At 40.3% G+C, this 288,358-nt stretch overlaps 1 protein-coding gene across 8 annotated transcripts; it reads left to right on the top strand.

Annotated features, from left to right (window-relative positions):
* The first annotated feature begins 94,750 nt into the window (after positions 1-94,750).
* Positions 94,751-236,558, top strand: pcdh7b (protocadherin 7b). Of its 8 annotated transcripts, none has more exons than XM_059354169.1 (4): positions 94,751-98,704; positions 161,855-162,074; positions 232,712-233,180; positions 233,690-236,558. In XM_059354169.1, the coding sequence occupies exons 1-4, from the start codon at positions 95,630-95,632 to the stop codon at positions 233,781-233,783; spliced, it is 3,858 nt and encodes a 1,285-aa protein (XP_059210152.1). In that variant the 5' UTR covers positions 94,751-95,629; the 3' UTR covers positions 233,784-236,558. The 8 variants fall into 8 exon arrangements, with proteins under 8 accessions (XP_059210152.1, XP_059210148.1, XP_059210147.1 ...); XM_059354165.1 differs by lacking the exon at positions 233,690-236,558 and adding an exon at positions 230,660-230,678 and having other exon boundaries at positions 161,855-162,050; positions 232,712-232,834; XM_059354164.1 differs by lacking the exon at positions 233,690-236,558 and adding an exon at positions 230,660-230,678 and having other exon boundaries at positions 232,712-232,834.
* The last annotated feature ends 51,800 nt before the right edge of the window (positions 236,559-288,358 follow it).

Here is a 288,358-nt window from a genome sequence, read left to right as displayed (position 1 = left end):
CACAATCTTTCTATACGGCAAAGCCCAGGAAGGTAAAACAAGCTTGGGATCCTCATGGCAACACTCTTGATTTTCAGTTTGGTTGTTTGCAACAAAAGTGTAGTGGGGGGGAATAATTTTACTTCCTGGGGAGTAATGTAGAGAGGCGAGGCAATGGGTGCAAGGATGAGTCTTTGCTGTTTATTTACTGCTGTTTACAGTATGTATTCCTCCCTGTGGCTTTGGATTTATGCCGGCGGTAAAGCCCACAATGTCAATCAAAGTCAGTTTAAACAGTCAGCAGGCATTACTGTCGCAGCGGCTTTCGTCTTGCTTCTGCTCGCCGTCGCTTTAGGTCTGGGAAGCTTTGCAACCTGGACGTACGGTTGTCAACATATGTTTAAAAAGCAACACGGGCGACAACACAGCTACGCTTCTTCATGTTGTCATTAAAAACAACAACGCCATATCAATTCCCCCGCTATCGCACAGTGTCACTTCCTCCACAACAGCATTTGCGAGGGGGATCCTGCATGACCACGGTGAAAAAGCATAAAGCGCAAACACATTTTTTTTCCTCCGCCTTATCGCTCGCCTGTTTTACTCGTGCACTGTGCTGTTATTTACAGGCTTCCACATTTATCCCCACACAGTGTGACACATCCCAAGTCCCTCCCCTCCCGCCCCCTGCTGATTTCGCTCCTGTCCCTTCTTATCTGGCTTCTATCCAAAGGCATCGGTTGGGGACAGGATTATATTGAGAGTTGTTATTAATTGCATCTCCTACTTCCTCCTCTTCCACCTCCACTGTGCCTCTTGCACTGTCTGCTGGGTGCCTTTCTTGTGAGAAAGGAGGCTTATAAGAAGCAACAGCTACTGTGAGAGAGATACAGGCCCTAATGATCATTATAAACAGAAACACTAGAATTCGATGTTTTTGCAAAGCCTGTGTGTAATCCTGTCTTGTCCTAAGTTGATTTAAAAAACATTATTTTTCACATACATGTGCTGAAAAGGGTGAGTTAATGGCAGTGATGTATGTGAGAAATACTTTCAATATTGGGGCAAGAAAGGTTGAGCTGTGGATTAATAAAAAAACTGGAAGCATTTGATTTCATTGCTCATAATTCTGTGTACCGATCCTGATGGAAAGCAATAAAAACAGTGCAGTATCTGAGCTCATGACGCACAGCAACATACACATACAAACAGAATAATGAGGAAAAAAACCTGCATTCCTCATAACAAGTCTAGCCATTCACCCTGAAAACATTTACTTAGCTACTAGATATATAGTTTTTATTTACCCTCCTTTAGTCTCCCTGTTTTTACTGTCTACTTTGTCCTTTCCCTTGAATAGTGAGGCAGAAATAGATGTTCTAGAGGTTTTATTTTCATTAAAGAAAAATATGCTGTTGTTGTTTTCAGACCATTCATGGCCATAATGTACGTTTTAGAGAAGTTAGCAAAACACAAGTTAACAAAGTAACATAAGTTACTGTACATACTGTCAAAATGCTTTAGCTCAACCAGGGTTGCTGCGGGGTTTTAAAAGATAGTTAATGAAATTAGCCAAAAATAAGGCCATTCAAAAGTAATAAACATCATCTGACGAGGTATTACATTTTCGAACCATCCGCTGCTAAGTTCCAGCAGCAGCACCGTCAAAAAGCCACTGAATTCTGCGGTTACAGTTGTAATTAGTTGCAAGTTACCTCTTTAAATCTTGATGGAATTTGTTTCTCCTTTAGTCGTCACTTTTGACTTTTGAGTCTTTTCATTAACCCGGTAACGCTTTATAATAAGGTCCTTAATAACCATTAATTAACAAGTAATAAGGCATTGTTCTCGCTTTAGATCCGGTAGTTGCAAAAAAGCATAGTTAACTTATAGTTAACTTATAATAGATGAGCAATAAAGTATATTTTAATATCAATAAGCAAACAAAATAAGATTAATAAAGGTATGGCAAAAACATAATGGGTGGGTTATGGGTGTTTGTAATGCCATTATTAACACTTATCTAAGCTTATAAACACACAATAATGTTAATAAGCATCTTGTAAGGACTTTAAATAACATTGTATCTTGGGTTAGGGTTAAATAGCAAATATTGGGTATAGGTCAGTGCTGCTATTGAATCAAAAAGTATCAAGTAATTGTGATAAAGGTACTTGATTTTAATTGTAAGCATTACTACACTTAATAATAATAATAATAATAATAATAATACATTTCATTTTTATAGCGCTTTTAAAAGGTACTCAAAGTTGCTTAACATAACAGAATTGAGACACACACAAACACAAAATGCAGAAAAACAAACAAAAACTAAACATAGTCCATTTGTGAGTCACGAGCTGTTTGGATTGTCTCGACAAGAGCGTCTCAAAAATGTGTCATTGAGGAAAGAGATGCTTGTGTGTGCTTGGAGATCCACTAATGCTGATTTTTTTTTTTTTTACAAATACACAGTTATTTGTAAAAAACAACACACAAGTTACAAATCCTAAATTCGTGTTCGTGGAAGGAATATTTGTATGCAACAACACTGGTTGAGAACAGCGGGCCATTTGTGAATCATGAAATCATGAATCAAGAATGTCTCAAAAATGCATCTTTGAGGAAATAGATGTGTGTGTGTGAGTGTGTGTGATGATTCACAAATGCAGAGTCACACTTCACAAACAGAATTTTTTCAGTTTTACAAATGGAAAATTAGGTATTTACAAATACACAATATATTTACAAATATACACTTATTTGTAAAAACCAAAATACAAGTTACAAATTAGAAATGTGTATTTGTGGATAGTAAAACGTGAGCAAATCAAGGACTATTTGTAGATCACCCTCTCTGCGTTTACAGGTATTAATGAGACAAATTTAAGCCCATATAAAAGCTTCCTGGTAAGGTGTTATAAAAGACAGCTTAAACCGTTAATAAATGTACGTAAATGCCAGAAAAAAGTGAAGAGTTACAGGGGTCACGTGACTGCCGCAAGTTATGTGAAAAGACCTGATTCAGTTTACTTGTGTTAAAAATGGTTTATTTTTGTTTTCACACAGGAAGCGAGCCCCGATCTCCTGGGTGAAAGTCCACCGTTAGTTCAACCCATGAAAAGATATTTTGAAGGTATTAAAATAGGTATTTCTTTATATACCCTGCTAACTTACATCAGGGTTCGTACACTTTAGCAGTGGTCTAATTCAAGCATTTTTCAAGGACTTTAAAAGTCAATTTTCAAGTTTTTCCAGTATCTTACACCTGTTGTAAATTACTATTAAGTACTTACATACTAAAAGGGGGAGATTTCACTGAACCATACCAACAGCGATGGTATTACACTTTTAGGAGGAACGGTCTTCATTTCAGATAGGCTACTCATTATTTTTTATATTGAACATGTGATTATCTAGTCCATAGATGGATATAGTCAGATTGCAAGAGAAATACAGTAAGAATTTCAAGCATTTACAAGCACTTTATCCAAAATCCAAGCACTTTTTAAACCTTGGAAATACAACATTTAAATTCAAGCATTTTCAAGGATTTCAAGCACCTGTACGAACCATTACATGAATATAATTAGCCGTGTTCGGGCATACTAACAGATTTGCATATTTTTCCTTGCTTACTTAGCTATAACAGACCAAATGGCATACAGCTGCGGCCGGAAGTGTGAGCACATGGTGTTAAATCAGGCGAGTATTTGTTATATTTATGAATTCACTTTTTCATTTGAAATAATGTGGGTTTTTTTCTTTCCCATTACAGCCAGCCAGACCCACTACATCACATGAAGCACTGCTACCCAATATTGCATAAATGTCAATAATACCTGTAACACTGAGTGTAATATGCATTATGAGGATAGTCAGACTGAACTGATCTTCCCCACCAGTACAGTAAAAACATTTCATCATGGCAAAGCAATAAACTAACTTTTATATATTTATATAAAGATCAATCAGTCAAATTCTGACAACAGCGAAGGGGGAAGTGTATTTCTTGGTAATATTGGTAGCGGAAATGAAAGGCAGAAGGGAATAAATACAATCAAAAAGCAATAACCTGACCCTCTAATGGAGCCTGAGAGGGCACAAAAATAAATACAGACATATGTGTGTTTCCACTGACAGCTAGACAAATTAATAACACATGATACAGACACCTCGGGTTAACCCCTTCACTGCTGCTTGCATAGCACCAGGTGAGTGAAACAGTATTGAATGAACGCCACAGTTGCCTTTTGTTCCAACAATCAACAACAATGTATGATTATATTACCGTATTAAAGCCGGGCCCTTATTAATGACCGGCCTCATTTAGTAACCGGGTGTAAAAACAATTTTTAGTAAATAAAAGCCGGCCTCTTTTATAAGCCGGGTGTCTTACCGGTGTTATGTCAAAGTCTGTTCCCCCGTCGATATGTGTCCCCCTTACCTTAACCTGCACCAACCTGACCCCTGACCCCAACCAGTCCTCCTTTAAGTTGTTAACATGACCCCAAGTTTACCTTAACCCCAAACAGTTCTCTCTACAAGGACTAACCTTAAACTTAAATCCTAACTCCAACTGCGGAGGTGATGCTACGGAGAACACCATTCAGGAAACATCATTTGACGGGTAACAGATTTCTGTATTTTGAAGTTTGGCCACACGAGTTAGTACTGTAGGTAAATATGGTTGTTTCTCCCGCTGTCCTAGTCATTCTCTGTAAAGTCGAGCCGTTTATGCACGTTTTTCTGGGCTCTTTAGTAGTTTAGACATTTTAAATCCTGCTTAAAATGAACATTCAGCGTGCTGTTCATTGTTTGTTTACATCCGAGTATTTCCAATATGGCCGACATCCTGGTAACTGGCTACAATGCGTTGTGTAAAACACTTTAAAAAGTGCCGGTCAGAGCTGCTCTGATTTTCTTTTTTTAATAAAAGCCTCCTACAAATAATAGCCTGCCCCTATTATTAGCCGGGTCCCAAACTGATTTTTTATTAATAGAAGCCCAAGTTACTATTTGAGGAAATACGGTACTTTAAGAATTTTAAAGAAGACCGGATATAGCCGCTCTGAAAAACAGATTTTTTAAATTTATTTTTTTACATATTTTCATCAGATTTGAACTTCACCTTTATCCTGCTTTAATAACTCTTCCATATATGTGAGAAAAGACGGACAGAAACGTTAAGCACCCATGTTCGGATTTATCACACCGTAAACGACTACCACTGTCTTTTCACATGCACCTTGTGAGTGTATATGTGTGACAGTCTCGAAGCTTTGTCCTAACAGATGGGGAGAGAGAGAGTGAAAGAGAGAGACAGACAGGAGGAGGAGGAAGGAGGGATGGTAGAGAGAGAGAGGCCTGTTGGGTTAATTCTCCTCAACCGATCCTGTTCCTGTTCTGTCAGGGAGCGCTTCGTCTATCCGAACCCCTCTCCCCGGACCTCGCACCTGCTGCTAGGCATGGCAATGAGCCTCCACACACACACACACACACACACACACACACACACACACACACACACACACACACACACACACAGAATGACAGAAACAAGTCCATGAAAATAAGGAAAGAGTAGGGAGAGGTTTGGTGGATATAGAGCAAGAGAAGGGGAGGCGGGAAAAGGGTTAGCTGAGGGAATGTGGGACGGAAAAGTTGCGAGAGACGGAAGAGTGAGTCGAGAGCGGATCGATGTCAGAGAGGAGGGAGCATGGGGAGAAAGACGGAGGTGATCTGGGGAGGAAAATGACTGATGCCGAGGTTGGCAGGGGAGTGGAGGAGTGAAAAACCCAAACAGAAGAGAAAGAGACGGCGTGTTAGACAGTGAACATTAAAGTGAGGAAGATGGATGGAAAGACAGATTAGGACAGGCTAAACAATACTCAACATGAATTTTAATAAACCATTTATTCCAAATGTGGATGAGCAACACAGACGAGTGCAATCTCCATTTCTAGCTGCATGTAACGGGTTAAAAAGATATACAGTATTTTAATTGGCCACTACAGAAACCATCCTCTTAACACCAAGAGGTTAAACATGAAGCGCAGGCCAACAAGCCAGCCCTTCATCACTCTACGCTTTATGTAACACGAGGCCATTTCTGTGGTCGCTCTGATTCGAACAAACGGCCCCTCGCTTTGGCATTCAGAAAGGTCACAAGCTGTTGATATAAAGATGTGCTATCTGAGCGAAAGCAAACAGTTCATCTGAAGCACAGGTGTCAATCCCAAAAACAAGCTCTAATGTTCACGCTGAGCACATTGTTTCAAGTCTTATCTCTAAACTTGTTGCCGTCTGTCAAAGGTGTTGCCTCAGAGGAACAAAGAAATCATATCTTCAAACAGCACTGACACTGCACCTCTCATTGATGGATTACATAGCCACGGGTTCAAAATGACAACAACGTCTGGTGACAATATTGTTGATGGCGCAGAATAAAACTAAATGGAATCCAATGGACGGCAGCCCCAAACAGCAAGGTTACTGTTTTTGAAATGTGAGAAAGACACCAACTAAAAATGAACAGCAATGTAATTATGCATTTTTTTTCATTGAATTCTATGCACATATGGAAACACACATAGTTTAATATTCTTTCTGTCTTTTTTGAGATGTTAAGTAACAATTAAAGACAAAAAAAGACAAAATCCCAGACAATAGAGGCTGCTCTTTGGACTTTTAGTTACACAAAACAAAGTGTCGAGTAATAAAACAATAATTTCCAATAATAAATATCACCACATCTTGCTACAGCCTCTCACAAAAAACATATACAACGTGGTCTGTATGGTATCCTATGAAATAACATTCATTTACACACATCCTGGTCATTGTTTTGAACACGTTGATAATGTTGTAATACGGAACTCCTTAACCCATGCGTGGTCTTAACTTTTTGTATACACCACTTGTCCTAAGGGTCAAAATTGACCCACCTTCACTAAACCCCTTAAATAAATCAGCTTGATTGAATTTAAAAAAAACAAATCTATTTTGCATGAAGAAAAAACCTTTCATTCATCACAAACTTTGTGAATATCGAGGATTTCCCACTTCGTGCAGAAAAACTGGATTTAATCAGTGGAATCCACTCATTTGTGTTACCACACATCTGTCATAATTGTTATACTGTTTTACTAAATTAGGGGCTTATTTTTATTGCTAAAGGTACTGCATAGGTGTAAACATAATTTTTAACATACTGGTTTTTGAAAATTGAAAAATGACCCCTGACAAGATTCGTACCTCGTTGGCATATAGCTTTCATAGAAATATGAACAAAGGCAATGTTTGACTGTCTCTCATGTAGGGCTCATTCTAGGAAAAGTCATTGAATTTCAAGTTGAAAAAAGATCATTAAGGGAGTTTCCTATGCTGTGGTGGGTCATTTTCAGGGTTCGTACACTTCAGCAGTGGTCAAATTCAAGCATTTTTCAAGGACTTTCAAGGTAAATTTTTAAGCTTTTCCAGTATCTTACATCTGTTGTAAATTGCATGTTTTAGATGAGTACTTACATACTAAAAGGGGGAGATTTCACTTAACCATACCAACAGCGATGGTATTACACTTTTAGGAGGAACGGTCTTCATTTCAGATAGGCTACTCATTATTTTTTTACATTAAACATGCAATTATCTATAGTCTATAGATGGATATAGTCAGATTGCAAGAGAAATACGGTAAGAATTTCAAGCATTTACAAGGATTTCAAGCACCCGTACGAACCCTGCATTTTAGACCGTCAAGACAACACAAGAGTTAAGGTTAGGCAACAAAAACAACTGGGGAAAAAAACAAGTGGACGCACTTTATTGGTTACGTAGAACGCAAGTTTCCAACTGGATGCCAATATTGGTCTCCTGCCCTGGGTTTGTGCAACGAAAATTGAGCGTGTTACTGTTTTTGAGAACAGCCTGACCTGACCCTTTTCCTATGTGGAGGTTGTTTTCTGGCTTTTCCTCAGGCTCTCCTGTTTTCTCCGTCAATCCAAAAACATGCAGGTTAGGTGCAGTGAAAACTTCAAATTGCCCGTAGGTGTGAATGTGGGTGGGATAGGTTGCCTTTCTCTACGTGTAGGACTCAGGTGTACTGCACCACTCTCCTGATGCGTGCTGGGACAGCCAGAGTCCAGCTTCCTGTGACCCTGGACAGGATAAGCAGTTTAGAAGATGGGTGGATGGATCAATAACTTGGATGTGAGAAGACCTCAGAATAACTTGTTTGTGCAGAAAGCACCTCACCTTCAGAGTCAGGTTAAACACTAATATGAATATTGAATCAATAGTGAGACTTAATATACAAGTAATTTATCAGTTTTTCGCGTTAATTAATTCCATATTTACTGTGTTCTCACTTGGCAATCCTGCAGATGAAAGAGCCTGTTCTCATGGTTAGAATAATTTTAACCGTTTCTTGTTGGCCTTTACCCAAACTGTATTTCTCTTTGAAAAGCAAAATACAGCCGTCTTTCCAATTAATTTACCTGCTACACTGTTATCCATCTCAGCCCATTAACTTGTAGCGGGGTTGAATTTGTTAAATAATAGCTCTATTTAAAGACGTGACTGTTGAAAAGCAGCCAGCTGCAAACACAGCGGCAGCACGGCTTCAAACAGAATAATCACATCAAAGTAATTCCAAAATCCAACTTGTGTCATCTTATTGAACTACAAATGCACACGTAAAACACGAGGAATAACTAGGAATAGTCAACTAATGCAACAATTCTGGAGATTTAAATTACCTCAGATACCTGCTGTCTGTAATAACTACAATCAGATAATGTTTCCATTGTAATTGTGTTGTAAAAGCAATAGTTTTCAGAAAATACAGCTTGACATTTTCCCCACTTATGTTGCCAGCATGCTACACTGTATTTCCTGCAGCCCATTAGCTGTAGCCGATGCATGCCACTGCTTTCCAGCTGTGACAAGAAATATTGAATTCGCACAGAAAATTGGGGAGGTATGCACAAACAATAATGAGTGTAAGGGACACCCCAGAGAGTGGGTTTGTGACACATAGCAGAGTGCTGAAAAGCTCAGGCATTATATTATAGTGATGCACACTTGCACAATGCAAAACACCTGTTCATCATCCCCAATGAATCTCTGCACACCTGCTATACAACAGTGTTGTTCCCGGGGGGATGTACAGTAACAAAGTATGTTGACTTGAGTACTTCAGCACAGTTTAAAAAGTTCTCGTACTTTTAAGTATTTCCATGTTAGGAGACTTTTGCTCCCCACTGAATGTATTATTTCTGGAGTTTTAAAAACTCGAGCTATGTGTCTTTCCAGTATTATGACCCACTTACTTCACTTAAAGATAATCCACACACCTTGTCATGAGGACTTTCATGTAGAAACGATGTCCTTTGTACCGGATTACATCTGCCAACTGAATCACCGCAGAAGAGGAATTGTGCATCTACTCACGGATGAAAGGCTTGCCTCACGGAGTCCCACTTCGGACAGCTTTTAGCTAACATTCTATAAAAAATGTCACTTTAACTACAAATATAAATGATGATGTTTCCAATTACGTAAGTGGTGTGAAACTAGAGTCTAACGTCTTATGTTTCAAACTGTATATTGTTTTAACCGTGTACATTAACGTTGGTTTTGCTAGAGTCGGCAAAAGAATGCTAACGCCGGTGAATTAGCTGTGTGCTATCAGTTTCTAACCGGTCGATTCCATCTCCTCGCTGTAAAACAATTGGCACAGATTTTTTCGGGGGAAATTGGATGTTTCTGAGTAAGCCGAATAATATCACTGTTATCAACCATCATTTTCAACACAGCCGGACCGTACTTCTGTCCTTCACAATAAAATACAGTACAGTAAAAATACAGATTTACGCTTTTTTAGATCGTTCTTACTGCTTTCTCTCATCAGAGTAACTTTCATGTTGTAATTAGACATGAAAATTTCAATGTACATACAAACGATAGATGCGCGAAGATGTGGCCAAAGAGGGAATATAGGGGGTCATCTCTATGTTCCCCGGGTCATGTGTTCCCCGTTTTTTTCCAAAAAGGGTCTATGTTCCCCTGTAGCAATACATACTGGGGAGTATAGGACCCTTTTACTGAAAAAGTCTGCGAAACAGTTACGATAAATTGCATCCTTAGGTGAACTGTAACATTAGCTAGGTCAGATGTAACGTTAGCTAGCCATATTGAAATGTTCCTTCTGCAACGTGTTACGGTTTGTTGGTTTGTGGGAGTTCGGTGGAAATCTAGCTCGATAAATATAACTACAAATAAGAGGGGAAAGACATTCTTGATTTTGGGCTGAACTGTCCCTTTAAATTATGATACACTGTCATGCAAAAGGAAAACATAAATGCCATCCTCAGCTAAACTGTAACGTTAGCGAGCTCAGACGCAACATTAGCAAGCAATATTGAACTATTTGTTCTGCAAAGTGTTACGGTTTGTGGGACCATGGAAATATCTACTACAAAGACAAATTCTTGATTTTGGCTGAACTGTCCCTTTGGATTATGATACACTGTCAAAAGGTGACGCTAACTAGCTTTAAGCTAAGTGCCACAAACTTGTGAGCCTAGTCTGGTTGCTGTTTATTAGCCTTAAATATACACTAACAACTGATATTATGATTGGTCAAACCCAGGACATTCATGAAGGTTGCTTATCATATTTTCTCCAGTCTATGGGGTGGAGATGTGAGAGACCATTGCTATGACAATTCAAAACATAACTGTTAATGTTTATGCTCAAAGTCTAACAGAAAGAAAAAAAAAACCTCATCCTTTTCAAAGTAAAACAAATGTCATGTCCAACTGATTTTCAAATGTATTATTAATGTTTTTCATGTAAATTTTAAAGAAGAAAAACATTTTTGAGATACAGAAATGCCCCCTTAGCACCCAAGTGTCTGCAGATGTGGGACATTATGCATGTTTGACAGACAGGTGAGCCAGCAGGGGGATAGTTTGATGCAAATTAAATGCGGGCATAGTAATACTCATTTTCTGACTTTTTTGGTACTTTTTTGACCAGCTGGTGCCAGCAAGGAATAATAAAAAATTGAGTGGTTTGCACCGATGTTTGTCACCACTGATAGATAGATAAGGCCTTTCTTTTTACTGTGCACTAAGTCTTTTTGTATCTGATGGCAGGAGGTGTCTGCTCCATCTGCAGTCTCTAATTGGAGTGATGTTGCACACTGTCAAGGCACAATTATACACGGCAGATCTGCTGTTAACGTTTTTGCAGACTCGCGCCAGACTGATGCAAAATAAACACAGAAAGCATGTCTTGTGATCAGTTATTGTGCAGTTTCTAATTATAGAGGTAGATGTGTAACATGATTGTTCATGTTAAATTGTATGGTGGTGTTAACAGGAACAAAACTTTTTTTTTTTTTTTAACCCAAATGTATGTGCGGGTCATTATTAGGATCACATTTGCATTATACATTTTGGCAGTTCAGTGAATTAATTGAATGGAAGTACAGAAATTGTTTTAAAATTGCATTTGGTTATCAAATGGATTATAATGGCAAATACATTGCATACTACAAAATAGACTAGGAAAACATGGTTACAGTAGGATTTGCAATGTGTTCAGGAACATGATTTTAGCTTAAAAAGAGTTGGATATTCATATATCTATTAGGGTTGCAGCAGCATATCCGGATAAACAGAACATCATGGGTAGCATGCTGTTTGTCTATTTATGGTATATTAGAAAAATATTTTCTTTTTCAAAAGAGAGACTTTCTATACAACAAGTTCTCCAACCTAAACGACAGAATAGATCGTTTGTCAATTCTACCCATAACGACATATGAACGTTTGTCAAAATTAGCGTTTCGTGGCTCATCATATATGCAGAAAACATGACTGAGACATAATTACACTGAATGTATCTTAATATTCTATAATGTACCGTACCTGTAGTTGATTTGCTGCTCTTACGTCCAAAAGGTGTTGGTTGGCTTGCGTCACAGAAGAAAAAAATCTGAATGGCGTCTCCGTTACATGCTTCCCATCTGTGCTTCAGATTTATTAACTTGTCAACGGTTTGTGATATTCATTTCTCTTCCTAACCCCCTTTTTCTTTAGCTGATTAATCTCTCCCTTTGTACCCACGTTGGGCTAGTTTAGGAAAGTTATTTTTCCTCCTCCTTGATGGCAGCCATGAGGAATATGGTTTGATATTTCCATGCTTGTCACTCAGATAGTCAGAAAGGTGTGCGTGTGTGCATGTGCTTAGAACTGTGACAGATTAAATAGGCGTGAGTTTGCCATTTAGACAGCCATTGTGTGTATCTGTGCATGTCTGCGTGTACGTATGTGTGTGTGTGTTCATCAGGTGGTGGCACACGGCAGAAGGGAGGAGGGTGAAGCTACAGTATCTGTGACAGATGAAGTTGAAGAGTGGAAAGAAGGGAATGTGTTTGCCTGGGGAGCTGCTGCAGTTCCTTGGGTGGGTGGGACCAAGGGGAGCATGTAGGTAGTCGTGACAGATGATATTAATTCACTTAGGTACCCGTGCATGGTGACAGTGGCACACTATGGCACAGTTTGACATATAAGCAGCATGGGTGCTATAGATTCAGTAAATTCAGCTGTTTTACAGTCATGGAAACCATTATTTGACTATTATTTTCTTCAGTTTCCTCTTGTGGACCATTTTAGTGGCTGAACTATAAAAAAGAAATGTTAAAACTGCGTTCAAATTGAAAAGAAAGAAGTTGATTTAAAAAAGTAATCTAATTAATTAGAGGCTTTGTAATTAATTAATCGAAATTAATCGAATTTTAATCACATATAAATATTTGACCTGAGAACCGTGAGAAGTAATTTTTTTCACATGGATTTTTAGTATACCATTGAATAATGACTGAATACATAAGCTTAAGCAACAAAAATATTTTTTTGTCCAAGTCCAACAGACCAGTGCAATTTTTGCCATTAAGTGTAGCAATAGCATATTTAGAAATATAGTACATTTCATAAATCCAGGTAGCCTTTAGGTAGCTAGACCTTCTGTAAACTAGAATACTTTGTTTTTTTAAGTAAAACACAATCCACGCTAGCTACCACACTAGCCGCTAGCTGTTATATGTTTAGCATTGAGGTGATACTTGAGTCTCGATGTGCTGCAGTGATATGTGAATTCCTTGTTGCATAGCAACACAACCATGCTCTTATCGACGCTTCCATCCGTTGGTTTTTAGTAACTAAATGTCCCATCATCCACGGGGCCAACCAAAGGTCTCATCAGCTTCTTCCTTCATGTTCACTGTGGTTTGTTGTTGTCTGAACTCATGAACGCTAGTTGGTGCTCCAGTATAATCGGTCCGCCTGAAACTCATCCAGTGAGAAACGTTCCACGGTGCAAAGATAAGTGTGATTAAAATGCGTCAATTTTTTTACCACGTTAATTTTTGTGTAAGTAATTCATCTTAATTAACCCGTTAAAGTTCCGGCCCTAGAAAGAAGATAAAAGTGGGAAAGAAATCACGCAAATATTTTCAAACTAATGTGTCGGCTGCACGAAAGGTAATTTAAAAGTCTACTATGTAACATTTCTGCATTAAAAAAGTCTAAAAACGACTAGACCTATGTTTATACAGTCATGGAAAAATATTAGACCACCCTTTTTCAATTTCTTGTTCATTTTAATGCCTGGTACAACTAAAGGTACATTTGTTTGGACAAATATAATGATAACAGCAAAAATAGCTCATAAGAGTTTAATTTAAGAGCTGATATCTAGACATTTTCCATGGTTATCTTGCTAATAACCAAAATCACATTTTTCCAAGACTGTATATCTTGTGAGTGTTTGTGTGAATGAGTGAATTAATTAAGATAGTTTTATAGTTAGTTTTAAAGGAGGAAAGTTATATTTTAGTGTCCACGAGTTAGTGTATATAACTGTATTGTACAATGCTTTTGATGCACTTATATCACAGTATTTACAGTACATTTATATTACAGGTTGAAAAAAAGTTTTTGTTACCATTATTATGTTAATAGCAGCATGTGTTTTTTTGTATAATATCCACTTAATCAAATTTTTTATAATTTGCTAATATTTTCCACACTATTGTACTGTATAGCATTTTTCTCTATTGTAATGTTTTGGCATTACAATTAACCTTTTATTGTTGAAACTGGCTTTACTTCCCCATGTTTGGGGGTCATAAATAATAATAATAATAATAAAAAGTGTTAATTTAAATCCAATGTGTTACAACCCTTCCACAAACTGAGCTTGCATATCTGATGAAGACAAAACAAGAAATTATCATAACACATTGTTATTACACCAAATAAGGTAATAATTCATACTTTATATGTTAAACAGGCTATGCATGGACAAATTGATATTCCTTTTGTTCTCCATAGTCATTTACAGTCACTTATATTACAGTATTTACAGTACATTCATATTGCAGTTTGATTTTTTTTGTTACCATTATTATGTGAATAGCAGCATGTGTTTTTATAATGCCCACTTAATCTAAATTTTAATAATTTGCTCATATTTTCCACACTATTGTACTGTATAGCGTTTTTCTCTATTGTAATGTTTTGGCATTACAATTAACCTTTTATTGTTGAAATTGGCTTAACTGAGCTTGCATATTTGATGAAGAAAAAAATAAATTATCATAATGCATTGTTATTACACCAAATAAGGTAATAATCTATACTTTATATGTTAAACAGGCTATGCATGGACAAATCTATATTCCTTTTGTTCGCCATAAAGTCATTTACAGTCAAAGACAATGTGACGTTTCTTGTATTTGGGGTCAATTAGACACTGGAAAGGTCAACCTGCCTATTAAACTTCTTAGAAGAGGAAAAACTCCAATAATGGAAATCCAAATTAGGTGGGACATAGAAGAGGTTGTGCTGCATGCAAAGTACTGTCAATACCAATTACTGTGCACATACAGTAAAGATAATTACGCTTAGCAATTTAATTTATACCCCAAATTTTAGACCCATTTTCTGACATCATCATATAAAAAAAGTCTCAAATTTTAAGAAAAGTCATTAAATATCAGGCTGATAAAACAATGTTTAAACTTGATACAACCTCATCCAGCTAATACAAACTAACTAAATTTTGAGGTTTTGTGTTCATCTGACAAAGGCTGAAAACTTTCTTTGCTACCAGCAAAGTCTCACTGTCAAACACAAATAAATTGCACTGAACCCAAATGACTAAACCAGAGCTGGAGAATGTACATTTCGTCCTGCCTTTCAAGATGACAGTTAGAGCTGAATTGTGCACCTCTGAGCCTGAAAGCAGGTAATTTGCATTCGAAAAATGACAGCAACAATGTCTACAAGTGCTCATTAGGAACAAGGTGAATATTGGGCTGTGACATTGCAGAGATCTGTTCTGTGTAATTTGACACTTCACAGGTGTGAACAAAGTGGCTTTGTTTTAGCGATGTATATAACTAGGAAAAAATCTGTCCTTTTTTTACACTTATAATAACCAAGATGAAACAAACCACTAAAACAAACTATTAAATGATTCTTGAAAGCTTAGGATATCAAATGGCTTTATAGTTGATAAATATGAGAATAAATTGTACAAAATGTTAACTTTCTGTGCTAGAAAGTATTCTCTTAAACTGCATAACAGATAAAGCTCGCTCTAGAACACAATGGCATAATGTTATAATAGAATAATAATATAATATATACCGTATATACATATATATATACCGTATTTCCTCAATTTGAAGCCGGTCTCATTTAGGTGTAAAAACAATTTTTAGTAAATAAAAGCCGGTGTTATGTCAAAGTCTGTTCCCCCGATAGTGTCGATCTTTGTCCCCCTTACCTTAACCTGCACTAACCCGACCCCTGACCCCAACCAGTAAATGGTTAATGGACCTGCACTTATATAGCACTTTTCTAGTCGCTTTGCAACCACAAAGTGCTTTACACTACAGTCTGCGCTCATTCACCCTTTCACACACACATTCATACTGGTGGCAGAGGCTACCCTAAATGGTCCCACCTGCCACCATCGGGAATTCATTCACACACCGATGAACGCAGCATTGGGAGAAATTTTGGGTTCAGTATCTATCTGCGACGGTCAGGGATCGAGCCACCAACCCTTCGGTTGGGGGGCAACCGGCTCTACCAACTGAGCCACAGCCTCCAGTCCTCCTTTAAGTTGTTAACACCCCAAGTTTACCTTAACCCCAAACAGTTCTCTCTACAAGGCCTAACCTTAAACTTAAATCCTAACTCCAACCGCGGAGGTGATGCTACGGAGAACACCATTCAGGAAACATCATTTGACGGTAACAGATTTCTGTATTTTGAAGTTTCGCCACACGAAACTTAGTACTGTAGGTAAATTTGGTTGTTTCTCCTGCTGTCCTAGTCATTCTCTGTAAAGTCAAGCCGTTTATGCACGTTCTTTTGGGCTTTTTAGTAGTTTAGATATTTTAAATCCTGCTTAAAATGAACATTCAGTGTGCTGTTCATTGTTTATTTACATCCGAGTACTTCCAATATGGCCGACATCCGGGTAACTGGCTACAATGCGCTGTGTAAAACGCTCTAAAAAGTGCCGGTCAGAGCTGCTCTGATTTTCTTTTTTTAATAAAAGCCTCCTTCAAATAATAGCCTGCCCCTATTATTAGCCGGGTCCCAAACTGATTTTTTATTAATAGAAGCTACTATTTGAGGAAATACGGTATCTCTTGACTATCTGACATGTATGCTGCATGATAAAGATGACATCTTTCATAGAATATGGGACCCTTTTATGTTATACATTGGTATGAATATTTCAGTCATATTTGCAAAAGGACTTACATATGACTGGAACATGTGCGGTGCTTAACTGTCATTTATTTTTGCATCTATATAACTTCTGAATCATCTGTCGATATGTATTTTTCTTTGTGTCTGTGACACTTTACAATAACCATCTAAGAAATGTTTATAGATGGTTTATAAACCGATTATTACCCATTTACAAAGTGCTATACATATTTAATCTTTAAATGGTTTCAACCAATTTCTTAAAGGTATATGCATCATTTCAAAATCATTGACATACTAAATATGGTGTTACAAATGTTATAATGAGTGAAATGAAAACTATTAATAAACTATTAATTATAATTTAATTGTTTGTCAATGGTAAATTAATTATAATCTTATATTAATATACCATCTATCAGCCATTTATAAATTATTTAGTTAGTTAAACAGTAATAAATTATGTATTTAGCATTCTAAATGGCCTATAAACGGTTTATAAATGATGATTAAACATTAATAAATTATCTGTTTACCATTTATAAATGATGGTTATTGTAAAGTGTTACCTTTGTTTGTTTTTCACTGTGTGCTGTGAAAATCAATAAACATATTGTTTAAAAAAAACTAAAAAATGATTCCTGAAAAAAGTTTTTACTGTTATGTATCATTCTCCCTGTATCATGGAGAATACATGTAAACTAAAAATATTTCCTGCATTTATTCAGCATTATTTGGCTCAGATCTCATTTTCCAGCCTTTGTCTCACATGTTGTACACACTGCATCATCCGCCTGGTTCTGGTTGACGCCCACCGCCTCAGCAGCACCTCGATCTCAATCACTAACGAGAGGCCTTTCACCCACGGTGCAACCGCGCATTGCTCATTCATCCTAATGAACCGGGATACCAACACACTCTCGCTCAAAATGAGGCAAAAGCCTACTCAGTGGTCCATTTTTTGAATCATCTACCCCCTACTCCCTCCCACCCCCGCATTACATTCCATAAACACTGAAGCATCACATAAACACACCATTTTCATTTCAGAAAAATATTGTTGTTTTTTGTGGATAGAGGCCAGAGGCTAGAATGGAGACCATTTTTATTTATTTATGGATGTAATCACACACATTTGGCAACAAATTTTAACTTGATAATTTTCTGTGTAGATCACTGATATTGAACAATTCATTCTGGGATGTGGGGTCTTCTAGACAGTGGCCCACTGAATACTGTGTACTGTGTATGTGCAGAAGCAATACAAAACCTTCAAGGATTGAAAGTTCATAATAGAAAGCAATTTTTGCTTTTCAAGGTCTCCTGCCTATGAGAGAAAAATGCTTTTTGGGAAGCATGTAGGGCTGGGCGATATATCATTATAAAAAATATATATTGATATATTTTTAAATGTGATATGGAATTAGACCATATGGTTCATAATCAATATAGTTAAAAAATGTTATTTTCTTATATATAAATGCTGGGAGGCAGTATCAAAATGACGAAACAAAAAAACACAAAATTACTAAAAAAAAAAAAGACAAAATGGCAGAAAAAAACTAAATTACTTAAAAAAGACACAAAATGACCAAAACAGACACGAAATTACAACAACAAAAAAAGACACAGAATGACAAAAAAACTAAATTACTTAAAAAAGAAACAAAATGACCAAAAAAAGACAGAATTACCACAAAAAAAAGACACAAAATTATTAAATAAAAGACACAAAATGACCAATAAAATACACAAAATGATTTTTCAAAAGACACAAAATTCCCAAAAGACACAAAATTACTAAAAAAAGACTAGTAGTTTTCAACGATTAAATGAGTAGTTTTGTTGCAACCCTTAAGAAGTTCCGTATCATAACGTAACCGTGTTTAATACAGCAACCATTAGCTGTAACTTCCCAACTTGGAAGACAGTAACATGAGAGGACTTTAAAAAGATACTGATTCAACAAACTTGACTTGAATCAGTAGATAAGTACAATAAATCCATTTCATCCTGCTGACCAAAATCTCTGCCAGGCTGCTTACTTCTGCAATAAATTCAGCTCATGTGACATCTTTGACAAAGACACGATGGTTTTGCATCTCTGCGTCTCCTGAGTCTGACCTGTTTCTCTCTGACAAGCTCGTCGTCACAACGCCAGATCTCATAGCTTGGCTCGTCCTCTGATCACTGACCCAGTGCCGAACATGTCTATTTAAAGTCCCTCAAGACACTGGAGACGCAATCAGTTATGATCCTCAGATTAAAAAGTGAGACATTCCGTGTCTGCAGCCATGAGATGAGTCATGCCTCCCCTTTGTGCATTTCCATTTACTCTGTCGCTGCCTTTGTGATCCTTGCAGACAAGGTCCCCGCATGTATATCTGCATATCTTTACATCCCCCCTTTTTTTCCCCATAACTGTGGGCGATGTGTCACAAGCATTTAGTGTGAGGAATGAGCAGGGTGGCACAAACAGATTGGCAAAATATGAAAATTGGATGACAATTAATGGCTATGTGCTTTTAAGTGCAGAGGATAATGATTGTGTGTGCACCTAGGCCACGCTCTTACTGCCATTAATATTCAGTGTTTGAATAGGCACCTGCCACCATATTCTCACCAGTCTGCAGGCTTTTTTATGTCCTCCCTGTGCACAAAATTGTTAAATAGAGAAGCTGATGAGGTGGAATGTCGAAGTAGATTGCATACGACAGGCCCCGACTTGAGGAGAGAAGAAATCATCATTTTCATTGCTTTTCTTCCCCTCTTTTTTCCTTGACCGGCAGAAACTGATGTGACAATCGGATTTGGAATTGCTGCACGTTTCCGAGGAACGAGGAGGAGGAGGAGGAGGAGGAGGGGAGGAGGAAGAGCGTTGCAGCCACAGAAGAGTGGGGAAAAGGAGAATCTATGTTCAAGTCGGTGTGTCTGTCAGTTTCGTGTTTCGGTGTCATTTGAGCGCATGTGGAATGATTGTTGCTGTGATTCATCTCCTGAGTAGCGGATAAAAGGAATGAAGAGATACAGTGCCTTGCAGCCGGGTGCAGAACAGGAGAAGAGATTGGAGCGTGACAGATAGCATGAAGCACATCGGGCACAGCATCTTGAAATCATCTTCAAGGTTGCTGTGCCGGCTTCAAGATAGAAGTTGCTCATGGATTCGTACACACTCATGTAAATTCCATATGACAATGTTGCTCTGAGTAGGCAACAAAGTGTCACATTTCAGCCACGTATTTACATGTGCTGCAGAGCCACGAAGAAGACAGATAAGGGTTTCTATTTAGTCTTGATTTCTATGCATTATTGCTTCAGTAGCTCCCTCCCCAGTTGCGTACATCAACTTATTTAATTGAACATACACCATCATCCAGTTTCCCCTCTTCTATCTACATGGCCTGCAATCAAGCTGCAACCTCCGGGCCTAAAAAGTGAAGCAAAAGCAGAAATGTCTTACACCTGCATTCTTTATAACAGCCAACAGGGGGCGACTGCACTGGTTGCAAAAGAAGTCTGGTTGTATAGAAGTCTATGAGAAAACTACCAAACTTCTCATTCATTTATCACCTCAGTAAACATTCTCCTAATGAGTTTATGGTCTCAATTGTTAGTTTCAAGTCTTCTTCAAAAAAATATCCGTCAACACACACCGGATCCGTCCGTGTTTTGCACTGTTGCGGACAGGAATTTATAATGAAAATGCATTGATTTAAATCATGAATTGCATTGTTCCAAAGGTGCCAGAGTGCATAAAATAATATCAAAAAGTGACAGGGGAGGATCCCCAGCACCCGAGTATCCTCAAACCCTACACCAGGGATGGGCAACTTAAATGCTGGATGGGGCCACAATTTTTCATGGACACTACCACAGGGCCACATATAGGACCGTGCACTTAACCGGATATGATGAAACTGCAATTTTTAATATGTTTACAGTGCAGTAACTTAACATATTTCATGCTCAAATGCATGTATAACAGTATAAATAGGAATACAAAAGGTTTGAATCAAATGAAAAATAACCAATTACTGTGATTTATTTTGTTTTCAGTGCAAGAACAGCAGACCAACATTAATTGCAAGTAGTAATTTTGTGCATTTTTACACAGCACTTTTAAGATTTCATGCTCAAATGCATGTAGTTGTACTGAGGGCCACTTCAAGTGAGGGTGTGGGCCGTATGTGGCCCCCGGGCCACCAGTTGCCCACCCCTGCCCTAGAAGCACCCCTGTGTACACCTGACCTGCGCAGGGCTGCTGCTACTGGATTCGTCTCTTGGCAAAGGTGAGTAAGGAAAGCAAATATTGACATGTTGAAATCAGGCAATTCATGGAAAAATGGACAGATTCATTTAATTTTAAAATAAAGAATTTCAAAGAGAGACCTTTAGTGCTTATACATTTTACCTGATAAATATAATAATGTGGACCCTGGCCTGCTGTCATTCTGCAAAAGGCCCCCTCGGTCTAGTCAGTTGCTCTAATACATCCTTGGAGAGCTGAAACATATCTTCTTCCCCCCTGATGACAGCAGCTCTGTGATGTGAGACTGTGTCCATATAGCTGAGCTAAGCCCCGCTCCCATTTGCTCTGCTTCCCTTTTCACCTTTCCCTTCTTAAATAATAGGTCTCTGGCCTTTATTGCCGGTCACGGACATTGTGAGGCCCATAAGACAAGACGGTAACCAAAATTAATGGGGCCCCCGGCCTGGACTTTCTCCTGGCTGAACGCTTAACGGTCCAGAGAACATGGACACAGAGTAAAAGACTGCTAATGGGAATTGGACGAGGTAAAGCACACACCTAACCATTCAATTATGGACAGTAAGATGGTATTGACAGATCATTGTGGATAGATAACTGGAAGATATTTCCTTATAAATCTACTCAGTGATATATTGCTGCTTTAGTCATTATAAACGTGCGTTTGTGTCACTTGAATTCCTTTATTAAAACTCCACATTTGCCTGATCGTTATAAACGATCATTTCTTCTGTTTCTGCTTTTCTCAACCTCGGGGTGAAAAGTGGCAAACTATTCCTCCTTCGTCTTATCAGCGGCTGGCAATGAAGCTTTCTAGGGGGCACCTATATCAGATCCTTCACGCTTGTCATCATCAAGCCTCTCATCAAGCTTTGCACTCTGGCTTTTCCCTTCCCTCCCGACAGCATTTTGTTTTCCTGACGAGAAACACAAAGAGTAACATATTGAGTAGAGGAGGAGGGAGGAGGGAGGAGGGGGGTAAGACAGAGGCGTCTGAGACGTCGCTGTACACACATCTCCTGGCTAATAATCCGGCAGAAGAGACAACAGTCATTCATCTGCGTGCCGGTACTGGCAGGTTGACTTTTCTGACTGAAGAGGGGGAATAATTGCGAGGCTCTCGTAACTGATGAATGCAGCCGAGACTGTAGTGCCTATAGAGCGTCCCGACTCCCCCCTCCCCCTCCTTTTTTTTTTTTTTAAGAGCGGGAGGAGATGAAAAGAGGAAATACACACAAAGAAGCATTTATGTAACAACACAAGGAGTATGTATCAAATAAGCTGTGTTCCACTTAGCATAGCTCCAAAGCCAGACAAGAGGAATCAATAGGCACAGGCAATTTTGCCCTCTTGAGGAAAGGAAGCTATGTGCAAACAAATGGTTTGCAATATTTGCATATTTGCCATTCATTGATTGCAGGAGTTTATTTATTTAGTTTTTCCTCGTGCACATATACACTGTAAACAATTGTCTTGTAAATTAACAGTAAAATACTGCCAGCAGGGTTACTTTACTGTTAATTTTACAGTTCCCTTACTGTTATCTACTTTACAGTATGTTACTGTGATAAAACCACATACTGATTTACAGTACAATCCTTTATCTCCTTGATTTGACAGTAAAATATTGATACTGCAAACATCATCTAACACAGTAGTTCTCAACCTTTTTGAGTCGTGACCCCCAATTTAACATGCATGTTGTCCGCGACCCCCACTCACTGAACAGAATCTCACACGCACAGTTCAGATCATACAAACTCAGTTGCTACAACAAATTTTGGACAAATAATGAAGCACAAAATGACTAAAAAAGAAAAAAAAGGACCAAAAAAAGTCATAAAATGTCTAAAAAAAAGACACAAAATGACTAAAAAAGGAAACAAAATGACCAAAAAAGACACAAATTGACCACAAAATGATCAAAATAAGACACAAAATGACACAAAAAGACACAAAATGACTAAAAAAAAGGAAAGAAAATGACCAAAAAAGACACAAATTGACCACAAGATGATCAAAATAAGACACAAAATGACCAGAAAAGACATGAAATGACAAAAAAAGTCACCAAATGACCAAAAAAAGACACAGAATGACCAAAAAAGACACAAAATGACCAAAAACACATTAACACATGAACACTTTAACACAGTGGAGACAGAGCTGACTTCCAAAATGATTTGGCGACCCCCAGAAATCATCTCGCAACCCCAATTGGCAGCAGCTTTCCGTATTTTCTCAGCCTCTCTGTTGGTGATTCTACCATAACTCCCAGAATACAATGCTATTTACGGTATTTTACAGCATTTTATGGGAAACGGCAAACTACCTACAAATATTGCCCAGAATGCATTGTTTTAAGCTTAAAGATTAGTGGAACTAATCAAAAACTTGTACAGTACAAAGGAGTCAAACTCTGGCATCAATATTCACTGTCTGCATGATTCTCCAGTTTGACCATGCAGCTCTGGCAGAAGTTGGAGCATAAATGCAAGTTTCTTACCTTTCTTTTTTTCCTCTACGACAAAATGACAAAAGAGACACAAAATGACTACAAAAAGACACAAAATGACTAAAAAAATAAACAAATGAGGAGACAAAATGACCAAAAACACACAGAAGAAGACACAAAATGACCAAAAAATGACAAAAAAGACAGAAAATTACAAAAAAAGACACAAAAAGACACAAAATGACTAAAAAAATAAACAAATGAGGAGACAAAATGACCAAAAACACACAGAAGAAGACACAAAATGACCAAAAAATGACAAAAAAGACAGAAAATTACAAAAAAAGACACAAAAAGACACAAACTGACCAAAAAGAAGTAAAGACCAGAGTTGGCTGAATTTCTCCTCTAGAAATACAGCAGCTTTCCGTATTTTCTCAGCCTCTCTGCTGTTGATTTTACCATAACTCCCAGAATGCAAAGCTATTCACGGTATATTCCAGTATTTTATGGGAAACGGCAAGCTACCTACAAATATTGCCCAGAATGCATTGTTTTCTACAGTATAATACCTTTTTAATGGAAAACAGTATGTTACTGTCACAATTTGGCTGTTTTCTTACAACTAAAGCTTAAAGATTAGTGGAACTAATCAAAAACTTGTACAGTACAAAGGAGTCAAACTCCGGCATCAATATTCACTGTCTGCATGATTCTCCAGTTTGATCATGCAGCTCCGGCAGAAGTTGGAGTATAAAAGCAAGTTTCTTTCCTTTCTTTCTTTCCTCTATACGACTCTATCTCCCCTCTCTCCTGTCCTTAACGCCTCCTCTTCTTCACTCCTCTCGCAACCTTCACTCTCTTCTTTTTTCCTCGTCATTCTCATTCACTCTCTCCCCCTCTCAAACTTGTGCCGGCGCTTCATTTGCAACACTATCCCCAGGTCAGCGGGGTGGGTGTGGTACAGAATGTGAAGTAATCTCACTTGCTTGATTCTATCAATCCTCTTTTTCACCCGGGTTTTGAACACCTCAATCAAACCTCCCCTCAAGGTCGCCTTTGTAGCATGCTCGGCAGATTAAGTCCCCGTCCGTGTGCAGTGTGTGCTTTGAACTGGAGACATCACCCAGAGAAAGATAAAGAAGAGAGAGGGAGAGGAGAGAAAGGCAGGCAACTGCTAAGAGGGGAGAGTTTTTTGCTTTATCCTTTGTGGGGATATTTGGCTTTTAGTTCGGCATAAGAAAGCAGCTGACATAAACACTCGAGCCATCAAGGTTAACACACATTTAGAATTTATTTTTTAAATGCACAGAGGCAGATTTTCCCCTGTTAAATTCTTCATATTTGTGCAACATGGTTTTCATCAATCAATCAATCAATCAATCAATCAATCAATCAATCAATCAATCAATCAATCAATCAGACCTTATTTGTATAGCACTTTTCATACAAGAGAGATGCAACAATGGCGCTTTACATAAAAAAAGGAGAAAATAATAATAATAAAAAGATAACAAAACATAGAAACAAACACCTACTGCCCATCCCACCTTCACCCCCCCCCCCCCCCCCCCCCCCATCCTATTAAAAACAAAGCACAAACTGAGGAAGCGCCATCTCAACATGGAGCAGTGAGGAAACACTGGAGGCAGGTTAGAAATTAATTAGATAAAGAATAAAGTAAGAGAAAATAAAATAAGATAAAAAGATATATATATATATATAATAATACAAAACAAAAAAGTAAAAGTCAATATTATTATTATTATTATTAGTTTATTTAAAAGGGGACAGTGCAATTTCATAAAACACATGATTACACATGGTTAAAAAAGCCAGAGTTAGGCAGAAGGCTAGTTTTCATCTGTAGTCCCCTGGCCATGATGTAAAAAAGCTGAGAATTACGAAACAAAAAAACAAAAAAACAAAAACAAAAAAACATGTACAATATTCAAAATACATATACAAACACTTATGATACAATTAAGAAAAAATACAACATCAAATACAACATCACAACATAACATTTTATCACACAATAATGACAATGGAAAGAAAAAAAAAATATATATATATATATATAATAAAATAAAAAGCTAGATAAAAAAGATTAAACTAAAAATAAATAATTAAGAACTAGAGCATGATAATATATATATATATATATATATATATATATATATATATATATATAGAGAGAGAGAGAGAGAGAGAGAGAGAGAGATAGACAGACTAATAAACAGTAGCAAATAAATAAATAAACGAGAAGATGTAATAACACTAAGATGAGCAGAAACATCTCTAAAAATGGTCATCAGTGCTCCGGTAGTGATTTAACCCCCCATCCTGTGCACCATTGTCAACACTTGAGCGTTTCAAACTATTCCATTAAAGCTCAGCCTGTCAGCGGCAGATTACGCAGTATGATGTCGATGATAGCGGCGGGGAAAGGACTGCGTTATGAATGGTCTGCTGGACGCAATGTTCAATTTACAGCAGCCTGAGATTTCCATCTATCATCGGCACAATGACGGAGAGCCGGAGAGTAGAAAAGCGAGTAGGAAGAGAGAGCAGCGAGGCTTCTTCCCCTCCTGTTCTTCCTCATGAACTGAATACCAACTGGAACGCCGCATGGAGAGCGTAGAAGAAGAAGCACGGGGGCTGTGAGAGTGTGTGCATTGCTCACGCTGTTATCAGACCTGTGAATGTTTCTTTCTTTCATAGTGGCCGTGTAGAATCCTATATTTTCTCCACTCCCTGCTCCACATCAATAGAGGAGGTACAGTATCTCCTGCTTTCAACCGCACCCTCAGGACGCCCTTCCTACTCTCTGGGTCCTGACGTTTTTTTTAGAACGCACCTTGCAAACATACATCATCTTGCATCATCGTTATGCTTGAGGCCCAACGGCATTCATCCTAATATCTGCATGCTATCCAATTTGCAAGAAGAATGAAATAATCTCACCAAGACAAACCAATCATTTATCAAACTGCTCGGCCACGCCGGAGTCATTCCATCCTCGCTCCACCTCCTCCACGGGCGGACTGCGAGACAACGGGGCTCCTGGGCGCAGACGTGCAAAAGGCCCCTGCACCGCCTCTCCTCACTTCAGGGTTGTTTATCTTCTTTGCCTTGTTGCTTTGTGTCTCTTTGTAGTTGTCTCATAATTCTTATTTCTTTGAAGTTATGTGTCTCACTGTAGTTATTTTGTGTCTCTTTGTAGATTTTTTTTGTCATTTTGTAATTGTTTTTGGTCTTTTTGTATCAATATTTTCCTGTTTTTTAGGGTTAATTTGTTTGTCTTTGTAGTAATTTTTACGTCTCTTTGTATTTGTTTTGTTTCTCTGTTTGTGGTCATTTTGAACCTCTTTGTTGTTGCTTTGTGTCTCTTTGTAGTTGTCTCACATTTCTTTGTAGTTTTGTGTCTCACTGTAGTTATTTTGTGTCCCTTTGTAATTGTTTTGGTCTTTCTGTTGTAATTTTTGCCTGTAGTTGTTTGACCCCTTTTTTGTTGTGATTTTGTGCCTCTTGGTAGATTTTTTGTGTCATTTTGTGATTGTTTTGGTCTTTTTGTATCAATATTTTCCTGTTGTTATTTTTCCTCTTTTTGTAGTTCTTTTTGTGGCCAATTTGGGTCTTTGTAGTATTTTTTGTGTCTCTTTGTAGTTGTTTTCTCTCTCTTTGGTCATTTTGTGTCTTTGTAGTATTTTTTGCGTCTCTTTGTAGTTTTGTTTCCCTTTGTGGTCATTTTGTACCTCTTTGATGTTGCTCTGTGTCTCTTTGTAGTTGATTTTTGTTTCTTTGTGGTCATTTTGAACCTCTTTGTTGTTGCTTTGTGTCTTTTGTAGTCATTTTATGTGTCTGTGTTGGTTTTACCCTTATATAGAGTCATTGCGGGTCACTTTGGCTTCTATTTGCAGATATTTTACATCTCTAGTTGTCTTGGTCTTGTGTAGTCATTTTATGCTTCTTTGTGGTCATTTTGAGTCTCTTCCTGGTTGATATGTGTCTCTTTGAATGACACGTTGCAGTTGAAAGCCTGTCCTCTGTCAGCCCATTCAGCGATCCATTCATGACCTCCACCCTCCCCGAGCCTTCTGTTGTCAACCACACTAAGGTAAAAAGTAAAAGCATGTCACTTCCTGTAGCCAGCACAGCTAACAGCCAGTCTATCATTATAACAGATGACGTTATGCTCACATAGCAAAACATTAATACATTCCACGTTTTTCAGGTCCCATGGTGCCAGCTTAGTCCGTCCTTTGAATTTTATTCCATCTACACGCTTAAATAAATCTTAATTTAGTTGTGCGAGCTTCTATTTGAATGCTCCCCCCTTACATACATCAGTGAGACATATCAGCAATATATTAAAGGAAAAAAGGCTGCCAAGACCCCCACCCCGCCCTGTCTAATTACATGCACTGAAGATCTGTTGCCTAGAAAAGAGGTTGCCTTAAGCCACAATCCCCACGAGGTTGTCCCCCACCTCTCATCTCCTCCTCCATCCATGTTCCTGTGATTTTTCTATTCTTCTCCATGAGGCCTAATTCGCTCCATCTGTAGCCTCTGGCTCTACCCATGCATCGCTATGATTCAATTAATTAGTGCGTGGCTCGTCCAGAGATTTAACGCAAATGATACGTTAGCCCCGCCACTGTGAATATCCTAAATTGGTCAAATCCCATCAGGCCGCGTGGGTACCCTCTGGTTCCTCACAAAAGGGTCATGTTATTGGAGAGCAGTTAGTGTGTGAAGGTGATGAAGAATACATGTTGGACTTGTGGGACAAGGGGAATGTAAGAATCAATGAAAGCAATCACCATGTACAATTGAATTTGTTGTGAACTGCACAAAGGACGAAAAACTGATCTATGGATTGTACAGAGGTCAGGTAATCATATACTCATTGTGAGTAATGGAAAGAAAATCATACTTTGAGTGGAGCGGTACAATGAAGTAGGATATGGAGGCCAGCACTATAGATTCTACACTAAGTACAACATGAAGTTCTGCTGTACAGAAATGTCACTTATTATTTAAGAGTATGCTTGCCTTTGGTTTCTGACAAACGGTCTATTCTGTTAGGTTGGAGATCTTGTCTATGCATATGCCTTAACATTGTCATGAGGGGGTTGTTCTAGCTACTATTAAGTAGTAGTACACTGCAAAAAAAGAAAAGTTGGGTGAACTCAAAATTTCAAGGCAACAAACCTCGATAAAATTTTAAGTTGGACAATTAAACTAAATATTTTAAGTTTTGTTTTGAGTTTGCTCAACTCTGAATTCTGATTAATTCTAAAAACTTATAATTTTACATTGTAATAACTTTTAATCCTTACTTCTGCTAATTTCTGCAATGTGCTGAATTGGCACGATTGTAACGCCGCTATGAAATGTCAGCTCATGTTGCGACCACAATTTTGAGTTAGGATTGATATGCTAATGGCTACTTTAGTAGTAGCATCAGTTAGCCGCTAGCATCAGTTACCCGCTACCATCAGTTAGCCGCTAGCTTTTGCTAATGACCGAATTTCACAACAAAGAAATAAGAGTTAGCAGAATTATTGTCCCTTGTTGTGAACCCCAACTTAAATATATAAGTCACAGCAACTCACCAACTTGTTTTTGAGCAGACAACTGGCTTCCTTTGTTGTGCTAACTTACATTATTGCCCTAAATGTCAATAATTTATATTTCCAAGTTTTACCAACTTAAATCACTGTTTTAGGCCAAAAAATACAAGTTGGCTTTTTTTGCAGTGTAGTAGTAGCTAGAACAACCCACTGATACGTTATTACCCAAATAAATCAAATCTAATTGAGTTAAGCTTTCACTGTTTTTTTAACACAAATAAGTGTTGAGTCTTGTTGTTGTTTCATTTTGTGTTGTTGTCTTGTATTTATTGTTGTTCGTTTGTTTTTAAATGTTCATCTTTTATTTTGTGTTCAAATAAATTCCCAATCAATCAATCCAAAAAAACTGTTGGCCTAATATTCAGTTCAGGTTATTGAAGACCACTTTTACTTGGCCATGATTTGCAACAAGAGCAGCCAAGATTATTACGGGAGGATTCAAATGTAGCAGTTTTGGCTGCCAAAAATTAATTCTGTGATCTCCAGCATAGTAAAACAAAAGTATGTTTCAACATTAGTAACACTATTCACACCAACTCCCAACCGTACCTATGTTTTATATCTTAAAAATAGTACCATCAGACAATCAAGCCGCTTTCTCACTGGCAGGAGTGAAGATTAGTCATCCTCAACATTTGTTGTGTTATGGTTTATTTACAGTTATTTTCCTAAATATTTGTAGGCATTCTTTTATTAAATGGCTGAAAAAATAGTACATACAGTCATGGAAAAAAATATTGGACCACCCTTTTTCTTCAATTTCTTGTTCATTTGAATGCCTTGTACAACTAAAGGTACATTTGTTTGGACAAATATGATGATAACAACAAAAATTGCTCATAAGAGTTGAATTAAAGGCCTGATATCGAGCCATGTTTTTTTTTATATAATGATTTTGGTTATTATCAAGAAAACCATGGAAATGGCTAGATATCAGTAAAAGACACAAAATTACAAAAAAAAAAGACACAAAATGACCAAAAAAGACACAAAATGACCAAAAAAGACATAAAATTACAGAAAAAACACTACAAAAAAGACACAAAATGACAAAAAAAATGACACAGAATCACCAAAAAAGACACAAAATTATTTAAAAAAGACGCAAAATTACCAAAAAAAGACACAAAATGACCGATAAAAACTAAACTACTTAAAAAAGACACAAAATTACCAAAAAAGACACAAAATTACAAAAAAAGACACAATGACCAAAAAAATGACACAGAATTTCCAAAAAAGACACAAAATTATTCAAAAGCCACAAAATTACCAAAAAAAGACACAAAACTACAAAAAAAAGACACAGAATTACCAAAAAAGACACAAAATTATTTAAAAAAAAGACAGAGTTACCAAAAAAGACGCAAATTATTTAAAAAAGAAACAAAATTACAAAAAAAGAGACACAAAATTAACAAAAAAGTAATTAAAGGGACCTTCCACACACAACATGGTAAAGTGCCATTCATATAAAACTAACATTAAACTTTCATATCAAGGATTGGGGCCACAAAAGTTTGTGATGAGGGCCGTGAGTTTGAGACCCATGCTTTAATCTATTCTGTGATGAGTAATAAATTGCTTTTTTGGGGGGTATAGATAATCTGAGCATCATTACTCAGATTTTCCAGTTTTAAATCCTGTGCTTTTTATGGCAACACAAGCCTCGGTGTCATGACATTCAAGTATCAAGTAACTGCCTCACCTGTCATGTTTCGCTCTTACGTCCCGCACACCTCTGACACATCCCTCACACATCCATCATTTAGTCTGAAGAAATGATTTGTCTAATGAATGACCATCAATCGATCACTCACACTCATCTCAATGGGAGCTCAAGGTTAATTTTGCATGTCTCGTCACAGTTTAGGAAATGATTGAGCACTTTGACACGGCCACATAGTAGATATTCAAAGCTGAAGATTACCTCATGAGGACATGTTTTTGCGTGTAGATTGTGATATAAGTGTGTGTTCTTGTACTGTATTTGGTGTATTTGGTGTACGCATATTGTGCAAATAATTATATGCAACACCAGCTGCTAAATCCAAGCCTAACAAAAGACATAGCTGTAATGAATCCCATCATTTTTGCATCCAAATGAATTGCACAAAAAAACTGGTAAATTGCACCATAAACAGCAATTTGTTGCCCCTCTTTGCAGGCTCCCCCTCCTCTCAGAAGCACAGCTATAAGCAGCCACATCTCAGGGCTGGTTGATGGCTTCTGCCAACAGAAGGTAGGGATCGCTTTTCCTGCGATTAGTTTCATTTACGCCGTTTTTCTTTGCGTGGTAAATTGTTGCCGGTGAATGTGGGCGGAAAGACGCCCGGTTGGCAGAAGCTAATTTTCCACTTGAGGAAACTGTCTGCAAAATAATAATCTACGGTTTGTTATGTGAAAATGATGATCTCCCTCAACCCTGCCGGGAGCTGGGTAATGGCACAGCACTGGGGAGGCCTTCACGCCATAACTGCACTTTTCCACAACTGGCTTGTTAGCTGGAGAGCCAGAGCCTGTCAACATGCAGGCAGGCTGAGACTGCAGCATCTGCCACGGGCTGGCAGGGGGATGTTTTTGAGGGTGGCACTGCATGCTGAGCAACATATTTTATCAGTGGAAAAATGACGTCCTCTTGTGTGCCTGCGTCTTCATTTGTGCTTGGATAACAATGTCTTGGACATTTTATATCTGCCAGTCTGTACATTGTCTGTAGAGTCTTGTGTACATTTCTCCTGTGTCCAATGGTGGGATTAAATAAATACACTCCCTGCAGGCTCAAACTATGTAATTTCCATGCTGTTTTATCCTTTTTCTCCACATTCAGATGGAAATACTGTCACTCTACTACAGCTATAGGAGGACTAGCATGAGGTCAGAAGAGATAATTACATCGGGTTGGGAACACAGTGTGCATTTGTATCCTCTATATTTACATCGCCCTGTATGTTTTCTCATTGTGCAAATAAAGCATTTTCTTTTACATTTCTTCACACAAACTATTTTTCAGAACATTTTTGACGAATAATTCAAGAAGTGATGGAGACATGTCCCCCCATCTCTAGTAATTAATTAGGGTATTTGGTGAAGGTTTTCTCATAACCATTAGAAAGTGTCTGACTATATTGATGTGTTGTAAATTTTCATTGGAAAATGTATATATAAATACCATTTGGGGCGGCTGTGGCTCAGTTGGTAGAGCGCCCGTCCAGTGATTGGAGGGTTGGTGGTTCGGTTCCTGACCATGGCAGCTACATGTCAAAGTATCCTTGAGCAAGATACTGAACCCCAAATTGCTCCCGATGCTGCGTTCATCGGTGTGTGAATGAATTCCCAATGGTGGCAGGTGGCACCGTTTAGGGTAGCCTCTGCCACCAGTATGAATGTGTGGGTGAATGGGTGAATAAAAGCAGAGTGTAGTGTAAAGCGATTTGAGTGGTCGCAAAGCAACTAGAAAAGCACTATATAAGTGCAGGTCCATTCACCAGTATATCAAACACCTATTTGTCCATAAGACAATATCTTGCAGGAAAGTCCCCACAACCAAAAGGAAAAACTCATTGGCCAAACCTGCCTGATGTTTCCTGTTTGATGATCTGAATTTGGAAATCTCCCTAGAGTTCCCATGTACATATAGAAACACACATCTTCCAAATTAATTTCCGTAGATGTTGATAATGGTTATCTCCATTAAAGGGGGGAATTAATGTGTCGTGGAAATTAATTTGAAGATGCATTAAAATGTCAGACATATAGCAGTTTAAAAATGCATCACATATGATTTGACAAACACACAGAATCTGACCAACAGTCTCAGTCTCTGTGTACAGGAAATCTGCTTGATTAAGATAAGAGCAGCTCTGATTTAGGAAATCCCACTGCACCATTTGGAACAAAACAGGAAATCATGAGACCTGACACACGAACGTTAGGTATAATAGTACCATAATTAGAATACTGTGCAGTTGCTGTTCGGACCAAGGACCTGTTTGTGTATCTTGAGTACTGAATCTGTTTTTTGATACTTGTCATTAAATCCCGCTCTGGGCTGTCTTTCTAACAAAACTCTTGTCGTCTGTTAAGATTTTCCTCAACAAGGGTAAATGACACTTATGGTGAAACAGAACTACTTGATTTAGTTCACGATCATGGTTTGGGCTAAAATAAGGATGTGACGTTGTAACATTACATGATGTAATACATCACAATTATGTACTAACGTCATGTATGCAAGTTAAAATCATTGATTTATAAAAATGACTTATGGACAGCAGCCTGTTGGCTGAAGTCCTTTAACTACTCCTCCGTCGTGGACTTTATTGCTCTTTATACTACGTAACCAGGCTTAAATTTTTGCTTCTGGCATAATTACTATGGCCAATAGAAGAAGCCATTTAACAACTCACTATATGGGGCGTAATAAAATAATTCCACAGAAGACCTATAGACTTACAGCTAGAGTATCTTTTAATATTTTCAGAACATTTCACTGATTAATACCTTTACATTAATACCATTTTCATGATCTTTTTCTCATTTTATTTAACTAAATCCACCACTCTGTGTCCAAACATAGATATATTTGAGGAGTTTCTGCTAAAATGAAACCCACCAAATAGTCATGAACATAAAACTTGTTTTTCGATGTGATAAAACTAGGAAAAAAATATTTTAAGGTGTCAGAACTGCACATTCCCCCTGTGTCCAATGGTGGGAATAAATAAGTACACTCATTGCAGGCTCAAACTGTGTAATTTTCATGCAGTTCTATCCTTTTTCTCCACATTCAGATGGAAATACTCTACTACAGATACCGTATATGGGGATTGGCATGTTGTCAGTATAGATAATTGCACCAGGATGGGAAAAAACTGCATAATGTGCATTTCTATCCTCCATATTTACATTCCCCTGTATATTTTCTTATTGTGCAAATAAAACATTTTCAAAGCAATTTCTTTGCATCAGGTTTTTTCAAAGAACACATTTTTACTAATTGTGCTTTTAAAAAGTGGAGACAAAACTGGCCCTTTAAAGAAGTGGTGGGTCCCCACAGTCCCCAAGGTAAATGACACCTATGGTAAAACAGAACAACTTGGTTTTGTTTAGGCACCCAAACTACTGGTTGACTTTAGGAAACCATCATGGTTTGGGGTAAAGTAAGGATGTGACGCAGTAGCATTACATGATATAATACAGGGATGGGCAACTGTCATTCGGACCGCACCCTCACTTGAAGTGGCCCTCATTACAACTACATGCATTTGAGCATGAAATCTTAAAAGTGCAGTATAAAAATGCACAAAAAAATGTATTTGCTTCAAACCTTTTGTATTCCTATTTATACTGTTATACATGCATTTGAGAATGAAATTTGTTACTTTGTTACTTTACTTAGTTACTGCACTGTAAACATATTTTATATTGCAGTTTCATCATATCTGGTGAAGTGCACGGTCCTATATGTGGCTCTGTGGTAGTGTCGATTAAAAAAAATTATGGCCCCCTCCAGCATTTAAGTTACCCATCCCTGATATAATACATCACATGATCACATACTATCGTTATGTATGCAAGTTAAAATTGTTGGCTTATAAAAATGACTTACGAACAGCAGTCTGCTGGCTGAAGTCCTTTGTTTGATTGACTCATCCATCCACCCCAAACTCCTCAATCACCGACTTTGTTGCTCTTTATACCACATAACCAGGCTTCTTCCTTTGTTTTCAGCATAATTATATGGCCAACTAACAACTCACTATATGGGTCCTAATCAACTAATTCCAAAGACCTATAGACTTACAGCTGGAGTATCTTTAAGTATTTTACTTTTAATATTTTCACAACATTTCACTGATACCACTCTGTGTCCAAAACATAGATACAGTCATGGAAAAAGTTATTTAAATGAACAATTTCTTCTTCATTTTAATACCTGGTACAACTAAAGGTACATTTGTTTGGACAAAGTTAATGATAACAACAAAAATAGCGCATAAGAGTTTAATTTAAGAGCTGATATCTAGACATTTTCCAAGGTTTTCTTGATAATAACCGAAATCATCATCAAGAAAACCATGAAAAATGACTAGATATCAGCTCTTAAATTAAACTCTTTTTTGTTGTTGTCATTATATTTGTCCAAACACATGTACACATGACACATAACACATGTACGTTTTCGAAGAAAATGATGAAAAAGGGTGGCCTAATAATTGTTTCCATGACTGTATATTTGAGGAGTTTCTTTTAAAATGAAACTCACCAAATACTCATGAACATAAAACTTGTTTTCAAATGATATAAAATGGGAAAAAATATCTTAAGGTGTCAAAACTGCAACATTTCCCCCCAAAACGAGACAGAATCATGGTTAACTATAAATAACTGTGAGCCATGAAACTTATTACAGTGTTCAGTCTTTGGCTGTGACTCGGTGGCGTACCAGTAAAAAATAAAAGGTCATTCTTCTCTGAAGAGTTATGCAAGTGGCCTTTAGAGGAGCTTCATTTGGTATGGGGTGTGTGTTCCTATAGGGGAGGTCTAGTAAAAACAGCACACGGGCTGCCCGGCGTAACCAGGGCTTCTTGTATTCAGCTCAAGTGTGGCGAGGGCAACAATCGACTAATCCTCTTTCTTCCCCTGAAGTTTGTCTGTTGATTCAAATCCGCTGAGCTGAACTTTAAGCATCCAAGAAGAGATAAGATGTCGAGATACGGCGGAGTGAAATTCAAAGTCAAGGAAACAAGTTATAGTTTTTTTTTTCCTTTATTTTGTAGTAGATCTGAACTTTTTTCCTTTGGTATAAAAGCTGCTTCATTTAGCTTTGAATCTATGTTGAGTTATGATGTAGTCCTATTTAAATATAAACTGCCAATGAATCTCCCTCGATACCTGTCTCCTGCTTTATTTTCTCTCATGACTTCAGATTACAGTCAATAAATCCACCAGCGGCTGTACAGTGTGTTAGTGTGCTGCCACACAGATACACACAGATATCCACCAGACACACAAGCCATCAAACGGAGGAATTAATTAACCACAACATAAATTGTTTGATATGAGATATATGTTTTCATCTTGACTGAGTTTATTCTTCCCCAGAAAAAAAACACCTTATTAGCTAGGGCATCTAGCTATTCATAAGGCCGCGCATTATCCGGCATATAATTTTTCCTCATTTAGTATTGAGTCCATGAGTGCCTCTCTTCTGCTGGAAATTAATTACTTGAGCTGACTTAATGTGGAGCTATTGAATAAGACAAAGAGCAGAGGTTTTTCCACTCACTCCGTTTTTGACACTCGATACGAGTCTATAAGTGAATTACAACAAAAAACAGAGAGGAGAAAGAAACAGAAAACATTGTAATTTAATGTGATTATCCAATTGAGGGTTTAATTACATCATATCTGTGTAATTCTTATTTATCAGAGTATTGATGATCCACTCAAGAATCCCATTGATTTCACTCTCTATTTTGCTTCTTTTTTTCTATATATATATATTTTTTTTACCAGCTCTGCTTTTGCTTGCCTGTTTAGCTATTTAAAAGCAGGTTAAAGGGTCGTGGCTTTTAAACCTCAGCCTATTAGGTTTGCCCCTATAAACACCCGCGTGCACTTTTCGCACTCGCGCACAAACACACACATGCTGATCGACTCCAAGTGCCCTGCCTGGTTTTTATGGGAGCACGGGCCAACTTTATCATCTCCCTGTTCAATAATCCATCAACATTTACATTCCATTAATCATCCCGCTGTCTGAGCTGGAGTAGCGCTCCAGGAAGGGCCCCCTGGGCAGTGCACCGGCCCTCCCTCATTAGCCATAACACACACACACACACACACACACACACACACACACACACACATATACACTGGCAGTCACGTGACTTACAGCTCAGGACAATATTGACTTCAACAACTGGATCAATGTGCTAAAATGCACCAAATGATGTGCAATAGTGTATTTGTCAGCAACTAGGGTGTGTATGTGTGAACGTGCACATGTGCAGTCTCTGATTCAGATAATGGGATGCAAAAAAGAGGAAAAAAGAGAGAGAGGTGGTGCTTCCAGGGTTGAATTGAAAACGGTTTACATTGGACGAGCAGCACAGCAACCATGTCTGCACCACCGCAGGGTCTCAGGCTCCAAGTGGACCACATACACACACACACACACACACACACACACACATGCACGTATGATACATGCACCCACATCGGCCTGGAGAGCTGTGAAATCGGCCTGTCACCAGGGTGCAGCGGCGTAGCAGTAGGGGGTGCTGGTGAGCTTGTGAGGCATAATATAACTCCTCTGTGTGAGATTTTTTTTTTTTCGTGCACACAAAACATACTGTGTGCAACAAACACTCACACATGGACTTTAAACATCCCCATCACACTCCCTCCATCTCTCACACACACATCACTTTTGCTAATCTCCTATGTATTAGTCCATAGAATAAGATTCTGTGAGATTAATTCCCTGCTGTTGAATAGATGAAACATAACTTGATGCTCTCAAAGTACAGTACGTGACAGAACTCTCAGCGGAAGACATAGAAATAGATGACAGATCATGAATGCATGACTTTTGCTCTCACCACAGACCACTGATGACTGTATGGTGAGTCATTTCATGCAAAATGTTCAGTAGCATAAGAAATGAATCCACTCTCAGACAGCTGTTGTTCTCTGAAGCTGTAATCTATTCTTTTGTGAAACTCTTCTTTTTTTAAATGTAGAAATTGGAAGAAAATAGCATCCCTGCTGTTTCCAGTGCTAACTGTAATGAATAGTGGCAAATTCCATACAGGTAAGTAAAAATCAAAGCACTCAGCAACAACAATATAATTTCTTCTGAGGCTGATTGTTCTGTACTTTTATTTGTGCTTGTGTTGTCATCTTGATTTTGCTTTCAAAAGAGGTTGTTTTTACACAACTACTGCTTTTTAATCTCATCAGCAAACTGAGTTTTGGAAGCAGATTTTCGTGAAAGTCAATAAAGAACACTGTACTACCGCTGTTTGGAAGGAAATTACATTTTAAAATGGACACAATAAAGAAATCATGTCTCAAAGTCAGAGTAAAATCTGCATAAAGGGAAATGGCTATGAATATACAACAATGTCCAGCATTTTCCTCGTAACCCTTTGATGCGCAACATGGGTCTAAAGTGACCCGAGTTTTTATGTTCTATATCTTTGCAATAAATTATTTTCATCATTCAGTATTCCAGGTTTTCCTCAATAAGTTTGTTTTTGATCATCATACATACTAATTTTATGTTTTCCTTTATTCATTTTTGAATAAAATCCCCTTTTGTGTCACTACTCTTCTAATGCACAACATGGGTCAAAAATGACCCATATCCATTTTTTAGCTAAGTAGCTTGCTAAAATAACTACTTAGCTAACTTCTTGGCTAAATAGCTTGTTAAGCTAACTACTAAGCTAACTTCTTGGCTAAGTATTTAGCTAAGCGGCTTGTTAAGCTAACCACTTAGCTAACTTCTTGGCTGAGTAGTTAGCTTAGTAGCTTGCTAAGCTAACTACTTAGCTAACTTCTTGGCTGAGTAGTTAGCTTAGCAAGCTACTTAGCCAAGTTGTTAGCTATGTAATAATACAAAAACTGTTTTTCCTATATGAATTAAAGAATGAGAGGCAAAATGGAAATAATGATCTTTTGTTATCAAAAACAAGATATTTAAAGAATACTTGGAATATTCAATCATAAAACAAATTGATATCAAAAGAGAGCACAGAAACACACAGCAGCATTAAATAACATGAAGGAAATGAATGTGGGTCATTTTAGACCCATGTTGTGCATTAGAAGGGGTTTCAATATGTTGTGCATCAAAGGGTTAAAGTGTCCACAAGCCATTTTCAATTAGCTTAAAAAATTGCCAAGGCACTTTTAGTTTGTCCATGCTCGCCAGTTGTAGGCTAATGTTTCTATCAATAGTTGGTGAGTAAAACTTTCAGGAGGGTCACACTGCCTGCAGAGAAATCCAGTAAAGCAGTAGAATACATATCAAATATCCTGTCCGCTAGATGACTAATGACAGACCTCCCAGTTGGCATATCTACACTTTCCACATTAAGGTAAAATATGCTAATGTGTGCATGTGAATATCACATAGTGGAGATTAAATTCATTATAGCCTCTGTGCTTTGAAAAGCTTTGAATATGGAGTTTAAAAAACTGTTGAGGGAATGTGAATCTTGAATATACTGTACAGAGTAGGACTGAATAAAAATGGGAAGGACTGCAGCAAACTAGTTGAAAGTCTGTGATTCTCTAAATGCTGATCCTGTTAAAATAAGATGTGTGGAAATGTGGAAATAAACACACAAGATGGGTGAAAGAATGAGTTAAAAAGTACTGAAAAAATGTTAAAATAGTTTGATAAAAGTAATGGAAATATATTGAAAATTGTTAGGTAAAAGTAGTTGCTTGATTATTAAACTCGTTAGCTATAAGTAATTAATAGGTGGTTGAAATAACAACAGTGATTGGATAATTGGTAGAAATGTAAGCTTAAAGTATTTGATAAGTGGTTGAATTAGACTGCTCAATTAAATAAATAAATGGCCAAACCAAAGTAAACAGGGACTGCTGATTTTACCATTATGCACTTTAGTGTAATATTGTTAAATGGCATCAAGTTTAAAAGCAATTCAAATGAACAAAGTTATAATATTAAAAGGTGTTCATCTGACAGGGTAGGAGAGATATATTTGGCAAAAAGGGGTTAACCATTATAAAAGGTGCCATATAAAATAAAACAAGGGTGCAGATTGGATTTTTGAACTGGGGGGACGAATCGTTCAGCAAATGATTTCAACTCAATGAGTTATTTTTTCCACTCCATGCCTTAACCAAAATATGTTTTATTTAAAAAAATTTAAATGAACTGTAGTGTAAACAACAACCAACATATTTACATAAATAAAAATAAGTTTGTACATGAAATTTCCAGTGCAACCAAACAAATTTACTGACTTAAAGCTGACTCAATGAAGGATCCAAAAACATCTCTCCTCCTTTCATTACCCTGAACATACTGCTGGGAATTTTCTTGTCTGTCCAGTCTGTCAAGCCTTTAGAACCAGTGTTTCCCACAGGATTTTCTGAGACTATGATGGGGGGACCCAAACAAAGTAGAGCATGCTCCCCCAGAGAAATTTTTGCCCTAAAAGCCTAAATTTGTTGCCTCTCGCTCATTCTAATGCCACTATACCATCTTAATCATTGCATATTTTCAATGAATTATTGTAAAGGAGAATAAGGGTTCTGTTTTATTTAAGGTGTCATATTTTGATAGTCTTCTTGTAAATTCTGTGGTGGATTCTGCTAACACATCCATGTGCTCTTACTTTGAAAGCTACATGTGTTTTCTTTTATTTTTTTGAAGGCGGGTCTAACATGTTCTTACCTTAACGCCTTATGATGTGTTCAATTTACACTGAAAATCTGAACTTGGAGCTCGGAACGACGTCGAAAATTCTGACATTTGTGTAGACCTTGAACGCACCATCAGCAACCAGACTCTGTGTGCTCTGCAATGTAAATATTCTAACTAACGGAACATTAATCCTCTGTTTTACCGGTGATGTTTGTCCCTAGTGCCATCTGCGTGCATGAAATAAAGTTATTATTATATGAGACGGAGAGTTGTCACCAGGTTCAAATTCAACGTGTTGCAATCAAGTGGTGTGCTATTTCACGAGCTCAGACAGTACTGTATAAAAATCTATGATAATTGTAGGTGTTATTGTGTTAGTCTGAGAGCTTTGTCAATGTGTATAATTTAAAAAGTGTATGTGACATTGTCATATTCCAGCAAACACACAGGTTAAAGGTGCAAGAAAGTAATTTAGTAACCTGATGAATGTGTGACAAGGTTCTCGCAGCGTCTTTGGTGTGTGTGTTGGCGACGGAGCTCGCATTATAGCATTCTAATCACAGTACAATGAAGATAAACTATCACAAGTGAAAACTTTCAGGTGGTAATGAGATATATAGTATGCATGGGAGCATCTTGAACACAGCTTTAATACCTCTATCAGGTCAAATGCAAACTATACAAATTTTCACTCTCCTCGCCTCTGCAATTATCCAGGCACTGCTTGAAATAAATGCTTAAAATAGTACAATTGGCTGGTATGAGATGTGAAGATTGTAGGGAAGATAAAAGTGAGATGAAATTACTGTTAATCAGTACAGGTCACGACTCACAAATGTGGGGTTAAGCAGTTGCATGGAGCCCCCCCCCCCCAGAAAATTCTGTGCAATTAGTGCTTTACCACTTTAATATGATCAACAAAACAAAAATCCAATCTGCAGCACATTCATTTTGTTTTATCAGATTTCCTACAAAAAGCTGCTGCAGTAAGTGAATATTTCTTACACTCTTAAGTGTGCATTACAGTAAGAACACCTACTAAACCTGCAGACTTGTGCAACAATAGGCTTGGCAACGGGTCCCCAGACCTAATTAAATTATTTCCGTATTTGCACGCCACAATAGGGAAGAGTAATTAATTTTTTGCTCAAGTGCAATTCATTACCAAAGGCAATATCAAGTTTATTAAATGTGTCACAAATTAGTTTGATTAATTATATTTGCTAGAAGTTGGGAAATTGAAACTTCATCCACTTGTAATTATACCTAATGGAGATATTTTCATATTATAATGTAAAAAAAAAAAAAAGAAAAGAGGAAAAAAAGTGTTAGCTATTAACACGTATTGAATCACTTTGCAAGCCACTTGCTAGAAACTGAAAATAAAAGACAGAGAGAGAAAGCTGTGGATCAGAGTGAACCTCCACACACACACACATTGGCAACTTGAGATAAGAGGGACAGCAGGAATTTGGCCGTCACTCTTCAACATTTTGCTGTTATCAAGAATTACTTATACTATGTTTACACTCTGCTCTCGCACCACCTCAAACCCCGGTAATTAAACAACACCTGTTCTATTCTCATCAAAGACTCTGATGGCTGCCGTCCCTGCCTGCGATCCCCTATGGAGCAATGCTTTTAGCTTGTGTTGCTTCTCTTACTTGCTAAATCTAAAGGCAGTACTTAAAATGCTGCCTCTGTGCGAGCACTAAAAGGTAGAGTGTTTTGACAATAAACACAACAGTAGGAAGGTTTAAATGTCTTTTCCCATGTGCTTTAATGATATACTCAAGCTCTCTAAAAGGCACTTTTTACACTAGAATTTAAAATGGCAAATAGTCCAAGCAAAATCAATTCATAGCAAAGGAAATGTTCTTATTTGTGGATTCGCTAGCAGGGGCGAAGCAAATCCATGTGAACTTTAAACTGTAAGGTTTAACCATTGACCAACAGCAGACAGCCTTGGAGATGTAGATGTAGAGCTTGAGACTCCACGATGGAGTCTTGTCCGACAGAATTGTCAACTCATCACACTTTTTCTATCTTCTGTCAAAGCTGTGCTGTCCTTTCACTGATTTTGATGCCCATGTTGGAGTGGTGCATTAAACAGCTGAACGGGAACGACAATATTCAATAAAACTACTTGAGTTGTGCAAAAAAGTATTTTACGCCAGCTTGTAAAAAAAGTGTTTGTTTTTTTGACAGCTGATGCACTAAATGGGATCTAGGAGTGCCTAAATGGAACTTATAATTATAATAATAATGCATTTTATTTGATAGGGCGCCTTTCAAGGCACTCAAGGTCGCCTTACATGGATAAAACAAAGCAGAACATCATACAATTTGTTAAATAAGATGAAAATAAGAATATAAATACATTAAACCAAATACAATAGGATACATTCAAATATCATAGAAAACATTTACAAATACATTAGAATAAAGGAGGGGGGTTGGTGCGGAGGATCAGATGGAGTGAGCGAGTCTGAACAGGTATGTCTTGAGTTGTGATTTGAACTGATTTATGGAATAATATAAGTTCTTACAAAACTAACATTTAACTCACAAAACTAATAACTTGTTTCTGCTGTCTGCATCTTCTCAAGTAATACATTAGTCTTTGTCTCCAGCAGTGTTGCCAACTCCTATTGGCATAGGAAAGTAGCTATTGGCTGTCCTAAAAGTCGCTAGAAGTCGTTAAATGATGTCATCACCCAATTTGTATGATTGACCATGTGCATGTACTTGTAATGGACGTTGTAGGAGAGAGGAATAACATTGTTGGAAAGATAAAAAGTGAGTAAAAAACACCCTAAATATGTTTAGAACTGCAAGTGTCTTCTGTCACAATTCCAGCCCTCCTCCTGCAGCAGTCCCTCTGCAGGAGGACTGGGCCGCTTGTGAGTGCTTTGGGATGCGGGAGGGGCCGCCGGCAGCAACTGATTTTTAAGACGAAATGCAGACTTTTTCTTGTAGTGGAGTATTTTCACAATGTGGTATTAGTACTTTTAAGTAAGAGATCTAAATACTTCTTCCACCACTGATATACACATACTGACTTTCAAAGTAAAAGTAAATACAATTTCAGGCGATATTGCAGAAGACACGCCAGCCTTAATAGTAGTGTCTATCTTGTAAAAAATGGCCCTTGTTGATATCAGTGATGCGTCAGTCGTTAAGTGAACAATGGGAGCCGGCTCACGTCCGAATATAATATAATATAATATAATATAATATAATATAATATATATATATAATTGGTCTTCCTTAATGCCAATCTGCCCTGAAAAAAAGAATATGATAAATAAAAAATACAATAAAAAGTTACAGTTAGATAAATGATGGTGATTAGTTCATAGAGACACCTAAAACTGTTTGATGCTGCTGTTTTGCACATTGTATTATTTTTATTTTTATTATCTTGCTTATTTATTATTATTTTTACTCTATACCAAAAACATTTTGTTTGATTTTTTTGGCCAGATGTCAGTAGTTGGCATTAACAAAGCACATTTACTTGGATTTTACAACTGTCAATGCAATTGGCTACAGCAATTTATTGAAATATATGTGATATATGTGTTCAAATACAAATCACAAGTCAAAACAGCGCTAAATTTGGCTGAATTATAAAAGGTATAAGTGGTAAAAATGAAGAGCCATTTGGGAGCCAAAAGAGCTGTCTCTTCTTGGTGAGCTGAGCCAAATGATCCGGCTCACAAAAAAGAGCCGAACTTCCCATCACTAGTTGATATTACTCATCCTTCCGGTGCACAGCCTGACAATAGCATTAGCCCTGCCCGTGGTGCTGATTGGCTAATTGTTTTCCCCGGGTGGTTGTGAAATAAACAAGACGAATGCTGATTGTGTTATGTTGTTTTACCAGGCTGGAATTTACAGCTCAGGTAATGCATTACCGCGGCCCGCGTTCAAATTATTATCACCAATTTAATCTAAACATCTTCTGCATTGACATCATCCGCAGATTATCAGGTATGGAAGCCATCAGCATCATCAACTTCCTCCATCACTTTCTTCCCTTCACTATTAAAAGCTGAATCAAAGAAATGGGGATAAAAGGAAAAAAAAAAAACCTGTGTATCCATCTTCACTATCTTCTATCTCTCAGAAGCTTTTTACTCTCTCCGGTAATCACGCAGCACACCTCTCATTTCAATACAGGGCTGAGTGCGCTGAGTGAACGCCGCAATCTGGTCCTTGTAATGAAAACGTATATTCAAGCTCCCCTTCCTGAAAGGAGGCCCCATTAGAGGACTCAGTCTCATTGATTGAAATGCTTTTAAAGTTGCACGTGTCCATTAATGCAGGAGGGGAGGCTTTTGAGAGGCACAAGACAATAGCACCATACATAAGCCATTCAATATGAAAGTAGGAGCATTTCCCGGGTTGTTGTGTTTTTTTTTTTTTTTTTTTGTCTTCTTCTTTCATTCATTTAATTTAAACCACAGAGCCAATGAATATATCCCAGCTCCTCCAACCGAATTAACTCCGCATTCTGATACTCAAAGGCCCGCTGATGCCAATCAGTAATGCAAACATTTTATTTTCTAATGGAGGGATGTTTAATTAGAAAACCTGACTGCTCACACACCTTGAAACAAACTCCATTTGATAAACATCGAGTTATTCACTGATGCATTCTGAAACAAGGACACCAGAGGTACAGCACTGACTTGAATTGGTAATGGGCATTGCAAAACACGCCGAAATCCAATTCAGTGGGTTTATAAAGAGCGCGGGGTTATGAAGAGACTTTGGCCCGCCATGTGGCAGAGATGATCCACCATGATATATATCTTTGTGCCCTTCTGAACCCGTCTATGATGATGGTCACTAAGTGAACGGTGAGGTCACACCCTGGACTTTAAAGGGATAAGATGAGTACGTAGGCATGTCTGGTAATAGGCTCGAGTGGCTTCTGCTTTAATGAAGGCAGAGAAATTGATTTGACACGCATCGCCCCGGCAACACCATTAAGAATCTCGTTTTCCCATCCAGCCAGAAGCTTCTAAGTCAAGTTTTTTTCTCCATTATGCGTACTATCCATTGCATCTAACATAATCTTCTCCCCCGTGAAAGCAAAATACAACCCAAACACATACAGTAAATGGCCCCCACTCCAAACCTGCTAGATTTAATCTTTCCTGCTCCCGCCGGAGTTCCCCTTCTTATTCCTTTCGCTCTTTTCTCGGGAGGTTACGGTTAGCTGTCGAGGGGGGAGAGCCGAGCGTTTGATCTGACCCCTCAAATTCAATTACGACCCAATCAGATCCCCGGGAGATTGACCCCGCCGAGCCAGTCGAAGTGGTCTTGTCTCATTTGGAAAATATCCAGTTATGCGTTCAGAAGGAGAAGTCTTAGGAGGTCTTGAAGGGGGTGTTCGAGATGATTATCTAATCTAAGGGTAAGGAGGGGAGATAAACGGTAGGGAAGGAAGTGAGAGGCAGACAGACGGGGGGAGTAAGAAGAGAAATTGCGAGCGACAACAATGACAAATCTCTTGATTCCATGAACTAACACGCATCTTATTGGAGCTGCTTTTAAACACATGCCGTCTATATCTCAATCCAGATTCATGAACTGTTTGTTTAGCCAGCAGGTTGCCTCAGATCAGAGGATTTTTTAAAAGAGATGCTCTGAGATGTGTGGGAGCAAGTATCTAGCACAGCCTTCTTTGGTTTAATTTCCCTGAGTGGGAAAGAAAAAAAAGAATAAAGTGTGCATTTACTCTGAAAGTGCTGCAGGATGCAGACGGATCAATTTGGTTATTGGTGTGGAGAATGCTGTCAGAGAAAAAAGGCTGCCTTACTGTGCCCTGACATGGCATGATAGAAAAGATAGCCTTGAAATGGATTTAGTCTTTCTCTGATGACACATTTTTTAGTTGGTTAATTCAATAATCCTCCACAAAATATCCTGTTTTTTCAAATAGTTGTTTTGCTTGAGAATTTAACATTTTGACAGTAGGCTGGTATGTGGACCCTCCACTTGACTGTCACCAGTCACCCATGAATTATTCAGAAAACATTCCAAATATCACGCAATATCATTCTAGCAAACAGAGGAGAGATATATTCATATTTTTCATTTGACTCCTGACCTTTTCGCAGCCCTGTTTCTCATTCATTCCCATTGCATCAGTATAAACCAATAAAATCTGACGGACAAAGCCCTGATCAAATAGCAGCGCCGGGGAGGCAGCAGGAAAAGGAAAACTGGAGATGAGACTGTCTCGCAGTGGCAAGCACTTGGCAAGTAAAAATAGCTGTAATAGCCTCAGGTAAGTTAACTGCCTGAAACTCCCCAAACTGAATTTAGGTACAGCAGCAAGTGTGGGTGTGAAAATGGCCCCGAGAGTCGTTAAGCAGCTTTAAGAGAGGCAGCTGAGAGGATGCAGTGAGAAAATATGAAACAGCATGATAGCTTAACCAAACATTCTCACCTATTAGCAGCAGTTTGTTGGATTTTTATGCTTTTATTGTGACATCCGACATGATTACAAATTAGCTTTAATGGACTCTTAGGTTGCATACTTAAAGAGCAAATGAAAATACGACAAAGGTGAACGGTACTTAAACTTAAAGTGATGATTGCATGAATTATAGATGAACTTTGGGAGGTACTATAGAAAAGTGCTGTAAAACATTTGAGAATATCAAGTCAGTTTATTTTTTTATTTCTTTCCCCAAATATTCATACTGAATATGCTTTAGAAGTTTCCATTAACATAATGAGTGAAACACAATGCCCCTTGAGTGCACGATGGAATAGATGACAGCTTTCTGCTAATTAATTGTCCTGTTGTGCTGACCATCTTGAACTCCTCGCGGCATGTTTCAAGTATTTGTTTTCCAAAGTAGAAATGATATTCAATTACAGAAATGAACTGGTCATATGCTAATGGATTATTCCTCTTGTAAAAAATAAAATAAAACTAATAATAATGTCTGTCGTGCCGCAGAAAAAGCCCAGTGGCCAGATTTTTTTCTTCCAAAATGATATGCACAAACAGCGGACTTTCACCTAGGAGAACAGGGTTTGTGTCTCATGTAAAAACAAAAGTAAAAACTTTTTTTTACGTAGCTTCTGTGGCTCACGTTTTATGAATGGTGTTTTTTACGTAACTTACGGTAGTCACGTCACTGCCGATGTTGTACAGTATGTCATGAGGGTTGTTTTAAACATCACAATTGCTGTTTTAAACATGTTTTTAATGCTGTAAAGAAAAAGGGTTCCTACAGGTTAAGAGTCCTTATGGTTAGAAACCAAGAGAATTATCTTATGGTTAGAAAAAAAAATCGGGTTAGCCTTAAAAAACACACTACTTTCGGATATAACTTCCAACAATGAGATGAAGAGAAAAGAGAAAAATGTCATGGAATACCTATGAATTCCACTACATTACTTATCATATGAAACCATACAAACCATTCATCTGAACGCCCTGCTTATTTTAACCCAAAACACAATAGTTTCCTAAAACTAACAAGGTATTTTTGTTGCCAAACACTAATCAAGTGGTTTTATATCCTAAACCCAACCATGTAGTTTTTGTTTGATTTCATAACAATAACTACGTGTTGAAAACTGCCTCAAAAAGTGATGTCAAGGGGTCATGACAAAGCGTTGTGAATAAACCGTTTGCAGCTGATTTAAAGTATCCGGTTCGCAGAAACATTGCAAATGCAAACATTTTATTCTAACCACTGGCTTTGTGCAGACAGCAGGAACAGTACATGAACCCCTCACATACATACATACTTCTAATTTGTTATTTTGTAGCTCTGTGCTATATTCTACCCACCTGAGGAGCACTAGTCTCAGACTGTGATGGTCAGCCTCGCTCACTATTATGTGGCTGGAGATGTGGGGCACTGCCAGGCCTCAACTCCTCACAGGGGGTCAGGATGTGTGAGGGCCTGCATGATGAGAGCAGCAGGAACCTGCAATTTTTCTCAACCCATCATAATCCTTTCACACTATGGGACCACATGTACTTGTGTGTGGGTGGGTGACTAAGTGAGTGAATGAATGACTGACTGACTGAGTGAGTGACTGGCTGTGTAATGGCTCTGTTGAAATGTTACCTAGTCAAGCAAAAAACATATTTCCAGCAGCCACATAACCCGACAAAAATCCCAAATGCCACGTTATGAGTTGGAAATGTGAGATTGCTGCAAAATACTAATCAAATAGGATTGCACCAGGCTATTTAGGCATATCCCATTTCCCATGATTAGAAACGAGAATAATTCTTGTGAATTCTCGCACTGATGTCACCACACAAAGAGAGAGACAGAAACTAAGAGACACAACGGCATAAATACCAAAGTTTGGACCTTATTCCTCCCGTTTTATTGCTTCCCTCACCCCTTTATAGGAGCCAGGGGAAGCAGGATGAAAATAATTAGTCCAAAAATTATTGAGGAACTTAAATGCAATTAGGTGGAGGAAATACACTAACAGCTTCGGCTAAATCCCTTCTTACTCAAGCACCGCTGCTTCTGTGCACCTGGTTGCCTATAGGGAAATGAAAATAAATAATAGTAAAATAACAATATACAAAATACAATAAAGAAAAACACAGACTTGGAAAAAAAACTAGGGCATTACTGACACCACTGGTGTTAATGAGGCTTTGAGGTTGATCCCATTGTGAAACACTTTTCACTGAGAGCAGGCGGGAAATTCTGTAAATAAACAGTCCGGTGAGCTTTGGGTGGACTGCTGCAATGGTTGAATCAATGAAGCAATATGTTTTCAGATTCTGACTAAAACAGACATTACTTTTTTGTCTGAAAACATGTTTTTTGATATAATTTATTGCATATTTGGCATTATTTCGATTGCAATTCAAAAGGGGAGGGGTTTAACGGAGAGGCAACCTCCAGGGCTGAAAAATTAAGCCAAAGTCATGTGCAAAACAAACTGCAGTTCCTTGGATGGCCACTTGAGGCTGGCTCCCAAGGTGAGTCACATATTTGAAGCCTTTTACATAAAAGCCCAGTGGCCAGATTTTTTCTTACAAAATGATATGCACAAACAGCAGACTTTCACCCAGGAGAACATGGTTCGTGTCCCATGTGAAAACAAAAGTAAACACTTTTTAACTTCTGTGGCTCATGTTTGTGAATGTTGTTTTTTTTTACGTAACTTACGGTAGCCACGTCACCATCGCAACGACTTCACTTACGGCATTTACGTACTTTTATTTACTATTGTCTTTTATAATGCCTAACCAGGTAGTTTTTTGCCCTAAAATTAGGTCAGTGGTTTTGTAGTATAAATTAACTGAAACTGCAGCCTTTTTAACTACCACAAACCGTACATGCATGTATTATGACGTGTAATATTTTTACACAGAGGTCAGGGTGCACAGCTGGGTCAAACAGACAAGACTTCCACCCAGAAGACCGTGGTTTGTGACCCATTTGCAAAACAAACTGCAGTTCCTTGGATGGCCACTTGAGGCTGGCTCCCAAGGTGAGTCAATCCCCATAGACCCCCATGTTAAAATTGCCAACTTTCCAGCAGAAACTAGCATATTTGAAGCCTTTTACAAAAAACGTTTTGGTCTCTATAGCTAATTTTGCCATTCATGACAGCTGTGTGGTGGATGCATTTCTATAGAACCCATCCGTTTAAATTATATTGAAGCTTATCTTTCAGCAGAATTGAGGGCGTGGCTACTTTGAGTGACAGGTGGGTCCCGTCACAGGTGGTGTATTTCAGCAACTAGGCTTCATTCGGCTGACCTCAGATTGGCGCCACTACATCTTGTTGACCATTTTTGGATTAGCCAGGACTGCCTGACGACCGGAGCAACCCCACTGAACTTCACAGTAGCTCTTTAGAAACCTGTGGGAGGAGACTACGTCCATTTTTCATACAGTGCATGATTGTCCCTAATAAAGCATTTTATGTAATTTAGAGAAACAAGACTTTGTTCATCCAGTTAAAAAGATTAAAGCAACAGTTTTGGAAATTATGCTTATTTGCTTTCTTGCCCAGGGTTAGATAAGAGAAGGGAATAGTATCAAGCTTCTCATGCAACTGTGAACAAGTGACTATTGCCTACAAAATACTGTGTACCCATTGCTTCATCAAGAGTGAACTCTAATCCTCTGTCATGCCATTTCATTTCATAACACAATCTGTCACTGTGTCGAACAGCAGATGACTTTAGAACTGTCTTACAAGGTCTCATTTGTGAAATGTAACTAAGAATCATATCACTTATATGTAAAGTTCCCATTGCTTCCCCTATCTCGTAATAATATTCATTACCAACCTCAGGCCATTCCAGAATCAGCGGGTCAGCACCGAGCTGCTTTATACCCTTCAGACAAAGGGCTCTACCTCGTAAAAGCTTTATGTGGTAGCACTGGCAGACATTTGGCATTTACATTTATCGCCAACTTGGGTTAATTAAACTCAACCCATCCACCATCTTGATTAAACAATGGTAAATAAAGTCACAATATTGCTCTGTAGAAGAGAGTGGTGTCAGGGCCGATAGCATGAGGAAAAGCAGTCTGAACAAAGAGCTACATGCAAACACACGTGTATCAGCCTATAGGAGTGTCAGGGATCTTTTTAACAGCTAAGCAAACGGATGATAGAGACATCTACGAGAGACAGGCAGACTAAGGATGACAAACTATGAGCAAAGTCATTAGTTTAGCAATTAGATTGCTTGTCGCATGCCCTTTGAGTCACATATTCAATACTCAGGTCCCGGCCAAGTCATGCATAGTCAAATGACAATAAAATGAGATATTTGTTTGTCTCACTTGGCTCTGTTTTGTGTGCATTTCTGAAATGATGTTAATTTCATAGTCAATCCTCTTAGCAGCCTATGAGCGAGTGAAGTGCAGGTAAACAAACCATCCCATAACCCCTCATTCCTCACCCTACCTCTGCAAGCACTCGGCCTTTAAAATTGATCCTAATGACTCATGGCTTGCGCTGGGGCTGTTTGTATGAATGTGGGAGTTACAGTAATTGCCGGGCCATTAGAATGATCAAGATCGTTTTGTTTGATTTTTCTGTTTGCTAATTCACGGAGTTCCCACTTCATGCACAGCTTGGAATGAGATCATCATCTGAATTGGGTTTTAAGGGCTCAGTGGTCAGTTCTCAACTGATGTTGTGATTCTTTAAAGCTGCATTCTGTTAATTTTGTCCACTAGGGGGCAAAGCAACTATAAAACAACTTAAACAGGCTTGAAATCTGCAAAGGTGTTAGCAAACTATTGCCTACGTAACATTAGTTGGAAGTGACACATCCAGTCTGTCAACGTAATGTTCAGTCAAGACTAAAGCTGCATTTGCGGTTCGTAGAAGCAGTGAACTTTATGGTGGTGATTAAATAAATGTACCAATTTATTAATTGTTATCCCAAGGGGCCAACAAACTTGTACAGCTGCATCAATCTGATCCACATTTGTTGACATTTTTATTTGTGTGACATTTTTCTGTTGTTATTTTTCATGGATGTAGCTAGGTAGCTAGCAGGCTATGTAGCTAGCTATGACCTAGCTATTCCTAATTCCAGCTACAAAGTTTTACGAGGGCAACTGTCACTTTAACTGGTGGAATCATGAAACCCTCATGAAAATTAAAACTAGTGCTCTGTCCCCATCCGGATACTCAAGTTAGTTCGTACACCTCCATGTAATAGGTTACACAGTGTACACTGTCCTTACTTGACTAGTGTGAATATGACAGACTCTTGTTGTCTCAAATAAAACATGGCAGTTGTGCACTGGACAAAATGAAAATCAATATTTTTCTTTTCTCTTTAATGGCAAATTCCAACTGCATTATTACGATGAAAATGTACTGCAATTGCAGACAAAGTGTCTGTATTTGACCAGTTGGGTGTAACAAAAGGTTTAAGTGTGCAGTATTCCACACTCAACATTTTGACCATTATAAGTACACCATCTGGTTACAATGCATTTGGCCATAACTGTCAGTGTAGACGCACTAATGCACTCAAAATAGCAAAAGTAAATGTCAATACTGACACTCCCAGGGGGACCCATGCGGATGTCTGTGGTACTGGAGTGGGTGTGGATGTGGAGCCCATTGGAAAACACTGTCCCCCTGCCCATAATTCCTAATGGTCGGTCTGCATGTTCTGTAACATTTGGGCACAATTGAGTACTATTAAGGCAGACTGATGGAAGCTCATTAATGAATATAGAAAATAAAAGTAGTCCCAGGACAGCCCCTTGGGGAACTACTCTCTCTGCGATAACTAATTTAGACCTTCACCACTTAACATGACACATTGTCTCCAGTTATTAAGATATTAATTAATCCACAGTAAAACAAATTGAGAGATGAACAAAATAAAGGTTATCTAGGGGAAAACATACGGATCCGATGGCTATATTAAGACCGAGAAATATTGCTTCTGTCAATCAACCATTATCAAAGAGTATGTTCAAAACATGTCATTAGTAAATTTAATCAAACCAGTAGCTCTGGAGTAATTAAGTCTGGAACAAGATTAAACTTCAGATGAAAACTTGTTATGATTGAAGTACTGTTTTATAACTGATATTCAATGAGATTATCAAATATAATGGCTTTATCACAAACATGTGTTGAAATATAGGTCTGTATAAATGTAGCTCTGATCCAAGAAGCGCCGTCATTTATGGAGCTTCAGAGAAATATGAGGGCAGTAAATGTGTTATCATGTTGTATAAATTACCACAGAATTTACAGATTTAAACTTATAGGCACAGCGTTCAATCACATGCAAATATAGAGCAAGTAGTGAAATCTCCACCATGACGGGCACAGAGTATACGCCATGGTGCGTGACACAACAACCTCCCAAGTCTTGGCTCACCAACGCAGTAAAATCAACTCAGTGTTATTTGTGTTGCCTGCCACTTGTCGTTCTTTCACTCTCATTTACTCGCCTCACTGTTTTTTTTCCTAACAACAAGCACAAAGCATTGTCACTGGACCATCACTGACTCGGCTCAAATGACTTCTGAAATTGCTTTGTTTCCCCTCCCTTGCACACACATGTCACAGATGTTGTTTGGCTGAGTGTGGCCCTATGCCAAAATCAAGCGTGACGTGCCATTAGCAATTGAGCTGACTGTGCGTGGTTTAGTCTTTCTTCCATTATTCATTTTTGTCTGAGGCGGAGAAGTAAGTGTTTTCTTGTAGCAGCTTGCATTTGCCCTGTTATGAACCTGGACAGAGCTTGGTCTGCTGTTGTGATGAGTCATCCTTAGCTTGTGTTGCTGGATACAAACAAAAAAAGAGCCTTTAGGCCTGTAATAAATTGGTGGGGTGTATCTGTTTGGATTTGGATTGTGTAAAGAAATATAGGTTGAGTAAAGCGGGCTATTACATGGATTACGGTAACCAATCGAAGCATTAAACCTCTGAAGTCCAGGAGATTTTGGTTCAAATTTGTCAACTTCCTATGCATTAATTTCTGTCTCTGTTCAGCATCTTTCAGTCTGTCCTGAATGCATGGCTCCTTTTTCTCTTGGTTTCAATGAAATTTGATTGAATTTGATTTTTCAGTTTAAGGTATCATGTGTTTTGTAACAATGTGAATTATTCTATTAATGTAATGTATATAATGTATACATGCAGATGGTACAGGAGAGGCACAAATAAGCCTTGAGGCTTCAGCCTATTCCTTTTTCGGTTGCTGTCTGATGGATTCTTTTTTAAAAACATGATTTTATTTTATTTTATTTGTTTTTTTTGCAACCAAAATAAAGCATTCATTCATTCTTGACACAAACTTGGCTATCAGTCTGATTTTTCTGATTTTTTCTGATTTTTATTTTATTTTTTTAATTAAAGTATAAAGCTGCCAGGAACCCAAAATACAAACAAAAGACACAGGTGTCTATGGAAATGTACCATTTTAAAAACATTTTTTAACCATTTATACACACAAAAAAAGCAGAAAAAATAATAAATAATAAAACTAGAAAACAGTCTATTTGCATGTAAATTAAAAATAGTAATAGTTTTCATTGTAGAAAAAAAATTCACATTTTAAAAATGGTCTCGAAACATAAATGTCACACTGTGAAAGCTTCTATGATTGCACTTTAACTAGCTTTCTCAGCTTGTCTACATATCATATATAAAAATAAAGTCATTACTGTAAATTAAACATGTGTATTTTCAATAAATAGATGGATTCCAGAGGGTTAATTTTACCCTTGAAATAATATTGGTGTACATGAGACAGCAGACTTATTTCCAGAATTAAATCCAAGTGTGTCTGTGTTTTTGGGCGAGGTTCGGCACCAGTAAAGTGTCCGCCGTCTCGCTTTCCCCAAGTTGCTCTGAGGTCAACTTCAGATTAACTAACGTGATGTATCCCCGCTGCCACGATGCATTACCATTCACATTGTTCTCCGTGTCGACTCACAAGGCAGGCATTGCTTTCAATTACACCCTCAACTTTTCTTTTTAATTAAATGTACAGGCAGATTAATTACAGGACAACTTAAATGATGAAAAAATTAGAGGTGTCCTGAAACATTGTGTTTGGTGTGAATCTGCCAGCCTCCTCTCTGCCCCCTCCAGCCCTTAAGCTGTCACGCCCGCTGTTCAATAAGCAATCTGGTAGGGAGGCGTACAAACGAGGGGAGTCGTGCAGGGCAGTTTGTTTCTGTTTGCCAGACAGGTTCGATTCTTTGAGAGACACGGACCACAAAACCAGACACCCAGGGCTCGAGGCTGGGTAAAAACTAATTATGGTGGTGTTAAAAGGCAAGCTCAATGAGGCACAGAAAAGACAGCCAGATTCTCAGCACCTCTTGACTTAAGCTCTGCAGGCCAACAGTGGGAGTTGGTTGGACTAAACAATAGTTTATCATTTGGTTTGATGAACCTTCCTACCAAATTAACTATGTGGCATCCTGTCTTTGGGGATGTACCCATTTGATAATAAAGGGGACATATTATACTCATATTCAGGTTGATACTTGTATTTTGGGTTTCTACTAGAACATATTTACATGATTTGGTGTTCACAAAACATTATTTTTCTCACAGTGTCTGTCTGAATATACCTGTATTGACCCCCTCGTTCATTGTTATGCCACCTCATTGGTTCCTATTCATGATGCATTGATATTTTGGTCTGTTGTGTGAAAATACACACTGGAATCAAGCGACTGCCAAAGGGCTTCTTAACAAACAATGGTGTAACAGTGCTGCGTTTATTAAATGGTTAGGTTTAGGCACGAAAACATGTGGCTAGGGTTAGGGAAATATCACTTTTTTGGACTGTTGGGCCATTGGAACAATGAAATCTACTATGTTGTGAAATAAATGCACTAAATTTCAGTAGTCAGTTGAGGTTGCAACACTGACTGTGGAATTATCAAAATAATTTAGCCTGTTATTTTTCATAACCTTAAATAGGTGGGGTTTTTTTCATAAGTACTTAATTATTAAAAAGTTACCAGTTATCAAAAAGCAGTCATTCATTAGAAATCATACAAACCCATTCATGAGAATATGTTACCCAAAAAAGTCTGCTCTGATTGGTCAGTGTTTCCAGGTCTTCTTATGCTTCTGTGCCCTCTACATTTCTGCACCATCATTGCAGCCGGGGAATGACTGCAACTGCACTCTAGCAACACTATGCACCTCCATATAGTATGGTGACATCAGAACTTTTTCAGAAGTCCTGATGTCTAATTTAAAGGAACTGTTTCTGAATATGGAAACTGCATTTCTCCATGGGCAGAGCATTTTGATTCGTTCACATATAGTACCTAGATCTTCTCTATAACTAAAAAAAAGACATAATGGCTCGCTTTTTAAAATATGGGACCTTCAAGAAACAAGTAGGGCCGTCCTTATTTCCCATGCTATATAATGTAGCATCAAGTGGGAAAATGCCCTTACATGCATTTTGTAATCCATCTCAATTGATTTTCATTCATAAAAGAAGAGGAAACATCATGGCTCTTTTCATCTCAGACTCTCAGATGTCTGTGTGAGACCAAAGTAGACAGATATCCATCACGATGTCAAGATGATCATTGTGATAGAGCTGGTCTATATCTGGAAGACCCCAGAGGGCCTTTAAAAAGGGAGAACAACGGATATGTGGGTATCGAATGAAGGCATTAGGGAGAGAGAGAGAGTGAGTGACACAAACATGTTATGAGAGATGAGCAACATCTGGTGCAATAGATCTTATCCTCTGGTCGCCGGTCATTACTTCGAGTCCCGATGCAGTCCCACTATTTGCTCTACTTGCTGTACTAATCTTGGCCCTAATTCCCATGTATCCCCTGGCTTAATGGGCTCTTTAGAGTATTAACTTTTACTTGTTTCTAGTACACTTTAATGTTGGTTTTTCTCCTTTACACACTGCAGAGCAAAAGCTTTGCAATTGTTTGCATTGTTTAAGTAGCATTACAAGGGATTTTCAGGAACATCTTGTTTGAATTTAGGTATTAATTCTAAATTATCAAATTGAGAAAAACAAAGGAATTAAGTGAGATTTTAGCATTATTGCACTTTAACAGTTTTCACTTTCATGCAAATGAGAAATGTCTCACTGCTGAGGACTGTTTGTTATTCTGCAGGATATCTGCAGGGATTTATAAAGTGCATTAGTTTGCTCCCTTTTCAAAACTGGTGGAATGTGAGGGAAGAAAGGCAGAGAGCAATACAAGGGGTTAGAGAGGTGGTTGAAACTGCCTCCGACAAAATGAGCATGGCCCCTGAACTAAACCCAGGGGATTGAAAGTGGATTGAATGCATCTCACCATATATAGACAGCCGCTGGCACAGCGGGGACAGCGATAGGGAGAGGGAGAGAGGGGACTTGGGAGTGAGTCAACGAGTGGGACGAGGATGAAGAAAAGGAGCACCGGGGAGAGAGAAAAAGAGCAGTGGTGTGTTACCAGCTGACCACTGGAGCTTTTCAAACCCCCCTCCTCTCCCATTATACCATTACTGAGACTGAGGGTCCTGTTTTCACCCAGCCATGCAGCATTCTGGTACAGCGCCAAGCCCGCTGGCTGCCCCGCTGAGTGTCCCACCGCCTCGCTGCGCCATCAGCACCAGGAAATGGACACAATTGCAGGAGCCAGACTAATTCCTGGATGACAAGAGCAAGAGGACATTGGGTTCCTAGGGGTTAAAATGCCTTAATCTTTTTATCCTGTGCTAGTGAGGACTATTCACAGATTTGATACACTCACTCTAAATCCCTAAGTGGCATGGGAGGGCAAGGCTGAGGGGAATTCCACACAAACAGATGAATCCTGGCAGCCTGCCGAGGATAGTGGAGCTATAAAACATCACACATACGGTTTATAATGTACAGCATTACGTTCCCCTTGTACCATATAGGTTTTGTGATTAATTCGTGAAAGCTTGGTGATGAAACTGCTGTCAGCAAAGCAAATTCCTCCGCTTTTAATCACATGCAAACATCATATAGGCGGCTCTTACATTCTCCCCTGCAAGCATCTCTATTCTCCTCTCCGCACTTTCTCGGTGCTCACCAGCAGACTCACGCACATCTTCAGCATCCCCAGTTCCCTAATGAGGCGTGATCACTGTGTTAAACTGCTAATTAAAATCAGATATTAAAGCCCACTACCCATAATCCCTCTTGGCTTGCGCTACAAACACCAGGCTGGCTGTCGCCTGGTATTATGCTCCGACGGATCCCAGGCAGCGGGGCAACAAGTAGCTTGCCTCACCTTCACAGAGCAGCCAGTGCATCAATCAGAAGCTAATCTTTAAACTCTGTAATATGGGCCATCACGAGGCAACTTTGATTTCCCCGTCTCCTCTCTCGGTGTGACCCAGTTGCGGTTGAGGCGTGAATGAGGATGTGTGGATAAGCAAACAGATTACAGAAAACATGTTTGAGACATATGGTGCGTGTCATCATTGTACATATTTGAACAGAGAGGCTCTAATTTGAACAAAATGAGGGCGACATGTCAGCGAATACACTGATTCTGTCTATGAGGGATCTGGCTTTCACAGAACAGCTGGCGGGCCATTATGGAGCATACACTAATGATCAGCCATGCAAAATTGATGAGTCATTGATCTCAGACATTTATTGGATTTTAGGATATGAAATGTGCTCTTAATACACAGTATGTTAAGAAGGAGGAGCAAATAACTCCCTTATCTGGTACGAGACAAGGCCAAAAAGTTCATGCACATATTTCAGGGTCTGTCTTCTTATTGTGTATTCTCATAAACAGGTTTGGGGCAGTTCTTACAAAAACTTTTGCAGCATGATTCGTATGATATCCTATGAAATGTGATGATCACTGTTTTAAACACTTTTTAATAGGGTAAGCCGTAAAATCACTTTGTTGAGGTAAAGTAAAAAATAACAGGGTTAGGCCTCAAACACACTATTTGTGGCCATAACTTCTGAAAATGGGACACAAAAAACACTTCTTCCGGACAAATTACAATGGGAAATTAGTGTTGGAGTATTGGTTTAAAGTTCTTGATTTGTTGTTTGGCGTGCCATCCACCTCCACTCAGGTCCACCCCATAGAGAAACTATTTATATTAAAAGACTGTGTTTTTATGTGTTATGTATATATCACGGTTCGTACGGGTGCTTGAAATCCTTGAAAATGCTTGAATTTAAATGTAGTATTTTCAAGGTTTAAAAAGTGCTTTTATTTTGGATAAAGTGCTTGTAAATGCTAGAAATTCTTACTGTATTTCTCTTGCAATCTGACTATATCCATCTATAGACTATAGATAATCACATGTTCAATGTAAATAATAATGAGTAGCCTATCTGAAATGAAGACCGTTCCCCCTAAAAGTGTAATACCATCGCTGTTGGTATGGTTCAGTGAAATCCCCCCCTTTTAGTATGTAAGTACTCATCTAAAACATGCAACAGGTGTAAGATACTGGAAAAGCTTGAAAATTTACCTTGAAAGTCCTTGAAAAATGCTTGAAATTGACCACTGCTGAAGTGTACAAACTCTGATATATGCCTGTTATTCCTGAGCAGTATTACCAAGGGCTGTGAAATAAACCCACAGCCCAAAGTTAGATGGCAACTTGCAACCAATGGATAAAGAAAAAAAAATATTTTCAATTGCTGTCAAGGCCAAAGATATTTCTAGTTACTATTAATGTAACCTCAGTTACCACCGGAGTACATCTAGGCTTAAATACCCTTTACTAGCCAAGCACAGAGCTAATACAAGCAGTCCTGTTAGCTTGAACATGTAGCTTGAGGTAGGCCAGGTTCCATAGCGAAGGATGAGTTTCCGCATGAAATGGCCACCATCGCATATGAGATACGGTGAGAGGAGTTGGGACAGACTACAATGGTTGCACTCAGGATAAGCTTTTGGACTAGCAAGCAGTTATGTCAAGGTGTAAGCGTATTATTTTCATCAGCAATGGAAACTGGTTACTGGATGTAACTGCAGTTCTATGAATAAGTGTGTAGCCCGGTAGAGTCGTAGAGTGGTCGTATCTCTTAGCAATATTTTCTTCCCATTCCAGTATTTCCGCTATCAAGGGGGGCTGCCCAAGATGATTGCCATTGGGAAAAAAAAACATACAAACCAGCCGGAGGGGTTTCTCGTCAGCTAGACCTTTCTCCAGTGTTGACACAGTGCTGTGGAGAAAGGTCCAGCTATGCAGGACTAGTATCTCTCTTAACTACTCTGTTGTTTATTGAATTCCAATAATAACCCTACATATATTAGCATAAATCAAGCATATTAGTAATAAAGTATTAAATGCTTGAAAAATCTCCATTTGATGCTACATTTCCAACAGGTTCAAAAATATGTGATTAATTATGGCCAACCATGCAATTAATCGTGATTAAATATCTCAATCGATTGACAGCCCTATGTTCAGCCCATTACCTACCCCCACCTTACCTCTTAAATCCTTCACAGCAAAAAAAAAAAAATGTTTTTCCCCACCAATTTCCAATTAATATTCTCTGCTGTAGAATGGTCAAGACCTTAGTGATCTTCTGTCTCCTCTGCTCAGGGCGATACGGAGCTGAGGGCACGGCTCCAAACAAACTCAGGTCTCCACGGTGGAGAGTACGGCTGAACTCTGAACCCTACTCTGCTACCTCATTAGCCTGCACACACACCGGCATCTGTTCTATCATGAACCCTAATATGACCGCATGAATCCGGAAAAATAACTGCTCTCATTGGGCCGCCTGGGATTAGATCGGCGACGACCAGAGTTCACCGACTGCACGGCACCATTCAGCTTTCATTCATTGGGAAAAGAAATGCTTATTTCATGGCAGAGAATAACCAAATGAACCTTTTCAATCGGAGACATAGGTTGTAGTTTTTCTTGTGCCTTTTCTGCTCGAAGAGAAGAGATGAAATAAGAGGAAGGCGAGCGGCCAAGGGAGAGGGAGAGGAAATCGACAGTCGGAATGAGAGGGGTCATTGAGCACAACAGGGACACGGGGCCCCGCTCAGCTGGAGGGACTCTGGCGAGGACGAAGCCACCTATCTTATGGTGACAAGCGGCAAATGGGGGCCCATTACCGCACGGAATGCTAATGCCAAACTTCGGGCCCCGGGGACTGGCCCCGTTCCCCAAACACAAGGAGAGGAGACCTGCCAGGGTGCATGCATGACAGCTTCCATTCACACCCACAAGTGCAAGAGATAATAACCGTATAAATCACAAGAGACTCTTCTTTCTCACTCCTTCGCTACTCTCAATCTGTGTCTTGACTGCTTCTAACACTTGCTGTTCCTAATTGTCCCCTCGTCTATTTTTTCCTCCTTCCCCTCCCACTCCCATTCTTTATTGTCTCTTAACAAATCCCTCCACACACACATACACGATTCCCTTCGATGTGCTCTCTTTCATTGTCAGATTCCTCGAGAAAAAAAAAAAGAGCCAAGGACAGCTGGTGAAAACCATTCATATTGATTAAACAATCTCTGCTCATCATATCCGAAAATAGTCCCGCCGACGTAGATTGAAATGCACATTTTGTGCACGGTAATATGCTGCGGAAATGATGCTAATGATGCTGTGTGCAGACTAAGCTTTTTGGTTGAAAATAACAGCAAAATTGTGCAAATGCCAATCAGAGCAATTATTTAATTAAGTTTCTTTCTAGAACCTCTTTGATCCTTTTTGTGGGTTTCTCATGGCAGCAGAAGGAGTTACATTTTTAAAGTAACTATTGAGAATGTGGATTTTTTTTTTCCTGTTTTATTCAGAGAGAAAAAAGTCAAGGGGAAAGATGAAGAGAAGAGACTGCAGAAAGGCAGACTTGTCTCTGCGTTCCCTCAGGCCTGTGGTGTGGGCACTGACTCTATTTGACATCAAGTTGCAGCGCTGAGAAAGACAGAGTGAGGCAGAGACAGAAACACAGAGAGGGAGACATCAGAGCTCTTATGCCTTCAGGGGTTGTGTAAATGTGAGTCATGCCATGATGGGGCGACTTGTTCAGGGTAACATCACCCTTATAACTTTCATTTCGTTTGGGGAGTTCAGACAGTTTCGACTTCCTTGCTCCTACTTTTTTCTGAGTGGCAAAAGAACTGAGATAAAAATACAAAAGTGGCAAACTGAGATTAGATATTAAAGGGGAACAGGGTGATGCCTTGCTGTGTTTGACCACAAGGTTATTGTGCCTTGGAAAAACATATAATGGAACTGAGAAGAGGGAAAAACAATTGTATTGTGCAGTATATAAGCTTCTACCACTGCAATGTAATGAACCTGGTCTCACAGGAATCCGTGGAATAGCCACGGATTCGCTTAACTCAAAATCTGTGGAATAGCCACGGAATCACTCAAATTTCTGTGAAACTGACATGGATTTCGCTACAATGCAAGTTAATGACAGTCATATCCCGTGGCTATTCCATGGATATTTGTTCCTATTGGTTTGTTCCAAGTCACGTGACTTTCAAGGTTCCAGCGGTCAGAACAAAAAATATGGCGGACAGTTCTCTCATTTTTAGTGAAAAAATCAATATTTTGACTTAGTTTCTGCATAAAAATGGATTTTGATCACATTTCTAGCAAGAAATATATGTTTTATTTTCTAAATATTCACTCAGTGAATGTACATAATCACTTTGTATGTTGGAATAGCCACGGGATATGACTGTCATTAACTTGCATTGTAGCGAAATCCGTGTCAGTTTCACGGAAATTTGAGTGATTCCAGCCACAGATTTTGAGTTAAGCAAATCCGTGGCTATTTCACAGATTCCTGTGAGACCATGTTGAATGTAATGTAATCACCCGAGTAGAATTAAACAGTCAATTTATCTAGAACTGACAACAAGTTGAATAACCAATAAATCATATGAACCATTAAGCAAGGAAAACTTTGTCCAACTTTTAAATTTGAGGACGGCTTTTACTTTTACTTAACCCTCTGGGGTCTTTGATCGTGACGCCCTGATCAGATCATGTGACGTTTAAAAAAACTAGGTCACATGGAGCGCTGCTATCAACTTCACTCCAAAGTACAGACTTGAAACTTTCTCACAGTTTTTGTTTGACACTCCTAGGTCATGTAAAACCAAAGATATGATAGTTTTATTGTTGCAGCTAACAAGGAAAAAAAGCCTATAAATATACAAGTTTTATGGGACTTTCTTGTATATAGTTTTATTACATTTAAATTTGACCTTTTTATATGTTCATATTTGGATCCTATGTTTACATTTTCAAGTTTCAAAACAGTTCATTGAGCATATTTGTGGTTTTTATTGTAGTAAATAGTATAATTTTTCATAATTTTTGGGTTCAATATGTTGATCAAGTAGGTTAAAGTGACAAAATAACTGTCAGATCATATAGGTGATAAAAAAATGGATACCAAATATGGGTATAGTAAACATTTTGTATATGGTACATGAAGGGCAATTCAAAAACGGCCAAAATAGGCTCATACCCCCAGAGGGTTAATATAATAAGAATAACAAGAAACCTTTTATTTAGCAGGTGTTTGTTTGAAAAAACAACCAATCTGAAGGTCACATTCGCCATTTTTCACAGTTTTAGCCAGACTAAATCGATTTTTAAAGCAGCTATAATCAATAGTTTTATGTTAACAATGGAAAACAAGACAACTTATATTTGGAAGGGGTTGCTCGTAGTGGTGAACCCAAACAGAATTATCACCGGACTCTACGGTTCCCCTCAGCTCTACGAGTTTTGTAGTGGTTGTTGTTCAGGCCCATAAATGCACTGCTGTGGTTGACTTATAACACTCTCATGCTACTGTTTTCAGTGCAAAAGCTCTTAAAGCTTAATTCACACATCCTACCTAGCAACAAACAATTGACAGACAGAGCTAGAAGCTAGCTGGTAAAAAAAAAAAAAAAGGTCTCTGTTTCTGATGGAATTGCCAACCATTTGCTTCACCAAAACAACTTCAAATGTTACCATGTATATCAATGCAAACTTATCAATCAAATAAGTTTGATTGCATAGAAGTCTATGAGAAAATTATCCTACTTCACACTTGATTTATTACCTCAGTAAACATTCTCATAATGAGGTTATTGTCTTAATCACTAGTTTGAAGTTTTCTTTGAAATAGGATGATGTTATTTTTTAAAATATTGGTCCCATTCAGAGTAAAATAGAAGATAGACCAGGATAAGCTTTAGAGCATGCTTCCTTTCAATTTGTCAATCAGGACAGTGTTTTAGTGCTTTTTATATTGATATTGAAGTATTTTTTCACCTGTAATTTATATCACTAGCTCATATGTATGTTCCTTACTGTCTTTTATTGACTCATTGATATGTTTATTGCTGCATTCCTATTGCTTAAAGGAATAGCCCAAAACTGACAGCAGGAAATGGTATTTTGACACCACAAATTACGGATCCCTTCACAAAAAAACATGTAAAGTACCAGTGAAGGTTCCACTTTTTCCCCACAGTTTTACATAAAGTTCCCTTTTCTGTATTCAAGGTCAATTCAAGCATCCAAACATGACAGTTTTGTCACAAGAAACAACAAATATGCACATTGTTTTGACAAAATCTTTACTAGCTGATATTTGTTGGAATGCTCCCCAATAGAAGTTGGTCCCATCTTGCAAATGCAACAATTGCAGGCCTGTTACCTTCTGAAGAAAATATCTGTCTGCAAGGTGATTTTCACACTGTACTGAAATAAGTGGCAACCAAAAGTTGCCTGGTGGGTATGAAATTGTTGGCAAAAATGTAGCATGCATAATTAGCAGTTAATGGGCTAAGACATGCAAGCGCTTCAGTATGGTCGTTAAATTAGTTTTTTGCCATGTAATTTATTTCAGTTTGGTGCTATTAATCATTTTGTAAGAAGCTGTTGAGCCATTTCCAATGGAGACGGAGAAGAATAAAACATGACTCTTCTCCCACAGTGTTCTGAAACATCCACTTTGAACATATAAAGCCGTCTCCTAGCCCTAACCCCATAATGCTTTTGACTGCTACAGTGAAAAGTGAGGCCAATATGAGACTAGCCACAAACCACTAGGGAGAGATGGGAGTAAAACCTTTGGGTAATGCACTCCACACAATGGCCCTATTTACTGAGGCACCTGAAAGAGAGCTGCAAAACAGCACATTACTGTGTAGGAGGACTGTGTAGGATTTCAGGCCAATCACACGCTATCCTTCATGCGGCTGACAATAAATGTGCAGGAGGGAAAGTGAATAGTGGCAATTGAATGGATGACAGGGAATCTGTTTTTTTATATATATAGACCAAAAAAATGTGTGAGGATATATGTGTATATGTGTGTTTATGCATGACAGGTCCTGTATCTTTCAGTACAGTATATGGGGTGTTTCCCTGATGTTTTCTCAACTTATTTTACACTATATGACTTTTCTAGTTAACGTTGTTTATTATTATTAGAACTATTGACATCAAATTGTCTTGAAGATTTTTTACTAGCGATTGAGACCATAGTGTAAACATTTTTTTGAGGTAATAAATCAAGTGAGAGGTTTTCTTATTTTGCACTGAAATGAATGGACAGAATTTTTTCGCAGCCAAGCTTAGCACCCCCTGCTGGAATTTTTGGTAGAATGCAGTTTAAGGCACTTCCTGGTTTGCCTCCCTGCTCACACCCGGAGGTTGCCGCCTGGTTGTAATGAACTGTGGCTCCCACTTACGTGGGCCAACTACATATTATCATGCATTGCTTTTCGTAGGTCCTGTAACTATGTAATGTATTTCTATGAACAGGCTTGTATGATGTCATACAAAACATTTTGCATTTTATGTGGTTTGTAGGATATCCTATGAAATAACAGTTACTTTCTTAGACATGTTGGTAACGTTGTCTTACAAAACTACTTATGGTTACGCAACAAAACCACTTGTCTAAGGCTAGGAAACAGACTGGTCTCCCCTCAAAAACGTCAATAACAGGTGTGTGTACAGCAAAATACGACTCAGATTCACAGAAAATGCAGCCTTTTTTACAACTGCGAACCATATGTGTATGTTTAATGTCGTGTGGTATTCTTAGAACAATCCACGGTACCGTGAGCTGTGAAACGCTCATAAACGGTCTATTCTGACGTTTAGGTTGGAGATCTTGTTACAGAAAAAGAAATTACAGGGTTAGGCCTAAAATCAAGGAATTACTGTTAAGTTGGTGACTTAGAACATCAATAAAAAGCTTTGTAATGACACACAAACGCCGGTGTCCTGAGTCAGGGCCCTGAATGCATCTGCAATCTGTATGCTGCTTTCATGGACAAAATTTTGCAGGATACCTACCTGCCTGAATTACAAAACAGTGAAAGAGAACAACATGCATTCTTACATCATGTCAATAACAAACAATGTAAATGCACATCATAAATAATTATCTAAGTAAAAGAACATTCTGGAAAAAGTGTGGTTACTCCTAAGAATATTTTGAGTAAAAAGCAAGATATTCAAATAAGAGAGTACTTTTATGAAAAATGCATAAGAAAATTTAAATGCAAGTCTGAAATACATTTCCTAAACTTTGTAATTGCTTACTTTTTCTTATCTGCATGTTCCCTTTACACCTCAAATTTGGCACAGTAATCTAAAATGAAGTGAAATTAAATAGAACGATGGAATGCATTTCAAAGCAACCTCCCTCGACCTCTGTGTGTATGCGTGTGTGTCCATTTATTTGTCTGCATGCCTGTGTAGCAGCCTGTCCCCTTTTGGTTTCCCTGTCATTGTTGTACTTTGGTCCATTTGGCCCCACACAGTAAGAAACGGAGTGGCTGGCGTTACAAATCCCATCTGAATTCCTCAGTGAAAGGGATTGAGTGCCCACCTTCTGACCGTGCATTCCAAAAAGCAGCAGGGCGTCCTCTTTGATATCTGCCCGAAGAACAAAACACAGCTCTATTGCCTATAAGGTGGCATTTTCTATCAAAGCAAAAGGCCATAATCCAGACTTATACTCTAAATCCTATGTACACTGACATAATGCCCCCTAAGCTGTCTAATTCCTTCTAGAGCCCTCAATGTTTTCTCCACTGTCTCTCTTTTTTCTGTCCGTCTTGCTGTTTTTTCTCTCTTACCCGCACAGTATATCTTTCCTTCATGTTTCTTCTCTATCCCTTTTCACATGCCTGTCAGTTCCCCTACTTCATAGTATTGTTATTGCTTTTTTATTTTTTTATTTACCTTCTCTATATTCATATTCCTCTCCGGCCTTTCTCTTTATTTCCCAGCACATATTTATACTCTCTTGCTTTTTCTCTATGTATTTTTTCCCCATCTGTGCTCCCATCACAACAACAACAACAACAACAACAATATTCTGTACTATGCCCAAACAACTATCCGAGCGCTGCCGGTTGCTAGGATACCCCGCGGCCATTGTGATTGGTTCTCATTATAGTTGGGATTTGCCGTTTAATCCGGGCTATGTAATTGGCCTGCTCTCCAGTGTTCAGGCAGGCTTAACTCCTCAGACGAGCATGCATTTAGCGATGATGCAGTGCTATCATGTATCAACAAACACAGCGAGCTAATACACACAGAAATACACTCAATTTCAGCCCTCTTGTTGTGCTCTCTCATAAATGATGATGAAACAACGCGCGCTTTGTTTGCCGTCCAGCTCGACGTCACATGACACCCGGAGAGTCAAGTTATGTGTGACACACGGCCCATTTGCGCTCGTGTGTCACTTTCTGTATGTGGGTGTCATGAGTGGTCACCGTGCCGACACACACACACACACACACACACACAACTTCGAGGCGGTGTTGTCACATTGGAACGAGCTGCCGATTCCTGATGAAAGATGTGTCACACATACATGAACACAGGCAGAAGTGTCACATGTGAGATGACTGTCACCAACAGAAGTGGTGATGAGACATTAAAATGCAGCGTGTGTGTGTGTGTGTGTGTGTGTGTGTGTGCTGTATAGATTTTGACATGTGTTCACAGATGGTGACCAACTCGACAGATCATTGTGTTTTGTGCTACATATTAATGACATGTAGCATGCATGTGGGTGTGTATCTTAAATGACCGAATGTATTCACAGTTACGTGAAATGCCATGAAAGCTATCATATTAGGAATATGATCATAGGGATATATATTTTTTTATAATATTTTTTTTTATTGGAATTTAGCATTCATAAGCATCAGTACAAGACATGAGTTATTCCACAGCTGTTTTCCACATTTTTGTTTTTTAAAGGATACATTAGAACAAAGAACCATTTATATCCATTTAGAACTATTTTATGTATGTGCTTTTCGTTTACCTGTCTCCTGTCGTCTTTTTATTTACTTACTTATTTTATGTAAAAAAAAAAATCAGAAACATATAGCGCAATGCTCTGTTAGTTTGGGGTGGGACTTCTTTTTTTTGTTTTGTTTTGTGCTTTGTTGTCTGAATTGTTTTTGTTTATAAAATTGAAAACCCAATAAAAAGAGTATTAAAAAACAACAGCATAGTATTATAATAATATAAAGGTACAGGATGAAACACAGGATGCCGAGTGTGCTCATAAAAAACCCCCCAAAAAAACCTGAATAAAATAAATGAAAATTGGATGCATCAAATCGACTCAGTTGGGCTCCAGAGAGGTAAGGGTACTCACATATGTGATGAGAGGTTGCCATCTTTTATAAAAATTGGCTGCTGAGCCTCTCAAGGAATATTTTTTTTTTCCAAAGACAGAAAAAACATTAAATCACTCATCCATGAGGGTTATTTTTTTTTTTTACTTAAATGGCAATTTGTATGTAATTTATTCACACTGTGTTACCTAAAATTTCTTCAAGAAAACGTGTTATTTCTCACATGCCTCCACTGTAAATGGAGAATCCTGAAACTGAGTAAATCTTTGATGAATCACTCACACATATGAGTAGCGCGCCTGTGCAAGCGTGAGACTGCAGAAGTGTTGTAAATTGTGAGAAGTTTGGGATGTTGTGAGCTTATGAATGGATAAATGAAACTTTCAACAAGTCCTCCAATCCATACAGTCACATTTGACCTTTTAATACAACCCACAAGTGTGTTTCTTTAACTCGCTCCACTAGTGGCAGCAGAAAATGAACACGTCCACTCCTCAAACTTAAATGTTGGCAGTTATTAACACATGGTTAATGTTGTCAAATGATGTCAGTATGGTTAGGTTTAGGCAACAAAATGACTTGGTTTGGATTTGGAAAACATTAAAATTTTAAATAACATAAAAGTAAGGTGTAAAGTAACTAATGCTGGACGTGAGATCAATTTAAATTGTACACTTAAAATAGTAACATTGACATTACATTGGGGACATGAACTCTGGTCTCCTGGGTGGAAGCCATGTGTTTGTTTGACCCATACTCCACGGCTTCCACTAGAGGTGGAGAAAAAAATTGATACAGCCTAGTATCACGATATTTTGCGTGGTAATTTTATATCAATTCATGGCCGCCAAATATGGATACTTAGCGTTCCGGCGGGCCATCATTCCCCTCCTCCTGGAGGCCATATGGGGCTGAATTTTAGGCATATACTGGTATCATATGAAACTAGAAGATCTAAGGAATATATAGGTACCATTGTAGGTGCATCAGGATATCGTGTCGGGAAGTTGTCGAAATAACACTGCAAAGTTAGGCTTTTTTTAAATGTTTTCTTCCAAAAATTCAGAGCAGTTTGACTGAATACGTTGTTGGTCAGTCTGTGGGTTTGACTCTCATGTGGAGAAATATTAAGACTGAAGACTGAATAGACTGAGAATTTTTCCTTATTTGACAAAACAATTTGTGATTCCAACCTCTTGCTTCCAGCTACACTAAGTGGACTTTGTTGTTCTTTATACTCTGTAACCTCACTACAACTTTGGCTTCAACTGTAAATATGGGTCATGAGAAGCTGCTGAACGATCGGCATATGGGTTCATTTTTCGGGGAGGACAGTCTCTTTGACTTTCAATGCATGAAGAATTTAATCCAATTTCAGATTCTTCACTGCGGTGGAGGTATGCGAGAAAAGCAAAGAAATTCAATAATTCAGAGTTGCATTAAATTATTGATATAAAAATGGTCATTTGAATGGAAAAGTATTTCTTTAAAGGGTTGGATCACCCAAACTACAAATATTTTCTATGCGGCCATGAACACTTCTGCACCCTCCGGACACAAGGAGGTTAATTGAATTTCGTTTGGTCTCTTTAAAGCATAAAGGAAAAAGAAATTGGATTTTTTTTTCAGGATCATTGTCCCGATTTTCTCAGAATCGTCCACATAGCTCTGAACAGTTATTCATGGACACATTTCTTTGTAGTTTCAAAAGAATGAAGGTATGTGGATGAGTAACCTGAAAACACTTTTTGTTTAAAGTTTTTTTTTAGCAAAATGAAAATCTAATCTTCTATTGATCTCCTGCTACATGGTAAATAGGTGTCAGAAACCTTTTTTCGGGGTATTTTTAAAATATCAAAATCCCTCTTAATAAATTATTTCCTGACAAATACTTACTCCACCTGAAGTTTTTTAAGGTTAGAAGCGTTAAAACATGAAGTTGGTGACAACCACTGCATTGCATTAAGCCACGCCCACTTCTGAGTGATCCAATCAAATCTTATGAATAACTTAAAATTCCATTCACCTCAATTGTAATGGGGCTGAGGCAGAAATATGACAGACTTTTGGAACTTCAGCTAATTTAAAAAGAATTGCATGTTATCACTAAGCAGAAAAATATGTAATTTTGGCTAGCTGACCCCTTAAAGTGGTCTATAATTGTATCTTACCATAATGGCGACACTTTTGAAAATGATCCACTAAATTGGTCACAGCTCACATTTCCACCTGAATTAAAACTGCCATTTTTAATTAATGGGCTACCAGTTTGATAGTGAACCTGCAGCTATTTCTGTATGTGTGTGTGTGTGTGTGTCCCACCAAAGTAAGCCTAGCAGACTGTTTGCGTGCTAATGGAGTTATGGCTCCCATATGGCAGCCATCATGGTGTCGGCTAGCACAGATAAACACACCCAAACACTCACACACAAAGAAACACACACAGAAACACGCTAGTCCCAACACATGCATGCACACACAAATACACACATGCAGCTGCAGGTTGTGACAGACCCGGGTGCAGGAATCTTTAAGAGGCCCACCATCAGCCTGGGATGCAAACACACACACATCTGAACTGCACCAGAATTTACATTTTTTTCAAACAATGTGTTGAGTATATTGATTGACATCGCAGCCCAGGCTACAACTGATACAAGCCAATGCAACTATTACGCCAAATCAACAAGATAAAGAATAAACTTATTGGAGTTTTGATGTTTTTCTTTTATATCTGGTTTTTGCATTAGCTTTGCCCACATCAATATTTAACCTTTCTAACACCAGTCAAGGCTGTCCTCTGCAGCAAACAGAGATTATTTGGCCAAGATCCAGCATGCATCTGAATATAAAACAGGAATATAAAGCATATGCATCTGTATATATATTACACATTTGCACTGGTTATCATAAGTCTGTGAGTTATAGAAAGTAACAACAAAAAAAAAACCTGCTTTTGCAAAAATAAAGTCATTCAAATATGATATTTTATTACCTTGAACTCACCCATATGCTTAGCAAACTGCTTGGCAGTAATCAAAAGAATGAATTTGTAAGAATGCATAAATATTCTGTTATTTACCAATTGTTATTCTGTTTGCATATCCAGCTGTGCATGTGAAAATGCATGCTGATGATTAGTACACAACACAGTATGTGTGTACACGTCCCTGCTTGTGTGTGATAAATGTTCCCCGCGCAACCTTGATTAATAGCTTTGAGAATGCATGTGATGATGGTGGTGATGATGGTTGCTAAATAAGGATTAGCCCATGGCCGTATTAAACCTGCTAGTCAGACAGAGGAGCACTGGGTCATAGCGTTGACTGCGCCTGCCATTCATCTTCATTCGGCTGTTTTCACTCCATCATCGCTGAAGGTCAAGCTGAGAGATACATGTGAATGAAACGGTCTCCTTTTTGCAGTCAATTATATGTTCATGTGTCAAGGACATGATGGAGAGGATGTGAGAATGTTGGACTATGGAGGTCTATGGCATTTTTCAATTTTAAGGCGGGAGCATCACATTGCCTGATATGGAGGTATATCATGTGAGTCGTGCCAGTGGGGAGATAGGAAAAACGTATAGGCCCATAAAAAGGGCTTATCCTGCTTTCTCTCTGTCTTCTCAGTTTTTGTGGACAAGATAATAAGACATAAGAGGACGCTGCTTCCTGTATACACTATGTGGATTTAAACACATTTTTTCTCAAATTACTATGGGAATATGGCTGAGTAAACCTAATCACGATGGTGAATAAATGATATCTTAAACCAGCTATTCTCAACCTTGGGGTCCCGACCTCAATTGGGGTCGCGAGATGATTTCTAGGGGGTCGCCAAATCATTTTGGAAGTCAGCTCTGTCTCCACTGTGTTCATGTGTTAATGTGTTTTAGTCTTTTTGGTCGTATAATGTATTCTTTTGGTCATTTTGTGTTTTTTTTAAAAAGTCATTTTGTGTCTTTTTTGGTCGTATAATGCCTTTTTTTGGTAATTTTGTGTTTTTTTTTTAAAAGTCATTTTGTGTCTCTTTTGGTCATTTTGTGTCTTTTGTGGTCATTTTTTGTAATTTTGTGTTGTGTTTAAAACAAAACTACTTCCGGACAAACCTTCTAGCAACCGGTTCAAAGACCACCAATGTCTTTGATGGAAATAATAATAATTACACTTGAGACAACATTCAGAGAACACTTCTGAAAGAGACTATTTCTTCACAAGAAAGTAGACCCTGTAAAAGCTGTTTACAGTGTGGTTTGTCTGGAGATGGTTTCTGGAAAGTTGAGCACCACAAACCAAGTTCCATTCACCTCCATTATGCTTGAGTATTGCAATTTGAGAATCTCTCATCCGCTGCATTGTCCTGGATGTCTCCCATTTAAAAATCATAGTGTTTGAAAGCACATCCAGTTAAGCATAAATCGCTCCGAAGCAGTGGATCAGACTCTGGGCTTCGGGGTTAAGGCATCTGTAGTAAGTCATGCATGGTGACCTTTGCTGCTACCATCCCCATAGACTGAATAAAAGAAGTAGACAGTGACATCGTCTGTGTACTATGGTTTTGAAACCTCAAGTTTGGCATTTTTGCTGTTGCCATCTTGTATTTTTGGAGTCAGAAGGAGGAGCACGCTCAGTAATCAGCTAATGCGATGCTAGCTAGCTTATTCTTCCTGTAAGTGGCTTTGGATAAAAGCATCTGCTAAATGACTAAATGTAATGTAATGTAAATATAAATGGTTAGCAAGGTGTGTGCGTATTTCAAAATTACCGGTCGACTTCTTAGTGTGTCTTTTAGTAAAACCAAATGCTGAAAAAGACGCCTTTAGACAACTCAAACTACAAAGTAAAATGCTTACCGAGGTAATAAATCAAGTGAGAAGTAGTCAAATTTCTCATAGATTTCTATACAACTGGACTTCTTTTTGCATCCAGTGGAGTCACCCTCTGCTGGCTGTTAGAAAAAAAGCATTTTTGGCATTTCCAATTAACAATTACTGTCAAGATCTGTAACGCAAAAAGGCATAAAAATGCTCCTAAAAAATAAAAACCTGTGAAGGTGAAACAAAACCAATCTACATTATCATTATACTCATGTATATTTGTGGTTGTTTCATTTATCAGGGGAAATGAAAATACATAAAGGGCCAGTGGTAGCTAGAAGCATTTTTTTTATTTGGCACCACAAGAGATAACTTGTTGTTTTTTTTTTGTTGCAATTTAGGTGAACTGACTCGTTACATATGGTTGAATGGATATGGCATGGGAGAAAGCAGTATCTGTTACTGAATCAAATATCATGTGACACCCTTTGATAGCAGCATTTCCTCATGGGAGCACTTGAAAAGGCAGGTTGTGACCTCCCCTCACTCCATTTGCTTTATTGAGGCTGCACAGGCTCACACAGCTCCCAGATTCAAACTCGTGCTGGACGGCGGCGGAGGAAGAAAAAAATAATTCACGTGCTCGGCTAACCTTCCCAGAATGTGTAAAGGTTACATCAACCAGTGCTGCTGTCCATCCAACTCCCCCAGCACCGTCTCTTCTCACCACAGCCCGGCCGAGTTGCCGTTTCATGTGTCTGACTTGTGTTGTTGTTGTTTTCTCCTGTGGGCTGAGTTTTACACAGTCTGTCAATCTCCTGAGCGTCACACATTAGAAGGACCAGTGGAGTGAGACACCAAGAGTGATCCCTCTGGGGAACAACTCTTCTCCCACCTCCCGCCCCCACCCCTCTCTGTTTGTCTCTCTTTATCTCCCAGCTTCCCTCTTCCTTCCCCTTCTCTCTTTTTTTCTCTCTCTGCATACTCCTCTCTCCTTCCTCGTCCTCCTCCGACTCCATCGACAACTCCCCAGACTCTTGGCCAAGTTTGAGCGAGTCAGATCCCCTCTGTTTGGAGAGGCTACGCTACATCTGTTGGCGCGCTCGGCGCTCGAGTGGTCGGCCAAGCCCAGCCAACTCCCCCCAGCATGCATCACAGCGAGCGTGCAACTAATGAACACAACTGAAGGAATGTGCCAGTGCCCGTCCCCTGCCGTTTTGTTTGATAAGTTTCACTCTCAATAGGGGCACTGTTTACAATGACTCAGTCCGGAACAAGGAGCGGAAACATCAAGTCAGATGACCGTGAAGTGTTTGTGGAAATCTCTCGAACGAGACAGAAATCACTCCCTGAACTTTTTTCTGACTTTTTTTGCGGAACAAAGTCAATGAATCACATGAAGATCCCGAGTGAGGTCTCAAAGAAAGAAGAAGGAGTTTGTAAAACTTTAAAACGGTGAGAGCATCCTGACCCTGTGAAGGCAAGAATGACTGCAGCCCAGATATCTGAAAAGTCAAAGGGAAGAAAGAAAAAACAGTCAAGAGTCAAATTCGACTTTCTTTGCTCTTACAAGTGACTTTATTTGAAGGATTGTGTCTTTGAGTATATGGAGATGGGGATATGTGGAGAGGAGGGGGTCTGAATGTTAAGGAAATATAAAAATGCAGAGCTTTTAACTGAAGAGTCTGTGTGAATAGGCCTGGCATTCTTCTGGATTTAATGAAAGCTTCCAAAGTGAGTGAAAGCCTGAAATAGCATTAGGTTGCACACAATGGTAGCCTTAACTGTAGGTATTAAACCTTAACAGCCAAGACCTAATTGGCTGACCAGTGAATAGGCCAATGGGTGGCTGACTCTTAGGCTGCAATGTCAGAATGCCTGACCGTCCAACAGCTTGCCCTTGTCTCCTTCTTTCTCCCGCAAATGAGAAAAAGCTTGGACGTCCCTCTTGATTAAACATCCGTATCGAACTCACATCTCCCCTCATCTCCCAGTTCTTTTGTTTGGGGGCTTTTCTCCACTGAATCGCCTGTTAAATTATTTATTGAATGTGCCGGCTTCAATTTTTTTTTTGCCAAATGTAACCACTATCAGTTCCTTCATCTGTGTATACCTCTGCGGCAAGAGTTGAGATCTATTCTTTGTTGCACATTGGTGCCCACATTTAACTCGCCTTCATGTGACAAAACCAACACAAAAACACTCAGTCAAGTGAAGAAAGCATCGGACTCTTGGATCTTTTACCACACGGGCAGAAGAGAGTGGGGGGCTTTCTAGGGTGCATCCAATCACTGACTCCAATGAAGTGAAGTACTCCCTGGCCAATAGAGGAACAAGACAGTGGAATGGCGGCGTACAATCATGCAGTGAAGCCCCCGTTATCCAGCCAAGTGTGCTAATCAAAACCTTGTGTGTCTGATCAATACCAGTGGACAGCAGATTGCACTCCTGGGGAAGCGGTGGAGGCTAGAGGGGTGTATCAAAGGCCAGGGGAGAGGGGACAGATAAGACAGTGTGAGGGCTGGGGGGGTAACACGGTAACCGGGGACGAGTTGAGTGATTTGAGCGGGTATATAGTGAGACACTGCCAGGCCCAAGAAGGGAGAAAGATCACACACACAAACACACTCTGGGAAGTCATTTAAAAGGGCATTGCCTGGTGTTTCTCCAGCAGTAAATTCTTAAGGTGCAAACAGCTTGACAAAGGCCTTGTACTCTGTAAGGCAGACAAATGGTCAAACGTGTGGTTCCACCATGTTTGCCTCATATGAGTATTTTTGAACACTATATGCGATCCCACAATACAGAAATTGCCACTGACATATATTCTTAAAATTTGCTTAAAGGAGTAGTGTCGGGTTATGGGAAAACTATTGTCAGAAACTGAATATAGCATTCATAATTATGTTTTCATTAGTGCATAATCACCTGAAACCAAAAATCGTTGTTTAGAATGAGCCCTACATATCTACATCAGAAACAGTCCCGCCATTCTTCTACTGTGGACCGTAACGTAAAAAAAACAAACACTGGCTCAAGAGATTGATAGAAACCACAAAATCCAACAAACTGGACCTTTTATTTACTTGGCTTTAAGTGTACTGCTACGGTTATTTAAGTTTTATATTCTGCTACGGTTATTTAAGGGGTAAAAAAAAGACTGAAACGATTTATGGAAAACTGCACTGTAGCAAAGGATGGTGTAGAGAAGTGGTTAACCTCTGCCAACAGAGGAAAAATGCTACTCCAGATAACAAGAATATGCCTATTGTTTTAGTTACACTTTTTTTTAGCTAGCTTGCTAATGTTAGCCACTGCTAAGCCTAAATTAGTGAGTCACAGCAGCATTAAAGAAAACTAAAACATACAGAAAAGGTGAATCAAAAATTCCTCTGCAATTACCTTTGGTAAGAATATTTATATAGCTGGACAGGATGGTGGGCCTCTGCCAACAGAGGACACATGCTACTCCAGGTAAAAACAAATAGGCTATGTTTTTTATCATTCCCAAGTTGTTTTATTTAGACTTTTTTCAGCTACCTTGCTAATGTTAGCCACTAGTAATCCTACATTAGTGAGTAACAAAGTTACGTTAATCAAAAGCCTCTCTTTCTTGTCTTTGAAAATGAAACCGAACAATATATTAAGTCTATTAAGAAATCTACCAACATGAAAGCTATAAAGACTTTGAATTTATGTACACTTTGCAATGTTTTTGTATGAAAGCTTGCCTCTGTATTGTTGAAACACCCTGATGGTGTTTTGTTGGTGTATTGTCTTGTATTGCACCATGTTGCTTTAATAAAGTTTCAAAAACACAAAAGCTGTAGGCAGAGGCTAAGCTAGGTGCTAAATGCTACACTGACCTCATGTTGTTGTTTGTACGTCTATTGGTTTACTGCACAGTGTTTGAGAGTTGCAAACTCAAATTAGTTGTACTTGAACAATGACAAGTGAATCTCTCCGTAGGTCTACTTCTTGAAACTCAAAGTCTTGTTTTTCCCTTTCTTGATGTGTTAAATAAAAACTATGACATGTGTGGGTACAGAGGATTTTTTAAAAGCACCTTTGACAGACTGAGAAACTGAAGACATGTAGCCAGTTATGTCACAGCTTACTTTGCCTGACTCTAGACAAACTCTTTCTGCTGATGAAGATTGTGATTTGCCCAAGAGCTGCTAACGGGTTTGTCAACTGCTGTTTCCAAGCACAGGGTGAACTTTGAAACTATTTTTGAGCCTATTTTGTGGTTGACCAATTGGCATTAAAATAAAAGAGGAGGAAGAACATTTTTCTTTAGATTCTATAGATTTGATGCTTCAGTGTGGGTGGCAAACTTTTAGAGAGTGATCTGTGGAGACAGAAAAGTGTCGACACCGCTGGGATGTGGCCTAACATTCCCCACACTCCTCCACACTGCCCATTATAAAGTTTACATCGGAGAACAGAAAGAGAAGTGGCAGTGGAGAGATTCGTGTGAAGGCACACCAGGTGGAAAAATCAAAATGTTGGCCGAGATAACACACTTCTTTTTTTAAAAAGTAATTTTTACATGAAATGTTTTTACACGGTATCACTAATTGATTAAAATCCAGCGCATTGAATTGAACTGCATTCCTCAGCTTGGAGCGAGAATTACATGGATGCCAATTTCCATAAGTGCACACAGGATCAGATTTTTAAATTCTGTCTGCCAAACACTGAAAAGAGCAGATTTGTCTTTTTCATCATCTGCTGAATACTTTCTCTTATGAATGTATTAATACTAAACGGTATAATAGTAGCCCTGGATGTAATTGATGCACACAGATCTACAAAAATTAACAACGTTCTTTAATCCGTCTGTCATCTCTGCGTGCTTTGAAACAAAAGAGATCATGGAGGGGATTAAAAGCATTATACTTTTAATTCTAATCACATCAGTAAAGCCGGAGCCTTTTATCCCTAAAAAGAAATCCTACTGCTATTTTCAAAGACCTTGTATCGCACAGTGGGGGCCTCTTTCTGATGTTGACCAAGGACTGTATGCTACGGTGTGGATAAACAGGTGCTCGGTGTGAAGGTTTAATACGAGTCTGGAAAAGTACAGCTGATAATCTTTGCAATGGAAACGGGTGATTCAAGAGACAGCTTTAAACCGAAACATTAATCTAAAAATAATCTATTGATCAGGCCTGATGATCACATTAATCCTGGTAAATCACTGTCATTGATACAGCCACATAATGGATTACTACCCGCAGAGCTGAACGCATGCCAGTGTGAGTTTTACTGTACCGTACAGGGCTTTCAAAGGAGGCTTCTACAGTGTAGACAGGAGCATGCCAATAAATAATCTACAGGAGTCATAATATAGATAATTGGTGATATTAAGAGATAAATCAGTACACTACAATCAACTGAGGTTGAATTATAAAGCATGTTTTTGCTGTTTTTCATGTCTGAGCCAGCACGAATGACCTGAAACAGGTTGTTAACTAAGCCGACTCGCTGAATATGAATGCCAAATACATATTCAACCTTTCCCAGAATTTAATTTTGATCCAGATCCTGCCACTTTGTTGTTGACAGCTGTGTCTTCAGCGAAACATACCGACAATAATAAAAGCGGATACGAACATTGCAGCAATTATTATCTGTCACTTTGAGCCACTTGAACGCAATGAGGACTTATCTCCTAATTAGTTGTAATAACAATAACTAGTTTGGATGTTGACTTGGCTGCTTTATCACGCCTGGAGCGGATGCATGAGACGTGCTTCTTTAAAGGGGAGAGGGTGTACTATTTTTTACTTTACCGGCAATCTTAGGCTGCATGCTGGTTTGGGGTGTTATTCATTGAAAATCAATATTTTCCATTTCTGAGGATGCAGAATGAATTATTACTGAGATGAGCATTGTGAAGAGATTGAAGGCTTAGTCTGAGGCATCACTCATCTGAAGACTTTTGGAAGGACATTTACTTCGTCTCCTTCTGAGTTAACTCAGCGAACATGGATCTGCCTTTTTCTCACCACTCATATCTCAGGGCACATATCACCCTTCGTCCTCAAGATTATATCTCACAAGATGCACATTTGCAGATATTCAGATAAATACTGCTGGAATTCGTCAGGTCCTTTGACATTAATATTCTCCCTGTGGCCAGTCCTCAGGGTTAGGATCATCAGATTTTCTAAAGTTCTCACGTTCGGCTGGTTAGGCGAAACTGCCATTTTTAATGAACGTGTCCAAAGAATGCCAACCGTGTAATTCGACAATGACCCCAAATCCTTTTCGGAAAAGATGAGCTAAGCACAGACACACTCTAATTAACGAGCCACTCACAATAGAGACGAACAAATTATGGAGCCAGTTTGAAATGTCAAGATAACCAATTATCAAATGAAAATGGCCATTAGGTGGTTCCTTCTGGCCACAGGTGATGAAGCCACCTGAAATAATGGGGAAAGCGCAGGCAGAATGGGCTTTTCAGACATGGTCAAAGGAGAAGTATTAGATTAACCATAAATGTAACACGCCTTGGGGACCAAATTTCAGCAGATAGATTTCTCAAGTGTCCATACCATGAAATGAATGATTGGCTTCTTAAATGATGGATGTGGGACACGTAATGAGATCTTTAATGGCAGTGTAGTGAAACATTATTCTGTTCATATTTGTCATGATATTACAGTGATCATCCACATTTCAGGATGTTTATTTTACTTACAGTAAAGGGAAATCTTAAAAATGTACAGCATATGTATATATGTACAGGAATTAATGTTCCAGTGTTTGAAAGTCAAATCCACTGATACATCCAAACACCCAACCTTTCATTCACCCATCTAACCAACCAACCAACCAGCCTTGTATTTAACCTTTCAAACAACAATTCAAACAACCAATCAACCAACCACCAACCAACTGACCAACCAACTGACCAACCAACTGACCAACCAACCAACCAACCAGCCTCGGATTCAGAACCCTGAGACAATCACGAGACAAATCTGAGGGGTTGCAAATTGACAAATTAAAAAAGAACAAAAACATTCTTTGTGCTCCATAAGATTATATTTTCTTATGGGGGGGTTACCACTTTTTTGTGGTAAAGTACTGGGTAGTTTTCCCTCTTCAGCTCTCTAAAATGTATTAAAATTTAAAAATCTGAGAAGGTAAAAAGAAAAAGGTGGAGGTGAATATACTCATAGCTCATGGGAACCATTGTTTGAGACAATAGTGCTTCCAACAGTTTGGGAAAGGCTATTTTCTGTTTCAACATGACAATGCCCTCGAGCGCAAAACAATGTCCATAAGAAATATTTTATTGTTGTTGTTGTTTTTTCGTTGTTTGGTGTGGACTGGCCTGCAGAGAGCTCTTACCTCACTCCCATCCAATTCCATTGGACGGGACGTGAGTCATGCCATTTGGATTAAAAGTAGTACATTTGTAATTTAACTCAAGATATGTATCTAAGTTAAGCTTGTACTCAGGATACAATACAACATCACCACTCAGTCTAATTCATAGTATATTGTATTCTTGTGTGTATTATAGTATATATCTATCCATCTATGTTGCGTAAGTTAATTTTTGTTCAAATAAGTCAACTTTGACTTTTGGTTTCACACAGGATATTAACAGCTGTCCCCTTGGTGAAAGTCCCGTGTTTGTTTGACCTGTCCACCCTTGTTTTAGAAAACTTTGTGTAAAAGCAATCCAGGAGATAATATTTTTTCCCTCGAGACCTAATTGACAGGGCAGTTTTGTTGTATTGGAATGTCATTTTAAGATTGAGGCCGCTTGTTTTAACATTCAAGTAATTCCATAGTTGTTTAGAAGGAGCCTGTTAAACTCATAAATAGTGACACATGGTTCTCCCGATTAATAGAAGAGAAGCCACTTAACAATAAAAAAATATTAGTATCAATAACAGTGATTCTGACTCATCCAATATCTTATGGAAATCCTATGTTATATAGGTCGCCTCCTCAACTCAACATAAGTGATGCACTCATTTTTGAACTGCTTTAATTGTCTTTCTCTTTTCTTATTCTATGGTTTAACTGCATTCTCAACTGTTGTATGTTTTTAATGAAATGCTGTATCTTTACGGTGAGCCTAAGGCAAATTTTCACCATGGTAGATAATAAAGATTTATTGTATTGTATTGTATATTAACAACTGAAATGGACCACAGTTATGTTTTTGTGGTTTTTGGGTGTCCACATACTTTTGGCCATCAGGTTAAAAAAAAAAATCAAAAATCTCCACAATCTAAAACATTTAAATCTGCCCTGTTAATTGACCCCGCCTGATTAATTTTATTCGCTCCGGTCTTGTTTGCGATTCTGTCAGCTAAACAGATCATAATCGCTTCTGACAAAAGGTACCAAGACCTGCACTGTTCTACAGACAGGACCCAGGAGATAGACATCATGTTTTAGTGAAGAATGGACTTCTGAGTGACTGGCAGATACCTCACCGAGACAGAGAGCTCTGGCGGGGCTCCAGCGAGAGAGAGAGAGAGAGAGAGGGAAAGAGAGAGAGAGAGAGAGGGAAAGAGAGAGGAAGAGAGTATTTTTCTCAGAGCAAAGGCAGCATTCAATGAGAGCTCCACTGGAGAGGATGAGATGCCCTTTTCTGTGTGCGATGAAGGATGGACAGAAGGGGGGGAGGAAGAGAGAACGAGGGAGCGAGAGAGAAAAACAATGAGGAAGAGAGGGAGAAAGGAGGAAACTTTTCAGTCTGTATTTTCCATTCAAAGACATTTTGACAGGGCAGAGCCCACTCTATGGCGGGGAGTGGAGCCATTTTGAAGTCTCCTACCGGCAGCTTGAGGGAAGCGGGGAGCCAGAATAGATATATCTCGGGGCTGCCGGGGTTTTTTCCTTCTTTTTTTTTCTTTCTATCACCACACTTTCTTTCCTGTTTTTGACAGCCAGCTCCGAATCGCCGAGCAGGTGTCTTCTTATTTTCTGCCGAAACAGTGGGACAGTGCACACAAACACTCCAACGCTGTTCATAAACAGATAAACACACCAGCAGACCAGACAGACAAGCAAACACACACACGCACGCACGCACACACACACACACACACACACACACACACACATGCATATAAACATAGCAGTCAAGAAGCAACTATGCATTGGAAATGACTACCCTTCACACATAATGTTTTCCACACGTCTGCTGAAGCTGAGGGAGGGCAAGAGAGTGGGGGACAATCTGTGACTATCCTCGCTGACACAAAATGAGTGTCACAAAACAGAGCCGCTATTTTCACTTTAATGCATGCAAATAACAGGCAGCTATTGACACGGGGGCAAGATTTAGTACGCTCTGCGATTTTTAGGTCACAGGAAAGGGAGGAGTAATTCATCCTTATTATTCCCTCAACAGATCCTCATAATGCGGCCAGTGTTGCATGCTTTTTTTTTTTAGCAGGGGGTAAGGAATTAGCAGGGTTATTGTGCCAAACTTCCCTTTTAAGTGTCAGATTTTCAAGGCCCCTTTCTCGGCGACGAGCTGAGCTCATTGAGGATCGGCGTGTGAAGGGGAGGAGAACAGTGTTGACACTGGAATTATCACAATACAAGTAGCCTCGGTCCACATTTGCTCCAAATCAATCCATTCAGAGCAGACACAGCGACCCTCATCCCGTTGAAAGAAGGAGCCTCTGAATGGCTTCTTTGAGAGGTCCTCTTTTGAAGTTTGAGGGGCTTTTGAAAAGCTGTGTGTCCCTCGTGTCACTGGTGTCAGTAATTAAGTTGTGACTGGGTGACTGACTGACTGGCTGCGGGGTTGACTAATGCCTACAATGTATATGCCCCTTGTACTGATGCCAGTGATATGGGGTCAGTGCTTGTAAGTGCCTTGTTCTTTTTTTAAACGCCTCAATTACAAGAATCAAATACACTTAAAACATAATAATTAGATTAAAGTAGGAAATTAAGCAATAAGGAATACATACAGTTAAAAAAATAAAGCAAAATGGAAATAGTTGGATTTTCCCCCCCTCTTTCTTGCATGTAATTTAATTTAATATTAAATAATTAATTAAATAACTCATGCAAAACACCTGTAAATTGCTCTAAAATGACTTACTAATAAGTATAGCCCCGAATAGAACAGAACTCTCTATATATTGTAAATAATTATATGTATACTGTTCGTTTAATGTCTGGTGGTTGTTTTTATATATACTACACTCAATTGCCACTTTATTAGGAACACCTTATTCCTACTGGGTTGGGCCCCATTTAGACTTCAGATTTTGGTCCATATTGACGTGGTACTATTTACAATTACATACATTACATTACAATTACATTAGTCATTTAGCAGACGATTTTATCCAAAGCGACTTATGGAAAAGGGAAACAATAAAGGTATAGTGTGATAAGAGGAGTCTCAAACTCAAATTGCCTGGGGGCTGCGGGAGGCAGTAACAAAATGACCAAAAAAAGACACAAAATTACTAAGAAAAGACACAAAATGACTTAAAAAAACATTAAATTACTTAAAAAAAAGACACAAAATTACAAAAAGACACAAAATTACCAAAAAATACACATAATTACCCAAAAAGACACAAAATGACAGAAAAAAATAAATTACTTAAAAAAGAAACAAAATGACCAAAAAATACACAAAATTATAAAAAAGACACAACATTACCAAAACACACACAAAATTACTAAAAAAGATACAAAATTATTAAAAAAGACACAAAATTATAAAAAAACGACACAATTAGGTAGAGAGGGACGTCACTGCTCTGGTAGGAACTGGTAGTACGTTCCACCAAAGGGAAACAAGAAACGCAAAGAGTTTGGATTGCCTTGAACGAACAGGTGGCAGAGCCAGCCGTTGCTCATTGGAAGAGCTTCTAGCTACTAGAGTTAGTCATGTAGTTGCGCAGATTTGGAAGCTGCACATCCATTATGCAAATCTCTTCTTCCACCACATCCCACAGGTGCTGTGGTGGGGACCTTTGGAGTACTGTGAACTCATTGTTCAAGGAACCAGTTTGAGATCATTTCAGGGACATGGTGCGTCATCCTACTGAATAGTCATTAGAAGATGAGCATACTGTGATCAGGAAGGCATGGTCATGATCAGGAGCAATTCTCAGGTAGACTGTGGCATTTATACGATACCCACTAAGTGGCCCAAAGTGCAACATTACACCATAAGCCTTAGCCTGGACGGTTGAGACAAGGCATGATGGATCTGTGCTTTCAAGCTGTTTAAGCCATTTTCGGACCCTTTTCCCAGTATTCTATTGTCCAAATTTGGAGAGCTGATACCAACTATAGCATGGGTCTCTCTCGCGGCCCGCGGGCTAATTGCGGCCCTCGTGACGATGTTTTGTGACCCTCACCTTGATATGAAAGTTTAATGTGAGTTTTATATGAATGGCACTTTACCGTTTTGTGTATGGAAGGTCCATTTATTGCTCAAGCTGGAGCTTGTTTCACTTGTTTCTATGACCGTTTATTATCCGCCATGTTGTTGTTACCGGAAGAAGTGGAAATGTTATGAAATTTAATTTTGTGTGGGTTTTTTTGGTAATTTTGTGTCTTTTTAAAACAATTTTTAAGAGTAATTTAGTGTTTTTTTTCTGTCATTTTGTGTCTTTTTTAAGAGTAATTTAGTATTTTTTTCTGTCATTTTGTGTCTTTTTTAGTAATTTTGTGTCCTTTTTTTTGGTAATTTTGTGTGTTTTTTAAGTAATTTAGTTTTTTCTGCCATTTTGTGTCTTTTTTTTTTAGTAATTTTGTGTCTTTTTTTGGTGAAATTTGATACTGCCTCCAGCGGCTCCCAGGTAATTTGAGTTTGACACCCCTGAACTATAGCCTCAGTTTCCTGTTCTGAGCTGACAGGAGTGGCACCAGGTGTGGTCTGCTGCTGCTGCAGCCCATTGTGTTGTGCATCTTCTGCACGCTGTTGCCTTTCTATCAATCCACAGGGCATTTTCGCCTTGAAGTGCAATATTTAATATTTTTTCTCTGGCTATTCTCTCTAAACCCTAAAGAAAGTTGTGTTTGGAATCAACAGTCTCTGAAAAACCCAAACCAGACTGACTGGTACCAACAACCAAGCCAAGTGATTTAATACTGATAATTGGTTTTCAAACTTCTAAATGCATTGAATTGCTGCCATGTGATTGGCAACAAGCAGTTGACGCCCTGGTGTGTTTGGGTGGAGGAAGTCTGTAAATCCCTTTTGTGACACATTTCAAGCCAAAGACACCCTCCAGATTCACAGTACACCCATGGATCTGCTAATTAATAGTGCAAACCAACAAGCTGTATCACTCATGGTGTCTAATGAAGGTCAACATGACTCATGAAACTCAGCAACAATGCCACCAGATTTCACTTACACTTTTTTTTTTCTAACTGAGTGAGAAGAAGCCACTTCCTTTTCATATTCAAAACATGGCACCATCTATTTTACCCCCTGTGACTACCTGAATGATCTGGGCGGGATTGAAACTTTGTGAACCAATTCTATTGTGTATTGTGATCTCTTCAACAGTTCTCGAAAAAGCCCAGGGGGGAGAAGGCAGAACAAGGCGTCGGGAGTCCTGAAATAGCATCTCGCCAGAGGGAGTTGGAGAGAAAAAAGGCTTGCCGAGCTCCACCACCACAGTACTGGACGCTGCTTCTTCTCCGCGCTGTTGAGTCACTCCTTGTTGATGTTTCTGTCTTGCTGTTCAAAGCAGAGGATGCCGTGACATATTACCGCGAGGGCAGCACTACAAAGAGTCGCCTAACAGTGGCCTGGCTGGCTGCCCGCCATCGGCTGACTTTTTACACATTGTTGACGGATGGTTGTATTTCTCTCCTGAGGGCGTGCGGTCAGAGAATACACAGGGACAGGCTCAACCAGCAACAGTGACTGATACATGCACACAGCATACGGGGGGAAACCCACATATGTGCATCGGAAGTGTGAATCAATGTTAGCACCCACACATGCAAAGATGTGTACAGATACACGCAGGAAGGCAGGAAGATAAGGACACACATGTATACGTAGATGCTGTGTTCAGGGTTCGGCTCATGCCTGTAACATCAGGGGGCGTTGGCAGAATGTTGATAAGAGCATGTGCACTTTCTGTACAACACGGCTCTGATAGGGGAGCCTGCAGCTCACCGAGAGCAGGGGTCTCAAACTCGCGGCCCGCGGGCCAATTGCGGCCCTCGTGACGATATTTTGTGGCCCCCACCTCGATATGAAAGTTTAATGTGAGTTTTATATGAATGGGACTTTACTTTTTTTTGTTTGGGATTTGTATGTGGAAGGTCCCTTTATTGCGCAAGCTGGAGCTTTGTTTCACTTGTTTCTATGACGACGTTAACGTAAAGAAAGGCAGCTGCTACCGCAGCGTTTATCATCTGCTGTGTTGTTGTTACCGGAAGAAGTGGAAATGTTATGTAATGTAATTTTCTTTCTTTTTTTGGTCATTTTATGTCTTTTTCTAATAATTTTGTGTATTTTTGGGTCATTTTGTGTCTTTTTTAAAGTAATTTTGTGTCCCTTTTTTTGTAGTTTTTTGTGTTTTTTTTAAGTAATTTTGTGTATTTTTTGGTCATTTTGTGTCTTTTTTTAAAGTAATTTTGTGTCCCTTTTTTGTAGTTTTTTGTGTTTTTTTAAAGTAATTTTGTGTCTTTTTCTAATAATTCTGCCTTTTTTAGTATTTTTTTTAATTTATTTGTCATTTTGTGTCTTTTTTTGTAATTTTTGTAAATTTTTTCTGCAATTTGTGTCTTTTTTAAGTAATTTAGTTTTTTTTGTCATTTTGTGTCTGTTTGGTGTTTTTGTGTCTTTTGTAAGTAATTTAGTTTTTTGTGTGGAAAATAATAAAATGATATAACTTTATGGCAGTTTTTTGGTTACAGACATTTTTTTTACTGAAGTATCAAGTTTTTTTTAAAGGAATGCTTGTCGAATAACCACATCATTCTGCTCATAGATACACACTGAAAACAGGAACATCTATTTCATCTTCACCTTGAAAACAGTAACAAAAAATAAATGATAATAACTGTCCAATTAGAAAATGTGAACTCGACAAAAACCCCTGGTTTGGTGTTCATGGAAATGAATAATGCCTTCTATGCAACAGAAACACAACTATTTTTTGACTCTTTTTTAATGTAGCCTTGTTGCTGCTGCTGCTGCAGAGTGCAATGTCATAATTAATTGAGTGCATTCACCCCCAAGTCCCAAACACCTGGTGGCTCAGCACCAGCAAAAAAACACACAGCAATGTGATCCGTCAAGCACCCACTTCAAAGCGACACAGTCTATTTACTGTGTTATTAACAGTCCAAGCAGCTCTCCCAATAGAGAGAAAAATGTGCTGAGTTTCTTTGTAAATGTTTAGGGATTGAAGAATAGAGTATTCCAGCTATAGATGACAATGCACACACAGAAAGTTGGAAAACAAAAGCAAATTAGGGAGTTTTTTTATGCATCCCGGATGCTGTCATAAATAGTTTCCTTTCAAACTTATTTGATGGGCTGAAAATAAAAACTGGTACAAAAATGAACCTTTTTTTCCAGAGTCACAGCTTCCTGTGGATTGTGGACCTGATTTTACAGCTACACTCACGTTTTTCTCACATTGCACAAAACTAACTTTCACACTTCCAGAGCTGTAATCACAGCAAACAAAACGGGACTCGCGTCTTGCTACGGTCCAACTTCATTGGAAAATCTCCCCCTCTTTTTTTTTTCAAATGAGATCTCGACAAAAAAATCAACACCATCTCTAAAGAAAAGTATGTTTATCGTTAAATATCCGCTTTCACAGTTGGACCTATAATTTCTTGTTTGTTTGTGCACAATATGCTAAATCTTTACTTGAATGTAGAAGTACTTCAACGTTTCAAAGTTACATTCAGTTTTGGTCATGTCGTCTGAAATTCAGAAAACAGACACACAAAAATACCTGATTGCTTGCTGTTGAATTGCTATGATTGTGGTAACCCCATCAGAGCTGAAAGCTAATTAGCAGGATTTCTCTGTCACAAAGGACACCTTTGCAACCAAGCCGTTTGAATGTGAGGTTTGAAAGGAATTTAAGACATAAAACAGCTCAATAGTGGCCAAATCACCTGCATTCAAATTCCAAGAAGAAGAACCCCCAAAGCCACACCTCTTGTCTCTTACCCATTCACAGATTTTTCTAAATTTCAAGAGGCAACTTCGTCCTGGTTAAAAAAAAACCCAAATCAAGTTAGCCTAAAGCTAATTCCCCTCACCTAAAGCCAATCACTAATCACCATCCCCTTTATCAATCCACTTAGCCGCACCTGCAGCGTGCAGCTTCCAGCTCCTGATGCCAACATCCAACCATCCACTCCTCCATCATCGCCAGCATCAAGAGTCCATGCAGAGTCATAATGACGGCAGCCAAGCTAGAGGTGGTAGATTGCTCATTTCCAAGTTCTTACCTATAATTAGACGTTTATCAGCAATGTTTCACTATATTAAGACATGAGTCACACTCTTTTCACAGCAATATGACCAACCTTTGTGGAAGTGTTGGAGATGACAGTCACTTCTCAACAAACTTGAAGCATTTTAACAAGTTCGGCAAAGTTCTTGCACACCATGATGTCTTAATGACACGAGTAGGATTAAACACCTGTCGTTATTAAAGGTGTCCTGTGGAGTATTTGACCACTCGTAGCGATATGGAGCAATGTTTTTATGAATGATCCCTTGTTTGATTTTGTGAACATGAATTCATGCTCTAGTTTCACACTATTTACTGTGATTAATAGATGGTGACCTGCCAACATAACCTCATACAATAGTTTATTTGATATCTTATGAAGTATGACCTTTCCATTTAACAAGCCCTCCAAAACATAGGACCACATTTGTTTGTTTCCACCCTCTTAATACGACCCACAGGAGCATTTCCAACACATCCTCATACCTAAACATTACCAGACTGGTCTCCCCTAAAAAACGACAGTATAAGCTGTTTGTACATGCCGCAAACTACGACTCACATTTAGGTTTTAGACTTTACTCTGCCGCCATCTTGCTGATGGTGATAAGGATGTCACAATCGGGGCGGAAGGGAGGGTAAACTACTTTTTACGTAACTTCCGTTTTTTACTTAACTTACATGGCTTACAGTTTGTGAATCACCTTATTTTATGTAACTTACGTTTTGTTTTTTAACGTAATTTACATTTTTTACTTAACTTACATGGCTTACAGTTTGTGTAACTTATGTTTTTTTATATAACACCTATAACACCTTACCAGGAAGTTTTTGGCCCTAAACCTAGGTCAGTGGTTTTGTAGTCTAAATTCACCAAAACTGCAGCTATTCTTCCTGGGGTCCGACATATAATATACAATACATACAACTTAAATTAAAACAAACTTTAAGAATTAACAATGGGAATAGTGAAGAAAAAAGAAATAAAAGAAAAGAAAAAAGAAAAGAACACCAAAAATAAAACCAAGAATATAAAAGATAGCAAATCTTCAAAGTCAGGATCTTTTATACATTCTTTACACTTTATACATTTAATGCAGTATAGCTATATTCATTGCGTAGTAGTTAATATACCTTACTAACATATTGTTGTATATGTTTTAATAGTATATTAATAGTATTACGGTTCATTTATTAATAACAATTTCATAATTAGAATATGTATACATTTAAGAGATGTTTTTTCAATAATAATTTAAATTCTTTCGTGCTAATTGTTTGTTCAAAATGTTTGGGAAGTAGCTTCAAAGCAGTATAGCAAAAGATACCCCAGGTGTGAGGTAGTTTCCTAGGTGACGGAAAGCATGACCAAGAAGTGATCTAGCTACGCACAGAAGTTAATTTACATCACTTCAAATAACAACGTTGGTTTCGGTTTCACAGCGGACACAAATAGTTGCCCTAGCCTCCTCCCTATGCGGACTTTGTCGCTCTTTATACTATGTAACCTGACTTCCTACAGCCACTAGAGGTCACCGCCAAACAACAATATGGGCCGCAATTAGCTGCACCTCCTGGTTCATGATTACATGGGTTATATACAAATTATGGTGGATTACTTTTCATAAGTATATTTACAAACAATGAATAAGTAGTGAGAAGAAATGTTTTGGTTAGAAAAACATTCATTAAACATACCGTTTTTAGTTTACAAGACAACACCACGGGGGACCTTTGACTACATCTTAGGACCAAAGCGTCGCTGGATCCTTTTCAGTTATAAAGCTTTGAAAAAACTGTTTATACTCCCGTATGTGTGAATAAAACCGTGCCAATACCATGTTGTCAAAGTCTCACTCTAAGGTGTGAAATATGTTCTCTACCAGGTAAATATAGTACTATATAAACACTGAAATAACAGCCTTTTCTTCATCTGCTTTGATTTGAAATCTTCTTATTGAGCAACTTTAGTTATATTGAAGTGTTTCTGTGATTAATGTAGAGGATGTGTGTGTGTGTGTGTGTGTGTGTGTGTGTGTATGTGTGTGTGTGTGTGTGTGTGTTTCCCATAACAATATGACTGGAAAACAGAAAATATTAACTAAATATGGATAGGCGCACATTTCTTTAGTTTTTCATTTTCTCCTCCAAAATTTCATTAACACTGATAGTCTGTGGGGCATAAGAAGAATAAGCAAAAATAAAGAGTGAGGAAAATATTTTAAGATGTGTTTTAGCTTTAGCCATTTTGCCATCCAGTGATTACCTAACATTTTGTATTACATATACTTAAAATGCAAAAGGTTCAGTCAGAAAATTACTTTTTGGGAAAAATATAAAAGTGAATAATGTATCATCTCTTATCAGGACTTGTTTTAATTCCGTGCTATCAGTCATTACGTGGGAGTATGAGTCACTTTTTTTTAAACATCTCGTTCTCAAAACACCTCATTTTTGCAGATGAGGTCTTTGTAACGGCGTCGAGAGCTTTCCGTAGCATCATTTTAGACCACTCATCTACTCGAGAGCAAGATCGATGCTACACAGAGCTATGATTATGATATTCTGTGATGATTTTGTGGCCTTGATCATTCTGATACACTGGTAAACACTGTATCAGAATCGCCTACAAACTGCGTCCCACTTTATGTGCTTATTCCAAAGGGCCTTGGGACACACATTTGTTACTTTATTTCTTGTGATTCTTGTTTGATGCAATGGATTTGTTCTGGCTTGTTGTGGCATATGAAGCTGGAGACATGAAACCATTTGATGAATAGATTTTTTTGTTAATTGCCTTTAGGGTTGATTCAAAATTTCCAATATGAGTTTTAGGACTATTAATGTGACTGTGTATCTCTTGTTCCGCCGATAAACACTCAAAAGAACTGGGTCAAAATGGATCACATTTACTCAAACTGCTGCAGTAAAATATAATATACTCTCTATAATAAACTCTTTTCTAATTTACATTCCACTGTCAGAGGTGTTGACTTGACTCACGTGACTCGGACTCGAGTCAGACTTGAGTCACAGAATTGATGAGTTTTGATGAGTCAACTTGACAAAATAAAAAAAACACATTTCTGTTGGACTTTTACACCAATGACTCATCGTGACTTCACTTGGAGTCCAGCCTTATGACTTGAAAAGAACTTGAGACCTTCTCCCCGAGCCCAAAGATTTAAAAGCATTTGTGCCACCAATTAATTAAGTTCCCCTCATTTCTTTAATGAATTAAGATTAACGATAGTCGACACTTAATTCCCCAGATCCACTTTGTTTGCACCAATCCAACAGCATCCAATCAAACGTCAGGAGAGTTCCACGACAACAAATAAATAAAACATGTTAAAAACACTAACTTTTGTAAATGTAAGTGCCATAAAATGGAAGATTACAATATGACTTATGACTTGTTCAGGAAACTCAAATGACTTGGGACTTGTCAGTCTTGTCCTGGGACTTTTCAGTTTTGACTTGAGACTTGTCTGTTTTAAATTTGGACTTTACTTGAGAGTTGTTAGTCTTAAATTTGGACTCAACTTGGGAGTTGTCAGTCTTAAATTGGGACTTGACTTGGGGCTTGTTAGTCTTGACTTGGGACTTGTCAGTCTTGACTTTGGGGCTTGACTTGGGACTTGTTTCTATTTAATTGGGACTTGACATGGGACTTCTTAGTCTTAAAATGGGTCTTGACTTGGGACTTGTTTGTCTTAAATTGGGACTTTACTTGAGACTTGTTAGTCTTAAATTGGGACTTGACTTGGGACTTGTCAGTCTTGACTATGGGTTTGCCTTGGGACTTGTTTGTCTTAAATTGGGACTTGGACTTGTATCTCTTAAATTGGGACTTTAACACACACTTGTCAGTCTTGACTATGGGGTTTGACTTGGGACTTGTTTGTCTTAAATTGGGACTTGACTTGGGACTTGCCACTCTTATATTGAGACTCGACTTAGGACTTGTCACTCTTCGATTGGTATGTTCAATTGGTACTTGATCACACCTTTGCTATTTGTTATTTATTATTTATTGTTCTGCAGTTGAAATGTTATATGAACATAATTTTAGGAATTATAATACAATTTATAACAGATTCTAGTTGAAACATGAGCTTGTTGTGTTTAACACTGCATCAGAACAACAATGCATTAGTTTAGGCAACAAATTACAGTTGGTTAAATTACAAAACAGTTATAATAAACATTACATATTTATCATTCTGAGGGAAATTATCACCCACTTCCTGAAAAAAAAATTCTATTTTGACCTCTTATGAAAACTATATTCATATCCAGCTCCTGAGTCATATTGAAAGACATATACATTCCCTATAATTAACCACAACCAACCTCTGTCATTACTAATCAACCAGTATTGTGTAAGTTACTGTTTGTTTCCGGCAAAACTAATCAACAACAATATGTAACCAACAAGTTCACAGTGTCTGTGCATAATGAATGGATCCCCCTCTATCTGCTGTACTTCCACTGTTTTTTTTAGAGGGGTTTGATTTTAATGTGACGATAGAGGGCGCTAGTAAGCAAGGATAAAGCCACTGCTGGAATTCAGACAGCCGTCTGAGAGAGATGCAGCTGCTGAGACTGGCTCCCTCCCTCCTCTCTGCTCCTCACTCCTTCACTCACACATTCACTGTATAATATCACACAGTGTCCATACATTAAAAACAGGAGATGATTCCAAGTTGGAGGTGGAGATCCTCACGCACGCGCATTAAAGCACAAGTTTTTTGCACTTATCAACAGCAGTAAAATGCGCATATATGCAATGAGCACCGAGAATCATTTGCCTACATTCCACAGTGCGCCCTTGGCTGAATTTACGCATGCTTGTGGCCGAAGTGACCGCCAGCATGACACGAATGTTTGCTCAACACTGTACACATCACAGGTCCACGCATGGCAGCTGTGTGAGGACACACACCGCGCACACTAATCTGACACAGGGAGTTGGGTTTGCGCAGTGGCCGCATAAGAAAAAAAACCCTTGTTCGGATCGTCTGAAGGGTTTCCACGCACTGCAGGAGGGATTGATTCTCTCTTTACGCAAATAAATTCATAGCCAGCCACTGTCTCAGCTTCCTCGGATGCTGAGTGGACTGAACACAGAGACACCGAGCCCGCTGCGCCGGAGAGCACAGCCACTGGCGACCACACGCATTCATATTAGTAACCACAGGGAAACCACAGCACTGCGCACACAGCCAGACCCCCGTCCCGGCTCGTCTGTCCTGCGGCGACTCTGTCATCCGCTGCCGGGCAGAGATTTATTTCACACATCATATTTAAAAAAAAAACTTGTGCAAACCGAAGAGTGCGTAAAAGTTATGCTTTGCATTTGGAATCTCTTGCGGCAAAGCCAGCATCCCCGCACCACACTGCAGACACTCTGAAATCCTTATTATACATTATTATAATGTAAAAGACGCTAAATATTTTATTATTCTCGAATATCTCGCCATATCGCGTAAAGGGGAGCATTCATTTGCATCCGAACTGTGCTCACAGTGCCGAGCCACGTCTGGAGAAAACACCGATAAAAACCACCATAATTAAGGCATCTTCCTCCTCTGTCCCCCCCTTTTTTTTGTCAAATATTGTCTGCTGGCGTCTGGACCCGGCGATCAAGACCAAGTCCGACCCTGTTTACGTGCGCGCTGCTGGGGGAGAAGAAACAGGGAGGGAGGGAGGAAGGGAGAGAGAGCGAAAGAGAGAGAGAGAGAGAGAGAGTGCGAGAGAGAGAGACGAGGGGAGAGAGAGACTGCAATATCATTTGTGAATCCCTCTCACAGTGCTGCAGATAGGGGCTGCCAACACATGCGGCGCGTCTGCAGGTGAAGGAACAGGCTTGAATGCGCTGGACACACTGAGGAATTCAACCCGGCGTTTCCTTAAAAGAAAAAAAAACTGCGGATATACATTTTTAATTGTTTTGTTCTTTTAATAAGAAAACCTTGTGGAGTTGCAAAAGGAGAGAGAACTATACTGCCTGCTTGGCTGCAAGTGACTTGGAGGAGGAGAGCAGCAACCGGACAGGTAATTTGCTTCATATTCCTCAAGATCGGAGAGTTGACAGGCTTTCCGCGCAGTCAACACTCGCCGTGTGATGAGTTTTGGAAACTGCGCGGGCATTTAAATGATCCTGTGGACATATCGTCGGAGAGAGGAATATCGCAGCCTCACCCAAAAAAGGAGATTCTAACCACAAACTGTGAGTAAAACGGCGGCATATGGACTCAATTCACTTTCTGGTGATAATGCTCGGACTATAACGTTTTTGGCTTTTACGCGCATGAAATTCAAATATCTGCTGGGGCGCACGGCTCTCTGGTGAGTTTTTAAAAATATATATACATATCATTGCATTTTTTTTTTTGCTAAAAGAAGGAAAGAGCAACTAACATCCAGTGTTGGAAGCAGAGAACAGACCGTGCACTTGCTGCTTTGCACTGCAGCAGGAGCGATGTAGGAAGTCGTCCGGAGGATGAAGTCTAACGCATCCCGCAGCAGAGGGCTTTGCTCTTCATGAAAACGATATTTTTCTCCCACACGCGGACTCTCCTGTGATTTAATCTTTTTTTTTCTTTTTTTGGACATTTTTTCATATCTAAGTGGACATTTTTGCCAAGGGAGAACAATGAGGACTACTGGTGCAGTGGACTATTTGTACTATTGCATGCTCATCCTGCAGCTTGTGCATCAGCCCGCTGCCAAGCAAGTGCTCCGGTACCGTCTGGCTGAGGAGGGACCCGCCGATGTCAGAGTAGGGAACGTAGCCGGCGACCTGGGCATCGTTGCCTCAAACGGAGAGGTGACATTCACGCTAGAATCAGGCTCAGATTTTTTCAAAATAGACAACATAACAGGTGAGCTCACCACCAACGAGAGGCGCATAGACCGTGAAAAATTACAACAGTGCCAAATGATATTTGATGAAAACGAGTGTTTTATAGATTTTGAAGTGTCAGTGATTGGACCAGCCCAAAGCTGGGTTGATCTCTTTGAGGGGAAAGTCATCATTTTAGATATCAATGATAACACTCCGTCTTTCCCTTCCCCTGTCCTGACACTGTCTGTGGAGGAAAACAGACCCATTGGAACCCTTTATCTGCTGCCCACAGCCACAGACAGAGATTTTGGCAGAAATGGAATAGAGAGATATGAGCTGATCCAGGACAATGGGGAGAACTCAAGGCGCTTGGGCTCTAATGGGGATTCATTCTCGGGGAAGAGGAGATTTGAGGAAGGCGCAAGCAGGAGCAGCGTCTTTGAACTGCAAGTTGCTGACACTACTGACGGGGAGAAGCAGCCTCAACTCATCATTAAAGGAGCCCTTGATAGGGAACAGAGAGACTCCTATGAGCTCACACTGCGTGTTAGGGATGGAGGAGATCCCCCTCGCTCCTCCCAGGCCATTCTAAGGGTGATGATCACTGATGTGAATGACAACAGCCCTCGCTTTGAGAAGAGTGTGTATGAAGCTGACCTGCCAGAAAACAGCTCTCCTGGTGCCCCCATACTGCAGCTCAAAGCGGCTGATGCAGACGTGGGGGTTAATGGTCAAATAGAGTATGTGTTTGGGGCAGCCACAGAGTCAGTGAGGAGGCTGCTGAGGTTGGATGAGAGCACAGGGTGGCTGAGTGTGTTGCACCGCATTGACCGTGAAGAAGTGAGCCAACTGAGGTTCACAGTAATGGCCCGTGACCGAGGCCAGCCACCGAAAATGGACAAGGCCACTGTGGTGCTGAACATCAAGGATGAGAACGACAACGTCCCTGCTATAGAGATACGCAAAATTGGGCGCATTTTCTTAAAAGATGGCATCGCCAACGTGGCTGAGGACGTGGTGGTGGACACACCCATCGCCCTAGTTCAGGTGTCAGACCGTGATCAAGGGGAGAATGGCATTGTGACCTGCACAGTGGTGGGGGATGTCCCCTTTCAGCTCAAACCAGCCAGCGAGATGGAGGGTGAGCAGAATAAAAAGAAATATTTCCTCCACACATCTGCACCGTTGGACTATGAAGCCACGCAGGAGTACAATGTGGTCATAGTGGCTGTGGACTCTGGAAGCCCCAGTCTCGCAAGTAATAACTCTCTTATCGTCAAAGTGGGTGACACTAACGACAACCCACCTATCTTCAGCCAGAATGTAGTAGAGGTGTCATTCCCGGAAAACAATGCCCCTGGCGAGAGAGTGACAACAGTGGCAGCCATTGACGCAGATAGTGGGAAGAATGCTGAAATAGCCTATTCCCTAGACTCATCAGTAAATGGGATTTTCTCTATCGATGCAGACAGTGGAGACATCAGAGTAAACACCATTCTGGATAGAGAGCAAACAGAGCGCTACGAATTCAAAGTGATAGCCAAAGATAAGGGCATAAACACTCTACAGGGCTCCGCAACAGTGGTCGTCCTTGTGGCAGACAAGAATGACAATGAACCAAAGTTCATGCAAGATGTTTTCACCTTCTACGTAAAAGAGAACCTTGAGCCCAACAGCCCAGTTGGTATGGTGACCGTTATTGATGCAGATAAAGGCCAAAATGCAGAAATGAGTCTTTTCATTGAGGAAGAGGAGGACATCTTTTCTATTGAGAATGACACTGGGACCATTTTCTCCACCCTGTCCTTCGACAGAGAGCAAAAAACCACATACACATTCCGTGTGAAGGCCGTGGATGGCGGCGACCCTCCCAGATCCGCCACCGCCACAGTTTCTCTCTTTGTCATGGATGAAAACGACAATGCACCAACAGTTACTTTCCCAATAAACAGCTCCTACACCCTTCTCCCTCCCTCCAGCAACATCAGAACAGTAGTCAGAACAGTCATTGCCACTGATACAGACACTGGCGTCAACGCAGACTTGAACTACAGCATCATTGGGGGAAATCCCTTCAAGCTGTTTGAGATTGATGGGGGCACTGGGGTCATTTCACTGGTGGGCAAGTTGGAGCAGAAGCACTACGGCCTCCACAGACTTGTGGTCCAGGTGAACGACAGTGGCCAGCCTTCCCAGAGCACCACCACCTTGGTTCACGTGTACGTTAACGAGACTCTTTCCAATTCCACAATTGTGGACGCCCAGGTGGCCAAGAGCCTGAGCACGTCTCTCAACACCAACATTGCCGGAGACCCCAACTATGATCTAAGCAAACAACGACTAAGCATTGTAATAGGAGTGGTTTCGGGCATCATGACGGTCATCCTCATCATCCTTGTCGTCGTCATGGCCCGTTACTGCCGCCCCAAGAACAAGAATGGCTACGAGGCCGGCAAGAAGGACCACGAAGACTTCTTCACGCCACAGCAGCACGACAAGTCAAAGAAGCCCAAGAAAGATAAGAAGAAACAGAAGTCCAAACAGCCACTCTACAGCAGCATTGTCACCGTAGAGGCCTCCAAACCCAACGGACAGCGCTACGACGGCGTCAACGAGAAGCTGTCGGACAGTCCTGGCATGGGCCGGTACCGCTCGGTCAACGGAGGGCCGGGGAGCCCAGACCTGGCCCGACACTACAAGTCAAGTTCACCGCTCCCTACTGTCCAGCTTCACCCGCAGTCGCCGACAGCTGGAAAAAAGCACCAGGCAGTTCAGGACCTGCCCCCTGCCAACACCTTTGTTGGCACCGGAGATAACATTTCCCTTGGATCTGACCACTGCTCTGAATACAGCAGTCAAACTATCAACAAGTACAACAAACAGGTAAGAAGACACGTCTCCATGTTCTTTTTTTTTCCTTTCTTCCCTCCACCACTCTTAAATGTCTTCTGTTTCTTCCTCTTAGTGTTCTCTCCACCATAATGTTTTCTGACAGGGGTAGTCTCAGTAGTCTTGTTGCCTTTATGGTGCTAATGTGTGTCAAGTTAGCGGTATTGATCTGTTTTGGTTTGGAGTGCCATTCACATGTAATATTGAAAGGGAAGAGAAAGGTTTAGATTAGCGTGCGAAGGGGGTATTGTTACCACTCGACCAAACATGTCCAACTTTTTCCCTTTTATCATGGCATGTGTTGAGGCCCTCTTTTCCGTCTGCGGTGTCACGTCTACTAACCTTAGCAAATATGTGTCGGAGTGTTGTAGACAGATCACATAAGGGTTTGGTTTGCAGATATTTTATCCCAGAGGGGAGCGTGCCAGAGGCCAGAAACAATCCCCCCTTAGCCATGTCTAGCTCGGCCCTGCCCTTCTGTCTGTGACAAGGCTGCCTTGTCTTCACGTGAAAGAGAGGGAGAAAAAACAAAAGAGGATAAGAGAGAAAGGTAGATGCAGCACAAACATGGCTTTGTGAGTCAGTTTTACAGTCCCGGCTTGAGTAGGAACATCTGGCCAGGAGGTCATATTAACATTCTTCTGCACTTCGGGGTCTACACCAATTCATTGACCCAGCAGTGAAATTGGACGTTTTTACGCCCCCTCCCATATTTTGTCCCAGCTTCTTTTACTCCCTTTTATCTGCTTCCTCATACATAAATGTCTTCCATCTCCTACCTGCTTTTCTCCCACTCTCCTCCACCCCTCCAGCTACCTTCCTTCCTTCCTTCTTAGCTTCTGCCTCTCTTTTCTTTTGCCTCCCAGTAAATTTGCAGTGCTGGAAAAAAAAGGTGTAGGTGGCATGATGTGATATTCAAATGTGGGCTTTTATCACTTCACTCTTTATATTTTTGGCTGTTTTTTTTTTTTTTTTTGCTGTGATGCGCAACAACAGCGAGAAACAAAGTTAATACATAATGAAGTCAGGTGATATGCGTTTTCAGGGAAAAGAACACTATTGTTTTATGTGTTTTCTATGGCAGTCTAATGAATTATTGATCTTTCTTTTACTTGGTGTCAGCACTACTCCTTTAGAATTCAGGAGTGCTGTTTTCTCTCAGCTGGATTGTTGCTTTTTTTCCCACATTTTTTTTTGTTTTTGTTTTACTCTCTTTTCCTCTTTTTTGTTCATATTTTTATATTCTATTTTAACTGCCACCCCTCAAACTCTCCCTTGGCCCTGGATATTACATGCTTTGCATCCACCCTGTTCTCTCCGTTATTCTGCCTCAGCGTACCTCTCACAATGCTGCTCTCTGCCTTCCCTTTTTTCTTGCAGTGGTTTCTTTTTAAATCTCCACTCTCATCTCTCTATATCCCTCTCCCCTCCCTTTTGCTATTACTCCTCTGAAATCATTTCACTCCCCTTTTACTTCTATCCCTTCTCTTCCCCTGCTCTGTCTCTAACAGCTTCTAATATGGTGTATTCACTGAGCTGCTTCCCAGAGTGTGAGGAGTGCTGTTGCTTTCGGATGTCTCCTGCATAATTAAAAGGGCACTCTATTTGCTGCTGCGGCAGCACCATGTATTGTGTGTCACTATGCTCCACTTATATAATTATTTATTTACTCTCTACATTAATGCTGCGGTAGCTTTTATGGCCCGTGCGTTTGTTAGAACTGAGTATCATGGGGGAAAACCATAATGCACAAAGGGTAATTTCTTCTGATTCTTGGGGATTTAGTTTGGAAATGTAAATCTGAACAGTGAAGAAAGTGTTTATTGGTCTACTGGGCAATATCATCCATGTTTATTGTGTGGTGTGGCCTGTTAGGTATTTAATATACAATAGCTAGCAGGTATTCAAATTGCCTTTTATATCCCCTGGGTTCAGTAAATACTCACTGTTGATACATTCTGTTGGGGTGAATAGGGCGTAATTTAATGGCTGCACAAGAGAGCTAATTGAAGAGAAGGTGTGTGTTCATGTGCTTCAATTATGGCATTAAACAGCCACTTCTGTATTAGATTAAGTAGCGAAGCGGTCATGCTCTCGATTTTAGGGACGCTGCATCTAGAAATAGTCTGTTGTCACGTAAGTGCCACTACAGCTTAAAGACATAATAAAACACTCAAGGACACTCGTGTTTCTCAGATAAATTCTGAGAGGAACAATTTATGCACAATATGGTTTAGTGGTGGAAAATGAAGCTGTCAGTGAATTAAGGTTACATTTTTATTACATTCTCTGAGAAACACGGTCTTACTTTTTTGAGTTTATATGTATGTATATATATATATATATGTATATATATATATATATATATATCACTTTTGGCCTCACAACAGGTTGAGCCTGTTTAGTCTAGTTTAGATTTATGAGAAGTGATGATAAATTTTCATTATGTGTGTGTCCCTCGCCCACAAACCCTCCTCTTTTACCCTCTCTTTTTGTCCTTCTTGGGAAGAGATAGAGGCAGGCACAAGAAAGACGGCCCTGTTAGCCGTATAGAGAATGGCCCCTACTGTTTTGCAAGGGACTCGAGGGTCGGGGTGGAAGGAGAGAGAGAAAGACGGGGAGGGAGAGAGAGAGGGAGAGAGAGAATAGTGCTGACCATTGACTGTAATCTCTGGGGTCTCGGGTTCCGTCTTTCTCTCTCCTCGCCTACCTGATCTTACAATAACTGCACAGGCAACCTGCTTGGGCAGGTAACCAGGCAACTGAGGGAGTTTATTGGTAAGGCCAGACTTTCTTTTTAGCCCATCAGACATTTAAACAGTCATTAAGCTGATCTAACTGTGAGGAAGAAGCCAGCATCTGTTGAGGGCTTGAACAGGAGGGGCAACAGACTTGACATTTTATATCTTTGCGTAACTCCATTGATCGCAACTTAATCATATTTTTTCCATTTTTTTTCTATGTGTAGCTACATTACACTGCTCCTTACATACCCATGTCCAATCCTTAGGCTGATGAGTAGTGTGTGCACTTAACAGAACACTTAACTTTATTACCTTTGGCAGTAGCTTCTGCTCTATCCAGTGCCAGAAAATAATGCTGTCCAACCATAATGTAGTGAGGAATGAAATCACTTAGCAATAGAATTAGCACAAGCCATCAGCTTTTGTTTTATCATTGCACTTCAAAGCGCCACTCGTGCCCAGGTGGATCACTTTTAATCAGCGGTGAGCCACAGCAGCTTGTATTCTATGCTCTCACAGCGTAGCCCCTCAGGGCAGGCAAAGACCCGGTCCACACTCTTATAGCAGGTTATCCTGCCTCGGGGCTGATGCAGCAAGCAGAACTGGACACTGTCCTTAACCCAGCCCCTGGTGTTCACCTCCCACGCTCTGAGCAGCTGTTCCTCCTGTGCCTTATTGTAGCAGCACGAGCGGAATACAGCTGAGAAGCATCTGATTTGCATAGGGCAAATCCTCACCCCGCCAAACAATATCACCATGCAAATGGAGGTCACCTGGATGGTGTTTGTAGCCAAAACATAGGATGGACTGCCCTTCAGGCTCCAGGCGGATCAGGAAACCAATATGGAAATGCAGTAGTCTGCCTCTGGCCTCATTTGTTTAACCTACAAAATGTAGCAGCCTAAACACCTACAAAAAGCCACAACTGACCTAATTGAAACCTGCACTGACTCAGCATTTTACCTGAAAACAAGATTAAGCAATCAGCCACCACTGTCCAAGCCTTTTTCTTTAAAAAAATATTTTTTTTTCTTTCAGTCATCACCACTTAACTCCCCTGATGGCATGATTTTGCCTGTTGTGGCAGTCATTCACTTGTTGAGCTCAATACAGTAATTAATAGATAAGTGCTTCCACAGGAGGTTTAAAGGGGACATATTGTGCTCTAATTTTAATTTCATACTTGTATTTTGGTTTTCTATAACAACATGTTTTCATGATTGATTGTTAAAAGAAACACTTTATTTTTCTAAAACTGCAAGTCTGAATATACGTGTATTCACCCTCTGCCTGAAATGCTCCGTTTTAGCGCCTGTCTCTTTAAGTGCCCTGAATAAAAAGGCCCAGTCTGCTCTGATTCGTCAGTATTTACAGGTTTTTCCTGCACCTGCACTCTCAATGCTTTTGTATCATCATTGCAGATTGGGAATAGCACTGTAACTGCACTTTCTACCTATATAATGTATAGTTTAATTGTGACATCACAACCTTACTGAAGTCCTTACGGGTCATTTAAAGGTGTAGTTTTTAATACACACAGTATGCATTTCTTCGTGGATTGACCATTTACATACTCTCACAGTATTTATATAGAACGATAGAACGATATATAGACGACCTTATTTTGATCCATATACACATTTATTTTATGCCAAACTATCCATTCCTAAGCCTAACCATGTATCTCTGGATCTTTAACATGGCTTGTCATCCCCCATTCTCACTGGTTGATAATACAGATCATCTTATTTTTGCAGAGAAAGTAAAATTGTTCTAAATTCGACTCTGTGGGACAGTCAGTAGCAAAGTCACGAAAGCAATCTGCTAATTATCACATGAGAACAACATATGAAAACCGTTTTCACAGCAACTTCACCGAAACTCAGAATAAGGTGCCAAAGGTGAAAAAAACACAATCTGGAAGTCTTGCATTTAGTAAGAAATGAGATTATGTGCAATGAGCTGGTTTGTTTATTGCCACATTATTATTAGTACTTGCCCTTTTGTGTGGCGCTGCGTACTGTCGACTGTGGCTAATTTTGTCAAAATTGTTTTGGATCTATTACGGCTTAATTCAATCTATGGCTGCTCGGGCTTTTGTTGTTTATAGTCTGAGAGGAAAATGGAGGGAGTAAGAGTGCACAGTAATACTCATGAAATTGCAGCGGGCAGCATTTTCTGGTATAATTTGGTTTGGTGATTTGAATGCATTCGCTCTAAGGCAATTACTAATCTAAGGATTAGACTTACCTGATACGCAGGCAGTAATGGTGGGGACTGAGAGGGGAAACACAGAGAGATTGCTATAGCTGCTTTCTGCTATATTACCCTGCATAATATGTTAATACTGAGAGTTTCACTCCCTGTTTCTATAGGGGAAACCATGAAGTGTTGCTTTGCTCCTATTCCTTTGTCTCCCCCTCTCTTCTTTGCATACAGCAGATGAGCCGGTGAGCTCAGTTGTCTCTCACATAGAAATAAATACTTATGATTGAAGAAGCCCCAGCTCATTCGCAAACATTTGTCATGATAAGATGCCAAAATACAGAGAAAAGGGGGGGAGTGAGGGGAAAAAACAGACAAGAAATTTAAGCCGCATGCCACCTTGATTGCTCTCCACGCCGCTGATTGTAAGTGGCAGTGTCGGGGATGCCACCTTCTTCTCGCCGCTTCTTTCAATTTGATGTCATCGAAAATGGAATTTCATTTCATACTCGGCAGCGATCGCATTAGATAGGGCTCACCAGGATAAAGCCGATTCATTTTTGCAGATTTGCCTTTCCTGTGGCACTATCAATCATCGCATACTCACCATATTGCAGACTTGTTTTTCACGTCAATTGTTAGGAGGAGTTTGTACAGTAAATTGACTTTTACAAGGCTCCCAAGGTCTATGATATGCTATGCTAGCCTTGTTTTCTCTATAGCTGTCCTCTTGTATCGACTGCACAAGCCAGAACTGACTAAATGAGAACATCGCTTAGCTGTACTGCTGTACAGCCCCGGGGAATAGTTCTCCGGATCACAACACGGATCAGACGTAAAGGCTTGTTGTTTGTGAGACTAATAGGCAAAACAATAGTGTTTTGTTTACTGTGACACCGTAGCTCATCAAAATTGCAAAAATGTCTGGCAGAGTCAGTCCGGTAATGATGTGATTTTTTTTGTTGTTGTTTTGCAGAAAAGGTCACTGACCATTTGTTCTCTTGATGTTGATTCAAACAGGTGGCAGAGGGGGATTTATTTTTTTCCCACATTCTCTGACGAGCAACGCTTCTGCCCACCTCTCCGTGTGTGTGCCTCCCTCACTCCGTCCATCCCTCACCGTGGAGGAAACATAGTGATGAATCAGATGAATCACTCCCTGTCACTGTTGCTCACACGGGTCCAGGGTGTCAAGGGAACTGCCAGCAGGGTCCGTGGCCCCCCGTCAGGGGGCGGCGATTTAAACCCCATCCTGCATCCAGCCATGTTGTGACACTCGGCCTTCGTGAAAATGAGAATAAGAGTCATGAAAGGCAGACACGCTGATCCATGATTTACCCCCAAGTGCCACCTTTTGCTCCGGTAGCCAACTGTAAAAGCTCCTTAGTGCAAAGTGAACGTGTATATAAAAGCAAAACACTACAGGCTAAAACAGCTTTTCATGAACTGGCCAATTTTGAGTTACTATCTATATTTCAGGGGTTTTCACCTAGGGGTTGTTTATATATCATTTATAGCCTGATTGATATAACTTTTTTTTTCAGAAAAACATGGCTTAATGGATGGCTGTTGACAAATTTCTTTTTTATTGAGAGCTGAAAAAGACATATCCAAAATTCCCTCTGTAAATACCTTTGACTCTAATATGCCAACAAAATAAAGAGAGAATTCTGAACCTGACTTCATCTGATTTTTAGATATCTGTTATGGAAATGTATGCACATTAACACATATTTAATAAGAGTATGCCTCATTTGCTTATTTAAACATTTCAGAAATCTAAGTTATGAACTGGGTGGTGGCTTTCACGGTGATATCTATTAATTAAAGGCATACTATGCAGGAATTGTCGCTTACTGTTTGTGAACATCTAACTTGGTCCCTTCTTCCCAGCTCAGTGAAAGCAAAACCCAGATTCACTCTCGGTTTGGAACAAGCTTTGTCCCTTTGGAGTCTTGACTTGCTATGTTTGCGTGTTTTTGGCAGTTGTATCTGATATTTTTCATGACTTTATGCCCAAAGGCTGACAGCTAAAAAAACATCCTGAAGACAGCAAAATTAAATGAAAAAGAGAAAACACAGCCAGATAGAGGCACTTCTATTGGGCCATAAGTGACTGTCGAGAGGGATTATTTTTGTACGAGTCTATACATTTTAAGACAAATCCTGCATATAGTACCTTTAGAAACTCACTCTACTGTCCTGTAGTCTCTCGTTCTGCTAAGCTGACAGGTGAAGACATGCCGAACAGAGAAAAGATGCAGGACTTCGTGAAAAGATGTGTCGACAGGGGAAAAGTTAAAAAGTTCAACAGCTTAATCGAAGCGTATTTAATAGGTACAACCTTCACCCTGGGTTCAGGTTCACATTGATTTTTTTTTCTCTTTCTGACAGACGTGCACCTGTTCTGCCTCTCTTTCCACATTCTTTTGACTTTGACCTTCCCTCTTAGAAATTGCTGAAATATTAAGATGCGCTGAGATCTCCTGACTGCGTAAGACACATTAAGAATTGTCCGGGTTAAATAATGCATCTGAAAGCTTGGCAATTTTTCTCATACAAAAGGATACAGCTTTTTTTTTTAACAGGCTGCAGTCATACATATCTGCTAAGCAGCAGCAGCAGAGTATAATGGATATGACTTCAGTTGGGAAGGAGAGGAATAGGACAGCTTGACTGCTTCTATTAGCCCTGTTTTGGTGTGGCTCCCACCATGTGGCCCCCAAATGAGATTATATGTGTATGAAACAGGAGGTAGAGCACTCACCAACCATCCATCAAAGCCTGGGGGGACCTGTGTGAAAGTTTGTGCATGTGTACTCAGCGGGTACACTCACTGTGCATGTGTAAGGGTGTGATAAAGCGTGTGGGTGTACAGTATGAATGTGTGTGTGTGTGTGTGTGTGTGTGTGTGTTTGTGTATCCTGTGAGGGCTGGAGAGGAGAGCAAACGGGGCCTCCACAGTTCAGCCTCTCCATCATTCTGCACGCCAGGCACACGCTCGGCGACATGCCTGAGAGGGTTTCAATATCCTGTGTGTGTGTGTGTGTGTGTGTGCTGCTGTGTTTACCCAAGGAATGCAGTTCATTATATTTGTATGTGTGTGTCTGGTTATTACATATACTCTCTACACACATGCGTACAGAGGCAGATGGAGCCTGAAGGCTGGAGCAATACTTTATCTAAGAACCCCACGACAAGCTCGAGTAGTCTTGGGTGGATGATGTGACTCGTGGTAACAACGAGTGCCCTCGAGCAAGGCACCGGGAGCTCCTGTGCCCCGATGGAGCTACTTATTGGACAGTGCTGGGACTAATAATGTGTATTTCAGCCACCTGTATTAAACTCTATGTGCGAAAAAAGCTGAAATATTCATTAGAGGGAGAAGCTCCTGTATCGATGAGGCTTTAGCGGGCAGAGAGCAGGCTATTAGCCGGGCCCGATAACTCTTGTCAGAGGCTGGAGGAGTCTGCCTGCCTGCTGAAGAATGAAGGTCACGGGGCAGCTGGAGTTACGAGCGGCCTCGCCAGGTAGCTGCTATCAAATCAAATGAAATATGAAGTCCAGACAGTTTGTTTTTCTTTTTTTGCTAAAATGCTAATTTTTCAATTTGCCTTCTTGTTGGTGTGTACTTTCTTGCGCTCGCTCTTTAAGCATGTAGCATTTTCGCATTTAAAATGTGAATAAGGTGACAGCCTTGGCTTAGTTTGTCATCACCGTGGCGCAGATGATGGCAGGTGGTGGACTACCCACATGGGATTGATTTATTGAATTTTCATAAAACATTTTTTGTGTTTTTGTGCCTCTTACATCTGCTTTTTGATTAATATTTTAATGTCATACAGAAAGGGAGGACAGAGAACCCTGAACAGACTGAATACAAGTGGTGCTGCCAGTAAACTGAGACACATCCACCTTTCGGTCTATGCTTGGGTGACTTTATCTGATTACTCAATCAATGAGTTGATGGACAGAAAACAGATAGTTTCAGTCAACTGAATATTTTTTGGCTCTGGGTTCATATTTTGCTTCTTTTCACTAGAATTATGGCATTTATTGTCATTCCACTTCTCAGGTCCTGGTGAAAGTATTAGCTACAATAACTGAAAGAAAAAACATTCACAATGAAACATAATTAAAATATCACAGTAATTAAATGTCACATGGAAAACCAAAAACGTGTGTATGTATAGCTATGTTAGTACATAAACACATTGGATACCACATCGCATACATAACTACGTAATGTTACTAAACCCAACCAAGTACAGCACATGACTTTCACCCAGGGTATTTTTGTTTGTGTCCCGTGTGAAACCAAAAGTCAACGTTTTTACCATGTCATGTATATAATTTTGTCACATGACTATTATAAACTGAACCATGATCTTTTCCTAAACCTAACAAAGTAGACGTTTAGTTATTTTAACTAACATACATAACAGCATTTGACCAAATCACATTACATCACTCCATAATCATAATCATTTGCGAAACCAAACATAGTTTCCTAAACCTAATCAAGTACAACACATGGGGAGACAGATGTTCCTAGGAGGTCTGAAGCCAAATGTCAATACTAAGTCACTTTAACTTACATATGTAACTAAATCAGTATGTTACAAAGTCACATTACTACGTCACATAATGTAACTTTTCTAACCATGACTTTTTGGGGAAACAAAACAAGGTACAACAAACAACTTTCGGCTGGGAGAAGGCTGTTCGTATCCAGAGTGAAACCAAAAGTCAGTGATTTTTTATATTTTTAACCAACACCATTATGTTGGTATGCCACAAAGTCACATAACTATGCCACATAATGTCATGTACTCATTCTAACCCAAACCATGATCTTTTCAGAAACCTGAGAAAGTAGGTTTGGTCCCTAACCCTAACCAAGTACCATTTCAGAACATTCACCATACGTTTTAAAGCTGACATTGTGCGACGTGTTGCCCTATTGATATCAGAGTTAGATGTATTACAAACAAATGATCATACGAAATAGAAACTTTTGGTCTATTGCAGAGCTCTGTATATCTCAGCAAGGATAAACTGTATAGTCAGACACAGTTGCACAGCTGCTGTATATTCCCATAGGCCTGCCCTATTGGAAACTGCAAAATAAAGTGGAGATGACTGTAATGCTGGCTTTAGTCAGACAAATTCTACTGTGGATTGAGGAGCTCCAGACATTTAATATGGTTTGAGGTATTGATTTGCGGCACCTTGCCCTATAGCCTGTTTATTATCTAGCTTTGGTTTCACCTTTTACTCCTTTTTTTCGCAGAATCTCAGGAGATGGAGTCCTCCTCCTCCTTCTTATTTCTCCCTCTCTCCTCCACAGCAACAGTGTTCTTAGTAACAACTACAAATAGTCAATCAAACTGACCACTGGGCAAAGAACGGCCATTTTGGTGCGTGAGAGTGGGTGAACTCAGGTGCTTGGCGTTTTGTGAGCTGTGGCTTTTGCTCAGTTTGCCGCAATTATGAGGGAGAGAAAGAAGGGGGGATGTAATCAAGACTGAAAGACTGGTCTTTGACATGGTTCATTTACTCTGAGTTGGTCCAATGCAGCACTCAGGACACAACAGCCAATTGTAAATTACTGAGTGGATTCAGTGGCGAGAAGTGCCTTGAGGGGGAGCTAGTCCACTGAGGCAGGGGAAAAAGGGAATGTCCTTACATCTGTTGCCATTCTTTTTTTATTTTTATTCCAGGTTGATGAGGTTTGGGATTGGGGAGAAAGGCAAGGACATCAATCAAATTGACATGTCCGGGGGTGGTAAAATGATTAGAATAATAGTAAACAAAGCCGCTTAAACACAAGCAGGTTTTTCCTATTTTACCTCAACTTTATTTCAAAGCCAGCCTTTGCTTAATAAGCTTCACTTAACGTCAGCTTCATCACATTTAATCCGTCCATGATGATATATTAATAACAGACTTCAGCGGAAGGAGGCACACTGCTGGGAACATAAGTGCATAAAGGAAGCCTATCACACAGTGAAGAGCTCTTATGAACTGGTGACGTGAGGGGAGCTCACAGCGACTTTGACAAGCAGCTAAGTGCCGACATGGGTGACATTTACGAGTGTGTCGTGGAGATCCCCAGCCGGACTTAGCGGGGAGACTGCTACTTTCTGTTTAATCACCATCAGAATTCTGCGGGCGCTGCGGCAAATGTTTGAGCAGCGCAGATTACTTTCCCCCGTGAAGCCCAATTGCGGGACGATCGTTTGATGTCGACGCAAATGTGCTTAACATGCAAACCGCTCTCGCCTCCCTTCCCCTCCCTTCCCTGCACATTTGAAAGATTTACGTCAGGGTGTGTGCATGTGTGTGTCTGCTCTTTTGAATCTCTTTGAATAAGCTTTTCTTTGCCGAGGCAGCCTCTTCTCTCAGTGAATTGGGGACATGACATGACAATTGGAGACCTTGTAATTTACGTTTAAAATGCCAGCGTTATCTGTGCCAGCATGATTTTGTTTGAACAAGGAGGCACACTGGCGGAGGGTCCTCCATCGCTGTTTAAACCGTATGCCTGTGTTTGCTCAGGAATCCTTGGTGGGCTATCCATTGTTACTATGGCAATATACCTCCGCTGTGCTCACCACCCCCCCACCCATTCCCAACTTCTCCCATGGCCATATGCCTGGATTTTTTTTTCTTTTAAAGGTTTTAACTGCTCTCTCATCTTGCTTGTACTCGGTAATTCAGATGCATCATTGCCAAAAGCGGAGCTCAGGGGCGACGTCCTTGTGAAAAAAAAGTCAAGGTATTTTAACAGCATTGGCCCGGAGTTGGATGAGGCGTGGGAACGTCATGTTCCACTCAACTCTTTTGATAAAGCCACCTGGGCAAGCAGGGAGCATTTCAAAGATGAAGGTCCCTAAACACTAAATTGGCTGCAGTTGCTTCACTACAATGGGCTCATCTCTCTCCCCGTGTCACAGCTCCTTAGGGACCCGTAATTTACTGCCCTGCCCGCTTTGACTGCTTGATTCATGAGATCAAATTAGACAGTGAGGGGAACAGTGGCTGCACAATACTTTGCTCTTTAACTCGAGCAAAGTATTCAAGCAGCACCTCAAGTCTGGTTGCTGTTAAAAGGAATTCTTCACCCTTAAAATCTACATTTGTATATCAATTCGCCACCTTGTGTTACATTGAATTCTTGAGTAAATCCTTGGTGAATTGGGGAAAAAGGGGGGCGCAAAATGATCCAAGTCTCTGACACCTGCTTTTCGCAAAAATCGAACGCTTGCACAGGTGCGCTTTTTGTTTGTAAATAATGTTTCAATGTAGTTTTACTGTTGTTAAACACTGCCCCATTTCACCTTTTTTTTCAATTCGTCAAAGATTTACCCCAGTTTAACAGTTCACCATGGGGGCAGATTAAAAAGTTTCTTTGAGCATTCAGGGACCTTGGAAGAAAACTTTGGTTCTCTTAAGTAAATCCTTGGTGAATTGGGAAAAAGGGGGGATCCACGTCTCTAACACCTGCTTTTTGCTAAAATCAAACTATTCAAAATTTTGCCCGCTGCCACCTCATGCTTGCACCGGTGCGCTTCTTGTTTGTAAACTAATGTTTTGATATATAGTATTACTGTTATTAAACGCTGCCCTCATTTGACTTTTTTTCCCCAATTCATCAAAGATTTACCTCATTTTTGCAGTTCACCGTGGGGGGATATGAAAAAGTTTCTTTGAGCTTTCAAGCAACTCGGGGTGAATAATTTATAAACACACGTTAATTTTAAGGGTGAAGTATTCCCTTAACAATCTCATAAATCTATTCCAGAGAAATGTGCTAAACATTGTTAATTTCAATTACAATACACCCACTATTTTTTTCCTTTTTTTTCTTTGGAGCCAGGAGACAAGAATGAGCATGATGGTGCTAAACAAAAGCATTTAAAAAAGATCTGAGTCACACAGCCAATCCTTTTGAGAAAAGACCGGCCTCGCAAGGTCAACTTTATTATTGATGTGATGCGCCACGTAGGAAATTTAATGTTTTTTCAGACATTCCAGAGTATCAAATAGCCATGAATCTTAAAGACAGATGAAACAAGTCCTCTATATTTCATCCCATATCTGAGGAGCATGACGGCTGAATAGCAATGAATTCATTCAGACAGATTAAAGGAACTGGTGTCAAGGATCAAAAAGGGGGAATGTTAAATAAATGCTGTACGTATTATATGCATAAGGAATAAACCAAATGGCCAGTATGTGTGGAATTGGAAGGTGTTTTATTATATTCAAAAGGTATGCAGCAAACAGCTTAAAACCAGACAATAGAATGACAGGAATGAGCTCTGAGAAATGTGTTTGTGTGTGAATCTTCTTAGAGTGCGTCTCGCAATAATGACTCTTGGCACGCACACGTCCTAATGAATTGGAACTTCGTCTATGTGAGGACATGAATGTATGTGATTGGAAGTCACCGCAGAATTTCCCTTGGGGGTCCCTCCGGTGTATTAACACGTCTGCTCTGTGTATTTACGCAGGCTTAACAATAAACACTCACCTTTTTTAACCCTTTCAACTACAACTCACGCCCTCAACCCGTCTGAACAGGTTGGAGTTCAACTGTCACGCTCAAAGACATATATTCTCACACAAATGTTGATCAAATATTAATCTTGCGGGAATGAACTTCAGAAGGTATTGCCAGGTCTCAACACAAGCTTTAAATACAGTATTCCCTCATCTTAAAAGCAGGTCTTTAGGAAAACACATGGGTGAATTATGACATTGTAGCTCCTGGGCACAGACATGCTAAAAGCCAAACCAGCTCTCCTTCATAGTGGTAAAATACAGAAGAAATAAAGAATTTATAGTAGTTTAACACATTTTTGTAGTTGTTTTGTGCCTCTTTAAGTCAATTTGGGTCTTTTTGTAGTTGTTTTGAGTCACTTTGTAGTTGGTTTGAGATTATTTGTAGTCATGTTGTGTCTCTTTGTAGTTGTTTTGATTCTCTTTTTCGTCGTTTTGAGTCACTTTGTAGTTGTTTTGTGTCTGTTCATGGTCATTATGTGTCTATTTGTGGTTGTTTTGAGTCTCTATAAATTGCTTTGTGTGTGTAATTCCTTTGTCTCTTTGTAGTCAATTTTTGTTTATCTCAATTTTAATTGCATTAAAATTTAATTCCATTTTGTAGTCATTTTGTGTCCCTTGGTAGTTGTTTTATGGTCATTTTCGTGTCTCTTTGTAGTCATTTTGTATCTCTTTGTAGTTTTTTTGAGTCACTTTGTAGTTGGATTGTGATTCTTTGTAGTCATTTTGTGTCTATTTGTAGTTGTTTTGAGTCCCTTTATAATTTCTTTGTGTGTATTTGTAGTTGCTTTGTCTCTTTGTAGTCAATTTGGGTCTCTCTGTAATTTTTTCTGCCCATTTTGTAGTCATTGTGTGCGCCTTTTTAATCTTTTTGTATCTCTTTTTAGTTTTTTTAATGGTCATTTTGTGTTTCTTAGAGGTCGGTGCTGTCTACTGTTTCAGAGACATTTTGTAGATGAAGTTCTGGTGGACCCCTGACACATGTGCCTGGTAGGCATGTTCAATAATCCATCCTCGGGAACACTGTGGCTCCTGTTTGATTACTAGCCTCAGTGTCTCTGTAGACTTTCTGTCAAAGCTCATAATGAACACTGTGGGCAGTGAACGGTGTGCACCTCTGTGTGTGTGATAAAGCGAGGGAGAACAAAGGTGTCATGTGTGTCTTTGCATGTGAGAGACATGTTCCTCAGGCGTCAACCGCACTAACACTCGCTACTGACTAAATTTTACCTGCCCGCCTGCGGTGGCCTGGTCTGTTTTCACGGCTTAGCGTGTAGCTCACTGTGGGCGAGACGGTGTCTGAGGCTCAGCTGTTTTTATTAACAGCCGGGAGGTGTAAAAAAGGTTGGGACTGAAGAAGACAGAGGTAAAAAATGATGTGGATTACCAAGCAACCACTTCAAACTGCCACTGTTGAACTGACAAGGCAATGTGTACAATCCCCACATCCTCTGGCTGCTCAAGCCATCGCTGCTTATTTACACAAGTCATATTTCCAGGCGCTCATGTGATTTTTCAACACCAACTGAAATATGCTACATATATATTGTGTGCTGTCAGAATGCGGGTGCGAGAGTATAAAAAAAAAATTGTCCCTCCCACAGTAATGTTACAGTGTGATCTGAAAGTGATGCATTGTGGGGGGGAGGTAGGGGTGTGGGTGGGGGGGGGGAGCCGGACGACACTGCCTCACGTGTTTACCTCGCATCGGCACAATGACAACAACAATAGCGACAGCACTAGGAGGAGGCCCCTTTGTGCAGCACAAGCTGATACACCGAAAGGGAGTGACAGGTTTGAAAAATTGGCAAACAGTGTTTGCTGGAAGGCTTCCTTGGGGCTTGGGTACCTTTGGAATCATGTGCGAATGCAGAGGAGTGTGAATGAAAAATAGCTGTGTGATCCTGCCATGTTGCTTCTGTCAAGAATGCGTGATTTTTTTCCCTCTCCTCTCTCCCTCCCTCCCACTGCTTGCTGTCATCCTCATCATCTGCCCCTCAAAGCTTGCTTTTTCTCTCTCTGCTTCTCATCATCTCTGTTTTAACACTCCATTCTCTCACCAACATACCCTCCTCCATCTCTCCTCTGTGTTTTCTCTCTCTCTCTCTCTTTCTCATTCTCACACTGCTTTCCTCCCCCTCTTCTGTTCCTTCCAGCTTAGCGGACGTGGTTATTTGAGGCTTAGAATCCATAAAACCCGCCTTAGGTGTGTTTGCTTTTGTTACTTTCCCAAAATGGTGCACTGACTGCCACATTGTTAGCTGTTGATCCTTGTTCAGCCACTGCCCGTCAGAGGAGAGTTTCATGTGGTTTAGTGGCGACTTAAGCCTAGGTGGAGCCCTGCGATTCCATCAGCAGGTTTTAAGTGGTGTAGCTGCCACTTAGCAGGGAAGTCAGGAAGACATTCTCAGGATACCTGTCCCTGCTTTCCTTTTCCCCCTGGAGGAAAAGTGTTCGGGGCACACCCTCCGGGGCTTTGCACAGAAGCTGTTTACTGCTCAGATACAGATTAACGGCACCACGTGCAGCTCTGAGAAGTACAATTGCTACACTTTCTGATGCTGTCCTCTAAACAACAAGTGTTGGAATTTCTTGTTTTGCTTTTGTCTTCTGCCCATTCTGTTTTCATGGGTGCAGCTCTGCATTGCATTCAACATAAGCTGCTTAAGAACACAAAAAGGCAGGAGCTTATGTAAGTACCCAGTGCCCTTAGTTGCCAAGGTTCTGTGTTTTTGAGGTCCTATGTTCTTTGGTGCCTATGTTCCCCAGGTCCTACACTACCAGGGTCCCAAGTTCCTAAGGCCCTGTGGTCTTTGGGGCCTTTGTCCCCAGGGTCAAATGTTCCTGGGGTCCTATGTCCCCAATGTCCTATGTTAGTAGGGTCTTATGTTCTGCTGGGCCTATGTTCCCAAAGTCCTATGTTCCCGGGTCCTATATTTCCAAGGTCGTATGTTCCCGGGTCCTACATTTCCAAGGTCCTATGTCCCCAAGGTCCTATGTTCCCATGGTCCTATATTTCCAAGGGCCAATGTCCCTGGGTTCCTAAATTCCCGGGGTCCTATATTTCCAAGGTCCAATGTTCCTGGGGTCCTAAATTCCCAGGGTCCTATGTCCCCAAGGTCCTATGTTCCCATGGTCCTATATTTCCAAGGTCCAATGCTCCTGGGGTCCTAAATTCCCAGGGTCCTATATTCCCAAGGTCCTATGTTCCCATGGTCCTATATTTCCAAGGTCCAATGTTCCTGGGGTCCTAAATTCTCAGGGTCCTATATTCCCAAGGTCCTATGTTCCCATGGTCCTATATTTCCAAGGTCCAATGTTCCTGTGGTTCTAAATTCCCGGGGTCCTATATTCCCAAGGTCCTATGTTCCCATGGTCCTATATTTCCATGGTCCAATGTTACTGGGGTCCTAAATTCCTGAGGTCCTATATTCCCAAGGTCCTATGTTCCCATGGTCCTACATTTCCAAGGTCCAATGTTCCTGGGGTCCTAAATTCCCAGGGTCCTATATTCCCATGGTCCTATATTCATGGTGTCATATGTTCTTGGACTCCTTTGTTCCCAGGGACCTATTCCTAAGTTCCTGGGGTCCCAAATCCCAGGGGTCATATGTTCTTTGGGTCCGATGTTCCCATGGCCCATGTTGCCAAGGCCCTAAATTCCAGAGGTCCTTTGTCCACAGTTTAATATTCTCTTAACACACCTCAACCCTTCTGTTGTGTTCAGATCAAATTTGACCCGTTTCAAGTTAAAATACTGTATAAATATTATCTTAGTTAACCCTAATTTCTTTCCTCATCTTGGGAAGGAGTGTAGAAATGGCAATAGCTGGTTTGTTGACACTTTCTTACCCTTATCTGACCTTTGACCTCTGTCCTTATCTTGACCTGTTAGAAGACAGTAGTTGAATCCCTCTGGTCACAGGACCCGATGATCCCAACAAGACCATGCTTGCAACTGTGTGCTTACAGGGAGTTGTCTGAAACAATTAGTTATTTTTGTCTGTCTGGAACAGCATGATTTTCTTCTCTCTTTTTTTTTTTATTGCGACGCAAACCAAAAACAGTCACAGTGTGATCCCTCCTGCACAACATCTGTCCCAGATTGCTCTACCATTCCTAATTAAACCCTGTTTACCTCAACATTCTTAAAGCAGTCTACTGACTAATTATAAGGCCTAAGCTCCTCAAAGCCCTGGTTAAATCTTGCACACTGATGAGAGTGTTGGTGTGGTAGCTGGTGAGCGAGCGTTAGAAAATTAGACAGGAAAACCTGAAAAAAAGAGTGTTTCCCCTCGAGCATCCCCCCCTCTATGTGTCCATGTCTGGCCTTGACGATGCCGAGTCTCCACCAGAACGTATTGGTCTTTCACACTGAAAAAAAAAACTTTAATTAATGCCCGGGAAGACTCTGAACAGTGCTTAAACATTGTTTTCGTATATTCAACGGAAGGCGGTATAAAGGGAGAGAGAAAAAAAAGGGAATCTAGAACTTGCGGCAATTTCCAATCATACATTTTTAATGTTTATTCCACTGTTTCTTAATTAAATCCATGCATCTGAATATAGTAAAAAGCCTCAGTTTCAGCAGTGGGTTTGGAGGGCTGGGGAGTAGACAAATTTATAATGCATAATTTCCCAGGGAATATCCATGAGGGATTTTAATAGATATTTTCTGAAAGAGGTTCTCATGACTTTGTAGTGGAGTTATATATTTGCCCTCTGGGTTTTGCTATGAACGGGCATAAGGCCCAGCGGGTCCTGAGTGCACACAATATTCCCATTCCGTTATCGTGGGAAATATATTGGATGGTTATCTAAAGCAAGGGTCAGCCCAGAAAGACACATTTTAATGATTTTAAACCTGGTTTAAGAGACTCCTTGCAAACACACACCTCCACAGTATCTCTCTCTCACACACACACATACACACAGAATTATCCTGGGCAGCAGCCTGATTCAATTAGTAGGAGGTGAGGAGCAGAGAGATGAGGGTCACACTTGCCATTCCAGTCCAAATGGAGATGCTTCCTGGGAGACCCAGCTTGTCTCTAAATTTGGCAGCTCCTGGGTCATTGTTTCATCGCAGCCCAGAATGGCTCCCGGGCTCGTTTTGACTCTATAAGTCTGCCTATCTATACATCTCTAATGTACATTTCAATTTAAAAAGCCCCCGCTCCCTTGGTGATGTTGTTCTGCTCTGCATCACTGCACTCACAACCCAGGACCCCCTGCAGCTACTAAGAGATGTGTGTTCTTTGCGCTGGCATAGCAATGAGGCTGAAATCTACAATTTACAGAACTACAAGTAATGCATATGTGTAGGCATATTTACAACTCTGAGATATTGTTTGCACGCCCAGACTCTGACTGAAGGGGGTATTTTTAAGAAGATGCAGGATGGAAATAATATAAATAACACTGCAACCTCTATAAAGTCACTTATCCTCACCTACCCCTGAAGGAATAATGATAACTGCCCACGCTGCGGCGCCTCTGTTATTGAAGTTTTAAAATGAGCATTCATAATAAGAAGGGTATTAGGTATAGATTTCCTGTAATGGTGACAACGGCCGATCCTCCCATGAACGGGTAATGGACAGGGGAGGGGGATCAATGGTGGATAAACACCAGGCCTTCTTATTTGAAAGTTATTCAAACAAGCGCCAGTTCCAATCTCTAATGGGAGTGTTTATAAAGAGCACCTGGCTCTCCGGCGCCTCCCCGCTCCTCCTCCCCCACCCTGTCTAGACGGCCGGTCCGGTCAGCCTCGCCTGTAGCTCATGACAGAGAAAAACTTTTTTGAAACTATTCTAAACAACTGCAATCCAGAAGCTATACATCCGGTCCATAACCAAAAAAGGCAACTTACTTGGGTCTATAATGACCCCAGCTACTATCTGTACTTATCTGTACAGAGACTCAATGTGCCACTGGCCAGGAAAAAAGGGTTAAAAAAAAAAAAAAGGTAATTCATGCCCTGTGGTCATCCCAAGAATAATATGAGACAAAGTAATATAACCCCCAACAGTCTATATAAGTATGTTTTTAGCTGCCCTTTACTGTCTCTTGCCTGAATGGCGAGGGAAAATTCCTATTTAATATGAGGTAATTGACAATGTTTTCGTATCTTATCTAAAAAAACAAAACATTTTGGTCACAAATATTCCTTAAAATGTAATTAAAGTTTAACATGGGGTAAAGGTTATGATTTAAAAGAAATTGACAGTTTAAACACATGGTTAAGGTTGTGATTTAAGGGGGAAGTAACTGTTTAAACATGTGCTTAAGGTTGTGATTAGTTTAAACACATGGTTAAGGTTGTGATTTAAGGGGGAAATAATAGTTTAAACACGTGGTTGAGGTTATGATTTGGGGGGGAGTCACACTTTGGTTAGGTTTGGGCTTAAAAAATACTTGGTTATGTTTAGCAAAACATCATGGTTTTGGTCAAAATGAGAATATTTGTAATGTAAAGAAGTCAACATTTAATTCAGTTTTGAACCGGACACCAACTCTTGTCTACTGGGCAAAAGCCTTGTGTTTGTTTGACCCATCCATCCGTCCCAACTTCCTCCATGTGTGGACATGTTCAGACTTTGATTAGAATTGATTCTCAGATACTTCAACAAAAAACATGATCCTGGAAGTAAATACACTTCCTTCAAAACACAGTTGCTTGGAAATGTAGGTTTTATGAGACCAGGTTGCTACCAGATGTGTCAAAGCCCAAGTTCTGAACCTGTGCTCAGGCTGCTTGCCTGTGTCAAGAAGAAGTTGCTCTCTTCTTCTTCTTCCTTTTGATAAAAAACTCCCTGTACTGTATCTTCAAGGACTTTTTCTTTGCCTTACTTTGTTTGTAGTGAAACATTCCTGACCTTTTAGAGCACCAACAGTCCAAAAAAGTTTTTTTTGTAGCTTTGTTTTCTTTATGTTTCTGAGAGGATCTGGATTTAATAAACAAAAACTCAGGCCAGAAACATCTCCCTGAGGGGCCAGCTGTCAGTTACAGTGGTTTAGCTCAACTCCTACAAGAGCGGGGAAGAAAAGCTAAAGACAGCGAAGATACACAGCTACAAAGAGCGCGAGCAGTGGGGGGCCTATTTTCTGCACAGTGATGGAGAAGTGAAAAGAAAAAGGTTTATGAAATTTTTACTTTACCAGGAAAGGTGCAAAATTAAAAAATATATATTTTCCCTGTTTGCCTTCATCAAATATTCAATATATTAAAAATAAACTAAAAAAGATAGAGTTGTATGCCCTGAAGCGCAGCTTTTTTCAAAGCATCTTCAGGATTCCGGCCCTCCGTCGGTGTCACCTCTGTAGAGAGCGATACGTATCAAAGCAGAGAGACAAAGGGCTTTTTGAACACTTATGGAAGCCGCCTGGGTCTTTGCTCTGTTCAGGATGAAGAAAATAAAGAAGCACTAAGACATCAACGACACCCGCAGGAGTTAGTGTCTCATCCTTCCCACGGACATGTCTACTTTTATTAATAGCAAATCTCACAGGTTGTAAATATACGGGCGCAAGTCTACAAGAGTTAACATTGTCTGAAGTCGAGTGAGTTTGGATTTGGCACTCGGCTCTGAATCAAATTGCGTGTGAGGCATCTTGCCCTCAGGGGAGAAAGGGAAGACGTAGAGAAGCAAGGAGCTCAACAAAAACAAGTTTGTCTTGTTTTTTTGATTCCTCTCAGTGATCACTAATTACAGACTGACAAAGCTCTTGCGAAAAAAAATACAAGTACAAAAGGAAAAAAAAAACATGAAAAAACATTTAATACCAAGTGTAATTACATTTATTGTGATAAGTTGGAACAAACACACTCCTCTCATCCTCCAGGGACTTGTGTATGTGTGTGTGTGTGTGTGTGTGTGTGTGTGTGGATGGAATGAATCTCTTTTATTTTATTAAACAAACACTGATATCTGAGTAATATGCAATAGGTCTTTGAAGTAATGAATTATGTCAAAGTTAAGAGGGAGTTTGCAGTTATTTTCAACCCCCACTAGAAGATGCATTTGCATGCAATTTGGGATTGACGTGCTGGTAAGTGTGATGGAAATAAATAAAGATACTTTCAAGTTGACAGAAGGTGCTGACGAGGGTGACGGTGCACTAACTAGGCCAAGTTCTCTGCCAGGTTGGAGCGTGGCACTCCGCGTTCCTCCACCACAAGCACTAACCCCCTGGAAAGCTCCGCTCCCAGAACACACACTTCAGCATACCTTGCTTAACTGGAAAGGAAGAGGATGACTCAAATCTTTGTCTGTCTTTCTTGAGCGGCTTAAGGCAAATTATCGTTGCAACGGTTACAGTGTAATTTGGATTATTAACATAAGGATCAACTGGATTCCCCAGGGAACGCAGGTTGAACCTAACAACAGTCAGGTGTCAAGTTAAACATGCAGGGGTTATTTTCCAAAGCAGCAAATCAGCAAAATAACACCATTTATCATAGACTGAAACTGTAAAATAGATATCATGATCAGATTGTCAACTTTCTAGCAGGCCTTAAATCACGTGTGAAGATCGGTTTTGTCAGGAGAAATAACAAAAACACTTTATTCTACTTGTGTCATTTAAAATGTTTGCCTAAAATAAACTCTTTATACTAACAAAATTCTGTGAAAAAACATTAAATTCTACGCTTCTCAGTGAAAATGAGGAGCTATCAGTGATTCAGCTGAGACAAACAGTTACGTGACAAAAATTCTGTGAAAAAAATAGGCTGTACTGCACGCTGTTTACACAGATCAGAGAGGAGAGGACGAGAGTGTGGAAGAAGAGGTTGTAAAAACTGTAAATAGATCAATATATACAGCATGTGGAGCTCCTATTTTTTAATTACTGTATTGGTAACACTCGTAGGCAAAAAGTTGTAAATATAAATTACATTTTATTCACCTAAAAAAACAAATATTTTTATAAAACTATTCATGGCATTAAAACTGTTTTTCGTACTGCATTAAATACATTTTTTAACCAAATGACTTTATTCTACTTGTTTCATTTAAAAATTAGCCAAAAATAAATTCTTTACACTAACCAAATTCTGTGAAAGACATTAAATTCTGCACCCCTCAGTGCAAATGAAAAGCCATGAATGACTCAGCTGAGACAAACAGTCACTAGACAAAAATTCAGTGAAAAAAAAATAGGCTGTACTGCCTGTTTACACAGATCAGAGAGGAGAGGACGAGAGAGTGTGGAAGCAGAGGTTGTAAAAACTGTAAACAGATCAATATATATAGCATAGCCATGATTGTGCTAATATCATAGAGGGGCAGAACTTATTATAAATTACAATAAAAAAATAAGCCACAGTGAGAATATAGCAGGAGTAAAACATGCCCTTGGGTTCCAGAGGGTTAAGTTTGAGAAAATGAAAAGCTAGAACGACCACATTCAGCGCTGCTAATTACTTTCTGTTTGCGGGTGCGTCCATCCTGTTCTTCTATGTGTTGGCGCTGTCAATGACATGCTGTCAACACAGAATTTAACAGTAGCGCCTGTTTCCTATCATGTGGTCTGGCGGTATGTACAAATATCTTTTCAGGCATCCTCCCTCCTTATCTCCTTGTTCAACCTCTCCCTTCCTTCGAAAAACAAAACAAAAAAGTAGGTGTGTGCATCTTTTTGTTATGCCTCGCTGTCTGCAGCCGTTGCGTGCAATTCCAAGAGCGTTCCTTTCATGAGTGCAACAAAGTCACAGCACTCAGCAAAGTTATTCCACTTCAGAGCTACAGTATTTCTAGTAACTCGAATGAGCGAGGAGTTGAAAGCTGACGAGACGGAACAGGCAGGCTGCTCATATCACAGTGTTTTTTAATTCCAGACATTTCCTTCGCCTTTGTAAAGGTTGCTTCAAAAAAAGGTACAGTCATAGAAGAAGTGTGAGTCACCTATAAACGTCGGTGCTGCATATTTTAGGTGAAAGAACATAATAGCACCAAATGAAGAAATTCCAAAATGAGATCAGGAGGAAATAAATCTACTCCTGCAAAATGGACTTTATTTCTGATTTAAAGACATTTTCGTAGTCAACACTTTCCCTCGTAGACTTTATTATATTCTTCATTCAAACTGCTGCATTAGGAGTAATGGTGGCCTTGCATGTAGTGCGACTTCACGTCTCGAAGGATGTCTCGAACAATGGTTGTTCACATCGACTCCTCTAAAAAACTGGAAATGGCTTCTATGAACTCATGCTGAACTCCTCCGCAGCAGATGAATCCTGTCTTCTTTTTCGGCTCACATCTTTTGCTTTGAGGCCACCACGACACTCAACTACCTGTTTTTTTTACTCAGATTTATGTGATGCTACAAGGAGATGTTGGCTTCTGTATACAGTAATAATTCAGTTCATGTCTGGGGCTCACCGGAGCCCCGTCTGTTGCTCACGTTTCTAGACCCCTGGATCATTAAAATGCCTCTGGCAATGCACTGCTCATGTAAGCTGTTTCTTGTCTCACACTTAACTCCAACATCTCATTTTGGCAGAGCACGTTCAGATCAGCAAAGAAAAGTCCAAATAAGGTGTTTTCTGCACAAACACCTTTTTCCCCCTCTCTCTGCACTCTTGCTCTTGCTGCCCCTCATTTTTCTAAATCAGCATGCTCTATTAAAACAAAGCCAAACAAGGAGCTGTAAGCGAGGAAACAAACTTAGGAAATTCATTAGTCAGGGCGTTGTTTTCACAAATTAAACATTAACTTTCTTTCTTCTTTCTGGGTTTTTTTTCCTCCTCGGCGACTCGCATGAGACACGGTTGCCCGGGTGTTGTTTGTAGCGGTTTCATTCGCCTGGGATAATGAGAAAATTCTGCATATCAATATTAGCGGAAGAAATCTCATAACCGTACTTGGATGAGGTTGGTTAATTCAAAATTATACCACGGGGTTTTACAGTTTCTCTGCTTTTCAAACAGAAAGGCAAGAAGAAAGGTTTTGTTAACAAACTTTATCAATGGAATCCACATGGTTGATGCCATTTCCAAGGCTTTTTGCTCCCTGTCCGCCCATGTAGCTTTGGCAAATTAATTATATTAAGCTTGTTGGGAGATGGAGCCGGTGTGTGCCCAGTCAGGATGTGCTACACCAGGCTGGAAGAGAAGGATAGAGCCTCGGACTTTGTCTCTGTCATGTGGCAAAGCAGCTGCCACTGCTTTGTAGCTGGTCTCAGGTCAGCTGGTATTGAGGCCACCAATGTAGATTACAGGTAGATATAATCCTGCCTGTTGTCATTTTAACTGTCTGAGTCAAGAGATGTCGGTTAGATTTGGTTCGGTCAAAGCTACACACTCTAAGAATAAGTGATATAATATGGAACCATTAAGGTTCTATAGCTTGGCTCACATTTCATCAATCCATCCATTCTCGGCCGCTTATCCGGGGCCGGGTCGCGGGGGCAGCAGGATAAGCAGGGCATTCCAGGCGCCCCTATCCCCAGCCACAACGTCCATTTGTTACTGTTCTGTTTAAATGCTTTTAAGGTGTGATAGCTTGGTACACATTGGACACCCTTAAATGGCTCTACAGCCATGGAACAAATCATTAGATCATTGTTTTCTTCAGTTTCTTGTTCATTTTAATGCCTGGTACAACTAAAGGTACATTTGTTTGGACAAATATAATGATAACAACAGAAATAGCTCATAAGAGTTTAATTTAAGAGCTGATATCTAGACATTTTCCATGGTTTTCTTGATAATAACCAAAAAAGGGTTCTATATATAACTATTAAGGGTTCTATTAAGGTTCTATATTGAACCGTTTCAGAGTTTTCCTTCCTTTCTTCTTTAATTCTGGTTCTGCTAAAAAAGGATTTTATAGAGAACCATTAAAGGTTCTAAAGCTTGGTACATATTGGGCACCCTCAAAAGGTTCTATATTGAACTGTTTCTGAGTTTTCCCTCCTTTTTTTCTTGTGGTTCTGCCAACAAAAGGGTTCTATATGGAACTATTAAAGGTTCTAAAGCTTGGTACCCATTGGGCACCCTCAATAGGTTCTATATTGAACTGTTTCAGAGTTTTCCTCCCTTTTTTCTTGTTGTATATAGAACCTTATATGGGTTAAATCTACATCCCAAATTTTTAATTGGTAATTGCCTTGGTTGGCCACATTTTTGAAAAAAAAAATAAGCAGAGATACTATGATATCAGGTTAATTAAACTATATTAGATCTATATAATATTAAATCATGAATCTTGGCTCACGTCTAACAGCCTGTTTGTGTGCATAAACGACAGGTCATGAACTTTGAAAATACAAAAAAATAAAAAATTGACATAGTGCTGCCATAGCCATGTGTTTGTTTTCTTCTGGAGTGTGAAATCGAAGCGCTGTAATGTGTGAATTTAAATGAAGATGTAATTTCAGCACTAATGATGGGTGACTGGAAGGACCCAGATCCTCATCCTCCAAAAATAAGAAAAATGAGTACATAAACCAATAAATAAACAGAAATATGCATTAATTCCTGCTTGGATATTGAGTTTTTTTTAAATATGGGAACCAATTAAAGAACTAAGATATGTTCACCTTTAATTATTAATTGAATATTTTTTTAATAAGACCAGAACACACTGTATATATAACTATACTGCATTCTCTACCGTGCTGTTCTGGCTGCCATCCATCACCTGGGGATGCTCTGGATTGGCTGCCTTAGATATAGCGAGCACACTGACAAACATGGCATGATTTATTGATCTGATTAATATTCCTTTAAACATTAATATAGATTCTGCTTGGAGGTGTTTCTGAAAGGTCACGGGATAAACAGCTATGAATGCTGCATTTAGACGGTACTGACATGCATGATTTTTTAAAAGAATACACAAAAGCAAATATATATATAAACACACATAAAACTACATCAGTCAGCAGTGCCCCAAAGCCATTAGGCCGCAGCGTGCCACCTGCACTCGTCTCTAGCAAACACCCAAATTGGAGCCCATCGGTCAACTCTCATTTTCACTTCATTACTGGAGGTAACCGAATACATTAGCTTACCTCTGCATGCGGAAAATGTGTTCGCCTCAGCATTTTAATCCATAGAAGGCCCCTTTAATGAGGGGGGATTTTATACTACAGTGCATTATTCAATTAGAAGGAAGGAGTAAAAAGGAAGGAGTAAAAAAGTCCCCATTGCGGGACACTCGCCAGGTGGCTGCAGGATCAGAGAAGAAGAAAGGATTGAAGCGATGATGACGCGATGGAGGGGAAAAAAGCGAGAGATAGAAAGTGAATGAGCGACGCAATACACGATGCCGGTTGCGTGAATACATTCAGCCCCAGCCAGCTTAATAATGTGGACCCACCTACACACACATACGCAGGCGGCCATAGCCTTGCCAGTGGCAGCAGCACCAACTTGCATACGAAAGCAGAATGATAATATAATATTTTGGCTGGATTGGCGTAGCATACATTACCACTGATGACAAGTCGTTGAATTGCAAATGTCCTTGAAGGCGTGTTTTTGCATCGCTGGATTATTAACCCAGTTATTTAGCATTTTCGTCTGTTTCTCAAAGCAAAATAACATGTTTTTGCTCCACAGAAAGCTCAAGACTACTTTTTTTTGGCTGCTGCTCTTGAGCTTGAATGACGAGTAGAATTGAAGTTTGGAACATTGTCGCTTTATGTTTCAGCGCGTGCCAAGCCGTGTTTGTGTTCGGCGCTGGCAGAAGCACATTAAAAAGCAGGCAGGTGCACAAACATACTGTGGAGGCATAGAACAACACTTGTCAATGGGTCCTTCCCACTCTGTCACTGTGTGAGGCAATGAGCTCCATTTCTCAGGGTCCCTGAACAAATGAGCACTGATTGAGCCTGATGTTTTCAAAATGCTTCAGTGCTTTCTCTTTCTCTGTCTCTGTAGACACAAACAGGTAGAGCCAAGTAAGATTACACGATTGACCCCCGACCTCACACAGTTTGAAACAGAGTAAGTGGGGAATAAAAATAAAACGAGCACAATTTGACTCAAAATACGAGCCGCTGGTTGGAGTCTGCTCGGCGAGATTTGGTGCGATTTCTCCTCCAAACAATAACCTGGAATCAGAGAGGCAAAAAAAAAAGCTGGGACACAATCTCGCTCAGCGGCCAAAGCGGGATAAGAATACAAATGTCTGTTTTGTATGTGGGTAGAGAAGAGCGAGGCAGGCTAGGATTGCACACAAAGTCCTCAAAATCCTCTGAGGCGCTAGGGGCCGTCATGTGCCGAGCGGTAAATTGATCATGACATAGCACCGTGGAAAAAAAGAACCCAGAACGTACAAGCGTGTCAAAGGCACAAAAGATGAGGCAGTGGATGTAGGGCCTGAGAGAAAGGGAACACACACAGACCGCATCATTTCAACATCTTCGCTGAAAAGCGGCAGCTGAGCTTATGTGTTGGTGTCTTTATAGTCACACACACACATATGTGTGCATTCACATATGCAAAGATGTACCCTAAATAGAGAGAAAAACCAACCCTCGCAGTTCCTTAACGGCTGTAACGCCATGTGCTCACCTTGCCGCCTCTTACAGTTGAATATGGGTTCATAGCCAAACCCGAGGCTGTGCACACAGTATCAGATACACACACTTTGAAATCCATCCATTTTACAGAATTGCTATATTTTCTAGGTTAAACACACCCTTCCTTTGAAGTGAATTTTTCTGTCCCAGAGCATGCAAGTATTATGCTCACAACCTTGAAATATTAAAGGCAGAGTGCTACAAAGATATCTGGGTGAATCCTCTCTTTGCCTTTTATTGCATTTTTTTGGACTGTCACACACTGGATGGCGACCATCTGGATAAACCTTGTAGGATTTAGTAATATATCCAAATGGCCAAAGAAAGTAAATCTACCAATGAAGTATTAGGTGGGAGGTCAGACGAGCCACTGGCTTAACCCAAACAATCTGGCGTTGGGAGAGCGAAGACACTGACGCAATGTGGCTTTCAGACTGCGTGCGTTTAAAATATTAATCATGAAATGTTTTATTTGACAAGCTGCTTTGTTTCGGTTGAGTGAGAGCTAAGGCCTTGGCTAGACGACAACACGCTTTCATGTCAACACTCTTTTTCACAAATAGATTTTAATAGTTAATCAGGGGCCTTGTCACTGAGCTTTGTTTGGACTGCAGTGTCAAAGCGATGCCGATTATCACCAAATACGAAGCTCATTCACTGAAATTAAGGTCTATTTTTTAAAATCTATTTATATATGTGGAGAAATGTGCCCTTGTGTGAATTGAGATACTTTTGCTTTTGTCACTATAAAACTCTTTAATTGAGATTATGAGATCAAGTGGGAAGCAGTTAAGTTATTGGTTAAAGGGGAAATGTTATGCTCACTTTCAGGTTTATGCTTGTATTTTAGGTTTTTCACAACAACAATTTCCTCATGCTGTCTGTCTGGGTAATAGGAGTGTCATGATTTTAGTTAAAAATAAAAATAAGCTTTAAATTTCAGGCATCATTTCAGAAGGAGGTTGGCAAAATTTAAAATTTCACCATACAACTTCAATGGGGTGCATTTCTGAAAAACATGGCATTGAAATCACACTTGCTTCCATGTAGACTCATTTTAAAGAAGAATTTGAAAATGTAAATGACATGTCAGGGCACAAAACCAATGATCTATTGATCGAATGTTAAGTCTCTCAAAATTTGAATTAAATCTTGACCTAAAAAATGTAATCGAATCATGGCTCCTGACAACCCTCCGTTTTAGCGCCTGTCTCTTTAAGGCCTCCTACCAAAATTGCCCAGTCTGCCTGTGACCTACAGTCACGGAAAGAATTATTAGACCACCCTTGTTTTCTTCAATTTATTGTTAATTTTAATGCCTGGTGCAAATAAAGGTACTTTTTTTGGACAAATATAATATCAACAAAAATAGCTCAGCAAAAGTGTTTAATTTAGGAGCTGACATCTAGCCATTTTCCATGGTTTTCTTGACAATGATTTTGGTTATTATCAAGAGAACCATGGAAAATGGCTAGATATCAGCTCTTAAATTAAACTCTTATGAGCTTTTTTGTTTATATCATTATATTTGTCCAATCTAATGTACCTTTAGTTGTTCCAGGCATTAAAATGAACAAGAAAATGAAGAAAACAAGTGTGGTCTAATCATTTTCCCCCATGACTATAAGAAGGGGAAGCCAAATCTTTTTTCTGATCAAGGCAGCCCATAAAACTGTATGTTTTGTGTCTGTATTCTTTTATATAACGGTTTGTAGCCACTCCAGATACCAAAAGTACGTACACCAAAATAGTCATAATAGGTCCCCTTTAAACCTCCTGTATCAATAGGTGTCCTAGAGTGTGTTGCAAGCCTGGTTAAGTGTCCTCTTTGCTTCGCCATTGTCTAACTCGCTTCAATACAACTGCTCTGCCCCTTTGAAGTGGCTGCTTACCCTCAGCCTGCCCTTTGATCTGCTCGCCCTGGCCTCACTTGAACTTTTAACTCAAAGCATTCCTACACCGCGCGCTACACGTAACATGGGAATTAAAAAACGGGCTGAATGAGCAGGAATAAATAGAGGCCATCACCCTATCATTGTAAGTCCAAGGGCCGATGAAGCAATCTTGAAGATTTTTTTTTAGGAGTTCTCAAGCAGTCAACGTCTTTTGTCGGGCAAATTTTTGTCTTGCACAAGAGCCTCCTGCTGAGGTTTTGGACGCAAACAGGTGTCCATGCTAATAAAAAAGAGCGCCATTGTGTTGTAAGTGTCTCATTCTCCTGGTACTTTTTTTTTTTAAGCACTTTATTTATAGATTTTTCAAGTTACATAACAGTAACATTAAACAACAAATCAATCCCATCCACCCACCCACCCCTCACAAGGCCGAAATAAATAATGAATAAAATAAGTAAAATAAAATGAATATGAAATAATAAAATGTAATTAATAAATCAAAAAAATAAAAATTTAAAAATGTTTTAAAAAAAGGAGCAGAAACAGAAAGGAATTTAAAAAAAAAATACTTTTATGTACAGACACACAAACACACACATATTGAAGCACTTGTACTCTTATATAAAGGTATGACAGGGGCGTCCTACATCAAATGCACAGGTCCAGCTGATCGCATCAGGTTAGTGTACTAAGATGGTGTTAAGTAAGTAAGTAGTTAAGGAAGAGATGCGTTCTCAATGAATTCTATGAAGGGAGTCCAGGTTTGAACACTCCTGGTACATTTTGACCACAGAATTATGTTGGAATATTTCTGTCTCTATTCATAAGACACCCTCCCCCGTGTTCCCAGCAAGTGATTTGGTTAACCATTGAGCATCGAGTGGTGATTCTTTATGACTCACGCCAGCATCTTTTTCTCTCAACGCAGTGGGGGGCTTCCACTTTGTCTTTCATACACCTAACAACAATAGGAAGTGCAGTTGAGTTTTATTCCCCTTCTGACATCAATACCGTTTTAGAACTATGCTGTTGAGAAGCAGCTCGTCTGGCCTCTCTCTGCCTCGGGCTACAGAGGACGCGTGCAGCATACCTACAGCGTTACGCAGCTGAAGAACCTTCGCCCCGGTCCCTTTCCCGTCTCCGGTCCCCTTCTCCCCTACTCTCCCGGCCAATTACCAATTCCCTTTTGAGATACAATGACATTGAGTTTTGACAGCTGAGGGTGCTTTTTGTTGTCATTGAACTTCTTTTTTTTTCTTCCTCTTTCTCTTTCACCCCCTCTTTTTTTCTTTCTCTCTGTCTATTTTTGAAGGTCTTTAATCTCGGCTCAAAGACAGGTGGGGTTGGTTGAGCCGAGCGCTAAATGAAAGCATGTGGAATTGTAGTTGCCTCTTTGACCTCGGGTTCTCCTTCCTCGAGAGCGGGGCCTCGTCGCTGGCAGCGGGATGTCACCTCAGCGCGAGCCGGATCAAACGCCGTGTGAAGTGGCATGCCCGCGCGCGCACGCACATCTGTGTGTATCAGCCAGAATCCTATTAGAACACCTGATAATGTCAAAAACTGACGGGGGGAAAAAGAGATAAAAACCCTCGACACGGACACATTTTAACAAACTTTTCAGGGTTCAAACTTCTCTGACAGACCCAAAGTTTCAAATCCCCCTCGGTTGTCAGTCTATTTCGGCGATAACCATCTGCAGTTTACAACCAAAGGTCAAAGTCTGCATGAGGAAGACTGAAGCTAATCCATCCGCTGAGGATAACTCATCTTTGGTGACACTTTGTGATGAGTATAGCGACATACTGGGTTTGGAGAAAATCTAATATTTGCAGCATGCTGTGTTACTTAAAATGAGATTTTCCGTCATGGATAGAAAAAGCCTTGCTAGACAATAAAACAAAACTATTTATAATATTCTTCCCCTGTAGCTATCTTGTACCTTTGATGCCTGAAGCAGCGTCTTTCTCTCTTCTCCTGTTTATTTAGTTTTCTCTCCGGTCCCCTCATTCAATCTTTTCTCAATCTGGTGTTTCTGTCTACTGGTGCGGGAACAGGTCAAGGGCAGGAAAATGATAACATTCGCTCATTCTCTGGTCAAATTAGGGGAGCAGCAACCTGCGCGCACACAAACACACGGCGATGATGGATGAAAGGTCTTACGCCAAGGTTGTAACCATGATTCATGGCTCCTTTGTGGGTATTAGTCCAACACACATATACGTGGAATGCTTCATGCACGCTCTCAACTGTACTTGTATTTCCAGAAATGCACTCTTTTGTCAACACATTTCTTTATAATGCCAGATAGATTCCACCTCTGGCACTTCACTAGCAACAAAACCTACTACACTGTTTGAATGTCAACAACAAGAAAGGAGCAGGGAGCATTCAACACACTGCCTCCAGTCAGTCACGGCAGGTGGAAGCAGGTTCAAGGAGGTGTGTTTATACTAGACACACCGCCACACACTCACACAGACACAGATGTCGAATGCCTCTGATAGTATTAGCTTTGTTTACGCGCGCAGCCACACACACTTCAAGCGAGATGACGAGGCAACTCTTTTGTTGATTAATGCTTTTTTTCCCGTCTCTTAAACAGGCATACATCAGTCTTCACAGAGTCGCGAAAACCTGAGTGGGAGGAAGAGAGAAACGGAGGGAGGCAGGCAGAAAAAAGGGGAGAGAGATGTACAAAGTAGGGATGAAATGAGGAAGAAAGAAACAGAGGTAAAGAGACAGAGATTGGTAGAAAAAGATGATAAAAGAACACGAAGGAAGAAATAAATGGAGATGCCTTTGGGGCAAATATTCTGGCATGTTCCATCAGTTATGTTTATGTCGGGGTGCTCCCCGCTGCCCTCTGCAAAGATATATGCAAGACACACTGGATGCAATCGATTTGCACTGGAACATAAGGAAGCAAGACTAAGACCGTGTTTGGAATCGCATACTAGCACACTGCCCACACACTCAATCAGTATGTACTAGATACTGCCTTCAAATGAACGTTTAAGTACGCCATTATCAACACATTAAAGTAGTTAAAGTAAGACAGTGAAACATAACAAGTGTTATTTCAATAAAACACATATTGTGACTCTAAATGGTGACTATCTTGCCTAAAATGATAATAAAACCTAATAAAGAGACATGTTAATATATTTTAGCCTAGCCTAACTGTAATGCATTTTTTGGCGGTAAAGTAGGCTATGTACAGGAATCATATGGGGTTTTTTTCTAGGATGGTTAAGGATGATCCTACCTTACTCTAGCTAGGGTGGTCATGGCTTTTCCGTAAAAAATGTCACATTGTTTTCTCAAAAATTCTTGCAAATGTATTTTTTTTTCTAGGATAGTGAAGGATTGTCCTACCCTACTCTAGCTAGGGTGGTCATGACTTTGCCATCCTAGGAAAAAATGTCACATTGCATTCTCAAAAATTCTTGCTAATGTAGTATACATCCAGGCATTTTTTACATACTATGCCATGTAAACACACTACATATTCTTTTCTTTTTTTTACAGCATCGTATAGTATCAATAGTATTTTAGGAACATGTTCACAGTGACAATGCTAACATGCTGATATTTCACTGGTATAGTGTTTACCACTTCTACCATCTTAGTTTAGCTTATAAGCATGCTGACACTTGCTGATTTGCATCTTATTTAGCTTACTTTCATGCTAATATTTGCTCATTAACCTTGAAAATTAAGTACAGCTGGCTGAGCATTAGTTTTGCAGGTGTTTGGACATAAACGGAAGTACCGAACAAATTCAGATTTTGTATGGTGGCACAAGAAAAGAAGACAAGAAAAGTCAGCAAAGTTGTTGGAGTTTGTCCCCTGGGGACCTTGAATATCGATGGCAAACATCAAAGCAATTCATCCTACAATCAACAAGATATTTCACTCAGATTAAAAAATTGTAGCGTCATGGCGACACTAGAGGAAAAAATCAGGGCATCAACCAAAGTCAATATTGAGGATTCATCCCGTGGGGACCATGAATGTCCAAAATATCATGCCAACCCATTAAAAAGTTGAGATATTTTATCGTGACGACACTCCCACAAAATTATAAGCTCCTTTGTGTTATTCTACATCCATATCCTCTGTTCTTCTCCTTCCGATCTCATTCTTTTCACCTACTTTCTTCTTCTCTGCATCCCTTTTTTAAGCCACTCTTCCATCTCCTTCACACAAACAACAGTAAGAAAAAAGAGTTTTCTGTTCTTCTGTGTGGCTTTTTGTTGACACAGAACAGAAGACGTCTGTTTTGTCCCTGTGCTGGATGCTAAAATATGACCTATTTTTGCTGAAAGACTTGGAGGCAGTTTTTTTTATTTAAATTTTCACAGAGGCCAGTCGAGCACGGCAAATTGTATGAAATCCTAACCGCATCATCTATTGTGAATCCCTCTGCGAGAATTATTTGAGATTCCTGACCAAGGTAATATGGATAAATGTTCCCGTCGTTACTAAGTGAAACCCACAGCTCGCCTGTGATCTGAGACGACGTTGATAACGCAGACAGCTATCTCTCAAAATAAATGTAATTCAGTTCTCTTGTACTTTTTCATCATTTGTCGCAACAGACACTGAACTCCCTACACTTTGCTCTTGCTAATTCTCTCAAGCCTCTTTCTCCCAATTACTGTCGTCTATGGCCATGGGAAGGCTCATGGCTCACCCATTGGGTGCTGTCCAACGGATTTGATCCCCTGCTCTGGCCATGGCCATCTGTGTCTGTTGGCGTTGTAATGAGGGAAAAACGCCCGCTGGTCTCTCCTCCAATCCCCAGCCTTCAATCCTTGTGCATGTGCATGAGCTCTGGACAACAGTAATTTGGTATCAGCCTTTCATACGTTCGACCTCACAGCCCTATCTCTGCTCATGCTTGCATAACCTTGCGGATGATGAAAACCGGATAAAAGGATAAATATATATTTTGGAAATGGAAAATGAGCCAGGCGCAAACAAGTACTATTTTGCTGTCTCTCTACTCAGTTAGGCTAAAGAGATATGGGAAACATTCTGCTTATCCCCTGAGCTAATCCCTTTAGACAAACGTCCAATCCCTCAAAGCATGGTGCTCAATGCAACACTAGCCAATGTACCACATTGTTGAATCATGATTGTTTACAGTCCTATATTTAAAACATTTGATTTAGTTTTTTATTGACTTTTCTTTTTGCCACAGGGTTTTGGCTTTGGACTTTTCCTGAGAAATACAAAAGGCCAGATGTTATGTTTGATTGATACAAAAGGTCACAGCCTGTACATGTTTGAAGCATTTATGGAGCTACATCCAATCCACTGTGAATCCTAAATCTTCCAAACAGTACAAATAATGTCATCTCAACAGACTACAAGCACAGAAAGGTTGTCGCTTAGCTTTTCTCAGCCAGCCCCCTGTCCAGAGCTAGTAAATATAGTTCAATGTTATGTTTATTCCAATAAATACTTTTGGGAAATACACTTACATACGATTTACTTCTCGTCAAGGTATATTAGAAAATCAATACCACTCTTATGTTCTCTGAAATACTAGGCTGCAGCCATTTATCTTAGCTTAGCCTAAAGACTGGAAACCTGGTGTAACAGCTAGCCTAGCTCTGTCCAAAGAAAAAACAACAACAATGTACTATTTTGTGACTGGAAGCAGTAACTTCACTCATTATGCTAAGCTAAGCTAAGCAGCTGCTGGCTGTGGCCTTGTATTTGCCTGGTATATACAATAATTATATTTATAGATACATCTTGGTAAGAAACATACATGAATATGTGTTTAGCCTACTTATGTGTTGACCTCTGTTCCCGTAGTTTTTATGCTAAGCTAAGCTAACAAGCTGCTAGCTGTAGTCTTGTATTTACCTGACAGATACAAGAGTGAAATAAATTTTTTTATTTAACTCTCTTTTCTGTAGCAAAAAAAAATAAATAAAGTAACTGTTTACCTCAATTCCTTATTTTTTTTATGCTAAGCTAACCACCTCCTACCTTGTATTTGTCTGACAGATACAAGAATGGTAGTTTTTAATAAATCTCAGCAAGAAACATATGAAGGTGTATAGCTTGGTTCCCCTTATTTTAATGCTAAGCTAAGCTAGCTTTGGCACTGTATTAACCTGGCAGATACAACAATGGTACTTATGTTTAAGAAATAAAGCTAGTTGTTTACCTCTGTTTGCCCACTTTTTATGCTAAGCTAAGCTAACCAGTTGCTAGCTCATATTTATCTGACAGACACAAAACTGGTATTTATCTTTTTATCTAACTCTCAGCAAGAAACAGACATAAAGGTATTTCCCAAAATATCAAACTATTCCTTTGAAATTTGTTTGAAATAGTTTTCTTTGCGATAAAATACCCGGACCTTATGAGCCATAACTGATAAACGGCTCGATGACATGTAGCATCAGGTCAACAAGTCCTTAAATTGACTTGTGCATATGAGTGTGTGTGTGTGTGTGTGTGTGTGTGTGTGTGTGTGTGTGTGTAAGGCTCTAAATCCCATAGTGGGTGCCTCCCCATAATAATGATGCTATTAAACCCCGCGCTTAAGCTGACTTTGCTTTCCTTTTTCCCTCCTCCTTTATTCCCCCCTCCTCTATCTCTCTCTCTCTCTCTTTACACCCAATGCCCTCCCCCAGTATTTTCTGAACACTCAGTTGACCCCCTCACCACCATCCCCTCCACCCCACATGCCCAATCCCTCCGTTTCTTCCCCCGCTGCATTATTAGTGTGTATAGCTCTCTCCTGGCTCTGCAGAAGCCATTAGCTGAGATTAGCAGCGGAGGAGCCAGGCTACTCTCCCCCTCCCTCCCTCTCTCTCTCTTTCTCTCACTCACTCACTCACTCACTTTATTTCTTTTTTTTTTTAGGCTAGCCGTAGCTGCCACGCTCGCTGAATGATTACCATCCATTATAGGGCCTTATTGTGCTGACAGAGGCAACTTCTGGCCCTGGCCCCGGTCGTAAAGAAGAAAAAAAAAAATAAGAAAAGAGAGAGACTCATAATCTTAGACACACTCCCTGTGAGTGTAATGTGTGTGTTGGGGAGAGAGAGAGAGATGACTGTAGAGAAAGGAGGGAGGCTGAAAGGATGAGGAGGAGAAGATAAGGCGAAAGAGAACTGGGATGTTAGCATAAGGGATTTGGAGGCAGGAAGTGCAGCCATGAATGCGAAACAAGGGAGAAATTTGGCACTGATCGGCGCCGTTATTACTTATTTGTTGAGGTTTGATGGATGCTACGGCAATGCACCATGGGGGAGTGATGTTAACCTTCTCAGCGAGGCATGGGGCACGCGACTCCCCCCAGCTAGGAGCCCTCAGTCAGAGGGATCCACGCTCCCACAGGTTGCACAGAAGTCACACAAAAGCATACGCCCGGCGCCGAAAATACCGCAGCGAGGGTGACAAATCAACTGTCATTTTTTATTAAGAATATATAAAGAAATAAAAAACTCCCAACAAAACAAAACAGGCTCATTTCCTGGCTGCTGGCTCAGGTTGTTGGAGAAACAGAGAGAGATAGGAAAACATAGTGAGAGGGATTTTGTCACTTGACTGGAACAAGACGGGGACGGAATATCAATCATTTCTCTCATTTTCTCCCGTCTTCTCCTCTTTTTTTGTGTTTGTTACAACTTCCCCTTATGTATAAAAGCAGAGGATGCTCCCCGTTGACTCGGTCCACCGCGCCCGCGGTGAATAATGCACAGCTCAAACCGTCATCATAAAACATAGTTTGTGAGGTGTTCTGGAGGGGTAGCCCGCTTTAAAAGCTTGTAGTGGTGGTTGTAGGGGGGTTAAACAGTACAAATCGGTGTGATTTTATATAACGCACAGAGGGATTTCTTTCAAGCATTAACAACTCTCAGCGCCCTCCCTTTCTCTATCTATCTCCCTGCGTCTCTCTTCTTCGGTGGTTTGCCGAGCTGCATTTCAATGAGTCTGTCCCAAAATGCCCCGTCAATATTCTTGACAGATCTTTAAAGCAAGATACTGTAAAACTGCAGGAGAAATGACAAGCGGTGGCAGACTTTTACCTGCGTTTCAATCTGTATTATGATTTTTTTTTTTTTAGGGAAAAAGATTATAGAGAGAGAGTGTGTTTGTGAGTGTAGATAATTTGTTTCTGCCATCCATCAGTTCACGGTCACGACCATGTCTGTCGCCCAACCCTGGCCCTCTTTACAAGGACTGGATTAGCATACTGTCAGATGCTCTACACCCCTCTCACTTTACCAGAGATCACCCAAACCTCTGCTTTTAAAAAGGCGGAGGTGGTACCGTGCTGATGACAACTGATTGGTTTGTTTTTCCAATCTTTTCGTGTGCACTTAGTTTTTGTTGTATTTTTCTCAATAATATTAGCTTATTTTTTTGTTGTTGGAATTTTTGTTGTTTTTATTGATTTATCTTTTTTATTATCGTTTGTTTCTCCCTGAGTTGAGTTTCCCTGGATTTTTCTGCAGTCTCATGTGTTAAAAAGTGCTCTGAAGTAGTATAACACATAGCATGATAGAAAAATGTAGACCTCAACCCTCAAACCCACTTTTACAAGACATTTTTATTAGTTTTCTTTATCATGTATTTTGCTACAAGGTGGTGTAGTGGTTAGCACTCTCTGCCTGTCTGCCTCTTGTGTGGAGTTTGCATGTTCTCCCCGTGTCAGCATGGGTTCTCCGGCTTCCTCCCACAGTCCAAAAACATGCACTAAGGTTTAATTGGTGACTCTAAATGGCCCATAGGTGTGTATGAGAGTGTGATTGGTTGTCTGTCTTTATGGGTCAGCTCTGCGATAATCCCCGCCACTCGCCCAATGTCATCTGGGATTGGCTCCAGCCCCCCGGGACCCCAGTGCGGTTAAGGCAAATGAATGAATGAGTATTTGTAGCAGTCATGTTGTCAGATGTCCTGAAATTAACTAAGATCATGTTCTACAGACGGTCTGTTTGAACTTCAATAAATCAATAAAATTTAACCCATTTAGGCCTAAAATGCCTGGAAAAAATGCCTGGAAAACCTGAAGTTTTTCTGGAAATTCAACAGAAGTGTCAATGCCTAGTAAATAATAGATTTTTCAGCCTCTGTAGCAGATAGAAATGAAATTCAAAAAGTATTTGAGAGCTTATAGCTGTTATATCTGAGCTCCTCCACTATAGTCGTCTTCCGCCATGATTTCAGTTCTGGAAAAGTCCCATGTTGCATTGCGACATTCCCACATGTATTCTGATGCATTTCATTGGCCAAGAGACCGAAAATAGGTGAAAAAAAACTACAAATACTACAAAACGACGTATCCGATTTCCCGGCTTTAATGGTAGAATAACGCAAGAGCGCCTTTTAATAGTAGAAATGCTGTAATGCTTTCCCGTTAACAATAAAATAAAGGAATAAACAAATTAATTTGCTTACATTTCATCGCTATTAAGAGATGCACATTGGCTTTGTAGTCACAATAGGTTGCACAATAATTTAATTCTAAACTAGCGAAGGATAACCCGACCTACTCTGTCTCTCATTGGCTTACCCCAATATTCTTATCCTAACCTTAACCATGCCTGATCCTAACCAACCCAAACCAACAGGGGCAACGAGAAGTAGCCAATCAGAGACAGAGTAGGGCGTGTCTTTCGCTCTCCATAGAAACATAATTTGAGGCACACATGTCATACATTCTTTTCTTCTTTCCCAGTGATGTTTATGGTAGTACCACCACGTAGACATAAAGTTGCATTTGCAGTGAAATGACAGAAATCCACCAAGTACTCTTGTTTGAATTAAGTGTTTTCAACGAGCACACAAGTCAAGGTTTAAAAAGGTGACAGCTTGTCCCTTGCATACACCTGCAGCATTGGTAAACATGAACTTCCTGTATATATTTGTAGCCATATATTAGCACCTCCTATGATTGCATCCCCTTCATCTCCACCCTCCATCTCCCCTCTCTCTCCAGACGCATCACTCCCAATCACATCCATCTCTTTGCTGCTCTGCTCCCATCTTCCCCATTCTTGAGCCCCTTCTTTATTTGTAATCTATTTTCCCTCCTTTATTCAACCTTTCTTTTCTTTTTTTCCCTCTTCGCGCCAACACCCTGCTATCTCTTCCACTTCTCCCTTCTTTACTACTTTCAATCTCTCCCCCGCTCAGCCATGCTATTCTCTTTTTGTTTTCCATCTCGTCTCGCTAACTCTCCCCTCTCTCTCTCCCCTCTCTCTCTCTCTGTCTCTCGTTCTCTGCCTGTGTTTCTCACCAGTCAATAATGAAAATTGCTTGCTACCTTGAATGGATTATGGGTGTGCGCAGGGGCCCTAGGTAGTTTGTTTGAAGGCGCAGCGGTGTCAAATGAAAAGGCCCGGGCCATTTTCTACCTGCCACAGGCCCTCTGCCTCCATCACACCATGCACACAAACAAACACACAGGTGCAGAGACACACCAGTAGCCACATGATGGAAGCAAACAGAAAGAAACACACTCGCGCACACACGTACACACCACTGATCAATGACAGCGGATCAAGCATTACCACTCCTGCCTGCACGCTCAAATGCTCTCCTCTACCTTTCTTCTCTCTCCTTCTCTGCTCCCCTCCCTTCCTCCCTCTCTCCCTCCGGTCATGTATTATGAATGTTGCCTAATTACGCAGCCCAGAATTCTTCATACGGGCTGGCACATTTATTTGTTTGCTTTGTATCTCTTTGCCTTTCTCTTGTATGCAAAATCCTTCTGTGATAGAGTTGTTTATTCTTTGGCTCTGCCTTGCTGAGATCAAACAATGAGCAGATTGAACAGGGACGGTGCGCGATTGATGGTCAATTCTCGGGTTGATACACACCGAGAGGCGGGGAAGAAGTGGTGGAACATGCTAGCAGGGGTACGCGTCGCTCTGCTTCTTGTGGAATCCAGTCCAAAGCACATATGCTTGCACTGCGAAACAAATCTAAAAATATGTTTTGTTTTCCCCTTAGCGTGCCATCTCAATTAGGCTGCCCAGTTTGCTGGATATACCTCATCTGTATGTCTGCATACAAGATTCAGTTTGATTTGATGCACGATTTAACCCTCTGGATCCCAAAACCACCAACAAAACCACCAAGATTACACCATTTATGGAAGCCAGACAGTAAAAAGCAGCCCAGTTGACAGCAAAAAGTGTTTGGGGTGGGATTTTATGTTTTTTCTATGTTCCTGTTTGCGGTGTGTTTTTAGTTTACGTGTCAGAATGAGAACGGACTGCAGCGGTTTGGGAACATTCATCATGTATGTGGTTCAAAAATATAGAGATTATATTATCTGTGGTTAGCAGAAACAGAAAATGCCAACATTAATTTTAGTGATTGGACTGGTAAAAAAATTATGGTAGGCTGTGACCTTCCGATGGTCCTTAAACGAATCCTCTGAATAGTCATCTTGAATGGTAATATGTCATTAAAATAATTTTAATCAACTTGTAAAATTTTGTCAAAAATAAACTGTTCACAGTAACCACATCCTGTATAAAAAAAACATTAAATTCTGTGGCCTTTAGTGCAACTGAAGCCATAAAAAAGTCGGCTGAGACCAATAGTCACATGACAAAAATTAAATGAAAATTCTAAACTAGAGGCTTTACACAGAGCAGAGGGGAGAGGACAAGAAAGATTGTAAGTAGATTTTATAACTATGTAAATACTTTATACAGACTCCATTGTATTTCTATTTTTCAATAAAGAAATTAGAAAATAAATTCAACATGCATTTTTACTTCTAAAAATTCTAAACTGGAGGCTGTTTACACAGAGCAGAGGGGAGAGGACAAGAAAGATTGGAAGTAGATTTTATAACAATGTAAATAGTTTATACAGACTCCATTGTATTTCTATTTTAAGAAATTACACAATAAATTCAACTTGCATTTTTACTTAATAATTATTATATATTATATTATAATAATATAATCTATGCCATTATAACTGTGTTATACTGCACAAAAAACATTTCTCAGTTCTCCAAACTTCTATCCATGATTGTGCTGTTCTTATGGAGGTTCAGGACTTGCATATTGCTGTGAAGAAATCCGGCAACAGTGAGACAAAAATGCCCTGAAACTGCTCGGGGTTTAGACGTCTAATGCTGCTGTCTTTCTTCTCTCATTTGTATTTTTATCTATTAGCGCAGTAATTGCTTGTAGCGATGACTCACGACAACTATTGAGCGGACCCGGGAGTGGGAGTGTGTTTTGAAATTCGGTCAAGCTCTGACTGACAGCTGCTGTGCATCGTTTTTTTTTTCTTTTTTGCAAAACAGAACCACATAAAGCTCTGCATATTGCATCTTCCTCCAGCAAGTGTAAAGTAGCTGCATCTGTTTGACAAATATGTTAAGACATCGTTATTTCAACATTGATGCGGAGAGCGGAAGAAAGAGATGGAGAGGAGGGGGGGTGTGATTCTGTACCAGCCGCAATCCGAACGGGGCCTGCCTGTTTTAATGTCACATCCATTTAAACGCCACGTCCATCGAGCTGCGAGCGTGCAGATGTGAGCCGGAGTTGTATTTTTGTGTACGGGGGCGTGCGGGCTTTCATTAATGTATGAATGTGCGGGCATGTGGGCTCTCTCTGGATTCTTTGGCTTGTTTCTGAGCTGTCCAAGCAATTTTTTAGGATAACGAAGGATCAAATTGAGATAGTGTAACAACCTTGTGGGGGTTGTATAATTTCCATTCACTTACTTTAACTGTGAATTTAAATGTACAGCAAATGTTCTCAGTCGCCGGCCAAAGTCTACATCGCCAATCAGCATTCTTCCAGTGCGCAGAGTAAATTTGCGTGGGATAAAAAGGAGCCTCCTAATCTCTGGGAACATACTATATTAAACAACTTCTTTTCTTATGCTTACAGTAACAGTAGTGGGAGATATCCCTGTGCTTACATCACGTTTTTTGGACATAATAGTAGCTCCTCTGCCTTCGTCCTATAATTTTGTGCAAAAAAAAAAAAAAAAAAAAAAATCCTCTTAAAGAAAAGGAATGGTGCTTTCTGACTGAAGCCTGTGAATGCAAGAGAAGCTTTGGGGCTAAGATTTCACAGCCACTAATAAGCATTCAGCCTCATCTCCTCCTCTGCCTTGTGGTGACTTGGCTGCTAATGTGTGACTGACAAGCCTCGGCTTCTGTGTTGATTGGGGCAGTTTTTTTCAGGTTGGCTAAACACATGGCTGATGGACAGATCTGGGCTGCGTGTGGGATGGGTGTGTCTACCGTCTGGCGCGCGAAACCGGATTGCGCGATCAAAGTTGCGCGTCGTGTCGGCTGCACCTTTACACAAAAAAAGGTGCACGTCGGCGTGTTCTCTCAGTTGAATGTGAGCGCTCGCTGGCTTGCAATGCAAGGTTTTGTTGAAATTGTAACTCAGAGAAAGATTCAGTGGATTTTAGCCATTTCTCTGCGTGATGGCCTTGGTTGGCTGGCTGCAGCACGGAGCATTGGTTTTTATTTTGCCAGATTGCTGGGCTGCCTCTCTTGTTTGCCTGCTTAAATTAGCCCAGCAGGGACCTGTAGTTGCCAGAGTGATTTTTTTTTTGGTTGAATTTTAACATTAATTCTGGCCATATCTCCTGCACACACTCCCTTCTCCAACAACAGATCAATACGTATTAGCTCTAAGCAGGCCGGCAAACAGGAGGTCACAAGGTCAGGTATTAGAGTGCATTGCAGGTCAGGGCTCTGAGTGGTCATTGCTAATAATCACTGGTCCCCAATCAGCAGCACAGATGCACTCCTGACCCACGTCAGCGCCCGTCAAAAGCATTAACCAGGCCTTAAATGAGAACATTGTTTATCGTTTAGTGGTCTTTAAAAGCATGATGAGCTCCTCTCTGTGTTTATGTAAACTCTCCTCAGTATCTTAAGCAGATAAAGGCCCAGTGATCTTTTTAAATCCATCCCAGAGCTGCTGTGTTGACTTCCTAGTGGAAATAACAGCAAATGGCTCATTGATCACATCTCTTATCGTGTCCTACATTTGAATTACACAATTCAGAGTGGCGAGGATCCCCTTTACATTTACTCACCGCTGACACCGTCTTGTTGCAGTGTTTTCATCATGGCAGGATTATAAGACAATGGGCCCCAAAGGCCCCACCTCATCTCAAGATACAGATCTTGTTTTGTTTTTTTGCATCTTATGCTGTTGTTTTGTCTCTTTGAAGTCATTTTTTGGCTCTTTGTAGTCATTTTTTTTTTTTACTTTTTTGGTGTTTTTTTATTCGTTTTATGTATCTTTGCAGCCATTTAATGTCCCTCTTGGTCTTTTTTTGGTTGTTTTATGTCTCTTTGTAGTCATGTTGTATCTTTTTTAGCCATTTTATCTATCTATGCCCTAATTATGTGTCGTTTTTGGTCATATTGTGTCATGTTGTCATGTTGTGCTTTTGTGGTGGTTTATTTCGTAGTTTAGTGTGTCTGTGTAGAGATTTTGTGTATTTTTTGGACTGTTTTTGGTCGTACATTTTTGGTCATTTTGTGTCAATTTATGGTTGTTTCGCGTATCTTTTTGCATTTTGTCATGGTTGGTGTATGTGTCTCTTTAGGTGAAGGCCAGAAGGGCCCCTGGGCTTGTACCCAGTAGGCCCATTAATTAATCCATCCATGGTATCATAGATGTGAACATACGAACACTGGCATCCTATTGTTAAGCCCCCTAATGCTGTGAGATTGGGTGGGGTTAATCAAAGATCTTGCAATGAATGAAACATTGTTAATCCAGTTCAGATACTGTATCTAGGGTAAACCCACAGAATCCGGCATGCACTTAAGACTCGCACAGAGACACAGTTAATGCGCCTACACAGATGTCCTTTATAGTGAGCCCACATGTAATTACACACAAAAATAAAAAGAAGAGGCGCACACTGACAAATTCATTATTAAAAGGAACAAATACACATTTAGGTCTGCACAATGAAATATTTAATTCTCCAAATCACACAAACTAGAGTAAATGCTACTATAATTAGCCCGTTTCCAGTTCATTGTGTCTCCAGCAACCATAGCGATATCATGTCCTTAGTTTCCTAAACGAGAGATTTGTCCAAGACTAAAGAGAATCTGTACCCAGCAAATGACTGCGGTCGCTTCTCATTTGGCTGTGCAACACTTTAAAACCAGGAATGTTATTTTATTCATGTGGATTCGGGTGGTCTGTTCGCTATCTCTGCCTCTCTGACTTTCTATCTCTCACATCAACCCACCACCCTCCTCCGCGGCCACTCACGGCGATGGCGCTACGAGGGCTTCAGCGAGGGGCTCAAATTAATTTCAACTTGTTAATTCCCTTTGAAAAAAAAAAAAAAAAGACAGCGCAGAAGGGTGATGAGAGGAAGAAGAAGGAGAATTAAAGAAGCAAGCCAGGTCGCTGTTTGAGTTTCTAATTGCCAAGGCCCAGAATGTGACCTACAGATGTGAAATTCCCCACTTGATGAAATATTAACTAGATTGCGGGGCTCGACGGAGATCAGCTGCACTGTATAGAGAGGGAGAGAGACGGAGAGAGAGACACTGGGAGAAGCAGAGGGATGGTGGCATTGCAACTCAACACGGCTGAGGTTGATAGGGTCGTGTAAAGGAATGTGGGAATGAAATGGAACTCATTAGCGGAGAGAGGCGGGGATGACAGGGACCTTTATTCATGTGTGTGCTTAGGCATGTGAGTGTGAAGAAAGTTCCTCCGAGGTATAACATGCGCTAAAGCCTTAATGTGAAACACACCGCTCACCTTATCTGCGGATTTACGACCCAACAAGCCATTCGTCTTTCTCTACCTTGTTAGTATTACGCCTCAGCTCCAAAGTATGGAGATAAGCAGAGCGAGAGACGTGAGAATTAGGGAGTGGATTGAGTATGATGGATGACTCGGTGGGTAATATTCTTGACAGATGGATGAGAAATGAAAAGTTGTCGGTGCTGAAAAAACAAACTCGCTAATGGTGATGATCACATCTGGATGGGCTGGTACCTGGCACATGTCGGTTATGGGGGGTAAAAAAACAACAGCAAAAAAAAAACAATGACAATTAGAACATTTTTTGATGCTTTATTGCTAAAAAGCAAAACATTTTTTCTCATACCGCCCATGGTGACTGCACCCCTGTGTCTGAAACGCTCCATTTTAGCCCCTGTCTCTTTAAGTCCCCTCCTGAAAAATCTGATTGGTCAGCATTTCCATGTCTTCTGCAGATGAACATATTGAAACAACTTCTACAAAATCAGCGTTGTTATGTAGGACCATGCCAGAAATAGAGGCCATTTGCGTTATACATGTGTCTTCAGATGTCACAGCACGATTATAATACCACTGAAGTACCGAAAAGACACAGCAGATGCATCTTGGGAAAAAAAGGACAGCCACTTTACACCCAACGCTCTTCAAACCCCGCTCCCTTGGGAGTGCATGTCAGCGGTTAGAATCACTACAGAGGCAGCTTTCTAACACCTGAAATAATATTCCAAGACAGATTTGCACATTTGCCTCATAGTGGTGTTGTGTTGCATGCTAACAACAACGGCCTCCACTCAGTTTTGGGGTGTATTATACTTAGCTTATTGACTTGTCATTTACGCCTGACCTGCTTTTCATTCTGGCCGAAGAGGAGGACCAGAGGCACAGTGATGGGGCGGAGAGGGAGAGCAGGGGAGGCAAAGTAAATACATAGGGGATAACAGAAACCGTAGCCTTCTAAATAACCACTCTTCCAATGCCCCAAATTCATAATAATGTGGTCTGCTCTGCAGATAAATAAAACACACCCAATTCACTTGTTAGCATAGGAATATGGGCCAAGCGGATGTTTTTTTTCTTTTCTTCCATTAGAGATGTGATTATTGTTGCAAGCTGGAGTGGTTTCAGCTTTTGATTAATTGCAGCCCCGTCCGACTCCCCCGGATGACCTCTACCTCTCGGTTTACACAGGGGGGTTAAAGAGGACCTATTATGCTCATTTTCAGGTTAATATTATTTTGGGTTTCTATTAGAACATTTTTTGATGTTTATTGCTAAAAAAACTTCTTTTTTTTCCTCATACCGCCCATGGTGACTGTACCCCTGTGTCTGAAATGCTCAGTTTTAGCGCCTGTCTCTTTAAGTTCCCTCCTGAAATATCCCGGTCTTCTCTGATTGGTCAGCATTTCCATGTCTTCTGCATCTGAGCTCTTTTGGTCTTTGTACCATACATCATTGCAGCCAGAGAAATAACTATAATACAGCATAGCAGCATTTTCTACCATGCAAATCAATCACCAATATGAGCTTCTAAACCACCTGACGTTAGCATGTAGCTACTGGAATGACTGTAACAGAGTAAAACAAGAAAAGCCAAGACAAACTTCTAAACCAAAAACTAATAAGAATGTCTTCCAGTTGGAATATAATCTGAAAATGGGGAAAAATAAGCAGCATGCGTGACCAGGATTACTGGTTTCCTGATGTTAGCATGTAGCTACATGTAGCAGAAACTGTCGCTTTCTGCCATGACAAATCACCAATAAAAGCATGTGAACAAAAAACTACACAATTCTTATATGTTCCAGCAGGAATGTGATGTGGAATTTTGGAGAATAAGCAACATTAGCGACCAGGGTTACATGTTTCCCTGACCTTAGCATGTAGCTACATGTAGCAGTGCCTGTAACATCAGCAACACTTTCTGCCATTAAAAAAAAAAAATCACCAATAAAAGCTCCTGAACAAAAAAATACTATTTTATTCTTACTTGTTCCAACAGGAATGTTATTTGGCAACTAAGATTACAGATTTCCGTGATGTTAGCATGTAGCTGAAAGTGAAAGTGAAATGACTGTAACAGAGTATAGCAGCACAATTTACCAAAGAAAATCACAAATAACAGCTTCTAAAAAACAAAGTACACAAACAAACAGGTTCCAGCAGGAATGTGATGTGAGATTAGCGGAAAAATTAACTGATTTCCTAGACATTAGCATAAAGCTACATGTAGCAGTGTATGGAATGTAAACACTTGTGTGCTTGAAGCAGATGAACATATTGAAACAGGGAATACTTTTTCAAACAGTTATAGAAAAAAAATATTAGACCACCCTTGTTTTCTTGATAACTTTCTTGATGTTGGTTATTATCAAGAAAACCATGGAAAATGTCTAGATATCAGCTCTTAAATGAAACTTTTCTGAGCTATTTTTGTTGTTATCATCATATTTGTCCAAACAAATGTACCTTCAGTTGTACCAGGCATTAAAATGGACAAGAAATTTAAGAAAAAGGGTGGTCTAATAATTTTTTTCAATGTCTGTAGGTTTACAGAATTATTTGACACATGAATATTGAACATCCGCCTTTGTAACATAAGAAAAAACCCAATATGTCCACTTAAAGGTGGAGCTGCTTCAGCTTTAGATGAATTGCAGCCCGGATCAACTCCCCTCCCCATGACCTCTACCTCTCACTTTACACGGGGGGTTAAATTAGCCAGGCTGATAAGGGCCATCGTTAGTGCGGCGGGGTGCTGTGCCTTGTTACTAGCAGTTTGCTTTGTGAAAAGGTGAATGGGGAGAAAACCTGTTCGGCAGTAACTAGGTGTGGGTTTGGAGAGAGCCCAGTCTGAGGCAAATCCCGGGCATTGTTCTTAGATCAAAGAGAGCGGAAATAGCAATGTAATACGAGCTCAAATTAAATGGATGTTTTGTCTTTTCATGTGACAGCCTCAATTCTGGCCTTGAGTTTTGATGCCGGGCTGTTTCTGTTGTGGCTGGGTGACAGAGGGAGGAAGATAGAGAACGTGAAAGAAGAGGGAAGAAAATAAGAGAGGTGGGAGACAGAGAAACGCAGTGCTCTTCTGTTCTCCCTGAAAATCCACAAGGACGCAGGATATTCATAGCAATCACAAACACACATATCGCTAACCCGACTTTCATGCCTCTGTATTGATCCGGCATCATGGATCCTTGATGATGCTGCATGTGATGCACTGCGCCGTTCTTACCTCTCGTCACTATTATCTGTCACGCCGATGTCACTTTAAATCAATAACCATCTCGGAGTCATTGACCTCCCCCCTCAGCCACACACACACCTCCACCTCCACCACCACCAACACCAGCTCCTTCATGGAGTCAGTGAGCAGAACGGGTTGCTGTCACTGCACAGACTGTGTGTGTGTGTGTGTGTGTGTGTGTCTACACCGTGGTTATCTATCTCCGCTAGCTTAGGTTACTTCAATGCAGCCATTCTTTTCTGTGTTCCCCCTCAAAGCTCCCTGTCCTCTCATTTCTGTCCTTTTCTTGATTAGAAGTACAGAGAGGAGGGGGGGGGGTCATGCATACAGTTAGGTGCTTTCACCTGCACCATGAGGATGGGAAGGAGCGGAGGGGAGGGGGGGCGTATTTTAACGAGACACAGGATCCGTTCCATCTGCTAACCCCGCGCAGCCACCCACTATCCCCCTTCATCTTCTGCCTCCGCTGGCCGTCTCTCTGACGATTCTTTTATTCCTAGGATACCAGCTGCCGGTAAGGTGATAGGTGAAACACACACACACACACACACATTTTTCGGTGGGGATTGATGGCACAGGGGGCATCGGTACACTGGTCCGGAGCTCACCGGCGAGCGGGCACAGGTGTCCGGTAATCATGCCTGTTTGACTTCTCTGTAACCTTTAATTAAAGCGAAAAAAAGATAATATTTTCGGCATTCACCCTGTTTACTTAGTATCTTAACAAAGCGGCTCATTGTTGGGAGCCTCCGTGTAACCTGACCATGTTTTTTCCCTCCTTCGTATTCAATAAGGGGGGAACAGCTTGCAGCTTAGAGGGGACCAGAACAGGGCCAAATTGAACTACGCATGAGTTTCTTTTTGTACTCCTCCTCCAATGTTTATCTGCATTATTTTGACTTATTGGGCACAAATACCAGAGGGAACAAACAAGCTGCACTATTAATTGTGTTTTTCCGACACTCCTGTGCTCCCTTAACAAAGTGCCACTGCAAGCAGAGTGCTGGAGAGCTCGTGACAGTGGGGACCAAAACAACCTGACGCCATTATCAAATTTCCCATTAGCTGCCCCAAAATGGTTGCCCAGTCAACAACTGAGTAATGAGATCTAATAGGGCTGGAGCAGAAAATGAGACCTTAAGAGCACACTCCGGATCTTCTCTTCTTTTTTTTCTGTTCGCTGGGGATGGTGTCAAAGAGAAAGCCAGAAACAGGAAAAGGAAGGATCGTGGAGGAGAGACATTGTTAGCTAAGTGCACTCGAAGAAGTGCCTTGGAGGAGAGGACTATTTTACATGCGGATTAGTGTTCATATCGCCGTCATCAAACAGCGATACGGAGCCTTGATAGACTGTCTGTCTTTGATGCCTTCTGAGGCACGGGGCCTTATCCCTTTCGCCTATCTTCTGCAACACGCTCCTCAAACACACATACACTGATCCAGCTCTTTAGAACTGCTGAGATGGGGAAGATTGGATTGTAAGATGCATGAGCCTGCATGTGTCACTTTTTTTTTGTAAAGTACATCACACGCCTTTCAAAGCAAATATCGGAAAAGGGAACATGTCAGCGTGCAAACAAGCATTCACACTCATCTACCTTCAAACATCACAAGTGATTTTAAGATCTTTAATCTTTAAGCGCAACATATTAAGCACCAAAGGTGTGCATTGAACCCAAAGCAGTTTCAGGCTGATTATGCTCCTGTCACATTTTTCTCACTGTGTCCTTGTTTTTAACTGCAATATATAAGTCATGCACCTCTATGGAGTAAGCACAATTATGGCCAGGTGTAAGGAAACAAAAAAAGGTGCAGTATTAGCTAAAATGCCATACATCATAAAAGCAGAAAAAGCGCAAGTTGAATTTCTTTGTTGATTTATTTTACAAAAAAATAGAATAAAATAAAATACATACAGCAATTTTCCATGTGCCCACAAGTGTTACACATACTGGGGGGTAAATGGGGGGGTCCACGTGCTATACATATTAAACTATTTACACTTTTATATCCCCTACTTACAACCCCTCTTGTCCTCTCCTCTCTGATCTGTGTAAAGAGCCTGAAGTTCTGTCAAAGATTTACTGAATTCTTGTCACGACTGTTGGTTTTCATCCGAGTCATTCATTTTTCTTGTACTGAGGAGTGCAGATTTTAATGTTGTTGTTTTTTTTTATACTTTTTTTTTTTTTTTTAAAGAAACTGGTTTTGTGCAAAGGCTTTATGTTAAACGCCACATGTAGAATAAAGTTTTTTTGAAGAAATATCATTATTTTAAGCTAAGATTTGCTTATTTTTTCCTGATAGAAGCATTTATCACACATGGTTAATTTAAGGGCTGTCTGAAATTTGAAAGAAAGTTTCTAATTTCGTTTTCGACAGTTTCTGGCTATGATAAATTCTGTATTTTAGGTGGGGTTTTTTTAAAAGATAACACGCCTTTTAAACCCGTGGGCATGTTCTGTTGGGTTCAAAAATGAGTGTTCACCTACCTTTCAACATCACACATGAATTCAAGATATTTCATTTTTTTTAGCACCACACATAAAGCCCCACAGCACAGGTGTGCATGTTTAATGCTCCCAACACAATCCCTCCTCTGCTGCTGAATGGCTGCATTGTGCTCTTGGGCTACTTCATTTTGCATTCCTACGTCAGACAAAATGAACACTGTCGGCTGAAAAAAAGACAGAAAGAAAGAAAGAAAGTCAGAAAAAAGCATGCCTTGCCACTCTCCCCCCTCCTCCCTCCAACACTATTAAATTTTTTGTTATGTTTTCCACTTTGGCCCCCTGGTGAAAATAACACATGGGGATTGTCTGGGCCTGAGCCAAACACACATAAATTTCAATATTAATTTGGTCGGCACCTCAGCAGCCTCCCCAGCTTCCTAATCTCCCGCCGCATATCTTCATTATCTGAAAGTGTGCTTTCATCTTAATTCCATTTTCATCCATCAAACGTCGGGGAGGTTTGACCTTGCGTGATCTCGACAAAGATAGCGAGGTAGGGAGGGAGCGGGTGAGAGCGACAGAAACTGGAGATAGTGGAGAGAGAGGGAAGTTGGGAGATAAGAGGCCGAATTGAGATGATGAACGAGGATGGAGCGATGTGGGGGGGGGGTTACATCTTCAATGCCAAGATTCTAGCTCTGTTAAATGTGCGAGTAAGTGTGTGAAGCCATTCCATTTCTCATAATCCTCATGTTGCACCAGCAGAGTGCTAGCGACTGCACACATCTCCTTCAATTCCTCTCCTCTCCTCTCCTCTCCTGCCGCTCTTTATTCATTCCTTCACTCACATTGCCTTGGGCTTTTTTCCCATCCTCCTTCATCCTCTCCCTTCTCACCGTCAGTTTATTTATCCTGACATTAGGGTTTAATTACTCATTTGTAATAATTGTTTTCCTAATTGTTTGGATCGTAATTGTCTTATGCTTCTGTTGTCGGGAACAGGTGGTGGATGGGACCTGTAAGGGAAGTGTGTGTAAGTGATATGATCAGGATGTACAGGTTCAAGGCAAAGACGCGCCACCTGGTGGTGCTATCCTAATGAAATGAGGGTGATTCTAAATATGACACACAACGGACAGACGCTACTTATCCCACTTGAATGATACATGCCTGCATGATCATACTGAAATAGAACGCCTCATTAGCAGATAAGCTGGATATGCTCTCTAACCTCCCCCCCAATCTATCTCTCTTCTCTGTTTTGCCTGTTTGGATGGCAGCCCTGATCCCCTAAATGCAGGTTATCTGTCATCAGTGACTCAGGATGGTAAATAAAGCATCATTTATCTTTTTTTTCTGTCTCTTTCTCCCTCCCTTATCTCAGTCTTTCTTTATCCTTTTCTCCACAAATCTGTCTATCCCCGCAGATCCTATCACCGCCTCTCTGCGTTGACATTCATTTCCTTAGATATAGCATTTGAAGGCTTCTAAATCTCCCATCTGCGCTCGCATTGGGACAGGTAGCAAAACAAGTGAGCTGCTGTTTCTCATATCCGTCGTGTGCATCTCTGGCATTTGGCTGCTTTGGCTCCGTTGATGCCATGTCATGCTTTCTGCTGACACCCAGACCTGTGTCACAACAAGCTAACGTTAGCGGCAGCCTCAGGCTCGTCACAAACTGACAGTAGTGGGCCGTTGGTCAGATGCAGCCCTGCCACCGCAGTGATGGATCCCCACACATGACACCTAGACCCCCCCCCCTCCCATCGTCTATGCCAGAACTGGGAACCTAAGCTGATGGCAGGTTGACATGTGAAATGACATGACAATGCCAAAGACATGACACACACACATTCATTTTCACTCAGATAGACAAGAGGCACTTGCACGCCTGAGCGCGCACAGAGCGACTTCTCACATGCACGCTGAACGGTGTGCCATTCAGATGCCCCGTGCACAGACGAGTTCGGAAAAAAAGTAGGAAACGCGATCTGGAGATTTCGCAGGCAGACTGTATGTAAGCAACACCAGGGTCAGGGTTTTGGTTGACACTCTTTCCCAGCGTCTGCCAGCGCTTGTGTCAGCAGCAGTGGCTCTAACACGGCGACACAGGAGAAGGCCGCATCCATTCATAATGAGAGGATGTAACATAATTCACCACTGACAGACGCGGATGTTGCTTCGGAAATCCGCAAAAATGTACCACAGCATAAACGCAAATACATTAGTAATTTGCCCGACAATGACAAGCCTGCATTTATGAATTATGAAGCCTCCATGTATATCGTTTTTTTTTATTCATGTCCTTTTTAGCCGCATGCTATCAGCTACATGACACCAGGCTGGCTGTGATGGGTTCCTGCGGCCCGGCAGAAAAGCAGCAGAATCCCACAAAGGGTGTTATTTGTCAGCTCGAGGCTAATCCACTGCCACTCAACATCCCCCAGACTCATCCCCACCCCCACCCCATCAACCACTAAAAAACTTCTCCTTTGCCATTCAGAGCAGGTCAGGGGTTGGGCTAAGCTTCTGAAGATGTTCAAACGCATCCCCCCTGAATAGTATCTCTGTTACACCAATGGCCTAATCCGCCACTTGAAGAGCAATTAAAAGTTTAGCCCAGACTTTAAGAAAGTAACCATGTGTGATCTTTTTTTTCTCTACATTTTTTTTTTCTTTCCTTGCTGCGGGTCTGTCTCTCCGGCAGCGCGCATGGGGTGCATGCTAATAGGAATGTGCTAACTGTGGCACTCTTCCAAAGGCATTCCAAACACACTGGGAAAAGACTAAAGGGGATGTGGATGAAGGAATAAAAAGAGAAGAGCTTGGTATGCAAGGATCACCCGCTTTCTCATTTCCTTATCGTCTTTTTGTTCCTTTCTTACACTCTCTCCAACTTTTGCATCATTTTTTTTATTAATTCCCACTTCCTTTTTCCGAATCCAAAGTGATTCCCAAGGCCCAAGCTCTTCGACTAAGAATTAATCCCTTCAGAGTTCTTTCCGAGGACAGTTTGTGCCTAGCAACAACTGTTTATGGCGCAACCCCAACCATACAATAGTCGGAAGCATCGGGGAGTTCATGTTTTCAGTTTCCTGCTGTCTTTTTCGGCTTTATTGAATAGTCTTTTCTTACTGGAGCACATATATTTATACAGCTATTTCTTGTGCCAAAGAGTGCAATAAAGGGTCAGTAAAGACTCAAGAGAACAGCAGTGGACAAGCGCTGAAGGACGTTTGATTGATCCGTGCGCGGTCAGATCATAAAAAGACCACATGGTAAAATGGAAGGGTAAAAAAACTACTCACGGTTTCAAAGATCGACAAGAGAGTGCTAATAGCATCATCAACTCTTAACGAGGCGGTGTGCTGTGTTGCCCATAATGTCTGCACCTCCTCTAATAAAAGTATTTTTAAAGGTGTTTAAAAAATGTTATTACCAAGCTTTGGACCCATGTGGATTGTATGACCTCACAGCTCCCTGACATGATTTTAAATGAAAGATTGGCATTCAAATACATCAGTCTAATCTCTTATTATCTTCCAATCCATTATTGTGGGCACAGTAAAGGTGGAGAACAGGCAGCTGGGTGCCCTTGTGAGATTGGCTGTCAAAATGGATGTGAAAAACAACTTTTTTTTTCATACTCAGCAGACTAGAACAAGAAGTAGAAGGGAGAAAAAAAACACTCTTTGCATCTTTGTTGACTCAGAAGATAATGTTGGAAAAATCAGGCACTGAACTCGGAGAGGTCCTTTTATCTCGGCTTTGCTTTTTTCTTTTCTCCTGGAGTCTTGGGTGTTCTTTGGAAATGTTACCCCGGTTTTTCTCCTCTTCATCCTGAGTGACCTGGGAGGAATGTGTGCGGAGGAGTGAAGCTTGAAGAAGAAGGGGGGAAACGTGGGGAAGTGAAGAGGAGCACTGGAGCTTGACAGGGCCAAAGCCATCAGTCAGGGTAGAACATGATACCTGAGACTCAGCAGGCGGTTGCGCTAACAAAGCTGCAGCCAACGACTCCGCCAGAATTCCCACAACTTACTCGGCCCTGACAAAAACCCTTTTTGAAAATCCCCGTCCACATTCAGCCTACCCTCACCCATGGCCACAGGCATTATGTTTTAAAGTTGTCCATCCATCCCATTCTCGTAAACGGGATATCTCAGCAGCACCTGGAGAGTATTTCTTTCAATTTTGCACAAATGTCCACTTGGACCCAGGGATGAACTGAATCGATTTCGGTGGTCAAGGCCATGTCCCATTCTTGTAAAGGCACGAAAATGTCTTCAAATTGGCACAATCATCTGCTTGGACTCAAGATTAGATTTTAGTGGTCAAAGATCAATGTCCATGACCTCACAAAAGGCAATAACTGAAGAATTCATACATAATCCCAAAGTTTAACCTCACTGTCACCTCATAATGTTTAGCAAAAAAAACTTTTTTGGCCATTATTCAACCATGAAACTGTAGATAGATAGATCACAGTTGCTCAGAGTGCCGTGCACAGGCCAATTGGCTGCCCTTAGAAGCTTATGTGCGTAACATGAAATGCATACAATCTATTTAAAAATTTCACTGTGCATTTCAATACTTTAACTCAAAGCTTCTAGCTTACATTTAATACACTTCTTGGCTACTGCGTCAAACTGGCACCCCTAACAAGCATCTGTCAAGTTCGGAATGACTACTTGTAGAAAGCTACTGGTTGCATGGCAACTAAATTGGCACGCATTCGATCAACTCTGTGATCCTCTGTGCTGCAGGGTTGAAAATGTGTGTGAAGCATCCACGTTTTACCAAAGAAAATACTCTTAATAGCTTTTATTTAACTCCATCACCAAGTCTTCACTACATATATTATACCAATCTGGACGGACGTAGATGTAAACTGAACCTTGACTGGTTGGTGAAAGCGTACAACTGCAATGCAGTAATTGTAGTTTTTGACTACAACCAAGCAGCAGTGTTATGTGCTTAGCGTAGCTTAGCATAGTAATTAAGTGCAACTGAGCAGCACCCAAACAGAACCTGAAGCCACTCTGATCAGATTCCAATTGATTTACAGTCAGACATTCACCTTGAGGGCATTTGTCTCATTTATCGCTTCAGCATCAGTGTATCTCATGATCTTTTTAATCCACCAGTACTGGAATTACAGCAAGCTCAACCTGCATTTGAGCTTTGCAAACCAAAGCAGCCCCGGTTGGGTTAAAGCAATTTAAGATCCCAGCAAGTATGTTGTTTGGTGTACCGTGGCTATTTGGCACTTTCTGCGCGTCTCAGGTGGCGTATCGCAGGTCGCTGTCTGGTTGCCCATTAAAAATGAAACACAGCTTCTTAATTACCGACTGGCACTTTTGGCAATCATGGTTGTACTCATGTGTCACCCCCTTCTCTCCCACTCTCTCCAAGTCTCTTCCCCCTCCTGTTTGACTGGCCTCTTTATCTGCTTCTCCATCTCACTTACTCATACTCTCCTCTCTGTATCCCTCCATCTCTCTTGGTTGACTGCAATAAGACACTAGCCCTGCAGTTTATGTTTACTCCCCTTGCCCCAAGTCCTGCCCAGCCACAATTACTTCCTGTGGTTCACGGTAGTGGGTCACTGCCATCCGCCAAAGGTATTTACAGCTGAAATTACACACACTGTGTTTCCCAAGCAGACCTACCTACACCGTTCCATTATCCTTCACTACGTCCGGAGGCTCTAGTGAAGGTGGGCTTAATTATAAAACCAGACATCCAGGGAGAACGGGTTCAAACTTCTTCTTCTCGTGGATGAGGAGTGGCAGTCGAGCATAAACACAGCCCCCATTGTGTGTCCATGTACTGTATCACGAGTGACATTAGGCACGCCAAATTGGAAAATGATTGGATTTCTGATAATGAAAACTTTTTAGGAAACTACTTGACATTGAAGCTATTGTGTAGCCTTAACTAATGTGCCTTGACTAGTGCCATTGATCAGAATAACTCAGAGGTTTCATGCAGAGGCAGAGGCTCTACACAATGAGTTTTTCAAGGTTTGCTGGGAGATAAAAGAAAATGTGAGGCTTAAACAGAGTGCTGCTGACAGCAGCTCAACATTTAAATTGGAGGGGGGTCGGGCAATTGAAAATCAAATTCAAGAGGTCACACATTATTGACATGAGTGGCACGGCCCTATTTTTATTGGCTCTAGCCCTGCTTGAGTCAGGCAGCCCCCATGTGTTTCCCCTTTAGCGTCCAGGAAATAGGCCGGGCCAGGCTTCGGCCAGAGCTCCCAGCAAACCTGTGGCTTGTTTGCATTGTTCATTTTTTGGGATGACGGATTTGCTCAATCACCCGTGGCTGTCACAGCTGGCTTTCAATCACAGGCGCACCCCTAAAGAGGCCCTATGAAAACGGGTCCCGGCATCTGGTAAAAATAAAAACGCAAGCTAGTGCTAACTTGTAATGAAAGCCATACATAGAAAGCTTTGCCACTTTCTGGCAGGACACAGCATGGGGGTTAGCCGTTTACTTCATGCTTGGTTTTCAGGGTTAAAGTGTTGAGGTGTAGTTTTATAAATTTTTTTATGGATTTATAGTTGTACCTTGGGCTACTACTAGAACATATTTACATGCTTTAATATATTTTAAAAAGCATTATTTTTTCATACTGTCTGTCTGAATATACCTGTATTCACTATCTGCCTGAAATGTTACATTTTAGTGCCTGTCTGTTTAAGACCCCCTCCTGAAAAAGCCAAGTCTGCTCTGAATCTACTGAAAATTTCTGCACCATCATTGCAGCTGGGAAATGATTGTAACAGCACATTTTTACTGATATGAAATATAGTTGTGTCACAACATTTTGGAAAACCTAAAAGCTAATTTAAACGGTTTAAAACAGTGTTTGAATTTGGGCTTTGTGCATTTCAGTGTTTTTCATCGTTTGAGTGTTTTGATACTTTTCACAGTATTTATATGGCACCCAGAGCGGCTTTACTATCACAAAAGACATTTCACTTTTTACAGTATGGGACCTTTAAAATGACCTATCACATAATAGATAGTCAATAAACTGAACCTTCTCTTTAGGTCACTGTTTAGAAATAATGTGGCTCTCCTTTAAAATGAAATGGGACTGGGGTCATGACATTTCAGTGTGTTTGTGTATGAGTATGTGCACTGCTAGATTGATTGGCAGCTGAGTGGACCATGAGGGCCAGGAGGTCAGGGTTGGAGGTAGAGCGACCAGCATCAAAGGCCATGTACCCAGTCAGGCTTAACAAAGTCACCGGGTCTGAAAATGACCAGTATCTGGTGAGAAGGGGTCAGCTTTGTGCCATATGACAGCATGGACAGACAGCGAGGGGAACGCTTTCACTGTGACACCCACAGCCTGCTTTTATTTCTCACAATGTAGAATTTCCCTTGCCATCGCTCATGCATTAAAGTATCTTCAGGGCAGCAAAACCCCAGCCGTCAACCCTGATGGTGTGTGTATGTGTGTGTGTGTGTGTGTGTGTGCATGGCAGATAATTTTGTTAATTTTTCCCTGTGGTTTGGCCATGTGACAAGCCCCCAAATTGTTCTCTATTGAAAGAGAGAGAAAAAAGCATTGGTTGTGACAGCCATATGCGATTTCACATGACATGTTGGACAATTCATTTTTCTTCCTGGCTACTTCGGAGACACACACCTAGACCTACACACACACACACACATGCACAAACATAAGAGAAAAATGACTAAGAAAGAATTGCTTTTTATTTTATTCATTTATTTAAAAGACACAGAATGAAGAGAGCGAAGGTCGCTGTGCAGACGGTGGTTGCTGCAGATTCTAATCCAAAGCCTCCGGCGATCTCTGCATGAACTCCATTTCTGGTCTGCAAACAAATTAGCTTTTTTCTCTCTCTTCTATCTTGCTCTCCCTCCAGTGAAAATAAGGGGAAATTCAGGTGAATAAAATCTATTTGTTCATTTAACTTTTTTTTCCCTTCCCGTCAGCTTCTTTTCTCTCTCCCAAACTCAATTTTCCCTCGGTGCTCGCCTGCTCGAGTGTTTCTTTTCTTTGCGACGGGTTCGGCAGCAATTCATTAGGCAACAGTCGTTTAATTTGTATCATTAGAAAACCGTGTTTCCCAAGGAGTATGGTACTCTACTAAATCTGATACAGACAAAGTAGGGTTTTTTTTTTCGACCACACACAAGCTGTGGGATTTCTTAACACACACCTCACACCAAACAAGTGTTTCAGAGAAATAAAAACAAACAAACAAACAAACAAAAAAACATGGTTTAATATCTGAGCATCTCTTCAAGTGTTATTACACTTATAGAGCGCTGTTCTCCTTCTGGGCCTCGATTTTAATTATGCAACAAATGTTTGACTATCCAAGTGAAATTTGCATGAATATTTATACCAATTCATTTGTTGAGTGTTGATTGTAATTACATGGAAACATGATTTATTGCCAAGGTGGCTGTGCTAGCCAGCCAGCCAGAGAAAAAGAAGCGGGCGGAAATAAAAAAATTAATGCAAATTTCCACACAGGCATACACAGCAAAAGGAAGCCCAGTGGATTGTGGGAAATTTCATTATCAAAAAGAGAATATTTCACAGTATGTGCCTGGCAGATCTTCAGGGGTGCTTACAGTAAGTGTATCAGGATGATTAAATAACAAAGAGGTTCACCTTCCTATGGTGACCTGTCAACACTCACTGACAATGTCCCTTATATCTGCTTCATTTGTCACCCTTTTTCTAAAGATGTAGACACATTCACGCATACCAAATATCACAGACAAGATAAGAGCTTGACATGTTTTGGCGCGTGCCTCTCAGATCGGATGACGCTGTTTGGATGGGAATTGGATAGATTTACAATCTAAAGATGCAGTTACCGATGACAGATAACTGATAAGAGATTTCACTTCATCAAGTGAGACAATCTGGGAGCGAGTAGAAAGAGATGGAGGGAGATAGCGAAAGTGTTTGGGTATTGGCCGTGTTTAATATCCTCATGATGGATGAAGAAATGATAGAGATATTCTTTGCCTGACCAGTCCTATTGTGCTGAGATTGGCTAATATTTAAGTATAGTAGAATTAGCATACTAGTTATCTAGCCATATATTATTTAAGCACTTATTTCTTCATCTAAATGCTCTTAGCACAGCAGAGGAAAGCAAATTGCTATTGCTTAGTGACAACTTTGTTGAGCTTTCTCTCTTTTCTGTAGTATGAAAGGTTGGTGGAATTAGCAAGCTAGCTGGCTAACTAACTAGCCTTTTAGCTGCTAAATGAATGAAGCAACAACAAAATACTAGATCACTCTTATTACATTGTAAGAGAGCATTGCCCTCTCCAGATGGGTGACAACTCATTTTCTGTTACTATTTCAGTGTGAAAGCATGGGGAAATTAGCAAGATAGCGAGCTAACTAGCCTTTGCTAAAACGCTAGTTAGTTCCTTTGCTAAATGACTGAAAGTTCATATCTGAATGTTATATACACACGCTCACAACTTAGGAAAACACATTGCAATTTCAACATGAGCCAAATTAGTTCAGCTCCTTTTCTGTAACCAGTGTAGCATCAAAGCATGAATTGCTAACTAGCAGACAGCTAGCTAGTTAGCTTGCTTTCATGCTACACCGGTTACAGAAAATTAACCCAAAAGCAGAATGGTGGCAGGACTGGGTCTTATGCGCCCTGTGCATCACTCCCCACTGCTACGATACACGTAGGCCTAACTTCTAAGACGGACTAGGACGCAAACTAGCTAGCTGCCAAAAGAGTAAAACTGAATTTAATGCTTCATCCACACAGCTTAGGAAAGCACATTGCTATCACCAGATCACATAGGTAGCAAATAAAATAACACCACAGAGGGAGGAGGGGGGAACAAAAGCAAAAGAGCAGGAGCACAAGTGATGAAGTCCAGCAAGAAGCAACACAGGCAAGCTCTGACTGTGTTTGTGTGTAATTAATGAATGGCATTAGCCATTTGTTATGCCATTTATTCTGGTAATGACCAAGCCTGTTCTTTCATTCCTCGCCTCATGCTCATTCTCTCTCTTTCATCCCGCCCCCCCCCTTTCTGCCATTACCTTTGTACAACGCTCAGACAGGGATTGAGAGATGTAGAGGGGAGGAAGGGAAACAGACTGAGACAGTGAGCAAGAGGCCTCCGCTTTAATGACATGCTCTGTTACTGCTTAACTCAGGACACTGTTCAATAATGTGTTAGAGCAGGCTACACTTATTGGCAGCGTGAACCCACAGCTCATCGAGGAAAAGCTTTTCGTGCTCACATGCAACAAGTAGGTGTCCCTGTTTGTTTGCACTCGTCTTTCACTGCAGTGTGGAATTAGACTTCCTGCAGAAGTGGATGCTTCTTCACCTTGTCCTGCTTTTAGTGGGCAAAGAAACAAGTGAATGAGGCTGGTGCATTCTTACTCCTTGGCTGTATTTAACGCACAGGTTTAGCCAGTTTACAGGTCGCCTTGGTCCCCTGAGCTCCAGACAAGCTTGTGAAAGATTCCCTTTGTACAGCCAATGTCCTTGTAAGAATGTCTTCCTATTGATAGTTTTCAGGGTGAGAAAAAGGCAAAAACTTGTTTTTGGTGACAAAGGGTCTTTGTTGGCTATTGTGATAGAGCTGATTATGTTGAATTTTTGAGGTCAGGGAAGAGACATCACAGCTAGCTTGGTCAGCAGTTGTGTCCTTAAAGGGAGAGTTCAGATTTTTTAATGGGGTTATTTGAGGTACTTCTCAGCTGTCAGTTTTTAAAGAAGAAGGCAGGAGTAAGCAGTGTACTGCTGAGAATGAAGGCAGCAGCAAAGCAAATTTAAGCTCCCTAATAAAAAGCCCATCTCAAAAATTCACTGTTTTATTGTACGTTTCATTTAGAATATTTTCATGGCTTTACCTTGCTGTCAGACGGCCGTTTTCGACAGAGAATTGATTGAGAATTGCTCTTTGAAAAGTTACCAGACTCCTTTGAGAAAAACAGTAATTTTACCTTGAAGAACATGAAAGTAGATGGTCTGCTACTACCTTGATTGATTAGATAGATTGTGTAATTGTGTGACAAAGGTTCTTTAAAGGGTGAGTTTTGATTTACTATAATCACACAATAACACAAACAACCTATCTGAACAAGGCAGTGGTAGGCCAGAAAGGTAAAATTACTTTTTTTTTTTTTTAAAGGGGTCTGGTGGCTTTGAAGAAAGTTTAGATAATAGCATCAGTTCCCTGATGTAGAATACTGTCTGATGGCAAAGTAAAGCAATGGAAATATTCGTAATGTGGCATACACTTAAATAATATTGCTTTATTTATTCTGGCCTTTTTTAAAGGGGGCTAAAATAGGTTTTGCTGCTGCCCCTGTCCATATTAGTGCATTGCTTTGCTTCTGTGCCAGAACTCCTGACCGCTTTTCCAAACTGGGGGCATGTTGACTTCCATCTACTGTAGGTAATACACTTACTATGGATAAATACCTCATATAACCCCACTTTAGAAAACCCAAACTATCCCTTTAAAATCTCTGTAGTATACTCCTACGACTCCTACTGGCTCCTTCCCCTTGCCCTTTTTTTCTATTTCTTCACCTGACCCGAAATCCCTTTCCAAACTCCAGAGGATCCAACTCCCTAGTTGTCGTCAAAGCATTAAAAAAGAAAAGAAAAAGCAAAACAGTCCCTTTTATAGTGACCCCCGGCCGTTTGGTTTCTCTTGTAGCCGTTTCGCCGAGTGACCTTCTCGGTGGTGAGCCAGCCCCAGGACCCTCACCAGCAGGGATCGCTGCAGAGCTGCTACGACAGCGGCCTGGACGAGTCGGAGACGCCCAGCAGCAAGAGTTCGTCGGGCCCCCGGCTGGGCGCCCTTCCCCTGCCCGAGGACAGCTACGAGAGGACAACGCCGGATGGCAGTGTCGGTGAGGCAGAGCACATGGAAAATGGTAGGGGCAAACACTAAAGGAGATTAAGAAAGCGTTAAGATACAGGAAACACACACGCACATACTGCCTAGAGCATTCACGCACAGTAGCACGTCCGACGGTAGAGAGGCTCAGAAACATACAAAAACATGTGAGGTTCTGTTAGTTTTAGTCATCAAGTAGACACTTCTTTAGGTGTTTTTGCCTCGAAGACTTTTCAGGTGTGATGTGGTGTTGAGGTTGTGATGTAGAAGCTGATGTTGCGACTTTTATTAAATCTAAAGCCCATCCACAAATGTACATCATGTGAAGACGGGGTGTGGGATTTATTATAAAACCTATGGTTCTGTTTCAGAAACACCAGGCTTACTTGATCAAAGGTGCTACACGAGGGAATGTATGTAACAGACATATTCTTTAAGATCAACCCCTTTCAGGCTGTCTCTCTCCTTTTAGTTTCTTTTCTTTACAATTCCTCTTGACTTTCATTCGTCATCTAGGTTTCCACTTGACTGAGGGTAGATCTCTGCGTATTCTTTGAGACGGAGTAAAGGATAAGTAGCAATGGGGGGTTAATACTCAACTTGAATTGTTTAGAAGCCATACAGATATCTGCTGTACTGATTCGCAGTGCGTGCTGGCTTGAGGCCCATATGAAGGATTTTATTTTTCGACATTTAGGAGATGTAGCTGATGTTTTGTAGGTTGTAATGTAAAAAAGACTGCAGTCTAGAGAGAGAGTGAGTGGGAGCAGTGGAAAAAGAGCCTATTGTAAAGGCAGTCCCTGGGTACTGTACTGCATCTTCCCTTGCAGAACCTCCTCACAGCTAGCTCGAGCTACTTCCTTACCAAGACCAAAATATGTGTGAGTGTGTGTATCAGGGTGTGCAGTGAGAGATGGGGGTAATGGTCCCATTCATAGTCTCGGAGTCTGAGGCGATGCTTAACAAGGAGGAGCTGTCTTGAGAGTGCTAAGCCTAAGTGCAGAGGCTTCCCCACTGCAGCTTAGGATAAGGATATTCAAATGGCTTAAAGATTCACATCCTCTCTTTTTTTAGATGGAGTTGTTTTAGAGATGATGTCTTAACTTATCTCAGATCAGTTGAGTCAAAATAATGTGACACTGTATCCACAAGGTGATCCTTTAGGGGACACCTGAGAGGGTGAAATGTCTAGTTATGGGTTCGCAATGACCCAAGACAGCAGATAGAGAGTCAGACAGATGTGCACATCAAACAGGCAGGTGCCCACAGTGAGCGTTCTCAAATTTTAGCCTTAATGCAGATTAAAAAGGATTTGAACCACTTTAATGTGAGCTGATAGGACTACCTTGTGGATACTTAAAAATCTGCTTTTTTCAGACAATAGGCACCAGTTTGCTGGCCAAATTAGACCAATTTAAAAGACTCATTTCATTTCTGTTTAAAGTAATGGGATGGGGACACCTCACAGCAGAGAGCAGTTAAATGAAAAGTGGGATCAGCCTGCCAATCAATTCCACTTTGAGAATAAACAAATCTGCATAAACAGTGAAAAAATAGAACAGAACAAAATGTTGACCAATGTAAAATAGGGCTGGGTTTTAAAAAATACATTTTCCAATTCAGTGGAATTATCTTACATCGATTAATACAATTCTGAGACTGATCTTTTATTATGTGCCTTTTCCCTGTGGATGTAAAACCATTAAACCCATTAATGTGCAGATGTGAAATGTAGCGTTGCAACTTCACTTGAGTCGGCAGAGAGAGTCGCCACAACAGCTGGACATCCAAAGTAATGGATTCATACCTGAATTCTTAATGTTATATGTATTTTTAATCATGTGCAATAAGGGAAAGGTCTGGGGCGGCAAACTCTGATTGGCTATCTGACTATCAGAGGCGGGACGTTATGCTTATTTATTATTTTTTTAGTTTAGGGTATGACTGTATTTCTGAATGTGTATTGGGGTTTTGTGTATTTAGCCTACTTTTACTAATTCTACATGCCACCCCCGAAGACTTCCCGTTAGAACTGTTAGAGGGTTCTTTGTGCAATTTCCAACATAAGTTCTCTGACTTTAAAATCCCAAAAAAACAAATAGTTGTCTGCGAATCGGCTTCAAATCGATTTGGGAAATCTGGGCATATAAAACATTTTACAATTGGCACATTGACCCCAAATATGCAGTAATTTGATTCCACATCAATTCTGTCTGCAGCGCACAGATGTTGTTAATTCTCCTTTTTTTCTCCACAATTTCGGAGAATATTTTTGCAAAGTATGCTGGAGCTTGAGAGAAGATTTGTTGGAGGAACGGAGTCAAGGTCAATTCATGAATCAGTCTCCATCCAAGAGAAACAACATGCTCTGCTGCAGCTCGCTATCTTTGGTGAGATCAGCTCAACTGGCGTGTGTGTCTGTGTGTGTGTGCGTGTGTGTGTGTGGATGGAAAGGCAGCTGTACAAGTGACTGCATGTGAATATTGGCCTGTTTTGTTCAACATATTGTTTTCAATCTCAAAGCAACCCCTGAATCTCTTGCAGCACATTTATACAATGCAGAAATATTACTGTTTGTACTGTGAGGAGATTCAATCTGAGGCGAGGCAGGCAGCGTGGTGGCCCTGTGGTCTGAGAGGCTGTAATTGGTCTAGGTCCTGTTGTTCAATCCCAGAAAAAAACAGCTATATGCTTCCTGTTAAAGTGTCCTTGAGGAAGACGCTGAGCCCCTACTTGCTCACTTATGCTAGGTCAGTGTGGATAAGGGCATCAGCTAAATACCTAAGTGTAAAGTAAATGCAATCATCTAAGGTTAGGGCAAATATTGGCAAAGTGCTTCAGCCTCTTGAGGGATGCTAACTACAGTCATTAGCACTCCCCCTTGTGTTGTAGCCGGAGCACACAGACACACCATCAGCACTGTTTTATATGAAGCCTAAGCCCTTTTGTAAAATGAGGGAGTTATGAGGAAAAAGGGAGAACAAAAGTTAGCAGATGGCTTGCTGTGGTGCTCGAGCGTTAGCGTGGGCACCATTAGCGACAGGTAATTGCAGGCATTTATGCATGTAATGTGAAGCCGATTCAGGTTTTTTTTGTCAAACGGAAGACCAGAAAAAAGCAGTGAAAGGCGAAGAGAATGTGTGTGGATGAAAGCAACCGGAGTCAATTAAAAACTGTGGTAAAACCTCGACCTTGGGGCCGGAGTGTCAGTTTGCAAACAGCATCTGAGGATTTGATTTTTTTTTTTGTTTTTCCCATTCAACAGTTACTGAGTCATGTTTGATTGCCATTGTGTCAGGGTGAAAGCGGACAAAGGCTCGCGTCCCTTTTTGATTCCGTGCCTTTTCCATCTCTAACTTGCTTGTTGTCAATCGATGTTCGCACAATGTGCAGGAACAATCGTCCTCCACCGCAGCTGCTCGTCTGTCTCACACATGAATATATGCACACACACACACACACACATACAGGCGCGCAGGCATCCGTACTAACACGGACCCAGACAAACACGCAGTCTGTTTCTCACTCTCTGCCTACCGCTCTTGCACAGATGTGCCGAGGGACCATGTTTTCTTTTCCTCATCTCCTTCATCAAGGTCAGGTTTCGAACTTTATTATTTTCTATTGGTTGACTTCTTTCCATTGGGAGTGTCAAATAAAAAAAACAACAACCTCTCCATCCAAAACAGATTCTTCCAGAACCGTCTTAAAAACAGGGAGTGCTTGGGTCATCGCGGGAATATGAACACATTCTTGACCCAATCCACACATGCACAAACTCTCACACAAGACTCCTCTGTAGTTTCTTCTTCACAGACGCTGTTTCAGCAGCTTGAGAGACAGTCAAAAGCAGCATGTCAGGAACCTATGAGAATTTGGCCCAATCTTCACAGATGTTTGTGAATTTGCTCAGTTCAACAGCGCACAAAAAATTCAATTCATCGTCTTTAGAACAAGAAAAACAACAATTTTACCATAAACTTGCACAGCACAGAGCCCCAGTATATTGCTCAACTATGGCATTCGGTACATTTTGAAGTCTTGATCTTTTGATGCACAGCTGGGCCCCTCACTTATTCATAAGCTTACCCCGGTGCTCATCAGATATTCATAAACGCTGAGTGTTTGGAGTCAAACACCCGATTAGGCCGTTATGGATGTCAAAGAGCCCTTCCAGATGCACGGCGTTATCGGTGGGTCAAAGACTGGTGCTCTATTATTGATCTCCACATCGCCAGGGGGGGCCAGTGGATTTTTCAATTTTTTACCGTGTTAGTTCAAGTACACCTCAAAATAACATGCTTCCACATTGCCCTTTCATCATGAGTGAGGAATCTGAGGTGTGCAAAGTGTTTTCATATGAAACCTCCGCTCCGATGTGAACAGCTCCCGGCACTGAAGATGTAATATCATTGTTCAGTAGATCAGTGCAGCTATGCCGTGTGCTGTGCTTGTTGCGGGAGGTCACGCTGCCAAGGATTCATCCTATTTCATCCACAGTGTGAATCATTATATAGGGGCCGTTTTGTAGAGGAAATGCTAAAGTGACAGTTTAACCTTTTACTTTTGCTTCACCTACTGTCATTCACACGTTAGTTCATAGGTGAGTGTGTGCTGTGCTGATACTGATTAATGTTATACACAGGTAAGCAAAACTAATTTATCCTATGTGGATGAGGTCATTTATATGTTCCCATGGTCCTATGTTCCCAGATTTATATGGCACATAATGGGAACATGATGAACATATACCCTATAGGGTCCCATGTTCCTATGTTCATAGGGTCTTATGTTCTCGGGTTCCTATGTTTGTAGGGTCTTATGTTCATAGATTCCTATGTTCCCAGGGTCCTATGTTCGTAGGGTCCTATGTTCCCAGGGTTCTAATTTTCCAGGGTTCTATGTTTCCAGGGTTCTATGTTTCCAGGGTCATATGTTCGTAGGGTCTTATGTTCGTAGGTTCCTATGTTCCCAGGGTTCTATTTTCCCAGAGTTCTACATTCCCAGGGTCCTATGTTCCCAGGGTTCTATGTTCCCAGAGTTCTATGTTCCCAGAGTTCTATGTTCCCAGAGTTCTATGTTCCCAGGGTCCTATGTTCCCAGAGTTCTATGTTCCCAGGGTTCTATGTTCCCAGAGTTCTATGTTCCCATGGTCATATGTTCCTAGGGTTCTATGTTCTCAGGGTTCTATGTTCCCAGGGTTCTATGTTCCCAGGGTAACACAACAGGAACACCACAATAGGAGAGTTAATGTGTGTTAACAGAATACTGAACCGGGGAACATAAGGCCCTCAAAACATAGGAGACTGGGAAGATAGATAGATAGCGTTTTAAGGGGGAAAACTTTCCTGAAAAAGGACTATTTTTTCATTACACCGTGGTTATTTGTGCCTTATGTTGATCACCAACAGACAAGAGGATATATATTAGTTTACTCAACTTTTTACTTACCACTACATCACTGAGTGCATCTCACAGAGGGCTGGTGCCAGATTTCATTTACGCTGGCTGCTAAGACAGATGAATAGTGCAAATTTATTGTAGCCTCTAAGAGAGTAATAGCACGTCGTACTGGCTGCTAATGTTAGCATGCCTCCCACGTTTTTGTGCTTTGGCTGCCAGACAACCACCCCCCAGCACAGACACAAACACACACACACACACACACACACACACACACACACACACACACACACACACAAGCCTCTATCTCTCTCCTGTCTCTCCCGCTGAGGAATCTTGGGGTACCACCACTGGATTACAAACATCATCATTTAGTGTTGGCTAGCTGGCCCGATAGAGTGGGACAGACAAGTGGCACATCACAGCAGTTGACAGCAAGGTAGTCGGCGACTGCAGACACTGTCTGAGCTTTTGCTAACGTGCCCAAGTGAGACAGACTGAAATGCACAATTTTACACAGAGAAATGAACACACATGCTCAGTCACATATAAACAAATGGCCACACAAACACACACTCCTCATTCAGCACAAAGAGGCACTGCATCATTTTCAAGCTCTGTGAAGCACCTCACTAGATCACTTCATTGTTGTTGTTTCCCTCTATTTCCGAAGCTTTGCCCGTTGGAATGCTGCTTAGCCTGGTTAATAATGTTCGTGTGTGTGTGTGTTTGTGTGTAACTCTGTTCATTAGGCAAGCCCAATTGTAGGGCCAGATGGCAAAGCGAGTTTGTTTAATTAAAACCATTCATATTTCAAGAGCGGAGCGGCAGCAGCACTGGTCTTATAGGTCTGATTTCCCCCAACTTGGTGGAGGGATGGGAGTATTTGTGCGCGTTTCTGTGTGTTTGAGTACGTGCTGTGTGCCCATCACCACCCGGCAGAGAGTAGTGTAGTGAAAAATCACCCAGCGGAAGGCAATCGCACTATCAATCAGCATGTTACACACGCTTCCCCCCCCCCCCCCCCCCATCGCCCTCCCCAAGGTCACAGTCCATGTGTGCACAAGTTAAAAACACTACAACATTAATTAGGAAATTAAAATCAGGACAGGAATGAAAGAAATAATAATGAGTTGCATATAAAAAGTGCATAAAAGATCTGCTTGCACCAGGGTTTGCATTGAGTGTGTGCCTGCAGTCCACTGCCGTGTGTCTCTCATTCATTTCCATCTGTCCCTTACCCCACACCCCTTTATTTCTTTTCCTGATATCCTCAGGCAAGTTGACAGCGAGGGAGATAGAAAGAACAAGAGGACCCGGTGAGATGATGTGAGAGAAAGCACCGAGAGGAAAGCATGGCAAGGCAGAGTAAATGAGTAACACATTGCACAGGAGCCCAGAAACCGATCGAAGGATGGGAGGTTGGAAAGAGACCAGGAGATAGAGAGAGAATTAATAATAACAAAAAAAATAGGGGAGGGATAGAGAATGAAAAACAGAAGGGGAAAAAAGTGAGCGATGGGGTTACATGCGTGGAGAAGTTGCCAGCAGGGAGTGGCGCTTGACACAGAGATGATTGATCACTGCTCAGCCAGAGCAGGCAGGTATTCAAATCATACCCCAGTGTCACATCCACAGTCCTGTCTTCCTCTCTGTCTCTCCACATGGGCACACACGGACTGTAAAGCCCACCCAGTGCAGTCTTAACTCCTGTTACACACCACCCTGACAGAATTAAGCTTGTTGAAATAACTGCTCTTAACATGAAGCAGAAAGAGAGGAGTGGAATCTGTGCAGAAAGCTTATTTGTGTTTCCTGTTTAACAATCAGTTCACCCAAATTGCAAAAGAAGACATTTTCTCATTTAGCGCTATTGGCATCCCGCCATGGATAGTTTGATTTGTTTGGGGCACTGAAAAACATCGTTAAAAATTCAGCAGTAACATCTTTCTCCAGAAACAATGTCTCACTTTGTAGGTTTATACCAAACAAATAGTTTGTTGGATTATCTAATGCACATGGTTCCCACCTCGGGTACTGATCCATCCCAATGGGTCACAAGATAAATCTGAGGGGTTGCAAAATTAACAAGGTAGAACAGCTGAATATGAAATCACATTTCTCCAGCACAACATTGTTTTCTTTTGAGTTATTTCTTGTGAATTAGTATAATTTGCCTGCTACAGACCTCTAAAAAACAGCCAAAAAAAGAACTGTGTGACTAGAGTATGAGTGAACCATTTGAGTGTAATGTTTTTCAAATACTAAAACTGTTGTCTTTAGGTGGACGCAGAAAGACCACAGAGTAGTTATATCCACATATTAACATTAAGTCAACTGTAACACCAGACACTACATGTTGCAGTTATGTAGGAGGATGTGTAATGCGAGTTAGCATGCAAGGTTAGCTACCTAACAGCTAAAAAGTATAAATTAATAAATGGTTAAAATAGTGAGATAAAAGTTACATTAATGGATAAGCAGTTGAAACAGTAAGCTAAAAGTGATGCTAATGGATCGATAGTAAAAATAGTTAGCTAAAAGTCACATTCATTGATGAACAGTTGAAATAGTTAGCTTAAAGAAACGCTAATGGGTAAATCCTTTAAATAGTTAGCTAAAAGTCACATTAATGGATAAATAGTTGAAATAGTTAGCTAAAAGTCACATTAAAAGATAACTCATTAAAATAGTTAGCGAAAAGTCCATTAATGGATAAATGGTTAAATTAGTTAGCTTAAAGTAACGCTAATGGGTGAATAGTTAGCTAAAAGTCACATTAGTGGAAAAATAGTTAAAATAGTTAGCTTAAAGTAACGCTAATGGGTAAATAGTTGAAATAGTTAGCTAAAAGTCACATTAATAGATAAACAGTTGAAATAGTTAGCTATAAGTCACATTAACGTATAAAGAGTTGAAATAGTTAGCTTAAATTCACATTCATGGATAAATGGTTAAAATAGTTAGCGAAAAGTCCATTAATGGAAAAATGGTTAAAAGAGTTAGTTAAAAGTCACATTAATGGAAAAATAGTTAAAATAGTAGGCTTAAATTCACATTAATGGATAAATGGTTAATATAGTTAGCTTAAAGTAGTGCTAATGGATAAACAGTTGAGATAGTTAGCAAAAAGTCCATTCATGGAGAAATGGTTAAAATCGTTAGCTAAAAGTCACACTCATGAAAAAGCAGTTGAGATAGTTGGTTAACCGCAATGGAGAAATGGTTTGAAATAAATAGTATTAAAAAATAACAATAGCCCTCTTTTATATAAGCAATAGTGTTATACATTTGTAACATACATTGTGAATCAATGAAGGTCTATGTGAGTTCATTGACTGGGCTGTGGGGATAGGTTGGCTCATACTGAAATGGTTGGGAACCAGAGGGCAGGAGACAAGTTAAAGAGGGATTTTGTTAAGACTTGAAACAATTGAGGTGCAAATAACAAATGGCAGTGCTCAAAATGGCTGTTATGCTTCTAATAGTACACTCACAGCAGTGAAAGATACAGAGGAGACTGCCAAAAATAAACAAGAACTGATGTATGTATGTGGTGTGCAGACACACACAAACACACACACACATATTGTGAAGGTCCGAGTGTGGATAATGGAATTGTTGCTGTGGTGTTTTGTGTAGCTAGAGGCGGGCTGACACCCACTCCTGACAGAGATTAAAAAAGCCATTCAGCTGGCTTACAAACAGTGATACACATAGAAGCATCACAGAGCCACGGTGGCCATTTGGTTTGAGAGAGAAAAAGTGCAGCCACTTTATATTGACTGTGTATGTGCAGAATATGAGCCATTCTTACACACAAAGAGGCAGCAAATGTGTTTTAAAGACGTTATTGTCAAGCACTTGCAACAGAAACCCCGCTTGAGCAAGGCGGCCATGTTGTTTCGGAGGGAATACGTGTGTTTTTTTCACTTCAAAGATGGTTGTATTTTCGCATTGTCTTCTGCAATCTGGACGCACAGTTGATAAAGCCAGCACTTGCAGGAGAAAGAGAAGGAGAGCAGAATGGTTTTTCATGGCGCTGCAGAGACATGACTGTATTTTCAATGAGGGCCTACAGTCATACACGCCGCCATGTGCATTTTGTGCCTTTTTAGGTGCAACGAAGCGGTGACTTGCAATTTGGCTTGTCTCCAAATGGCACGGGCATTTGTTATGTTCGGAGTAAAATCACTTTCTCCGACAGCTGTTAATTTGCAATGCACCTAGCTTTTTTTTTCTTTCCCCTAAGCCTTTTTTCCCCCTCGCACCTTTCTCACGATACCATCGCTTCTTCTTTTGTGGTGTATGTGTGTCAGGTGTAGCGCATGGTGGGGCGGTCTTCAATGAAGACAATTAAACACCTCCAAGGCACTCAGCCAAAGCCCCCACCCTCCACTCCCTCCCCCTTTTCTCCCAGGCACTCTGTCTTCGGCTTGTTTTCCACCTCCCTCCTTGGATCTTTCCCCTCCTCCTACAACTCCTCCCAGCCTTCCTTTTCTTTTGAACCTTACTCTCTTTTAAGATTCTGTTCATGATTGTAGAGAAGATGAGGTGAACAGGTTGTGCAGAAGGAACATCAGGTGTGCAGCACCAGGACACAGTGGGCGCCATGTCTCTCCCAGTGTGAGGTCTAAAGCATGGGAGGGGGCTAGCTGCAAGGGATGCCAATACTCGTCCTTGTCGCAAGCTTTTATTTATTTATTTGTATATTTTCTGATCCTTGAACGTGGGCTTAGCAGCCAAATACGACCACTGCAAGGGACAACTATACATATGTATGCACATATGTTGCAGAATGCCAACTTCACACCAGCATATCTGCGAGGAACACTGAGAAAGAATGAAGGCATTCTTTTTTTTTTCTCACTTCAGGGAATTTGTTGAAGAAGCACAAACAAACAGAATTCAGAAAAACACATTCAGGTGTTCACACATTCTGTACGCCGACACCAAGCTGGGGCCGCTCATGCATTCATTCATGCATTTGCCAAACATACTATACTTTATGTGCAAACACCGTCTCTCACTGCCCCCTCCTCCTATCTCACAGTTAAGGCACATACACAATCCCATGCATAATAGCTCGGCTGGACCTCTTTTCTTCTGCTCAACAAAATCTTTCCACGCATCTGAAAAACAATATAATTTCGCATACAAGGAATGCAGCACTGATTATAAAACACATTTTTGTGAGTACAGAACTTTCCGAGAGAACACAAAAGGTGAACATGTTTTTGCCAAACTCAACTGAACCAACTGGAACCAGATGTAAGCTGCTTTCAGCCAGAATACATAAATGTGACTTCATTTCTGTGAAGATTTGCCAAAATTAGGAAGAGATATCCTTGTGTTTCCTCAATGTGCCCTAGTTTAAGTATAATCAGTGACACTCTTTTTGAACTTTAAGGTAGGAATTGCAAAGCGTATACATTAATTCTAGCTGTGTTTGTGCAAGAGCTGACACGTGCATGTGTTCTGACTTTCTCTGTTTATCTTGCACATAATGTAAGTGTAGCTTCAGGCCCGCCGGCAGCTTAACCTTTGACAATTCCAATACTTAGCATTATGTTTTTCGACAGCCCACAACTTTGTCCCCAACACATGTTCAAACTAGTAAAAAACAATACGAAATATTCACAAACTTTTGCTTATGTAGCTTTCTTTTGCCACCCAGTCTGGGTTCACCCACGTGTGCCTATTTACAGAACAGCTTGCTGTGCCACATCTCCAGCAGGCCTGGCTGTAAACTGGCATTCCTTCTGGGAAGGGATTTTGTCAGGAAGCTCCTCACTCTGCCAGCAGCATCGGCTGCTCCCGCTAATTGATACCAATTAGGTCGTATTATTTAGGAATTTGACATCATGTTCGTCTTTAATCGGGGTGGTTTGATGACTCAGAGACACAGCTAAATGGTGAAAAAAAACTGTCAAAACACATGCAAACAAATGCTTGCTTGCTGCAGGCATTATGCGGAAAGCTAATGATAATGTGTGTGTGTGAGTGTGTGTTTCAGTGTGTTGTGGCGGGTATGTGGTGGTACAGTATCTTAAGACATACTGTGAGACATTCCCTGCACTACAGCTGTGTAACCCAGCAGGATCAAACACACTTTCCTGATACAATTCGATTGGCTTTAATCTTTTAAAAAAATAGAATATATCAAATTGTTGCTGTTGTTGTTGTTGTAAAGAGATGTAAGGGGATTGAGTCATTTTGTCTTATATTTACTAATTTTATCATCAAATTTATGACATTTACATATTACATTTTTATTACTTCAGAGCTGCAGCTCACAATTATTTTTATTAGCAACTAATCACCATACAACAACACTGCATTCTGTATTACATCTTGAGGGAAACGTGTTTTCTCCCAGATTGCAGTTGCAGTTTAAAACACCTGGTTAATGTTGTGAATTGAAACAAAACTACTTGGTTATGTTTAGTAAAATAAAGTTTGTTGCATTACTTATGTTACGTACTTAAGTGTGTTACATTAATTAACATGTGCAAAAGTTAAATAAGCCAACGTTGACTTTTTAGCTTTACATAAGACACAAGCAGTTGTCTCCTGGTTGAAAGTCCCAACAAATGTTACATAACTTTTGTATGTATGTAAGTTATATAAAATAAGTCAATGGTGACTTTCACACAGGACATTAGCAGGGCATCCTGGGTAAAATCCCTGTGTTTGTTACATGCTTTTGCTATGTACTTAAGTATAAATCAACGTACGTACATGAGTTAAAAATAAGTCAACATTGATTTTTGGTTATTACACGGGACATCTACATTTTCCTGTTGAAAATTCCTGTTTGTTGAAAAAAGTTTTTTTTACATAACTTTCGCTACTTATGTTACATAAATTAACTTGCGTACATAAGTTAAAATAAGTCATCGTTGACTTTTGGTTATTACACGGGACATGAACAGCTGTCTCCTGGGAGATATCCCATGTTTGTTGACCCTTTGTGAACTTTGATTGGAAACCGTATTTGTGCTACATCCAAAACAAATGTGATCCAGGAGACAATAATGCAGTTTAATGCATTAAAGTCATTTATTAACTGTTAACATACCAGTTACAAATGCTTCATATAGGAATTTTAGTTGTTGACATGATGACATGTTGTTTGTGAATCAACACCTAAAAATATCTTATCATTTGTCGTAAATCATTAATTGAACTGTTCATAAACTGCTTATATAAGGGGGTTAAAGTAAAGTGGTATCTTGACCAGGCGCTTTACAGAAAGTGGTGTGGATCAATACTGAGTGCTGAAGAAAATGTGTATGTGTGTGCGTGTTCAAGCATGGATGCACAGCAAACCTGCGTGTGTGTGCACATGCCTGCACATGTGTATGGATCCAAGTGGAGATGCATCATACTCTCAGCGGTGCAACAAGACTACTGCGGCCCACCAGAACTTATTTTTACTCCCCTCCATCCTCTCCCTCTCTCTCTCGCCCCTCCGCTTCTTCGCCTTATAAAAATAGATGAAAGCATGGAACAATGGTAGAAGGGGGTTATCCTCCTGCTCTGCTCTCCCTCTCTTTCTCTCTTTGAGGACACAGTTAATGTGTCTCATATGGAGAAAGGGTGGGGAATGAGGGAAAGGGACTGAAATGAAAAGCTAACACGGTTTATAGAAAGTGGCTCTCTTGTCTCCCTGTGGCACCGCCGTGTTAGAGGGCTCCGAGCGGCACCCACTGCGACCTTTGACACTGTCCTCCCAGTAGAAAGACACACACAGAAGGCTTTGACACACACAAAAACCTCCTTATACAGCTGCATGCATGCTTGCACACATGTGCACACAATCCACCTGGAGGGACAATATCCTCCTGAGTCCCTCTAGCAGAGGAATTTCATTATTCCGTCTCTTCTTATTTCCTTTTGGCAGGGGTTTTTCAAGGCACCGCGCTCATGGACACAATTACTCAGGGTCATATATGCATTAGTGAAAAAAATCCCCTCCCAAAGTAGTTGTGTGTATTTTTTTTTCTCTTTCAGGGTGGATGAAAAAAAAATATACTCATTATTTTTCTTACCCTGAACAGTCGTTCTGTGGTCCTCTCAGAAGTCGAAAGAGGTTGAGGTTTTGTCCAACTGCGTGAGTGACTTAATGCCTTTTGCAAGAGCGTTTTTTTTTTTAACAAAAGCCTGTCCATTTAGTCCGTCCAACCGGTTTCCCTGGAAACTGCGAGGCAAGACATTCACATAATGGTCAGCATTAGCACCATACATGTTTTATGAAGGCCGAGAGCTCACCCTACTTAAGACAAAACATTGGCTGAACCATTCCCACAGCTGTGAAATTGGTGTGGTATGTGTGTGAGATGAGGAAATTGTGTATGTGTGTGTGTGTGCGTGCTGCTAATATTTGCTCCCCGCTTCTCTCTTGTGAGTGCGAAGCTGCTTTCCTATGCATTGTTGACCCATTTAAGAGCTTTAGCATTTTCGCTATTGTGCTGCCTCTCATCTCTCACAGTGTGAACAGTTTATTCCTATACATAGAGCACCTGCATGAAGCCACACAAAGGAAGAACCAATTGTTTTTCTAACGAGAAAATACTCTTTTGTCTGTTTTTCTCTATTCCTTGTTCATAAATATGTTATTTCACCCTCATCCTTTTTTTGTCTTCCACTTTATCGCCCTTCCTTGTGTCTTACAATGCAAGGATTTGAAGTTGAAATGTAAAGACCTCAGCATGGATGGATTTACTGAACGTGCCTACCGGCCACAGGCCAAGGGGCCCAAAGTGTGGGGGCCCCAACTGGCCCTTAATGTACAAAATGTCTCCTGATGAGACACATATCAACCAGGAAAAGACTTGAAATGACCACAAAGGAACATAAAACATCTTCAAAGAGACACACAGAGACCACAAGGATAATTAAAACTACTACAAAGATACACAAAGCAAGTACAAAGAGACTCAAAATGACTACAAAACGGGAAAAAACATCACAGACAAAAGTAACCATAAAAAGACCAAAAAAAAAACCAATTACAAAGTGACACAAAACAACTACAAAGAGACCACAAACTGACAAAGACTATTAAAGGGGCAAAACAACTACAAAGAGGCACATTATGGCATCAAAGAGACACAAAAACAACTACAAAGAGACAGTACATTACTACAAGGAGACACAAAATGACAACAAAAAGACAAAAAGCAACTTCAAAGAGACTCGAAATGACTCCAAAATGGGGCAAAACAATCACAGACAAAAATAACCATAACAAGAACCAAAACAATTACAAAGTGACACATTATGACTTCAAAGAGACACAAAACCACAGAGAGATGAGTAACAACCTCAAAGGGACACAAAACAACTACAAAGAGACATAAAGAGACCACAGAGAGACTGGTAACTACCTCAAAGGGACACAAAATGACAACAAAAAAAGGCGAAACAACTTTAAAGTGCGTCTTGCTGCTTTGGCGGAAAGGTGATGGGGGTTCTGCACTTCTATGCCAAGGGACCTATTGTTTCGTAATCTGCCCATGGTTGTCTGCAGCACGCCACAGCAGGGAATGTTTTGCTGGGGTGCGTCCTGGAATAAAACAACCCGCTGACAGCTCAGGAATTATTTTGGGGCCACCACGCGCCATTTCCCCCTCACGCTGGGATGAATATGCATTGGCACCCAGTAATTGAAGTGCCACGTCAACTTGAGCCCGTGACTTGACAAATTTCACCCGACTCGCTTTCCATCATCGGCACGACGGCCACCCTTTCTGTGTTGTTTGTAATTTCACTGCACCTGGTTGCCAAGACGAGGGAGCACGCATCCAAACATACATATCCCACCCTTCCCCCAGGTGGGGATTCTTTTTTTGTTTTTTGTTCACCTCAAGGTCACAAAACAAGGACCGGAAATGAATTCCCTTCTCCTTTTGTGCGCCGTTCACCGTGGCAGCTGTCTTTTCAAGCCTATGAAATGCAGCAATCACCTCACAAAGCTGCAGCTCAGCTATGCACATCTCTAATGACTAAGCGGCCCTAAGCACAACTTCCTGTGAGGGATGGGGAACGCCAAAGTGGCAGTCAAAAGCTTCCATTTAAGCCACAATAGAAAAGCACCCGAGAGCCAAAACATATCAGCAGGGCACAATCAGAGCGAAGTAACGCGACACCGAAAACAAACAATGGAGGTAAATGCGTTGGGGATTTGCTGAGGGAAAAGCCAGGTGAGTTGCTTTGCTTTCCCCGGGGTTTTTACAAAAAGATTAACCCTTTGAACAAATGCAATAGGGGCACACCTGTTTCTTTGCAATTGTGGCAAAGCGTGTGACTCTTTGTCTGTTTCCTGCTCTTTTGTTTGCAGTCCCGCCCGCAGACTAATGGCTACCGTGAAGGCTAAAACAATAGCATTTATCTTGTCTGTAGCTCAAAGTAACCCTGAGGCAACCACTTTAGTAGAGGTTGTGGGACTAGTCACAGGAGCGCCTCCACAGGGCACAAATGATTAGATGTAAGTGGAGGAAAAACTAACTAATGAACAGTGGTCAACGGAGAATTGAAGCATTGTTTAAAGGAACCCAAGTCATCTAACTTCCTCCTGTTATTCCTGTTTCTTTGATTTTTTTTTCCCCCACATTATCTCAACAAAACCCTCCAACTTTTATCAGAGAGAAAAAAAAGCTGGAAGAGACTGACATGATGACAAAAGACGCCCCTGCACGCGGCCCCCGCCACCGATGGCCTGACAAAACAGAGCATCCTAATCCAGATGATGTGCCTGCAAGTCCTGCAAGACACACATGCATGGACACATTCCTGAGCACACACATAAATGCATATGCGAGGGGGCCCCATGTAAAAAAATCACTTTCTATCGCTTTAAGTCAATGCCCTGAAATCAGCTTTTGGCAGCCTTGAGGAACATTGTTTCGCCCGCAACTCGCTGCAAGTCAATGGGTTTGTGTAATTGTTGCGGGGATGCTACTGGGAAGAGGCTTACATCTGACAAATCAGGAGCTTGTATACGTAGACATAAAGGAATCCTTTGTGCTGTAGGTGTAGAAGCAAAAGCTTTTGTGAAATACAGGGAAAGAGAAAAAAAAAGCTTGCCGTTTTGGACTGTTTTCAAATTAACACTGGAGTGTTTTTTGGTCGCACCAGGCTACTGTATTCTCCGCTGCACGTACACAGGGGCTGAAGGAGGCAGAGAAGCGCTGTTTAGCCTGCCTCCCACACACAATGTACGGCTTGGATTTGAAAATCTTCTGGAAGTGACAGATTGGGTTCACACACTGCGCTGGGAAACAAGTTACAGTCATTATCCAGTTAGAGCGGTTATGATGAACTCGTTCTCAAACTACACTTTGGGTAGTTGTCGCATAGCAGAGCTGCCACACACACACACACACACACACACACACACACACACATACACACGTGCATTTTCATGGTGTTTCTCATGGTTTTCTCTAACCTAATACAGAGCTGCCCTTTACCAATTGAAGGCAAATTCCACCATTTTTACCCAATAATGTGATCCTCATATCTGCTTTTAGTGAATGTTAGATGCCAGATTTTGACTGAAGAATGTGTGAATTTAAAAAAAGATACGTGAGTCAAAAACCATAATAACTGATGGTTGAATGAAGTTTTGAAATTGTGAAACATGAACAATATATTTTTTTTTTACTATGGCATTTTTAAAGTTTTTGAGATTTTTATGAGCAGAGTGGAAAGTCTCTTCAATAGTTTTATCTGTATTTAAAAAAGATACAAATACTTAGTTTTTTTAAACCCTTTGAACTCTCTTGAACTTGTACAACCTCAGATCGAAGAGCATGTAAGAAAAAACCATAATAACTGATAAAAGTTTTTGATAAGTTTTGAAATTTTGTCATAAATACATAAAAAATACAAAATAATCTAATTCAACATATTGATCCAAAATATTTCTAAATGAAGAAACATGAAGATTTTTTTTTTTTACTATGGTATTCTTTAAAGTTTTTGAGATTTTTATGAGCAGAGTGGAAAGTCTCTTTAATAGTTTTATATGTGTAAGAGAGTGTCTAAGTTGGTATTTTCTGGTATTTCATATACCTCAAATCTTTACCACCTAATCTAAAAGGTTATGTAAATCGTAAAACCATAAAAAAAGTATTCAAATTGTGGCTTAAATATAAAAAATACAACAGACATTCCCATTGACCTGCTTTTCTGCTTCTGTTGAGTGTACAGTATGATGATGCAAAAGACAGAAACTTTAGGTTTCCACTGTAATAAGAATATATGCTGCAGTTATTATGGTTTTTATTTTAGATTGATAAAAGATAGTTAAGTCTCATTCCTCGATCATCAAATACTGATTTTGGGGACTCTAGAATTGCCTACACCACCTTTAAACAGGGTCATCCAAACAATTATGTCTTCTTTTTCAAAGGGTTAAAGCCCCAATCATGAGTCTGTGCTATAGGAATGCAATGCCAAATAGGTGAAACACTCTTAATGCACCAAAAAACCTTCAGCAAGGTAAATACCAGACATGGCAAGAATTTGAAAGGAATCGAAACTTTTCAACAGCCTTGGGGGAATAGAGTCAACGAGTCAGATTTTTACGAACAGTGAAAAAAAAGCAAAAGAGAGAAAAACAGACAGAGAGCGAGATGAATGATGGTTCCATCACCCCACACGTTGTGAATCTGAAGTCACGCCAGGGCAGCATAAATCATCTTAATCCCTGAGCGATTGCAGACGGAGCAAGGACACACACATCTCCACACACACACGTATATGCATATATACACGCATATAAACACACACACACACACACACGCCTCACCTTGTTCCAGAACTCCCTAAATCACCATTCAAATCACTCATCTTTATTAAAAAAAAAAGAAGAAGCTGCACTTCTTTAACAGCTCACAGGGCATGAGCGAGGTTTAATCTTAATCAAAAGCAACCGCAGATTATAAGCAGCAGGAACAGATGGTTTTCGGAGTGAAAATTACATTTTCCAGACATTTTTTGATTGTTGCTCTTTTCTCCCCCCCTCCTTGTTGTTATTATTATTATTATTATTACTACCCCTGCTTTTGCTGATTTCATTTTGTTCTTAAAGGCATTATCTGGGCTTAAGACTCGCTGACCAATTCCAAAAATGCTCCTGTCAGGACCTTTCATTAGCGCCAAAGTCTTAATCCACCTCAATACATACATGCAGTAATCCCCCGCCGCTCCTCTTAAAAAGACCATAGCTGTCAACACTCATGTTCTTTGGCTGAACTCTGCACGAGGACAAAGCAATTTGTTTCAAAAGCGTCAGAGGAGGAGCAACGGGGGGTTGGGGGGGCTTTTGAGGAGCCGGCTGCAGAGGGGTGAGAGTGTATACAGTGTATAAACAGATTTTTGCAGAGAAACTGCAAGAATAAAGACAGTGAGCTCCTTTTTGTGGTTTGGGGCTTTGATAGAAAGCCTGCAAGCCAAAGAGTTTATCCTCTGGCAAAGGTGATGATGGGAAGAGAGGAAGGAGCGAGAGACGGAGAGCAGCGAATGTGGGAGTGTGTAGACGCGATTGTACTCTGTTCAAGGTGTTATGCAACCGGCGCAGACTCTTCCCTTTTCTTGTGATTAATAGTGTGTGTGTGTGTGTGTGTGTGTGTGTGTGCGTGTGTGTGTGTGTGTGTGCGTGTGTGTGTATGTAGCCTCACACTCAGACAGGAGATTGTGTCAGTTTAATCTGAAGTGCTGATGATGTGAATAGGGCGAAAAAATAATGAGAAACAAAGAATGCACAGTTAAGATCCTGAGAGCACTTCCCCTAATGGAATGCAACGTCTGACACATTTTCATAGAGACACACACACACACACACACACACATACACACACACACGCTCTAAATAAAGCCTTCTAAAGCCTCTTGAGCTGCTGGAGATAAAATACTAAAGAAATCAATTGCTAAAATCAACACGTCCTCATATCTAAATGACAGGCTGGGTCGTTCGTGAATGACCCTCAAAATGACCATTCTAATGAATATTGTGAAAAGAAGTGGCAGTTGATCATTTGAAACCGGTCTACATGGTTTTTAATGTCATGTAACGTCATGTCATGTAACGTCATGTCATGTAACGTCATGTCATGTAACGTCATGTCATGTAACGTCATGTCATGTGAAGAAACATCACGTCATGTAAGGTATAGTTAAATAAGGTAGCGTAACATAAGGTGTCGTAATGTAAAGTAACGTCACGCAACGCAACTTCACATAACGCAACTTCACATAACGCAACTTCACATAACGCAACTTCACGTAACGCAACTTCACGTAACGCAACTTCACGTAACGCCAAGTAACGAAAGGTAAAGCCACATAAGTAAGGTAAGGTAGTACATGACGTAACAAAAAAGTCACGTTACATGAGGTCACATATTGTGATGTATAATAATGTAACTACATACTTAACTACACTACGTAACAAAACGACAAATCATGTAAAAAAATTTTATTTCAAACAGGACACAGACACTGGCTTTCTGGGTGAAAGTCCTGTGTCGTAAAAGTGGATTTTTGCTCTGTCACTACCCTTCCTGATTTCCACCCGCCATAATTACTACGACCACCAGAGGTCACAGCCTAAATACAAACATAGATACGGGTCGTAATAAGCTAACTGTGGACACAAGCTAAACAGCTGGTTTTTGGCTGCAGGCGGTTTTGCTAAAAATGTGTTTCTCATATATCGTGTTTGGAAAACAAATTCAGAGAGCAGAACCAGAAAATAGGGAATATATCAACATTTGATTCAATGGACCAATGTGTGCGTGTCGTTTGTTGAAAACAGGAAGTTAATCATGGTACCTCTGGTGCCAAAATATAGGCCAAAAAACACAAACTTTCTCTCTCTTATGAGGATGAAATCACTTGTTTATGTTACAGTGAAAATGAGGCCACAGACGAATGTGTTCTCCCCCAAAAAAATAGGCAGCAGTAATAATCTACAACAAGTTGCTGCAATTCAGGCAAAAGGCAAAATGTTCACAACCCACTCAGTGCCACCAGGGTTTGGATTTTGGAGCGTGATGTGTGTGTGTGTGTTTATGCGTGTGTAGACTGTAAAGGTCCACTGGACAGGGCTCTCTTTACTCACCCTGACAGGCAGAGAGCTGTAAAAAATTGCAGCATATTTCCTCTAAAGTCTCTTCTGATACTGAGAAGCAATGTTTTCACAGCTGCTTCACTTTCGCTTTTCTCCAGCTTCCCACTGTGTGTGTGTACATATGCGTGTGAGAGCCTCTGAGTGTGTGTTTGCGTACTATTTTTTCCTCCTTTTTTACCCAATGCAAGCAGCAATGAAAAACAAAAAGTAGGTGCCAACTGTTTGAGGCGCGGAGAGACAGAGAAGCGAGGGTCCTTCTTTGTTCCACAAACTTCTCTCCCTTCCTTGTTGTCTCAGCTCCAGCTACCCCCCCGCCCCTCCGCTTCTCCGCAGACATCTCGTTGTAATCATCTGTTTATGCAAAAGCCTCAATATGATTCACAGAGTAATCAGCTTGCCACCTCCCCAAGAAATGTTATTTCTTGCATTTTGGGGCTTATTTAATTGAAAATAAGATTCTCACCACTCGGTGGCCGTTCACAGCATGTGAAACATGGATGCGGCCCCCTCTGTATCCAATTAGGAGCCAGTCATCTATGATGACAGCGCTGTGTCGGCAAGGAGGGAGGGAGTGGGGGGGCCAAGGCGGAGGCAGCCGCTACTGCAGCTAATAATAGACTAATAACTCTGACGGTGTCTGGTGACAGTGTTGCGTTGCTATGAGATGTTCGGCAGTGAAAGTTTCGGGTTATTATTGCAAGTGTGTTTGCTTCAGATTTGCATATATGCACTTAGAGCGCGTGTGTGTGTGTGTATTTGATGCCACATTGATATGTGTGGCTTATGCAACAATGGTTCCCAAGGCCCCACCACCTGCAGCAGATACTTTATAGCTGAATAGCCTCTTTTGGTTGTTGTTTTGTGCCACTTTTTAGTCACTTTGTAGTCATTTTATGTCTCTTTGTGGTCATTTTGTGTCTCTTTGTAGTTGTTTTGTGCCTCTTTCAGTCACTTTGTGTCCCTTTGTAGTCATTTTGTGGTCATTCTGTGTCTCTTTGTAGTAATTTTGTGTTTCTTTACAGTGGTTTCGTGTTTCTTTGTAGTTGTTTTGTGGTCATTCTGTGTCTCTTTGTAGTCATTTTGTGTTTCTTTGAAGTCGTTTTGTGTTTCTTTGTAGTTGTTTTGTGTCTCTCTGTAGTTGCTTTGTGCTTTGTTTTGTTGATTTTTGTAGTCATTTTGCATTTGTTTGTAGTTGATTTGTTTCTCTGTAGCTGTTTTGCATCTCTTTGTAGTTGCTTTGTGTTTCTTTGTAGTTGTCTTTTGTGTCTTTGTGGTCATTTTGTGTCTCTTTGCAGCTGTTTTGAATCTCTTTATAGTTGTAGTCACGTTTTTCTCATTTTGTGTGGTTGTTTTGCCCCTTTTCTCAGTCATTGTGAGTCTCTTTGTTCCCTCTGCCTGGTAGTCCCGATCAGTAATCCATCTGTGCACATGGATGATGTATATAACAGCCGGGTACATTATATACACCAGCGTACACAAATATGAATTAACCAAAAGCATGTTTGAGTCTCTTTCAGAAGCCTGTCTTGGTTTTCGTCCCTCTGCTATAATCACAAACTGAAGCCAGCACTCATTATTATTCTGTTTATCAAGCTCTTACTGCTGATGAAATTCCATCCTGCATCGCTTGGCTCTAGGAGAGAAATCCAACTGAAAAACAAAGCTGCAAATACTTTCACTTCCCGAGTCAAAAATTCACATTGTGTATAAAGCCCCATGTCTCTCTCCATCCTTGACTTCTTTTTTTGGAAGGGTAGAATGCAGAAGGTTGTGAGTTTCACTGCTGATGTTGCTCAGCAGCGAGTGCACCCCGTGTTCCAGCAGCTAGTACGAGAAGAAATATCGATCTAGACGTCGCAGACAACCTTGGCAGTCTGAGGGCAGATATTTGTGCTATATGTTACTTGACCTAAAGTTGTGGCTGAATAGACACAACTGCAGCAGAAAAAAAGGCATAAATTATGTATTTTCTCCTGCAAACACAACATACTTGTGCAGGTCTAAATGGTTGTAAGCTAGTTAATGTGCTTTCCTGTGAAAGGGGGGGGGGGGTTCTCCAGGCGAGGCTGTTGCACCTGCTCACAGAAGCCGGCGCAAATGAAAATCAAAAAGTTGTGCCCTTCTCTAATAATAGAAGTTCAGGTCTGGGAGCAAGTGTGAGAAGAGGTGTTTGCATAATGGGAAAGGGCGTATGTGTGCGCACAACAGGAACAGCAAACACACTCTTTGTCTCACATTTAAACCTGTTACACACACACGTACTGTACGTCACATTGGCTTAACCATCACCCGTATGCCCTGACATGAACAGCAGGACACAAAGCCACTGAATGACGGTTGTGAGTCCAAAGGCTTGGGAACCGTAGTGTGTAAATGTCAACCTTTCTTAAACAAGTCCCCAACCTCGGCTGCCAAACTATGCGTGTATTCACCTTGTATAAAGGCGTAGGGTTAACACTGAACTGTTGGAGCTGTGCAACAATAGTGACCACTGTATCACTGTGGTTATTTACACCTTGGCATCAGGCTTCAGGGCTGACTGTGGTTACATAAGTCCTATAGAAGACATTTTTTTTTCTCCATTTTTCTATTAGTAGAAATTCCACTGCTCTGTCCTCAATGTGTGTGTGTGTGTGTGTGTGTGTGTGTGTGTGTGTGTCTGTACACAAATTGACAGATAGCCAACAATTTCCAAGAGAAAGTCAGAAGGTGGAGTAAAGTTGACTGGTCTTTACTGGTTTTTTTTATATTATAGCATCAATTACTGTAAGGTTCCACAAATAACATAATATATTCACAGAGATAATAATGTAAACAGCTGTACATACCTTGTAAATAATGCAGATAGTTGTAATTCAGTGTTAATTTAGCATTAGCGAAGGTTACATGCAAATAAACTAAACATTTATGGAACATATCAAAATGCACTACATCAACACCTGTACAACAAAAGAATTGATTGAAAATGTGAATATAACTCACAAGTTTTCCTAGGCACAAACAGAGGGAGGGAATGATGATAAAAGCTGGAAGCTACAAGCTAACCACATGGCATGAAGAAGCTAATACTTTTCATTATGACCTGGCAGTGTCATGTGACCAAATCCACCTATCGTTAATGTCAGTTAGAACATATAGATAGATAGATAGATAGATAGATAGATAGATAGATAGATAGATAGATAGATAGATAGATAGAAACTTTATTAATTAATATTGCATATTATAATGGCTCACTTTTTAACATTTAAACATAGAATTTCAGAAAAATTGTAATACAAAAAATAATTGTCTGAATGCAAGTAATCAACTGTAGAAGTTTCATGGTGACATCTTTTTGTTATTTTTTTTACCCTATTCAACTGTAGTGTCTCCCCTTATAAAAACAATTAAACAAAACTGCTGTTGAAAAATTGATTTTATGAGCTTTTCTGACTTAGAGAAAGTTTTCTATGCCCTTTATTTTCCTTACCCATTTTTATGGCTTATTTTCTCAGGCGTCAGAGCCGAGAGAAGATCTCCTTAATTGCAAACTGCTGTGTCCTCTTGCTGCAAAAAGATAACATTCAGTGTGCTGGGGTGTAAAATCCAACTGAAACATCTGTTTAAACTGATCTGCACCTTTTAAAAAAATGCCTCTTAGAGAGTAAAAGTCTTGTAATTACGGTTGATTAGAAGGTGGAATATCACAAGCGTAGCTGCAGTGATTTCATGGAGGCCGGTAGTGTGTGCACTGCTGACAGGGAGATGATCTACAGGCTGTGGCAAGTGCTGTCTGACAGTAAATGTCTTCCCCCTCCTCCATGTTTACAGTAGTAAATGGATTATGGTCCATGGGCAGCTGTGTGTTAACCTGCACACATGTCTGCTCCTGGCTTCACATGCGCCTCTGTGATGGGAAACTAGCACCTTCACGAGCGCCAACGTAGCCTCCGGTTGAACGCTAGCGTGTCGCTAATCACGTTAGCATCGATCACGAGAGTGCCCCGGTTTTGACCTTGCTGCTTTGCTTTCGCTCTCAACTTAGATTAAGGTAGCTGGGCTGCACCTCTTACACAGCAGTTAAAAAGGCACAAGGCTAACAGCGTGAGTGCATTAAAGTAGCGCTAATATGTGGGAACCGTGTCGGAGCTATCACTCAGCGCACCGATCGCAACATTTGACTAGCGGTTTTGACCGAGAGCTTACATGTTTTATCCCACGTGTCAGTGTGATGTGTGTGGGCTGCCGCCGCCCCACCGCCACGGATACCCCCCCTTGTAATGCGCTAATATGCATTAGAATTAAGCTCATGCCTCTGAAATGAAAACACCGGAATTAGCCGTCAAAATGAGAGCCAGGCTGAAGAGAGTTGGAAAGAATGAGGGGGAGGAAGGGGGGGTGCAGAGGGGTGGTTATATTATGAATGTAATGTTTCTTTTCATAAAGTCGGGGATGAGGTCGCCACAAATGATTCCCCTCGACGTAAGTCCGGGAAATGAAGCTTGCTCTTTTCAACGGGGATAATTAGCTGGGCTGACAGTCGATCCCCATTTGTGACACTGATTTTTTTTCTATCCACCCCCCCCTCCCTTCTAGTTTGGGACTATAATCCCTCCTTTGAGGATGTGCAAGTGACAGAAGTATTTTTTGTCCTTCTAGAATATTCCAGCAATTAGAGAGGGCACAATAATACCCATCAACTCCTTGTAATTAGTGAGCATTTGAGATGAAACTGAGAGCCCTTTTGACCTCGACAGGGGCTGAGCAGTGATACGTTCTGTGTCTTGCTGCGTATTTGTGTGTCTCCGGGTCTCGGTATACACAAGGGAGTCGAGTTAGGATGAGTAAGCAGAGTCCAGCCGCCACAGCACAAAGTGTACCTGCACCACCCTTCATCTAAACCGCCGACTCAGCATTAATGCATCCTCACGCACATTCAAAGGGTTGTAACTAAAACCCAGGGCCTGTGTGTGCCTTTGAAAAGTTCTCTTTCACGTCTGTTGTTTGTTTTCAGCTGCCAACTTGTTGTTGACTGTCTGTGTCCAGCGATGGTTATCACAGCTGATGATGCCCTTCTCTGTCAGGCCGTGACCCCTTTACTCCCACTGAATTATCATCTGTCAGAGACACGGAGAGGACGAGGGAGGGAGGGCGGGTACAGAGAAACAAGGGACAGAGGGAAGATTTGGCTGAGTGCCTCCGAGGTGTTTAATTGTCTTCATTGATGACCGCCCCACCTGCTCACTTGACACACATTTCCCAGCCAAGACATGTCACGCATAAACAAATAACTCATGCACCATGGGAGAGATTTATGGGGACCACAACAGCCGCACTCTCTCAGAGAAAAGGATCGTTTCTGGCAAATTGCAAGCCACACCACTGGTCAAACACAAGCTGCAACCTCTGGGCCCCATAAGTGAAGACAAATGCCTTAAACCTACATTATTTTTAATGATCAGCAGGGGGCGACACCAGTGGATGCAAAAATAAGTCCAATTGTATATAAGTCTAAGTGAAAATGATCATACTTAGAACTTGATTTATTACCAATCAGGATGTTATTTTAGTAAATTATGGTCTCATTTAGAGTTAGTAGGCAATAAAACAAGGTTTACGACAGTAAGTGGCTATCTTGTGATTGACAGGTCATGAACAAGGTGCACTTTGTGTTTTAGAAGTTTGACCCTTTCTCAAAAGGGTTTATTGTAACATTTTTAATGCCTTGTTCAGTGACACTCAAAGGAGTTGCCTAGCACCAGCTAATAACCTCCTCCCCAGCTTGCCCCTTTTGCCCAAACATGGCCACTTTTGGTTCTGAAAACCCAAGATGACGACAGCCAAAATACCAGACTCGAGTCGGTTGACTACGTCTATGATCACACCAGACAGGGATGAAAACAATCCAATTAAAAGCATCTGTTTTGTAGATCAATAACATTCAGAAACAATAAAACTTCCTCTCTCCCTCTGCTGCATGTCTCAGATGAAAATCAGTCTCCATGGAATGAATGAATTAACAAGCGAAGCTCGGGGTCATTAAATTATGCAACAAGAGGAGAAATATGACATCTCGGGCCTTCGACCTTGGCCCTCTCCCGCTCTATTTCGCAGAAGCTAAGTCACTTCAAACGATTTAGACGAGCTCTCGTGTCATTAAATTTAATTGCGCAGTGCGGGGGGAAAAAAACGTGAGCTCCAAATAACACCCTCACTCCCACTCCGGCACTTGCAGCAACCTAGATTTGAACATAAACACAAAATTGGAAGTGTGGTGGTGTTGGGGGGGAAGCTGAAAAAGAACAAGTCAAAACAGAACCTACTCGTCTTTTCATTACCCTTCCCTAGAGTTTAGCTCAACTCCGAAAAAGAGTTGAAAAGTTTCAATTAGAAGGAGTTTGAGCCATGCCGGTCTCTGCCTCTCTCTCTTCGCTGCAGACAGTAGTTTGTAAAGGTCAGTGCTGTCTGTCGGCTTTATTTGAGGGTGTCTGAAGACCCATTTAAGACTGACTTTAACTTCAAATGTGCTGACCTAGACAGCGCTGATTTGCTTGAGCTCAGGGTTGCATGCTGTGATTTCCCTCGCTCTCTCTCTTACCATCTTTTCACATTAGTCTCTCTCCCCGCTTCATTCATTTAGATCACTTTCTGTGAGAGCTCTGAAAGCCCTTTTAAAAAGCTTAAGCAGGCTAAATTCCACGTACGAAATTTAAATAGGTCTTTAGTTGAGACGTGGGTTAGTTTTTTTTGTATATTATACTGCATACAAACACAGAACTGCACATTAGCTTAAACTGTAATACATTTACGCATGCAGAACATAAATCTAATGGAGGATTACTTAGATTCTATAATTACTCTGTCAACCAAAATGTTAAATGTTTGAGAGCAAGCACTCTTTTTTAAAGGAGACTCATCATGCTTTCTGCTCCATACTTCTATTTTGGGTTTCTACTAGAACATGTTTACATGCTTTAATGTTTAATGTCGTTCTATCTGTCTGAGTATTCCCATATTCACCATATGTCTGAAACGCTCAGTTTTAGCGCCTGTCTCTTTAAGACCCCTTCCTGAAAAAGCCCAGTCTGCTCCGATTGGTTGGTGTTTCTTGATCTTTTTTTATAGTATAATTGTGATGTCACAACTTTACAGAAGTCCTGACAGCTGGTTTTAAGGCTCAGTTTCTGAATACAGGTTGGGTGCATTTCTCTGTGGATCAAGCATTTTGATACTTTACCAGTGTTTGTATAGCATCTAGACCTGTTTTGTTTTTTGTTTTTGTTTTCATTAAAAAAAATGGAAATCTCACTTTTTAATATTGGACCTTATAGCCGTGGTTCCCAAGAAGGGGTACTTGTACAACAGTTGCCAGTGGGTACATGGAAAGATTGGACAGTAGCTCAACTAATTAAAAAAAAAAAAAAAACTTTGACTTAATTAAAATAATATATCCACGTTCATCAACTGCAGCACCTGAAAACCCAAAGTGTGTGAAAAAAAGTTTGCAAGCAAGCACAGAAGTTTAAAGGTAGCTAACGGTTCAAATGATTAGCTAAAAGTTATGAATAAACAGTTTAAATTGTGTACAAAGAGTATTGCATACAAGTCTTAAAAAATTTTACTAAATGGTTCAAAGAATAAGCGTAAAGTAATGGAGAAATGGTGGAAATAGTAAGCTAAACATATTCAATAAACAGATGAAAAAGTTAGCTAAAAGTATGGGATAAACAGTTAGCTAAAATTTTTGGCTAAACGGTTGAAAAAAATAGCTTAAAAGTAACATCAGATAACAGTTTAATTAGCTAAAAGTAACATTAGTAGATAGATGGTTAAAATAGTTAGCTAAAACTAACAATGGATAAACCGTTGAATTATTAAGTTAAAAGTACTGTCAAGAAACGGTTGAAATAGTTACGTTAGCTTCAAGTAACATTAATGGATGGTTGCACCATTTAGCTTCATTTCTAATAGTAGGATGTTTGCTGACAAAACCGACCTATATTGTATTAAAAATAATAAACAATATCCACAAATATCAAGAATGTGTTATACAGTTGGAACATATATCTCCAGTTGGTGAAATAGCTTGTATGTCATCTGACAGAGCTGTGGATGTTTCAAGAAGGTTGGGAGCAGCTGGTTTCATTCAGTAAACCAGCCTACTTATACCAAAGATACAGGACTCTGCTCCGGCTGAAATATCAAGTGAAGGTATTCTGCAGAAAAGTGAGCCTCGTTCTCCTGACTGCACTGAGCAGCTAGATCTGAAAATGTTTGTGTTTGCTGGAGTGAAGTGTTGTGCCCTTGACACATGGACAGATTGGCAAAGATGAGCCTCACGTATCAACTTCTGATGCGAAGAAGTGTTGTGAAGTAGGTCTGGACACGTTGGCAAAGAAAGATTTGTTGACATGCATACTTGCAGTCATTTAATTCAAATGCACTTTGTGAACCTGCCACATCTTGTAAGTCACTTGATGTTTTGGTCAACCCATATTTTTTTTCCTTTAAAGCCACCTAGCCGGCTAAGATTACAGTGTATTTATATGGAGGCTATTGTAGAGCACACTAACCTAATAGCCAGGTATGACACTAATCGTTTCAGACCAGGATTGAAGCACCAAGGGATGAAAAGGAGATGAGAGGGGGTCGGGGAGGGTTGGTGTCATGGAAGAAAAAGAGTCAAAGAGAGTGAGAGTCATAAAAAGGCCCGAGGCGATGCTGTTGGCCAAAGTGGGCCATTTGTGTGTGTCCATGTCTGTTTGCGTGGCTTCGGTAAATACATGTCAGGGCCGATCATCCTTGCCAGCTTAACGAGCCATGGCACTCTCACTAGGTGAGGCCATGAGGGCACGCAGGTTAGTAGCTGTTACAGTGGCACCAAAACATACACACACATACACACACACTTACTGTATGTGCAGTGTGACCTTTCTCACTCATGCACACACACAAAAACACTTTGCCCTCCTGCAGACAAGCTTTTAACATCAGGAAACATGCATAACTTGCATGCTTTGCATCAGAAGCTAGACCTGCCTGACATCTTGTTAAAGGAGGCGCTTTATGCTCATTTTATAGGTTTGAACTTGTATTTTGGTTTACATGTTTGTTGATTTTTAAATGCAGTATTTTTTTCATACTAAAGGCAGCTTTGAAGGGTATGTTTTGACAGCAAAAATCACCAAATTTACAAAATTTATTTTCATTTATCATAGTCAGAAACTGTAAAACACACACGCTTTTCATATTTCCCTACTCTTTTGTCAGGAAAAATGGCCGAATCTAGGCTTAAAATCCTGATATTTCATCCAAATCACATTATTCTACGTCTCTCATTTATAATTTAGCTAAAAAATAAACTGTTTTCACTCACCAAATTCTATGACAAACATTTAATTCTAAGACCTTCAGCGTAACTAAAAAAGCCATGAATGACTCGGCTGACAAAAATTCTGCAAAACCTTGACCAGACTGCAGGCTGTTTACGCAGAGCAGAGGGGAGAGGGCAAGATAAATTTCAAAAAAGCAATGGAAATCTAACTTTATCACAATATGGCATCTTTATAAATACTCATTTGTTGGTGTTTTGGCTCGTAACCTCAGGTCCTCTCTGGGTATGATTAAGCGGAGGTGAGGACACGTCTGGTTAGTTCTCCTCTCAACGCAAAGAGCCCTTAAAAAGCGAGTGAGAGCTGTGTGTGTTTGCGTGGAGGACACTGCAAATGTCCTGCCCCACTTCTCTCTCCTCATTTCTTGGTGAGAGTAGAGAGGGAGACTCTGCTGTCCGTCCCTTACTTTAAATAGCCATTCCCCGGGGGTGGGTTACCATTGGACACATGCAAAGACAACCCTTGCTAACCCACCCACATTCTCAGGCACTTTTACCCTTCACAGCACCGGAGACACTTTTGTATCAGCGGTCTTAAGCATTGCAGCTTCAGATTGGTCAAATGAAAATCATTACCAGCTCTCACCATCTTTTCCCGATACTTCTCTTCCTCACGTATCTTCTCACTTGTCTCCCAACCCGGCTACATGTCCGTCAAATCCTTCCGGCACTCACTCGCTCACTCCCCAGCCCACCCCTCTACCATTGTTGCTCCCCTCCCTCTCTGGCTCCTACTAGCACATCCAATTTGCACAGAGTGAGTTAGAGAGGGACGATATGAATCTTATCTCACGGCTGCTTTAATTATTCCATCTTCAAGGTGCGTTCCTTTTTGAGGGGGCCGGGGTTATTAAATAGTGTCCGTTTTAATCAAGGCGTGCTATAGCCCCCAAATTGGGCGAGTAATTAAAGGTGGAATAATGAAATTGAATTGGCGAGTCGACTACATTTACTCTGGGTTTGGCTCATTTTGCGCTAGCCAATGGGTCCTCGCTGAGAGGCAGTCGTCCCATGAGACCGACCTGGATTACTTTCTGAAGGGTCTCTCTCTCATACATGCAGTCATCTTCTTCGCCTTCTCTTCCTCAAACTCCACTCCTTCCCGTCCCTGCGTTTTGAGACAAATGGGCCAGTAATGATACCCCTTCATCGCCTACTTTCCTCCTGGCCTGTTCTCTTCCCCTCAGTGTCCTCTCTCGTTGCTGTACTTTGTAATGAAGCATTACTGTCTCTGTCTTCCAGGCAGACAGTGATAATTACCAGCAAAGTGAAGTAGACTGCAGTGCAGCGGCTTCATATACCACAAAGACACCTTTTATGGGATTAGAGTGGCCCTTTTTATTGTGTACCTGTCATGTGGAAAAAGTGTGTGTGTGTGTGTGTGTGTGCGCGCGCGCGTTTCCTTAGCAACGTGACAAATCGTAGTGTTCGACCGAGTTTTGTTGTTTGTCAATCAATGTTCTGCTGCTTGGAGTATTTATAAAAGCTTTTACATGGAGCTTCGTGGTTGGTGCTCGCCAGTTGGATACATATTTTTGCCAAACATTTTTTTTTTTAATCTTACTGTAAATGATTTTCTTCTTTTCTTGGTATATGCTTGCCTGCCTGTATGAGTAGCTACACTCTTATAAATAATGTGCTAAATATGTACCTTTAGGGGTATTACTTTAGGGGCAGTACCCCCTAAGGCAGGGATGGGCGACTTAAATGCTGGAGGGGGCCACAATATTTCATAGACACTACCACAGGGCCATATATATGACTGTGCAATTAACCAGATATGATGAAACTGCAATTTAAAATATGTTTACAGTGCAGTCACTTAACATATTTCATGCTCAAATGCATGTATAACAGTATAAACAGGAATAAAAAAGGTTTGAAGCAAATAAAAAATAACCACTTACTGTGATTTCTTTTTTTTTTTCAGTGCAAGAACAGCAGACCAACATTAATTGTAAAAGTAATTTTGTGCAATTTTACACTGAACTTTTAAGATTTCATGCTCAAATGCATGTAGTTGTACTGAGGGCCACTTCAAGTGAGGGTGCGGGCCGTATGCGGCCCCCGGGCCTCCAGTTGCCAGTCCCTGCTCTAAGGCATACAACATTGGTACATGTACAATTTTCCACCCTCAAAAAGATACACACCTTGAAGTACAATAATTATTAAGTCCATTTTTGTCCCCCAAGGTACCTTCTACATTAATGTACCCCCAGAGGCTAATTATTGGACCTCAGGGTATGTATGTCTTTGAGGGCTAAAGAAGGTACAAATATGTTTCTTAGCCAAGGTCAAGGGTACAAGAGCTGTACCTTAGAGGTAACTGTCCCAGTGACAAGCTGTTGGACCCCTAAAGGTACAAATTTAGCACATTATTTCTGAGAGTTCATTCATTAATTCATTATCCTTAACCACGTATCCGTACTTATTCGAGCATGGGTTCTCATTGGATACTCCGGCTTACTCCCACAGTCCAAAATCATGCAGCTTAGGTTTAATTGGTGACTCTACATTGCCCATAGGAGTGAATGAGAGCGTGATTGTCTCTGATTGCCCCTGCGACCTGAATACGGATAAGCGGTTAAGGATAATGAATGGTTGTTCCTGATGTTTCTCATCAGATGATGTAACTTTTTTGATGTATCTCTTCTTCTGTTGAGTCATGTTTTCTTCACCTGTCCGGTGTTTATCCGGGTCATGTGATTGCCTCCCATTGGCTGTTGCTGACTGTTGTTTTTTTAACCATTTACTTGATAGTATCCATCCATCCATCCATCCATTTTCCTCCGCTTATCCAGGGCCGGGTCGCGGGGGCAGCAGGCTAGTTCAAAAGTCGATCAGTGGTAACCATCCCTAAAAGATTCTGTATAGCATGACTATTGGAGGATTTGAACCATAGTGCTGTCTGCTATGGTATTTAAATTCCCACAATCTATCTGCCAGTTCACAAAAAGTTGTATTTTTCTCACAGAGGTATACAGTCGGTCACCTTGACTCTGAGGCCAAACTTTGTGTTGTATAGCTCCAGGACACAACATGACAAACACTAAGGATCAAGGCTTCTAGCTGCATCTGTCACCCAAACTTTGGGTAAAAAGTCACCACCTTACGCTGCAAAAAAATCCCACACTGTTTCGTCCTGTGACTTCCTCCCTTGACGAGTATGCAGCTACCGGAGCATAGCAGCCATTATTTCCTCCGCTCCTTCACCTCATATGCCTCTTTCTTCCTCCCGTCTTTGCGCCCCAAGGTGCCCATGTGCCCTATCAACTGCACTCCAAACAAACAGCCGCTGGATCAGTGAAGCTCCCTGGGATATGCCTCGGGGAGGGAACGGGAGAGAGAAAAAAAAGTTAGTAGGGAGGAGAGGAGAAAAAAGGCATGAGAAGAGGAGGAGAAGTGAGACGCACAAGGAGGAATTTCAGAAAATGACGAAAGGGGTTGGAGAGGGGGAAGCAACGGAGACGGGGAGGAGAGCTCTATGTGGGATTGTGTGTATGTATGTGTGTGTGTGTGATATGCTTAGGGGATTGGACTGCAGAGAGCTCATTAGTCCTTCGTGTACGGTATAGTTCATCTCTCTTCCAGGTAAATACACTCACACCTTGGAGTGATGAGTAATATTCACTCAGTGTGTGCTGTTTTCGATTTTACTGTATCTATTTGCATATTCAGATTCATAACTGCATGCATATGAAGTTGTTTGTCAGCAGCAACGTTGTGTGTTCCGAGCAAACAACGAGGAGGAGTTCGGTTTCGCGGTAACAGTCTTTCCCAGAGAACATGGGTGACTCTCACTCTCACTCTGTTTCCGTTGGCAGGCCTAATGCAGAGCCTCCGTAAGCAGGTAATTAATGGGAGTGAACACTGCTGCAGCTACGGAATACGGAGAGCAGAAGCAGGAGGGGCAAGTTTAGAGGAAAGCTGGAAAAGAAAAGAAAAAATTCGGAGCAGCGGAGAGACATTCGGAGGAGAGAACAACGCCAGCCTCGACTTTGACGTCGTGGTTGTGAAATCAAAATGGCTGCCGTGGAAAAGGCTTTTATCCTCAGTGAATGTGCTGTTTGCTGAGTCACAGCTTAGCTCTTTAGCAACGCTTTATTACTCATTTCACACATTTGAGTTTTCCATCTGTCAAAAGCAGTGAAGAAAAGAATCAGGTCCAGAGGCAGAGAGAAGGAGGAGGGAGGGAGGGGGTATGACATTGATTGACGTTGGACTGTGATGAGCAATCCTGGCGCCGCAGCCCCTCCGTGTTAATGCAGGTGGCTGCACAATCGACCCGGAGCACAAACACGCCGGCGAAAGGACAAGTCATTTAAGCTTAATGATGCGGCCGCGCGCGCCCACCTGCATCGAGTCCAACTTGGACACCCAGAGCTCACTTCTGTCCGCCGCGTTGGCATCATTAGCCGGCTTGTGTCCACTTCCTGTGTCAAGGGTCACAATGACAATTCGCCAGTACCGTATTTAGGAACATTACCACCATCACTCACAGCAGTAATGAGGGGAGCAGCAGATGGATGCCATTCTAGAAACCGCTTTTAATGACCGAACAGGGGATTGAGCTCTCGTCTCCAATTGGACCCTGCAGACTCTCACTCTTAAAGGGCAACTGCCAGATATCCAAGCCAAAATGGAGGCAGGAGGGCTCATTTCTACCCTTTTCCCTCCTTTTTTCCCTCTTTTTTAGCTCAGTCTTGCTCTGGCGATTATGCTCTCCCTTGTGCTTGTGGCGAGGGGTAGATGAGAGGGAGAGCATTATCCTCGATTTTCTGTTTTCGGTCTGCGCAGGCTCGGTGGAGCTGGCTTTGGTTTTATCCAGTGTCGGCCATTTGGGAGAGCCTTGTGCCGCCTCGGCCCCCCCCCACCCTCTCTCTCTCAGTCCCCCCAATTCCCCCACAATCCTCTGTTTTGTAAATGGATGCTTGTGATGGCCAATCAATACTGGCAGATTAAGAATGGGATTTAGCATTACAAAGGTGGTCCCACAACATTGTAATCCCCCACCCCCTTTCCTCCACCACACTTTTGTTCGGAGACAGTACATACAGTATATAAATAGCTTGTATCAACATAGACGAGCTTAAGACCGCTTTTCTCTCTCTCTTTTTTATGCTTTTTCTGTTGCCACATTGATCATTAATGCAGCCATTTTTGCAGACTAATATTTCAGGTTTTAATTGCCGCACAGAGAGCTGTAACAACACGCCTGTTTTCTTCCAGCTCGCTCACCCCTTGTGCATTTCCAGCTAAACCTCACAACAGCCAGAGGACTGAAAAATAGCTCTTTAGAAACTTGTTGCAGACTGTGACCCTCCTGGGAGGAAGGGGGCGAGGGGTTGCAGCAGGAAAGGGGAGCCAGGGTGCATCGAAAAACCTCACGAGGCCCTCTAGCTGTTACCTCATTTCCCCTGTTTGTAATTAGCGCTGTGTATTAGCAGTTAGCCCCTGCAGATGGGAGACTTTCAGGACATCCACGAGACCACTGGGGGACCGCTGCAACAGGATATCAGGCCCTCGTTCTCTGGTCCCAGAGGGCGAACCAGGAAAACAGCTTAAGCAAACAGCCTCCCAGGTAGTGTCCTCATTAGCGCTATCATCGCTATTAACAGCATTAGTGCCAATGTTTTGATTGCCGTCATTATCATTAGCAGCTTGAGTGGCGCAGCTACCTACCAGGGAGGGGTTGACAGTGGGATACGGCAGGTGTTTTAACTTGGCTCTTGAAGCCGACAGGTTGCTGTTTGGAGGCAAGGAAGAGCACTTCAAGAGCATTTTTTACTACTGTCATATTTTCGTCAAGGTGGCCTTGTCCAGCTCCTCGGTGGAAACAACACATTCATGGCTAAGAGACAGGAGAACTTGAAAATGTATTTTTTGCAGTATAACAGTTATGATGCCAAAAAATAAGAAAAATATATCATTTGAGTAAAATGGAATCTATACATAATACATTTCAGGGTTTTTTGCTTCTATGACATTTTACTCACTGTTGCCTTGCGACTTGAACATTTCTTTTGTGCAGTAAAACACAGTTTTAATGTCAAGAATCATAAAAAAACCCTATTATAATTCATTTGATATAAATTGGGAGAAAATGGAACCTATATATTCAACATTTTACCCACAATATTGGAGAAAAACTCTACATATTACTTAAATTTTTACAGACTTTCTTGTCCTCTTCTCTCTGATCTGTGTAAACAGCCTGCAGTTTCAGCTGTATTTTCACTGATTTTTTTGGGTGTCAATCATTGCTTCCTCGTTGCGGTTTAAAATGTTTCAAAGGATCTGCCGAGTGCAAATGGTTTCGTTTTTTGCACAATTTTAAATAAGACTAGTAGAATAAAGTGATCTTGATTAAATACACCAATTCATAAGCTTCCGTTTGGTTTATATTTCAATGCAAAACAGTTGAAAAGAATGTTTTTCCAGTTTCCGTTTATCATAAATGGTGTTATTCTTTGGTGTATTTAAAAAAAAACATATTTTTCAAACCCTGACTTTTTTTTTTCGACTCAGAAAGTTGAAAAGGATTTGTTAGAATCTACAGACCATCTATTTATGTATGAGCTCCTTGACCTCTGCAGGAACTCCAACAAAGTTTCACAGCAACCCAGCCAAACCAGTTGTCTGCAAAAACTGTGGCGAATGACAATGAGACAGCACAAAAGGATGTTAACCTGTGGGTTGAGCTAGTACGTGGTATGACACTTTTTTTTTTTTGCTTTAGCAACAGAACAGCATTAAGTGAAATCTCCAGGCAGCATGAACTGGTCTCTTAACTGCTCTCGCCTTGTCCATATTGACTTGATTCATGAGGCCATTGAGCCTTGCCGCAGCAAATTGCTTTTTCTCCCATAATGCCCCGCTGGTAACTGCATGGCATTGTGGTCAGCGGAATCTCATGCAGCCCTGATGTTCAAATATATCTAATGAGATTCAGGCTGCACATGTCACTGGCTCGCCTCTCTCTCCCTTGTGTCTGAGTTTTAAATCTTAACTAAAACGGTAATGTGTCTTCTAAACAATTATCTGCTGGCAACCAATATAGTCGGTACATAAAGAAACAAGTACCCTCTTGTGAAAGAGGGATTATATTGTGTTGCAAAAGGAGGATGAACAAGGTGTCTGGTGGAGGTAAAAGGTAGGGAGGACGGAGGGAGGGAAGATGGGATAGCTGGAAGAAGAGGGGCCTGCAGCTGCACGGAGGATTTGTATTATTTCCAGCTTGTTGCTGTACTGAAGCACACATTTCCCAGGCCATCATGATTGACAGCTTTAAAATCAGCGAGGGAATGTGTGCGTGGGGGAAAAGGCGTGCTTGCACACATGTGCAAGTGTGCATTCCCCTTCTAATGTCGTCCGTTTTGCTGCTGACCCCGATGTGCAGCGCGCACGGTTGGCCAGAGACGGCCACCTGGGAGAGGAGAGCGAGAATGGAAAGAAAGAAAAGAGAATGTTTCAAAGGAAAACATCCAGGTCTGTTACATGTTCCACCCTTCAGCCAATTCACACAGAGGGACTCAAAGCAGAGATTGGGATAGAGACAGAGAGAGCAGAGGAATAGAAAAAAAAAGTCAGAGAGGTAACCAAGTGCAGAGCAATGCCGATGCAGAAGCAGACTGAGGGGTGTGTTAGAGGAGCACAGTGGAGGTTTGTCTTCCTCTCCTCATTATGACTTAGCTGCATCTTGAATAATCACCCAATATATATATATATAAATATATGAGAAACACAAGGAACGGAAACAAGAGAGATAAAAAGAACGCATCAAAGATGGCAGCCATTCTCCAGCTCATCTCTCTCATTTCAAATGGTCCTTTTGTGCGCGCCGTGGCATCTCCCACTCCCGGCCTATGATCAGGTGGTGGCACGAACAAGCATTCGACAGGAAGAGATTAAACATGCAACTGTCAGACGCCACACCCGACGCATTAAATTACAGCTGCTTACATGTGACATTAAGAAACCTGCCAGTGTTCGACACATCAACAAAAGAGATAGAGAGAGTGAAAGAGAGGGGAGGGAGATCGGCGCTGGATGTGATGCCAGAAGAAATTAAAGCCTTTCAACTTCTTACAGACCATTATTGTAGACTCAGATGGGGAAGTGGGAGAAAATGCTCAAACGTTGACTTCAGAGAAAGTAACTGTGAGTAAGTTTGGACTGCACATTCGTGTTTAATGTCAAGGTTGTTTTGGCTGTTGGCATTGTATTTGTACTGTTTACTAGGGCAGCATGTCATACAACAGAACAATATTTAGCAAAAAATGCCAACCCCAGATGCCACAGTTTACTATACTTTAGAACATTTTGGTGGCATCTCAGCACACTGAACTGCCAACTCTATCAAACACACCATGCACGACTTCACCTCACCACTGATAACCCTTTTCCACCAATTTGTTCTGGTTCCTAAACCCTTTCTGTTCAAGATTCTTGGAACCTTGGGGCTGTCTAGCAAACCAGCCTGTGCTTTCACCAGATTTGAGTGGAACCATTGTATTCAAGGATATGTCATACGGGAGGCTCAATGCACAACAAAAACTAACAACAGTTGTAGCAGATGGTGGATTCCATTGATTTTGAGCATTACCAAAAAAGAAGCATGGACCAACTATTAATGAGTAGAAGAAACAAAAGATCACTATGAATAAGTCTCCATTGGCTCTTTCCAACCTGTAGAATATGACACGCCCATTTCACGGTCAAGGAAAACCTCCTATTTTATGGGTTCAGCCATAAAACCGAACCAACTCTTCAAAATGCTCCTAATGAACCAGAACCGAACCCATTCCATGTTGGTGGAAAAAGGTTAAGACTGTATGGGTTGCAGCATCTGCAGTAGTGGGCTGTAATATGTCACATTGAATTGAATGTTTGCAACGATTGGCTGCAAGCAAACCCAAGGAAATAGTCAATTTTCATTTGACTGGAGGAGTTTCAATAGTAATTTGTACTGGGTCATTTTGGTCGATTGCCTTGAAGGTATTGAGCATCGATATGTGGCTTTACCGTTCGCCTTAATAGAATGAGAACAGTCTTTTCCCATTTGAGTGACAGGGAGCAGTGCTTGTTCTGCACATGTAAATCAGACCAAACTCAAAAAGCAGGACAATATTGTTTACAGCTGAGTATACCTGTTGAATGCAGCACTACATAACTCTACAATGTTTAAATGCCACAATGCATTAAATCCCATTCATCTGCCAGTCTGAACAAGGAAAAACCATTTGTACAAACTAACCCGAGTCTAATTGTATCCACCTTTTCTGAAGAGCAGATGTTGACATTTGTACACTGCACACTGGGGGAGTCAGTCTGAAAATAACTATTGGCATCAACCCAGGGTACCAACATCTTTACAGTCTAATCCCTCATTGAGGCCATTGTCAAAGCCATGGGGGCGATATTGATTGTAATCTGAAAAGAGAAATCTATGGTTTTTACACACTCAGTGGCTGCCTCCCTGGTGCCTAACATTGGAGATGAATCACACTCCCCTTAAGGCCCATTATTCAGCCATTATTGGCAAGTGCTTGTGCTCACTTAATTGGACAACTTGTCTGCAACTGCCAACCCCCTGGGCTGGCCAAGACAGAGCCTAAGCCAATCAGCCTAATTGATCCTAGCAAATGGTAGTAGTCACCGCTCATGGTTGCTGATAGTGAAATCATTTTTTGAACGGTTACGGTGATTGAATTACCAGTAGCTTGGATGAATGAGGGTGTTGGCAAATTTTAACATTATGCTCTCATAACAACAGGAATCCAAGAAGTTATTTAATACCTCCACCAAGGAGGTTGAGCTTTGATTCGGTGTTTGTTTGTCAGCAGTATTACAGAAAATACTACTGGGCCAATTTCGCTGAACTTGGTAGAAGGGTGAAAACATGGGCCAAGGAAGAACCCATTAAATTTTGGAGTGGATCCGAATCACGGGGCAGATGCCCAAATTATTTTTCAATTCCATTAACTTTCTAAAATCGGGTAAATCAGTTTGATCACTTTTTGATTACTCTTTTAGTTTACTTACTTATTTCCAAAGAACCAGTTCTTGCCAGTCTTAATGGCATGATAAGCTCACTGGGAAACAAATCATTAAATTAATCTGTAAAACATTGGAAACACTGTGGCTGGTCAAGATATCTAATCAGCAAATGGAAAATGCTACACTTGAAGGACAATTAGTGAGCTTTATCCCAAAGGGCGATGTAGGCCACCCAAGCAAAGGTGGCCTCTTAACAGCAAGACAAAAGGAGGAGTCCTCCTAAGTGATTTAGTGTAGTCCCTGTCAGCAAACATCTTTCCATGTCAGTAGCTTCCAAAGCTAATGCGCCTCGATAGTTTCGAGAGTTACGATGTTGAGAAGCAGTGCCAAAGACAGAGTCGTTATTTCCAACTCGTTTCATTTCTGTGGTGCAAAAAATAAATAAAAAAAAGAGGTGAGAGTCAGGGGTACATGGGTAGAGGGCGAAAGGGGGGCAAGGCAAGAGACTTGCCCCGGAGTCAAACTTAGACATCCAAGGCTCTTTGTGTTTTTTGTTAAAGTGCTCAAAGCGAAGAATGATGCACTATTCATGGGTTCTAAAGGAGAAGAAAGACTTTGGCCTCGAATAGAAATAAATAACAGGAGATGAATGAGATGCATTAAGAACAGAGTATTCAGATCTTCTTTTATAAGATGTAAGAGAGGTACAAGCGAACTGTTGTGCGATAAGGTAATATCTAATGGGCGCAAGGGTAGAGGCTGCAAATGGGTTCAATCAGTTGAACCGGAGTCGTAATGGTGCGTCTTTTGCATATACATCAGCGACAGAGTGAGAGGAAAGAAAGAGGAGTAGAGAGGGAGGAAGATAGAGGGGCACTCAGCGGGCATTTTAAACACTTTGGTGTTAAGCAGACACATACTGATTCTAGTCCTATCACTCCAGCTGGAGCCAAAGACACATTTACATTCAGATGCTGATTAGAAACATAAAGAAGAATGTTCTGTGGAGTTTGAGATTTCTAATCACACACTCTGCTATTTTTTTCCCCGAGCATAGTTATATCGCAAGTTGGCGATTAAGGAGAAGAGTACATTTGAGGCGCTTTTGATACAATCTGGCAACTCCCGAATATATGGTGGGGTGAAGAAAGAGACACGGAAATAAATAAATAAAAGGGATAAGAGGAGTCAGGCTTGTGTGTGGACGCCTGCTGTCAGGTCCTTCTGTCAGTGTGAAATATTGCTGATCCCACCACACCTCCAGTGGGGAGGTGCTTGTAATGATTCAGTCCTTGCGGGGGTTCAAAATGTCATCTGTCTCACCTACCTCTGAGTGTACTAGTGTCCTCTAAGTGCAGACTTGTACAACAGAGGGATGGCTATTTAAAGAGATAAAGATATAGGGATTTATTATCATGTAGGTTGGTTTGAAAGCTAATTATGTTTTCAGCAGTGTTAATGAGCTAGCAAAGTAGGAGTATGTCTTCATTAAAAGCTGTTTTGTTTTTTATAAATGCTGACTGGCACCAGGACAGTAAGCGCGACCACCTACCTGACAAGTCAGCTGTGCAAGACTGACGCCTTCTGCAGGGCATTTTCATTCTTAAAAGGGATAGTTCAGATTTACTGAAGTGGGTTTGTGTGATGTACTTGTCCATAGTCAGTGTATAACCAACAGTGGATGGTGGTCGGCCAAAATAAACATCATTTAAGTGCAAGTATACACTATATTTTGAATATTTAAAGTGACACAGCCCTGTTTCCCAAGTTTACATGGGAAAACATGATCCGTTCTACACTTTTATACGTCAAAGCCACCAGACTTTATTGACAAAAACAGTAATTCAACCTTGCAGATTGCGAGAAATGCTCGTCTGCTACAGCCTCTATCATTTAGTATATTTGCAATATTGTGTGACTACTGTTCACCAAACAATCTATGAAATTAGTTTTTTTTTGGAAATGGAGTTTGGTGGCTGTGATGAAAGAAGAGATAACAGCTTAATTTCCCCTTGTGTAAACTGAAACAGGGCAATCTGATGCAAGGTAAAGCTGGAATTATAAAAGCAAACATATACACTTTTTTTTAAGTTGTTCCTTTTCATAGGTGAATAAAATGCATTTAGCTGCTACCCCCATCCACTGCAGTACATTGCTTAGCTTGCCTCTTGGTACTCTGCCTGTTTTTCCAGTCTGGGGGCTAGCTGACTGCCATCTACTGTCGCTAATACACTGACTGTGCATAAGTACCTCATACAACCCCACTTCATAAAAATCCAAACCATCCCTTTAAGTGCTCATGGATGTCAGACCATTTCCTTATACAAGCAAAAATGTTGACTTTGCAGCAGCCCTTTTCCATCCAAAGAGAAATTGACTGCATTTCACACGTTAATTACTGGTGTCAGGGATCGTGGCTGTGCTTTGCCTTTCCAACTGGCCATATTCCAGCTCCTTCTTTTTTCCTTCTGCTTTTTGCTTCTCACGCTTGACCCCTCGTGCACCCCTCGCTGCTCCTCCTCAGCTAATCGATAACCCACCCTGATGAGTGGAGACTCCTTGTCACCAGCTCCTCAGCCAATGGAAATCAATAAAAAACAATACCCATCTACATCCATGAGCTCAGAGCCCATTTGTTTTTGCTGTTTACCAACCGCGGGTCGTATTTTATCAAAATGCCTTTAAACAACGGGGGAGAAAATGTATGAGGGGAAGGGAGAAAAAAGTAAATATGAAGAGAAATGCCGTTATTTTAGCATCTGTTAGAAGGAGACAAGTGCACAGATGGCAAAGCTTTAATCCCTTGGTATTAAAACGGCAACATTACAATGTATTCAAATAGTCAACAAATGTATTACCCAAAACAGTCACTTCCTCAATGTGTCATTAAATCAAGCTTATGTCTTAGAATTGACCACAGAATAACTTCAAAATCCAGTGATATTTACCCAAGCAGGCTCGTATGCAACCATATTGTTTATTTTTTGCAACACATGTCACAGCCACACATTCTGAACCTCCATATAGTCTAATTTAACATTCATATGCTGGCACTGAGCAATGTGTATCTCTATAATATGCTCCCATAGCTTGTTTGTGTCGGTAAATATGCGCTCACTTTCAAGGAAGATGGCCTAATCCATACTCAGCTGTTAGCGGCTGATATGTTTGTTGTGTATTAAATATTTGGTGGGTTTCCCTGCCTTTGCTATGATATCCTCAGCTCCAATCGATTGGTGGAGATTTAGCACTCGGAATGCTTCTGTGTTTGAATTACAAAATCTGTGCATGTGTGTGTTGAAGATTGGTTGGCGCGTTTGTACGTCGGTTGCACTCCCACACATGGAAACCGGGAAAAAAAGCTTTGTTTCTGGCAATTTTAAGGATGACACAATATGCTCTATATAATGCACCAAAGAAAAGAGGCAGATAAATGAGCTAGCACTGTACGTACTGTCCTCCTTTCTTTTTCGCCATGGACACCAGGGCCTTTCATATGACAAAAAGCACACTATAGCACATTTATTCATGCTATGCTGCAACACAGTAACTCCCAAAAATAAAAGCACAAACACAATCCAAGAATAGATGGCGTTTCATAGCCTAAACTCATTCCTTTGATTCCTGCAGAGGCTCCCTCACACTACGAAAATCCAATGAAAATGTGATTTATTCTCCCCTTCCCTTTTCTAATTTATTTCACAAGCATCATACCAGACAACATGTCTCAGAGCTTGGTCCGCTTTAAGCAAGGCACAGGGGATGGAAATCAAGTTGCATGGAATATTTAGTGATGTGGGGGGATAAATAGTTTTGACACATCAATGAGTACACCTCCAATGGCCAGGCTGACCCGCAGAAACAAACCAACCAAGTCATTATCTCCTGAGACCAGAGTCGGCTTTTCCCCCCTTTAGACTGTGTCGGATCCACATCAATTTAATACGCTACCTCCGGCGCTCACATAGCATCCCTGTTTCTTCTGGACAGATTTGAAGACTAATCTCATACTTTAGGCCTAATACAATTAAATGGTATTGAACCGATGCGTTGCTCCATACATCAGTTACCATCCAGTGAGTGATGGAGCTTGCTGTTTTCCCGCAGGCCTGGGAGAGACATATGAGCCGGGGTGAAAAGGTTATGATTGTGGCTTGGGGTAGGGCCAAGAAATGAATCTCGCGGCGCTCCACTGTAAGAAACCCAAGACCATTATAGAGCATGTATATATTACATTCATCTGCTGGTAGCGGTCCTATATTTTCTTGCCTGCTCTTGTAATTTGAACGGGACTGATGTGGCAGATTCATCTGATGAAACTATATAAGAGTCAAAGAGCCTCATAAAGCAGAAGATAAATGAGTTGCAGGCTCTGAGATCCAATCGTGTCTTGTCTTGTGCAGCTGGGTTAAAGGGCAAAGACAGAGTATATTTATTTATGGACGTTTAGACATGAATTAGGCATTGCAACGTGATACATACAACTTTGTCCTCCTGGGCCGCAGCCTTTGGTCACTGCATGGAATCAATGCCACAAGTTTTTCCTTGTCCTCCAGCAAATACAATATCAGTCGCCATCGACTATCGGTCTGTCGACCATTTAGCATCGGCGAAATATGATATAATGTGCGCCTGGGAATGGACATGCCACCTACACAGTAGCAAGATATGTACACTTTAAGATGAGTTAATAAGCTGTTGTTGTCCTTTTTTGCCTTTGAAGTAATTTTGTATCTCCTTGTTGTCATTTGGTGTCTCTTTGTAGTTGCTTTGTGTCAGTTTGTTATTGTTTTGGTCTTTTTGTATTTTTTTTTATGTCTGTGGTTGTTTTGTCCCTTTTTGTTGTCATTTTGCTTCCCTTTGTAGTTGTTTAATGTCTCCTTGTGGTCATTGTGTGTCTCTTTGTAGTTATTTTTTGTCTCTTTGTAGTTGTTTTATGTCTCTTTGTAGTTGTTTTATGTCTCTTTGAGGTCATTGTGACTCTGTGAAGTTGTTTTGTGTCTCTTTATTAGTTGTTTTATGTCTCTTTGTTGTCATTGTGTGTCTCTTTGAAGCTGTTTTGTGTCTCTTTGTAGTTGTTTTGCATGACTTTGTGGTCTTTTTAGTTCAGTAATGCATCCATGCGATTTAGCCTTTGGCGGGCAACAGCCAATATTTCTGGGGTTCCAGATAATCAATCTTCAGGCTACGACTTCTTCTGTTTGTGGGTCATTGTTTACAGTCGCTTAATTGGCAACATAATTGATGCTTTTTGTTGATGTATCAGGTCAAGAAGACATTTTAGTTAATCTCTGTTTACAGATATCTGCACATGAATGCAGATGGATTAAACAAATAAACATTTAAAAAGCTCAATTGTCATCAGACAATAGCGGATGGGTTCATTTTGCCTCATTTGCTCTCCACATGGACTGTTTTCCTGCATTCAATCAAAGCCAGCTCAAATATGATTGATCAATACTACTCAGACTACAAACGGAAACCTTCTGATACCAAAAATCCTGCCCCGTTGCCTACAGATTCTGCATTCATACGCAGGTATCTATTTATAGAGATTACAGCAGGCATAAATAGTGACGTAGGCAGAGCTACTGTGTTATGAGTGCCAAAGAAAGGCTTCCTGATTGATAAACAAGCTACAACATGAGGTACTGTAGAAAATAAAACAGATTTTTGTTTTGATTTGTCACACCTCCAACTCTCTTGTCAAGACAATAGAAAGTAAATGTCAACATGAGTAAAGAGAGACGCCTTGCCGCACTGATTTATATCTGATAAAATGAGCTTCACGCATCACGAGAGGAAAAAGGAGTGTTGTTTTTGGGGTTGTATTTTGCAGGAAGCTCAGGCAGTAGTTCCTTTGTCCTTCCCGCACCCTTAGGTGGAATGATGTGTTGAAAGCGCCGCACCACAGCGGCTATTCATAGCTGAGCATTCAGAGTTGTTTGAAAGATGTAAAATATGACTTAGAGACCTCAAAAGTGGTCTAAGTCTGTTTTCAAGGTCTGGCCACAGGTCCGGCAGGTGATTTTCAGCCGTTGGCAACGCCACACTCAGACCCTCCATCATTTTGTGCCTGCTGTCAGCGAGAGGCTGCACACTGTGCCCTGACAAGACAGAGAACATTCATAAAAGTTCCTGCAACGTCTCAGCAACCTTGACAGAATGCGGCGTGTGTGTATGTGTGTGTATGTGTGTGTGTGTGTGTGTGTGTTCCCCCCCAAAACTTATCTCCAGAGGCAGGAGTTGAGGGGAGCTCCGCTGTTCACAAGTAGCCTAAGAGCACCTGCCACATTCACGGCGCAAAGACGTCAATAAATCTGGCCGCTAATGTACCGCGGAATCTTTTTCTCTCACTCTCTCTCTTCCTTCTGCCTCTAATATTAATGAATGTCAGCTGAATGCTGCCACGGGCAAAGATAGAAACATGTTCTTTCCACTATGCTAACATGAACGAGGTTATAGCTTCCCTTATTCTGAGTGGAATTGGAAAAGAGTGCACTTGGCTGGCAAAGGTTTATTGCAGAGCCATGGGTGAGCATTAGCCAAGTGATAGGCAGGAATTAATGACTTTATCCATTCAGAATGGTTATTATTGAAAGCTGAGCCAATGAACTTCCCAGCACCAGGCAAGTAATTCTCAGCTAAATGATTAAAAGCTGTAATGAAGAGAAATAGTCAGCATAGCGGTTGAATAACAATGAGCTAAAAACCAGTACGGAAATATTCTCCTTCCACTTCCTCCACCCAGTATGAGAGCATAGAAATGGGTTTACGGCACATGAAACCTTGAGGCTATTTTTAGAGGCCGCCTTTGCCTGCAACTCAGCAGTTGTAGCAATGAAAGAAACTCTCTATTCTGTATTCTTCCCCCAAAAGAAATTGTGATAATGAGGCTTCACCAGCGACCATGTGCCCATTAATATTTGATGTACGGGAACACACACACTCAGCCTTTTTAAAATACTACGCACAACATATATACAATCTTGGAAATTCTTAAAGTTGGCACGTATCAGATGTGGCATATTGGGTCTTCTCAACATCCCTCATTGCTCATTTTCCCGCTACTCCGTCTCTCTTTAAGCAGGAACGTCAAATCGCGAGGGAGTGTGCTCCTTGATATACATGGCCTATATCCTGTTGTGATAGTCACATGGCTTCTCTGAGACAGCAGTCATTTGTTACTGTCCTTTTAATCATGCTAATGCAACCTCTCCCCAGCTCCCTCGCTCTTTCTACACACATGTATATCGGCGCAGACATTAAAGAAAAAAGAGAGAAAGAATGGAGTGCCCAAAGTCCCCTAAGGCGTATGAATATCTTAAGTGGAGAGTTCTATAACTCTGTATCTTTGCATGCCTGTGGGCACACTTTACACACATATTCACATAAATTGACGCATACGTTTCGTGCACGCAAACACGAGGCAAATAGAAAACGGAGATGCTACAGTATTGAATCAAATTAAGTGGTAATTTTTGTAGCACCACTGTCTTTTTTCCCCCTGCTCCCTTTTTCTCGAGTGCTGCACTTTATTAGTATTCCACTCAGACATTACTCCGCTTTCTTCTCCTTCTCTCCCATAGCCTCTCTCTCTCCTCCTGGGAGTTGAGCCCAGTGCATGTTAAGTGATAGGGCTTCAGAGTCTTACCGGCAGGGGTGTGGGTGCCACATAGCACGCTGTGTAGGAGCCGTGTATCGGGGAAGAGAGGAGAGGGGCCCTTTTAGTAAATCCACCCACCCGTGTAAAAATGATCAATCTCATGAATTTGCCGATAGGGAGTCGTTGGCCGATCAGCGGAGACAGAGGCAGATAATGAGAGAAATGGGGGGCGGGGTGAGGTGAGGGGAGGGGAGGGGGAGAGAGAAAGAGTGACTACAGGGAGGAAATATTCAAAGGTATTGAAGGGAGGAGAAAAAAAAAATCAGGAAAGATTGAGCGAGCGTGAGAGAACGGATTAGTGAAGACAAAAGAGCAGGTGAGCCTTGATAGACAGAGTTGCCATGAAAGGAAGAATGTGAACATCAATGTCTGCTCAGACAGGAAAGAGAGGAGGGACGGAGGGAGGAAGAGAGAGAAATGGGCCATGTTTTTTTCCCTTTCACGCTTTGTGTCCCCCGTCTGAAAGCCAGCAGCCCGTTTTGGCGGCAGTGGAGCAAGGTACATGTTTGGGGTTCTTTTTGTCAAGCGTGAGCAGGTCCTGGTGAGGTAGTGACAAGAGAGGAGGGGAGGGGGGGTCGGAAAAAGTGCCCGTCCTAAATTCAAGGCCTGGTACAGCCGGAGGGTGATTCCTACACTAGCAGGCAGTGTGGTATGTAAATGTCATAGGACTCAACAGAGCGAGAGGCTGTCTTTCTCTGTTTGTTTGAGAGGACATGACAGGTCATCGGGGTGCATTTCTCCGTTGTGTTGGTGTCAACATGAACACATTGGGTTTGACATACATGAGGAGGGTTGCACTTATATGTAGCTCATGGAAAACTTGGGGAAAGTAATACATGTTTGAAATCAAATGTAGGTTAACTACAGTGTGTGGTCAAAAGGATGTTGGTTGGTTGGTTGGACTGTAATGGTAGTTCGCTTAAAGGTCCAATATTAAGTAAAAAAGTGAGATTTCCATATATTTTTTGCCTATAAAGGTGGTCAGGTCCTATATAAATACTGCAAAAGTATCAAAATGCTCAACACACACAGCCTGCATTCACAAACTGTACCTTCAAACGAGCCAACAGGAGTTCTGTAAGGTTGTGATGTCACAAATATACTAAATATACAGTCATGGAAAAAATTATTAGACCACCCTTGTTTTCTTCAATTTCTTGTTCATTTTAATGCCAACACAACTAAAGGTACATTTGTTTAGACAAATATAATGATAAAAAGAACTGATATCTAGCCATTTTCTATGGTTTTCTTGATAATGATTTTGGTTATTACCAAAAAAAACCCATGGAAAATGGTTGAAATCATGGAAATCAGCTCTTAAATTAAACTCTTAAGGTACATTTGTTTGGACAAGTATTATTATAACAACAAAAATAGCTAATTAGTTGTACCAGGCATTAAAATGAACAAGAAATTGAAGATAACAATAGTGGTCTAATACTTTTTTCCACGACTGTAGGTAGAAAGTGCTGCTACAGTCATTCCCCGGCTGCAATGATGGTGCAAAGACGAGTGCAGATGCGGAAGAACTGGAAAATGCTGAGCAATCAGAGCAAAATTGGCTTTTTTGGTTGTTTTATATTGACTATTTATTTACTGAAATACCAGAAAATGTGCAATATTGTGATTTATATCGTAATTGAGATATAAAAACGGCAAGATAGAAAATTTGAGCCACATCACCCAGAACTAGCATTAATCTTACAATATATAATGATATTTTAGACACTTGTTGTGATGGATTGGAACATTGTCAGTATGAGTAAGCGACCTCATTAATACCTTCTTTCCATTAAAATTAGTGTGTATATGCAGAGTTTTAAACACGGAAAAAGATGGCAAATATCAGTGATAGACTTGTTTTTCAATGCCAGTAGACAGGTATGGATTTTCAATTTTTTTTATGTGTCACATTCAACTTCACAAATTTGCCAGAAAACAGGATTATAAAACAATAGAAAGCAATGAAAATGTAACAGTTGCTTCTGTTACTTATTTGCTGCAGGCTCATTTGGAACCATGTTGGTCCAATGGGAAAAGGGCTTATGGCTCTTGTGGTTTAAAAATATTGCCAATGCTGCCACAGTAGCATACTAACGGCAGTGGTTTTGGAATAAGATACTCAACAATCACATATGAGTGTAACTTGGGTATTCACAAGCTTTTACCCGATAGTGTTTTTATCTACAGTTCAGTTTGAGCCATCACCACCTCTTATTGTGAAAGTACTTTATGCTGTTTGATCAACTTTATCATTCAAAGCTGCGACGCCGTGACAAATCTCACTGCAGTTTCCTGTATATTCAACATGGCCCGACCAGGCTTGAACGCTCACACAAAAACAAACTTAAACTCACCGCCCGTGTCCACTAACAATCCTGTTGAATAAAAGCTGACAGTATCGAGCCGGAGTGTGAATAAGTGTGCAGCGTGTGTGACCTTAAAGAGGGGAGGTTTCGCAGCATAAGGAGAAGAAAGTGAATAATTCTTTAAAGTGTAGCCTGGGGCGCATTAGCATGTGCGCTAGCTATGGCGGCGGCGCGTGGCTGGTTTATTTATTTATTTTTTTTACATTTTTTTTCTTGCTGCGGCGCTTTTTGCACACCCCGTTTGTCAGAGGGAGGCATCATCCTTTATCGGCACATTTCATGTTTCCCAGAGGACTCTGTGAAGCGGGTGATATTATTGAGGAGCGCTGAGCCTTATTAAATTCCCAAGCATATTACCAGTCTCTCTCTCTCTCTCTCTCTCATACACACTTGCATCTCTCTCTCTCTCTCTACCACTCACTGATTATGATTTTCTCTCTCTCTTAATTTGGTTGCACACTCCGAGCCCCCTCCCATTCGTCTCTCAAGAGGAAACAAAGGAAGTAAATACACGTTATTACTTTTTTTCTTTTTTTTCCTCATCAGGTATTACCACAGCATGCCCTTCTCCAGCAGCAGACCACATGTGACTCACTCACTGTATACGCTATAGTGGCCTATTCTTGGTGAATTCTTTTCATCAAAGGATATAGATAATGCTAATCTTTCAACCAGTGAACTGGATAGAAAGCAAATACTGTCAGCTTTCCTAGGATTAAGTTGGGAGTCATCAAAAGGATTTTTTTTGCTCTGTGCATAGAAAGTGATAAATCCAGTACTATTAGTTTAATATCATTTTACAACAACTACAACTTCCTTCTTGAAAGCTTTCGCCGTGATAAGGGTTTTAATGGGGCCCAAAATGAGCTTCAGGCGTGTTTCTGCTCCCCAAGAACACAGGAGCATGTTCAGCGAGAGTGATAATGAGGGTGAAGTGACCATGTGTTACATCTTCATTGCTCCGTATAACTGCCACAGCTCTCCATTTCCTCATAGACTATTTGCTTAGGTCAAGGGAATGCGTGTGACTGTGCACCCGGCGTATTTATCAAACACGGCTTTTGCCATTTTCTTCTTTTTTATATATATATATATAATGCTGACACGGATGGTGATGCCGCTGTCTCCATTGCTGCAAGGGAAGCCTATTTACATATGACCTTGCATGCAGCAATTGGTGGAACGAGGGGGGGGGGGGTGCAGAGTTTTATTTTGCTGGAATGATGTGCTTTTATCTCGGATGTGACAGCAGAATATGAATATGAAAATATGAAAAGAGCAGTTGAGTCAGATCGGGTCGTGATATTCATGAGGATTAGACATAATGTGTTTACTAGTGTGGCTGCCAACTGTACTGTATGTTATGTCAGTGGACTGTACTGTGCTGCATGTGGGGGCTGCTGGCTGTTCAGATGTGCTCATGTATGACATCCTGTCACTAGGTACTGGCAGATTCTGTCAATATTCATATTCATGTTTGGGAACACATATGAAGCCAGCCTCTCCAATACGTCATAAACATAGATGCTCATAAATATTCATAATTTGGTAATCAGTACATTATAAAACATATTACAAGGGCTGATAAGGTCAAGACATTCTTTTTTGCAAACCCAATGCATTATAAACATAAATTGTTTTTTACTTTTTATTTTTAGATTTGCCATACAATTAATTACACTATTTTATTTTTCTATTCTATTTCCCCTTAGTTGTTAGTAGGTACATTTTTTTTCAAATATTTTTCTGTATTTTTTTACATTTATATTTTAATTTTTAACATGTATTTAACATCATTTTAAATTTATTTTGGATTATTTATTTATTACTGCATCAGATAACCATTGCATTTATTCCTTATTTTTTCCCAAACTTTTTTATTTTCATATTATTTATTTTTTTATATATTTTTCTTTTTCTTTATTATTAATATCTATATTTAAGCATTTTTTTATTTTATTGTGGCAAGATTCATAACCCTACCATTACCCTCTTATCACATTATAAGGCAATACAACAATTATTATAATGCCTTATAACATAAAACAATGTATTACAACAATGATAATTATAACAAACTATAATTCTTGCAACAACAAAAAAAAGTCTGCAAGTGACCAGAAATGATGAAGTATTGTAATACTTGAACTACCAACTCATTATAAAGTGCTTCATAATGCATAGCAATTAATGTTATCAGGCATTATGAATATTTATGAATGCTTATAACTCTAATTATACAGAGCTACTGTATATGAAGATTAAAACAAATCATCAGTATGCATTAATGCATTATGGACTGTGTGGCTTTGTGTACATGCAGACAGGAGGGCGAGTAAACAGTGATGTTGCATGTGAGCCAGTGATGAAGGTGTGCATCTGGGGGATAGCACGCATACAGTAGCAAAGGCCCTTGAGGAATAGGACTGTCTATGAACCGTGCACCCTGTCTGCATCCCTCATACATAAGCCATATTTCATCTATTCTGAGAGAAAGAGAGAGATACACAGGTTTTAAGAACTTCATCATTGTTACGTGTGAGTCTGTAAGACGGGGCTGTCGAGACTGCTTGATGGTATGAAAATTTGATGTGGAAAATATCCGGTCGGCGCTGCATTTTTAATGGAGACCTCGCAGATGCAGGAATTACCATCTGAGCACTCCCTCTAGCCCCCCGGTACCGTGTCATGCACAGCAAACGACTTTGCACCTCCAGGCCGATTCGGTCCGTGTCTGTATCTGCTTCAGGTATTTCAATCATCCGCCAAAAAGTTCTTTTTGTCTCTTAAAACATTGTCTCAGAGCACCAAGGATTCATCACAGAATACACAAACACTCCATCACGGGTCAGGCTATCGCTGTCTGGTGTATATTTTTCTGTTTTTCTATTCTCTGGTAGGAAAATGAGTCTGGCCTTTGGGGCTTTATTGCCCTAATCTGCAGTCCGCCGTGCACTTTTCCCACTGGTGATTGATATTTGGAGACATCGGTGGGACAAAAACAGTTTGAGTTCTGACGCTCATGAAAGACCCATCAGCTCTGTCGTCGATCAATGTGAATAAATATTTCCCACAACCCAGAAGCATAAGAATCGAGGACGGGGGAGAAAAAAAAAGAGGCAGACAGAGGAAAGAGGCAAAATCAATTGGTCGAAAGCTTTGCTAAAAAGTGGGTGGTGGAGGGGGGCAGAGGGGGGGAATGGGCCTGTCAAGCTGGGTGAATAATGAAGCGTGTTTTCTGTGCTTCAAAGGCAAAGGAGAAAAAGGCACGATGAAGTTATGACACGTACCCCACGTCATCTGATGTCAAATTAATTTGAGTATCGCATGAACCAGAAATAATATTCAAAATGATGAGGCAAACACGGGGCTTTTGAACCCTCCAAGTATTAATTTACCCTCTTTATGAGTCTCTTTAAGGTGCAATCAGTAATATCTGCATCAAATATCAGCAGGGGTTCTCAAGTGCTGCTGATCAATGGTGGTTAGTGCTGCCTTACAACTTCTCACTGCTGAGAATTAAAGCTTTCAGTCTTAACTGGCTCTGTGTATGTGCTGGAGCTGCTCACCACTTAAAGCCCACAGACTGGATATAAATATGGACAACACATCTCCGCTTCCTCTCATTGTACAAAAAATAAATAAATCCTGATGTCAACAGCTGCTATCTCGTGCTGGTGACATCAATTGGAGCCTGCACAGTAGTGAGAAAGAGTGAAGCTGCGGCATCCAGGTCCCGCCCTTACACCCGTCCCACCCAATCAGAACACAATGTGATCTGTCAATCATGACACTATGTCCCTTTTTTTTTACAGCATCAACTATTCAATTAAAAGAACAATGAATACTTGAAAATACATCATACATCAGCATGATAAGAACTATAAAAACCATGTTTGAAAAAAAAATATTTAATGTGTAATCATTTATTTTTCCCATCCTATAACATGGAGGGGGCGGGATTTATGACCTATACTGCAGCCAGCCATCAGGGGGCGATCAAGATGTTTTGGCTTCACTTTTGGGGGTTTTCAGGCTGCCCGTCTTTATATTTGATCTATGTTCCAGCCCAGCGTAGTTGTTTTTTACCCATATAAGCTATGCTAGCCACCTAAGCTAACAGCTAACGTTTGTCGCTAATGCAACATAAAAAAACATTCGCTCATAACACAATTTGCTAAGATTAAGCAAAGCAGCCACTAGTACTCTCATAGCTCCCTGTTTTTTCTAGCTGTTTATCACTTTTTATAATGCTGAGATAAACCTAATAAAATATTTTCTTTAGCTACTGCTAGCTTGAATGTTGTAGCACGTCTTCATCTGACCTTGAATTCACATGTTTTCAAAAATTTCGTTTTTTTTTCGAAAAATCAATTCCTGAAAGGAAATATGCAAGAAGTCCAAACAACAACAAATTTGGCTAAATGACTTGCTGTGTTGATGTCTGAAGTTACTTAAAATTTATTTTTTTCTGTGCTGTTGTAATCATCTACAGCTTCCACTAGATGTCACTAAGGAGTCCTATTGTGTTAAACTTGCCATTAAGGTATCGTTAACCTAAACTGCATGACCCAATGTTTTGTCAAAAAATGAACACAATGTGCAAAATGTCTATATTAAACCAGAAATAGTGCATTTATTTGCCTTTTTTTAAATTACAGCACCTCACAAAGCACATATTAAATTTGGCTCTCATAGAAACAGCTGGGAAACTAGACTTTTTCTACTACACAGTGCCTCTCTGCACACTAAGTCTAAACATTGACTCCATTTAGTTGAAAACTGACTACAACTCTAATACAGTGATGGCATTTATGTCCTATATCCAACCATTTTCAGTCAAGATAAGAGAGGCTGAGTGTCCATATTCCCTAGTTACTGCCCACCTGTCCAAACCTCACCCACCCACGATATGAATCTCTTTCTCCCTGTCTATCTCCCTCACTCACTCTCGTTATTTTGATAGGGGATCCATTTGGTTTAAATTGACTCATTTTGTCAGTGGGAATCGGAGCAGGGAAACTGAAGAGGGAGAAACGGGCAAGGCTGCTGCAGCTTTGATCCCTCCGACAGGCAGCGTGAAAAGTGCATTTCATAAAGGATGTTCGCCTGTGATGAGCCCGCCAGAGTGACAAATTGGGCCCCTGGTGCTTTAAATAATACACTGTGTATGGCTCCAGCCATGGCGCTGTAGTTCTATATTGCTAAACTGGTCTGTTAAGAAGGGAGTGTGTTGTGGGTTGAAAGAAAGGCACGGTTAGGGACTCAAATCCAGGGCTGGTTTCACTTGCAATCATCAACCTTTCTTGTTCTCCTGTGATACATGCGAATGTTAATGCGAAACTTGCTTTCAAGTGTCCGCTTGCATTCAAATCTAGGTTCAGAGCTTCAAGGACAGGAAGCGGCTTTTGAGCGATGACTGAAAAGAGCCTTGTTGTCTCCCTGTGGCGTTTGTTTGCTGGAAACAGAATCATGCACTGATGAATGTTTAAGATGTGGTTTGCCACTCTCGCTGACACTTCCCTTCGCCGGTGAAGCAAGGCAAAGAGGAGAAGACGGTGGAAATGTCTGCATGGGCTTCTTGCTTCTTCACGCTGCATAATTCGACCCAACATGCAAAACCTCTTAGGGATGGGGAGAGGATGTGGGTAGTGCACCGGCAGCTTGCATGTCCTTGCACCGACACATGTATGCATCCAAACCCATAAGGGTGGCATCGCAAAATATGTGCATGCATTACAGTGTTTAAAGTGCATTGAATTATTATACCTTCATTAAAACGCTGTCAACCTCCAAACACATGATTTAGACTGTAAATGTGCAGAAAGGTGCACATAGGTGCTAAATTAACCCTCTGAAGCCCAGGCAGCTTCAAGGCGTTTTTTGCGCCTGTCACATTTTACTCACAGTGGCCTCGTTTTTCACTGCAATATATTAAGTTGTGAACCTTTATGGAATCAGCTTCAAGGCTAGAAGTAGAGAGAACTAAAAAAGAAGAAGCCCTGTTTACAGTATAACAGTTAAAATACCATAAAGCATTATAAAAACCCACACAAGTTGAATTTTTATGATTATTGTTGTTTTTTAAAATGTATTTTACAAAAACTAGAATCAAATGGAATCTAGATAAACAAGTATTACCGATGCTGGGAATAAAAATAGGGGTGCCACATGCAATACATATTGACCTATTTTCTATTTTTATAACCGCTATTACAACCAGTCATGTCCTCTCCTCTCGGATCTGTGCAAACTGCGTGTAGTTCAGTCGAAGTTTGCTGAATGTTTGTTGCGTGGATGTTGGTCTCAGTCAAGTGGTTCATGGTATTTAATGTTTTTTTGTTTGTTTTTTACAGAATCCGGTTCGTTTTTTGCCAAATTTTAGACATGTAGAATAAATATATTTTGATGAAATATTCCTTTTTTAAGCTTAGATTTTACTTTTTATCCTGCTGGAATTGGTAGTCATATAGGGTCCGCTCAAGGACCATGGGAAATTCTGAAATCAGAGTTTCTGGCGATAATAATTAGAGTGATTTTGGTGTTTTTCCTGTAAAGAAAACATGCCTTTCAAACCTGCTGGCAGTTTTTAAGGGGAACTCCCCATTAGGCTCATATACATCTCCTTCTCTCTCTTATGTATACATCCCATAATGGAGGAGTCATCTGAGGAAATCTGGAGGTGACGCGACCCCACAGTTGGTTCTGAAGTCAAAGATAGAGAGTGAATAAGGAAGGTGACAGCACAGTGCCTCTCTGCAGGAGCAAATCCAATATAGTGCTCCAGGAGGGAACAAACTGTGGCCTATCTGTGAGATAGTCTATAATCCAGGACACCTTGGCGTTATCAGGCTGTATCGCTCTGAGCTTCTGCCTGAGCAAGAGTGGCTGGATAGTGTTTAAGGCACTCAAGAAATCAAAGATCACGATTCTCGCCGAGCTCCCGAGCCACTCCTAGCGGGAAAAATCCCAATATTTGATGACATCTTGGCATCCTGCAGCATATCTGCACATGCTTTTTGTACATATGACTAGTATGCAAATGATGGTGATCAAGACTCCCTCACCAGATGTCTTGCCATGTAGGATGAGGTCTTCATGCTGTCAGAGAAGCCTTTGCTTCCATTTTTGAACACTCAAACACTGTGGGAGGTTTTTTACACAGCAGAGGCCCCCTGGTCAGCCTCAAGGATACATTAAAGAGGTGCTGGAGAACCTATTTGCTGACTGGCACATCCTTTTAGCACTTTCATCAGGAGCTGCACTGTGCAGTGCCATTTGATGCAGTTTGTTTTTAACCTTCCCAGTAGGTGCTCTGAAGGGAAAATTCTCCAACACCCGTCTGATCGCTTGTTTGGTTACCCTGGTCATAACATTGGAGAGCCGTGTATAAAGTGTTGTCACATCCAGGTATTTTTTTATAATCGAGCTTATGAGTTTAAACCCACTGTGACGGATGGGGAAAACAGCCAACATAACAAACCAAAAGTGTTAAAGGCACGTTGTGTCTTGAGGTGTTTGGCCACTGAAACACACTGAAAAACTTTGTTTTGGCATCATTTTCAAATCAACAGGCCAACTATATTATTGTTAAATATTTGGGCTCACCCATAGACTGTACAAAGGAAGTGGACGTCAACACTTCTTTGCTGCACCCATTATTTTTCTTGTCTTTGAAGCCTCGGGTGTGACATTTTGGCCGTTTCCATGTTGTTTTTTTTGGATCTTGAAGTGATCATATTTGGATGAAAGCGAGGTGGGGGAAGAGAGTACTTAGTCTGACTTCTGAGTGTCTGTTAGCACAACCGAAGGCTGAACAAGACATTTTTAGCTGACCAAAATGTTACTTTAATGAACTAAGAGCACACTGTGAAATGGTCAAAGTTCAATGATGAAAGCACACAGTGCACTGTGGTAGCAATTCGTCAATCACAAAGAAGCCCCGCCCTAACCTAGACCATAAACTCATTAGGAAATTGACTAAGGCAATAAATCAAGTGAGAAGTCGGGTCAGTTTCTTATAGACTTCTATGCTCTGTGCATCAGGCGTCTTTTTTTTTTAAACCAGTGGAGTCGGCCCCTGCTTGTTCTTGGAAAGAATGAAGGTTTAAGGCTCCTTTTCATTAACTTTTCAGACCTGGAAGTTGCTGTTTGTGTGAGATCAACATTTCAGGCTGGAGGAATGTTCCTAATTGTCATGGGATGTAACATAGGTCTGGTCTGTTTAACAAAGTAACATTAATTCCAGAATAATATGAAGGAAGAATAATCCAGATCCACATTTTCTCAACAAATTATCTCATAGACTTCTATGCATCAGTCAACCATAGCCTGCAGGCATGTTCATAATTGTCATGGGATGTAACATAGGTCTAGTCTGTTTTACAAAGTAACATTTATTACAAAAAATACTAAGGAAGAATAAACTTTCTTAACAAATTATCTCATAGACTTCTATGCAATCTGACATTCTCGCAGCCAGTGAAAACGTTCTCTGCTGCCAATCAGAAATAATGTATAGGCTTCACTTTTTAAATCCGGAGGTACTTGCTTGGTCCCATATTGTAAAGATTTCAAAATTGTAATTTTATTTTATTGCTCACAGACTTAATGAAAAGGAGTACAGCCTAAGCATTCCTCCAACTACATCACAGGACTTGATCAGCTCAGTTTCCCTCAGAGCTTTGAGGTATAGAACACAAGAGTCCATCATGTGTTGTGAACCTGCTGAAACACAGAAAACGAATCCCACTGGACAACACAGGGCCCGGGATAATTTGCCTTTCCTGCCCTGGAGTGAAGCTCACTGAGCCTGTTTATGAGCCCTACACACCGAAAAACTGAGAGCCTGTCCCTTGAGGTCAGCATAATTACCCCCACCACATTTCCACCACTAGCTTTCCATTAGGGTCGTGACTCACCAAGCCCAGCTCGCTCTGGCCTAGAACGTGCTAGCAGCTGAGAGCTAATTGCTACACTCAGAATGACAAGCATGGTAGATAGTGGGTGTTTTTTGGGCTGACTCACAAGCTTACTAGGTAGCCCACCTTCCCAAACCCCTTATCACAAGTGGAGCCTTTTGTTTTAGGCATCAGGTGCTCAGGAGCACATTTTGTATTGGGATGACTTTTATTTTGTTATATTTTTTTAAAGCAAAATGAAGAGAAAGGGGCTTTTTATTTTGAAATGAAAGTTACGCAATGCATGAAGACAACATTATTTGTGATATGTAGGTCATGCTAAATTTAAGACACATAATGAAATTCTGATGCAAATTAGCTGCTAGTGTTATGAGTGTCTTTGCCAAGTGGTATTATACTCCTTGTTAAAGCTTCATATTTCATATGCTGCTTAGGGCTGAACATGAAGTATGCCCTGTGCAGTCACCATTAATTTTAACCGCACGAGATACAAATTCCACCAAAGCAACGGTTGGTGTCATATTTTTAAACTACCCCTGGTCATCTTGGAAACTCTACCCTTCTGTCAATTCTTACCTTTCTACCTATATATAGACCTACAGTATGCCTCAGTATGATTTAGATGTGTTTGTCTTACAAGTACGATCGGTAAAAAGCACAAATCAGACTTTTTTCACCCTCTTTTTTTTATTTTTAGGGGAGGATTTAATCGAAATTGTATTTTGACAAATAACCATTTAATGGTGTAAAACAGGCTATTGTGTGAGTGTGCCTGTGAGTGTGCGATAAGAGTAACAGTGGAGGAGAAGCAATGACACTTCTTTTTCTAACGACTGGAGAGAGAGCAGGGTGGTGGGGTGGTGGTGGGGGGTTTGATGTGTATGTGTGTGAAAGAGAAAGAATTTAGAGGAATAATAAACAATAAAAAAAACACATTTTTTAACTGATTTAACCCCTCGTTCACACACTCACAGTAGCTCAGTAAGCCCTACCATTTTCTACACACCCACCACCCCTTCATCCTTATTCTGTGTTTGTCTTATCAAATAATACTGTGTGCTTCTCTTCTTGTCTGTGCCTGGGAATGCCGAGCACACGCTGCATGGTTAATGTAAGGTTTTCTCCAAGCCCGCACAGTGTCTGTTTGGTATGAAAATGAGCTGAGAATGCCATATTGTTTTATCTGTTGCTAGCAGTGTTGCATGTGTGCACCATAGCAGAGCGGCTAATGCTAATCCTTACGGGTCTTCCAGAGTATTCTGTATAAGCTCAGAGTGCCGTGCTGAGGAAAACAGCACACAGAAAAGGGGGTGACACAGTGCTTTATTTTAAACTGTAATCATGGATGGATTACCGAATGGGCCAGCGGGCACAGGCCCAAGGGCCCAAAGTGTCAAGGCCCCCCTCTCTGGCCTTCACCTACAGAATATCACTCAAACACACATGTACCAACCAGGAAGAGGCTCAAAATGAGAACATAGAAACATAAAATGACTACAAAGAGACCCAGAAAGACTACAAAGAGACAAAGACAACTACAAAGAGACCAAGACAACTACAAAGAGATGTAAAACAGCTGCAAAGAGACACAAAGCAGCTACAAAGACATAAAAGATGACTAAAATAAGGGGCAAAACAACCACAGACACAAAATAACTACAAAGAGACAGAATAACCACAAAGAAACATAAAATGACTACAAAGAGATACAAAGCAACTACAAAGAGACACAAAGCAACTACAATTAGGGGCAAAACTACAGCAATAAGGGACAAAACAACCACAAAGAAAAAAATAGCAACAAAAAGACCAAAACAATAACAAAGCGAAACAAAGCCACTACAAAGAGACAAATAATAACTACAAAGAGACACAAAGCAACTACAAAGAGACAAAATAACTACAGAGACACAAAATAACTACACAGACACAAAATAACTACACAGACACAAAATAACAACAAAGAGACACAAAGCAACAACAAAGAGACACAAAGCAACAACAAAGAGACAAAGCAACTACATAGAGACACAAAATAGCTACAAAGAGATACAAAATAACTACAAAGAGACACAAAGCAACAAAAAAGAGACACAAAACTACAACAATAAGGGACAAAACAACCACAGAGCAAAAAATTACGACAAAGAGACACAAAGTAACTACAAACAGACACACAATGACTACAGAGAGAGCCAAAACATCAACAAAACCTTGCACCTATTCAGAAGAGGTGGTGGGGCCTTTGGCATGTCTGTGCCCGGGAGCCTATTGTGTCATAATCTGCCCATGACTGTAATTGGATTTTTTTGAGCCTAAATGAAAATACAAAGATAAAAGTTGTAGCTTGTAAAGGTGTTTATAAATGTTGTGCATTTGGCATAATATGACAGCCTGATGAGGGAATCACTTTGTTTTGAGATGTGTGTGGAATCCATTTTTTTGGAGGTATTTTTTGAGTTGTTTCAGTGGTTTTGTGTGTGCAGGGCAGGAAGCCAGCGCCATCCTTCTTATTAGCAGAGTGGATGAGTCACTGTGCTTCTCTCCTCTCCACATCATCCTTTTGTTGTTCCACTTATAGATGAGGTTATGGGTCAGAAGTGATCTAAGGACATGGCCTGTGGTGTCTGCATTTATGTGAGAGATAGAGAAAATATGCTTCCACGACAACCACCTGCTGTATGAGAAGCTACCCCTTGCACATGCATGTGAGCGCGGGTATGCATGCAAGATGAATGAGGGAGCATGACATGCAGGGACACTTTATTTATGGGCTCTTCGGCTTGAGTGCTGACTGCTCAAATGGGCAGAGAGAGGTTGAGACCCGGAGAGAGAGGACGTGTGCAGAGGGGAGGGAGAGTGCAAGCCGCATTTGATAATTGGCTGAGAGATCGTCACCAGAATGAAATTATGCTAGTTAATCTCTCCTCAATTAATTACCTCAGGAGCAGGCCACAGTACATTCATTATTCCAGAAAGAGTATTGACCCTGCTGGAAGAGAAAAGAAGCCATATCATACCCATCATGCCTACCTGCAGTGTTCTTGTAATGCTAGTTAGGGTAGGGGCAGCAGCTAAAAAAGGAAGAATGAAAAAAGGGGTGGTGTCATTATTTTGGCTGTTTTTTTGCAAGAATCTGGCAATACAATATACCAATATCATGATACAGTGGTGGCAATTAAATATAGTGTGATAATGTATGCAAGGCAGTATATTTCAATGTTTAAACACAATTTGAAATCTGAGAAACAAGGTCAATTTATTATGCAATCACAACAGTGGGATCTGCATTTCTAATTATCACTGTTCCTATAATATTCCCCATCATGCCACTGCCTTTTGTTTAATCGGTCTGCTACAGATATTTGCAGGTAAACTATTATTGAAAAATCAATACAATGTTATCTGGATTATGTTAATCAATATTTTTAGACCCCTAATCATGAGGGCTTAGTATTAGCACCAATGTGGCGATAAAATACGTATCGTGATACAGGGGTTTAATATATTGCGATATTGTATGCAAGGTGATATGTCGCAATTTAATTTTTAAAAATGAAGTTTCGTAGGAAACTTTAGAATTTTAGAAAAGTTTTTAGTATATTCTGTAATAACTGTGTGTTCGCCCAGAATGTTTGTATCGTCTTTATGATACATATCATGATACAGGAGTTCCGATTCAATATATCGTGATATCGTATTCGGTTTAAAAAAAAAAAAAAATCAAATTTCAGGAAATTGACATATTTCACAGAACACATCATCATCTGCATAAAATCGGAAGTTCTTTTTTAGAACTTTTTGTGCAATCCGTCTGCTATTAATCTACAGTGTTTGAGAATCGATAGTCTCACAAAATAATAGCGCGGTCCCTAAGCGTATTGATATTTTCTTACACCCCGAGTCATCATCTACCTACATATAGCCTCAAAATGTTCTCCTAGAAGCACTGGATGTCTTCGTGTGGATTTTTTTTATGCTGAGTCTTTGTTCCTCGCAGAGGTTGGGTGTCTGGAAAAGCGAGGCAAAAGGAGGTGACAGCTCATTACAAAACTCGATCAGGGCTCTGTATCTTTTCCCTCACTCACTCACTCACTCTCCCTTTCCTTCTGTTTTTCTTTGCGCCTGTCCTGCACCTCTCCAGGCATGGCGGTTAGAGGGGGGGTGGTGTGAGTCCAGGATTATTCCCTTAGTTGTCCTTGCCAGGCAGTAAATACTTCAAGAAGCTCAGAAGGCAGAGAATAGCTCACCTGCTGCCACTTTCAACAGCAATCCTCCAGCTGGACTATGGATTTCTTAGCTAAAGCAAAAAAAAAGGTTACATGGAAAGATGGTGAAAGGTTATTTTTATCCAATATTTTGTCACCATTTCATTAAAATTAGCCTACAGCTTACAAGTCCCTAACCAAACTAAGAGAGGTTACATGTCAGAAGTTTGTATTTAACTTGAAGAAATCTCCACTGCTGACGTTAACGCAATCAATTAATGTCATCGCTACCAGAGCAAGACGTGACTTGCGTTTTCAAAAGGTCACTGCACCCCAGGACTCCCCTTTTGTTCTCATTTTCGCCTGCACCACTGCGTATCTTCCTCTCCTCCATCCCTCCTTAATTGTCTGGCAAACATCTCAGCAAGAGAAAGACAAATATCGCTTTTTTCCTGTGGATATTGTTCTGCCTGAACTCGCAGTCACGCCATTAATAATTTAGCACCTGTTCTTTTTCTCGACACTGCTACATTTCCTCCCTCACCTTATATTCTCCTCTTAGGCCTCTTTCTTCTTTTCTCCTCCATTTCCTTCCTTTCCTTTCGTTCCCCACAGCCACCTTTGGTTGTGTGTGTGTGTGTATTCAGCGGCGCACTCTGTCGGCCTGTCTTTCTTTGATGCCGGGGACATCTCAGCTGCGAGGCGATGCCACAGGGGCCCTGCAAAGCGAGACAGCCAAACACAGTGAGAGTCGCTCTCACACCATAATTAGTCGGCAAGTTTCACCTAATTAAACGGGACCCTATTAGAGGCGCGAATGAGCAGAAAGGGAGACACAGGAAAGACAACTGTGGAGCAGCTGCATCGAGCTTTGGTGTTGTTTTTGGTTTCATTCCTATCTCCGTCTCTCTCTTTTTTCTGCTGTATTCTTGTATCACTTTTCATCCGTCTCCTTTTCTTTTACCTCTCCTATTTTGTCAAGAAGGTAGTATTTCCAACAGCTGGTTTTTCAGGATAAATATTTCATTTTCTCTCCCTCAGCCTGCACAGAGTAATCTGTATGACACCCCGGCGATGTACACTGTCATCTTCGCACTGATTGCTCCGCCGTGTGAAATAGATCTGTCCGTACAGGGAGGCCTTTGATGAGGGGCACAAGGCAATCACAAGCCTCACAATTTCTGAGCCAGATCCAGTGTTCTCACACCCTCCTGTGCCTTTTCACCCTAGAAACTTTCTTTAAGGGGTGGCAATACATGTGAATTGGGAAAAACTTTTAATAGAAACAAAGCAGGAACCTTCCCCAGTTGATTACTTGAATTAATTTATGAATGTTATGTTTAAATATGGCAAATGAGGCATTATCTGACGTGAACTTTTGGTGAAATCTGCAGACGTAAAAAGACAAAATATAGTTAAATAAACCTAAAAGTGTATTTTGGATATTTTCTTTCCACTAGTCTGAGGCAAAATAGCCCAATATTTCAAAATGGACCAAAACATGTTTTTTCCCACTAATGTCTCGCCTAAAATTGGAAGCATGTGATTGCATTTCAATGGCATTTGGCGGTTAATTTGGTTTCTTTTTTAGCTTGCTTAATGCAGGGAATGTGATGGAAGTATATTAGATTAAGTTAATGGAGAGGTGAGTGGCACCTGGCATCCGCTCGCACACAGGACTTCATTGTTAAAGAGATAATTTGAAAGCTTAAACAGGCTAACTGAAGGTCCTTGGTTTGATAAGTTAATGTGTGAGAGTATGTTACCGGGATTTATTTACAGCGAGGCACATCTTCTGCTATCAAAGTTTCTCCTCCTGCGCTCCTCTTCTGCCCTCTCCTCCTGTCTTTGCTAATGTCCTCAATTCTTTCTCCTCTCCTCCTGTCTCCCCTACTCTCCTCTCCTCTCCACTGCTCTCTTTGGCAGTGTGTTTGGCCTGTGACGGCCCAGAGGCAGCCATGCTGTCTTCTCCACTCAATCTGCTGTTTCCCTTCTCCCAGGCCCTGACCCTGCTATACTCAGCACACACACTCTTCCTCCTTGTCTCTCCCTCTCTCTCTCCTTTATTCCCTCCCTATCTCTCCCTCTTTACATCATCCCTGTCTCCGTCCTCCCCCACATGCCCTCCTCCTCCCTTCCTGCTCTGACCCCTATCTGCTGTCCAGCCAGCTGCAATGTCTGTCAAAGACACAGCATAGACACAAAAATGCACGCAGGCACATCACCTCTGTTTTGTCTCCTCTTCTCTCTCAGTCTTTTTCCTCTCTCCCGTCCATCCCTCCCTCCCAATGCCTCAGCTGTTTGGGTTGAATCTGCCGGCCGAAAAAAAGAGGGCAAAAGGTCGCAGAGCTTCAGTTTGTGTAGCAGCGCTTCATGGCGAAATATAGAGAGATAGAGGAAGAAATGTTGGTGCGGGGGACGACAGAGCTCAGAAGTGAAAGCACTGGTGACGTAGATGAAGTGGACTTGCTGACATGCAGCGAAAACACAGTGTACACACTAAACTGTAATTGCCCAGAAATGCCCACGCAACAGACATTATTGTACATATGACCAGAAGCGATGACAGTCCGACCCTCCATTTTTTTCCTACTGCTGTAACATCTTAGCAAGTGCTAAAGACACCGCATCAAATTGCTGCTGTATCCCGGCAGTGAAGGTTCTTTGAAATATCCCACAGTGTAAGCTAGTCAGCTGATAGGGTGGCTGACTAAAGCCAGCTAAGAAAAGCCGCAGCTCAAACAGTCCAGCCACTGGCCCACTTTCAGCCTCGCACAAACGAAGAAAGTCTCGCTATAGATACAGTATGAGGCAGAAATATCTGGGAGCACTGCTCTATGGCGGAGTCTCGCTGGGTAATTACCACTCCAGCACCGCACGACTTTTGTCCATATGGAATTACATCTCAGGGAAGGCTGCTGCTCTCTCCGTTCTGCCCGTTGCCCCTCTAACTCATCTGTCAATCACTTCCTCATCCACCTCTCTCTCGCTCTTCCGGAAGCCTCTTTTGAGCAGATGTAAAAGAGGTCTAATGGCTTGCATTATGAGCACTGGCTAAAAGCTCTTCTCTTCCAGCGGCAGAGATAGCACGCCCTGAGACTGTGCGACAGCTCTCCGTCTCCCCCAAACAACAAGGCCTGAGCCCCGGGGACGTAACCTGGTATGGAGGGCCTTCTTGTTCGGCTCTCAGTGATGCAGGGAGGCTTTTTAACACAGCCGAGTGACCCACTTGTATTGTGTTATGTTATGGTTGATAGTGTGGGCTTGCGGGATGTTTGTGAATATGTAACAAAAGCCTGCTACAGTGCTGCGTGTGCTCTAAGGGCTTTTCTTTGAAGATATTTTCTACGTCCTGATTTCTGAATTGGGTCTTGAAAGGGCCTATGGATATGTTTGGAAGCAACGTTGCGTGTCTTTTCCATTGAAATACTTGAAACAATTAAAATTGTATTTATTTTTATCAGCCATATTTTCATGCATTTGCTTTTTTATTCTGCCAACTTGCATTCTTAGATGTAAAGGAAAGTTTGAATCAAATAAGCCAGCATGGGTTCATTAGATAAATGTAGAGTGAGGTTTCTTTCTATTCTTGCTAAAATAAATAATCTGGTGAATGTTGAGTGTAGCCTTGGGTGGTATCAAGGTATTATGGTATTTATAAATCCCAACTGGATGATTTTTATTACTGTAATGGTGAGATTATGTATTGAGGTGATGTACTGTAGTGCACATCGCATGCCACCAGAGGTCAGTCTCTACTGGTACAGGCAGCGTTGATAAATTTTCTGGGATTTTTTTACTGACTAGTTAGCTAGGTAGTTTTTCCATCCCTGGAGCGCCATCTGTTTTTCCCAACAAAGTAGTCGCAGCCACCAGCCAGTCTGTTGTTAAAGTATTTATATAGCTCCAGAGATGGAGTGTTGGTAAGCTAGCTAGTAAGCGAGGTAGCACTACTGTCTGCTCATCTCTAGGCAAATTAGTCTCCTAGCTGCAAGACATGAAGCATCTACTTTTGGTCTCATTTTCTGTCTGCTAGCGAACAGCTGGCTAGTTAGCTAGATTGCTAATTTGCATTATTTTACCTTAGATTGGTTAAAGAGAGGTCTCAGCTGAAGCATTAAGTTGCTATACTTAGCTAATTTAGTGACAGGCTAGTTAGCTAGCTTGCAAATTCCTCCATGCTTTTCATACTAAACTGGATAATGTGGAGCTCAGGGCTTCATTTATGTGCATGTTATGTTGCTGGGCCATGGTATTGGGCCAGGCTGAAGCAGGCTCTTGCATATTTTTTTCGTCCAGAACTAACGGACAGATGGATTTAAGTAGTCTTAAACTACTCATATTGATTGCCCAACCTCAGGGGGAGGTGACACTTGTGAAGATGGAAAGGGGGAAAAAACACAGCATTTTTGCTTTGATATAGCAGCCCAGTTCATTAGCTCAGTGGGAAACGTCTTCATTTTTAGCAAGCCTGCAGAGTCAATGGACCATGGCTAGGAAATAATCAGCCTCCTTTCAGTGCTCACAACACACAGAGTGCCGGCTAACTACCACAGCAGCTCACCGTGCACGGCGGCAGAGACATGATGCCGAAGGTTGGCTGCTTACCCGAGAGAGCTGGAGGAAGCAAGAGGTCCTCCCTGCTGATTTTTTTTTACCAGTTTGTCTGAATGCGACTGGGGTGAGGAGGCAATTGGATGAGCATTCAGGAGCAGGGCGCCGGGGGCCTCGTGAGAGCCGCCGTGCATTGTGGGTAGCCTGATGGCTCAATCGTAGGTGTAAATGAGCAAGACAATCAGTACCTGGTATCCGCTTGTCTCTTTGATGGCTGTGTTTGTCAAGCTTAGACGGGGAAAAGGAGGGAGTGGGAGACAAAGACATCTTTTCTTCCCATGCCATCATCCATAGCAACTTTTATCATGTTCACCACTTCAGCTGGCATGTTAACTATTTGTCATTGTCAAGGCATCTCTCAATTTTGTTTTATTTTCTTGTCTTTCTTCTCATTTATTCAGCTATTTACATTCCATTAAATAGAACTACTCAGTTGTTTAGGCTCACTAATGACAAAAAAGTTATTTGATTTTTCCATCAAGTGGCAGTTGCTCCCTGAGGCTTTGGCTATATATTGACTGGAAATCATTAGCTGATGCTTTACAAAGGTAATTTGTGGCATGAAAATGGATTCTAATAGGTATTTAGTAGGAATATGATTTCTGGCAGCACAGGAATGGCACTCTCAAAGAGATATCGAAGGTTTAGCTGAAAGGCATTCATAGTGAAAGTGATTCATTTGTTGATTTAAAACACTACAATCAGTAGAACTACATTCTTTTATTACTATCTCGTCTTTCTTTGCTGTCCTTGTCTCGGCTGCATTGTCTCCTCAACCATGTGTCTGCTCTGCATAACACTTCTTTGGTGCTGTTGTCTTTTAGTTACAGTTTCAATGCTGCTCAAGGTTCCTCATACAGTATATATCTTTTATTACATAAGTGCAAAACAAAGTGATTTCTGTTCTATTTTTTTCTTTTACAGGAGAAAAAGAGCATTAAAAGTAAGCCATGGTCCAAACTTGTAATTTATTTTCTTTTTTAAATATGGGCAAAGGCATGCTTGGCTTGGTTTGCACTCACCCTCGCTTCTGCTTGATTTTGGTTTTCCATACTTCGCATCAGGCCATGAATAAATTACATCTAACATAGCATCTCTATAACATTGGCACTCTTATTAACTCTGTGTAATGTCTAAGCCACTGAAATATAATACAAGTACAACGGACATTGTTTGCTGTGGTCATTTGGCTGGTGATAACAAATGTCAATGGGGCTGTTAAGTGCATCTGTAGCTCCAAAGACAGACATCTGGGTAGTTTGCTAGCTAGCACTGCAGTCCAATTTCCTCCTGGTTAAATATTCTCTTAGTGGCGGGGAGTGAAAATGGAAAGATTGTTAGACCATTTTCTCTAACCAGTTTAACATGGAAGCTTGGCGGAATTAGCAAGATAGCTAGCAAACAAAAGGACGGCTTTCTAGTAAGCTAGCTGGCACTGCAGTCCTCTCTTCTCCCAATAAAGTAGTCTCCTAGTGGTGGGGCGTGAGGCAGAGGGATTGTTAGATCATTTTCTGTAACCCATGTAGCATGAAAGCTTGGCAGAATAAGCAAGCTAGCTTACTAACTAGCTAGCCGTCCATTAGTTAGCTAACTAGCATGCTAAGTCCACCAAGCTTTTGTGCTACAATGGTGAAAGAAAATGAGCCGAACAAAGTGGTTACTTCTGTGACAGCAATGTGCTTTTACATTTTGTAACAAGAGTGTGTGAAGGAAGCATTAAGTTTTAAAGGTTAAATTTAACTAATTTAGTGGTTAGCATCACAAGTCAGTGTATAAGGAATTTAGCCAGCTATTATGGCCACAGTTCTCTGCAATGGTAACGGTAGACATAAAAAAATGTCTGCCACTCCAACCATCACGCTAAGTTGATTTGAATAGCAATGTCCATTCTACTCTTATTCTATTTCTATGGTCTAAGCATTCAGTCAGGGCTGGAGTACAATCCCTCCTTCCTCCCCTCCTTACTTTTTTTTGTCTTATGCTGAGCCACTCAGCTTTGTTTTGCTGTATTTGGGATAATTATCTTTCACAGATTGCACTGTAACAAAATCTTGCACTGTCTGACAGTAGGGTATCTGTCAAACCTGTTGTCCTGGTGTAGCATTGTAAGAACGTAATTTGCTTTCCACAATAATACAGTAGACGTAGATAATCTTAGGCCAGCTCCCAGCTAGGTAATTGGTTAAGACCCCTATTAGTGGATTTAAGAGGATATCAGGGCGCTTTAGCCACACAAAGCTATTAAGCTACTTAGATCAGAATGTGATTGCCGTCTGTCAATCACCAGATAAGAAAATAGGGTGTTGTTGGTGCTCCCATCTCACAAACATACTCACAAACACACACAGAGCAGGCCTAATTGTGCATCTTAAATTTTAGACCAGGGTGAAAACTGAAAAACACAAACTGACCTCCTTCCCTACTCTCTCCATCGCTGCCCCCCCCCCCCCCCCCCCCCCCCCCCCCCCCTTCCCCTCCTCCCTTCCCGTCCCCTCTCAGCACAAACACGTTTTGAAGCATGACATTATTTCAACTCTGATTCACGCCACTGTTTTTTAGTTTGAGGCTGTTGTCGTAGCCAGTGGAGTCTTCTTTTCATTGTTGTTTTCCGTTACCGTTTCTGTCATGTGGTATGGGTTCTGCATGAAAACAAAATGCAATTTTATCCGTACAAGCTTAAATTCTTTTCACAAGTGATAAAATTCAGAACTTGCATTGGCTGTGACAATAGGTGCCTGGTAACCATCGTGACCAGTTTTTATTTTTTTACCTTCTCCATTAACATTTAGATGCGGTGATGAGGGAGAAAATATAAATTCACGCATCTAATGAAGGAATTCATAATAGCCAAATCATGTGACACATACCACACCAAACACTAAGTGCTAGGAAATGTTAGTTTATCATTAAATATCCCACTTGAAGTGAAACAAACAGCATCATTTACTTTTGTTTTTCTCCTTCTGCTTCCTCTAGACTCCCGGCCGTTGCCTGACGTAGCCATGACTGGCAAGTGCACCCGGGAATGCGACGAGTACGGCCACTCGGACTCCTGCTGGATGCCTGTGCGCACGTCGCCTGAGCGACGGCCATCCAAGTCAACCACCAACCCCCAACAACCAAAGCTTTCCACTTTCATGAGCGGCAATGGCAGCGGCAGCAGCAGCGCCGAGCAGCCCGGCAGCCAAGAGACCCTCGCCATGGCCGCCATGGCCAATGGAGACCCAACCGCCGCTCACATGATGGGCGACCGCAATCGCAACCTGCTCAACAAGAAGATGGCTTCCTCCTCCTCCTCCTATGAGGCCTTTGGTTCGCCTTCCTACGGCTCGCCAGGAAGTGGGGAGGAGGCGCTGGGCCACCCCACCGAGGAGATCCCTCTGGCGCCTACTGGGGAGTACAAGCCCACGTCTTGTGGTACTCTGACGCGACGGGAGGTGTACCTGTGAGCTGCCACGACATTAAAACACAACACTAAGCCGTTACAGCTCTAGAAGCTTTTAGCCACCCTTGTTCTGCAAGGTAGGACTAAACATTCTCCAAAGACTTTTACAACAGCTCCTTAATGAAAAGCGGATATATAAACACAGTTTTTAAAGTGCTAATCCGGCCATGACCTGGAAGAAAGGAGGAGGAGGACAAACTGTTGAGGGGCACTGATGGGACTCGGGATGTTCTACTGGCGAGTCGGGCTCTTGGGACATGATCTGCTGCTTGACAGTCAATCTGTACAATAATCATTTTACATAATACAGTACATGCATGCATTACCCCCCCCACCCCCCCCACCTCCCCCACACAGCCCCCCATTGAAAGGCCCCATTCCCCGAAGATGACACTGTACAAAAGAGACAAACCCTTTTTCTGTTTGTGTTTTTTCTAGAAACAAAGCTGTACATGTGGACTATTTTGACTTCGAAGTGTGTCTGGTTATGCCTTTTTTTTTTATTTCAGAACACTGCTATGGCCACGGTGTTCAGTGGCTGCAACTATAATGGACATAATGGTCTCTATCGTACTGAGCTGTCTACTGAATCCGTCATCTTGACTGTTTGTGATAAAAGTTGCTCAACGGTAGACCAAAACTGACTTAAATCTTATAAGGACGGGAAGCTTTAAATACTCCAGAAAGCAACACTTGTGTCAGTCCTCTCTTGAAATGGAGAGACATGGGAGCCAATGGAATTTGCTGCAACAACACCGGACTACAACACCACTGGTACGATGAACATACGATGACTGATTCTAAACCTACCAGTGCATACACTCTCCACAGGCGAAAAAGTCACTCATTGTACATAACCATTGGACCACAGCAACAACGCTAACTGCTCTCATTCCCTTTTGTCTTGCTACCTTTCCTCAGTCTCTCGTTCTTTGTCTTTGATTGGCAAGACCAAAACCCTCTTTAACGAGATGCAAAATCTTAGAGCCATGATCTATCGTCGCATCGGCTGGAAAAGCATGCGTGTACATGGTTGCGCATATTCGGATCACCTCAGTGGGATGCTCCTGTTTATATCAAGTTGTAATACCCTGTTCTCGCAAATCACATATGCAGACACACAGAAGCAGAAAAGCAGATTCATATAACTGAGGCCGCTGCCGGACTAAAAATCCTGGGTAAGCACAGCGTGTGGCATGCTGAGATTAGAATTATGGAGGTGCAATTGAAATTGTATGTGTGTATGGGCCCGATATGCAGTATATAGTGTGTGTGTGTGTGTGTGTAGGCTATATTTAGTGTATACTGTAGATGTACACCGATAATAGGCTTAGGAGGGCGTAAACATGGCCAAGCTGATCCTAAAACAGCTGCAAGGACAGCTTTTTACTGTTATTTCTTTCTTGTTGTGTGATAGACTGAGCAATAAATATCATAATGTACATGTGACCAACAAGCATCAACTTCTTTTCCACTTCTCCTCAAGCCTTCAAGGTGATATTAACCCACACGTGGCCGTCCAAGAATCCTTTCCTTAGCACTACTAGATGTTGCTTTCCATAACTAAGTGCACGGTGATGGCATCTTTGAGCACGAATGTAAGAATCAGCTCAATGGAGAACAATCAAAACGTCAGTTTGGATTACAAAGCTGAGAAATATGGTGTCAAAGTGAAACCAAAGCTTCGCGAACAGGATGAAGCATTCCCCCACATTAACACACAAAAATAGCTTTTTTTTGGGAGAACTTTGCTTTAAGAACACATTACATGAAGGATTCTTTTTCCCATGAAGGAGTGAGATGTCTCACCTACACATCCGTCACAGCTTAATGACCACTCACACACACAGACACATGACAATGTTGAGATGTTGTGCCTCCCTGTCTACAGTGATGTTTCTTTTTCGCAGCTGCAGAGGCGCAAAATCTCATGACTGTATTAAAGCAAAAGAATATCAGATGCAATGGAACTTTTTTGTATGTTAGCAAAACCCCTTTGGTTTGACCGGAGCTGCTCTTTCTGCATTCCGGCAATCTATAGTCTGTAAGTACTACTCGTTGTTCGAAAGAAAGTGCTCCTATACTTATCAACTGTATACATAAATATTTACTTTTTACTGCACGTTTAATGGGAACTTACTTCACTTACTGAGAAGGAAGAAGAAAAAAAACTGTAAAACAAAATGTACAAAAAAATGTTTTCCCTGTAAACATGGAAATCCACCTTGTTGCTTGCTTTTGTTATACCTAAAGAAACACGTAGTACAACTTAGTACATCAGTTAAGACCATACCGTTTATTTTTTATTTTTTCATACTCACATTTTACCATCGTCTCTTATACCACCACACAAATCTTTCATACGTTTCATTTACAACTTTATACCACGGACTTTTTTATCTTCATCTTGTATTTTATTTTGAAAATCCCATATTTGTTAACAGTCAAAACCCGTGGAAATGATCATGACAATGTACTATGTGTTTTACTTTTTTTCTTTATCTGGTGCCACTTTGTATATTTAGAGTGCTTCTGAAAAAAGACAAAAAAAACATTTAAAAAAAAATACTAGAGTGAATGCAAATATGCAATTGTGCCTTTTTATACCAATTGGTATGATTAAATGTTGGTTTGGAATGGTGCATAAACAATTACGTTGCTTACAAAAAGTAGATGGGGTGGCATTTAAGAACGGACTGAAATACATTTGCATATCTTAGATGAAATCCCATGATGTCAAAGGCTTCTTGGAGGACAACCAGTCAAATGTCAGTGAGCCTGTGGGTCTAATACTCCAATTGTTCACTGGGTTCAAATATCTTGTTGAAATATCCATTCCTAGCATAGTGCATTACCGAATGAGTACAGGTACATTCAAAAGTTGCTTGTTGGTAGTAATAATAATGATATAATGGATTTTTTTGTCGTGTTCCACTCATGTACATGTATGACATCAGAGGTCAAGTAACCTTCTTTGTGCATGAACCAAGCTCTAGGACTGAATATAGAAGCATAGAAAGATAGAGGTGGGTGAAAAAAAAGAGAAAAAAAAATGCTTGGAGACATTTGACTGCTCAGAGTTGAGGGAGCCTAGAGATAAAAATGCTAATGTGACGGTTTACTAGGAGTAGTGGAAGTGCGGGGGGGTAAAAAAGCTGCAGGGGGAGAGTAGCTGACAGAACACACACCTCAGGACGTGCCGAGCAACATAACACTCATGCGCAGATTTACAGTATATGCATATCAGTAGGTGATGAAACCCTGTCCTACAAATAAGCGCCGTATGATGTTTGCTTCGATACTGCAAGGTGATGCTTTGAATTTCTAGATCAGATGGAAACAAAGACTCTGTAGTGTGAACCTCAGACATAAAGAGAAGACATGAAAGGGAGAAAAAAAAAAACGCCATATATTGGCAACTACACTGAATACAGTGTACACTTGTTCATTTCTGAGTTTTTTTGTGATATTCACTGAGGTAACTGCTACAGAAATGTTTTTATTTCTTAATATTTGACAAAAACATGCAATCAAAAATGTTTGTATCTTGCCGCCGGAGGTGTGTGTTCAGTCTGTGCTCTCCTCTATTCGTATAGCCTTCACAGTGTGTAATGAGATTTGTAATATTAACCATTACTATTTGTCCTGCGACTTGGATGTTGATATAGAAATTGAGGAACAAATTTATCATCGTTTAATATGAGTCACTATGCACGCAGCTTAGCTGAACATGGCAAAGTGTATTGAACGCAAGTCCACTTCTATTTATGAGATATTTTACATAATTTAATTTGCTTTTGTACAGGTTTGTGTAAATAAATTGCTTGTCATTTTTGTCTCTGCAGAAATTAAAATATAACATGGTAAAACAAGTCTATCTGGGTTCATTGTGTCAATGTGTTTGTTTGCATTTCAAAGTGCAACACTTTAATGTAATAAAACTTTACATTTTAATTTTAATTAAACAGTAATGTAAACAAGTCACAAAAGGTAATTACCATGGTTGTACTCCAACATTACCTTGACAGTTTCTTTAATTCAATCTAATAAAAGTCATTTTAAGCCCACAGTGTTGAACATATAACAGCCACTTTCACTTTTCCACCAACTGTGGCGAACGCGCATTGACACAGTTCTTATTTCAAAATAAAACATCCAAGATTAAGTACACCAATCATTTCAGTTCATCCGTGTTCATTTGAACCTTTTACAAATATCACTTGTCAATCTACATTCTCCATATAACTATTATTCAAAGTTGTATTAATTGATTTTTTGACACTTTATTGTCAAATTATTGATCTGTTAACCAGTTATTATTTGGGGTCCCTTTTATATATATATATATATATATATATATATATATATATATATATATATATATATATATATATATTTTTTTTTTTTTTTTTTTAAGAATTGGTGGTTGTGTTCAGTGGCTGTTTAGGGGGGGATAGCAGGTAAACAGTAAATATCTGAAAACTGTGAATCTAAAGATTTGAGATGCAGCTCAGCAGCACTGTGTGTTGAGTTGTTCTGGTCAAAAATATCTAATAAAAATGACTTAATTAATTATTTATTTATTTAAACCTATTATGGTGTGTAAAGGGTCATAACATTATTGTCGGCTTTCTAAAGTCCATTTCCATGTTCAACTATGTCCCATAAGTTGTGGCAGCATTTTTTTGGGTTGATACCATTTGTTACACACATTTAGTACACATCTAGTTTCATATAATATCAGTATATTCAGTATACTGCTAAAATTGAACCTGCTACACCCTCAGGAAGAAGAAAAAAAGGCGGACGGGACCTAAGAATAATAACTGGTTTTCTCTTTTTTTTTATCCTTATTTTGGTATCAACCAACAGTTGTGTAAAATATTTGACTTTTTAAATTCTAAATGTTCCACTACATTCACAAGCTAACTGCTAACTTGCCATTTCCTTACCAGGCAGGTAGCGTACAGTGGGCTTACAAAGATTTTTTTAGCTGGCAGTCTGCTGTGGCTTAAAGCAATTTGTGAGCAGGACACAAATGATTAAAACGCTCCTTTGAGCTCGGAGGAAGTACAGGAATAGGTGATAACTTTTCTAGTATCTTACTAGAAACACTTTCACATAACACATGGTTATTTGGTCCAATAATAATGTAAAAAAAAAATGTGTATAGTGTAGCTAAACAACTAAAATTAGAAAATGTTTTTGGCAGATTTGAATGATCCATGTATTGTACTACACGGTTGCCCATAAAGTTGGAATAAAATATTCTTTACTTCATGCGACATTTATAAAGTATTTTCTTGTCAATTATATGTCATATTATAAGCCACCAAAAGGTTAAAATTAACACAGATGAACTGAAAACACACTATGAAAGCGTCAAAGTTTTAAGTCGAGAAAACACTGTGGACCAACCTATAAGCAACCTTATAACAGTAAGGTAGCCCTGCTCTAAAGCTTTGTCTTCTATTTTACTCTAAATGGACAATAATTTTATAAATGGACATCATGCTGTATCGAAGTATACTTGAAAGTAGTGATTGAGACCACAAACTCATTAAAATACGTTTTACAGAGATAACAAATTAAGTGAGAAGTAGGGTAATTTTTCTATTGATTTTCATAGAAACTGACTTCTTTTTGCAATCAGTGGAGTCGCCCCCTGCTGGAAATGAGATAAAATACAGGTTTAGTGTTTCCCAAGATAACGACGTAACGAAGACAGATCTCCTGGGTCAAAGTCCTGCATGTTTTATTGCCATTTATATGTAAATGGTAAATGGACTGCACTTATATAGCATATAGCATTATATATTTTTTACACTACAGACCAAGCAATGGGTGACCGCTCTACCAACTGAGCCACAGCCACCCCATATGACCTGACTTCCACATTGCAGCCTGTCATAATTATTACATCCACTAGAGGTTGACCTAAATATGATAAACTGCATAAAACAAATGACCCATGTTGTTTTTTTGGGGGGAAGGCATATATATGCATATTCATACTTTATTTGTTTATGTGCACTTATTGACATAAATGCATATATTTATGTGTCTTTGAGTGTGCCTTTCTTAAAAATCTTGCCTTTATGTCTGGGTGATATATGAGGCGATTACAGTGTTGGTGATTAGAGATCTTTTCCCTACGCTCTGATTAACAGCCTGCCGCAGCCTCTCCAACACTCTAAAACCACTAATATTGTCCTAATAGAAACTACAATACATCTCCATACTTCAGTAATTTGGAGAAAGTTTTTTTCCCTCAACCGTCACAGGAATATTAGAGGACGTGAGGTAAGAACACAAACGCAGAAAAACATTGTTTTTCCACTAGGCTGGGGAGTTTTGTTTGTGTACAATTTCAATTGAGAATTCAAAAGTGTGACCGTTTCTTTTTCGGCATGTTTGTCTTCAAAAGATGCCACTTCCAAGAAATACTAGGTTTGAATCATGTTGATATGCAAATGGTCTCGCTCATTTTCCTGTCCTCTCTGAAGCATTTTGAATTGCCTGGCATGGAATAATCAGCGGGTAGTATTAATTTTTCTGTTGAGAGAGGGGGAAATTAAGACAAATTAGAATGAATTTGAATGTAATTAATGTTTAGGCAATGCATACCAATGAATTGAGATTTTTTTTTTGCATGAATAAAACAGTGACTGAATACTATGAATAGCATAAATACGCATAAAGCCTTGCAGAAATGACTTGGGGCTCAATGAATAGTAGCAGTGTAAATCAATAACACAGTTTATGTGGGAATTATTATTTCTTAATTGCTACATGCATCCATTTTTGTCCGTTATTTACTAAAAATATTCATTTGTTGGTTCTAATTGTGAAGGTTACTATGCGGTTTAAGTGCTTGGGATTGTGTAGGTGTGAGCGTTTTTCTGCTGGTTCGGAGGTTCATATGCACCTGATACTTTTTTCCATTGGCAGCAACAAACACCCTCTGGCAGTTATCACCAGTGATCATAGCTGACGCTGCCCTCTTATCTACCCTCTCCATGCAAAGTTGCAAACAGGCTCCCACACATGCAAAAGAAAAAAAGAAGGTCTGGCCGTGCTCTGACCTCCCACACAGCTTTCAGTGCCCTAAAAGAAGCATAGGTGAAGCCTCGATAATAATCAGGCATTCACCTGAATCAAAGGTGCATTCGGCAGCGGAGTCGTGTTCAACCAGGCTATGAGAGGAGATAGTGTGGGACAGACAGGCAGATAAAACTGCAGGCACACTGTAAAAAATAGTATAATAATAACAATAATAGTAGTAGTAACAATAATACTAGAAGCAATTTCACATGACACATGGTTATTTGGTCCAATAATAATGTAAAAAATCGTGTATAGTAGCTAAACAACTAAAATTCGAAAATGTTCTTGGCAGATTTGAATGATCCATGTATTGTACAACATGGTTGCTCATAAAGTTGGAATAAAATATTCTTTACCTCTTTCAATGAAATGATTGTGACAATGTGATTTATTCTTGACAGACAAAGTGTATATCTCAAACTTTATTAGTCAATCTCTTCCAAACATATCACAATGAAAATGAACCACAATTAACAACAACTTATTGGGCAACAGTACAGTTTGAACAAAGCTATACTGTAAAAAATGTCTGTAGATTTTACCATGACAGTAAAAGACCGTAAAATTATAAATGAGTTAATTCAATTTTAGTAACAATGAAACAGCGTTAATGTATATATCAGCCAAAACAGTATTTTTTACATTTTTTTATTTTTTAAAATACATTGCCCCACTGTAAAATACTGGCACCATGTTTGTAGCAAAAAACATTCTGTAATATATATACAATACTTTTTCTCACTGTTAAATGTACCAAACACCATATCTCTAACAGAAATACACTGTAATATTTAAGGGTAAAATCTTTGATTCATGCAGCATTCATAAAGTATTTTCTTGTCAATTATATGGCAGAACAGCGTTTCTTTTGATGGAAAAAACGTTTTATTTTTTTACGGTAAAATGTGGAAGAAAATAGCAATCTTAAACAGGAAATCAATAACGCTAATATAATTTTACCATGATAGTACAAAAAGTTTTTTTTTTTTTTACAGTATATTTGAATGGTATGAACTGTTGATAATACCCTTCAGAGAAGAAGAGTATTGCTATAGGCATCAGATTGACATTTAATCAGTAAGCCGCTTAATGTGGAACAACCAAGGTTAATTCAGAAAATTATACTTTTTCTCCTACCATGTTAGCTGTACAACAAATCCTTCAACCATAAACTTCAGAACAATAATGGTCGCGGTCATTGTGACATCACCCATTGGTTTGTGGACTCCATTGGTCCATTTTTGTATCCAACCAAACACTGAACAACACATTTATATGCCACCAAAAGGTTAAAATTAACACGGATGAACTGAAAACACACTATGGAAGGATCAAAGTTTTAAGTCGAAAAAACACTGTGAAAGCAACCTTATAGCAGTAAGGTAGCCCCGCTCTAAAGCTTTGTCTTCTATTTTACTCTAAATGGACAATAATTTAATAAATTAACATTGAAGTACACTTGAAAGTAGTGATTGAGTCCACAAAGTCATTACAATAAGTTTTACTGAGATAACAAAATACATTGCCCCACTGTAAAATACTGGCACCGTGTTTGTAGCAAAAAAATATACTGTAATATATATACAAGCAATCATTTTTGCATTTATTTTTTGTACAAATACTTTTTCTCACTGTTAAATGTACCAAACACCATATCTCTAACAGAAATACACTGTAATATTTAAGGGTAAAATCTTTAATTCATGCGGCATTTATAAAGTATTTTCTTGTCAATTATATGGCAGAACAGCGTTTCTTTTGATGGAAAAAACTTTTTATTTTTTTCGGTAAAATGTGGAATAAAATAGCAATCTTAAACGGAAAATCAACATCGCTAATATAATTTTACCGTGATAGTACAAAAAGTTGCACCGTATTTATTACGGTAAAGTTCTTTTTCGTTTTTTTACAGTTAAAACAGCAGTTGTTTTTTAAAGTGTATTTGAATGGTGTGAACTGTTGATAACACCCTCCAGAGAAGAAGAGTATTGCTATAGACATCAGATTGACATTTAATCAGTAAGCCGCTTAATGTGGAACAACCAAGGTTAAAAACTTATTCAGATACTTTTTCTCCTGCCATGTTAGCTGTACAACAAATCCTCCAACCATAATTTGCCAACCTAAAACATTTATTACAAACATGCAAAAAAAAAAAAAAAGAAGGTCTGGCCGTGCTCTGACCTCCCGCACAGCTTTCAGTGCCCTAAAAGAAGCATAGGTGAAGCCTCGATAATAATCAGGCATTCACCTGAATCAAAGGTGCATTTGGCAGCGGAGTCGTGTTCAACCAGGCTATGAGAGGAGATAGTGTGGGACAGACAGGCAGATAAAACTGCAGGCACAAGAAGAGAGGAAGGGAAGGGAAAGGGAGCAGCTAGATATGCTACAGGGCAAGAGAGAGCTATCAAAGGTACTATTCCCCAAACTCAAATATGTAAAGCTAATTAATGAAATCATTGATCACTTCTCCAACATCAAACATGAGGTATGCCATTTTAATATAAATTCCATTCCCATTTATGCTCACTGGTGCGAAATAACGACTAAAAATCACATCAGCGAGGGGAATTCGACCATAAACCTTAGAGGAAGCTATTTGATATCCACAATTTATGACTTTTTTATTGTCTTTAGATTTTATTTTTCCAGCGCAACCGCGGGGAATGGCATCCAAGGAATAGCAGTTAGGGCTTTGTTAAATTGATTTCTATTTCATATTTATTTTACAGAGGGGTTGAACTTTTTTATGCGTCGTGGGATGGAACAAATAAACAAGTTCATAAGGAAACTCCTGCAATAACTTTGATTTAATTGTGATCACATAAATTCTATCAGCGTTTATTTTGCTGGCGATCACCCCCCCGAGGATGATGTCATTACAGTTAATTTCATTGCCTCCACAGCGGAGATGGACACATACATAAAAAATGCAATCCCTGCCTAACCCCGTGATACTTGAACTGCTAAAGTCAGTGTTTTCTGATGGAAATTCATTGGATTTGTTGCAGCTACTTTGTATTGCTCTAATTTAGAATATGGTGGACGCATTTTTATTACCTGATTGCCATTCTCCCTGACAGTAACTACAGAAAGGGGGAAGTTAAGAAAAAGGTGTCGAAGTTTCCAGGCTGAACCACAAACCACAAGACAAATACAACACAATACTGCCATACAGACAATACCTAAAAATGCAGATTCTGCACTTTGCCTGTGTTTAATTTATATGAAATGGGTTCTCTCAGGTTTCCTATCCATTTTTAACTGTGTTATGCCCCAGTCTAGGGGCCTAGAGCACAACATGAAAAGGCCCCATCTTCCAAGTAGTCACAAACAAAGATAAGTTTGAAGAATGGGTAAATATTTATTTACAAAGAGAACTTAGGTAAATACAAATATTCTTCAACTTAGGGGTTGACTAAAGCCAAAATAACAAACAAAACAATTACATCTTAAAAATAAGAAATTTACCTGAAAAACCAAAAGATACAAAATCTTACCTCCCTACCTACTTAAACAAGAGAAAACGGGAAACAAAACCTGGCAACCCACCCTTACTGCTCAAAACAAGGGAATTAAGTCCAAAACCACAAGTTAACTCAAAAGGTGTGAACCGGTTGGGAGAAGAGGAGGATGAGGAATAAGCCTGCTGCCACCGACGGCCGCCATCTTGGCTCCATTTAAACCAGGTGGTTCTGGCTGCAGCCAATCCCAGCCCAGGTGTGGAACCTCTCCACCAATAACACCGTGGCTATGGCACACTCCAATCTGCATATAAAAAAGGAAAACAAAAACACAGGGCACACATACAAATGCAGTTTGCTAAACAATAACTATAATATGACCACAGTCATAACAACTGGATGGAGAAGACTAACTTTAATTTGATCATCGTTTCCAGTTCAGAGCTTAAGGGAATCAAATGTTTCCATGTTTCTATACATAAAACCAATGTACGTGCATTTTCTATGTTATAAATTTAGGTTTGTGATATAAAGGTATTTTAACCACACCAATCCTATGAACCTCACTAGAGATTTAAAAAAAATAGATGGCAGCTACTGAGATCTGCTGAACAGGAAGTTAAGTCTAAGTTCCCATGGTCCTATGTTCTCAAGGTCCCATGTTGCCAGGGTCCTATATTCCCAGAGTTCTATGTTCCCAATGTCTTATAGTCCTAGGGTCCTATGTTCCCATGTTCCCAGGGTCCTATGTCACAAGGCCCTATGTGCCCAAGGTCCTGTGTTCCCATGGTTCTGTGCTCCCAAGATCCTATATTCCTAGGGTCTTATGTTCCTTTGTTCCCAGGTTCCTATGTTCCGGGTCATGTATCACTATACCATTGTACTGTACTATACTGCTGTGCATGATATGCTATATATATACTTTTGAACTATACTATATTATGTTGTTTACATATATATATATATATATATATATATATATATATACACACATATATATTTTGCTGCTATTAATCATACCATGTCACTTCACCTCTTACTTTGACTTGTCATAGTCTTGTATCTTGTAATTGCTCTTGTAAAGTTCGTACTTCTACTCAAATACCAGTAGAAACCTATAAGTTGTCTTAATTTGCACTGCATTTGTATATATTTTTATACTAGATATATTAACCTGTAATTATTTTTATTTACTTCTCTATTTGTCCGTGCTGATATGCTGATTTGTCTTATCTATCTTAACCTGTTTGGAGAATGGAGCCTCACCTTAACCTGCCCTTTGACCTCTTGAAATACAGATATTATGTTTTAAGGATTTGTTTAAAAAATGTATTTAAAATGACACATTTCTATGGCATAATGTTATAAAGAGTGACATACAAAAATGCTAGAAAGTCAGATTTAGGTGATTACTCAATTTTGATCAAATACTGTATGTACTGTTTGTCACTTCCTTTTTCCACCATCCTGACCTGTATTTATTGACCTATTTGAGACACAGGATGCTTGAACAAAACCTCCAGTAACATGTATGCACTGTGGGTAAAAGAGACAACATATGAGCAAATCTCAGCAGTTTTTTTAGTCACATCATTCATTGTTTCTCTTCGCATCTCACTAGTTTTCTACATGACAAACAGCTTTCACCTGCAAACAAGGACACGGAGGAGGCAGGGTCTGAACTGGCAGAGAGGACATATGAGTGATATCTTTCCAGTGTGTGCGGGTCACTAGTTATTACCTACAAGACTCTGTGTGACCCCCGCTGTCACATGATAGATTTCCCACAATGACCTGGAGCCACAACAGAGCCGTCCACATGCTCTCCCACTAAAGATGTGGGCTGTGAATGCTACTTGTTGTGAGGGCCAGGAATCTGCAGTGAAACAGGCAAATGGACTCCCATTAATCACACATCAGTTGTGAGTTGAATGCACACAAATTTATATGTGCTAGATTTATGTGGCAGAAGCAATTTGACAAAAATCCATACAAGCCTTAGTAGTCGGAGCCGGGCCGTGATTAATGAGAACTACTTACATAAGGGAAAGTGAGCGGGTGAGAAGAAAAGGGGAGACAGGGCTGCAGGAGGCAGAGAAATGACAAATAGATGGAATACACTGTGGGGGAAAGGGATTGAGAAACAGGTGACTGGTTGATTGACTATCAAACATCCCCCGGCCCCCCGACACCTTTCATCCAGACTTTATGTTCTTAAAAACAAGTCTAAAAAGATGACAAATACATTTATTAATCGCAGCCAAACTCTCATGTTCAAGAGTATTTGCTTCCGGAAGTTCTTGGAAAGAAAACTAGTTAGAAAGCCCAATTTACATCCAAAGACCTTACAAAAACCTTGCAAATAAATATATCTTGCATGACTGTGACTCAAAAGGGCAAATTTTCATAAAAAGTTTTCCACTATGGCAAAAAAAAAAAAATGTCCTTTATGTAAGTCCTTTATTCAAAACTCTTTAGCTTTATGTGAATGTTGTCCACTTCCAGGTGTGTTAAAATGTCGAGTGGTTATATAAGTGACAAAAAAACTTTTGTCCATGCTGGCTCATGTTTTTGTAAAGCAAAATGTAAAATATAAATTCAAGGTTGCAGAAAAGATGGCAGTCTTCAACCTGATGGGTCAAACGTGAATAGAGTTGTGGTGAAGAGAATTTCAACCCCGATTGCCTTGTTGAAATGATTGACAGTGAAATTAATCATAAGGGCCAACTAAGTGCTTGCTTCACAAAAAATGAAATTTTGGCAGACTTAACCTTTTCTACAAAAGAGGAAAACATGTTTTGTGTAACCAGAAAGTCAGTGAGAGATTACAACAAAAAACCCTGCATATATTTCCCTGGAACAGAGATTTCAGTTCAAGGAAGTTTAAAAAACTATGGGCGTCAAAAACACAAGCACTTACAGGGGTAAGTAACTGCCCAGGCTAATTAAGTTAGCATGAACTACTGGTTATGTTAATACATTGAGTAAATCTGTAAAGTTTTGCTGGAGAAGCAACAGCTTAAATGGTTACTGATAGTGTGCATTTTTGTTGTGGTTTGATGAATGAGGAGAATAAGCGGAGAAATGTTAGTTGTTAGCAGATTTAATCCACACTTCTGTTTCAGTTCTGGCATGCTTCACAATGAATGAAAAGGTTACAGAGACTAAAACTTATTACATACTCGTCGTGGCACGGTGCCAGTTATTCTGGTACATTGAAGGTTGCTTAACTTTGAGCTTAACTGCTTAAGTTGTCAACATAGATGTAACATATGTGGCCATGTGTGGTCAGCTTTTATGGTCAGCCTGTCAATATCTTGTCAGTGGCGACACAAGTCTTGTTCCTCAAATACACACATACCTAAGTATAAGTTTACGCTAAGTTTATGAATACATGCTGTGCAGAACAACAAAGAATGCATCCTAACAGTACATTAGCTTAAAGAAGCTAAAAAGTTGTTACGATAAGAATAAAACAAGCTAACGTTAACCACTAATAAACAAGCAAATGTTAGTGAGAGATTACGGTAAAAATCCCTGCATATTTCCCTGGAACAGACACTTCAGTTCAAGGAAGTTTAAAAAACTATGGGCGCCAAAAACACTAGCACTTACAGGGGTAAGTAACTGCCCAGGCTAATTAAGTTAGCATGAACTACTGGTTATGTTAATACGTTGAGTAAATCTGTAAAGTTTTTGCTAGAGAAGCAACCCATTAGCTTAGATGCTTACATTAGCTTAAAGAAGCTAAAAAGTTGTTAGGAATATAAAACAAGCTAACGTTAGCCACTAATAAACAAGCTAATGTTAACCTCTAGAAAACAAGCTAACATTCACCAATGACATGGCTTTTATATTAAAGTGCTGCCATATTATGATATGCATTTGTGCCATAAACCCAGTGGTTTAACTGTAGCAGCTCATGACAATTTAGTGATTTGTGCAGAAAAGAAAATGTGAGCTGCGTTTAAAATTGCATACTTTTCTTTTTACTCTAAGTTAACTGCCCTTAGACAATATGTACTGTTGCAAGCAGTATGCATACAGTTGGGATATACTGCTTCATCATAACATGGCGCCTTGCACTTTGACCCTCTAGCTCGTATACAGTACATGTTGTGCAGAAGATTGTTGGTAAGAATAGCTACATAGGCATGCTTGCAAAGTGCAAATTCAACTTGATGTAGTAGAACGCCCTGGTACCTTCGGCATTCTGAATTGACATACTATGTATTGGGACATAATCTTTTTCTGGCAGACTAAATAGTATGGTATTATGGGTGTTGGAACGCACATAGAGAACATGGAGAACATATTGGAGTCACGTTCATGAGCCTCTCATTGCCTCCCAAAAGAAACCAACTAAAAGTTGATTTGGGGTCATACCACTGTTGTCATAGGGAATTAATTGAACCACTCCACTTGGAAGAAAACCCAGCAAAATGTACTTTCTATAAATCGCATATGCAATTTTTGTCTTTTTCTGCCTAGGCATGTGAACCATGTGAAACCACACTTACTCCTCATTTGTATGAACAATCAGAACATGAAGAGGACCTTTGGTCTGACTGCATTAATTATACATGCTTACAATACTGTCTTTTACTGTCAAGATGAACAAAAAATGTTGCTCAATAGCTTGAGGAAAGGCCACCGCATAGAATTTCTCACTTATGGAAGACAATATGCGGAGGTTCATCTTTGACACATGAGTCAAGGGGTGATATCATGCAAAAGTTGCCTGGTTGGTAATGCTTCAGCAGTCATATCTCATCTTTACCCTTTTTCACATCCATTTACGTTAAGCATTCAGACACCATTGTGTACAGTAGCTCATTTTCTCCACTAGAAATGTTTTGTTTTAACCACAGCTCAATTTAACTGTCTGATCGTGACTTCCATGCCCCAGACTGAACAGTGACCCTGCTGTCAAGATGCTGAGACAAAATTCACATCTGGTCTTTGTCTTTAACTCCTCTGCATGCTTTTTTTTTTAACTCTTGCTCTAATTTTTTATGCATTAAGCAAAGCCAGAAGGAAAGAGAGAGTGAAAGAAAAAAAAAGAGGGTGAGAGGCGCGTGGAGGGAGAGTTGGTTTTACTACTCGACTCATGCTGTTAACATGCACAGGGCACCAGCCATGAAAATGCAACGGATTTCCTTTTCTAAGCGAATGATCTTAGTGATCTCATTATTTCCCATGTGGATAAATGGATAACGTACAGCTGTGTGTGAGGGCCAGAACACACACGTAAGTGCATTCTCCTTGTGTGTCTTAAGAGCCCTCAAGCTCAAGAATTAACCCTTTCTCAAGTGGTGTTTGTTGTCATCCCGTCTGTTTTTCTCTCCAAGACACACTCACTCACACTTCCAGGTCAAATCAGAAATATAAGCTTTGACTCAGCGGTGATTGTATTGACCTTACAGTGAAGGTGTGTGTCACTGTGTGTGTGTTGAATCCCTTACTCACCCTGTGGCTCAAGGCCAGAGTGCAGCACAGCTATATTCCATTTTGACACTTTGATAGACACCAAGCCATTTCCATCCCACTGTGCCCCGCAAGCTCTGACACTCTGCTGCACTTCTCATTACTGTTAGACCAAAGGAAATCACCAAGTAGGCATAAGGATTGTGAAAATGAGATGTATAGGAGGGACGTCATTCCCAAAAGCTACACAGTATGGGGTCTTTTTTAATCATGTGTCAAAAAACTACAAAAAACAACTTATATACCTTCCAGGAAGACATATACAGAGGCAAAAGAAACACATCAATGATAGTCAAAACAACCTTGAGACCATGGGTGGCTTTTAATTGCAATACATAAGATCCATCAACAGAAATAAAAAAATTTAATATCGACAATTTAATCTTCTTTGAGTGTGTGTAGGAACCAGTGTCCTTGACCTTTTTTTGTCTTTTTTGAGGGACAGTTTTAATGCTCCAAGGAAGATTCTAGTGACAATGCAAAGTGAGGCTAGATTTTGGCGAGGGAAAAACTCACATGCCCACTTTTTACAGGAGTTCCTTTAGCTCTGAGCTCTAGATATCTAAATTAATTATATGGGTTACAATGTGCCTCTCTGTCTGTCTGTAAAAAATATGGAGTTTAAATATTTAAATCCAATATTTCTGCATACTTGGGGTCTCTAAACAGTCTTAGAATTACATAAATTGGGAATGACTGGAAACTCAACACGAACTTTGAAAAAAGGTTGCCAGGCTACCAATCAGGCATTAGCTTTTGCTATGTTTAAGTCACCTTATATGTTGATTAATCACAATGGTACGCACTAATAATTCAGACCCAACATTTAACAATGTCCTTTTTGTTTTTGTTTTAAAAGTGAGAATGGAAATGCCTTTCATATAGGCCCATCAGAATGTTCTAAACCCTAAAACACTAAACGTTAACACTTACATGAGTACCAAATCAACACATAATGCTGACAACAGATTTATGACTTGACCTGACACATAGTGCTGCATCAAATTAATCTTCAGGTTGACAGCTTTGAAATGTTGGATACAACTTCTATCTGGCACTACTGTTGACCTGCTATCTCCCCCTAAAAAAAAAAATCCCATGTTCCCCCCATAAAATAGACAAAAATGGGTCTTTGGTGGTGAGTGTGGGCTTTTCTGGGTTAGGGTTAGAACAAACCATCCACCCACAAAATGATACAGTCACATAATGGTTATGTGTTAAAAACTATGGCCAACATTACAGTTGTATCGGTTGCTTGAGTAGTCACTGGCAAACTACCTATTATGTGGTTTAGGTGTTGGATTAGATCTGTAGTCATCATTTCTAAAACTCTAGGGGACCAATATGATTGACAACAGGGTCCTACCCTAATGGGTCAAGCCCAGTTTGTACACGCCCATACTGTCCTGTCCTGAGAAGAGGTCTAATTAGGCAACAAGTGAAAACACTTGTGTGGGTGGGGCTCTAACTGTGAAAAGTCAATTCAGTCTTTGTGCATCATTCATCTGTCGAAAAAAAAAGGAAACAAATAAAAGGCATTTAATCCACAATGAAATGGATTTCTTTGTTTCACCAGAAATGAGTCCATAATGGCTTCAACTGGGAACCAAATTGTCCTTAATAACATATTTGGTCAAAACACCCTTTTTATTCTTAGTATGTGGGCATTTCCATCAACAATTCTGACTTATTTTTATTCCCCAGTCCAAATCACAAAATTCATGCGGATATCTACTGTGTCTGACATGAACATGTGTACATACATAAACTAATGCACTCACTCTAAACCATTCAACTATTGATCCCTCCATGATCTCTTAAACCAACCGCTGGTCCAACACCCTGCTGTCTATTTACATATCCTATTTGCATACCAAAGTAACACTGCCCATGACACTTGCCCATAAATAATTCATCAGAGGTATATTTACATAAGGTACAAAGCTGAGCCTCAACCTGAAATCTCCACAGGCATGGGAGAGACTTCAGGATGAGACTTTGTTTTGTGGATGACTTTTGCATCCAGCGCTCTGTCTGCTCATCCCCCTGCACTAATTAATTAGCTAATTTCAGCCTCTGCCAAGATCAATGGATTCGGCTATCCGTGCGGGCTAATACAATTCACCGAATGAGGGTCGGGAGAAGAAACTCAGATCTGGAGGCTAATTCTCCAGGGACGGTGGCCTCTTGCTTGCTGCTTATTTTGCTCAGTGCATCCCTGCCATATAGACAACACCAGCAAACAAAACACTCTTGTGATGTATATAAAATATCTGTTTATGCATGCATTATTCTGACAAGGCCAGTACTTTGTCTTTGATGTTTTATAGTAGATAGGGTTCCTTGTATGCACAATTTGCATGCATGTTTCTGCATAATTATCCCACATATCTGATTGTGGTAAGACACTGCAAAGTTGGGGGGGGGGGGGGGTTTGCAACGCAATCAGTCAAGCATGTACGCCTGCATGTTTTATTTACTCATTTGCATAAATATGATGGCTCTATGAAAAGGGTGGCTTGCTTGTTGAGGTATTTAGGTTAGAAGCTGTGTATGAGAGGAAAAGCATGAGGAGACTATTGGTATTTGCATGTGCTACATCAAAGGATGTTCGTATGTGACGATCACAGCCCGGCTGCTTGTTGTTGATTGATGCATTGGGGTTGCAGGACTTCTTTGCATTAGAAATGTGATGCTGCTCATTTTCTGCAGTGTGAACTAGGGCTGTCACAAATATCCTCAACTGAAATTTGAATTGTAAAAAAACACAACAGACATTTGAATATGAAAATTAGTACAACCAGCTGTCTGCCTTGATTATCATGGGCTATCTTGTTGAATTAACTGTTTATCAGATCACAGATGACATGAAAATTAGACATTAAAAGTTCACCCCACGCCACAAGTACTACTTCACCTGGAGGAAGCTCTGGCTAGTAAGCTAGCTAGCAAGCTAAACCCACAGTGTTTTCATACTACACTGGTTAACTGGAAATAAAACAAAGAAAATTTAACTCGTCTGGTGATAGCAATGTACAACCCTATGATGTGACAAGAAATGGTAACTTTCGTTGTATGTTGTTACATTTTAGTTGTTTAGCAGCTGGCTAATTAGCTAGCTAGCTTCCGAGGGTGTTATTCCTCACTCTAGCATCAACCACAGTGAAGAGAAAGAAGTTTGCAGTCTTTAACCCATTTAAGCCGGGAAAGCATTACCAATTTTTTACCATTAAAACCAGGGGCAATGTTGCGTTATTCTACCATTAAAGCCGGGAAAGCAGATACGTGGTTTTGTAGTATTTGTAGTTTTTTCCACCTATTTTCGGTCTCTTGGCCGATGAAATGCATCAGAATACATGTGGGAGTGTCGCAATGCAACATGGGACTTTTCCAGAACTTTGAAATCATGGCGGAAGACGACTCTAGCGGAGGGAGCTCAGATAACAGCCATAAGCTCTCAAATACTTTTTGAATTTCATTTCTATCTGCTACAGAGGCTGAAAAATAGATTATTTAGTAGGCGTTGACACTTCTGTTGGGGTTATTTTAAAATCGCCCAGAGGTTTTATTGGCATTTTTTCCAGGCGTTTTAGGCCTTAATGGGTTAAACAAAGCTTTCTGCTACTGGTACTTAATTTACGGCCTGGGGGTCAAATCTGGCCCACTGCAAGGTTCACCCCTGAACAGAGTCCGGGGGGAACCACCAAAACCTAGAAATCCCCCAAATACCTAACCTGAGAAGGGCTGCCTTCACTGGAATGGGCTATTTAATGTTAATTTATTTTATCAGATAAATATTATGACTAGGGCTGCAAAATTAAATACAAATTTAACAAACTGGAAAAATGGAATCAGTGCAAAAGCCAAATAGCAGATGACAAATAGCCTAATTTATGAAAGGCAAAATCACCAAAAAAAAACAAACCTTAATAATTTTTAGAGGTGAAGAAAATTAGATATTTTACCAAATTGTGTAGCTCTTATTAATGTTTGTTCTTTAGCTTGCCCTGGCCTCTTGCAATTTTGTGCAAAAGTGGCACCAGGTAAAGCAAGCTGAGTATGATATTATGATTCTGCAGCTTATAAAAACTGAGTTATGGGTTCTTTACTCTGTTCTTTGTGCATCCCATTACACAGCAGGTTTTAGGCATTTTCTGTTGTTTGCTAGTGGATAGGATTGACAAGGAGGGATGTTCCTGTAATACAAAATCAATGGGGAGCAGTGAACTGTTTCTCCCTCCAGTGTGGGTGGGGCTTAAATGCATCCAGCCAATTTTGGCCACTTTGGCCAATTTTGACAGTCCTATTGTGAGCTCAAATTCACTCTTATGATGGGCTGGTTCACCTAAGGTCGAATGTAAGCGATCTGATTTTGAATAACAAGCGTTTTCCTCTCCCTTGATATGACTTTGCATTCCATCTTTGTCTTTTCTCCCACACACAAACAAACACACAAGCCAGGTATAAACAATCCCTATGGCCACTTTGTTTACTTCCTGCCTCTCCGTCTCTCGCAGTCTTACAGCACCCAGTGGAATGAGGAGACCACGAGGAGGGGGGTAGGGAGCTACAGTGTGTATCCCTGGAGAGCCAGGCCATGTGTCTGGCCTCTTGCTTAAACCTCTGCTCTCCTCCCTCAAGGAGAAACTATGTGTGTGTTGTGCAGGAGCTACAGTTAATTAGCCCATTGCACAGAAGCGCGCACACACACACACACACACACACACACACACACACAACATGCATACAAATTCATTCTTGCATGTATGGTAATGCAACACACACATACAAATATACACACACACGCGATAACTCCACATGGATTTGATGATGCTAAGCAGCAGGAACCCCAGGGAGCAGCCTGTCTTGACAAAACAAAACAGATGTTTATGTGCACAATGTCACCCTAATGTCAGCAGCCGCGCTCCTATCCTCTCTATTAATCACACGCATATTCTATGCAAGCTACAATTTCTGTTTTGATTTAACGTTTCTATCTCTGTACTACTGGGGGCATGTGTGATAAAAATGTGTGATAAAACTACCTGTGTCGGTGCAGGGATGTTTAGGATTTATGCTGTCAGGTTTCATCATCTATTTCACATTTCTGTTCATATAGCAGGAGGACCTGCTGCTCTTTTGACAACTGCTGTCAGTGTGCCCTTGAGCCAGACCTTTAACCCCCTCTGGTGCATGAGCAGCAGAAGTATAGGATTGTGTGTGTGAGTTTGAGTGAGTGTACCATACAGCACAGCAGTGCTGTGTGGAAAAAAAGAATATATAACTCAGTAAAGCTTTCCAGTATAAATAACAAGCGTATTATAGTGCTTTCAGAGGAAGGATGGGGTGAGGGTGGTATGCATGATTGGGGTGAGTGAGACTGCATTGACTTTAAGAACTGTGGCTGGTAATACCAAAGTGCTGTGGTCGCACTGAAAATAGCTGAGGAAAATATTTAATTCATATGTCGATTTTGCAACTCAGAAAATCACCAGGCTCCTTCTCGTATTTGAAGTGTGACTGCCATATTACCAGGCAATACAAGGGCAAGCTGTGTTTCCCTCATGCAGGGAAAAAGCAGTGTGTTTGTGTGTTGCTGGAGCCTATTGCTAGACAGAACGGGTATACTGTACAACACCAGCTTACTTTCAATTGCAGTTAGAAGGTTTAATGGCAAGTTTTTTCTTCAATACCCACTCATGCTAACTACAGGATAGCAGGGCTGTCCTTTTCCTCAATAAAAACACTTTAAGTTGTTTTTTAAAAGCAGGTTTTTACAACTTATATTTACGTTGTTAGGCTGTGACTTCTAGTGGCCATAGTAGTCATGATTGGAGCAAAGCTGGAAGTCAGGTGAGTATAAAGAGCGACAAAGTCTGTGAAAAGAGGTTTATGGTACTTCAGTCTCTGGTGTCCAAGTCTTGTACATTCACTTTTTATGGCCCATATTTATGTCAGTTGTATGGCAGCAATCTCTTGTAGCCATAGTAGTAATGACTGGAGCAAAGCAGGATATCAGGTGAGTATAAAGAGCGACAAAGTTAGCGAAAGGAGGAGGTCGGGTTAGATGGATGGGTCAAACAAACAGGACTGTGACTCAGGAGGTGTTTGTGTCCTGTGATGATGGTTAAATATTGAGCAAATAAACACAAATATTTATGGTATCTTGGTCTCTGGTGTCCAAGTCTTGTAGATTCAGTTCTTTATGGCCCATATTTACGTATATTGTTAGGCAGCAATCTCTTGTGGCCGTAGTAGTTATGACTGGAGCAAAGCAGTAGTCAGGTGAGTTTAAAGAGCGACAAAGAGAGCGAAAGGAGGAGGTCGGGTTGGATGGATGAGTCAAACAAACATTGTGACTCAGGAGATGTTCAGGTCCTGTGAAGATGGTGAAATATTGAGAAAAGAAACACAAGGGTTTGGTACCTCATTGTCTGGTGTCCAAATCTAGTTATAACGGGAGCAAAGCATAAAGTCAGGTGAGTATAAAGAGCGACACAGTCGGGAGGGGGCCGGGTTGGGTCAAACAAATAGGACTGTGACTCAGGAAATGTTCCTGTCCTGTGATGATATGTTTAACTTCTCAATATTTAACCAAGTATTTTGGTACTTTGGTCTCTGGTGTCCAAGTCTTGTACAATCAGCTCTTTATGACCCATATTTCTGTTTATTGTAAGGTAGCAATCTCTTGTGGTCGTAGTAGTTATGACTGGAGCAAAAGCAGGAAGTCAGGTGAGTATAAAGAGCAACAAAGTCAGCGAAAGGAGGAGGTCGGGGTTAAACAAACACTGTGACTCAGGAGATGTTCGTGCCTGTGATGATGTATTTATTTTCTCAATGTGTAACCAAATATTTTGGTACCACGGTCTCTTGTGTCCCAAGTGTTGTGCTTTGGACTGGAAAAAATAATTCCCTTTGAACCTAAATCAGGCAGCAGTTATGTTTCCTCCAAATATTGTGTGTCACATGTGAAAGTAATATTTTGGAGACAGGGTTACAAGTGTTCATGCTGCAGAAACGTCCAAAATGGATGTAATTCCCAGTGATGCTGTCCTGGTTTTGCACGAGACAAAAATGTGCCCTTCACTCGCTGTTGAACTCGCGACCCTCTGGACATCCTCATCGTCTGTCAGCCCGCTGCCTCCTCCATGCATAAATCTCTCCGTCCCTCTGTGTCATTTATTGAGTCAACTGACGGCAGCATCACTTCTGTACGAGTAACTTGTTTATCCGTGGAAGCGATAGCAGCCCGTGCATTGCCTCCAACCTGGCACATGAGATTAGTGTCTGCTCTCACTGCTGCCATGCCAATCAGTTCAACAGAGACGGAGGCATGGCAGCCCACCCACCAAACACACATGCAAACACCACACACAGACACCACTCCCCCTCTGAGGAGCCAGATGATGGCACAGGACTGGAGTGCTGGTGACAGTTTTAGTTGCGAGTCAACATGAGGAATACAATGGAGTGTGTTTAGCCAGAGGGTTGAGGGGACAGACGCAGGGGGGGAAAGAGGGAGTGAGAAAGTTATAGACATGTATTGTACACACAGTACACACTGCAGATGTCTCCTCTACCCATCTGCTGTGCTGTAAAAGAAGAAGAATTTTTTTTTCTTTTCTCATTTACACACCGTCAGTCAGCAGCCGCCTGCACATGGGGAACATGCTGCAGTCGAGCCACATTTATTACAACATTCAGATTAATTAGTTCGTGTGTACAGTACACTGAGTGGAAAGGAGCTACGTTCAATTTTATAATGATAAACAATCTCCTAATTAACAGTGCTTTTATTTTTATGTACTGGAAATTAAATTAACTTTGAAATCTTTTTTAATAGATTTTTTAATGGAAAATTCCAGTATATTTAATATATTTAATAGTGTTCATCTTCATTCCAGTAAAAAAAAGACACTGTTTCTCATAAAGTTGGAATATAATATTATTTACCTCTTTTAATGAAATTATTGTGACAATGTGATTTATTCTTGACAGGTAAAGTGCACACATTCTCAAAACTTTATTCATCAATCAATTACTGATGGATTTAATTAGGAATAATCTAGAAACAAAATTACTCCAACTTTATGGGCAACATTGTTTATTGTTGAAAAAGGCCAAAATCTAAAAAGTGTATTGTAAAAATGTGGCTTCAAACTGGATAAAAGTCAATTTACAGCAGCTTCTAGTATACAGTTACAACGCTCACACGTACATAAAGGATATATGATTCCTGCTGAAACAGACAGTTAAATTAATTAAAATTATGGATTTTCTAGGTGTGGAAATTGTTGGAAACATTTGGGGCAATGCAAGTATCTAACCCATGCAGAAAAGTTTCCGGAAGTGCAGACACAGTGACATATTAATTTAATTTTCTCTTCTTTTTTTTCATGTTTTTCTGGTTGCTATTTATGAAGTTGTCACTCAAAGGAAAAAGCCTAAAGTCTGACCCTGCTGCTTCTCCTCCACTCTGCACACACACACACACACACACACACACACACACACACACACACACACACACACACACACACACACACACACCACTTCTTTCAGCATGTTTCAGAGTGATTGAGGAAAGAGTGGAAACTGTGGGGCTTCTGTATTGCTCACCGTCAGCATTATTGCCTGACTTAACAGTTTATTTGTCATTCCATTGACACTTCTGATCACGGAGAAAGGTCGGCAGTCTATCATATCACATTATATCTCTCCCCTCCCCTGTATTGACACAAGAGGTTTGGAGAAAGGGGGGACTGGTGTCTTGTTTGCAATGCATCTCCTAATGGAGTGCAGTTAAAATATTTGCATTTTTCACTCGGCGCCGGCCGAGCAGACAGTTAGTCACTAGAGGTAAGAAGTAATGATAAAATGACACGGAACAATGTGATGATGTGCAAAAACAATGAAGACAAGAGGGACGGGGGGTGTTGGGGAGTGCATGAGCTTTTTCTGTTTGGTCGCTTTTCATATGAACTCTGGGCAATGTCTGGAGAATCCGGTCCAAACAATACCTGGAGTTGCCATTTCACATGGAGCACTAGGGTTGAAAAATGCCGGGAATGTTCCCGGAATGCTGGGAGTAATACTTAACTCAACGTTCATGTTTTTGCCTTTTCAATGAAATAACTGATTGTCAATAAAATAATTAAAACTTTATAAAGTTCTACGTACTAACAAATCTGTTGAAATGTCATGGATTTTTTTATTTTGAATATTTAATACAAAATTCCCCAGCTTAACTTCCCATGGAAAGTTTCAGGAAATTTACCGGAAACTTTCCACCCTTTGCAACCCTATGTAGCACACAACAGGACACGTTGTCACTTGGGACATGGGTAAAGGCAGGACATGACACAGATTATACTTCAGTCACATTCCTGGTTCCTAATTTGGTCCAAAACAACCTAACGGCCCTTTCCAGTTGGTTTTCCAATTTTCGTCTTAATGTCATCGATCCGTCTTCTTAACCCTTGGATGTTTATATTTTTCCAGTTTCACACCAGTATGACCTATTCACAAATGGACTCAATAGGACATTACACCAACTTTGTACCAGGGAGCTGGTAAAGTCTGTTAAATGTCCAGTTCAACCGATTTGCGCTCTTGAATCCAGTTCCTCCGGCTAATGTTGCAAAAATTCAGAGTTGCAGTGGATGTGTGAAAGTCTAAAACACTCTTCCGGATACATACATCAATGCACAGAGGAAGTACTTTATGGATATCTGTCTCTAGGTGCTCCTTGCGCCCACTTGTCAACTGCTTCTTGCCATTTCCCAGGTGCTCCCTCTATGTATTTACAATATTTTTTGCATGACAACTCTTCCCTCCTTCCTCCCTCGCCTTCTACCCACAGGCCCTTTCCCCTTCCTTCTCCCCTCACACAGTAAAACACTGTAAAGTTAATGAGCACTTGTTGGTATTCCCAGTGTGTCTGCTGCTCTACCATGCTACCGCACTCTGTGTTGCTTCCTCTCTGACACTCCATGTTCTCAATTAGGGGCTCGACGGCGAGCCCTGTGCCCCTCCACCTTCACCTCTACTAGGGGTGTCGTGATGTTCCACGTTGACCTAATCGTGTTTTTTACGAAATAAAATATTGAAATCATGTCATGCACACATGATAATATGTGTTTGTTTGCCAGTTCAGCTGGTTGTTTTTCATTATCCATCAAGTAAAACTTATTTAAATCCATATCAAAAGTCCACTTAACTGAAAAATGCAACTGTAACATTCAAGCTGGAATTATTCTCCCTTGAAAAAATTCTCATGTGAAGGGAATTCTTGGTGAAATAAAAGCATTTGTAAAAAAGACTGTAATTGCTCTTTTTGTAAGATTTTGTGCAGTCACTCTCTCCATCTCCCTGCACTGCTCATTTGCCAAAAATGAGACAAAACGCACAATAAACCAACAAAATTCTGAAAATCATACAACTGCATAGCTTGGTTGTTCCTACTCAGTGCTAGGATATCAACTCGTAAATGTTACAGTTTCAAACACAGTTAACTTTGTGAAATAGTCGCAGTTTGGTTCTTGGTGAAATAAAAACATTTGTAAAAAAGACTGTAATTGCTCTTTTTGTAAGATTTTGTGCAGTCCCTCTCTCCATCTCCCTGCACTGTTCATTTGCCAAAAATGAGACAAAATGCACAATAAACCAACAAAATTCTGAAAATCATACAACTTCATAGCTTGGTTGTTCCTACTCAGAGCTAGGATATGAACTTGTAAATGTTTCAGTTTCAAACACATAGTTACCTGTGAAATAGTCGCAGTTTGGTTAGGTTCAAGGTTCAAGTTTAGGGGAAAAAAACTACGTGGTTTGGTGTAAATTAAAGTAACTATTGGACGTTGGTGACGCAAGGATATAAATAACTTCAAACAACAATGTTGACTTTCGGTTGAATGTTCTGATTTTGTTTGAAGTTTACTGTTGTTTAAGCTGACCTTATTGATCTTTATATTCCTTAACCCTTTATCGGGCGAAGAACCGTATTTGGTAACTTCAGTAACATTTTGAGAAAAAAGTTGCAAATTTACTAGCTTAAAGTGGCAAATCTACAAGAAAGAAAGTCGCAGATTCAAGAGATTTAAAGTGGCAAATCTGTGTGAAAAAAGTCACAGATTTACGAGAAAAAAGCCGTGAAAAAGCAACTTTTTTCTCACAGATTCACCACTTTATATCTCATAAATCTGCAAAAAAATTTCTCGTAGATTTGCCACTTTAATCTCGTAAACTTTTTTCTCAAAATATGACCCCCCCTCCCTCGGGTCCGTTTTTTTTTTTTTTTTTTTTACACATTCTGTCAGTATGTAATATCCTCCAAAATTCTCTAGGGTTGAAATTTGGAATTTGCAAGTATTTCAATGAGAGCCCTATTAAGGGTTAAATCACATTTGGCTTGGCTACATCACAGGTATCTTGATAATATTGTTATTGTGAATTATTTTGGCCAGCCTTGTAATGAAAATCTGACATTGTGAGGGACTTCTTACATCTATATACAATTTTTTGTTGTTGTTGAAACTTTTAAAAGGAGATTATCCAGGAAAAACCAGTGGGTTTATTTCCATAAGTGTTGTTCGAAACAGCCAAACGATGTTGGCAGTGGATGCATATAAAGCAGTGTGGCTCTCTCCTGCTGAACACATTTAAATGGCACATCTTCTACAATGACTCTGACATTCACACCAATTGGGGTAAATAGAGACCTCGAGCTCCCTGTCGATTTTCCATTTGGCAGAATGTGAATTTTTTTTTTTTTAAAGTCATCTCTTTACATAATGTCGTGCATTGCGGGAGAAGTGTAAATGTTTGTTTTGGGGCTTGGCACTGGTCAATCCTCTTCCACTGTCAGTTTGAGGGGCTAAGAAATACTTCCTCAGGAGTTCTGTAATCCACTCCGAGTCCTGCCGCGTGTGTGACGGACTCCCTCCGCTTTCACTCACATATCCGACAGCTGATATGTGTGTGCATGTGTGCTTTTCCCACTGTCGTTCATGTACTTCTCCTCCTCTGCCTCGCTGCACGCTGTGCATCAGGCGGAGTGATGACGACTGCGAGGAAAGAGGAGGAGAGAGGGGTTGGCTGACTGTTTGACTTTCCCGTCTTGTCCCCCCGTCTTCAGGCAATGGGGGGTGGGGGTGGGGGGGGGTGGTTTGAGCCTGCAATTAAGATTCTGCTCAGCCAGCCTACTCCAATGGCTCAATGGGGCGAGAATAAGCAAGCCCACTGGTGATAAATGGCCCACATCGCTGTCCATGTCCTTCCAATATAACCTGGGCATTAATTACACCAATTGGTATTGCACTGTCATCAATATCCATCTGTGCTGCCTATATGCATGAGAGTGTGTATGTGTGTCATTGAACGCATCACTCCGAGCAGGCAGATAGTGAAGTGCTTGCACTGCACACCAACACAGTGGAATGATTTCATCTTTAAAGCAAACTTTGCCAATAAAATGCACTTAGCTTGTTCGAAAGGGTGAGAGTGTTCAATACTGATATGCACAGCGAGTTTTCACTTTACTTTAAAGACACTGGCCTCCCATTTACTGCATCTTAAGCACCTTGCCAACATGATTATGGGTTTTTTGCAGCTTGTCTAGACTGTCCTTCTCTGCATTATCGCTTGTGGGTGTCTGTTTATTTCCCCTGGTGTGAGACAACTCTGTTTTTGAGCCATTTCTCAACAGCAGAGGAGAGAAAAAAAACCACACTGTACAAACATGAAACTTCCAGAAACTTAATCAACTTTAGGTAATCCATCACAGTGAGCACAAAGCCTTTGATTATTTTTGTCAGTTACTTCTTATAAGCGCACGCTCAGCCGTCAATCAAAGCACATCAGAAGGGAGAGACAACGGAAATAAATCTGAAAGGAAATATTCCTGGAACACAGGACGGTGTTTTGATGCTCCAAGCATCCGTGATTCATAATCAGCGTCTGCACTGCTGGCGAAAGCTGCAGGGGGCTCAGGCTTTGGTTATTACCTTAATATTTGTGTCGAAATCATGGGAAATTAAATAAATGGTACCAAATTGAACAGACATGCTGGAAAATAGCTTAAAAGGATGAGATGTCGTTCAAGACTCACTCAAGTCTTGTTACATGAGGCCCTGCAAAATTGAGACTTTTAGGACTTTGAGGTTGTTTCCATTTTCTACTTCACTTGTTCAGAGGGAATTATTGTACTTGAAGAGGTTGACCCAGCAGCTGAAACCTTTTTACCTTTTTGACCCTTTTACCAAAGAGCAGTGTAGTTGGGGTCCTTTGATAAGTTTCAGTTCCACCAAAGAGACATTTCACCTCCAAACTTCTCCAGTGGTTTCACTTCACTCTTAATAATAATAATAATACATTTTATTTGTAGGCGCCTTTCTTGGCACTCAAGGACACCGTACAAAAGGATAGAAAAGAAACAGCAATAAAATACAATAAAATACACAGAATTAATAACAATACAATACAATAGATATATTGGGCAGGGTAAAAGTCATCAGACGGAATAAGCAGTTTTAAACAGATGTGTTTTAAGTTGTGATTTGAAATGGGTGAGTGAGTCAATGTTCCTGAGTTGGGTGGTAGTGAGTTCCAGAGGCGGGGAGCAGAGCGGCTGAATGCTCTGCTCCCCATGGTGGTGAGACGGGCGGAGGGGACAGACAGGTGTATTGAGGAAGAGGATCTGAGGGAGCGGGAGGGAGTGGGAACATGGAGGAGGTCAGACAGATATGGGGGGGAGAGGTTGTGGATAGCCTTGAAAGTTACCAGGAGGACTTTGTATTGAATGCGGAACTGAACCGGGAGCCTACATTAAAAAATGTAATATAATTGTATATAATTTTCCACTTTCAGTTAAAGTTAAAAATTTCAACCGAAACATTTAGATCCATTTAGAGTCTTTTGGTTTAATTAAAGGCATTTATTTTCAAATCAAATCAAACTTTATTTATATAGCGCTTTTCGTAACACAAAGTGCTTTACAAAAAATAAGAATAAAAACAGACAATAAAAATGACAAAACCCACCCCTCCCATCCCCACATACACATCTGTATGTACAAACACACACGCACATAGACACGCACACAGCACATATTGATTGATTTTTTTCAAAGATTCTGATATTCTACAGTATTAGAAGAAAAAAATGTATCATTGAAAACCCACAACATAATATCTACTTAACAAAAAAATAACCTAATACTTGAATATCTGGGTCGAGCCCTAATTATTAAATTTTTTCTGAAATTGTACCCTTTAAATGTCATATGCTCCGTGTTGTATGCTATAAAACCCTGTAAGGCAAATTTGTGATGTGTGATGTTGGCCTACATAACTAAAATCAACCAAAATGACTGAAAAACACATTGGTTAAATTACTGTTTTACACCCAAAGAGGTCACATTATCCGACATGTCACATAAAAGCAAATATTACAGGAATACTTACAAATAAATATAGCAGAATTTTGTGTTTTTCGTCTTTCCTGCAACATTAATCATCTCATGACCCCCAGAGGTATTTGGGTGACCCCTTAGACTGGGCCTGACCCCTATGTTGGGAACCACTGGACTAAACTACCTAAATATACATAGCAGGGGTCAGCAACCTTTTTGATATTGATTCTTGTTAATCAGTGTACCAAATAAACATTTAGGTTAACCCTACGGAGACTTGGGCTGTTCAGTTATTTATTTATTTTTTTTCATTCTGCCACTTTCTTAATGTTTACCATGACATTTTGGTATATTTTTTTTCAGCCCGACCTCACCTATATGACTTTTTAAAAATACATTTACTGGATCAACATTTTGAACCCAAAAGAAACACAAAAAAAACATTAAACCAGATATCTAAAATGTTTTTTTTTAACCTTCAAAACATAATCACGCTCAATTGAGAATTTTTCGCAAATGTGAACACAGGTTGCAAATATAACATATAAGAGATAAAATTAGGATAATATCTATGTTTTTATACTAAATATGTTTGACATTATCTCCGGTTTTACTTATTATCAAACAAAAACTGGCATGTAGTTTGAAAGTTGACAGCACGACACTGCTTCGTTTTTAAGTTGTGACATCAGGAAGAAATGATGCTCCACTGCTTTTGTGGACTCCAGAGAGTTAACAGTTGAATTATGACTACGTCAAAATCTTAATCTCCATTGGATCTGTCATTTGATTTAGCGTATTTATTGCATTCATGTAGGTCACTGGTTCCCAACCTGGGGATCCCAACCCCCACTAAGGGTCACAGGGTGACCCCATGTGAAACTTTGGCGAACCCTAGAGGGCTTCTTTATTTTAAGGGGTGTAAAGCTGCATTTTGGCAAGAAATTACTGGGTAATGAGTCCATCTGGTACTTTTGAAGATACTAAAAGGTTATGAAAACATCATATCAGAGTTGGAATCATAAACTCTACCAACTTTCCAGCAATCTTGTTCATCATGAATAAACTTAACAAAATACTTTTTTTTTTACCCACTGTGGTTACAAATTATAAGCACAGTTCCCATTTCAACAAACTGCTTTAAATGACATTCCCTCATTTACAAATTGTTGCAATAGCAGCAAATGTCAAAAAGGGAGAATTAAGAGTAACAGACAGAAATATGAGCACTATACAAGAATGCTGCCATCCTTACCAAAAGGTCCTTTGGCATGAAGATGAGAGGGCACTATAACATTTTCAAAAGAAAATTCTTGACAATTATTGCTTGTGTGCCACTAAAGCCACCATGTGCCAATTGTGGCACCCGTGCCTAAAGTTGCTGACCCCTGATATATACATTAAAATATGAGATTTCAGCTAGACCTTCACCAGCTACAACAGCACAATGCAAATTATTTGTTTCTTACCAAGATAAAAAAAAACACTTATATTTAGAAGTGTTAGATAATTTATCTTGTTTTAAGAGTTAATTTCCTATTTTAAGTGTTCAACATGCTTATTTCTAGATTTAATAATCTTAATTCAAGACATCTTGTCAAGTGTAATTATCTGTCCATGCAGCAAGATAATTTCCCTCAGACTTGGTGTTTTTATCTTGTTTTTGGACACCTCTTTTTTGCAGTAAAATATGTTGCTTACACTGATGCATCAGTATGAGACAATAAAAAAAAAAATGTCCACTTAAAAAACCTACACTGATACTTTACTGATACTAGTTTTACTTAAAGTAAAGTAAAAGTACCAGTACAACAATGTAAAAACACTCCATTTAATTACCTACGTGTATTTCTTCCAGCCTATACTAATAAAGACAAAGTGCTTTGATACTGTTACATCTTTAACACACAGGAAAAATCATTTCCATACTCAGTCTAAACCAAAACCGACCTCACAAAAAAGTGCACAATCACTCTCTCAGCCTATTGAGCAACTGCCCTGAACACTATAGGCAGAAGAAGGTGAAAAAAGTCCAACTATCTAAAGTGACTTTGGTTCCAATCTCACACCATCTGGCCTGTCACTTAACCTGCACCTTTATGTTTGCTCCTTGTCCCTCGAACTTTTACTGTACCCATGGCGTCCTCTCTTAATTAGCAGAAGTTGATTTCAAGATGGAGTTACGGTTGGCGCCGGAGGGATCGGGGCAGGTACGACTGACTGGAAACTTTTGGGAAGCATATGGTGAGCAAGGCCGATGCCATTCCAAAGTCTCCGGGTTGTTTACTTAAAGAGGGCGGACGCCTTTTGCATTCTGATTTAGAGTCTAGAGGCAAATAGATCATTTATTGGATTATCAAATGTGAATTTGCAAATTATGTATATTTTATGCCTTTTTGGTAAATGTTGGTAAAAGATCCCTTGTATTTAGCAAATTAAAATTAAATTTCAAAACCTGTCTACAAATCAGACTTCTCCCATTAGACAAATATTTTTGGGGTAATAAATTAAACTGAAAATGTCAACTGCATGCGCTGACTTTTGCACTGTGTTTGGAGTTGTAGTGCTTTGGGAGGAGGGATAGTGAGGTATTTATAATTGATTGGTTTTGGTGATTGGATTCTGCAAAAATAGAGGCAATTTGTTGTATATTAATATGAGCAGAGGTGACAGGAATAATGTGATTTCACTTGCTTTTTTTAGCCTTTAATAGACTGTCGTAGCATAATTGCTATGCTGAACAGATTTGATAAAAACCTTAAATAACCTTAGTACTGTTGCACGAGACAAGCTTTAAAGTCTGTCTGAACCATGATATTCTGAGCTTTCTGAGGTTTGAATGGTGGCATACTGTGACAGTTTACACCAATGGTGCATGTGATCAAGTGTTGTGTTCTTGTCACATTTTCTAATAAAGAGAACGCCCAGAACAATATCCTATAAATGGCTGCAACTCACTGAGTAAAAGGTTTTATTTTGCACCAAACTTCGCACCACCTTCGCACCAAAACTCCAACTGTAAATACAACTTCTCACATTGAAAACTTAAAAAACAAAACACGTGCAAGAAACAAGAAATCACAAGTTATTTTCAATGGGTGTATTTAAAAAAAAAAAAGGAAAATATTGTGTGCTCCCACAAAGGCACAATGGTGACTTTACACTGCATCAGAAAACAAGGCTAGGTTCTCCCAAATCATGTGATGTATCATACTTGATACCAGAGGTGTGGACTCATGAATTTGATGACTTTTGACTCGACTTGCAACTCGATTTGGACTTGATAACTTGTGATTTCACTTGGACTTGAGCCTCTTGACTTGAAAAGACTTGCTACTTTACCCAAAACCCAAAAAGATTAAAAAGTCTGTGTCTGTGCTGTCGGCACAACATCCAATCAAATTCGATCCAAGTGATTTGGATCTGACAGCATCCATCCAATCAAATTGCAGGACAACCAATGAAGAAGAACTGTTTTTTTCAAAGGTGTTTGAAGAATGTTCTTGCAAAAAAAAGTTTTGATTAATAAATACAGATTTTAAAAGCATACATGATCCATGTAAATATGATTACTCTATTGTTAAAAGTACTCAAAAGGACTCGAAGCTCAAACTGAAGGACTTGGGGCTTGACTCTGCAGTTTTTACATTGCATTACATTACATGTCATTTAGCTGATGCTTGACGCCAATCCAGCAGCTACATTCTGGATGACTTGAGGGACTTGAGGGCAAAGACTTGAGACTACTACTTGTGACTTGCGAAACAATGACTTGGCCCTACTTCTGCTTGATACTGACTGAAAGAATAAGCTTAGAATTGGTAAAAAATAAATAAATAAATACAAAAATACACACACACACACACACACACACACACACACACACACATATATATATATATATATATATATATATATGTATGTCCAGGCATTCAATGTCCATGTAGGCTTTAAAGGGTGAATGGATTGAGCAGTTTCCAGAGTAGCTTTTCTTTTTATTGACTCCTGTCTTCAGTTTGTGCATTCCTTCTTTCCTTCTTGTCTATCAACATGCATGTTTAGACACATAAAGCTAATCAGCAAGCTGTGAGGCCGCAGTGCTGTTAAATGTGTGTGTATTACATCATGCGTATTGTGGTGAGTGCCAAGAGGCCATTTGTCAAGATTTATGCGTGACAGATTTGCACACAAAAGCACGAGCTCAACAAACCGCTAATCAACCTTAATAAGGTTTCGGAGTTATGAGTCGTCAAGATCAAGGAAAACACAATCCACTGACATCATCACATTTCAACGGCTGGGCTGGCGAAAAGAAACTTTTGGGAACAGTCATTAAACAGAGAAAGTCATCAAGAAGGGCAGATGTTTGTTAAATGGAGGCCAAAAGAACAAAGACTTGTTTTTTTTATTGGCGGGGGGAAAAAAAGGCAACCTGAAATAGCCAACACTAACTGAAGAGCTAATTTGACTGCATTTAAATGCCTGTCAAACAGTCAATATGTTTCTGTGTCTGAATATAGTGGCATAGTGCAATAAAGTCGAGTATATTCTAAACGAAAAACAGGCATATGTATTTATATTTTACCTCACACCAATTTCACACAGCCTGACACAGAAATTGCAGCTGTTGTTTTATTTGAAATCAGATCTTCCATTTCAAATCAACAGGCAAACATGGAAAGGTCCAGAATAAAATGTCTCAACAAGTATTTGATGGAATGTCACAGCGTTTTGTCCAGATATTTATGGTCCTGGGAGGATGGATCATACAGACTTTAGTGATCACTAGATCTTTCATCTAACGCCACCATGAGGCTGATATTTATGGTTTAAAAGTGTCTTTTTTTGATAGAATTTCTTGATATTTGGTCTTCAGATTCATGTCCCCCTCTGGATGACTTGTTTAATCTTTGATGATCCCTTTAATATTCATCAAGAGCCATCATTGGGTCAACATTTGAATGTGTCCAATACCTATTTAGCTGTAATTAACAAATATTAGCTTGCTAAACATGGTTAATGTGGTTAATTGTGAGCAGAAGAAAGGGAAGACATTGTATAAGTTAAACAAAGAACATATATTTTAGAATCCTACTTTCGTTCTATGTTCTATTTAACATTGTGAAACAGTTGCATGGGTGCCGTTTTAGTCACGTTGTTATCATCGTGAAACAGAAGTACTTGGTTAGGTTAATGCACCCAAACCACTTGACTAAGTTTAGGCAACAAAACTATTTTGTTAAGATTAGTCAAAAAATATTTGGGTTAAAAATGACTTCTTCCATATGCAAGAGTATCAATTAGAGCAAAACTAGATTACTGTATCGAACATTGCTAGCATGAATTACTAGGTTTAATTTGATCCAAAACTTGTTTAAACACAAAACACACTTAAATATGTAAGATTACTGTGAAAGCTAACCTCATGACTCTTCGGGGGCTAAAACATAAAACATTGAACTCCTTGACGTTATCTTTACAGCAGTGGTCTCAAACTCAAATTACATGGGGGCCGCTGATGGAGGCAGTATCAAAATGACCAAAAAAAAGACACAAAATGACCAAAAAATACAGATAATTACCAAAAAAGACATAATATTATTTTAAAAAGACACAAAATGACCCAAAAAAACCCCCAAAATGACCAAAAAAGACACAAAATGACCAAAAAAGACACAGAATTACCAAAAAAGACACAAAATGACCCAAAAAAAGAAACAGAATTACCAAAAAAAAAGACACAAAATTACCAAAAAAAGACACAGAATTACCAAAAAAGACAAAATTATTAAAAAAAATACACAAAATTACCAAAAAAAGTAATTGAAGGGACGTTCCACACACAACACGGTAAAGTGCCATTCATATAAAACTCACATTAAACTTTCATATCAAGGTGAGGGCCACAAAATATTGCCACGAGGGCCGCAATTGGCCCGTGGGCCGCGAGTTTGAGACCCATACTTTACAGTATCATCTATTGATTGACAGGAAGTATTTTTTGTCCTTTCAAAATAAAAGCGTACATTATTAAAACAGGCCATTACATAGTACTGGAGTATGTATAAAACAGCAATTAATCAATGAATTGATCGTTAACGTTATAGATGCTCGAGTTGGCAGGTTTCTTTTGCCATCCCTAGTGGAGACTTAGGCTGAAAGGTTTTTTTTATAAAATTACAAACCGAACGTAAAGCAGAGATTGTGCATTCAGTTTGGCACTCTTGTTAAATGGTTGACTACAAATCTTCTTGGTTTCAGAGATACTGCTTGAAGAATCACTGTTTAAGAATTCAGAAAAAAACAAGTCCCAGCTAACAGTATTTTCTCACCTCGGCACGAATAACAGCATGAAGTAGGTGTGATTGGTTGTTTTCTGTTCTGGAAAGTTACAAAAATTGTCTAACATGACCCTCTGAATCCAGCATTGGAAAGATATGAGGGAAAGAGCTTTCGGAAGTTTTTCAACAAGTAGTTCTGATGAGGTACACTGGTGCCATTAGTCTTGTTTTTCTGCTCAGCTCAATGGCGTTGACGGTCCCTCATTAGAAAACACTGGACTGTGAGCTCATCTCATCTCCTTTTAGTGAATTTTCTGTTTGGCTGCTTCTGAGAGCCACAGCTTGGCATCGAAGTAACCGCATAACTCTGCTCCTCCATTTGACCTTCAAAAACAAATAAGAAAGAATTCTTCTGTCATCCACAAATCCTCTCACCCTTTTTCTTTAGCTACTCCTGCACCTCAGAGGTCACTGAAATTAGGCCTGTGGACAGAAATACCTCCTTTTGTCTGAGCAGCAGTGGACGGTTTGTCTTCCAAACTATATTTGTGAGATCTCATTATTTTCATTTCCTATCCTGTCACTTAGTATTAGGTTTCTTCCGTTCAGCGCACACAGGAATAGCTCCAGTCTTGATACGAAGCCAGGGTGCTCTGAAAGAGATGCATTTCAATAACAAAGGGATATATCACTAAGGATTGGCGGTTTAGTACCGTAAAATATCATTGATTTTGCTCAAATGCTTCAATCTTTTTACTGTGCCGGGATGTACTCGGCTGGACTGGAATGGAAATCAACATAAAATGGGCCACTTATTACAAGCGGGACGGTTCTCTTTTTTAGTTCCTCCCTCATAATATTGCAAATGAAATTACAAACCGTTGTGTTCCCCAGCACCATGTAAAAATGGAAATGCACAGCGTTAATTCATGCATGAAAGCACTGTTGGTGCTGTTGAAAAATTCCACTGATTCCAGACGCCGGAATCCACCATGGTATTATTCATTAAGACAAGTGAAACGTTGGGAGTCTGCAAGTGTATCTCAAAACAGGGCCGACCATATGTTTAGTGTCAATATGACTTCACGGTTGCCCATGTGGAAAATAGCTGCGGGCCACAGAATGCACACTCGCACAGTGCTGCGTTTAGATAAATAATCTTGAACTGTGAAATGCGAAATAGGAAACGAGAGCCATGTCTAAAAATAATTTCCATCTCACTTTTTAATTGTGACAGAGAGGAAAAGTAAATGGTTGATTACGACCAACTCAGGTCTGTTTTTGGGGAGGAGGAAGAGTCGTCTGATTGTTTCCAATGCCCTTGGTGATTCTCCAAGGACTGGCCTGGCATGAAATTGGCAGAAGCAGGGACCGAAGCGAAGAGAGAAGAAGAAAGCAAGAAAATAATGTGCAAGCGAGAACAGATATAACTGTGGGTAAAATGTCCAAGAGTAAAGGAATGGTGTGCAAGAGAGCTGAAATGATGAAAAGACCCTGAAAAAGGAGGAGGATAATTTGAGGTCTGCTGGGTTTCCTCCCAGCCATATACACTCCAGAAACTTTGTGGGGGAAAAAAACCTCAAAGTTCAACACAAATGACCAGGAGCCTTTAGCAAGAGTCAGACACGGTAAAACCTCTCATTAGTGGTTCACACCAAACGTATACCACGCACACTTTTATGAGATTAAAAAATGAAGTGTTGAATATTAACACCTTCAACCTCCAGTTCTTCCATCGTGTAGCCATTCATTCAAAAAAAAAAAAAAAAATCTGGTTAATTGCAAAAGTTCGGTAACCATTTCTAGCTGTGATTTTAAAGGGACAGTTCACCCCAAAATCTAAAATATACATATTTCCTTTTACCTATAGTGCTATTTATCAGTCTAATGCTGGAGGTGGCCACAATTTTTCATCGTCCTACCACATATAGGACCATGCACTTAACCAGATATGATGAAACTGCAATTTTAAATATGTTTACAGTGCGGTAACTTAACATATTTCATGCTCAAATATATGTATAACAGTATAAATAGGAATACAAAAGGTTTGAAGCAAATAAAATATAACCACGTCATTTTGTGCATTTTTACACTGCACTTTTAAGATTTCATGCTCAAATGCATGTAGTTGTACTGAGGGCCACTTCAAGTGAGGGTGCGGGCCATATTCGGTCCCCGGGCCTCCAGTTGCCCATCCCTGGTCTAGATTGTTTTGTATGAATTGTACAGTGTTGATGATATCGGACGTAGAGATGTCTGCTTTCTCTTGAATAAAATGGAATGATATGGTGCCAAATGTGCCAAAAATGTTTTTAAACTGAATGTCTCTTTCGAGGAATCATGAGCCTATTACTGAAGAGAATCCACCAACGTTGTTGTAAAGGAATTTCATGTTGGACTCATTTCTGTGTTTAGTGTCGTTCTTCCATGAAACTGCTCTTTTTTTTAAATTTCAGATTAACTGTCCCTTTAAAATTGTCTTAAAGGAGCACTCACAGCTAAAAAGACATGTCTGGTGATGCTTTGTTCCCTATGATGTCATTGTGATGTGATCTTGAATGCTGGGAAATATAATGTGTTCGATGCAGGGACCTAAAAGTCTATTGGTAAAGTTGTACCCAAAACTGTCTTTTCTCCATCATCTCGAGGCTATCTCTTCAGCTACTAGGCCCGTACATATAAAATATGTATTTATGGAGTGGAGAGATAGTCTCTTCACTCAGAGAACCAGGGTTACAACGTAACAGTAAGTGATAGTCATTCATCAGGGGTTTTACAGACTTTGGACTTTGTTGTTTTGTTGTTGTTGTTGTTTTGTGATGTTGTCATAAGGACCTCAAGCTTCATTACCTCCATAAAGGAGGTTACATTTTTGGTTCAGTTTGTATGTTTGTCAGCAGGACTGAGGAAAAACTCCTGAGCTGATTTTCATGAAACTTGGTGGACTGGTGTAGCACGGGCCAAAAAAGAACCAATTAAATTTTGATGGGGATCAGAATCAAACTGCAGATAGACAAATTATATTTAACATTGATTAACATAGTGAGATAGAGCATGGCCTTGTTCTGCATTGTATTCTATCCCATTAAATGTTAAAATAAAACCAGTCCTTAGCTGCATACTTACGGACAAATCAGAATAGTTCCTTCATTTAAGGTTTCTCCATTTTAGTACCAATCATGAGGATGATTATCAACAATCAATACTGTTGGGCCTTTAAAGCACGACCTATCCCCACTGACAAGGATCATCCTTTTTTCTGTTCCCCTTCCCAGGAGACCCCATGCCACTGTGTGCTTGTGTTCCACATGGCCTCCCTCATGGCTCCCCACTGTTTTTATGGATCTGTTTCATTAGCCACCTAGCTCGAATAGTCCCAGAGGAAAGCCCGAGGGTCGCACTGTTTACTAAATGTGCCTTTTACTGCACATCATCCTTGTAAAAGATGCAAAAGCCTCCATTTAGGAAGAGAGAGCTAAACGAGAACGTGCTAATTGGATTGGCATTTCACAAAAGGCAGATTTGACTTCATGCTAATGTGATTGTGCTTTTTCCTCTCTCTGCTCAGAGACCAGAATGAGGTGGGTGAGATTTGAAAGAAAGCAAAAGCATGTGGTTTGTGCTGAGGAGAGTTTAAAAGAGTTTCTTTTTCTCGAGGACAGATGTGTTCCAGGAAAAAAAAACTAAAACGCTCAACAACCTTTGCCTAAGTTAAAAAAAAAAAAACACATAGTTTTATATATACTGCACTGCTGCCTGACACTTCTTTTTCAATAAAATGCCCACATGCAAGATGTTCAGAATTCAGTGTTCCAAACATCGAGTTTATTCTCAGACTGACTGAATGCATTTTTTTATCCTTGCTGAAAAGTATAATATGTAACATTTGCACACTACAATGTGCAAAAATAAGTGTTCTGACATTATCCCAAACGTTTCCAAAAATGTTCAAACTCAGAGAAATCTGGGTTGCCGATGCCCGATGTCTGTCGCCTGTCAATGGAGCCAGATGCTTCTTGCACATATGTCCGCAGTGTGGTTTTCTGCCAGAAATTGTCATAAATGTACTTTTTTTATCCAGCCACATTTTGGGTCCTGGTCGCTTTTAACTTTATATTTCACCAAGATGAAGGATTTTAGTCAATGGAAGTCCGGATCTCAAGTTATCAGAGAAATAAGCCAAGCAAACTTTTGCGGCAGCTTGGCTCCAGCTCGTCCTGCATTCAGAACAACATTGGTGAAATGTAGATTTTTCACATGAAACCGATTTATTCAGTGTTTTTACCGGTTTAAATCACCTGGTCCATTTGTTTTGGAGAGGAGGAGACTTCTATGGATAATTTGGCTCCTGATAAAAACCTCCTGAACGTGTTGATTGTAAGTTACCAGAGACACAACTAAGCAAATGTTTGCAGCAACTTGGCTCCAACTCCTCCTCCGGCATTCAAAACAACATTAGTGAAACACTGATTTTTAACATGAAACCGCTTTATTTAGTGTTTTTGCCAGTTTGAATCACCTGGTCGGTTTATTTTGGAGAGGAGGAGACTTCTACGGGTAATTCGGCTCCCGGTTAAAACCTCCCGAACATCTGGATCTTAAAGTTATTAGAAAAACTAGCTTAGCAAACATTAGCAGCAACTCCATTACAGCTCCTCTTCTTCTCTTCTTAACAACACTGGTGAAATGCAGATTTTTAATGTGAAACTCCTTTATTCAGGGTTTTTAAGGGTTTAAATCACCTGGTCTGTTCCTCTTGAAGAGAAGAACCTCTCTGGATAATTCTGCTTTTGGTAAAAAACCTCCTGAATGTTCTTATGTGCAGAACAGCATCAGAAAAACACAATTTTTTAAGGTAAAACTGCTTTATTCAGTGTTTTTAGTGGTTTCAATCATTTGGTCCATTTGTTTCAGAGAGGACGAGACCTCTGCAGATAATTCTGCTCCCTTTTAGCAGGAATTCTAACAGGGAGAAACTGACTACAATGACCGTATTGCTCTGTCTTTTGTTGTTTGTTTTTTTGATTGAGAGAACCCTAGTGGCAAGGAAATTACATATTGCACATTTGACTGATTTAAAGTGACTATTTTGCAAACAGTGCTAGTCATAACGCTGATATCGAGTTTTTCAGTATCATGATCAACTTAGTAGCCCCTTGTGGAGTTTCTCTCATCTCTGCCAGAATCTTATAAAGCCCTCCACTGCCCTCCAATGCTATTGGACTAATCAACCTTATCAGTTGTTTGAGTCTTGAGAGCACTACCCAATTACAACCTCAGTGGATCTCAAGATGCTGACGAGTGTGAGGGTATTACTGTCCAATCACACACTCGGCACTGACACTCGGCATCGACCCGACTCCTAATCCTGCTCCAAGAATCAGTCTAGAGATGCAGATGGAGTTGATTCCGAGTGTCTTCATTTGTTTTTCTGCGGTGGCGGATGTACAGCTCAGGCTCTCTCAACCTTTCCCTCTCTCTGCTGATTAAGACTGATCCTCCTGCAGGCCACACCAAAGCTAAATTAATCATCCCATAAATGGGTTACATGTCAATTTTGTGGTGATAAGTGTTGAGCTGGATAATGGTTGTCACGCTATGTTGGATGAAGGGAAAACAGAGAACGTAAGGGATGACTTTTCTGCTGATGCAACCGATATGGATCCAATGGTATGGATTCCGCTCGGAGTTATGTATCTAAGCAGATATGGCAGTTTTTGATGTTTTAAAGTTAAAAAACATCACTCCAGTAAGATAGGTCGTTCAATGAACTAAATAACAACTTATAAATTTAATTTCAACTGGTTCTTGGCATATGAAACTCAACCAGAGCACGAGGGGGAAATGTGGTTTTGCACATAAACAACCCCGAAAGGAAAGCGAGGGCAAGAGAGCTGTTTTCATCTTGTAGTAAACAAAACATTCCCCTGCGGGGTGAAATCTCCTCGAACATCTGGCTCCATTATAGGCCCCTGTCCAGTCTGCGCTCGCTGTAGGAGCTAATTAGAAAGAGAGAGCAGATGAGGGGAAAGAGCGAGGGCAGAGAGAGGAAGACCCAAGATAGAGCTCCAGATTTTTTTTTTTTTTTTTTTGGCCAGTAATACACGACCCACATTTTCTTTAAATCCACTCGAATATATGTCTGAGGCTTCGTACGAGCCAAGAGGCAACAGATGAGAGACAAGTAAGTAAAGGGTATGTCTGCTCCTGTTTTGTGCTTTGATGTTTTTAATATTCAGTAACTGTCAGCCCCCAATTCTCTCTTTAATAAATAATGTTAGTGGTGTGGCTCATGGCGATGTTGGTTGGTCAGTCTACCACTTTGGCCCAGACTGAAATATAACATATTGATAATAACAGCCAATTAAGGGTGTTGTATGCTGTTCAGATTGCAGCTATTGGAGGCAAATTTGTGATTTCTGTTTTTTTTGGGCTGTATAATTTAAATTGACTGGTAGATTGATTGCTATGAAATCATTGGTGCCCAGACTTTCTTCTGTGATATCAAGACTTCCTTTAGCACCGCCATGAGGTTTACATTTGTGCATTTCACTTTTTGTATTGATGTCCGTTACAAATATTTACAAATGGTTACTGTCAGAATGGATTTCAATAAGTTTTGGGAATCCTCTGGCATTTAACTAAATTCTATTATGTCTACAGTGTTGGTTTATGACTAAATATATCCTAAACTAAGGCCTCAATGTGATTAAACAAGTGCCGATCTTTGGGGCTGAAAAATTAAGCTAATGCTAAATTGCCAAAAACTGCAGTTTCTCAAATGGCCACTAGAGGGTGGCTCCAAAGGTGAGTTAATCCCCATTGAGCCACATGTTTAAAGGCCCAACTTTAGAGGAGAAATAAACATGTTTACAGCCTGGTACAAAAACAATTTTAGCCACTAAAGCTAATTTACTAAATTTTCAATTCTACTGATAAAATTCTTAGCTACTCATCCACTAAAAGTCTTATGTTGTAAAAATGTGAGACTTCGATCAAATGCTAAAACCACAAATAAATGCACAAAGCCCGTATTGAAACTGTGCCTTTAAATGAGTGGTCAGGACTTCCATAAGGTTGTGATGTCACGACCATGCTATATTTGGGTGGAAAATGCCGCTCCAGTGCCTTAACAGTCATTCCCATGTTGCAATGATGGTGAAGAAACAGAGAGCAAAGATTGAGAACGACCCAGAAACACTGACCAATCATAGACTGGGTTATTGTTTTTGGGAGGGGTGCTTAAAGAGACAGGCGCTAAAACAGAGCGTTTCAGACAGAGGCTGAATACAGGGATGTTCAGGCAGACAGTATGAGAAAAATAATGTTTTTTTTAAACAACAAAGCATTTAAACATGTTGTAGAAGAAATCCAAAACCCAAATATCAACTTGAAAATTACCATCATGTGTCCCCTTTAAGTTTCTGGCACCAAGTGACAAACAATGGAGGACTAGTCACAATACAAAAACAACATAATCTGCAATTCCCCTCTTGTCCTTGATAATCAGGATGTGGTAGCAGTCTACCGAACACATGCATATTTTTTAAGTATGCGAGCAGTGTATAATCAGTGGCTCACACCCACAGGTCAGGTACTCAACAGGAAGAGACAAAGACACAAATATGTGACTAGACAGGTATAAAATAAGCAAGTTAACAGAAGGTGTGCGTGTGAGACGAGGGGTGGAGTGGTCTATTATCTTTTTTGTTCAGAAACTTTCTAAGCACTAATCATGAACTCAAAGAAAGTTAAAAAAAATAAAAGAACAAAACCGGTTTAAAATGAGTCACCACCTACCTGTTGATTGATAGTGGTTTCGACCATAACCTCACTATTCTCAACACGTAATCCACACTTAGACAAAGGCACGGTCCCTCCCTGCTGGCCTAGACAATTGTCATATGCTATCAAGCAGGAGTGGCAGACCCTCTCCACATAACAGACAACAAGCTGCTGTGTGTACTGTAGCCATGAGCCTAACAATAACATGTCAAAGCATGTCAACACACAGACGACATATGATGGATGTCCTGTTCCCTTCTCTCCCCTGTGGGATGAGGATTGAACGCCTCAAGCTGAAATGTTGCTGCGCATAAAGCTTCGGTCGTGAGCCTGCCACCCCTCAGGTCCCCTCCTGATAAGCGAGTGGACCAAAAGTGCACACAAAAACTCAAGCAAAGAGGAAACACTGCACTGCAAAAAAAGAAAAGTTGGGTGAACTCAAAATTTCAAGGCAACAAACTTCGATAAAATTTTAAGTTGGACAATTAAACTAAATATTTTAAGTTTTGTTTTTGAGTTTGCTCAACTCTGAATTCAGATTTTTGTCAACTCAACTATAAGTTGTACTAACTTATAATTTTACATTGTAATAACTTTTAATCCTTACTTCTGCTAACTTCTGCAATGTGCTGAAATGGCATGATTGTAACGGCGCTATGAAACGTCAGCTAATGTTGCGACCACAATTTTGAGTTAGCATTGATACGCTAATGGCTACTCTTGTAGCTGTAACAAGCAGCGCCGCTAGCATCAGTTAGCCGCTCATTTTCGCTAATGAATTTCACTGCTTTCCCGCATTTCACAACAAAGAAATTAGAGTTAGCAGAACTATTGTCCCTTGTTGTGAACCCCAACTTAAAGATATAAGTAACAACAATTCACAAACTTGTTTTTGAGCATATAACTGGCTTCGTTTGTTGTGCTAACTTACATTATTGCCCTAAAGTTTTACCAACTTTAATCACTGTTTTAGGCCAAAAAATACAAGTTGGCTTTTTTGCAGTGTGTCTTAATTGACAACAACCTGAGAGGGACCGACCCATCAGGCCCGAACAACTCTTTTAAAAGGGCCTTTGACAGAACCGACAGGGCTGCCCCCCCTGGAGGAGCAGGAGGAGAGCATCGCCACACATTTCCGCCTCGCTCCTTGTTGGAAATATTTCAGGAGAGGATGTTAGAAACCAATCTCTCCCCAAAGCCCTCGTGACAAGCAGAGATTGCTGACACATACACTTTGATAGTTGAATGTGACAGAGCCCTCTCCAGCAGAAGCTGCAGGAAAAGAGAGCGCGCACGTTGAGCAGCTCAACCGAAATCAGCTTCCCTCTCCTCATACCACTTCTGAAAGCTCAACAATTTACCTTGTAAGCAGAACGGCACTGCGCATGTGTGTTCTGCAGAGTCGGCACCGCAGCATCATAAAATCCTAGAGACACCATCCTAGGCCTCTTACATTTCAGGCACCAATAGGCTGACCTGCACTTGGCATTGGCAAAATTGAGCCATTTTCCTTTTACTATGCTGCTCTGAGTCAGCAGCTGACTCATTTCTTTATACGTATGCCAAGCTGCTGTGCAGTCTGGGTGTTAAAGTGAAGGTATACATAACAAAAAAGTAGCATATTTGGGATAAAAAAATCAAAAAAGTTAGATTATTCTGAAAAGTAAACTCATAGGATCTGTTGGGACAGCTAACTTTTTCGACATTACCATTTGACAATCACTGGTGGTCAGCACTGTGAAATTAACTGCTCAAAAAATTAAGACCATATTTGGTGAATTAAGATCACCTGCGTAATGTAATTTTCAGACTTTAATTTATGGTAAAAAGTCATTAACAAAACTGCTCAGGTGAAAACAGTCTTAAAGCTTTCCTGCTTTATACATACAATATGTATGAAGCAGTCATCCAATTAGCACTGCCATCTAAAGCTGGGTTCAGGCACAATGTGGAGAAAAAGTAAGGGTGTATACGTCAGCATTTGCAGAAAAATGGGATTTGAGGAACGCAGATGTGGATTTATGAAGTGAGGTTAAGATGCATTTTTGAAAATGAATGACACGAAATTGATGCCAGGCACTTCCTCAAAGCTGTGTTATACACTTAAGGCTCCGATACTGTGTCCAATTCAGCATTTTAAAGATATTTCACCATGCATTCAATCTATGCCGTTAGATTCCCTTTAAATAAGTAAGGACATTTTATTCATAAAGCGTTTTTCATAGGCTTCAAAGTGCTTTACAAGGGCTTAAAACAACATACAGGAAAATACCGAAAAACACAATACAACATGAAAACACAATTAAAACCAAGACGTCTAGTTGGCAACCTCTGGGGAAGTGCCTTAAGCTGCATTCTACCAAAAATTCCAGCGGGGGGGGCGCTGAAGGCGGCTGCAGAAGCATTTGGGTCCATTCATTTCTATACAAAATGGGAAAACTTCTCACTTGATTTATTACCTCAGAAATTTTTTTCAGGACAACACAATGGTCTCAATCGCTAGTAAAAAATCTTCTTCAAGACAATTTGATGTTAATAGTTCAAAGCAGACATACTGAGTGAGGAAAATGTGAGTTACAGTAGTTGATACAGGATGAGTTAAAGGCATTTACAGTTATAGAAAAAAATATTAGACCACCCTTGTTTTCTCTAAATGTGTTGTTCATTTTAATGCCTGGTACAACTAAAGGTACATTTGTTTGAATAAATATAATGATAACAAGAAAAAAGGGGCCATAAGAGTTTAACTTAAGAGCGAATACAATAACCAAAATCATTATCAAGAAAACCATTGAAAATGTCTAGTTACAGCTCTTAAATTAAACTCTTATGAGCTATTTTTGTTGTTATCATTATATTTGTCCAAACAAATGCGCCAGGCATTAAAATAAACAAGAAATTGAAGAAAAAGGGTGGTCTAATAGTTTTTTCCATAACTATATAAGCATCTCAAGTTCAGCATTTGAAATTACTGATCTCAGTTTGCTGATATTTTGCAGGTAGTAAAAGCAAGAACTAGTCAGATGCTTTACATGGATGTCAAACAACGACGTTTTATCAAATATTACCCCTAAGTTATGCACGTGGGGGTGGACAGCAGAGGAAAGGGGTCGATACATTGTAGAATTTTGGGCACAACCTTCTCTGGAGCAACAACATAATGTGTTCCTTGTGCTCATCAGCATTGTTCAAAATTTAAAGTTCCCTTGAGATAACAGCCAGTGTTGTCAGATCAATATTACACAATCACTTAGAAGTACAATATAATTCATTAGTGGGTCTGAGATTGAATGCACAAGCGTGCATTTAAAAAAAAAAATGTTAATTTTGTATGGATTTTTTGGTCATGTGAAATCTCTCAGTGGAGGAGGATCTTTTTAATATTTAGATTCCTTACTAGCATGAAAGTGCTAATATATTAATTTGAAAATACAAGGGAATCAAATACAAATGAAAGCCCTACATTGAAAATCTACGACGGCATATTAGGGCCAAGTATGAAGAAAGAAAAAAAAACACCCCCGGGGAGGAGGGGTAATATTTCGTGAAAAAAGTCGCAAATTTAGGAGATTAAAGTGGCAAATCTACGAGAAAAAAGTTGCAGATTTACAAGTTTAAAAGTGACAAATTTTTTCTTGTAGATTTGCCACTTTAATTTCCTAAATTTGCAACTTTTTTCTCAAAATAACCCCTCTCCCCCGGGTCCGTATTAATTTTTTCATACTTGGCCCTAATGTGCCGTTGTAAAAAACAGACATAAATAAGGTACAGAACTATTTTTTTTTTAAATGCACTTAACTGTTACTGATTGAATATTAATATTATATGACATTATTAGACTGTTATTACTGTTTAAAACAGCTTGTTTTCACCATGTCATACTCTAAGAAAAACACAAAGATTTCTCTTGACTTGAACATATATTTAAATGAAACCATCTGAGAAGTTTAGAGGGAAAATATTTCTATGTTGCTCATAAATGTGGCAGGGGACCTCAAGTACATACATTTTTGTAAAAGGTCACAGGCTAAATAAGTTGCGAGCCACTTACAAGACACTACAGGCAATAACATTTTTTTTCATGCACTGCTCTGTTTGGTTATTTTTCTTCCATAACATGTCTTCTCTTAGACTGCTGTATTTATTTTACTACACGTTCTCCTAAATTCACTAAAAGATAGCAAGTTGACAATTCTGAACCAAAATCTCCTGGACTTCAGAGGGTTAATCGTGAAATATAAACAATGTTTATAAGGATTTTTATGGTTTCTGACATTTTTTTCATTATATAACATACACCGGGTCAAATTGACCCATAAACATTATTGCTGTTCCCGAGAAACGAACATAACAGGAGGGTTAAACGGAGCCTCACATTTGTTGGGAGCCACATTCAGTCATATTTATGCAAGCTGCTATCTGTGAGCTACACGCGTCTCGCTAACCTCCTAGTGCAACTCTGCGAGTTGACTCCCAGCTCGGATTAATCCCGTGGCCCTAACCTTTCCCTCTCGCTGCGGAGAGAGCAATTTGCCTGATTCTGTCGCCGCCGTGGGTGGCTCTCCTCCCGATGACATCTCCTGCTGCGCGCCCAGTGACGGAGGCCGCCGCGCTCCCCGAGGGGTGATCAAGATGCCAGAAAAAAAAGCTCGCCAACACCTGCCACCGAGAGCATTGTGCTGATTAAGGGAGAACTTTGACTCTCCGCCGACAAGAGCAGAAGGAGAGGGGGAGTGAGGGAGGAAGACAGCGAGGGACGGAGGAAGCTAGCGGGCGTGTTGAGGGGTCAGGGGCAACAGTCTTGTTATGCTGACAGGATCGCCAAAGTCACGACACGCCACCGCTTTGTTCCAGTGTTCCATTTGCATGAAACGCCAACATTTTACTCTCATATCAGCCGAGTCTAACTTAGAGTCTTTGTTCTTGAAACAACTGTGATGCACTGGGGTGAAGGATTCAAGGGGCCTGCGCATGAGCTGCTCTAGTTCACACTCGGTAAATTGGCCCATAATCCCGGTGAGAACATGCTTCAGCTGCTTGTACATCCAGACAGTGGCTTTTATGTGCTTTTAAGGGAGTCTCCTCCAGATGATATTCTTAATGAGCCTCGGAGGAAGCCCTTGTCATCATTAGATGTTCCCGGGGGAAACCGATCGGACCGCTTCCGACTCGACCCCGCCTTTTCCAGTTTGACAGACATAGGGGATGAAACGGGTCGGCCAATGAGGCTGCAGAGTGGGCGGCTCTGCCTGTTAGGGGTCAAGAGACCCTCCGCGGCCCCTGTCAGCAGTGACCAACCCTAATTGACCACATGCAGAGAGAATGTGTTGACCCGAGAATGGCCTCGGATGATGAGGAGAGAGGGGGAGAGAGAGAGAGAGAGAGAGAGAGGAGGGGGATAATGTGAATGACATTATTTGATAAAGGCCAGGGGCGGAGTCAGGCTGGCTGAGGGGCAGACAGAAAAACAAATCATGCATCAGTTGCTGCAGTGGGGCAGCACTAGAAAGTTTTCTACCATATTTTCTCATATTTTAAGGCCACCCTTAAGGGCAACTTAATTGTGTTTTCTTGACAATAACTGCATTACATTTTTTCAATTTCAGGGCACCCATTAGTGCACTGCATCTAATTTTCACCCTGGTGGACACTCATACACATTTTCTAGGCTAGAGGACACTTTAGCACATTTCCTCCACTAGAAGTGCACAGTAGAGGGCAATTTTCATATTTTCTTGACTGGAAGCACACCATGGAGACCACTTTTACACATTTTCTCCACTGGAATGGCACCCTAAAGGGCACTTTAGCACATTTTCTCCATTAGAAGCGCACGGTAGAGGGCAAGTAATCAAATTTTCTCCACTGGAAGCACACCATGGAGGGAACGTTATCACATGTCATTTTCTTTTTGGGAAAGACACACTGGAGGACACTTATGGAAGCAAACAACAGAGGGCACTAAAGTCTATTTTCTCCACTGGAATCACAACTTAGAGTGCAATTTTACACATTTTCTCCACTGGAATGGGACCCTAGAGGGCACTGTAGCATATTTTCTCAGCTGGAAGCGCACCATAGAGGGCAATTTATCGCATGTTCTCCATTGGAAGTGCACCTTAGTGGGAAATTTTGATATTTTCTCTACTGGAAACTCTCCATGGAGGACACTTTATCATATTTTCTCTGCTGAAAGGGTAATTTTCATATTTTCTCAAATGGAATCATAACATAGAGGGCAATTTTTTTTTTTTTACATTTTCTTCACTGGAATCACACCGTAGAGGGCAATTTTACCGATTTTCTCCACTGGAATGGCACCCTAAAGGGCACTTAAGCACATTTTAATCCATTAGATGTGCACTGTAGAGGGCAATTTTACACATCAAGGGAATGTTTTCACATTTTCGCCACTGGAAGCGCACCATACTTAACACTTTATCACATCTCATTTTCTTTTTCGGGGAAGACACACTAGAGGACACTTATTCACATTTTCTCCAATGGAAGTGTACTGTAGAGGGCACTTTATCACATTTTCTCCACCGGAAGGCCACCACAGAGGGCATTTCGCAATTTTTTCTCCATTGGAAGTGCACCATGAAAGACCCTTTATCACATTTTTCTACACTGGAAGGGCATCATCGAGGGTAATTTATCACATTTTCTCATCCATGACGACACTTTTGCTACATCTTTTGGATCATGGGGGCACTGAGAGGGGAGGGTCCCTTATATTTTCTCCCTGAGTCCACCACTGTTCACGTCTATCCTTTTTCCACTTGGTTTCATTCTTTCTTTAGCATATCCTCAATTGATATTCAGGCAGGGAATAATGTCTGTTGTGAGTCGTTCGATGAGCCATTACAAACAGAAAATAATTCCATTTGTTTGGCTCATTCATTTTCAAAGCGTGATCTGATTAATAAAAAGCTACTTTTTTTTTTTTTACTTCAACAGAAATGAGCATTTATTCATTTTCAATTTTTCAATCTTGTACTTTTATGACCATTGTGGACCTCTCCATGTGGTTCCCTGTTCTTATAATTAACCCTTTTCTCCACAGATTCAAGGACAGAGTTTCCCCCCTTTCCTTTACAGGATTACAATTACATACTAATCACTGTTTGCAGCCTTTTCTGTGTTTGTGTAAGCTTCTAATCACTGTGTTCTGCTTTTTGGGGGGCTCCATGCTGGGTTTCATTAAGGAACAGCGCTCCCCCACCTCCACCCTCTGAACCGAACGGGTTGCAGGATGCTACTGGGAGATTGCTGGCAAGATCTGTTGATTGTAACTCATTACGCTGAGGTAATTAGAGGCCTGTTAGATAAGTTTATCAGGATTTGGTGACATCTTTCTCACATTACTGTTGTGAAGATACCACCGAGTTCCGTTAACGGTAATTACGCCACAGTGCAAAGCACAAAGGCCTATAGGAAGAAGATGTTACACAACTAGCTTAAAGGACTTCTAAGCCATGCAATGTATCTCCTTTCAATGGCCTATGTAACTGAACAATGCATGAATTTGTAATTATAGCAGTATCCAAAGCAAATTAATATGCTTGAAGCCAAGGATAAGACCATACCAAGACTGGAGAATAATATAGCATGTTTAACAAAGGCACATTTGCCATTCTCTTTGACAGGACATCGCATTGCATTACATTCAGCAAGTCACTGGGATTAAAAGGATCTGCTGTGCAATGCAATCAATGCAGTGAAAACAGTTGATACAAAAAATAACCCATTTTCACTTACTTAAATGGTCTATGCATGAAATGAAACAAAGTCTCCTACCATTTAAATAGACTTGCTTGTGATTATATTGCAAAGTGGAATGCGTTTTATACTTCAGTAATTTGAATTCTGCAGTTTTGGGCTATACATGGTCAGGGGAGGTTGCGGGGAAAACATAATTACAAAAGCTAGTCAAGCCTAACAAAACAGTGCTTAGAGCCTGTACGACTATTGCTGCTGAGCGACCCTTTTTGTCACTCCCATTATTCATAGTCTGTGCGAAACCGACAGGAATTAGTTTATTGTAATTCTAGAACGGAGTCACGCGGAGGGGAGGGTGGTTAGGACAAAACGGCGTCTGAGACGGAGGAATTTGTGTGCACGCTCTAATTGAGAAGGAGCAAGGTTAGACTCCGCAATGACCCCTCTGCTCATTTTGCTCCAACTGGCTAAAAGTCTACCTCTTAAAGATCATTACAGCTTAAGTACACCTTGAGCATCCATTCTAGAAGGTGTGTATCCAAGCACAGGTGCATCTAAAGGCACAGAGGGGCCATACACCAACTGAAGATAATATAACATTTCAATCAATGGTGGACTTTATGGGAGTGACACCTGCTGAGGTGACATTCAACCGGAGCAGCTACGCCCAACTTAAATGATTCGTTTAATCCATTGTGTGTAGTTACCATAGGCAATGGTAATATTAGACGAGTGTAATTTAGATCTCTATTACCCTTAATGTCCTTATTCCCAAGATTAGAAAGAGTTAAGGGCTCCAGATGGAATACAGGTACCACCTGGATGGAAAAAGGTTGGTGAACATGCCTGCAGCTACACACACACACACACACACACACACACACTCATATTTGACTTTTTTGGAAACTGAAAGACAAACAACTTTAGCTATAACAGGGGCAACACACTCAAAAATGTAATATAATGCACTAGAGCAGGAAAACTCACCACATTATTGGATAGAGGCAGAAATGCCCGTCTTGGGTATATGCCATCTGTCCCCGGGAATCAATCAATCGCCTCAACCTTATTACACCAACCAAATGAATGAGGAGGGAGACAGAAGGGAGGCAGCGAGGACAACTGTAGCCTCCTTCTGACCAACTTTACACAGCTCAGTGCCTCTTAGAATGTATTGTAATGCAACATCCTGTCTTCGATTTATGAGGAAATTACATACCTGATGTCAAAATAAGGTCCAATACAACCCATCAACGACACGCCAATCAGACAAATGTTGTTATTGTATTTCACCTCCTCCTAACTGTGCAGATTTAACAGTGTACACGAGTGTTTGAATATGATGTTGTGAAGGGAAAAGGAAACTAAGAAAATCGGAGTCAAAGAGCTGTTTACTCCAAAAACTAACTAAATGGGCAGTCAGGATCAGGTAATGAAAATAAGATTGACAATTAAAATCAGGTTACAGAAAACAGACAAGGTGACTGCAAAGGAACAATCTTGAAGAAAAATCTGAAGAAAGTAAATGTTTATTTTTTTTGCTGGTGCAGATTCAGATACGAATATCACATTTCTGCCTTAGCTGTGTGTTACATACAGTCATGGAAAAATGATCAGACCACCCTTTTTCTTCAATTTCTTGATAATGATTTTGGAAAATGTCTAGATATCAGCTCTTAAATGAAACTCTTGTGAGTTATTTTTGTTGTTATCATTATATTTGTCCAAACAAATGTAGTTTCTTTAGTTGTACTAGGCATTAAAATGAACAAGAAATTGAAGAAAACAAGGATGGTCTCATATTTTTTTTCCATGACTGTATATTAGCCCATTAGCCTAGCTTAACACTTAACACACACAAAATCCACTTCTCCAGCTCACTAGTTAACTCTTTTTTATCTGATCTATACAAAAATCTTAGTGTTAAAGCAACAGTTCAACATTTATTTTTTGACATTAATTATTGTCATAATTTTCACTTCTGTTTGTCTTAGCTGTTTATCTAGCAACCGATTCTAGCCAAAATTATTTTTAGCTAGCTCAGATCAAGTGATTTATAATGCTTGCAAGCTCTGGGCCAGAAAATACAAACAATAGGTGGTTTAAAAAAAAGTGGAAGGAGCCTTTCGGTCTGTAAAGTGAAGCCAATGCTGCCAAACTGTTTTAAACCTGCATTCTTTCTAATGGCCTGTAGGGGGCTACTCTACTGGTTGCAAAAATAAGTCCAATTGTATAGAAGTCTATCAGAAAATGATCCAATTCCTCACTTGATTTGTTACTTAAGTAAACAATGTTCTAATGAGTTTATGGGCTCAATAACTAGCGTCAAGGCTTGTTCATCCTCTTTGGATGGTTTCTAGATTATTTTTTATTTCCGTTTTTAGTTGTTTTATATCCTTATTTATCCTTTATCCTGTTTAAAAAAAAAATCCTGTTAGGCTTTTAACCTGTAGCCCTTTGAGATTTCCTTTAATGTAAAGTGCATTATAAATGAAATGTATTATTATTTAATTATCATTCCATACAATATCACGATCATATTGTAAATCATTATTGAAGCTTGGCTTTATCATTAATTAAATACTTGCATTTGACCCAAGGGTGCAGAGCCTTTCGTCGCCTATATTTGATGTTTTTGTCCTTCTTTTAATTATCGTCAAAATGATGCATAGTTCCTCCTAACATTTACAAAATTCATACAATTCAGCTCAGTTTGATTATGCACATCTTGTATAATTTCCTGTTTGGACCAAATTCTTAACCACATTCAGTTCTTGTATACCAACTGCCAGGACAGTATATTATGAAGATTTATTATATAGTGTAGGGTGTTCTTCAAAGTGACAGTGTAAATATACAGTGTGGATTTGAGACACACACACACACACACACACACACACACACACACACACACTACAG

Source organism: Centropristis striata, chromosome 17 (assembly GCF_030273125.1).
Source record: "Centropristis striata isolate RG_2023a ecotype Rhode Island chromosome 17, C.striata_1.0, whole genome shotgun sequence".
NCBI classification, from domain to species: domain Eukaryota; kingdom Metazoa; phylum Chordata; class Actinopteri; order Perciformes; family Serranidae; genus Centropristis; species Centropristis striata.
Note: the sequence above shows the minus strand (reverse complement) of the source record. Positions and strands in the feature narration are given on the sequence as shown.

Bases quoted from the DNA above. Each gene is read 5' to 3' on its own strand.
- pcdh7b (XM_059354169.1), top strand. From the start codon at position 95,630: ATGAGGACTACTGGTGCAGTGGACTATTTGTACTATTGCATGCTCATC. The intron at 98,705-161,854 runs GTAAGAAGACAC...TTTCTCTTGTAG, and splicing joins TCAACAAGTACAACAAACAG to CCGTTTCGCCGAGTGACCTT. The intron at 233,181-233,689 runs GTGAGCTGCCAC...TTTTTATTTCAG, and splicing joins ACGCGACGGGAGGTGTACCT to AACACTGCTATGGCCACGGT.